Here is a 243,793-nt window from a genome sequence, read left to right as displayed (position 1 = left end):
GGTCTCACAAGAGGACAGAGGCAGTCAGTGCAGAATCTGGTCTTGGTCGGCCACTGTCCATGATATTTAATTGGCATGACAAGCTTCCCAAATACTGCCAAATATTGTGAGAGGAATTTTTCAGTTAATTTCAGAGGACAGCAGTCTCTTCAGATAAGGACAGAAGCAATTCCAGTTTTTATGTTGTTTCAAATGTACACAAACCCCAAAGTTTATAAAGTGTTACTGCAAAGTCCTTGAGGTTTACAGCATTAAGCTGCTAATCCACAGCATGAGACTTTTAAGCGTGCTTCAATGGTTTAATTATCTTCTATTTTAGTTTTGGATGGTTTGCTCCACAGTTCACAGTGAGCCCATCTCATTGCCATTGTTCATGTGAGAAACCCTTTGAAGCCAAGGGCGTTATCACGTGACTGAGCTCCTCAGGATCTGTGATGGACATAAACAGTGGAGCCTGTGCAGTCAGATAATGCAAAGGAGGAACTAAGTCTTCTGCTTGGGTCTGCTGGTTTCTTACTGATTATGTAAAAAAAGATACATGGGGGATCAGTGACGTACACATCCAGGAAGACTATTTTTGGGCACAAGTTCCCATATGTGGAGCATGTTTCCCTTTTAGAAGTAACAGCAAGATTGGCTTTGGGTGCAAGTGGCACATCTGGAGCCACAGGAAGAAGGGAGCTCCAGTGGTTTAGATGAGTCATTGCTCCCTCTTAATGGAAAACTATAAAATATCAAACTGCCAGCAAGTAAAAGATCTTTCAGGGGTTTAGTAGTTTTACAGGTCTTATAAAAATTACTGGAAAACCATAAAACTTTAATAGCTGAAAACTGAAAGGATTTCATGGGCTTAAACTTAGCCTGTTTGGATCACAGCATCACTATGCCTCTACAGCTGGGATATGGCACATCAGCTGCAGAAATTTCAGATACTGTTATTTAGCTTTTATTTTGCTTTTATTTAGCTGTGCCCCAATGAAAGCTTGTAGCTAGAGTTGCCCTTTGAACATAGTTTCATGAAAATATTTAGATCTCAGGATATAGCTGAGGTTCTTCCTTAGTGGTAGCTTGCCTGGTGATTTCTAAGTACTGTTGCCATAGACTGAACTTTGCAGCTGATGAAACCACCCAGGAATATTACAAGTCTAGATACAAATGTATATGTTTATTTACACTCTGTACTCAAGAGGTTTACCAGGCATAATTGCCAATCAGGAGTACAAATCTAAGTAAGAATTTATGTCATATATCCAGATTTGAAAAGGTATCATGGAAATTATGGACTAGAGTATGAGCAGAGACAACACCCATCATTAGGGGTTTACAGAATGGAGCAACTACTCTGCCTTCTGGTCTCAGATGCAGAGGCCATAATGATTTGCTCTATCCAGCAACTAGCAGCTGTAGCAGTTAGCAGAGCTCATTGCCCTGGTCCAGCAAAGAGTTAAATAATTCTTTTACTTCATTTACAGCCACTCTAGGATGATGACAATTAGACTGTTGTCGATGCAGATGTAGTCAAATGTAGTTGGGTCACCACCATTATGTTGGTAGTTGCAGACCCCTTTATCCTATAATTTGGATAGTGATTGGGAAACATGATGTCCAAATAAGGCACACGTGTGGAAGGTTTTCCTTAGAGCTAGTGAAACCCCAGCCAGGCAGATCCTGCTGCTTTTTGAGTCTTTTTTTACAGGTATAAATGCCCCAAAGGGGAAAAAATGAAAAACCCAAAAACCAAACCAAAACAAAACACCCCCCAAAACCCAAACAAACAACAAACAAACAAAAGCCCCCACACCCCCCCTCAAAACAAAAACAAAAACAAAAAAAACCAACCAAAAACCTCACAAAACCAACCACAACCATCAAACCCACCTCATGAAAATTAAGCATAGTTCAGTCTCGTGTGCCCAGCCAGAATACATGCCAAAGTGCTTCAGGCAGACAAACAGGCTTGCTGCTGAGATATGAAACTCCTCTGGAGTTACCTGGATAATTAGTAAAATAAACTACATGGAAAGTAAATCTGTACACGTGTGAGAAAAATGAGCAGCATCACAACTGATATCTTGTTCTCTGGCATGTTTTAGAAGATTGAAAGATTTCTGTTTTAAGTGGAGCATGACTACCCTGGGGCCTCTCCTAATTAGCCAGCTGCAAATGAAGTATAGCATAGCTCTCCCGCAGTGGATGCAGGGATTTATCCCTTGGCCAGATGTAGAGGTCACCCAAGCAGAGGCACACTTCACAGTGACATCAAGAGTCTTGGTTTGCCGTTCTCATTCTGGAAAGCAATCACACTGCAGAGACTAGAGGCAACTTATGCAAACGCAACGATGTTAACACAATTGGAGACTCTTATTGTGGCAGTGCCTTATTACTTGGCAATGAAGTGGCCCAGTTCCTGTTAGAAATACAGGACAATAATTAGAAATTTATTAGTGAGACAGAGTGACCCACAGCTATATTTTGTTGATGGAGGTTATAAAAGCATCTAATTTTGTCGTTTTCCTTCTGAAGTGCATGACGAAGTGGAAGGAACTTGGCTTAGTTATGCTAAAGCTCAAAAGTATTTCTGACTCAGTTTATAATGATTTTTTCCCAGGTTTTTAAAAAAAAAAAAACCACTTTTTTTTTCTAAGTTTGGAAATTTAATGCCTCATTTACCACGTTATGAGTAACAAGATGCACTTTCACATTTGTTCTGCAAACCCAAATGGCAGAGGGACTTTTTTTTGTGTCCAACAAAGGTCAAAACATCTCTATTAGTAATTAAGTCCCATCAACTGGCCAAAGAATTTATAACTCCTGTAATAAGCTTGTTGCTAGACTAGGTGGAAGCAATGGCCTAGGTGAGACAGCTCCTGTGTTATTTGTTGCACAATGACATAAAAAGCATACATTAATACTCATTTCTTGCTAATGCTTTCAGATTCATTATAAATGAGGAAAACAAAATTAGTGGGTTTGAGTTTATGGTGAATTTCCATTAGGGGATGTTGTTCTAGCTGCCCACACATCTAGATTTCTTAGGAATTAATGGGTTTAACCACAGTGTCATTGTTGTTTGTAGAAAATAATTGATCAAGCGGTATAAAAGGTTTTGTAAAAGCATTCAAAAAATGGGAAAATTCCCAGTTGCCTCCTCTTGCTTTCAGCACAATGATCTATAACTACTTCTGCTTGATCATAAATTGATGTGTAATTTTCAAAGATTATGATATAGGATATATTTATGGTTTCACAGTACCAGGAGTTACAGAAATAAGACTTTGGAAAGGAAAAACCTTTGTCAAAACACAGATCCTTATGTGCTGCATGCTGTGACAAAATATAGTTGTACTACAAGGAAGCAGTTACATGCCTTCTCAAACAGCATTGAGAATGAAAAGACAAATCAACTGCTTGTCCACATATCTGAATTATTTTGGTGTCATGCATTCATTTCTCAGAAGTACTTTATGTAGGATGGAGTATGGGTTACAAAGAAAGGAAAACATGGATTAAAAACGAAGGAAGGACAACTTTAACAGCAGAATTTGTTAACCCCATCAGAACAATACAGCCCTGGAAGAGACTTCAGGAGGCCACTTGCTGGTTGACAGATTCTCAAAATGTTTGTGTAACCCCTACTAAGACTCCTTCTATTACAGCAATGTCACACCATTCCCATGCCACTTAGTCCTTTAGTATCCTAATAATGTTTATTTCTTAATAGCTTACCTGAACATTGCTGCATTTTGAGGCCATTATTTCTTGCCCTAGCTTATTAGGTCATGGAAAAGAAACTATTTGTTTCAGATATGGATCTACAATCTATCAAAGGACTAATAGAGGCCTGCACTAGACACCTCTGCAAAGTCTGATAGGGTGTGAAGGCTGAGAAATGTCAGTTCCTGCAGTATTAAAAGATGCCCTGTGATAGTAACAGTTAGAGTTGGGCTGTATGCTAAGCATACAGGCAAAGTTATTTAAAAAGTACTTAAGGACAGACATGCATAATAACCAGTAGGAAGAACAGCATACAAACAGGGCAGGGACTGGTCAAATGTATGCAAAAAATAAAGGTGACTCAGTGTAGTTTGATTTAGTGTTGACAATATAAATCATCAGTATATTATAATGCTTTTAACTTTTTTGCAGAATGAATTAAATAACCTGAGCAATTACCCCAGTCTTGAGTAGTGTCTGAGTGAGTGATAGGTGATAGAGACAGACAAATAGCCAAAATTAATATGGTTTAATTTGTAATTGACTGTGGAAGGTGCTAAACTGAACAGAAACCCTTTGTCAATGGCAGCCAATGGGGAAGGATGTGCTGGTTTTAGTGTGGGGTACAGAGTTAATTTTTTTTCCCAGCAGCTGGTGTGGACTATGTTTTGAATTTGTGCTGCAAACAGTGTTTATAAAACAGAGATATTTTCATTACTGCTGAGCAGTGCCTATACAGCGTCAAGGTATTTTCTGCCTCTCACACCACTCCACCAGCAAGGGAGCTGAGCAAGCATAAGAAGTGGGAGGGGACACAACTGGGGCAGCGCATCCCAACTCACCCAAGGGACGTTCCATACCATGTGGTGGTGTGCTCAGCATATAGGGCTGGGTGAGGGAGAAGAAGGAAGGGAGGCGTATTCAGAATAATGGTGTTTGTTTTCCAAAGAATCATTACATGTGATGTAATTACATGTTCACCTGCTTTTCAGGCAGGTGAACACCTGCCTGACCATGGCAAGTGGTGAAGAAATTCCTTGTTTTGCTTTGCTTGTGTGTGCAGCTTTTGCTTTCACTATTAAACAGACTTTATCTGCTTTATTTATTTATTTATCTGTTTAATAAACATTAAAACCCATGAGTTTTCTCACTTCTACAGTTACTATTCTATTCCCCATTGCAGCCAGATGGGAGGGAGAGTGAGCTCGGGGCTGTGTGGTTGCTGTGTGGTGCTCAGTTGCTGGATAGGGTTAAACCATGGCAGAGGTTCTCCAACATTTGCCTTCCTGTTTAGAGAATATGAAGTATACATTCTGCAGACGCAGAGACTGAAAAGTCTTGCCTTATCTCACCTTGCCATTTCTTGTGAAGGCCTGTCTCTATGGATAGCATATATCCACACTGGAGGCAGACAGTGTGCACTCCTAACACTGAAAAAAAAAGCCTTGCCTCAGCTCACCCCATCTCACTAAGGCTTTTCTGTCTGTACAAGAATAATTACTGAGGGAGAGCTTTTACCTCACTTCACCTTGTGAGGCCTTTTCCCCTGTGCAGTACACATTACCTCTCTGAGTGTTCCAGGGTACATTTATACCTAAAATAGAATATATTATCTACACAGACAAAAATGTCTCAGGCAAAATAATGACAAGTGTATGCACTGTATATGTACATGTCTGTGCCCTGAGGCAGGGACATGGAGCAGCCTCACAGAATCGGATTGAAAGGGACCACAGTGGTTCATCTGGTGCAACCTCCCTGCTCAAGCAGGGTCATTCTAGTACACAGGGCACAGGATTGTGTCCAGATGGTTCTTGAGTATCTCCTGATAGTCAAGTGAGAGAGAACCCCACAACCTCTCTGAGCAATCTCTTCCGGTGCACGGCCACTGTAAAGTTCTTCCTCGTGTTCAGGTGGAACTTCCCATGCGTCAGTTTCTGCCTGTTGCCTTGTGTCCTGTTGTTTGGCACCACGGAGAAGAGCCCGGCTCCATCCTCTTGGCATCCCCACTTTAGGTATTAATACACTATATAAATATATAATTAGATACATATTGATGAAATCCCCTCTCAAATGCCTCTTCTCCAGGTTTAACAAGCCTAGGCATTCCCTCGGCCATTCCTAAGTGATGCTCCAGTCCCTCAATCACCTTTGTTGCCCTCCACTGCACCCACTCCAGGAGCTCCATGTCTCTCTCGTGCTGAGGAGCCCAGAACTGAACACTGCACTCCAGATGTGCCTCACTAAGGCCGAGGGGCAGGGTCACATCCCTGGAGCCTCTCCTCACCCTGCCCCGGCCTGCCCACACAGTCACAGGCGTAAGGCCGAACATAACACGCAGACTAAGCGGGCCGGGCGGTTTCCCCCCGCCACACTGGCCGCTCCTGCCGGGAGAGGTGAGGTGAAGCCCTCGCGGGACGCGACTCCCGGCCGCGCTGGGCGGCCCGTCCTCCCTGCCGGACCGGTCCCGCCCGCCGCGCTCCCCTTTCCCCTTTCCCCTTTCCCCTTTCCCCTTTCCCCTCCCGCGGCCGGGCCTGGCGGCGCCGGGCGGGGCGCGGCCTCACGGCGGAGCCGCCGCCGGGGGGCGCTGCAGGCGGCGGCGCTCGGGCCCTCCCGCGGCTCCCGGCCCTCGCTCGGCGCCCGGCTGCGGATCGCGGCGGCGGAGGACGAGCAGCGCAGGGAGAGCGGCGGCCCGGAGCGGGGCGCAGTGAAGAAGCGCCGCGAGGAGCCATGTCCGCGCCCGCCGGACTGCCGCCGCGGCCCGCCGCCGCCGCCGCGTTTTCAGCGGGCGGGCCCGGCGGCTCCCTGGAGGCCGCGGCCCCTGCGAGCGGCGCGCCGCGCTGCCAGAACGGTGAGGGGCCTGCGCGGGGCCCGGGCGGGCGGGGAAAGGCCGGCCGAGGGGTCCCCGGGACGAGCCGTGCCGCTCCCCCGGCGGGGGAGGCCCCTGTGGGTGCCGGGGGCTGCGCGCCCTTCCCTCTCCCGGGGGGCGGGAGCGGGCCCGGGGCGTCCGGCGGCGGAGCCCTTCGGCTGGAAGGCGCCGGAGCCGCTCCGGGAGGCCGCGGGCCCGCCCGGCTGCGTGCGGGAAGAACTTGAGAAGGCGCAGCCTCTCCCGCATGGCCAGAGGGGCGAGAGAGGGGGTGTCCGCGCCTTTCTCTCCTGGCGGATTTGGATCTGCCCGGCGTTGTGGCGCCTGTTTTGTGGCGTTTCAGGAAGGCTCTGGAGGCCGAGGCACCTCCAGGCCTTGACGCTGGCGGTCGTGCGTGAGAATGGGCAGAGAATCGCGTACTAGGGGCGAGAGTACTCACTTAGTAGCTGTGTATGAACTTAAAAGTAGTTGGGTGGTAGGCGTTCGTACAGCTGGATCTTGGGATTTGAGCTGAACAGGCAGCGTTGGACCAGTGAAATGTGGATACTGAAAAACAAAGGCAAGATAGTTTGAAGTCACAGAATGTTGACTCCCATTTCAGGTAAAGAGGTAGTGAGACTCACTGTAGTATGAATGAAAGTAATGAGTGTACACTTCCGCGTTTTTAAATTGGTGCGCTATAAAATCAGTTCTTTATTGACACACCGCATTAACTCTTCAAAGTCCCTAACAATCATCTCCTCCATGTAATGTTGGTTTAGTATGTAAATTTGGCCTCTTATTTGCAGAGTTCTAGCTGATACTGTTAGATCTTTTGTAGTCAGGCTATTTTCTGCACAGGTGTGTTTTCTGTGCAGGGTTGGGACCTACAGGTTTTTTTTTACTTGAGAATTGTGAATTTTTTTCGTGTCCAAGGGGTAGTTATGTGCTTAACACTTAAATGCCTATGAAGTAGGTGTTGAGGCAGTCACCGAAGAAAATGAAGGTAATTAAATGGTAGGTTTTAAGGAGATACTGATGCCTCAGTTGTGTCCAAACTAGTGTTGTGATGCTGAGGTTTGTAAAAATTGTTCAGGAAATGCGAATTTGCATGGCTTTTGGTCAAAAAACGTGCCATTACCAGGATACAGTAGATACATCTTGAATAACCTGGAAGGGTTTCACAGAAACCAGTTGAAACTGTCATCCTATCTTCTCTTTGTGTTCTTAGCCTAACAATTTTAAAGAGCCATTGTTGCTGATTGTTGTTCTACTTAATTAACTCCATGTTGCTGCTAATTTTAGTAAAGCAACTTATGTAAAACCAGGACATAGACCATTTATTTTCTGGAAAACGATCTTTTTTTTTTTAATTCTGAGAAATGTATGCACTGGTCAATAACAGTTTTAAATGTTTGTTGGATAACTTTGGTTTTTTGTGTTTCTTTAAATGTCTTTGATGACTTTAGTCAATAATCCTGAAGTTTTTTGTTTTGTGACACTTAGTAATAGCATTCCCAAATTTTTTGACTGGTCTATCTGTTGAGTGAGTACTAATCTCCTGAAGTTACGACACAGGATTTGAGGGTTTGGGGTTTTTTTTAGGAGATGAAGCAGAGGAGAATAGCAATAGAAAAAGACGAGTGGAAATTCCTGTACTATATAATAAATACTAAATTTCATAAAGAGGATTGTCACTGCTTTTGAAATTTAGTTCTATGTTATTGGAGTGGAGTTAAAATGCAAGATCCTGAAGTGAATTGAGCTGTTTCTGTATTTGCTGAAAGAAAACACTGGTGTATCCTTTCCTATAGAGTGTTCCTCTGTGTTTTAATTTGATAAAATGTGATTTTTTCAGGTAAAACTATGCAGTTGCTGCCATCCGATGAAAGAGAGTGCTTTTTGCAGAAAGCAAGCAGCCTGCTGTATGTATGATGGTATTAAAAAGGATGTTCAGGTTTGTTATTAGTGAGTTTTGCCTGCTTCAATGACCAAATCCATTTGAGATCCTTGGAGACTTTATTTTTTGTTAAAGTCAAGTGTGATTGTTCTGTTGAGTTTTTAAAAGTGATTTCTTGTGTGTATAGTATTATTTTCTTCCTTCTCTCTTACAAGTTTGGGAAGCTTTTTTGGTAGTCTCACAAATGGCCTTGTATCTAAGTGGAAAATGGCCTATTTCCTAATTTCAGCATAACAAAATGGTTCTTGTTAAGTCAGTACTGAGGGATGATGTATTCCTGCGGTAGTGATGGAGGACTTCAGTGCTAACTATTTAATGTATTAAAATGCAGCACTGAGAGGATAATTGTATTGAATTCCCATGGCTCTTTAGAAGAGTTTTGTCTGGTGCTGTCTACAGCTGGTTTGTAAGGCTGCCACTGGTATTTCTACTGGCATTTTGGAAGCAAAATTTTCATCATTACTATTTTCAGGAGATAAATGTCTGGCCTTGTTTTTCATCCCTCCACATACTTGGGATAGTTTTAGTCAATTTAACAAAGAGAACAGAGATGTAAAAGATGGGAACCTCTGACTATTCTCTCTGAACATTCTGAATTTTCTCTCTGAAAATGGGAAGCTACATTCACAGAGGAAGAGACACCAGTTCTGTGGCTGAGCTGTAGTGAGAGTACAGCACTGCCTTGATCTGCTGGTTTGTTTGCCAGCACTAAACAAGGGCCATTGCTGCCCCTGCCCATGAGGCAAAGGACTTGTGAAGAGCCTGTGGTAGTCTTCTCTGGGGGTGGGTAAAGGGATGTTAGAAGTTTCTGAAAGCTCACAGGTGGTTTTGGATAGGAAGGAAGTTTGTGGTGTAGCATACATGGACTCCAAGTAGGTAGGATAGGTGGCAGATGGCTGAATTATGCTGCTGAGGGAATGCATGGACATAAAAACCAAACATTAGCCAGCAAAACTTTACTAATTCACATAGTGGTTTAGCCATAGCGCTGCTGCTAGGTTTTTTGTGGGAGTTTGGAGTTCTTTGTGTGGTGGCTCCCCTCTCCCTTAAAAAGCATTTAAATTTTTGGGCTTCACCTGTTAATGCCTCTGGAATTCCACATTGTAACTTTATATAATCGTACACAATATATAATAAGTATTAATTTGTTTGTAGGAGAGGTTCGCTGCTTTTGTTACAGAGATGATGTTTTAGAGATACACTTGCTGTGTCCAGCTGAGGTTTTCAGCTCCTTTATGGATTTTTTTGAGATTTGTCAGGTGTTTTGGAAGGATGATACTACCTGAGACATCAGGACAGATTGTGCAACTGACCAGATTTTGAAATGACACTGAAGATGTGTTCTGATTTCCAGTGTTGAAAACTGTCGGGTTATTTAGTTACCATTAGTATTCAACTACTAATTGCAGTACAAAATTACTTTCTATCTACATTCTTTGTAATCAAATGGACAGAAAACTCACTTCAGATGATGAGAATAATTTTTAATCTATAATTGTAAAACTTGCTTTCAAAGGACCTGCAGCTTGAATCAATACAATTTTTCAAATGTTGTCTCAGCATGGTTTTGATGTATGTTTGTAGGTGTTTCTGCTTAAAAATGTGAATAAAAAGGACTCTGCATTCTGTCATGTAGAAACTGGTATCTTGTATTGGTAATTTAATCTGAATTTATAGTGTGTATTTTTAAACAAGAGCTAGATACTGGAAGACTTTGCATAGATGATTTGATATGCAACCTTTTATTTAAGAGTCAGGTGTTCCTAAACCAGTTTCTAAATTATATGTGCTCAGTTAGGTAAATCTGCATATATCACTAGTACAGATGCACAGGCTTTTCAAATATCCTTTCTTGCCACCTTAAAAGGCATAGCTGCTTAAAGCCATAAGCTTGACACATGTAAATTATTACTGTATTTTTGAGTTTGCTTTTTCAGACTTTAAAAAGCAGGTCAAATGTCTGGCAAAGTTCATGTAGCTGTTAATGGCTTGCTAACTCAAAATAATTTTCCTTTAAAGGAGAAAAAACTACGCAGCTCTATGAAGCAGCTTCCTTATTCAGGAAAAAGGTGAATCAGAAGCACAGTTTCATGCTCTCTTCAAAACTCAAGATAATTTTTAAGCTCTTTATGCTTTTCTCCCAAGTGTCTGTCTTTTGATCCAGCAGTCCAAGTTACTGTTTGGCATTTTTTAGCTCCTTTCTCTTCTGCTCAACTTCCTGTCAGTTATGAAAGGGCATTTTTAGTTTTACCAGAAAGCTAGTTGGGGCAATATGTTCCTTGCTTTTAGGGGTCTGTTAACAAATTTGTTATTAAAATTGCCTTGCAAGGTAATCATAGGACATCTAGAGGTTCCTCGGAGAACAGTGATTTTCAGAATTTCAAGACAAGAGAAGTAATGCTTAAGTTTTGCAATCATTGTGAATATAAGCAGGGGAATCAACTATTCATTATTACCTCAGCTGCCATTTAATTTGTGAGTGGGTCAGTGCTGTGTTTGTGGTTTTATTGACCAGAGGTTGGGAAATGACACGGTAGTCATTCTGTGTGATGTAAACAATAGGGTGTGGGAATTTTAAGAAAGCAAGTTATCCACACAAAAGCATCTGTGGTTCACTAAAAATAAAAACAGGGTTAAGGAGTAGGGCATGAGGAAGAACTTTGAGATTTCCCATTTAGCAGTTGGCTGAGAAAATCAGTTTGGACATAGATAACAGACATAGATGCTTGTCTCTAGTAGGCAAGCGCTTATTTGACCCTTGCTGGGTCAGTATGTAATTAACCTTTAATTGCAGTGATACCAGAGGTCAGTTTCTCTGATGCCAACATCTCTTCCACCTGATGTAAGTATCAGGTAGTAAATTAAAATGATGTGCCTTGTCAAAATACTCTGTAGTTTCATAAAAGCGTCCGTTTTTCCTGAAAGCATAATGCATAAGGACATAGAAGACTAATATAACTGTCCTGCAACTCTTTATCTTGGTCACTGTGTTGAAGACTTGTGAAGAAGAATACCTGTATTGTTATATATTGACCTACTGAGTTGACTTCAGGTTTTCAGTTTCCCTTTTCAGGCAATTTCTGTAAGGCAAACTCTTGTTTTCATACAGTTTACAAATACCAGTTTGGTGCTTATTGTTGCTCACTATTTTGTAAGTATTAACCTCCTATAAACTCTTAAATATATTCAAAATGCAAACAAGAGGCAAACAGTCTTGGCATGGAAACTTCTTTCAAGAATGGAAGCAATCAATTTTTCTGCTACTTCTTTGTGTGTTTGCAAATAAGTTCAAATAGTGTATTTGCATGTGTTATAATTGGTTTATTCTCTCTCTGCTGATGGGAATCAAACTCAAAAATAGTGACAGAAAGGAAGAAGGCAGCTGTTTGTTAGTTCAAGTGCAGAGTCCACTGGCATTACTAGCAGATGCCTCTTTAATACGTGTGGTGTTTTCTCTTCATTTCAGGTCCTATGCAGAGTCAGATGCAGTTCCCCTCTGGCTATGGCTCACATCTTCCAAACTACAGCGCGCCTTCAGGACACTATTCCCAAGTGCCCAATAAAGCTGCTGCTTCACATCTGGATAATCAGTACAGAGCCAGTTACTACCCTGGTTACTATTCAGCACCAGCACAAAATGTTACGACATCTGTGGATAGCAACATGTTGAATGCACAGGAATCACATCAGCTGTACAACAACACTCCTCCGCATTCAGGGGGCTCCAGTGACAGACCTGTCCAAGGAGCAGTATCGTCTGCATCCTACTTGCATGTGAGTGCTCAGCAGTCGTATTCAGCATTTGATAATCACTACAGCACTTCTGTCAGCTCTTCAGTTGCATCTCAGGGATTTCCCCTCAATTCTGGTCACTACGCCATGCCCGCGGTTTCTGGTGCCATGTATCCCAATGTTTCCTATCCTCCGGTGGCTGCTGGCAGTGTGTATGGGCAGACATTTACCTCTCAGAGTCTACCTGCTGTTGGACAGTTCAAAGAGACGAATGCGTTTTCTAGCCAGAGTACATCAGTACCTCATTCCCTGCAACAGCACCTTCCCGTGGGATATAATGCAACGTTAGCAACTGTTTCATCTGCTCAGTCTGTGCAAGACAACCTCAGCAGGAATCTCACCGGATCGGTTGCTAAAGTAAACAACCAAATAAATACAGGTATGGTGTTACTTGAAAAACAGTGAACTTCCAGATTTTTCTGGGAAACACAAGTAATCGTGTGTTCTTGTTGGCTTATTCTTGTTCACTGTGTGGAATTCTGTAATGTAATTTTGAGTTCTGTCACTCGTTCTTGTAGCTTTTCTAATCTGGTTACCACAGTCTTCACAATAGCAGCTATTTGTTCCTGTTGAGAGATGCAGAAAAGTACACTATTTAGGGGATGGTTTTCATTTATTTGTGTGGTTTTCATGTGAGTGGCCTCAGAAGGGAGCTTTTTCATGCAGTTCTTAAGGAATGTGCAGTTTCTGAAATATGTCTGTTATTCACAAAGATATTTTTTTCTTTTCTATCTAGAGAATTTTTCCAAGTCGTGGTTGTTGTTTCTTTAAATTTTGCTGTAGTGACACTGTAAGAGACTGAAATGTTAATGGTAATGACTCAAAACAATCAGCCATTTGTGGAGGCAGCAGGGTGCATTGCTGAGGCCAGGTTTGCACACTTTCCCGTGGAGTAGGAGGAGAACTCCTGGGGGTGTGGTGTGTGATGGGGAAACCTTCAATCCACACAAGATAGAGAGGGTGAACACCCACCACCTGAGTCTACAAGCTGGGTTTTGAACCAGGTAAGAAGCAGGCCCTGTGGAGGCAGGCTGTTGCTTTTTATTATGCCAGTTGTCCTTTCTCACACAAGTGTCACACTTAGAGGTCTGAGAGTGTTCATCCCTTCTGATGGGGCATAGCTGGCTCAAATGTGCTGACATGAGAGGCAGCTTTGTGCCTTAGAAGGGGCCAAAACCATCAGAAACCCCTGAAGTGCCCCTAGACTCAATTTCCAAAGGAGTGGGCATGATCCCCAGGGTTTTAAAAGACTGTGTAAAACTCCCCTGCCTGCATCCAAGGGGAAGTGCTTGGAGTACCCATGTACACCTGAACATGATTAACCCATTGAACTCTGTTGTGTGGGACTCCCACCACCAAGAGGACCAGAAGAAGAGGACTAACAGGACACTGTGTGGATGCCCAGGTGGTGATATCGGTTTATCCAACAGATAGAATTTGTACATACTGATTTTCCATGTTAAGTTTTGTCCTGTTTGGATGGTACGAGACACCTCGTGATAAGAGTCCATTGTCATCCCCGCGTGCTGTCCACGCCTGGTGTCGGCTGGCCTGTGGCTGCCCCACACCCAGGTATTCACTGAGACTTTATTTGTGCTGAGGTGATACAACTGCACCTGCTTTACTCACAGACACACACGCAGTCAGGGCCAGGGCCTGGGCTGTCTTCTCCTGCCTTGACTCGATGGTTTCTATGATACCATTTCCCCTGCGCTCGGCAGGGAAGGCTCACAAATACGGTGTCTGCCACAGTTGTGAGTTCCTGAATGTGTTTGTGATGATGTTGGTATTTCTTCACTTTCTCCACGGTGGCCTCTTCTAATGATGTATCAGTACACTTTTATCACATCCACCACGAATTCTTGCATTTCCTTCACAAAAATGAAGTCTGGTTTGTATACCTCATTGCTGTCATCTGTTATATGTGGTTCCTGAAATACTGTCCAATCTTGCTTTTTTGTTTCTTTTGATTACATTTCATATATGTAATTGTGCCTTTTATCTCTTGTATCCTGCACAATTGGGCAGTTCCCAATGATGTGGGAGCATGTTTCATTCTCAGCCTGGTAGTGCCTGCAGGATTTGAGGCATTTTTCTTGTCTACCCCTTGTCTGTTGATGGGTCTTAATCTGTCACTTGTCACTCCCTTTCTCTCCCCTCCCATCTCTTTTTATTTTATTCTCTGTCTCTATTTCACATTTACTGTTAAGATAAAATTCATACTATTGACTTTGGCATATGTCTTTTTTTTCATAATTCAGGCAGAGGCATCTCTGTAAGAATTGTAATAATCAGATCTTAATAAACACATGTCCATTTTCTCACAAAGTTCAGGAAAAAAGTAGAATCCTACATGGCCTTTGGGTCAGTTGGGGTTTTTTTAATTAATATTTTTGATAAGCATTTGAAAGAGTTAGGAACATAGGAAGTTGTAGCTGAATTTTGCAAGCAACAGCTTGATGGTTTTAGTAGGGATGTGGCTATGAAGTTGTGCAGGTGCCAGTTGAGGCCAAGTACACTCAGTCCTCATTAGTTCTTTCAGCTTCTGTTTCGTAGTACAGAAAACTGAGTACCAGTTCATGGGGTAACACTTAGAAGGAAGCATGGAAGAGATTGGAGATGGGAGAGTACCTTCACTATGAAATATCTTACTCTATAGAGGAGAGAGCAATAGTCTGTGCAGGAAGATTGTGATGTTTCTGAACTGGGAGTTTTCTGACTTCATGCAGTTTTGACTTGTAAGCAGTGCCAGACTACAGCTTGCTTTCTCTGCTCAAGACAGTTGTTACATAACTATAGGTTTCCTTTTTAATGCTAGATATTTCAGATTATGCTGTTTCAGGATCCTTGTAGCTGAGATTGTCTCGGACCAAGGACTTAAGAAAGAATATGGCTTTGGTAAAGCTTTTTGTGGGAAAAGCAGTTAAGCATAAACAAAGGTCATTCAATCCACAGTTTGAATTTAGTTTCAATATTGGTTCCCCCATGCCCCCCCCGCCCCCCCCGACTAGGATGTAGTGTCATCTTCACCTCAGTTATTACTACGTTTTAATATTAGTAGGTTTGAATTCTGCGCTGATGAGTGCTCTGTGTAATTTTCTCCACTATTTTTCAAACCATGAAACAAAACACCATTTAAAAAAGAAAAATAAGGAGCTCCTTGAAAAGCTCCTGAAGTTACAGGCATTTCATGGTTGTGCGTAAAATGGATTCTTTCAAGTGCTGGCCAAAAAAATTGACTCTGTTGAGTGCAGAATCTGCAGCTGGACTTGACAGAATGCAAGTGGCGTTCCAGAATAGCACAATATGCAGTAGGCATATGAAAACGACTTATTGTTTCTTCAAACTGTTGCTGTTTGATTTACAGAAGTTTTTCAATCCAGTTCTTGTGAATTCCATTTCCTGTAGAGGTGTCTTGAAATGATTTGTTCATAGCAATTTATTTTTGTAATGAGCAGCTGTTTTAAAGGTGTAACAGTGGAGCTGACCAGACAGTGAAGAGCAATATGAGCACTAGTTTTGTTTTTGAACCAACCAGTGCTGCTCTAAGGGGGAGATTGAGTTAGTATAAGGCCTCAAGAAAAAGTAGTAGTATTACACTTGAATTTCAAAGAACTAATGGTAGAATTGGCTGTGATAATGCTGTGTCATAGATACGCACTCACTCTGCAGTTATGAAGATAAACACTGATCCACTGTTTTTCTTGTTGGGTAATGCTGCAGTCAGTCCTTGGTTGGTTTGCTCTGGGCCTCAATAGTTAAACCACACGCAGGCTCTTTCTGGGCTTGTAAAGCTGCTGATGGAAGCATGTCCTCTGCTTCACTGCACAGTGCTCAGGTTTCTGGAAGTGAATTATCTGCAAAATACTTTTTTCTCTTTCCCTGAGTTCTGGTTCAACTTCACACAAATGATTCCGTATTTGCTAAATTACTAAGAAAAGCAGATAAACATAACAGCTGATAGCAAGGTTAAAGGAAGAGCTGGACAGTTTTATTATTAAACCGTGAACACTTTAAACCATTTTTGATGTATGGGGCTAAAGAAAGTCCTTCCAATGATATCTGATTTCTTCTAATCTAGAATTCATCATCTTCAGCTAAAATACATTAAAAATCCAATTGCTACAACACCTGGATAGTAAAATACTTGTATAAATAATTATAAATAAATGCATTATAATAAAATAGTGAAGTACTTATAGTAATTGTTTGATCCTGGCATAATTGGTTTGGAGATGCTGAAATGCTTTCTAAATTGTCAAATCTTACTGTTCTCAGATGGAGTCATTTTATGTATAGTATTCAATTTGTTTTCAGCCTTTAAGAAAAGGAGTTGGATTTTGAAAATTATTTCTCAGTTCTTGTACATCCTTGGAAAGTGTCTAAATACAGTACACAAGGAGCATAAGGAAATAATGAATGATCCTTGGAAGGAAACTTTCTGAATATTTCATCCTCCCTGCTTTCTTCAGGAAGAAGCAATGATGGGAAACAGTTGCCATCTGTTCTGTGCATAGTTTTTAGCTAAACTGCTTGAAAAAAAAAAGATTAACTGAAATTCATAAGTGTGCTTTCTATGACTGTGTAAAGAAACTTGGATACAGTATCCTCCTGTATGTCAGTGGGCCAGTAAGAGTTTGCTGTCATTCTCCTGTGTTTTAAAAGATGCCCTTACAGTCTTGGAAGTATAAATAAGCAAATCGCAGACAGACTGTCAAGATGCTACAGTTTTAATGTGTTTTTCCAAAGCAGTTTTGTACAGTCAGCACTGAAAGCTCTCTGTTATGAAAATTAAACCTCTATGTAAAAGAACTATGTGTTAATTAGAATCTGTGTGTTCAAACAGGACCTACCCAGGAAACTTAGGCTGGTGAGAGTTTTTCAGAAATTGTTTGACTTGAAGAATTGTTTTTTACTTGAATCAAAAGAGTTGTCACCACTGGACTTAAATTGCTTTCATTAAAAATTCCATTTTATGTGTAGCCTTGCAAAGCTTTCAACATGTTAAATTTACTAAAATCAAACCTCTGAACTTCTGTATGTTGTGTACTAAAGACATAGAACTGCAAGAAAGTATTTCCCTAAAACTTTAGCAGCCCCTTTATGAAATAACTGATGTATTTTCAGTGAGTTTGCTGAGATTTCACTTAAAGAAACTAAATCTACTCTAAGGGGATTTTTTTTTTTGCTAGTAGTTTACTGCTCTTGATGATAATAGCCAGTGAGAACAATTTTCTTTGCTTTAGGAAGTATAAATAAAGTAGAATATAAATATCCCTAATTCGAGATTTTTCTCCTTGGAGGTTTAAACTAGTTTAACCCTGCAAAATCACTCTTACATCTTTAAAATCTGTATTTCAGCAGAACAGTGTTGGTAATAGTCTGTCCAGGAGTATTATGCTATGTAAATGACATACTTTATATTATTTAGGCTTTTTGTCTTTCTAGGTCAGTAGCTTTCTTTAATGTTTTTCCAGTTTATTTCATCTGAAATCGGACCCCTCATTATTCTTGGTGCTTTTCAAGTTAGCATGGATGTCAGCCAGGATGCCTGAATTTTACTGGACTCCTCCATGAGGAGAGGGGGCTGGAGAATATCCTTCTGTGGGTACATGGCATGAGTTTCTTTGCATCCTGGTACGGACAGGCTGCTTGAGCTGGAGACACTCTAATTTCATTATCTCACGCACATACTTCCCCTTATGTCAGATCAGGATGTAAAGTCCTTGCTGCCCCAGTTCCATAGGAATGTAGGCTGTAATCCTGTAAGTCTGCTAATGTAGGTGTGCTTGAAAAATAGAGAAGGACTGCAGCCTGTACTAAAAGTCAGGGGCAAAGGATGCTGTTGGAAAACAAGCTGCAGGGAGGTGGTACCTCTCTGCTTAGAAATCATGTTTTGTTGGGGGCAAGGGGGTGTGTGGGGTTCTGAGGGCAGGAAATCAAGGTCACAGCTGAAGCAACTCAAGAAGGATGATTCTCCCATCTCTTCTGAAATTTTGAGGAGATGCTGTGATACTTTTTAACTATGACCTGTAGGACTCCAGTTAGAAATTAAATGACAACTTCGTGATCATGTGTTGGGAAAAATGAAGAATTACAATGCTAATTTGCCCAATTGTGCAGATTCTTCCTGTCACATGCCTTCTAGCTGTAGATCATTATGCTTGATAATTATTAATGCAAGAGGTGTTCACGGTTGAGAGACATGAATGGAAAACTTCAGTATACATTGAAGGTGAGGAGTTGAATGTCAAAACCAGAAAATACTGTGTCACTGAGAGAGAATAGAGTTTATATTTATCACAGCTTGAGAAACCTTGACTTCCCATGGCCTCAGCTTATGGGAATATTATTTGGCCTGATTGTGTTTGTCCTGCATAAGTTGATGGGAAGCTTGTGCTCTAAACTGGTGTCCAGACCAGCTTTGTCTTGAGCTACAATCAACAATCGTGAAATAATACTTACGTGACAGAATGCAGTCTTCCCATTGGCCAGAGGAAAAAAACCAGTGTAATATATAAAAATAGTGGAATTTCTCTCACCATTGACTGTTTCATGTGATGATAGTTACCAACGATGTGGTTTTAAATGTTTATTTTGTTCAAGTGTTTCCTTTGGTCTTGGTTGTTTACAGCATTTAAAACCTCTATGGAGTCACCAAATAAAGTTAAACATCTATTTTTGCAGGTTGGATTTTTGTACAAAGAAAAAAAAACATTTTATTTCTCAAAGTTTAGAAACATTTTTTAGAATGCATTAAAAGGATTCACGTAATTTTGAAGGTAATTGCATAACCTTTGCTTGAGCATAGATACTAGTACATGGCAGGAAGGCATTACATCTTCAGCTAAGCCAGGTGTAAATTGGTTTTGGCTTTGAGCAGGTGACACTGACATTACAGCATTTAACACTTTCTAGAGCAGTGCTTGATGCTGCCAGCATTGCTGTATTGACTTGGAATGTGGAAAATACCATCACCCTACAAACAACTCCCTGCTACAAAACCTGGATGAGCACGTGAATGTGGCAAAGAACTTCCTTTGTCATCTTGCAAATCTTGCGTGAGGAAGGTACTGTAATAAGAGCATTCCTGCTGACAGGTTCTGAAGCTCCTATGGGGAATCTGCAAGACAATGTGTAGAAGCAGAGGTTATAGCAAGTGCATTGCAGTAAAAAAACCATCATTTTGATTTTGGAAAGACTTGCGAAAAAGCTGTGTATATGCTCAACATCAGATTTTAAAATTGCAAAATATATCAAAGTTCCCTTGAGATAATAAAGATGTGTGCTGGTAATTTTGACTGTAAATAATAAAAACAGAAGGATCATTTTAAGCTGCCTCTTCTTCTTTACCCTCTCAAGGAAATCTCAACTTGCCCATGAAGTTCTTTGAGATTTCACCTCCATTATTCAAGTCAGAGACTGTATGAACAACACAGTTGTATGTGCAAGAAGATGCAAAGTTAATATTACCTCTGCATCCTCTAGCAAATTCTGTAACTTAAACAAGTATTCTAGAAATGGAAAATTCTGCTTGATTTCTGTGTTTGTTTACTGAGTACTTTTGCTAAAATTATTTACTTTCTCTTCTTCTTTTTAACAGCTTGGTCGGTCTGGGGTTTTTTAGAAAGAATTGTAATACAGATTTTCTCAATTTATAAGCAATGAGCAATCCTTAGTTGAGAGCTAACTTAATTGGGAGTTATGTTGTCCTTATCTGATATTTGACTATGTCAAATCTCTCAAAGCATTTATCTGACTTTTTTAAAAGTAGATTATATCTGCTATATATATTTAGATCTCTAAAACACGTCAGAAATTTTGTGGAATACTCAGGGTTGATTGAAACAGATTGTTTGAAATATGAGTGTCATAACTGAATATCCATATTGTAAAGTGCCAGCACTGCAAGGGAGGCATAATACTCATCTACTGCACAATGTTTCCTCCCGTGGGTGGAATGTTGAGGGGAGCTATTTCAGGTGGACTACAGTCCACTTACCTGGGAAGAGTAACTTGTAAAACCACAGCATTGTGGGAATGTATCAAAAGAAGCTTCAGCTTAGTCTTGCTCTTACTGCATCATGCTTTTCTTTTTTTTTTGCCATTGTCAGAGCAATTTGTTAATTATAATGGAGTTTTAGCACTATAGGTATTGAATTTTTTTAAGCAACCAATCTTTGAATAGATACATGTTTGAAGGCATCTCTCTTTGAAGTACTGTATTGTTTTTTGTAGTTACTGTGGAATCAAATGTGATCGCTTTTGTTGTGTAATTGTCTGTGCAAGTTCATACAAAGGGTTCCTGCTTTCTGCTGTTGTTTTCAGGTGGCATTGATTCTTCACAGCCCGTGCACTCTGTGAGCCAGAATGTTCCATTTACCAAGCCTGGAGTTGGAACATCTGCTTCCTCTGCTGTGATGTCATCAGTAAGGTCACCTGCTCCAAACCTGTCTTCAAAGCCACCATCTTCACCATCTGTTACACAGTCACCAGAGCTGGCCCTTCAGGAAGGTACTAAAAGGGAATGGGAAGTCACACTACCGACTTTTGTTCTATTCCACATACACACATGAATGCTGGAAGTTTTATTGCTGCTCTTCTGTGTTTGACTGGAGCACATCCCTGGCATCTCATCAGACTCCCTTAGTGGTGGTGTTTTATGTCACCTTGGTTGTTGCTTTTCTTTGTGCTTGTGTTTGGTTTCCTTTGTCCACGTGTTGCTTTTGGCTTGTTTGTCTTGTTGGCAGTCTTACATGTCTCTTCCTCAAAAAAACTTTCTTTTAGTTCCCTTGTTCTAAAAAGCTGCTCACTACTTTAATTTCTTAGATGAAGGTCTTAAAATTAGCTTGTAATTAATCTGTATTGAAAAATGAAGTGTAAACTAGAAATCTGCTAGTTTGTTTGTGGAAACTGAGTTTGAGGATTAAGTTCAGATGGGTAGAATTGTTTTCTTGCTGCCTAGCTGTAAGTCCCCATGGAAAGCTGCTGCAAGAATTCGTGTGGAAAAACAAGACTGTCTGTATAAGCTCCTTCCTGTTCTGATGTTGGCAGCATCTTGACAAAGAATCAATTGGCTCTTGAGCCTTTTTCAGTTAAACTTTACACTGATGTTTTAACTTCCTCTTGATTATTACATTTCTGTATCTAGTATTTCATATCTAATTGACTGCATGATTATTTTCTTTTGGCCCTATTTTGTCTTGTCAATTTCAGAATTTGAAATTCTTATGGATAAAGAACTCTGCTTGAGGGGTGGAAGTAGGCATTGATTTTGTCCAGAACAATGTGGTATCTCTAGTGTTCAAAATAATTTGCAGCCGCATGGTGTGTGATTGTGACAGCATTTTTTTTATTCTTAAATTACAGAATCCTCTGACCTAAATAACTGAATTACCCTTTTTCCTCCACTTCTTCGGTTTTCTGGTAGAATGCAGATTACAGGTTGTTTGTCAGTCATTTTTTTATATATTAGAAAAAAAGTTGCTCATTGCTATAAAGTCCCATATACAGTGTATCATTTTAAGGAAAATATATCAATTTTTCTGGCTCCTGCACAGCTTTATACTTGATTTTGGTGCTAGATAGACCAATAGATAGATAATCCAGTCCTATTGCAGGTGTGCTTGCTAGAAAAAAAAGTGTTGCTTCTTTTTTCAAAGTACTGCAAACCAAGTTTTTAATCAGAAAAAGGATTTTAGCTGTTTGACTGTGATTCACTTGATGTGCAATGTGTGTGTTCTGGAAGTGATTACTGTGCAATGTGTGAACAGTGGGTACAGCAGTTACAGATCAGTGCAGTGGCTGCTGAACTTCCTTCCCTACATTCAAATGCTTCCACTAAGTGAAGGTGAATGCAGTAAGTAGCTGAATGAGTTATTTGGAAAATAACATGTTGGCAGTATAAACATAAGTTTTCAGGAGTTTCTGTTGATCTAATTTTGTCTATTTACATGTCATCACACATAAGTTTCTGTGTTTAGATCATGGTTTTATGAGCATTGGAAGACTTCAAACTCTTTGTTAGTTTCGTTTGAGGAGTCTGAAATAAGTGATGTACTCTTGCTTTTTTTATCAATAGCTTTTTATCAAAAATTAAATGTGGTAATTATTTGTGGAAGTGAACATACTGAAAAACAGAACACATGTACTGAACGTTTGTCTGGCTTAGGATTCCAAGTATGTTTCTCCTACAGAGATCAGATAAACTTGATTTTTTTAAAATATTTTTCTAAATTATAGAATACCATTGTCTACATGAAAGCATCCTGAAAAACATTTGAATTAATTTTTAAAGAGGATTTAATTGTTTTAGGCACCTCTTGGGCTATTCTTATAAAAATTAAGAAATTCCAATTGTTTACTTGTATATCTTCTAACAGGACAAAACCCTTAATAATATATTGAAGCCTATTTAATCTAACAACTATTTGTACAAATTTAATGTGCACTTTATACTTGAAAGGCTTTTATGGTGTGAATGATTGAATTTAAAATACCTAAATAGTTGGTTTATTTTACAGGCAAATGTGTTGTTGTTCCAATTTATCTTCCGTGTCCTGCCACCTACATTTCTAGGTGTCTGTAAATTATAGTAGGACACAGCCTTAGAATGCTATTATTACATCATGAGTACACTGCTTGCTGGGTTTAGAAATTTCCAGTCCAAAACATTTGTGATGATTTAAATTATGTGGTTGAATTTTAGGCCAGATTTATGGAGTAGCCTGACTCAAAATAAATAATGATTTCAAAATCGGCTTTTGCAGTCTTAAAAGTGGGAGATTTTAACACTGTTATCAAATCTTTAAAAGATACTAAGCAGAACTGAGTTGTCACAACAGGAAACGAGATTAGGCACATGGTGGCACTTGGAAGTGCTGTCTGCAGCCACCCATTTCTGCCCTGAATTGCTTTCTCCCATGTGTTGCCCTACTATTGGCATTGCTGGGCAGTGTACTAGAATGGGAGACTTTCCCACCTGATAATGACTTCTTAAACTATGTTATTTTTTAGACAGATCTGTTCTCAGGTTTTTTTCTTTGGCTGGACAATTGTACTAGCACAGCACAGTCTTAAAGGCAGGAACCTGTAGTACTGTTGGCAATGAAAACAAATCTGTGCAAACTCGTAAGGCTGGTAAGAATCAAACCAGCCTGGTCTTCACAGCATTTGTAGTGACATAATTCATGATTCCTAAACTTCTGTGTTGCTAGCACATTGTTTTAATCTCTTTTCTTCCATATTTTTTCTGAACACCTGCATCCTTAATGCATGTGACCAGTAATGAGTGATCCAGTCCTTTTCTCTCATCTGCACATGCTTGGAATTTTTGCATTGGCATGTACTTTCCAGGTGGCCATCCTTCCTTTCTTCTTTTTATCCATGTACGTGATGTCTTTACACTCTCCCATCCGTTTTCACTTTGGTTCTTGCTGTTACAGTGCAGCCCTTCCTGTCATCCTGACTTTTTTCCCTTTTACTTGCATGTTAATTATTTTAAGATAGTTTTTTTTCTTTCTCTTTCACAATAATGCAGCTGTTCTGTTTTATTCCTCAGTAGTTCTCCCAGGCCTGAGAAAAGACATAGTCTGTTGGTCTGTTTGCTCTAGTCTGTTCTTGCACAATAATGATTTTCTTTTATTCTCCTTCCCAAGTGCATCCAGTAAATTTATAAAAGATGGGACTAGAGATTACTTCAATTAGCCCTGTGTTTTAGCAATGTGGAAAAACTGAAGCACAGAATCTACTTAGTGGCGCTTGGGATGATTTTTTCATTCATTGTTGTCACTACTTGAATTATGGAGGAATTTGATCGGAATTGTACGAGTATTAATGCACTAGATAAAGGAATATAATTGCCCATCTTTACTTGCAGCAGTCTCTATGAAAGTTCACCGTCTCAAGAATGTTGTTTTGCTTTGTTTTCTTTTTCCTTCCAGTATTTGAGTACATACTCTTCACCTTAATTCTGTTGAGGTTTTTAAAATGAAATTAAAGTGTTCCTCTTGGGTTCATTTGCTAACCCTTTTTGAAAAAGCCATGAAACTAACAGTATTTATAGACCATGTTTTAAATAAGATAAAAGTTGATATGGTTGATTTAAGTCACAGATGAGCATATTATTAGTTACCATGATGGTTTCAGATTATACGTAACATAATGCTTCCGTAACGCTTTATAGTATTAAAATAAAGAATGCTACTCCTTGGTGCCACAGTATTTCTGCAGAGGGAAGGAACTCCAAATTCCCAAATATTTGAAGAATTTTGAATACTTGCCATACCAATCCATTAGATTGATAAGAGAGAAGCAGTGATCACTTGCATTTATTTAGGATGTCACTGCCTGACTAAAAGCATATTTAAAACCGTTGCTAACCCTGCCTTTTCAGAAGAGAAATGTAAGATTTCTTGAAGATGCTGAAAATGCATTAAAAACAAGTAATGTAGGAAATTAACTATAAGCCATTGCTGCATGCTCTACTTTGTTTTGAAATGGTATGTTTGTGTTGCTTTTGTGTATTGCTCACTTAGGTTTAGAGTAAATACTGTAAAAGCAAACAAATAAAATCCTAAAAAAGCCCTAATAGGTTGTGCTGTGGAGGTGACAGCAGTAACAGTTGGTGCATTGTCACCAGATACTAGAAATGCATGGTATAATCACGTGCTTATGAGCCTGAATTTAGGCACTCATGTAAACATAACCCAAATTTTCATGATTACCCTGCTTTAATTTCACTGATTGTGTTATGCTCTCTGTATGTGTGTTTGTACTCTCACATGTGGCAACAGCAGTACATTTCATTCATTTCTGACAGAATTCCAAAATTAATTATTCATGTCTTAAAAGGGGCAGGTATGCCAAGCAAAAGTTAATACTACACATTTTCATAACATAATTTGAATCTAAGTGGAAATAACCCCTTTATTTCTGTGTATTAATTTATAAAGTACTCCACTGGACAAACTGGCATTAAAAAGATATGTAGGAAGTCTGTGTGTTTAATTTCGTGATACGCATGCACATACACACATATAAAATTATCTGCTAACTTCCGTGTGCTATGAATACTTTGCTGAACTAGCCCACTAAAAACTGCTTCTAGGGTAGTAGATTTAACTTGTTGCATGCTGGGATTTTCTCTGGAACAGCTGATTTCTCTCACTTTTAATGCAATGATTTGTGACTTTCGTTTCTCGTCTTTCCTGTCTGTCTGACTCTGATGTTTGTGCTTTCCACTTCACAGGCATGCAGTATGGTGGATATGTTAATAATCAAGCTAGCTCTGCACCAGCTCCCTTGTCATCAAGTTCAGATGATGAGGAAGAGGATGAGGAGGATGAGGAAGCAGGTTGGCTTTAGCTTTACACCAGTATCTTGTTCTCTTCCTATTCAAGGTTTTCTCCAGATTTCCATCCCCTGAAACTTTTTCTTCCTTTAAGACAAAGCATCATTCTGACTCTTCAGCTTGAAATTTCCTAGCTGTTACTAGTGTAGTAAACAAAAAGGACTTCAGTAGTGACCAACAAATAGGTCCTTTTTTTTGCCATGTTAATATCAGATGTTTTATGAATCTAACAAAGTAATACTCACAACTTGGAAGACTCCCATATTTTTAATATTTTGGTCTGCAGTGAGTTTTAACTGAAGATAACTAGCAGTACAACTTCGACTGATAATTGTTCAGGTTATGCAACCAGATGCCATTTGTATCATTACATTAAACCATGTTTACCGTGTTTTCTCATTTTATGCATAAGAAACTCATATAATTAAGGCAGTAAACATTGAGAGGTTGTAAGTATGCTTTTTAGGAGAACAAATTAATCTGTGCTGGTTTTTTTTCTTCTTCTAAAGGTGTATGTCTCAATGGTCAGGCACATAGGTTCAGTTTTTATCTGCTTGCTTAGTAGAAAACTTGAAAATTTGTTGATTTTTTTTTTAAAGAAGTGATTTGTCCTGATTGATCGAAGTATTATGTTCTTGGTTGCAAGGATTCTGCCTGTGTTTTGTCAGAATAACCTGCTTTTGTGAGTTTAATGTTTCTCACCAGTTTAGTTTCTTCAGTTTTGGTAACCTTTTCCTTTGGAACTTAAAGAAGTCTTTACTGGCTGCATGAGTGGTAACAGTATAAAAAGCTTTTTCAGGTAGACATCAGACTACTACCCTTGTTGATAGATGGAAGTAACAACACATACCTTGTACTGCTGGCTTTTAGTATTGATTGGGAATAGGAAACCATTGTAGCTTTTTCTTTAATTTCATAATTCGTGTTGTCAGAACAAAAAAACAGTGCCAGTTGTATTAAAATAATTAAACTATTACCTAGAATACTGTGAAAATAGTGTAGTGTACTGATAATAATTCTGTGAAGAATAGAACAAGCCAGTGTGGACATCCAGGTCATAATTAAGAACAATGTGTTGGATTTGCATACCAGGGTTTCTGTCCAGTGATGTTGATTGGGCTTTTTATCAATTGTAACCTCTTTCTCCTTACTTTGTTTCCTAAACAAAGGTACTCCCTACCATCATTCTCTCTCAAGTTCTGTGCTTCACTAAAACCTGTAGCCTCGGAGGTATCATTGCATTTAAATTCATCTTACGGAAAAGAATGAAAGGGCACCCGGGTTCAATACAGAGGCAGTCTGATTAATAAGCTGCATCCTGTGTAACGCTCTGTCACCAGGAGCTAATGCAAATCCTAAACAGATTTCGGTAGACAAATTTCTGCCTCAGACTGTCACAGTGGTTTTATGAAGAATGGGTGTTGGAAACCTGGTTGCTTCTCTTTGTGTAACTTCTCAGTTGTTCTGTTGACCTAACAAAGAATATTTTGACTTTTCTGTAGCAAGACTTAGCAAAGCTTTAAAAGCCCTAATCCTGGTCAGGGTAAAAAAAGTCATGAATCTTGTTTCCTTCAGCTTCTAGAATAGAAAATAAAATCTCGCAATTATGTTCTTTTGTAACCTCTAGGATTGAAAAAAAAAATTTACACTGAAAAATCTAAAAACCAAGATTGTATGAATGTCACAGAATTAAATTTTCCTTTAAATAGTATCTTATCATTAGTCTTAGGATTTGTTAAATAGCTTTTCTATTTGTTAGTTGAATGCTTTAAAGGCAAAATGCAGAAGAATTACCTATACTCTCGGGATGGTGCGGATGGTATTTCTGTGTCCCAAATGTCAGTGATGTTATGTTTTCATATGCGGGAGTCTCTTTACTTGGAAGTCTCAAATGTTCCACTATTGATGTTCTCCCTTGAAATACTTTCAGCTTTACAGTAGGATGTGTGGTCATGATTGGTCCTTTTAAGTAGGACAGTATCAGTGAATTTTTTCAGTGTTTTCTGCCACAAATATTATATATGCAGTTTTCATTTTTTTCTCAACTCTTAAACAGATACTTTGTTTGCTGTCGCACTTCATGGCTTGGTGTGTTCTAAAGAGAAGATACCTTTAATCTTCTTGGCCCTTCATTTTTTGGAAATAAATACGTGAAATCGCAGTGGAAGAAATGTTTTAAAATAATTCTTTGTTTGCCAGATGTTTTACAATAAGATATTCAAGATCTGTGCATAGGTTGAACTAAATTAAGCAATTGAGTTTCTTCAGTCCTAACAACTATGTATGTGCTCATTTTGCTCATTTATATCTGCATAGTTAATTTTAATACTTATTTTTACAGAGTTACTTTTTACTTATCTACTTCAGGCTGCACCAAGAGTAATTGAAGAGTAACTGAACTACCAATTGCAGTTCAGCCCTCTTGCCAATGATAATGGAAGATAGAATCTTTAGACTGAAAGGAAAGCTAGTGGTGAATTAGAATGGTACAGAAAGGAGGGAAGAATTAAATACTTGTCAGTTTGGCTTGAAGGTGGGATGGTGGATAACCACACTGAAGATGATGGCAATCTTCTGTTGTCTGCAGTTGTGAAGAAAGTCATGAATGGACTGTTTTTAAAATGTGCATGGCCTCAGTTGATATAGTTGAGAAAGAACTTTTGGTTTAATAGAAAAATATTTTTTATTTCAAGAAACAATGGTTTGGGGGTTTTTGTCTTTTTCCCATTGATCTCTCTTGCTGTTTGTTGAGCATGTGCTTGTTTGTTTTTAGTATCGTGCTGATTATACTTGCTCCCTCTCCTCTTTACAGTGGTAGTAGTTTTCAAGTCTTAGGGCTGAAGAGGTGTTCTTTTTTTTTTTTTTTTCCCCAGGATCTTTCTTGACAATTTCTTATCAAAGGTTTTAGAAAAAAAAAATCTCAGTCTCTTGTTTATCAAAAGCTTACTATTTCTGAAGTCCCTAAAGTTAAATTATTTTCCTCCCCCAGCACTTGATAGTTCCTCTACTACAAGCAGTGCCTCTCCTGTTCTGAACAATTATGATGCCTTGGAAGGAGGTGGCTATCCAGGTAATCAGTTTGTTTTGAATTGTTTATTTAGGTAATAAATTTATTTATTTATTAGGTACTTTAAATGTTTCTGGTGTTGCTTATTGTTAGTTAACAAGTAGATGAAATGCCTATGAAAAGCCTATGGAAGGAACAGGGGAAATCATCAGACGAAACATACATACCTTTTAAAATAATTTCTCACACTTTTAACAATGAAGTTTATATAACCATTTAATAAAACTTCCGGAATCATAAGTCATACTTTCCATTGTAGTATTGAGAGTACTGCTGAAAATAAGCTAAGTGTGAAAGCAGCATCTTTTTTCTAGATTATACTGTATGCCTGATTGTGTTGTTGATGTTAGGAGCTAATAATAGTTGCTGACACATCACAGAAGTTTTGGGAGACCAGCACTATCAGCTTGCAGAGATGCTTAGATCAGGTTATTTTCTTCTGTTTTTCTTCATTTAAAGAAAATTGCTGCTGTTTTGCTTACTTTTAGCTCTAAAAATACCAGGATTGTCAGGTTGGTTCTAAAGGAAACTACTGGCCAACTAGCTTGGTCTTGAAATCTGTACAGCTTGAAATCTGTACAGCTGCCATAGAGAGAGCAGGTGGAAAAGATGCTATTCAAAGTATTTTAGCCAGTATCTTAATAATTGGATTCATTTAGAGGGCCTACCTCTCCTGCCTTGTTTGCCTTGTTCTGGCCCCTTGGAGTGTCACAGTAGTTTCCCATAGTTTGATGTGTTCCTGATTGAAGTAAAATCTCTCTCAGTTAGAAAGCTGGTATTGTTATCCACATAGAGGCTAGCAGGACTACAAATTCTAACCTCTGGCCTGATAACTAACCATTTTGGTTCTGCTGAAGGCATATTCTAAAAATAACTTGTTCCTTTTTTTTTTTTAATAAGATAAACAGAGTCAATATTAGGTTTCTTAAATCTGTTGTGGCTTTTTATTGTTTTACTGGAGTTTTTTTCCCTCATGGAGTGTTCATGCCAAACATAGTTTCTTGGCAGTTGGTTTCTTAAGTGCTTTTTTCCTTTGCTTGCACTTTTCCCAGTTGACTTCACGAAGCTTAATTTCTTCTGAAACATAGCTCTCAATTGTAGACATTTCCAAAGAGTAGTCTTATCTCTTTACAGCTGTCGAGTTCACTGTGGAATTAGGTCTATGTCTTACTTTCAGTTTGACCTTTAAAAATAGCAGAGCTAAACTGTGCTGCAGGCATGTATAGGAGAAACTTTGCATCAGGTTGAAATTTCAAGAGACCATGCCTAGTTTTTCCTCGACCAATTATGAATACTGTCAAAACATGCCAATGGGACTATTCTCTAGCTCTAGGCATGGCTTTTCATGAAGTAATATCAGAATCACAGAATGATTCTAGACATATTATTACAGTTTTCAGAAGTGGTAGAGAGGAGACTAAGCATGAATAGTCTCATTTATGGTTTATATCAAATGTATATATTGGAATAAAATGTGGTTCTCTTTTTATTAAATTCAATTTTTTTTTCAAGTTGTCTCTTTTTGTAAAGTAAGATTTTACTTAAAGTTTGTAGTAACACAAGTCATCTTTCCATACACGCTTTGTCATTATTCTTGAAGTAATCTTCCTTTATAATTTCTTTTTTCAGTGCAGAAAAATAACTTGATTGATAATGAAAAAAAAAATCATAAATAGCAATGTTGTTTTGATGCATTTAAGAGTTTACATTTAAATTACAAAAGAAGTAATAAGTATATTCAATACCTGTGGCGTTTGTTTTGTCTTTCCAGAGACACGTTCTGTGACCAACAGCCCAGTTCCCTCTCCATCAGTCCTCCAAACATCAAAAGCTTCTAAGCCCTTTGGTTACGGATATCCAGCACTGCAGCCAGGCTACCAAAATGCAACACCACCTACTCCTGTGCAGCCCAGTAATCCGGGACACCATCCTAGTTTTCAGCACTATCCACAGGCTTGTATTTTTGATTTAAAAGTTACTTCATGAAGAAATTCTTGGAAAGCCCATTTCTGTGTGATATATTTCCCCTTTATTTTCATATTTCATATATTTATAATTTCTGAGACAGTAGATGTTAGGTATAATATTGATGTCGTAGGTCTGGTTGTAAACTTATTGGAAGGCTTTTGAATGAAAGTTTTAAGTGTGCCTCTATGTAGTTAGGCCTAGCAAGTTTGTTTTACCTGTTATTAGCAACCTCCACAGTGTTAAGGTTTGATGTTTGAAGGAGCTGAACTTTATTGATAGGAAACCATGAAGAAGCATAAGGAAGTACTTGATCAGCATGTATCAGAGTACTGCTACAGGCTGTGATCTCAAGGATTAAATAACCTTATGAGCAAGGCATGGCATAGGATCCAGATAAAAGAGCTCTGCAGAGCTTGTGCTCGCTGTGTGTAGTGGAGGAGGCTGCCTACATCTGCTCTGTTTTCCTCACAAAGATAGCTCCAAACACCCAAGAAATTGTGTACAATCACCTGATTCCTGTTGTACACGTGAATCCCCCAAGAACAATGACAGAAGAAGAGTCAGATACTGAGGCAAGACACAAATGCTGAAGAAGTGCAGGGAAATATGTGGAGGGGGATCTAGAAAAAACATCCTGATACACAAATCCTGCTCTCTGAAGTAGGGGCCAACTGGCAAAGATAGTGAAACTGCTGTGGTAGGTGATCAAAATTGCTTGCTTCATGTAACATCCAGTAAGGCTTTCACTGTCACAGGCATAATGTAAAATGTGACTTGGAAGAACTGTTTCATTTAATTTTATTTTTTTTAATTGAAACAGTTTGCTTCATCTTTACTATAATGTGAGATGAAGTTAGGCTCTTTTCAGGAGCACACAGTAAAAGAAGAGCAGTTTCTTCAAGTGAAGTCTGGTTGGACATATGAAGAGAAAATTCTTCAGGATGGGAATGGGAAAGTACTAGAACAGATGGTGCTGTGAAATTGTCAATCCTTGGATAATTTCAAAACTTAGCTGGATAAATCTATATGAGCAACCTGAACTAACTTTTAAGTTAGCCTTGCTTGAGCAAGGGGTTAGACTACCAGAACTCAAAGGTGCCTTCCAACCTGACCTTTTCTCCTCTTCTATGGTGTTTTGTTTTAATTTAAAATAAATATTTAAAGGTAGTGTCTGTAACTTGGAAGAGTTGATTGTAACAAAAGTTGAATTGCAGAAGAGAGCGGGAAAGAAATTGTGTCAGCCTTTTTAATAACTTGTTTTCTTATGCCTGGAGAGATTGAAGGATTATGTGTGACTTCAGTGTTGATTTGTGTACTGAATTAGAATTTTGTCCTATGATAGACATTTGGAAGGTGTGTCACCTTTGTTGTCGCATTTTTAAATTTCTACAGTACAGCACTCTTTGGTTTGTTTGGGTTTGTTACTAATTGCTGCTGTATCTTTTTTTTAGTATGTGTCTGGGAGGGAGGGCACTACAAGAAGATCGAAGGTTGTTATTTAAACATCATTGTGTGTTTACCTGTTTATCATGTGTTTTCCTTTTTCAGCAATATCCAGGTGTGAACCAGCTGTCCTCTTCCATAGGAGGATTAAGTCTACAGCATTCTCAGCAGCCAGAAAGCTTGAGACCAGTAAACCTTACACATGATAGAAATATTTTACCGGTGTCTTCAGTTCCAGCACCTGTGCCTAACTTGAATTCTGATCTTAGGAAATTAAACTGCAGTCCAGAGTAAGTTTACTGAGTCTGGGACAGTGTCTTGTATTTTTTAGTGGGCAATAATTATTTAAAATATCAAAAAGTGTCTAAACTTATTCCTAACTTTAAATCTTAATGATGAGCTCATAAAACTCCTTTTAACTGAAAATAAGTTTATCCTCTGAATCATTACACAAATATTGTGACTGTCCTGTCATCATAATACATTATATGCAGTGATTGTAGCTGGTTTCTTAGTATTTTACTAATTGTTCTATATCTTCACCTTGTTTTATCCATTTAAAAAAAAACCCCAGGTATTTTAATAAACACCTTAATGTTTATGTTTTGTAGAATATTTTGTAATATTGCATAGGATTTTTTCCACAAGAGTATTATGATTATGCCTGAATACACTTAACCATTTATAAGTATATTTTACCATGATAATTCTGCTATCACACACCCTTTTACCTCTAATAATATTAAGCAGTATTATCAACCATCCCAAGTCAGATGTAGCTAAGTACAATGGAGAGTGCTATTCCTCAAAGATTTTATTTGTAATTCCAAAATAAATATTCTTCATTGCCCCAAAGGGACTCAGCATCCTTATTGCTGTAGTGACAGTGTGTGATCCCACCAAAGAAGAGAAGTCAGAAGACTGAAGGCCTGGAAATCCTTCTTACATGTGGAACACTTTGGACAGTTATTACTTGTGCAGTGGGCCTTTTTAATGTCCCTTCAGGTTACACAAAACAAAAAGATTTTGACTCTCTCAGTATCTGGGATCTTTTTCTACTGTTTTCTTGCATAAATAGTACATTCTGAGAACTAGTTAAATGCTATATTGGTTCATTGGAAGAATCTTTATCATGAAATGAAAAATACATAGTTTTCATTGAATGTTGTATCTAAAGCAGTTCTGTCTCTTAATTGCAAGGTAGTTTTGGTATACTTGCATTGCTGAACTACTTAACTGTGGAGTAGGTTCTTTAAAATCAGGTGTTAACACAATGTTTTCAACATCTTTTAAAATTCCATTTTTAACATAGTGTTTCTATTTCCTTTGAGCTCGTTTCGATGTACATTGACAAATATTCCACAGACACAGGCTTTGTTAAACAAAGCTAAGCTTCCTTTGGGTTTGTTGCTGCATCCCTTCAGGGACCTAACGGTAAAGTACCTTACTTTTTTGTATGTGTGTTTGTTTTATATATGCATTTGCTCTATTTTCATTCAAACAACAAAATACAATGAACTCTAAGTCCTAAGTTTAACAGAAATATCAAAAAATTGTCTGTGACTTAGAGAGAAGGAGAGCAAAAAAGCCTTGAAATTGCTACTTAATTGAAACGCATAAAGGAGAAGCCCTTCAAGTTACTTTTTTGTTGTTGGAAATCTTTTCTTGCCTATGGTTCTCTGAAGAATTGCCAGTCTGTCATGTAGGACTCACAAGTGTCAGATACATCTTGTAAAGGTGTTTATGGAGCCCCCCTGCAGAGGTGCTCAGTTTCTATGTGCGACTGGCGTGATACTTGCTGTCAATAGAGCATAAACACAATATAAGATCAAAGCTATATTCATAATTGTTAAGTAACTCCTCTGAATCCGATTTATTAGCATTTATGTAAAAATGTGAATTACTGTCTAGTATAACTTCTTTTTATTAAACGTGTGTTCTTTGTGTAAGGTTTGCTGTCCATCATATTTCATATTTTCACTCAAAGTTGTCCTTTCATAATTCCTTTTGCTGTAGTAGCTGTAATTTAAAGTAACTTCATTGAAGATCTTACTACATCTTTGATTTTGAGATTATATTAAGACAATAATAAAATGGGTTTTTTTTGTTTGCAGGGGGAGATTGTTTTTAATAGACATCATAATTACGCTACGAAATTGAACTAAACAGCTAAAGGGGAAGATGATAGAAAATGTAGTCTCAGGAAGCTTTTTATGAACTGTACTGCACAGAGATGTTTTCCATAAAGTGTGTTATGTTCTTTTGTGACTGTTTTTCATTGTTTTCTTTTTAGCAATTACCAGTAATAACATCAAGCACAATAGTGAGATGCAGATCCTGCAGGACTTACATCAACCCTTTTGTTTCTTTCATTGATCAAAGGCGGTGGAAATGCAACCTGTGCTATAGAGTTAATGATGGTGAGTGACGGTAGCAGGACATGCTTGCATTTATAGAATCTCTTGCAAATATTTGCATCGTATCAGTCCATGGGATATTTTAGATTAAATCATAGACTAGAGTGACAATGTCCTAATGATCTAGAGATTTTGAAAAACATCTTACGTCAGATGTGTTGTGCTTTTTTTTTTTAAGCAAAATACTGTTTTGCAATCTTTAGGGAGAGGAAGAAAACGTATTCATAATATGCTGATCACTTGTCTAATGTAATCAGCTAATCCCACTGACTGCTGTTGCAATATGCAAATGGAAACATGATGACAGCTACAATCCAAACGAGAGGTTATGAGAAACAGTACAGATTGCTACTTGTCATGAAATGCTCTACTTGAATTGCTCTTTTATAGCTGGGGATCTGTTGTTTAAAATAAACCTTTCCAATTACTGAACCATTGATGCTAAAGATATGCTTGAGATATTTTAAATGTTCCTCTTATGTATCCTTAATGTGAATTTTTCACTGTTGCAATTATTGAAGTATGCCCACATTACTTTGCATTTAGTTGTAATAATGGTTTTTATTTTCTGACAAAAAAATATAATCTGTGTTTGGGGGGGATTTTTTTTATTAGTTCCTGAAGAATTTATGTATAATCCTCTGACACGGTCTTATGGAGAGCCTCACAAACGGCCAGAGGTGCAAAATTCTACAGTGGAATTCATTGCTTCTTCAGACTATATGGTAAAAAAATGTTTTCATAGTAACTTCTATAGCAATTGCATATTAATATAATAGTGCTTGAAATTAATGTTGCATATTGATCCAGTGGTGTGTATTAATTTTTCTGTGAAGCTCCTCTTAACACCAAAGAATAGTTAAATTCCTATTTTGAGTTTTGGCTGATGTAAACAGTCAGAAGCTTTTGAGTTAAAAGTAATTCAGTGTGTGTTGTCATCCAGTGTAGTTTAATGTGGCACAATCAGATTTGAATCTGATGCAATGTGATTTCTGCCTTTCTCCCTCATTTTGAGGAGGTTTTGAAACACTGGAAATAGAATAATGAGCAAATTAATTCAGCTTCAAATTTCTAGTTAGTAACTGTGAAGAAGTGGTTCTTTTTAGGAGTCAGCTTACAATTGCTGGGGTGGTGGTCTTGTCTGCCTGGGATAAGGCCTTGTTCATAATGACATTATTAGCAGCAGCAAAAATGAATGTTTCTCTTATCTTTGAATTGAAACATTGTGGCAGACATTTAACAGAGAATAAACAGAGCTTGTTACATAGCTGGAGAAAGGGTGTAGTTGTAGAAAGGCTGTTTCATGGATCACATTGTCCATGTGCTGAAAGAACAATGGCATTTAAAAGACGAAAGTCTGTGTCTTTAATCATGTTTGAATTGACTGTTGGAAGTACAAAATTTTATGTTTATTACAAATGACAGTTATTAACCACTGGGATGGTGGTTAAGTCTATCTGCATACTGCTTAGTAAATTACCTTTATTGCATAATGTATACCTTGCATTTTTCTAAGTATTCCCTGTTCCTACTTCCCTTTCTAATGACTAATCATTTTTAACATTTCTTTGAATATGATTTTTGAGTGGTTTTATTTTATTTTTTTTTACTTTGTAGCTTCGTCCTCCTCAGCCTGCGGTGTATTTATTTGTTTTAGATGTTTCTCATAATGCAGTGGAGGCTGGATATTTGACAATACTCTGCCAGTCATTGCTGGAAAACCTAGACAAGTAAGAGTATAAATAACCTTTTCAAATCAGCTAGCATGTTGTTCTGAAATAATTGTAACTGAAAAATTTGAAGGAAATTTCGAAGTGTCTAAACATTTTGTCCCTGAAGGGCAGACGTTCCATTGCCTGGAATTTCTTCCCTGCCTATGTATCTGTGTATCATTTAATTTCTTATGTGCAGGGAATATTTAGCTGTGGCTTCTAACGACATGATGATTATACAAAGATTTTTAAGTTACATTCTTCTCTCCTGCCAACACTGACAAAAATAGTAAATTACAGAGGTTGTATTATCTGGTTCTTGTGCTGAAAGATCTGAGGTGCTGCAAACTGGAACACTGTAAGCATGAGACTAAGACTGCCTGTCTGAATTGTGTTGTCAGTTTGGGTTTTTTTAGGTCACAGTTACCCTGTGCCAATTTCTGTGGTTTTATTTTTGCACTGGGACAGTATGTGTGGGATTGTTCCTGGTACATTTTGACTGAAAGTTAATGACCTTCACTGTTTTTGTGCCTTTTGACAACTAATCGTGTGGAGCCCTTTCCTTGAAAATTCCTTTCTACAAATTTTTCTTGGCAAACTTGGTTTTCTTGTGAAGAAGCCAACATATACATTAAAAAAAAATTTGCTTCCATTTTTTAGTTCTGTCTTTCTTTGTTCAGTTTTTTCACAGCTATTTTGTCAACAGAATCTCAGAAACGTGCTTAATTATTTTAGGAAAATTCATAAAATCCCATACAAAGTTCACAGGAAAATCAGTGCATCCACCTCATTTATATACCTAGATGGTAACAACAGTATTTGCCTCTATGGCTCTTGGTCACTGTTACGGTTTCCAGCACTTCATGATGTTTTTTTATATTTTACTTGAGGAATCCCATGTAGTGTTTAATTTTGTATTGTGCTATCCAGTGAAATATGGTCCACATGAGAAATAAATATATTGCATTGTAGAGACATTGGATTTTGGTTTAAAGCTGTAAGTACTCTTAACTACATTAGTAAATGGGGGTTCTGAATTAGAACAGAGCAGAGCGCAGTTTTCTGTTAAAGAACTGAGAAGGCTGCCTTCTTTCATGTGTCAGTGTAATGTTTAAATTAACTTAGTAACTTCTCTTGTGGAACAAAGTATCAATATATTAGTGAGTGCTTATTTGCAACACTTGGTCTTATAAACTGTATCATTGCCCCAGCTTTTCAGAAAATGTTGAGGAAATATTGACTGTATTCATGTTTCACATCTCCCTTCTTATGTTCTCCCTTCACTTCTTTGCACATGAACTGAGTTTCTGCTAACATCAGCAGGAGCCCTAAGTATCTATATGTATTGAGAGAGAGATTTAGGGCTTAATAGTTTATTTTTAATGCTTCAGGCTGCCTGGAGATTCAAGAACAAGAATAGGGTTCATAACGTTTGACAGCACTGTTCAGTTTTACAACTTGCAAGAAGGTTTATCACAGCCTCAGATGCTGATTGTCTCAGATATTGATGGTAAGTAAAATGAAAATGGAAGCTGAATTTTTGAGAACCTATTTTTTTTCTCAGAACAAAGGTTAGAATCTCTCAACTATTTAGTAATAGGTCAGTGTTATTGAATTGAGAATACTTTTTGTTTTTTGAAAAATAGTCTTGGACTAAATACAGAGTAGGTGATGTTTAAAGTGTGAAATTCAGTAGTTAATTTTGCTTTGAATTAGACAAGCTTTGTATAGACTGTATTACTGTCTCTAACACATGTATCTGCATATAATTTACTTACTTATCTGCAAGGAATATTTAGCTGTAACACACATATTAGAAAAGTAGACTCTTTCATGGTGTTTTTAGCAGTGGGCTAAAATGTAATGAAATGAAATGTTTTGTTCTATTTTAGTTTTATTTTCTCTTCAATAATTTTTGGCTTTTCCATACTCTCCACAGATATTTTCCTGCCTACACCAGATAGTTTACTTGTAAATCTCCATGAAAGCAAAGAGGTATGGTTGCTCAAAATGCATAATTAAATGTAAGGTGTTAAATATTCAAAACAGATAGTCCTGTTTAACTTTGAATTCAAACTTAATGATACATAGTTTCCATGCTAATTTTTCATTGTGGAAGTATTACATGTTATTTTGTTGGTACATCATAGCTTTTTAAATTGCAACTTTGTTTCCCTTAGTGTGTTAAAACTGAACTGAAATATTTGATACCCATTCTGCCACTTCAGTCATGTCAGTACAGCCTTTTAGAAACAGCAGAAAATCTCAAGCTTGCCGAATCTCATCAAACACCTTTCAATCTGTTCTGCAGCTGATAAAAGATCTATTGAATGCATTACCAAATATGTTCACCAATACAAGAGAAACACACAGTGCGTTGGGCCCTGCTCTTCAGGCTGCATTTAAACTGATGTCTCCAACGGGTGGTCGGATCTCTGTGTTTCAAACTCAGTTACCGTCTTTGGGAGCGGGGCTTTTGCATTCCAGAGAGGATCCCAATCAAAGGTCAAGCACAAAGGTAAAAAACTTTCCTTACTACTGATTTCAAAAGACTTAAGGACTGGCTATGTCTTTCTGATTTGCATAGTTCTGCAGATCAATTTCTTGGTCTTCATTTATAGCAGTGAACTAAATTTTAATTATGTCTATGTTTATGCATTTAAGAGCACTACTTTATACATGTTTGTGTAGTATTACTTGTTTTGAAGTGCATGAGCTGTCTTTGGCCTTTGGTCCATAATTCAGTTACTCAGATGCTAAATATGTCTTTTGTTCCACAAAGTCTAAAAAGGATGATTGTTGACATAACTCCTCCCTGTATGACTTACTTACTAAAGGTCGTCCAGCATCTTGGTCCAGCAACAGACTTTTACAAGAAGTTGGCACTGGACTGCTCCGGCCAGCAGACTGCTGTGGATTTATTTCTCTTAAGTTCACAATATTCTGATCTAGCTTCTCTTGGTAAGGAGTACCTGGTTCCCTCTTTCTGCACTGTTGTCTCTCTTCAGAAGAACACGTTACCTCAGGAATTCTTAAGTCATGTAAATATTTTAGCACTAATGTAATTGCAGCTCATGTTGCAAAGGAATTGACCTTGAAGTTGATGGAAGTAAAGCACAGAAGTATTACAGTGGTGATATTAGACAATTCATTCTCGGATTTCAAAGTTTTTAATGAGAAATATTCTCAAGAACGGGAAACAGAAACATGGCAAGGAATAAATGAAGTTTAATTATAGGGGTAGAACAGAGTTTTCATCTTTTGATAATTATCCAAGATTTGTCTCTGTACATACACTTAATTTTGCCTCTACACCATTAGATATTTCTGCAAGTACTTCAATCTTAGCTGCCAAATGTACGATGCTTATTGAGCTTGGTATATAATTAGGTCATTATGTGTTGAGGTCATTCATTTCTATCTTCACTGGCCTGGGTCTGGGACAGTTCTCATTGTCTTACTGATGTAGTGATATTGAAAAGATGAACATAGATGTGACTTGTGGAAGTCTGGACACAGTTTTTATGTCCTGATTTCATGTAACAGTTTTACTTCTTGACTGCATCTTTCCTTCCTTCACAGCTTGCATGTCCAAGTATTCTGCTGGATGCATCTATTACTATCCATCTTTCCATCGTAGCCATAATCCTGCTCAGGCTGAAAAGTTGCAAAAAGACCTGAAAAGATACCTTACAAGAAAGATTGGATTTGAAGCAGTTATGCGCATAAGATGTACAAAAGGTGATTCTTAAACACTGATACAAATTAAATGATTGGTGTAAATGTGTTAGCAATCATTTTGAATGTGCTTAGTCTTTAGCAACATTAAATTGAATGTTGCTCTTCTTTCTTTGAAAAGTAAAAAAGTAACCTTTATGTTAAGTTAGCTTTTAGTGTTTGATTTTTTGTTCTGTTTTTTAGTTGATGGTGCCTACACACTGTAAGTTGACTTGTGTATTGTAAGGGCATCATTCACTTTGGAGTGTTCAGAATGGACCATGAACTCTACAGGATCATGCTGAAATGTCATGTAATTGGTTCTACATAATAGAATTTTTACTGTTTCCTTCAGCCTTAGCTTGAGGGCTGAGGTTTTAATTATTGGTGAGAGTTTTCCATGCTGTTTTAACCTTACTCCTAATTACTTTATCTGCTTCTAGGTCTTTCAATACACACTTTCCATGGGAATTTTTTTGTACGATCTACTGATTTACTGTCCCTTGCCAATGTCAATCCTGATGCTGGATTTGCAGTACAAATGTCCATAGAGGAAAGTCTGACTGACACATCTTTGGTTTGTTTTCAAACAGCTCTTTTGTATACTTCCAGTAAAGGTAAATGAATTCAAATTAATTCATCAGCTTTTTGTTTCTTTTTATGATGTAATGTTTGTAAAGTTAGTTCTGTAGCCTTTTGTTGTGCTCTATACCCTAAAAGAATCTTGTCAGAGCTAGTAAGCTAGTAAGCCTACTTTGAAGTTAATCACATAATGGCATTCCTTATAAACACTGTTTTAATGTGAAAATTTTATCTGCATCTGACATAGTGCTGATTGAGCAAGACTCTTACTTAAAAGTCTGGCCATTGTTACAAGCAGTAACATGTTTGGCAGGCACTTTGTCCAAATACACAGAACTGTGATGGATTGAAACAAGCTGCAATTACTGCACTGGGTGAGCATAAAGAATAGCAGCTAATTTCTAATGGTAAAAGATGCCACAAAGTTTTGGGATGGATATCATTGTACTTCATTTATAGGATCAAAAACATATTGTGGGTCTTGCTAGTTTGTGTTACCAATTTGTGCTGCTTTGGAATATAATTTGAACAGGTTGAGACAGGAATGGGAGACAGTGTTGCAGCAATTTCTTGACTGGTATGTTTTCTAGAATGGGTGCATCTCAGATGGGAGGAGATGCTGTAGTGACTGAATTTGTTTACTTCCACGAGGAGAGAATGCATAGTGATTTCCACTAATTTCTCTTAGGTGAGCGTCGAATTCGAGTGCACACACTTTGCTTGCCTGTAGTGAGTTCCCTGTCTGATGTGTATGCAGGAGCAGATGTACAAGCAGTTGTGTGCCTCTTAGCAAACATGGGTGAGTACAGACCAGAAAGATGTACGTGGTTTTCGCATGTTCTTAATTTTGTCAGCCATTTCAATGAAGTAGTGAACATAGCCTAGATATTATTAAAAAAGGTTGGAGTGTGGCAAAATGAAGCCTGCGAGTGCAAAACATGACAAACCCAAATTTATAGTGAAACTGTGAACTGAAATACTCCTTGTTCTGAATACTTTGTTGACTTGAGTCTTTTAAAAGGAGCCTTCTTTGTTCTCTGGTGGTTAGTAAAGGACAAAGAACCATAACACACGTAGATCAAAACCCTCATTTTTGTATCATCATTATCACTGTTGTTTGCTCAAACTTCAGCATTCTAGGGTTACTTAAGAAACAGTGATTCAGTTTAGTGAGTTGCTGGAGATTAATAGGGAATTTCTGACAACAGTGTATCTGAGATACTGATTTTCTGTCCTGTTGTTGCAGGGTTAAGGATTTTTACTTACCCCTTAATTGTGGGTCTGAGTAGCTGTTTCATTGACTGATCTGTCCTTTTAAATGTTTGCTTTCTCTCTCTGCAGCATGTGCTATATTGTATACTAATATGAAATCAGGTAGAAGTAAATTGTAATTCTGTGTCTTTTGGGGTTGCAACTAGATGTTCTTTAAGGTCCCAAACCATTCTGTGATCTACTCTTAAATGCACATTCAGTCCAGCAGGTGGCTTCCTCCAACCAAAGGATTTGCAGCCCTTGCTCAGCAGAGAAAGATGAAGCTGCATTTACACTAATCACAATTATGCTACTGAAGTAAGGGAAGAAATTTCTTATGTGAGAGGAAAAAAAAGTCAAAATTACTTGCTCCAAATCTTATCTTGGAAGTTGGGCAACAGCATTTCAACAATAGCTAAGTTGTTTGTATAAGGTTTAAATTAATATTTAGACTTCACTATGTATATTGCTTTAAAAATTTATTTTAATTCTGCAAGAGTACAAGCCAGGGAGCCAAAATTAGCTACACTGTATTTTTAAGCATTGTAAAAGTGAGTTTCTGTGGATAGTCATCTAATTTACTCCTAAAAAAATGTAGGACCACAGATGTGATTTGGGGGATTTTTTTAGTCTTAAAACATAACCTGCAAGTGTAACTAAAATTTTCACAATTCAAATTCATTCAAGGGAATGAGTGAGGCCATGTCTAGTAACTTCTTCCCTGCTTCTTACCCCCCAGCTGTGGATCGCTCAGTTTCATCCAGCCTTGCAGATGCAAGAGATGCCTTAGTCAATGCTGTGGTGGACTCCTTGGCAGCATACATGTCAACTGCCTCAAATCTGCAGCAGTCCATGCTGATAGCACCAAATTCCCTCAAGCTCTTCCCACTCTATATTTTGGCTCTTCTCAAACAGGTATGTATGATCTAGTAGATGACTGTTTGATGTTTAGCTCATTGTTCCATTTGAGGAATTATTCAGTTCTATGTCAAGCAGTTCTCTAAAATTATGGAAATTGGATTACCGTTCTTGTGCTGACTGGACTTCTTTGTAGAAGATGACTATAGCTGCTTATTTTAAATTGTTAATGTCTGAACCATTTATTAGTTTACTTGATTTTGAATTTATGTTTTGTCTTATACTGCTTTACAATGAAAATAAATATATAATTTACAATTAACATTTCTCAGATTTTGGTAGCTCATTAGTGTAGCCCATAAAGGTTGTTTGAAATTACTTATTAGTATGTCTTAATTTTTATTTTGGGAAGGAAAAAACAAGTATTTTCCAATGCATATTTTTTTGTACTTTAAAGTTGGAAGAAGAAAAATGAGTTTCCGTGGAGATTTGGTGAAATTTGTTGTAGAAACTTGAGTGATATAGTTGATAGTTCACATAAAAGTAGTTGCTACTATTTTTTATTTTTTTTTTAATGATATCTTAGTTTGGATTACTGAACATCATACTTAAAAGGGAAAGCTTCCTGCAGGGATTTGTTATGAATAAATCTCAGTGCTTAAAGGTTTTTGTTTCTGACAGTTCTTGGTTCTGTTATAACAAATAAACCTTTATATAGTCTTGTAAGAGATTTAAGCATAATAATTTATTTTCTTTGGCTTAGTGATTACTTCAGTCTCTAATCTACTGATTACGATTTTTTGATACTTGCATAACAAATGCAGTTAATGGTGGGGAATAAGCAGACCGTTTATTATCAAGATTTGTGAAAAAGACAAAAGTGGCTGGGAAAAATTGTTTAGGTTTGGGTTATTAATAAAACCTGGGATATAGAGAAAACAAAATCAAAATGCTTGTGGCAGCCAAGAAGGAGTGATGTCCTTAGCTTTGTTGTAGAAGTGAATATGAACTTTGATTGTAGGAATGTTCTCCATTGAGCTAGAATATGATATTTACTTCACTGTGTTGCTTCTCGCAGCAATTGTGTACCAGTTGCTTCTACAGAAGTTCTGAAAAAGTCAGTAGGAGAGAGTTAAAAAATAAATTTTATCATATGAGAGTCTAGTTTCTCCTGTAAAACATGAAATATGTTTGTCTTCCAAAGCTTTTCTTTCACATTGAATTGTTACTACTGTAAATTCAGAGTCAGTCTTGTGCACATACATACCTTGCCTGAACTCTGCTTGTCTTGTATCTTTCTGTGATAGCTTGCATTGGTGAGTTTCACAGGCCAGTGTCACTTAGGAACAAAAATGAGAAATGCTGGCCCAGTTGCATACAAACTTTAGACAAAACTGACGGGGAAATTTATTCTCCTTCATCAGTAAGGAGGGACTGGATTGTGTTTTAAACATTTTGCTGAAGCTCTATGATTAAGATTCTACCAACAATATACATTTCTTTACAAAAGCTTTCCCATCTTTGCTTGACACTTTGAAAGGTCTGAAACTCTTTTATGTGACATAAAATACAGGATTTGTTTGAGTAGTAATATTCTCTTGCAGAAAGCCTTCAGAACAGGCACAAGTACACGCTTGGATGATCGTGTCTATGCAATGTGCCAGATGAAGAGCCAGCCTCTTGTTCATTTGATGAAGATGATACATCCCAACTTGTACAGAATAGACAAGTTGACTGATGAGGTAATGGATGAAGCCTGGTTATAGAATTTTCTAGTTTTAATGGGCCATTAAATTTGGTGTTGTGCTGCAGTAATTTTATGTTCCTATTGTAATACAAATGGAGCATTCCCCTAAGTTATAAAAAAATCCAAGAAAAACATTCTTTTCAAGTTTTGAGTTGCAAGTATGATAGTGTGGTATGCGCAGAACTGTGGTTTTACTTCATCTTGTTTCAATGACCACAGTACTTCCATAATTTTTTATTGAAAACAGCTTCAGTGTGTTTTTATTATTTAGAACTGTCTGTGGTAAATGGGTGTAGTAGATCTCATGGATGATTCAGGGGTTTATATACAGAAATCAGATACAGTTGCCCACAATAACAACCTTCCAATGGTCTCTCAGACTGAGGTGGATAAAACAGAATTGTACTTCTAGATGGTTGTGATCAGACTGAGAAAGTACAAACCCAGGTTTTATTATTTCATTTTCTGCAGATGTTGCCTAGGAAATGGATGCATTTTTTAATATTAAGAAGCAACATGGGATTTTATTTATGGTCAAAGTTAGTTATAATGGCAAAAATAAGAGGTTTTATAAGTAAGATTTTATGAGGATTTTTAGTCCCTGGTTTTGGAAAAGTGTATGTAGGAGTTTGTTTCTAAGTAATACAAAGATTATATGGTAAACTGAATAGTTTCTCTGGTAGTGGTATTATATTGTTCAGCACAATCTCTGAGCTATTTGTAGTTTTAAACTTTCTTCTAAGGCATTTCATAAACTCACATGGGTGAGTCTAAACTCTTGTATTTTCAGTGGAGTTACACTCTTTCTATACTCCACCCCTTCTGGCCTTGTGAAGTTCTTTTTGTGACTTAAATTGAAACGTTGTGTTGTTCAGTGTTCTTGTGCTGTGAAGAATCAGCAGTCTTTAGGAGATACAGTTTTATTAACAAAGGGTTTCAGATCACTTATTTTGAGCACAGTGATAGAAATATTTTACTTACTGAAATTAATTGAAAAACCAGATTTTAAATCATAACAGAATGCTAATCTGCCATTTAGTACTACTTCAGTTTAAAGTATCTGTGACAAAGGCTGCTCTTCAATGTCTTGTTTCTTTAAAAAATTCTGTGATATATTACAGAATTCCTTTTGAATGTTTTTACTGGCTTTCTTTTGTCTTAACACTTGATTCTTGAGCATATTGAGTAAAGCCTGGAACTTTCCCGAGTGGAATGGGTTTTCCTAACTAAGTCCCGAAAAGCTGCTGATCTATGGCATTATCATATGAAATTTTTTAATAATCTTTTACTACATGGGCATATGCTTAGTCAGTGGACTGTTTTTTCCCTATATTATTTGCAGAATTCTTCAGAGATTCTTGAGATATCTGGCCTGTTTTTGTATTGGAGGAGGAAGCAGCTTTAATCTGAAAATACTGGGTTGCATTCAGGGTTTTCTTTTTTTATTATTACTGTTTTTATTTGTTTTATTGTTAGGGAGGAAGGCAGGGTGTTTTTTAATAATGTTAGTGCAAACAGCCGGGATCTTTAATCAGATCAGTCTTAGGGCTCTGTGGACAAACCCAAGGATCACTTCAGGCAGGATATTAAATCAGGGGACTTCCTGTTAATTTAATGCAATGATATGCTGCACCCTTCCTTATAGGGAGTAGAATTTGATGAGTTTTCTGCTCTTGCAACATTTCTAGTGAAGTTGAATGCAATGGGAAAGAAAAAGAGGTTATTTGTAGAAAACTTAAATGTCAACTGTAGTAATTCTTTCGTAATTTTGTCATCTATAGCATCAAAAATGTTACACAAGCAGCTTAAATTAACTTTCATTTTAATGTTTTAAGTATTAAAGTAGCCTTTATAATAAGTAACATTCTAGAACTGTTTGAAATACATAATCATTTTAGGCTTAACATAGTATTTTGATATATGAGAATCCTTAGAATTTTACAAGAGATTAGCAGTATTTTTCCTGTTTTGTTTTACCTTTAATGGTAAAATGCTAGTGTTGTTGAGTATTGTGTTTTTGTTACAGAGTACAATACATGTAAATGACAGAGTTGTTCCTCAGCCACCCCTTCAGAAGCTATCTGCAGAGAAGTTGACAAGAGAAGGAGCTTTTCTTATGGATTGTGGTTCAGTAAGTTAAAATTTTACGCTTTTTTAAAAATTTCCTTAGGGGAAGAAAAAACCCAGAAAGCAGTGCCTGCTATGTTATTAAAACCAGTCAACTCTCAGCAGTAACACTGTTGTCAATCAGCATTCCAGGTTACCTGACAATAATGTGTGTTCCAGTGAAAAGCTTTCATATTTTGATCTGAGAACTCTGAGACTATAGAGGTTGATTTTTTCATGCAAGATTAGTCTAAGTATACCAAGAGTTCACATCAAGGTGTTTTTCATGGAATTAATGTATTTTTATTTTCCAGAATTTCCTTTAATGGCTATTAAATTGCATATACTAGAGGATTTAACAAATCACTTGATGCAGGTGCACTTGATCACTTGATTCTCAGTTATGCAGAAAAAGTGGGTTTATGATTTGTGACCTGTGTTAACATGAGTTGCAAGTGAGAGGGAATTGGAGAGTTGGAATTGGAACAAAATCTGTAGATAGAGTTTAAAGTATTTGCAGAAATTGCACTAAAACATGCTCAATTGGGTAAAGCATTATGCTACTCCAATGGTAGTCTACACGGTGCTTTTAACCTTGAATCACTTCAGGGCTGAGTGTGAACGTAAAACTAGTTTTTGTCTCCAGACCACTGAAATAATTACTACAATAAACTTTGATAATTGGTGCTTTACTACAGCTTGTTTAGACTGGGAAGCCAGTGTGCAGTAACTAAGAGTGGTTTGACTTCAAATAATTTGAGGGGTTTTGTTTAAGGAGGTAACATGGGAAGTAACTGCATTAACTGTTCCATTATAAATGTGTCCTGCAACCAACATACTGATTTTTTACACACTTACGAATGTAGACATGTATGTAGGAATTGAAATTGGAACACTCAAGTGATTCATTTGCATGGAAGTTACTATTCTGGTATTATCCTGTTGCATCAGCCACTTGCCTGTTTCTCTAAAATGTAGGAAGGGCGTTTTCTAAAACTGATTCTGACATCTTACAGATTTTTTACCTTTGGATTGGAAAAAACTGTGATAACAACTTCATAAAAGATGTCCTTGGATACCCAAACTATGCATCAGTGCCACAGAAAATGGTAGGCATTTTTATGAGCTGAACTGTATACTGCTTACACTTGGAATGTGCAGTTAATCTATTTATTTCTGCATTTTCAGTTTGTAATTATATAACTATGAGTTAGGTTGGGATTTTTTTCTATTTAGGTACCTTCTAACCTCTTGTCAGCTTCATATGAGCCAGATAGGAGTTGTCAGATGTTTTCAAGGAAAGACTGTAAACATGTAAATTTCATCATTCATGAATTGCCAAACAGTTGCTTTATAACATAACTGCTTTTATTATTTTAATGGAAGTAATTCTTGCATTCACAAGATTAGGAAGTAATTTCACAGGATGAATACAAAAACTATCAATTCAGATGTGTTAATGATTAAGATTAGAGGTACTTCTTTGATAACGTAGTTTTCAGAAGCCTTGTGTTCTCTGAACCTGGTCTAAGATACCAAATCTGTGGTATGACACAATAGGCCTGTAAGTAACAGGAAGAGTTAAGTTTTGCTCAGCTTCCAAGCCTTGACTCAATGTTAAAAAGAGAAACTTTTGGCTATTAGAACATCAGAGACCCTTGGGTGTGTGTTTTGGTGGAGGGGTTTTTATGTTACAACCTGTACCTATAGTCTGGTGTGTGAAACAGAACAGCAATTAAAGAGAAGTCTCCTCTTCAGTGAGTAGTGATTCCATAATACCAACAATTGGCAGGTAAGGATGGACCCTTTTAAGACACCCTAGAAAGTTCAGAATCAAATGGTTATGTCCAAATGGTATCAAAAAATGTTAGCATAGAAACACATAGGCAGATATTTTCTGCTTACAGTTGCATAGTATCAAGGAGGAAAGTAACAAGAGCAGGTTAAGGGTGGTAAGCTATAAGACTACTCTAAAACTGCTGCTTGTTCAGAGTTTTGTATTTTGCATGTATTAGTGTTTTAGAACTGTCCGCTATGACCAGGTGGTGGCATTAGTTAATAGAGTTTCCAGGAAGAACTTAGATAAAGGAAGAATGATAATTTTTTTTCTAATGGTTATATAGCATCTATTATAATGAAAATGAAACAAAAACTTACATAAAGTTATCTTTGCTTTTAAATTACGCCCTCATTCTACAAAGGTAGCAGTGGAACTGCTTCAACTGAAATAAATTCTTTTGTCATGTTAATTGTCCTAAAGTGTCATATTGGCTGAAGAGGTGATATATTTAGCTCAATGAATTGCTAAACTCTTTTTAAGTCTTATTTTTTCCGCTTATTCAGCTAACTAAATAGCCCAGTAGCATCTTTCCATTGATGTTTACATAAAACTCAGATTTTACTTCTTTTTTCTTCAGTGATGCAAAGTGCAACATGTAGAAACTTGATTGACAGAAGAAGATACAGGCAAGAAAACTGCAAAAACAGCATTTTTAAAATATGACCTTGCTGTCTTAAACCTTTTGCACTTAAAGCACAGTTTAAGTTAAAGATGTACTCCTTCCTAGATAGCAGTGCACCACAGAATATTATGAAGTATTGTCTTTAAGCTGAAGAAAAGCATCTGTGTATGTAAATCCATGGTTGGTAATTTCCTAACAGAATTTGGGGCTTGAGTTATGTCACGATTTTCAGGATCTGTTTTCTTAAAATAGTTTCAATAATAAAAGGTAATGGTTTCTTTCAATTATCTTCAACCAGACACAGCTTCCTGAGGTGGATGCGCCATCTTCAGAAAGGACACGATCTTTTATATCTTGGCTTAGAGATAGTAGACCTTTAAGTCCAGTTCTTCAAGTAATAAAGTAAGTATTTCTGTTACATACTGAGTTGTTACCATCAACTTGTATTTACAATTTCTAATTAAGACTGATGAAAAGTGAGTGTATCTGTCTTGGAAGAAACTGAATATCAGCACCTTCCCAGCTGATACAGTGCTGTTTATAAAACTGTCTAGTGACAAAGGTTATCTTCAAATCTAGTGCAAACTTGCTCATAGTTTTATTGGTAGGAATTCGTTGCATATTTTTATATTAGGAATATACTAAACCACAGTGCGTGTCCTTATGATCAGTGGTGTTAACCAGGCTAGTTTCTGGTATAGCTTTTATAATTTCATTGTATGTATATAAAAAAGATTCAAGTAAAGTTAGTAATCTGTAGATGGTTTAATAATTGTATGTATTTGTTGCTGAGATTTACAGGACAGCAGCTATTTATGACAGGTGAGCCAAGTTCTGAAGCCTTTTCAAGCTATGATTTGCTTAAGGAGGTTTAAATTCTATAAAATTATTATACTTGAGATTACATTTTACTTGTAGAGTACTTGTTTTACTGAGCTGGGTGGGAGATCACTTTTTAAGAGAGTATGATGACTTACTCAAAGAAGTTACGCTGAAATACAGGACTGAAGGTCTTGAGCTATTGGCATTGTGACTACTGCTTGAGTTGCAAGAATATGAGGGACCCTTTTAAGTAAGAGGGCTTTGCTGCATGCTGCACAACACTGAAACAGAGGGCTGTGTCCAGCAAATTTTTATGGAGGCAATAATTTTGGATACTAGGTCTTTGACATGTTTACCTTTTCTATTCTTTTGCCAAGTAAGAAAGTCTGGGTAGGGGATTGAGGTTGAGATTACATGTAAGCAGAGATGTAATTTTTGTGTTTTTCATTGCCAGAGTGTATTTGTTAGCTTCAAAAACAAAAGAATTTTTACATTTCCTTTTTTGTATTTCTCCAAGATATTTCAAGTGCTGTATTTCACCTGCTTTTCTACCATTTTATATACTTAAAAATATGCTGTTGTTTGATAGTTTATTGCAAACTTCAAGTTTTTTTTTTGACTTTGGATTATTTGCAATTGTAATATCTTTGGACTGAATTTATATTCCAAATGACACTAAGCAATTTATTAGAATTTATCCCTCTGTTTGAACTTGGCAGTGGATTTTTTTGCTCAAAGTTTGATTTTGCTCAATACCTTCCTTCTTCTTTCAGAGATGAGAACCCTGCCAAAACAGATTTTTTTCAGCATTTAATTGAGGATCGGACAGAAGCAGCTTTCTCGTATTATGAATTCCTACTTAATATTCAACAGCAGATTTGTAAGTGACCAAGGAATAGGTAGAGAAAAAGTCTGACTTCAGACAGAAGCATGGGCCAAGAGAAGCATATGGGAAGTTACAGAAGTGGATGCTTGTTCTTCACAATATACAGTGACCAGCACTGTTCTGGAAGCTTTACAGATAAAGGAGTATACATTTCCAAAAGAATCTTGCAGATTTCCTTCAGTCTAAAAGTGCTACGAGTGATGAAGCTGTTTCACTAGTAAACTTAAAAATTGGTTTGTACACGTTTCCAGTTGTGCAGCGGTATGGTGCTCTGTTTATTGCAAGCTGGTGAATTTATGTAGCTATGTGGGATGATATTTCTTAACAAAATGTACAATTAGGTAAAGCCTTTTTTCTTACATTTGTTATAGTAGCCCTTCCAGATCCAAATCCTTAACAGATGTCAAAGGGCATGTATGTCGGTTGTTTATATGAATTTCTTTTTAAAAGGAATGGTTCATATTTGCTAAAGACTTCAGCAAATTCCCTGTGAAAGTTGTAGAGTTTCAGTAAAGTAAATCAATTGTAGAAATAAAATATATAATGTACATAGGTATTGCATTTGTAAAGAAAATGTAAAAAATGTAACTAAAAAAAAGACCTAGCTCATTGTGCGGAATTGTTGAGTGCTTGATGATGATGAATTGTTTTGTCCCAGGCTAGATAATGAAGTTGACTATTAAAACGATAAAAAAGTGTCAATGTAGAAGGAATACAGCTGCTGCTTCTGTTAATTTTAGATGAATTTATTTATGATTGGCTTACTAATTAAAATATTTTGCTTTATTATGTGGTTTTATATTTATGGAACTACAATTATTTTCCACCTAAACTCTTATGAACTGAATATTGAAGAAAACATGTTTACCATCTCATTTCACAGGCCTGTGGAAGGGAGGAGAAAACACCACATAATCTGAAACGGATTTTGATACAGAGTTCCTAAATCCCTTCTTATGTATTATCCTAAAAAAGGCATATCTGTTAACCTTGTTTTGCATTTTGTAACTACTGTAGTCTTGGTCCAGGTTTCTGTAATTTGTGTTGTCTGCCATTTAGAGTAAGTGTGGGTAATCACTCACACTTGAAGATTTGAATTCTGCTGTGATCTAAAGAAAAACAAGAAGGGATGTAAAAATTTATTACATCAGTGAAAGTAAAGGCTTTAAAATTACAAAATTCAAAATGTAAGCACACTTGCATATTTCAGAAACGTTCTTACTAATGTTTTGGTAACTCAAGGGTTTGGGCTTTTTGATAGATGTATGGCAGATTTTTTTCAGTTTGGTTAAGTTGGGATGGTTTTCTTTGGCCTTTTTTCTTAGAGACACGTTAGAATTAATTCATAAAGCACAATCAATCATACTTAGTTTCCTGAACTTTGTTTATCTGTTTGGTTTAATGAAATGTGACTACAATGGAATAATTAGGTACAAAAAAGTAAATTATGATTAGTATGATTACATTTTAATTTAATGTAGCCTTGAAAATGCTAACATTGTATTTTAACTGCTATAGCCCCTGAATCAAATAGTCAAGGAGAAAATGTACTAGCTATGGTTTGCAAATGCTTTAAAAGCTGCAACAGTTAAATTGCTCAAGTAGTGTTACTCTGCATGTTAGCACAAACTCATTGTTTGGAGAAGATACCTTATATTTGTGTGTTGTCCTTAACTAAATGTGTTTAAGTTACCCAAAGAATTACATAAGAGAAACTTTCCATTTAGTAAATTAATTTATCATGTAATAAACATCTGAGGCAATGCTGAATGTTGTCCCGAAATCAGACCTTCAGGGTTTCAGTGCTTGTTTATAAAGTAAGGTGCACTGGGTGAAAGCTAAGTGCTGCTGAAGAGTGGGGTATCTTAAAAATTATTTGTATTTCCGAAGATGAGAAGACTATGTTAACATTTCAAATGCTCCATGAAGATGCTTCTGATTTGTGAATTTGGTATTGGTATATGGGAACACGTTATGCCGTGATTAATTGCGACATATTCTGTAAAATCATTTCTTAAAGCTTTATTCTTCTAGTATAGTTTTTGCATATAAAAATTATGAAAAGTACATCTTTAGAGCTATTTGTTCAGTAAAATTATTACACAGCACAGAGAATATAGTTATTTTTATTAATTATAAAGTGCATCTCCATTCTGATCTTTGGTTTAAATTTTCAAAAGACGGTCTCATGGAAATATCTTGAATTTTAACCATCTCAGGATTCAGTGTACTGATTTTAGTCTTTAGATCAATAGAGTATCTGTAGGCATGGCAAGTGTACCTCTCTGAGAAGGGCCTGGGGATCCTGGTGGAGAACAAACTGTCCTTGGGCCAGCAGTGTGCCTTTGTGGCCAAGAAGGCCATTGGCATCCCGGGGTGCATCAGGAAGAGCAGTGCCACAGGTTGAGGGAGGTGATCCTGTCCCTCTGCTCAGCCCTGGTGAGGCACATCTGGAGTTCTGTGTCCAGCTCTGGGCTCCTCAGCACAGGAGGGAGCTCCTGGAGTGGGTCCAGCAGAGATCACCAAGGCAATGAGGGGACTGGAGCATCTCTTATGAGGAAAGGCGGAGGGAGCTGGGTCTGTTCAGCCTCCAGAGGAGACAACACAGAGGGGGGTCTCAGTGTTTCTAAGGATCTGGAGGGGGGTGTCAAGGGGATTGAGCCAGGCTCTGCTCAGTGATGCCAAGCAATAGGACAGGAGGCAACGAGCAGAAACCAATGCACAGGAAGTTGCACCTGAACATGAGGAGGAACTTTTTTACTGTGCAAGTAACTGAGCACTGGAACAGATTGCCCAGAGAGGCTGTGGAGTCTCCTTAACTGGAGATCAAAAGCCATCTGGATGCAATCCTCTGCAATGTGCTTTGGGATGAGCCTCGTGTTATGACACCCCTGATGAGCGGGAGTGTCGGACCAGATAACCCCTGGTCCCTTCCAACTCCAAGCATTCTGTGATTCTGTGATCTAAAAAGACAGTTTCTCTTACAATGGCTTGGATCATGCTACTGTAGATTAAAGATTAATTCCACCAAGGGAAGTACTGTAAAGCTCAACAAGCTTGTTGCCTACTTAAGTAAGGTTTGAGAGAAGAGAGAAGCTGAACATACTTTCATATCTGCTTAAATAAAGTGCTGGTCTCTCCAAAGTAAGTAGCTCTCTAGCCGTTCCAGGGATTGAACTTTTCCATGTCTTCCACACTGCATAATATAAAACATGTCTGTTTCATTAGAAATTTAAGATTTCCCAGGGAAGATGTTTCCCAGCCCCAGCTAAGTAAGTCTTTGGGTGATCAGTTCAAATGTTCAGTATTTAAAATACAGTGGGGATCCCTTTCATATCTTTGTTCTACATGCAACATCTTGTACATCCTTTACCAAGGAAGTAGTATGGAAGTTCTTGTGGGAGAAATTAGAGCCTGTGAAGCTCTTACAATGATAGGACATGTGCTGCAGCTCCCTGTGAAGTGTTATTGAACTCAATTCTGTATTTTGTTCTCAAGCTTATTAGAAATAAACCTATTTATTAATCTTGGTGTAGGGCTTATCATGGCAGTGAGGGAAAGATGACTGAGGTAGGTAATTTTGTTTTGCCTTTGCCTGGGTTTTCTTGGTTTTCAGTCAGATACTGAAAAGATAGTTTAGTCGTGGCTGGTGTTTGTAGAAAGCCAAAGTCAGTTGTTAGTAATCCTGAGAGTCCAGAGCTCTTCAATAATTTTAAGTTTTTTCACACTAAGTAGATTGTAAGAATTTTATAATGAAATTTCAAGGTATGGGACACAAGTGGGTAAATGAAGAAGTAATTACAACCTCAGTCACTGACTTCTGCAGTTAAAAGTTGTGGACTGTATTTGTCTCTGCGGGCAGGATGTAACCCTGCAGAAATTCAGTAGCCAGTGCAGGGAGCAGGGAGGTCTGAGGCTTAGCTGGCAGTGAATTTATGCAATACTCCAAATATGTCTGTTACTATGTAAAAATTACCTAAATGCTACTTTATTTAAAAGCAATTTTTTATATTTTAATACATGTTAATTTTTATATGGTGTTTCCTGGTAGTTTATTCAGTTCTAAAAAAGGCTGTGAGGGGTTTACATACCCTGTTGCATCTCAGATCTTCATAAAGGAGGTAGATTAATTAGAATCAGAGATACTTCTGATTTTTAGCATACCAGGATCTTTGGTAGACTTGTGTTGGGAATTTTAAAGGAAATGGGCAAAGTGTAATGATTTATTGATGCAATTTCATTACCTCTCAGCCTCTAGAATTAAAAAAAAGCAACAAACATTTCTAGAGTCTTGCATGTCTTTACTTAAACTGATGTTACGTTATATTCAAATTCAGGAATCTGGAAAAGTGTGGTTACAACTTTTGCAAATAACTGGGATTGAAGTCTTTATTGAGAACATTTTCATCACAAGATACTGATAATTCCTGGCTATGGAAATATCTTGAGACACTCCACTTTTTGGAGTGTATCAAAAGAATTCTCACATGATTAGTGTCATGTAAAAGATTATTACAACAATAATGATAATTCAAATATCTATGTAATAGCTCTTTCTTCATTTTATGCTTCAATCCACTTGCAGAGCTTTTGATGTCTTTTCCTTTACAGTTTTGATAATTAGGAAAAAATAAATATTACACCATTTGTTCTTGCTTTTCCTTTGGCAGACCTTAGCAAAGGGAGCCGCCTAGTTCGGAGTACCAGTCATGCACAGAGCTTTAGTCCGTGCACACTTCTACAGGAGATAAATAAGGGAGGTGGCAGAACTGTCAGTATTTCACAACTTTTTTTTTTTTTAAGGAGAAAGGATTAAAATTTCATTTTCTTGCACCTGATTTCCTTTATGATTTTCTGGTTTATATTTACTTAAAGCTATGTTTGAGGCTTTTATTTGAATTTTTTCAGTTAAGAGAACCCTACCCTAGAGGCATCATCAAAAACAGATCTCCAATTACACCCTTAATCATGCTACCATTAAAAGAAAAGTGTCAATTTTCCAAAGGTCGAGAGTGTTGGAAGAAAGTACTTGTTTGTATAATACTTCTTTTATCAATGTGAGTGGAAAGTCTCCACTTGCAAGACACCGAGGCCTTCGAGAATCCTTAAGTGTTTATTGGCATAAGAATCCTCAAGTATCAGAAAGACTTGGTGATAATTAGCCATTTTGGTAATCTGCTAACCATAGGAAATGTTATTCTCATATTGTTTGGAAATATGTTTTTTAAATTAACAAATTATTTCATGTTAGATCATCATTTGGGTGGGGAAAGTAATATTTAGGAAAATACTTTATTCTGTTAATGATTTATGTAGATAAAATGCTTTCCAAAAGTTCTGCAGGCTTTAAGTCTCGGTTTCTATGGATACAAAATACTGCTAAACATTACCTGATGACCTAATGCTGAAGGGGAAAAAAAAGGAATAAAATATGTAACAGTCTTCTCTAGCTAAGGAATTCTTTCTGCTCTTCTTTTTGGCGGCAGAATATGATGCCTTCATTATCTGAAGTAGAGCCTAGGAGAGGCCAGAAATAAAATGGATTACTGGTATCTGTGCTGATGTCCTCATCCAATTTACTGAGCACCTGCAGAGCTTCTGAAAGATTGATGCTTTCCTATCCAGATGATCGTGTTTAGGCATTTCTTACAATCTGGCTGTGTTTCACAGTGCCTTGTATGTTCATTCAAAATAAAAAGCCATTTGAGTTTGCAAGTTTTCCCTTTCCCCTCACCCAAGCTATTACTTGGAATTACCAAAACCATGTACCAAAGTGTAATTTATTCATGGAGAGCAGCTATGAAATCTTTCAGCCTTCCAAATATGTTTTGAAACTTTTTTAATTCCTGGAAGAAGAGTGGAAGCTGCCTGTGCATCGCAGACTCTGGCATCTCCAGCAGGACGGCAGGATCGGTTCTGCAGGAGCAGCGCAGCCTGGGGAAAAGCACTGTCAGCTGCAGCTGGATCATCATGCAGCGCTGCCCATCCACCTGCTCCAGCATCCTGTCTCCTTTAAGAGCGACTGGTATCCGATGGTCGGGGTGAAACACGAGAAATCCCTCATGTGGAAATTGTCCTACCCTGAGATGCATCTCTACCTGACATATTTAGACATCTGCTGGATATGTAAAACCCTGTCAGCATTTTTGCTTATTGGAGTGACTGAGTATTGTTGACCTTAGACTGAGTAGTTTCTTCTAATGGATGGTTTTGCAATATAATTACCTGTGAAGAAAAGTATAATTTTTCCTTCTTTCTGAAAGATTCCAGATATTCTGTAGTTTCCTGAACTGGAGACAACAGGATTTGTTTCCTTTGGGAGTTACTGCCTGCTAACAGTGCAATGCTCTTCTACTGTTTCTTGGGATCACATTCATTTTAATAGATCACAGTGACCCTGAAATGCGAGTGAATGTCTACGTGCCATGAGGTCTAAGCTGCTGGAGGTTTCCATTTCGGAGCCCAGAAGATGAATACAAAGCAGGGTCTTATTTAATCCCCTTGAGCCATCAAGTGTACAGTTGTGGAGGATTTTCCATTACGGTGGCACTTTTAGCTCTACAACAGCTCATTTTCTAAGATCCTTTTCTCATCATCAGGGAAGGTGTTGTTTTGTGCAGCATTGCTTTGGAGGAATATCATCAAGGGTGGAGAAAGCAGAGGAATACAACGAAGCTTCCCGACATGTTTCTCTGGTGGGGTGCCGAGGGTCTGATGTGCTTCGGTAGTTTATTGAACATGAAAACCTGTGTTTGTGGGCATGGAGATGATACCCAACAAATGACTGAATAGGAAAATATTAAGCCTTGCTAATTGCTCTACTGCTGTAAACAAAACTCTCACGTAAACTAACAAGAGCGTCTTCCGTTGCTTTGCTGTTCATTTCTGTAGTACCCGAATGTGTTGATTTCACTGAAACCAGGAGCAGCGATAGTCCTATTCCTCAAAACAAGGGCAGTACTCAGCGACAGAGGAGCCAGGTGTTCTGGTAAGACAGGCATTAACGGCTATTTTAATACTTTTATACAGAAAACCTGTTTCAATTACAAGAAGAAGAACGACGCGGAGGAGGGGGGCCAGCACCTGTAACCAAAGAGCGCTGGGCTGGGCACGGCGGAGCGGCAGCAGCTCTCGGCCGGGGAGCGGCGCATCGCCGCCGCCGGGGACCGCCCGAGCCGCGGGACGGAGGGAGCGGCACAGCCCGGCCCGGCCCCTCCGGCGGCGGGCGGGAAGGAGCCGAGGGAAGGCGCACACAGCGCCGCGGCCGCCGGCGGAGCCACCCTGCCTGCGCCCAGAGCGCCCACGCCCAGCGCGGCAGCGGCGCCGCCCGAGGCTCGGAGCGCGGGGCCGGAGCCCGCCGCGGCAGGAGCAGGCGGAGGCGCTGGACATGCTGGCCGGGCTGGGGCGGGCGCTGCGCGGCGGCGGGCGGCAGCTCCCGGTGCTGCTGGGCAGGCGGGATGGCTGCCCGCCGCCCTCGGCGCCTCAGGTAAGACCGGGAGCGGGCGAGGATCCCCGCGGGACGGCGGCGGGAAGAGGGGAATTGCCCCTCACGGCTGTTGGCGCCTCGCCCGCCTCTGCCCCGGGGCGCGGGGGGACAGCCTGGGGCCAGTGTCACCCCGGCCGGGCTGGGCCCCGCAGGCTGCGGGCGGGGCGCGGTGACTCACGGGCGGCGGGAGCGGCAGCGCCCCGGGGGCTCTGCCCGGCCACTCACGGGCTCCCGGTAAACAGCCGGGAGTAAAACGCGAGTGCAAAAAAGTTTCACTCGCGGGCTGACCTGCTGCTGCTGCTGCCCTGTACGTGAAGTGCTAAAGTCCGCCTGCCTGTGAGCTTCCCCAGGCTTTCAGAAGTTCTAGAGATTCTGTGATTAGGAACAATAAAGGCAAACATAAACACACAATGAATTTAAAGATTTGCTGGCGCGTAGGACAGCGTGATATTAAGAGTCCTGAGCGACTCCTGATTGCTGGGAGAGGAGGCAGTTTAGTCCTTTTTTTAATGTTCTTAATAATAGAGATATGCGATGTGTATACTTGGAAATATTGCTGTGATGGAACACGACATAACTCTGTCCCTGGGTCCGGGCCCCTCCCATACAGCAAGGAAGTTGCTGGGCTGTGTGGTGACATCCCAGAAGGAAGTAAGTCCAGGGCGATCTGGCACTTGTTACTGAGCAGCTTCCACAACCCGTGTCTCAAATCCTGCGGCGGTAGGTGGAATTGGATTGTACGAAATGAACTTTCTACTTGTTCCCAATATTTTTTTTTCTCAAACTATTCAAAAAGCCTATTGCAAAATTCCATTGCAATCATTTGCCGTGCATCCCTTAATGCAAATAGCCCTTCTTTGCTTTCTGTGCCTGTGTATGAGGATGTCTAAGTAGGAAATTTAAGATAAATATTGACTTAGCCTCCTTAATCTTCTGAGGTTTTAGTGGGGCATGCTGAAAACGCACCTCGCTGAGAGGGTTTACACTGTCATTCAGCACACAGTGACACTACCTATTCAGTTTGCCACCTCTAACTTCTCCAGGGTACTGCTTTGCAGACAAGCTTCGTGCTTTTCTAAGGCTCTAAATCGAGACTGAAAGCTGATAAAGCTTTAAGAAGAGACACCAAAAATGAGAGAAGGAGGAGGTGGAGGAGGAAAAGCTCTTACTTTAGCAGCACTGTCATAATAAGAAAGAGCAAAAAAAATGATCGTGTCTGTTACTTCGTGGGATGGAACAACAGTCATGTGCGTTGGGAATTAAATTCTTGCACCAAATAGGTGAAGCTGAGAGATGTTGTAATGTTGAGGGAAAATTTAATTGGGAAAAGTGTTTAATACAAGATTTGGTTTATTTAAGTAGTGGAAATTTTTGGAATAAATTAATATACAATACTTTTTATGGTTTCTGCAGCTTGTTTCATGCTGTGTTTGGTGATGGGAATCAGTCTGCCCATGTGCCTTTTGAGGCCTTGACTGGAGTTTCCACTCATAAAGCTGGAGGTGGTACTTTAGTGGCCATCCAAGGCTGTAGGATGTGCACTTGGGCATCACATAATGTAAGTTACTCAGGTGTTGATGGGCACAGTGTGTATGTGTGCGGGTTTTTTGACTAATAAATACACAGCTGTGGGGATAAATGAGCCGTTATTGCTAATTTGCTTTAATTTTTGGGGGATGGATTACAGTAGGGATTGCTGTCCAAAAGAGCTGCATCCTTAATCATTAGCTTCTCAGCTCAAATTTTAAACTAGAACTACAGCTCTTCCTATAGCTGCCATTAGCTGCTTTGCCTTTCAGAGTGATGCTTGTACGAATTCTGCATTTTGTAAAATTGTGGGTTGGGTGGGTCTTTCTGTATTTAAAGTGTTTAGTTCTTAGAGTCTTTAGTTCTTTAGTTCTTAGTTCATGCCTGGCATGTCCTGGGATGGCTGCTTTGATAAGAATGTGTTAGAAGTCCAGACAGCAGGTTATGTGCAAAAGAGAAAAGGGCTTAGCAGCAGAAGCAGTTTTGCAAACTAATTGAAGTGTATTATATTGTATTCTTTGGACAGGCATTCTTATTACATATAATTTTGTTCCCCAAAGGCTGCAGTTCATTTTGCTGAAGTCTCAGATTTGTAATTCTGAAGTTATTTTGCATGTGGTAAAATCTAAATGTTGCCAGCTCTTTTGCTTCCTCTTGACTCATGTTTTAACTCTTGCAGCTCAGGCTGAAAGAAATGCCCTGCTTGCACTGCTCTCCATGATGAACATTTCCCCTCACCATATCTCAGTAGAGACAGCATTTGTTAATACAGAATCAAAGCTTTGAATTGCTGGAGGTTTGGGTTTTGTTTTTTTTTTAATTCGTAAACCTTCTAAGCCAAGAAACATTGAAGGGACTGGATTTTATTTTTTTTTTCAGATGATCCTAGTTAGTTTCTCTGTTGTGCTGAATCCTACTGGTCTAAAATTGTACTTCTTTTTACAGCCATTCATGTAAGTGAGATTTCTAGTTTAGTTTGTACTGTGGAGATCTCTACCAGAATGCCTACATCGCCGAGGATAGGTGGCAACCATGGAAAATTAAGAAGTCTGGGTTATGTGGTTTTTCTTAGCTTAAACCCAGGTTTCTTTGCAGTCACGCAGCCCTGTGTCTTGCTAAAACTGTTTCTATCCTGTGTGAAGGTGCTGGAATAGTGACAATATGACAAGCTCTGCAAAAGGCAGGGCTTGCTTTGAACATGTATTAGTGAGGGAAGTAAAATAGGAAAACTTGAATTGTTTTCAAAATGTAAGTTTATTTAGCATCATTAATTCGGAATGCATTCCATTTCTATGTGCAAAATTCTCTTAAAACTGTGCTTCTGGAATATATTGGCAAGGGGAAAGATCGTGTGTAAGCTGGCAAGAGCAAATTGCAAAGGCTTCTGTGAAAAACATTATGGATTTATTTTTTTCCTTGATTGGGATATTGCATATGCTTGTTGCTGAGGGGAATTTTCTTCCTAGCTGCAAACTGCAGCCAGTAGGAGAGTCATTGAGTTATCTGTGAAAAGCAGAGTAGTAAGGGTTTTATTTTGGGGCTTTTTTTTGGTCAGTTCCAAATGTCACCCATATCTGTCAAAAATATTTCTTTCAGTGCTTTTAGCTGATAAGTTTTTGACTACCCGGTTCCTCAGACTGGCTTGAAATTTTCTCCTGTCCTTCCTGTTAGTTTTTATAATAATTCTTACTCTCAAATTACCATAATTCTTCTTAGCATTACACCTATCCAGTTTGAGCTTCAGTTTTATACAGTCGTATAAGCAAGGATCTAAATGTGTCCTAATAGCCACAGGATAATTCCATGGAGATTTTTAATTTTGCCTCTCTTTTGCATATGATCTGCTGCTGGGACTTCTAAGATATTCTGACAGACAGCAACCCCAGAACATCCCAGGCAACTACAGAGAAGCAGATTATCATTGAGGGTTTTATGCAGCCAAATATTTCACATAAATATGGTTGAAGTCCCTGCTTTTTATTTCCAGCCCACTCAAGTCCTTTGGAAATTGATGTCTGATTGGAGCCAAGAACTGGGTGTAATTTATGGCCGCTGGGCGTGTTTTCCCTTGTCTTCCCTTCCCTTTGAAAGCTTTGCGCAACAGAAGTTAGCTCGTTGATCCAAATCTTCTTCTGTAAACAGAAACCTCCTGCTTATACTGTCATGTATCAATAAAAACCATACAAACTGCTGAACTGTTTGTTTGTGGAAGTACTGTTCACGCTTTCAAATACTGATTTCTAAATGCCTTAGAAAAAGCTATTTAGAAGATCTCTGGTGCTCCTGCTGCAAACATTTTTCCTGTCTTGGCAAGGTCATTTTTTTGACTTTGCCACTGTGTCAGTGCCAGAGTAACAGGGTGGCATTGGGCATGGCTGCTAGTCATTTGCTGTTGTCTCTTCTCATCTGGCAGCTGGGAGATGGCTCTGCTTTCCCTGATAAATACACTTTTGGGGAGAGATGTAATATACAGCGCAGTAATTAATCTCTCTTTGTACTTCTGCAGATACTCTGTTTTTCTGTGTCTTCTCTCTTCAGGACTGATGCTGTAGTAACTTAGTGGGCTGTAAGATAGTCTTGTATGTGCACACACAGTTTCCTGCAAGACACTCATTCCCTTAGAGGTTTGGGAAATTTTCTAATAACCAGTCTCACTCAGAGTTTGAAACTCACATCAACAGTGAGACTTCAAATTCGTGGTGTTGTTTTCCAGTGGGGCAATTGACAGAAAAGCAGATAATTGTGATGTGTAGATCAAATCAACTTTTGTTGCATGGTGTGTTGCTTTTTGCCTACTCTGAGTGACAGTAGATGTGTGTCTTTGGTGGTTGTGTCAATATGTTAATTGCTAAGGAAAGGAGATGAAAACCAGCTTCTGCAAGGCTGGAAAGAGTGTGGTCATTCTCTTCAGCATCACAAGCCAAAGGAAGTTGGAGCTTTTGTGTGCTAAGTCAAGGCTGTGTGGTACTGCAGGAAATGTAAAAAAAACTGAAATGCTGGTCTAACGTTATTGTCCATAGCAAAATCTGTGTAATTTTTAAACAGATTTCTTGAAGAGCTTTCTCAAATGTGATACAGGAGTAACAGACTATGCTTCCCAAAGTTTGGGAAGTACATTACTCTAAACATATTCCACAGGTTTATTGTAAAGGAAAATAAAAATTCATATAACTTCCTGTTCATAATGGCTTTTTTATATATATAATTTTGAACGGGGATAGAAACAGTCATAAGGTGATACCTGTATTGGGTGCTCCATGATTAATAAAGTAGATGACAGAAAATGATCCTGTGATTTCATTTGCAATGGATGCTGTGATTATACAAACAATGCTGTAAGTTTTTTGTTGCTCATGAGATGAAGCTGAGTCTGGCACTGTTCCTTTTAGCAGTCTTAGCAAGCGTGCTAAAAGACTTCACTCACAGCCTTTATACCTGCAAAAAAAAACCCCAAAACTAAACCTCTAGAGGATGTCTAAGAGAATTGCTTTGCAAGTGTCTTAAATGCTTAGAAGATTTACCAGAAATCACTGAAGTGCTGAGCACTTAAGGCTGTTGACAAACCTTATTTTAAGAATATGAGTCTCCTCTGATTTTTTTTTTCTTTTTACATTTTGATATTTGAAAGCTTATAGGGCAAAAAATGTAGACCTTATCCTAGAGTTTATAATATCTTAATTTCTGAAGGGATAGGAGAAGAGGGAAAGGGAAATGGAGATGTTTGTTTGTGTTTTGGTTTTTGAGTGTTTGGGTTTTTTTTAACTGAGGGTTTCCCCTCCTGAAGTCCTTCTTACACAGTGAGATTTCTGGCATCAGAGAGGACTCAAACAGCACACCTGTTCTCAACATCTAGTTAAATAGCAAAATTTTCATTTCCCCCTTCCCACTGAGGCAGAAGGATCTGAAGGAAAATGAACGGAGTAGCTGTGCTTGAGTTGGGCTTGCTTTCTTTAGGATCATCTTCACCCTGAAGATGTTCTAAGAAAACAGCATCAAAGGTGAGTTTCTCATGGGGTGGCTCATGGTGGGGAAGTTCTGATATTTTTAGGATATGAGAAGGCAATAAACCCTTTTGAGCCTAGGAGTGTTCCATGGTTACTTCTGTGTCTTTTTGTAATATGATATTTACTAAGTGTCTGTTAAGGGCATGTATCAGCAGCTCTTGCTCTGAGTTGGTTTCTTATCTCCTTTGCTCTTTTCCAGAAAGATGAAAGGGAGAGGTAGGTTCTGTGTCTTTCTGTCTCCTTTTCTGTCTTGCTGTCAAGATACTGAGTAATAACCTGGTCAATAAGGTTTACATAGGAAAGAGGTAGCTTTTTATAAGGTCACTTCTGCCATTCATATGACTACTCACTTGGTTGTTTCTGTATCCCAGAGGAGGTCTGAGGAGCCCATTAAAAAATTAAAGTTAACAGTTTGTTCTGTGAACTTGCATAGGGAGGCTGGGAGGAGGACAGTTTTCAGGCCTGCAAGTTACCTGTGACATTTTCCATTCTAAGCTCATGCATGAGTGCTGAGTCACTAGAAATACCTGCTGTCAGGGTGTTGGCAAAGCAGGGATCTATACTCTGAAGATCAGGTCCATTGCTAAGGAAATAAGTCCCTCATGTTAAAATGACTCTGTGGCAGAGCAGCTGAAGAAGAGAAGTTGAAATGGACATTGTTTGGCGTCCTGCCTACTAAGGATGATAGATTTTGTCCACGAACTAATTCTCCTTTGTTCAAGTGAGGCTGGGCGTAAGCAGGCAGCACTGTCAGCTGTCAGCAGTCAGGGCATGGATAAACAAAAGGCTTTGTGCTTGTGTGATGAGGACTGGCAAGCACAACCTCCCCTTAGTGATCAGGAAATACTCAGTACTCCTTCAAATCGAAATGGAAGGAAGATGTTTACCATATAAATGTGGCATTTATACCTTTAAAAAAGTTGAATTTATCATCACGAGCACAGACAGTGCACCTTCAAAGGGACAGAAAAACTGAGTACATTATACAGGTAAGATAAAATTTACTTTTTTCCTTCAGATTTTGAAGAACTTTGAAAACAGTTTCGAAGCAGTTGTTTTCACATTTACTATCTGGTTTACTTCAGTCCTCAAATTCCTGTCAGATGGAGAGAAATCAACTGTCTTCTTTTAAGAAATATTTTGTTTATCTGCAAAGTAGGCAGCAACTTCAGCTTCCCAGCATCTCCCCATTGTTACCTAAAACTGAAGTAAAGAGACCACAAATTGATTTAGAGATCACAAAAACGTTCTTAAATGTGTTGTATGTTTGCCAGAGTGGAGGAAAAATTACATTACTTTTCTTCCTGGCAAATCAAACTCCATATATCATGAGGATATCACTTTGGCTAGAGTGCTGTGGTGGGGAACAGATCACAGAATGTTAAAGCTTGGAAGGTACCACAGAGGGTCATCTGGTCCAGCCTCCTGGCACAAGAAGGGACATCCTTGAGCACGTGGCACAGAATTGCATCCAGATAGTTCTTGAATATCTCCAGTGAAGGAGACTCCACAGCTTCTCTGGGTAACCTATTGCAGTCTTCCACTCCAAAATGAGTGTTATTTGTGCAGTGTAGTCACTGGTTGTACTTGAAATGCTTATGCCATACTGTTCACAAAACAATATTCCCATGGGTTTGTTCGAGGTTTCTTTTTTCTGGGGCCTGGCCTGACCCTCTCTGCACCTTCTCATGCAAACTCTTCCTTATTTATACTCTGTACTTGCTGTTTGAACCAGTTCCTCTCTGCCTGTGACAGCACAGCTGCGAGCATTTTCCATTGTGCTATCTGTGGAAGGAAGTCTTTTGTAAAACACCTTGATGTGTTTGCTACAAATAGAAGCATAAAGGTGTCAGGCCCCTCAAACACAGCAGCATTTACACTTCTAAGGCCCTTTGTGGTTCCAGCTGCTCCTCAGCCAGCCCCTCTAGGCTGGATCCCTCAAGGGACAGATGGTCACAACAGGGTTCCTGTTCCAGGGGGCAAACCCAGCACAAGTGTGGGTTTGTAGGTGCCACCACTGTGAAGGCTGCTCTGTCAGGGATGGAGGGTGTAGCAGTGGGATAATCTCCAGGCTGAGCGAGCTAGAGCTTGGGAACTGAGGTGATGACTCATCTGGGAGTGGGGCGCAGGTTTTGGCTAGCCTGAGGTATGTGGTTTTTTCTGGTTAATTGCAGTAAAGATGGGCTGAACTGTCTGAAAGTGTTTTGAGAAGGTGGCAAACCCAGTGCATAACCCCAAAGTAGCTCAGCTTCATTTTCTACTGATACCATCTCTGCCCTTCCCTAGATAAGGAAATAAGCTTAAAGAACTATTTGCAATATAAAAATATAAGCCAAATAGAAGCTATATATCTGTAACAAGAGAAATGCTGTGTGAGAAATTAAAGTTAGTGGTCTTGCTGACCTGACTGCTGGACCCAAGGCTGGTGATGCTGAGTCAGCTAAATGTTGGAAGTCAAGGATCTTGATCAGTGGCTCAGGTAAATACTTGACACTTGTAACATAGATGAAACAGCTGGAACTTAAAGGCAGTTGCTTTTCACAGCTGTACTGTAAGAGCTGTGGATCTGATCTGCATAGCTGATGTGTTTTAGGTAGAGGGGATATTTATGAAATGGCAAGATGGAGAGTTTATCTTTGCTTTAAGTGGATAAATTCCCATTTACTGGCTCCTCTCCTCCCTCTCACTCCAGCTTTTCAGAATTTTAAAATTCCAGATAAAACTACCAGGAAGTTGCCAGTTCCTTAAAAGACAGGATCGGGTTTTAAAGTTTATGCTGAGAGCAGGACTTCCCCCAGCTCTGTAAATACTTTTCCAGAGCAATACACATGCTAGTGTTTTTAACTAAAGGCAGGAAGTCTATTAAATTTGGGAAGGGAGAGAATGCAGACACAGCAAATAGTGATCTTGAACGATCACTTTTATTCTGCAGCCAGAGGGTGAGTGTGTCTTTCCTGCCTTTTCATTTTCATTTTTCTGCTGGATAGCCACAGCTGTGTTGAAACAGGAAAACTGAATCAAGTCCTTGGAGCTCTTTTGTGAGGAGCTTTTGTGGTCAGTAACCAAATACAGTGTAGGGCTGAATCGTGGCACCTCTGTTTGATGGGACTTTGCTTTTAGTTTAGACATTCTGTTTTAATCTTACATGCTGCTTACAGTATCCTGGATTCCTGCTAGTGCTTTCCCAAAAGCAAAAACTGGTTTTTTTCTGCAAAAACTGCGTCCAAATGGGTCCTGAAATATTAAGGCATCAGGTTACGTGTGTTTCTGGCACACCTCTTGGCACTTTGCCTGTTGGTTTTGAAACAATTTTTAAAGCCATAATGTGTTTACTGTAATATTGCAGGCCCTATGCATTGCTAAGGGTGCCCCACAAAGAGGCAGTGAGGGTTGAAAATGGGGAGGTTCCTGGGGGTTTTGCCCTTGGTTGACTTGGTTGACCTGCTGAAGGATAAGTTGAAACTTACTTAAATGAAGAAAATTATAATAAAAACCTTGAGACAAAAACCTGCCAAAATGTGTTCCCAGGCATTGGTACCACAGCAGGATTTTTTGCAGTCAGTTTTGACTGGTACACTTTTTCAGGTAGCTGTAGAAGATTTCAGTCAAAAGGGGTTTTTTTTTGTGAGGCAAGTAACACTATTATTTTTTGCAGAGCTGGGGCTAGTCCAGATTTAATGTGCGGAGACTGAAATTTTCTGTACTGAATTGTCTGCTTTTTTTTTCCCATTTTAATCTGAGCGGGAAGTCATTCTTCATTATTCTTTATTATGGTGATTTTCAATAATATTATTTATCTGATGCCACAGAATCTGATAGGCTAAAGGATATGAAAATACAATTAATATTTACATCTCTGTGCTTCAACCAGAAGCCAAAGGTGTATGCTTAATGTTTGTAGCCTTTCCAGTAAAATAAAATCAGGCATACTTAGAAGATTGCAGTTTGAAGGCTGACATTTCAGGCTTGGTCTTGCAGTGCCTTGTGGCTTTAAGCATACTGGAAATATGACTGAGCTGGAGTAATTTTAAAGAGATGTCAAATAACCCAGGCTCTAAAACCAAGTTATACCCATTAAACCATGCATGCTCCTTGGAGTACTGACCCTAAGCTGTTCTTCATGGCAGTGGAAGTGTAAAGTGAATATATTTTGCTGTAGATCAGACACTGATACGACTTTAATCTGTGCAAACCCTCACAGTGGTGCCGTTCTTCAGCATTTCATAATGCTGCACAATCTGTAACTTGTTTTCTTGTGAGTTCCTGGTTACTTCTCCTTCTGGAATAGCCATGTTAACTTTTCTCATGAACAAGGATGCAACTATTTTTGGCGATTCCACTGAGGCAGCAGATGAAAACTGTGATCTCAGTGGCATTCTAACACAAATGCAGCTTCAGGTTGTTGGGAAGTAAGACCTTGTAACTGGGCACTCTACTGCTAACAATTACAGCTCATCTTGTTTCACATGGCATTAAGTATCAGTAGTTAATACTTTTCTTGACATATGAAAAAAGAGATTTTGTGGGACTTAAGAATGCTCATAACTAATAAAAGTAACTGCATAAAGGTACATAATAAGGTAGAAGCTATCAAAAGCTATCAACAGGTTTAAAAAAATGCCAATGTAGAGTAATCATATGCTGCTAAAACCTTTGAATGTCATATATAAATGTAACATTTAGAATTCAAACCCCTAGATACTGCTTTTGACCTTTGTGGTGCCTCTGATTCTAGATTTTGGGTGAGTAATTCCACAGCTCAAGGACTTGAACTCTAAGAAAATTACACAACACCTTGTGGCAGCAGTCAGACCAGCAAGACCCACTAGAAGGAATCAGGAGCCATGTGCTGGTTCATAGGTCAGTGCATGCTGCTGTGGCACAAGTTCATCTTATCTTCAGGTGTGCAAGAGAATAGTAATGTATTTCCATGGCACAGATTTGAAATAGTCCATATGCACAAGCAATGCAAAGTTCTGTGAGTGGCCATCATAAAAAACAGTCAGCCAGTAGCTATTCCTGCGCCTGGAGCCGACAGGGGATCCACCTTATCTGCTGCTTTTGTATTTTGTTTGCAGCCAGACTCAAAGCTGGGATGGCAGGTCACACATTCTATTAAGTGAGCTGGCTGCTGGTGTCATAGGGCATCCTTTGCTGCAGTAGAAGTTAGAGTGTGTGTCATTTAAAATTAAAAAAAAACAAAACCCTAAGCCAGTTTATCACACTCAGTGTTGCTGACCACAGAAAAAGCCCAGCCCAGTGCAGTTGGCCCTCAGTGTGCCTCCAGCGCCTGCTCCAGGTGCCTCACTGCTCTTTCATTCCAGAGCAGCTCAAAGCCTTGCTGCGGAGTGAGGGTCACACCCCTGCAGTGCTGCTTTCTCAGTCTGTGTTGGGGTCACAATGTGGTTTTTGGTGTTTTCAAGGCATCCACTTCAGGGGGAAGCTGCAGTTGGGGGAACTTTTCTTTTGTTCCCTGCTTTCATGCTCTCTCCCTGTCTGCCCTCGACTGATGGAAGCAGAAAAATCCAGTGTGTCTGACTCCAGGGAAAAATATTTGAAGCCCAACAGCACATATTCAGAGAGAAAGAAATGTCAAACAGCACTTATTCCAAGGCAGTGGTGAAAGCACAGAATTAATGGACTCTTTCTTGTGTTTAGCCCAGACTTGATATTTGCTGAGCAGTTCACCTACATTTTTGCTGGTTGGTTATAGCATTTTCTGTCTACTGTAACACGCACTCTGTTGTATTTATAACCCCCCATCAGTAACTATTCAGACTATCCCTTCTTGTTTAAGTTGTTTGATAGTGTTACTTATTACCTTGGTTTAAATTGCAGTAGTGTTTGTATGTTGCCTCAGAGCCTGCAGCTGCAACAGATAAATAGGGCAGCAGGATTTAAACTGTTTCACTCATTCAGAGGGTGAAAGAAAACAAACATTAGGGGGAAATAACCTACAGAGACTCATCAGTCTCAAGTGAGGAAAGAGGTTTTTTGTGATGTTTATTTTTCCATATCAAATCCTCACTCTTAGAACTGTGACACTGAGAAACCATATCCCAGTGAAATCCTGTGGCATTAAAGAGACTGTGACTGTATTTTACCTTGGACTGTCTTCCAGCATGACATGTTGCAAAGGTGGTTATGAGTCTCTATTCCTTACTCTTTGTTGATTAGGTTTTTTTTCTAATTTTGTAGACTTTCAATAAGCCTTCCAGACACTATTTTGTACTCTGGGAAAATGCTCATATTAAAAGGCCTTTAGGACTCAGTACGTTGCTGTAGCTTCTGCAGACTGCATTTTTCTCAAGAAACTTTATGTGAGAACAATTTACAAGATTCCTTTTACTGTGTGACTGTGGGGAACTCAGGTCAGCTCCCACCGTCTTTCTTTCTGACAACAAAGCAACAAGACAGTCTGAGAGCCTGGCTGATCCCATTTTTCCCATTTTGCTAAGAAGGAGGTGAGCTGGAATAGTCCCGGGTATCTGCTTTCATATTGCAGATGGTCTCGGAAATGCAGATTGGGCTCTGTGGGCATGATTATGCTTTTCACTGTGTCTTGTTCTGAGTGGGCTGCTATATCCACAAAAAGCTGTCCATATGGAGAGGCTAGCTGGGAACCTGGAAGCAGTGTACAGCCTCTCAGTGTGATGGTGCACCTGGACCAGAAACCTTTCTGTATTATGTGGGGGGCACGTAGTGTGCACTTTCTCACCAGCTGGGCAAGGGAGCAGTGGGCCAGAGCTTGCTCAAGGCTCTTGTCTCAGGATGCAGCTTTTTGTTCAAGTGTCAGATTTGCAAGGTAACAGAAACAAACAAACAAAAAAAAATCTGAACCAAAGCAGGTTATAGGGTACAGAAACCTTTTTCCTATTTGTATTTATACCAGTGAATGTTGTCTGTGTCTGCTTCAGTCACTTCATGGCAAGCAGCTCCCTGAATATTTTGTGTGTGTGTATTTTTCTTTAAGGTCGTAACTTCTCAGAAATATTAGGTACTTATCTGCTAAACAGAATACTGTAGTTCTTTGTACTTGGCTTCTGCTGAGATTTGAGCCCTTGAGATGGATTTGAGTAGTGGGATTTTTTTTCAAGCCTTTTCACAATCAAGAGGATAATACATTCTTTTATAAAAACTGAGGTTTTTGTCCTATAGACAAGCAATGACAGAAGGTATGACATAAATAGTAGAAGGATTGTGTATGTGTGTGTCAGTGAATTGCTGATGGATATATTTTACTCTCTGGGACTGTACTTTTTTAATTTGATTTTTTTTAACCTTGGTCAGCAGTAGTGATCTAAGTTATAGATTGGCTTGAATGAATGTGAATGGTGTTGTTTCAGAAAGGAATGGATTTCAGTGTTGAATAGATTTTAAAACAAAGGAAGTTTGATTGTTGCTTTGGTATTTTTTCAGGTATTTTCTGTCAAAGTATTTTTGGTCTCATTCAAAAACTAAAAATACTTTCAATTTTAGTGTTCAGCTTCTCCTACATAACAGAAGTCAATAAATTGTACTAGCAAGACTTAATATAAATAAAAGAATGTGAAACTTACACCTTTTGAAATGTGTAACTGTACTACTAATCGTTCTTGTGGCCACTTTGACAAGCAGGAGACATTCATTTCTTTACTTTTAAAGTTCTCAGTTTAAAACACTTAGAATAGCATATTAATCATCATAGAATTATAGAATGTTTTGGGTTGGAAGGGATCTCAAGGATCACCTAGCTCCAACCCCCCTGCCATGGGCAGGGACAGCTTCCAGTAGACCAGATTGCTCAGAGCCCCATCCAACCTGGCCTTCAACACCTCCAGGGATGGGGCATCCACAGCTTCTCTGGGAAACCTATTCCATGTCTACTCATTGCTCATTTTCTGTATTGCAGCTGATGACTTTAATTAATGAGGAAGAAAATTGAGTGGATTTTTTTTTTTAAATTACGTACTTCTGAGCCAGCAGTAATTGCTGAGGCACTCACGTAGAAATACACTGTTTGTCTTTGTAGAGTTGTTTCCTGATGATAACTATATCAGTAAGTGCTTTTTAATGCTTAGTACCTTAGCAGAGTGAATGTGAAAACATTTTAAAAGTATGTAACTGCATCTTTAGGTTCTTAATTACAGAGGCCAGAGCTAAATGTGGTGTTGAGCCAGCTGGACAGTAACCACATCAATTCAGCGGTGCTGTGAATCAAGGTGAGCAGCTTGTCAAGAACAGCACATCAGGTCCAATTTTGGCAAGTCAAACTGCCTTTTTCTTTTCCAAGGCAGAGGTTAAGAATTCTGATGGGCCCTTAGTGGAAGCCGGAGGAGCTGTCTCTCAAAGAAGAAAGATGCTCCCAGCCAGTTAATTGGCAGTATCTTGCCTCTGTGTGTGGCAGTGGCTCTCAGTTTGTGTTCAGTGCAGAGCTCCATGCGAGTCAGGAGCTGGGCGCTGATGAGGACTCTGGATGCACTGGGGTGCTGGCCGTGTGCCAGCCTGCCAGCATGGCCCTCAGCACTAACCATGGCATTTCTTTCTGCACCAGCACCATGGGATGCTGATTGTCTACTCTGTAGAAAGAACAGAGGTCAAACTGGAAGCTGTTTTTCCTTGCCCACTGCCACATACAGTGTAATCACCTGTTTTGTTGTTACTAATGCTAAAGCAAATAAATTTAACTCATTCTCATAAAATGCCTGCTGTGTGAGTCCCATATTTGTAGTGGAATACAGAAGTAAAACAGCTGGTGTAATAATGAGACCTGCTGCTTGCCATGGATCTGAAGGTACATTTGGGAGTGCAGTCCTGGCATTACTCTTATAATGGTGCTGGTGACAGTTGAGCTGGAATTACAGAAATAAATTATATTTGAAATCCTCATTAAAACAACTAAAACGATCAACTTTCCTTTGCTGAAAACAGTCTAACTAGAGGCTTTTTTTTTTTCCTTTTTTTTTTTCTGAAAATCAGAGCTATAAAAGAAAGCTGCTTTGTCCTATTTTGCAGTGGCACATAAAAAGTATAAAAAGAAATTGCAGTGTTGCTTAGACCCACAGATGTGTCCAGAAATGCACTTCATATTGGCCCTTTGGATCTGATGCCTTTGTAGCATTCTAATGTGGTTGAATGAATATAGTTGATTTTTGTAGAAAATAGGACCCTCTGACATATTAGGACCCTGTGACTACAGCTTTAAGGGTTTTTTAGTGCCTGTTCTTTTCTGCAAGCTGCTCCAGTGATCTCCTTTCAGTTTTGAATGCTGACCTGAGGATCAGAGCTTTAGAGGTTTCAGCTGACCCTTTTTCCTGAGGACATCTGGATATGCTGGATAAGTTAAGTGTAATTTTAACAGGCTGAAGAGACAAAAAAGAGGAAGAGGAGAGGGAGAAGTGATAGTTGGAATGACAGCCACTCTACCATTCAAACTCCTTAGGAAAGAAAAACTCTCCTTGTTCCTGTGGTTCTTGCTGTGTGGAGGAGCTGTGGGCACTAGAACAGGCAGCTGGAACAGAAAGTGGCCAGGGCTTGTCTTGCATCCTCAGAATGATGCAAAGGTTGGGGCTGCTCTGCACTTGATACTGGCCTTTCCTCTAGCTGCTGGGGCCTGGAATTGCCTGATGACTTTTTCCACATCTGCCCTTCCTCACCCTGGTCTATGCCCAGCTGGATAACACTTGATCCATAACTGTGAAATTCAACCCCTCTGTCTCCTTCAATCAATTTCAGAGTCTAAGCATTGTTCTCTCCCTCTGTTAATAGTTTGGAAAAGTTTTTCTAATCTGTGAAGGTGAAGCTCATAAAGCAACAAGTGTAAAGCAAACATTTAGATGATTCTTTATCTGAAGAGATAAGAGTGACTGAAGTTCATTTCCAAGTAAATGCTATAATTAGTAGGATCCATTCATATCTTAGAGGAGAAATGTTCTTATGTTGCTAAATACTATACACTTTCAGCTTCAGGCCATAAGAGATGAGGAAGGCATGATTCTGAAGCACAGTTAAGGAGAATCAAGCTGAGAAGTCTGTTGGCATAATTCTGGTATTTAAATATTTACCAGAAGCAGACAGCTCTTAGAGTCTCATTTTTTGTCAGCCATCAGTATAATGAGCTAATAAACCGTGCACAGATCATAGGTTTCCAGGGAAGTGGCTGCAAAGGGTCGTGCTACCAGAGCAAGGACAGTTAATATCCAGTTCCTTTAAGAAAGAAACTAAAATACATTGATTTTTTTTTATTGAGAGTCACCAGAAAACAAGTTTCTGCTTGAGCTGTAGAGTTGGTGGAGCACAGCTGGTTTCATGTGGGGTAATTTTCTTCACAGTGGCTGGTATAGGGCTAAAGTTTGGATTTGTGCTGATCACTCAAGGCCTCTGTCTGTATCATAGATGATATTTGCAGGTATGGTCATGAGTTTGCCAGCCTGATTTGATATTGTCCTCCTTCCCAGCCCCCCTTATGGTCACTCTGGCTTCTTCCTCAGGACTGCAATCCTTCATGTGCCTGCAGAAGTCCAGAATCAGTGTTACATGAAGGGGAAGAGCAGCAGCAGTAGAGCAACACCTGCTGTGTCTTAACACAGCTGCCAACATCACCCTGCAGCTGCTGCTGCTGAATAGAGACTGTGCTTATGTGTATCTTATGTTTTGCATAGGCAGAACACAAGATGAAATTCTGAAGTGGCTGATGGTTTGTTTGTTTTATCCCAGGCTGTGCTGCCTAACTGGTGCTGGAAACAGTACCATCTGATAAAAGAGATTATTAACTGTGAATCCTTTTGTGTCCCAGTGAAATCAAGTGACATAGATGTTGAGAGAGAACTGAAAGGCACCTAAAGAGAAATCTGAGAGGCTTTATTGAGATTAACATAGGGCTTATTTTGTGATTTTTGTTGTAATAAATTAAACTTGAAGTCTCTTGGTATTCCATTTCCACTTGGCACTGTCTCAGTGCTAGACAAAAGAATTGCTGGTCAAAAGAAAAAGAGGAATGTAATACCTTTGTCATGCTCTTCCCCATCTCCCTATGAGGAAACCCACTGAATTTTGGCACTCTTGGGTAAAGGTTTTAAATGAGGAATCTGTGTGAATATGCTAGGGTGGTAGGAAATGTCAGTGTAGTTGTGTTGCATGTGTAGGAGGAGTTGTTTCAGGGGACAAGAGAAGGAGAATGCTGGTACAACAGTGGTTGAAATACTATATTAGTGTTCTTGGTATAAAGACAGTGGTCAGAACTCTGAAGCAATAAATGGGTAGAAGCTGTACAGATTAATTTATGAGGAAAAATGTAAGAATTAAATATGTATAACTCGCCTAAGCAGTGACTGCTGGGGCTCATAAATCCAACAAGTGTGAGAGGTATAAGCGCACACACAAAAAATAGAACTCTGCATATAGCTGGGGCTATGTCTGAAATGGAAACTTCGGGTATCCTGTGCGTGACTTCCTGGATGGATATCTAGCAAATATGTAGCAACGAATATCTTGTCTTTTTAGGGTGGTTAGAGCTAGCTATTGAGCCTGGCTTCATCCCAGGGCATTAGTCATGTGAGCTGTCAGTGTTACTTGAATCTAGTGTTCATCTAGAGTTGACTGTGCCATCTTAGGTCCTACAGACCTAAGACACTAATATGTAAACCTGATAAACTCCTCACTCTCTTCTCATCTTTGAGCACCAGTCTGGGTGAAGGAGTGTCACAATCCCTTTCAATCTCTCTAAATTTACAGGACAATATACTCTATAGACTAAACTTTATTTAATGAGCTTATTGTGAATGAAGGCAAACAAGTATGTCAAATGAACTCAATCCCCTTTGTACAGGCTAGTCTAACATGATTTCACTAATTCATCACTTCATTCATGAGTGATTATCTTTTAAAGCCCTTCCAGTTAATTTGATTATAAGTCTCTTCCTCACAGTATAATTGAGCATCTCTGTCTGGGATCCTCAAACAACTGCTGCAGGCAGGGAGGAATAATTACTTCTTTATGTGTTTTGAAAAACCAACACAGTTTAAATAATCTAGGTTACTTAAAGGTAATACAGGTAACATTTCCAAGTTTCTTGTTTGTAACTTGTGCACCAGTGAGCAGAGCAGTGACCTCACTGATGGTGCTGATCCTTCCTTCTCCCACACAATGTGGGCATCCTGGTGTCTCACTGAGATGAACAAAAGCCTCAGCAGTCAGGCTGCTGCTGGATCTGCTTCAAAAGCTTTTTGGGTCAGCTGAGGAAGCTGGGTCTATAGCATTTCCCTAGGATTCTGAAAAAGACTGCCGGGCAATCATAATGCGAAGGTGGTGGCTGCAGGAGACAGCAAGCTGCAGATGAGAACAGCTTCTCCTCCTTTGCCAGAGACTTTCTTAGACTTTTGCTGCTCTTCCTTGGTGTTCTTCTTTGAGGATGTGCAGTTGCATTTTCTGCTGTTTATGGTCCCAGAAGCATGCAGGAATGACAGGAGTCTACCTGAAGCAGGTCAGAGTGTGGAGTAGAGCTGGCTGCAGTGTGTGCAGCCCCTCCGTGCTGCATTTGTTGTTTCTGTTTGTTGCAGCTGTTTTCTATGTTTGGCAGAATAGCTGAAGCCTATGAAATTAGATCTCAAGTTACTGAGTGTCTTTAATACATGTGATCTTTGGAGTGATAGTTGTGACACAAAGCAGAATCAGAGTGTGGAAGGGATGTCAAGCTGCTGCATTTTGTGAAAGACACTTTAAAGGTATTTGTATTTTGCTCTTGCAGAGTAGAAATCTGTAAAATGGATTGTGAAAGGGAGGGAAAACATTCTTTCCTTGTTCTCATTCCTCCTTGGGTGTCCCTAAGGGATTTTGGGAGGTTGTTGAGCTAGCTGGACTGTTGTTGGACCATTAGGGCCATTTGAAAGGTTTAAGAGCATTTCTTGGTTTTCATGGGATTCTTGTTCACAGCTGATCTGCTATACACTCAAAATACATATTTTGACAACACTCTAAAAAAACCCAAGGGCCCTTGATAAAAAATATTAAGTCAACAAAAGAAATAAATTTAGACATAAAAGATTTGAAATTTAAAGGTTGTGTGTGGATAGTTTAAAATCTAATGTTTATCTTGGTAAGGTTCTTTTTTTGCTGAGTCTTAGGACAAAGAAGCACACAGCACTCTTTCACATGTGATACAGAGATGTTACTCAGGCCAGGTTTGTTGTTTCCTTTACCAGAAGTTTTCTATGTTACCTTTAAGTAACTTCAATTATTTAAACTTTGTTGGCTTTTCAAAGTTGATAAAGAAGTTAATTATTCTTCTCTGCCTGCAGCAGTTGTCTGAGATTCAGAGACAATCAGTTGTACGGTGAAGAAGAGACTGTAATCAAATTAGCTGGAAGGGCTCTGAAAGATAAGAATGTATTTCCTGCCTTCAGCCTTTCCCTGTTCTGCAAAGCAACTTTTTCTGAAACATCTTTTGGCAGGCTCACTGCTCTGTTGTTGAGCTGCAGCTACTGGCAGCTGTTGTGTTCTGTGCAGAGGTGCTCTTTGCTGTCTGTGATTGAGCACCCAGCAGTTGCAAATAAAGCACTGAAGAGGACCAGGATGCCAGGTGCTTGTTCTGTCCCGTATTTCAGATGCCAGCGGTGATTACCACGTAGGGTCGGGCTGTTGAAGCAGAGGCATCTTTCAGAGAACATGGAGTGAGGAGCTGCAGAAGGTTGTCTTAGGGCACTCCTTGATCCTTCCTTGGCAGGTGTCAATGAGCTGTTGTCTGTCACAGGCTGAAGTGCAGGACCTACCAGAGCAGCTGTTCCTCAGACATCGGCTGTCCTGAGACAGGAGCGTGACTTCTTCCATGGCAGGAACTAAACAGAAACAGCAACATGAACTAAAGTTATTGATTTGGTGTGAAGAGACAGCACTCCATGGAAACAAGAAACCTGCAGCCCTGTAAGCATTTTTGCTCTTGTTCCAGTTTAACTCTCAGAAAGCTCTTCCTTCCTCTTTTCTACATTTGAGCTGTTTCCTTTTTGATTAAATGCAGCTCATGAAGTACATTGTTAATTTAGTCAGGTAGTTTACAGTTACTTGATAAAATCCAAGTGAATTGCACAGGGTAAAATAAATACAGGTTTTCAGCACTTTGACTCATGCAGGTTTGCAATTAGCTACTGAACCATGGCTAAATCTTCGTGCTCCAAGCTGATGGATATTGTTGATAGTTGTTCCAGTTCAATCATCCATGAAATATTCACAGATTTATAGTCAACATAGAAGTGAAACTGTCAAAACAACTTGCTTGATTATGACAAAGAAATAACTATCAGAGAAGTGGCAGGCAGCTTCTGGGCTGAAGTGTTTTACTTCAGATATTTCAGTACCATTTGCATTTTGTATCATTTCTGAGAAATGCATAATATGCAAAACACATTTGTCTTTTTTAAAGAATTTTAATATGTCCAAATTTCTCATCTGGCTATTGCTTTTCGTGGTATTTTTCTTTGGGGAAAAAAAAAAGGAAAAATTAAATAGATTAATTATTTACTACATGTATTATAAAAAAAAACATGATAATGAGTGAATTTCTTCAGCTTGACTGCATGACCCCGTGGTCTGGAAGCAAGTGGTTGAATCTCATTATTTAAAGGTCTCAAAAAGAGACTGTCATGTTAATAAAAAGATTGAGTAAGTACCAACACCTAGAAACTCAGTACTAGAGGTCAGCTGTTTCCTATCTGATTCTTAAACACAGGTCTACTTTTCAGATTAAGAAAGTGAAGGGAAATGGTGCTATTGAACTTACCTGCTTGGCTCCATGTGGAAGGTCTTCCTTTCATGATCCTGATAATAGGAACATGATGTGGAAATGGTCTCATCTGGGATAAATGTATTACGAGAAAGTGTGGAGACACGGAAATATGTTTGTGAGCACCACCAGGCAGGCTAGGAGAGCTGCAAGACTACTGAAGATTGACAGCAGTGCTCCCAACAGCTTCCTTGAAGCCTTTCTTTTCCATCTCTCAGGAGTCTGTCCTTCCTGCCCTGCAAAGCTCCAGCAGAAAGGTTGCTTACCTGTATTATGGAGGGTCTGCCCACCCTGGATTGCTCTAAAGAATCAAATGTTAAGTCTAAAAACAAAGAAACCAACCTCATAACTTGCAATTTATTTTTGTTGACATCCCAGGCACTGTTTGAGTAAATTCAGGCTGTACAAAATGCCTGTAAAATTTAGGTGAAAACAGCAAGATACAGGTGGGATCTCTGGGTTATTAAAATGGTAATTGAGAATGAGAGGGAGGTGTCACTACAGGAATGGTGGCAGTGGTGTGGAGGCAAGGCTAAGGTGCATAAGTGGCCGCAGAGAGAAAAGCAGCAAGTCTGTGGTGCAGTAGGTTGGTGTTGTGATGCTGAAGTATCACTTTGTTTTAGGCTGAATTGCTCTGGAACACCAGAAAATGTAAGCCTGGCCTTGTGGGAATTCTCTGTTCTGTATAAATTTAAGGTATGTGCAAAACTGATGCAGAGCTAAAAGATCCCTTATCAGCCTTTTTTAATGTTTCTGTTCAGATAGCCTGTACAACCTGCAGTGATGTGATTATAGGTAGCACAGGACAGTTAGATGGCTCACAGACCTAACAAGGCTGGTTTTATGGAGGTATGGAACAAATATTCCCCTAGTCATCCTTGCCCACAGCACATGCCATGTTGAGCTGAGAGTGGGAAGCATCAGTGGGTCCCCAGCTGGCACTACAAGGACTATCTGTGTGCCTGCATCTCTCAAGACTGAGTGGAAATTTGTTGGTAGGTTCAGGAGCATCAAGGGAATTCTTTGTTGAGATTCGTTTCTTCCTTTTGTCAGTTAAGTATTTTGATGACCTTGGTCACGTGGATTTGGGTGAGTGGTGGGATATGTGAGGAATCTCTCCCAAAATGCAGCTGTTCAGCACCCTGATAAGTGTGTAAAAGACATCCTTTAAAGAAAAAAAAGTAATCTTTAGGCTACTAAACCCCTTTAGGAGCTGCATGAATGTGGACCCAATGTCTGTGTTTATATTCCTGGTTGGTAAGAATAAATGTTGTGCTACTTTTGGAAAACTGGATGCCACATTTCCAGGAACTATAGATTCCAGATAGTGAGGATGCAATGCAAATGTTAAAGTTCTAGAAATAACAAGCGTGGTTTAGCAGCAAAACAGAAATGGATCAAATTGAATCAAGCCAAAATAATATTTTTGTTCCTTTCCAGAAGAGAATTCTGAAATGAACTGGGGAGTTCACTGACCAAAATCCACTTGGTTTTCAGGCTTTTCTAATTTAAAATGAGGACAGGAAGGCTATTTATTTATTTGATTTTTTATTTATTTATATAGAGATAGATATAGATGTCTATATATATATATAGGTATGAAATAGCTGTTGAAGTGCCTCTGATATCACTTTCCCATAGCTCAGGGTTTGGATTGGCTTATCATGGCTCTAGGCAGAACAGGAGTATGAGTCTCTGCAGTGTGGCCTGTCATTTACCTTTAACAGTTACCATGAAGCTCTGGATAGAAATTATAAAGAATAAGTATTATTTGATTTGTTGCTTTATTCTTCTAGAGGTAACACTGAACTTTAGACTTTGCCAGAGTTTTCTTGGAAAAGTAATTGAGTTGTTAAGTTCTCTGAAGAGAGTAAATGGTTTACTTCTGATTCTTTTCATGTACAGGTGACTGCACTGCTTTTACTTGTAGGACATTAATTATGAAACAAAAGTGCGATTTTTTTTTTTTTTTTTTTTAAATTATGGTGCTAGGTAGATTTTACAGATTAGCTTGGAAATTGCCTGTGGCTGGCAGCTTGGTATTTCAAAACAGAAAGAAATTCAGCTATGCACCATTTGACAAAAGCTGGGCTCTGACTGCTCTGCAATTTTGTAAAGAAATGGGTAATCACACATAATGTAACAGAGGTATGAGATGGCAGGTTAGCTTGACCATAAGAAAGACATGGTGTTTTTTTCTTTCTGATTGCAAGGGATTCTTGAAGCAGGCATAATGTTTGCATGATGTGAAACCTTTTCCTGTTGTGTTGTGTCTATAGCATTTCACCTTTAATTTATACTCTTGGCGCCAGTTGTCCTTGTAAAATTGACTTGGAAGCCGTCCTCCTCCTCTGGCACTGTGAAAGGTACAGTAATCCACTTCAAATTCTAAAGTTTGACAGCTGGAGGTGGGAACAAGTAAGATTTAACTGAGTGCCCAGCATACCAATTCCTAACACCTCCTAAAATGTACATCTTGAATCTGTAAACAGGATGGCACAAAATAAACTGTGAATGCGGTGATGCCACATGTTTGGTGTAAGAGCTCTTACCTGCTGATATTTATGGTTTAGCATCCTCAGTGTCTAGAGCAAAATACAGTTACTGGTAAGATATGCAGATTACCCAAACAATATGTTTTACCAGTTGCTTTGCTGATTGATGGGGAGGTCAGTGTTAGGAAACCCTGTGTCCTTGCTGGAATTGATTCCTTTGCATCCCTTATAATATGTAAAGGCATGCAGAAGTTACGTTAAGTGTCATTATTTCCACCTTAGGGGTGCAGTAACATGTCCAAGGTTTCCCAGTAAGCTACCAAACCCAGTAGTGTTGTTTAAATATAGTTTAAAAAAAGGAAAAGAAAGTTATAGGATGTAAAAATGAATTCCCCATCTGGAAGCAGAGAACATAAATGATAAGTGTGTCCTGTAAAGTGGCTGTTGTGACAGAGGCATGAGGATAGTGATGGCTGCATTTGAACCCCCGAATTTGGGGTAGTTGAGTATGGGGAGGGTTCTGAATGCTGCAAAACTGGAATATTTTGATTTTTCATTAAAGAGACTACAAAAATTGTTTCCTCACAAAAAAAGGCCACCAAAATTTACAAAACCCTGAAGATTTTCAATCTAAGTAGCTTCTTGTAGTCTACAGGTACCTACAATCAAGAGACATTTCTGAGGCTGTTCATCTAAGCAGGTTAAACTCTACAGATCAACTGGCTCAGCTCATTGAAGAAAAACACAGCATCTGGGCTTTTTTGATTATGCTAGTTTATTATCCTTGTCTCTGATTATGGAGTAACCACAACACCCCTCTATTAAAATCTTTTAAATCAAGGCAAAGATGCTTTCTGGGGAAAAAAAAAATGGAATTGCAGCTTGAGCTGAGCTTTGTGAAGAAATTGCCATGCTGTACATGCACATCAGATAGGATCAACTTCTCTGGTCCATTCTGGCCTTAATATCTTGGGGTGTGTTTGTTGATCTGTGCTGCTGTTTTGATGGCAGAGCTGTACTGAATAGCTGACCAGGATAGCAAAATGTCCCCAAACCAAACAATAAGGTTCTCCTTTTTAGGCTAGTATGGTTTTGTGGAAATAAGTGTACCTGCCTTTCCATGCTTGCTTTGGTTACTTGTGAGAACCCTTAAGTAGTGTAAATGCAGTTTAAATAAGGTTTTGTCCTAAGTAGTCTTGGCTACAGTTGTGTACTGGAAATATAGAAATGATATTAATGTATTGTGACACTTCTTGGGTTGTAGGTGATGAATGTTGTGCAAATTCCTGTCAGGGTCCATATGGAAATCTCTAGTTCTGTTTGCTGCAACCTGCTCTGTGCTAAGCCAAAACCCATGAGACAGACCTTGTTGAATCTCATCCTCGCAGAGCCGCAGAATCATTCAGGTTGGAAAAGACTTCCTAAGATCATCATGTCCAACCATTCAGTGATGTGTGTTACAGATTATTGCAAGTTATGGCTGGCTACATGGTCTGCTGAAGGTCTTACAGCTGTATTTCAGTGTGAAGCTGAAGTTTAGAAACTTTATTGATGTGCACACAGATTTGGGGAGCTCAGTTGGAAGGCATGTGAGAACTGAGGCTGAAGTGTGTGGTAATTTTAGGGTGCTTGATGCCAGGCTTAAATACCTCAGGTGTGAAACACTTTGAGCGTACTGCTCTACCTTAAAACTTGGATGTGAATGCCTTTTCCAAGTCTAGAGAGTGAGACAAAACCTGAACGACAACTTGGTCTGACTTCCAGCTCACCTTTTTGCATTACCAGCTGGAGGGAAACTGCTGCACTGTAAAATGGCAGAGAATACGTCAGCATGATTCTTTCACTTTTATGGATGTTAAAATCAGTACCTTTGCTGAAATATGAAAGGTATACTCCTATAATAGATTCCTGGAACAGTCTGTGCTGTCTGTGTCCAAGGGCAGATTAGACTGGGAAGAGCTTCCAAAAGGACTCTGGGAAAAAAAGCCTGAAAAGTGCAGCAGAGATGAAAAATGTATTTTTAAGTTTATTATGCCATTTTCCTAGAGAAGAGTGGTTTCTCAGTGTAGTTTGCACATCTTTTCCATGCTTCTGACAACACCTTTGTTATAACTTGATTTATTAACTTGATTTATTGTAACTTGTTATAACTCTGTTATAACAGTCTTTCCTCATTGATAGGGATATCTATGTGTTTTCTTGTTTGCTTGGGGGTACTTTTGTTCACATGCACAGAGAAACGTGTTAAAACTATTTTACATACAAATTAATTGTTGTTAGAAGGTACTGGGTAAACACACCATGATGGAACTACTCAGCCTTGCTCCTGAAGAGCATTGCTCCTTCCTCTTGTTGTGGTGCTGCGGGGTGGCAAGTGTGCTGTCAGGAGTGAACAGATATTAAATGTCAGTTTTGAGTAGCCTCTGTAATCATATTTAATTTAAAATTAACATCCCTAATGTGCTAAAGTATTGTGTGTCCCAGTAGAGGCAATGCAGGCTGTTGGATCTTTGAGCACTTGTTAACTGTTAGTGACTGAGTGGCTGGTGGACTGCATAATTAATGGTCTTAAATCTTACTGGAAACTGACTTTGGTAGACAGACATGTGGTGTGATTTCCTCTAGGAAACCTCACTACCAAACAAATCCCCCCAAAACAAACCAGGTAATTTATAACTCTGCATAATAGTTCTACCTTCAGGTGGGATATCAATTATAGGGGGTTTTCCCTCTTCTTCTGTTGGCAGAGTTGGTAAGGTTTTGAGTTGCCCCTGATGAACTGAGAAACTTCACCTGGACAATACTAGGTCACCTGGAAATTCAGAAGTGCCAGTTAATGAGATACATAGCACAGACCTCCCTTGCTAATGGGTTTAAAAAGCCATTAGTGCTGTGAAGACACCATAGATTTCTTCAGAACAAGGAGTTCTTGCAGCTGCATACAAACCTGTGCTCTACATCTTCCTTCAGATCTAAATTGATACAAGGGAGAAACAGGATCCATAATTTTTAAGGACGAAGTATAATCTTGAATTCTATTTTATAAACTTTATTGCAATTTACAGTTAATTGCTTTCCAGTAAATGATTTGGTTGATGTATCAAAAATAGAGGTTATCCCTCTATGTTAGTGTTTTAGGGATGAATTTCTCTGCTGTTTCAAGAGAAATTTGATGCAACATGTTAGAACATCTGTTGGCATACCCCAACCATTTTTTTTCCTTTCATAAACTGGATATATATATAATGCTTTACAAAATAAGACAAACTTGATACTTTTTGATACTTAATGTCAAAATATAGTGGCAGAATATTTTCCTGGTAGAAAATCTCTTTGCATATACACATTTCTGTAACAGAGGGAAGGAGTAACTTTAATTTTCCAATGATCCCATGTTAAATTCCAAGATTAAGAACTAAACAGTTTTCAGGTCCTTGGAATGCAAGTATGTAGTGCTGCTTGCTCTGAATAGTAAAGCATTAATGATGCATATGTCAAACCCCACAGTTCTAAGTTCCTTGAAATTGGACTTTACATGGAATTCCTGTGTGAGTTTGGGTACATTTTGGGAGTGAGGTGAAGATAAACTGAGTGACCGCAGACCATTCATTTTCTAAGACACTGCTGTGGATTTTTCTGGAGTACAGGCTATAAACATTTGAACCTATGTAGAGTATTCTGTGGGATTTGTTATCTTATATTAGAGTTTTCCTCTAGTAGTACTTTCCCTGAATAAGCTGCTTCCATTCAATTAGGAGCAAGTCTAGGGACAAAACTGGGCTTTAACTTTATTAACTAACAACCTGAGAGGATTTATTGGGGGTAGCTTAGAGGAAATTTGCCACCATGACTTCTATCAGTGCTGCAGACTAGAGATTCTGCTCCCTTCAGGATTCATAGATGGCACCTGCATTTAAATGTGTCCCAAAGGTGGAGCTGGGTAAGAGGTTCTGCCTTACAATCACTGTTGCAGCAATCTGCTTGTGTTGGAAGACAAGATAACTACATCCAATATTGGTGTTACTATAGGCTTGAGGAGAAAAAGTGCAACAGCTTTGGGCTACTGCCCGCTTGCTCTGTGTGGCATTGAATTCTTGTTTGCTGTAGCAATAAAATCCTAAAAGCACATGGCAAACGTTGCATTCAGGAGGTCCAGATTCTTGCCCTGTCTAGTGCATCAGTCTTTCAAATACATGTCCTGAATGAATTAATAGAGGAAGAGGAAATAGAACAGCTCTTAATTGGCTGAAGTTCAAAGGCTCTGGGGTGAAAAGCAGGCAGCTAACATGCAGTTTTGCTCACTTCCCCCCTGGGAGGCACAGCAGGCACATCAGATCACAGGTTCTGGTCCATCCGGGGCACACAGAGCCTTTCATCTACTTGTACTGGTTGTGATTGTTTTTGTCGTGATAATAAGCTTTAGAAAAAAACCACTAAAAACCTCTACAGGAAAACTTCATTTTTGTTTGCTTTGCCTGCTCTGTAGGAAAGGATAAATGTGCAAGCATGGTGTGCAGAGTAAAACTGAAGATCAGAACAATAGCTCAGTTATATTGTGTATCATAACCACTATTGGTTGCTGATTTCAAAATTTCATTGCTATGTGTATGCTTTGTGCTTTTACTCCTGCAGGAAGAAGGTAAAAATCTGTCTGTGATGGATTTGGTGTTGCAAATCAGTTCAGTCAGTCACTGGTTCAGCTAAATTATGTTTTTAAAGCATCAATGCCAACAGCTGAGACACGGAAGTGGATAGCTTCACCAAAGCCACAGCCATTTCACGGCTTTAGATTAAAGTAGCTTCTTGAATAGCAGTGGGAGAACGCAGATTTCCAAAAGGAAATTAAAATATAAAGCAAAAATGTTTCCCTTTTGTCATCTGACATAATTTTGCTGTGTCTCTTTGGGAATGGCAGTGTTGAGACCTCTGTCCACAAGTATTTGGGAGTGATGGGTACTTAGACACAAGTCATGAAGTGCCAGGAGCATGTATGCTCATTGGGACCTCTGCTGAACTATTGGGCTAGAGAGGCCTCTGTGCTCTAGGCAGCAAATTTGTGTTTCATGCCAGAGTGGCTGGATTTTCTAGGTACCTCTGCTGTGGCTATTCTTCTGTCAGGAATGCTCTTGAAGCTACCTCTCCCAGCAGGGCTCTCTTTCAAGAAAACAAGTAGAAGGTTTTAAGCTTGCCTGCTAGATGAGTTTTGTATTTTTAAAATTATTAAAGTAGATCTTTGATAAGGACTTTAAATGAAGTTGTCTTCTGTAAAGTGTTGATCTTGCTAAACCTAGTTTGTTGTAACTGCTCTGCAAAGTGTGCATGAAGGCTAGAAGCTCTTGAAACTAGTGTTTGTAGTTGCCCCTTTGATCTTTTCCTTAGAAGTGTTTACTTCCTTTGGTTTTGTCTGATTTTTTAATTGGTTATGTTTCTGCTGTCAGCCTCTATGAAATGGCAGCTCTGGGGTTTCTGACACCACCTGTTGAAGTTTCTATGAAGTTGTGATTTTAAGTTTGCAGTGGGTTGCTCACTGTGGATGTTCTCATAGTGTTTGCCCTAGACATGCTTAAAAAATATCATTCATCAGAAACTATCAAAAGGGAAAGTATTAGGATTCTCTGTTTATCTCAGTTTTTTCGCCTTTTTTTCTCTTGGGTTACTTTCTAACAAGAATGAAAAGTGCTGTGTACTCCCTGCAGGTAACTTGAGCATCCACAGGAGTGTAGCAGCATACAAAGCTGCTAAGTTCCAGTTTGGAACTGCTTTATAACTATCTGTTATAAATCTGTTTAGAAATCTGTTATCTGATCTGTTATATCATTATAGCTACATTCTAACATTGTAATGCCAGCTGCTAATAGAGAAAGGCATTTGATTGAATCTAGTCTGTCAGTTATTTTGTTGTTCTGCTCCTACTTTTTTTTCCTTTTTTTTTCCTTTTGTATATATATAAGCAATCTGAGCAATCAAAAGAAACATGATTTGGCACCTGAAACCAAAATTTTGATTGCTTGGGCTCTTGTATTGGGTTTTAACAGTGCTGCAAGGCAAGTGAGTTTTGAGGAAAAGCCATATGAGTCCTGTATTGCTCTTGCTTCTTCAAGATCACTGGAACATATATACTTGTGTTGAAACTACTGCTTTGCTGGAAGAGACCTGCTGGTGATTTCTTTTAAAGTTGATTTGTACTGAGGAAGGGGTTAAAAATATTGCAGATTTCAAATTAGCTGCATTGAAAGGATTGAAATATAAATGGATTGAAAAATAAATGTTGTAGTGTAGTTCCTATAGTGCCTTATGGAACACCTGGGAGAAGGTATTCACTGCATGGCCCCTTTGAGACAGGAAAGCTGTCTCTCAGCAAACTAAAAAATAAATCTGTTCTCTTTCTGGTTTTTTGTCCTAGGAAAGAGAAATGTGTCTTGAATACTCCCAGGTGTGAGAAGTATCTTCCCTGGCTGAAGCTGGTGTATTGCTGTAGGGGTGTTATGACAGAATGAGTGATGTTTCTGTTGCAGGGATTTTGTTTGTTTAGTTTAAGTTGAGGTTCCAGAAATCTGAGCAATGGCTAAATCTGAGTGATGTGCTCTGAAGCTGCTGTTTGCATTGAGGCTGTTGTTGCATGATGATCAAAATCAGTTCTAGAACCAGTGAAGAAACAGGGACAATTCTTTAAGTTAAGAAAAGACAAATGAAAAGTTAAAAAGAGAGAAATCATCTGTATCTCAAATGGGCACTTGTAAAATGATTGTAGGCGGTTGTTAGGGCTCCATATGTCTTATTTTCCTGATCATGTAGGATTACTTACAAAATCAGCACAGAAATTTAACAGCAGATCTCTCCAAAATGGCCTTAGTGACTCATTTTAAAAAGAGAAATACCTTATGTGTACTTCTTGTAAACTTGGTCAGAACAATGATTCATTTTTGGTTAGCTTGGTTGTGCATCATCTGCAAACTTAGCCTGTGGCATCAATTGCTTTCTATCCTCCTGTACCTTGGTTTTAAACCATTCTGAAATGTCTGTAGATTATTCTGAAACTGCAGATTATTGGTCTGTAATTAATTAATCTCAGTTGGTTTCCCTGGGAGAATCAGACAGGAGCCATCGTCATTTATCTGCAGAGAATTCTAGGTGTGTTTATCAGAAACACAGGTGAGTCAGTATGGAACATATACACAGCTATTTATGGCACAGGCCCTCACTGAGCAGTGACACATACCTGCCCTCATTTTCCTCCTGCCCTTTAAGGAGGCTGCATCCAGGGAGGTGGCTTGTCCTGCACTCTGCCTCTCAAACTGGGTGATCAGGATGTGAGGAGAACAATGGATAGTGGGGATATTGACTTGTCTGGTGACACTTGGGAAAAGAAGGCCCCAAAATTCATTCCTAGGCATTGCAACTCTAAGTTTCCCCCATGAATTGTCTCCTCCTGCTCCTTTCCCACAGTCCTGTTCAGTAGCTGTGTGGGGGCAGCTGTACCAGGTGTTGGACAAGGATTCCAGGACATAACTGAGCTCTCCTCTTCTGCCTGTGACACGACATTACTGTGGAATAGCACACTGCAAGATATGCCTTAATTAGAATGTGTTTTGCTGCAGTGTAATTGAGGGTAAAATGCTTGTGCTTTGTGGAGTAGGGCATTTTATTATTGTGCTTTTCCATATCAGATTCTTATCATTGCCTCAGAGAGAAGGAAATGAGAATGTAGGAGACCATTTATATAACAGTCTGCATTATTTTTTGTGATGACTACTCATGAATTTAACTTGGGGCAGTCTCTAAAGGATCTCACACTGAAGGAATAGAGTATTGCACTTTGTAGTATTGCATGTCCCTTCAGGAAGAGGGCAAACAGAGTTGACCTGTCTCTGTTTTTGGTTGCTTTCTCTGATAAATGCAAATTATTGGGAACTGGAATGTTGAAGGAGCATTGCAGTATTTTTGCTGTTGAAATAATAAACAAAAACTATCATATTTTCCAAGTGCATGTGGGCAAAGACAAAAATTTCCAAAGTATGATTGCTGGCTAGCTGCGTTTTTATTCAGATTTGTTACAATATTTTGGTGTGGTGAGTCAATATTAAATAAACAATAAATCATAGTGTTCTCAGAAAGTATCCTTATAACATCTTTTTGTAGAATTCTGTTTTCAAGATAACTTTTTAATGTTATCTTGTGATGTGATAAATATTTTTGTTTCTATGCTCTCTCTTCCCACTCCCAATACAATTTTCCAAAGAAGTTACAGTTCCTGATGAGGTTACTCTTTGCATATGCATTGTTGAGGAATCAGAGGAAGATCAGAGGCTTTAATGTCACCTCATACACTGGTAATGATACCAACTTCATAGATGTAACTGGTCACAAAGTGAATTTGAGCTTATGTTTGTGGGAACAGTCACTCAGCATCATGAGAGGTGACTGATTATTTGGAACAGCTAGCTCCAGAACCTGCAGTGTAGGTAGGTTCAGTCATTTGCCACTCTCAAAAGTGAAAAATGCAGTATTTCTATTCCAGTCACTCCCACTCGTCATGTCTGCCTGCCTGGTTTTCCAGCTCAGTTATGCTGCTGCATTAGTCCATGAAGCTTTGCTGTAAGCCACCAGATTGTTGAAATTTCCACTTTTGACTTTAACAGTGGCAACTTCTCTGCTGTTAGGGACTGTAGGTACCCTTAGCAGAGGAGGTACTTCTTTAAACTATGTATATATTTTCTGTTTTATGCCAACTGGTATTTTTTACTGAATATGTTGGATTATTTTTATCACGATTTAAACTCTGTGCCTTAAATTCTCATGAGAATTTACTCCCAGGAGAGCCTTGAACTGAGTCAGGAGATGTGGCCAACTGCTGCTGCTAGGTATTTTGCACTAGGAAGCAGGTATAGCCAAGGGACAAAGTGTGTTTGACAGCTAAATGCTACTCACAAGCCTTTGACTCCTGAACATGATTGTGGTTGTGTTAGAGATGTTTTAGCCAGGTGTCCTGCCACACGTATGTTCAAATTACAGAAAGATGTAGAATAGCCTGCTTAGCCTTTGTATGATTAGAGGAATTAGCCAGGACGTTCATGTACTGGCATATCAAAGAGTTATTAGCAGTGTGCTGTGCTCCTTAGAGTATCTCAAAGGTTGTGATGCAGCTAATTCAGGGTATCCATTCCTGTTTCAGCTCTCACTGATGTTGTTGTGAGGGCAGTCTCTTTGCTTTGGTCTGGTAGTTCAAGTCATCCTTGTAGCTGCAATGCTTGCTGACTTAACATTTCTTTTCCAGGGGTAGGATAGGGGGTATCCCAAGCATCTCAAAATTACAGCACAATGAGTAGCTGTAGGGCACAAGCTAATGGTTTAATAACTTCACTGAAAGTGGAGATTGAAATCTGGAAACAGAGGGAGAAAGTAACCCAGCCTTTCATACTTCTCAATTCATCAACCTAAAGCAATTATGGAAAGTTAATTATTTAGATATTAGTTCAATTCCATGGCTCTGTGGCTTTTGCTTTTCTATTCTTTGCAGGTGATTTTAATGGGTAGTCTGCATTTAGAGACAATCTGAAAAAGAAAGCTCCAGTATATAGAGATTTGTTCAGTGAATCATGAAAGATAATGTCAAAATCTAAAGAATAGTAGAATGAACTGCTGTAAAGATCTTACTTCAATAAATGTGATTTAATTTAATAAGTATTTTAAATGAATAGGTTAAATAGATCTAAATATTTTAATTTATATTATTGTTGAATGCACTGCTTCTTCTATAAGTAAATAGTAGATAGTTCATTTCTTTTGTTGGGAATCTGGGTAACCTTCAAATACAGGCAGGGTGCAGTTCATTGCCTGGGGTGTGTTGGATGATCAGTATCTAGATACTGATTGCAAAGTTACACATTAAGTGTCTGTAATAAAATTAGTTCCTTATTATCCCTTGTATATCCCCCCGAAGAAACACGAGTTGCTGTTGTGTTCAAAGCTATTGAGTTTTCCTGTGCGCTGTTCCAGACCAGATCCTGTGTTGAAGGCTGTCTCCTGCTCCAGGCTGTGTGTTCCTAAATGCTTTGTGGGTGCAGCTGCCTCCTGTAAATGGAGTGAGAACTGATGAGCTGGGCTGTGTCCTGTCCTGCTCCAGTGAAAATCTCTTGCTCTGCTCAAGAAACAGACAAGTTACTGGATGCATCCTAGCTCTGGGTGGCTGTCAGCATTCCTGCACTCCTGCTGTCTACCTTTTCTTGAGCAATACTTTCATGTTGAAGATATTCTGCTGTTTCATCTGGGTTTCTGACTGTCTTTGGTACCTCAAGATTACAAAACACAAATTTCTTAGCATTGAAAATTCCCAGAATTACTTTCTTTAAATCCTGAAAAGTGCTTGTTCCAGGTAAAAAGTTAGGGGAGCATCAACTTCTTTGACACACATGGATTCATTTATAGATGATCTTTTTATTTAACCTAATAGAATATGCCTATCCAGACAGCCAAGGTTGTATTTCTTTAAAAACAAATCATGAGAGTGTGGTGAGCAGTGTTTGGCATATTGAATAGCCAGGGCCTTATGTACTTACAGTTTTGTTTTCCTGCTTTGTCAAAGAATATTATCTTGCAGACTCTGAAATGTTTTTGCCTTCGTAAAGATGAGCTATAAAGCTCACTGGGGGAAAATCGATCCTTATCATCTCTCTTCACATTGTTTTCCACCTTCCCCAGCTGTCATATTTCAAATCCCAGGCCTTGGTCCAAGACATGCACAGTTTTTTTTAACTGGCTTAGTCAGGGATGTGATTTCCCTCCTTTTACCTGCTGCACTTAGTTTATAGCAATAACTACAAACTGCTGTGTGAAACCACTGCAATGAAATTGTTCCTCTCCTTGTGCTGGGGGATTAGTTGTAGAAGCAAAGGACATTGCACCTTCCACCGGCTTTAGGTAATGGATCTAATCAGGGCAGTTTGTCTCCTGTGTTTTGATATGCCTGTGTTGAAGTGTAGTGATGGTTCTCCCCAGTGGCTCTGGAAGGGGGAGGCTTTGGTGTGTAACCCTGCAGGTTCAAAAACCCTCCATCATCCCTGTCCCAGGGCAGAGAGGACACTCACTGCATCTGTGCCTCCTTCAGTCTGGTACCAGAGCACAGTGGTGCTGGTACTTGCAGCAGCATCTCTCAGCATGCAATCGAAACAGCCATTCAAATTATAAACATAAAAGGTCTTTAAGCTGTATTGTTGTTCTTGTCCTTAGCAGCACAAATCTCAACAGACAGCTTTTGGTATACACTATGGAATTATGAAACAACAGCTAGTGACCTCAGTCCCTCATTATTTTATTTGTGACTGTTGTTCACAATTCAGCAGTGAGTCTTCACTGAAGCCATGCCCTCTGTTGGGAGTTACACTGTGGAATTCTTCCTTTAGGTGCCAAAAGAGGTAGAGGTTTTTCAAGTGGCTGTTCTGTGGGGAGAGGAGAGGTTTTATTGCAAGAGTTGCATGAAGTACTTCAGAAACACTGCACATTTTTTCCTTGCTTTCCTTCCCTTTACCTTTTTTCCTTAAGTTAATTAAACCACAACAGAGAAAATGTTTTTCTGTGGGCAATACTATAATACCTTTAGCAAAAATCGTCCTTTCTCTAAAGATGGTTTCACCTTTTACATAGAATTGCCAAGGAAGGGCTTTTCTTCAGGCAGACACCCCTGATGTCAGATCACACAGGAGCAGATCACCGTGACAGGCTGGGTGCTGCCTTTAACCAGGTACACCTTGCATCCTGACTATTCTAAGGCCAAGTTCCCTTGTGTCCCTGCTGCAGGTGGGACTCTGGAGGCACACCGGAGCTTGGAGGGGCCGGGAAGGAGCACCTTACAGCACGCTGGTGCCATCTGATGGTAAGCTTTCACAGCAACTTTTCCCCCCTTCCGAGAGTGTCAACAAGCTTTTTATTTATTTTATGAGAGTCTGTGAGATAACATTAGTTGTGTGGGTTTATATATATCTTTCAGAAATAGAAGTGCTGTATAAATTTTTAAAAATTTACTTTTTTTGTGTGTGTAATTTTCCTTATTTATCCTGTGCTTTAAAAACAGCGTTGCATTAAACTACAACCTACAATGCATCTTTTTCACTCACCTTTCTCTTTTTACCCTCCAGAAGTAACTATTAATTACAGACATGGTCTTCCTGTGATAACTCTTACGCTGCCCACAAGAGGTGAACGTTGTCAGTTCACTGTCAAGCCAGTAGTGACCACTGTAGGAGCATTCCTGCAGGATGTGCAAAGAGAAGATAAAGGGATTGAGAGAGCTGAAGTCTTTGCAACAGGTATCTCGTTTTTCTGTTATTTCCTGAAATAAATAGATTCCTCTTCCAATGGACTGTACTTCTCTTCTGGAGCAGAAGTTCAGTCCTCCATCAGGTTTAGCACTGTTGCTGTTGGAGTAGCTCTTGAATGCTTCTGGGGTTTATTGTTGTTTCAGAGTTAATAACCAAGTCCTCTTGAAAAGGCTGATGAAAAATGCAGAAATGGCTCTATTACTGTCCCTCTCCTTTTATCCCAGTAGTGTCCTCTGCTGTCTTTTTCAAATAGTTTCTCTTTGTAACACTGTCTTTAAATAACTCTCTCCTGATTCCCTTGATATCTCTTTCTTTCCTTGTCCTCCATGATCATTCTTCAAAGACAACCTGTTGAGCTGTTGGGTGTGATGCCTGCCAGTTTTTCAGTGTTATCAAGAGCTAAAAGAATCCATTTGCCTTCCTACAAACTTGTGCATGGAAAACTCAAGAGCTAAGCAACCAGATAATGTGTGCAATAGTAAACGACAGTTTTTTAAGACATTGAGGAGATTTCATTTATCAGCTGGAGTACAATATTTCAGGGCCCTTGGGTTGAAAGTAAACTGTTTGCTAGGGTCAAAGGGTAACTGGTATTTTAGCATTGGTGTTGACTTTCCTCCTTGTAATATTCTGTTTATCAAACTGTCCCAAGTGATAATTTTCTCAAGCTTTGCCAGTGTTCTCTTCTATTTTGTCTCCTTTGTTTGCCTGTTGATAAAAACTAACATTGAGTTAACCTTATTCTCCACTTTATTTCCAAGAAAACTTGCTCTGTATTTTGGCAGTGTTCTTGCAACCCCTGCCCTGGTACTAGAGAAGGATTCAATCTTAAAATTAGAATTGGGACATATGGGTTTTTTTGTCTGATTTTTAGTGAGGTGAGGCAGAAGTTGTGCTGGCAGCAGTTAACCTTTGGGTACTGCTCTTGTGCAGAACATCCAGGACAGGAGTGTTTGGGATTCACTGCCAAGCTGTTTTCCTCTCTTCTATGTCAGCAAAAGCTAACTATTCCTGCTTCAGTACAAATGTAGGTTACTTGTGAAGCATGAGATGATTCCTGTAAGAAATCTACAAATCTGGCATTTTTGGCATGGACAGGCAGCAGACTCCAAAGTAGAGAGAAATTTGCGTTGTTTTCACCTCATCTGATATGTTTAAACACACTCCCATCCCCTCTGATTTGGGAATACTTAGATTAAAACAGTGACTCACAATAGTTTTCTGCTCTGTATTTGTTAGGTGCTGGGCAATTGTAATGTTATAGAACAGCTGAGATGTTTAATTTATTAGGAAACTGATACATTAAAGAGAAACTAGTGGTCAAGTACTGAGAGTTGAACTTCAACATAAATCATTAAAGAAAAGTTATGTAGCCAATATGAAGTGTAGGCAAACTTCTGTGTCATTTAACAATTAAATGAAACCTAACCTTAACTGAAGTTATCAGTGCTGTGTATGATGACTCATTTTCATTACCTGTGGATTTGATTTTCATCCTGCAAACCTTTTGTAGACAAAAAATGACTCCTTGTCCACACTGGAACACTTGTGTTTAGGTACAGGATTGAAAGTAGCATTTACTTAAAGCCTGTGGGGAATTTTCTAAAATAAAATACCTCCATTTCCTCAAAACTTTTCTTATTTTCAGTTAATAAAAGGTTGCACATGTTTATAAATCAGTGGTGTATTCAGAACATCCAGAACTAAGAGACTGTGTGGCACTTCTTTTCAAAAGCATTTTTCCCTTCAGTGTTATAGAAAGAGGTATAAATGTCACCTTAGTAATGTACATGCAAATGAGCCTTGATGTTTTATTACACTGGAAAAGAAAAAAGAAATGAGTGGATGGGCGCATTAAAATTTTGGACTGAATGTGATTGACTTCTGGGTTTGCATTGGTACCCACACAGAGTGGACAGGCAAGCCAGCTGGGGTATTTGCTTGCAGAGTTCAGTAGTCTAAACCTCATCATATGGAGCCTGAAGACAGGGATCTGGTGAACAAATAATTGCAGATGTGGGGTTGTTTGTGGAGCCTTTCTGTAGTGGATGTGAGAGGATAGGTGGGGAGCTGGGACAGTAGCACTGTGACAAATATCAGCATACAAAAATCTTGGTATTTTGTAGCCTGTTTGGTTATTCATCTTGGGAGTAAAGCCGCCTAGTCCTTGGCAAGGGCAGGGAAAACTTCCCCTTTCGTGTATAGAAAGTGAGAATCATTTTGAACAGCTGCTGTGGGGCAGCTGCTCCATGGCTTTTCAAACCCTCCTGCCACAGTGATGCATCCAGCAGCAGTGGTGTGTGGCTCTGGGGGCTCTTGGGCCATCTGAACCCCAGTGTGCTCCTGGCAGCCACTGTTACATGTTCCTGCTAATGAATCCAGAGCTCCTTCCAGATAGGAGCTGTAAAATTGTATGTAAAATTCGTGGGGCACCATTCATATAAATTTCTGCATTTAAAAAAAGAAAATGAGGAAAGGGTTCCAGAGCATCAAAGTTCAACTCCATTCCCTGCACAGGACAACCCCAAGAATCACACCATGTGTTCCTTTTCACTGTTTAGTATTAGCTACCAGTTCTAAAAGTAGAGTTGCTTCCAGACATTATTACTGAAGAACCCCAACACTTCTCTACAGGGTTATTTGCAAATGTTTAAAACTCCTCATGATAAGTGATCTAGAACTGAAGTCTTTCTTTTGCAGATGGTACCAAGGTCTCTGATGGAACCTTGATGGAGATCTTATTGATGAATGACTTCAAGCTTGTTATCAACAACACAGCATACAGTGTGTCACCTCCTGTAACAGGTAAGAGCAATCCTTAATAACGGATCATCTCACTTCATTCAGTGAAAGACATGGGAATTTTCTGAAAACTGGGACCTGGGAGAAAGGTGTTTCTCTTTGGTTTTGTCTTTTTACCATTGGATAAAACTGCTTTTGGGGTTGGAGGTGGGGAGAGAATGAAGAAGGGTATGTTCTTGAAATGGTTTATATGGCAAATATTTTCTTTTCAGATAAGCTGAGTAGTGAGCATGCGACTGAAGTGGAAGATATCAAATCCTTGGTTCACAGACTGTTTGTGGCTCTGCATTTAGAAGATCACCAGATCAGGAAAGAGAGGGAATTGCTACAGAAAGTGGACCATCTGAAAGGCGAGCTGCTGCCTCTTGAACAGGTTGGAAAGTGGGGGTGCTCTTTTTTGAACTCAGAAGCATTTCCTTTCCTCAGAAGTAAGTCCTGTGACAGAAGAAAATCGGTATGAATGGGTAGGCTGTGTCTGTTCTGTTTGTTCTGTAAACAAGGTCAACTCAAGTAGAATACAAATTATTTTCAATTCAGTTCTTTTTCTTCCTTTTGTGGACATTAATGGGGTAGAAGCCACAACACCTGGAGAACGCTGTCACCAACATGGCTAGTGTTGAAACTGAAAGGCCAATTGTTGAAATGTCATTGAAAGTCACCTGTTGCTTTATGAGTTCTGAATACCCATGACAGCAAAAACCCACAGTAGTGGAGTTGACATCAGCTGTGGCTTAGGATAATGGACAACAGGACTCCTGCTTTATGAGGGCCAGCCTCAGCGTTACCCAGAAGTGCCTTGAATGGTAAATGGAAATCCAACGGACATAGATCCCTCGTAGTGAGAAGGGGAGATTAAGAGCAGGAATTCTTGGTGTGCAGTGGTAAGAAGATCTGGTTGCCCTTGGTCTTCAGTGCTTGTATTTTCTCAGCAAGTAAGTCAGTTAGAGTTGATGGTAAGAGATGCTGAGAAAGGATCTAGCCAGGGGGAGAAAATGTGGTGGAAGAACCATTCATTGGAGGAGCACTCATGTTCAGCTAAACAGGTTTCTGCATTTCTTTTCTTTAGATGAAGGCCAGAATCATGGACAGTGCAGATGCAAAAACCTCCAGGCTTTTATGGGTTGGCCTAGCTCTGATGTCAACTCAGGGGGGAGCGCTGGCGTGGCTGACGTGGTGGGTGTACTCATGGGACATCATGGAGCCAGTCACGTACTTCATCACCTACGGGAGTGCCATGGCCTTCTACGCCTACTTCGTTCTCACCAAGCAGGTGAGTCCTTGTCTTCTGAATGCCTGGAATATTGAAAAGGAGGAAAACTCAGTCTGTGAGTCACAATGTTTGAGCTCTGATGGAAACAGAATTTCTTGAGTGGCCTTGCCATCAGACAGGGACTTTGATCCCTAATGTGGCTAGATACAAAAGTTACATTATGCAGAATGAGGCAGGTACTGCTGCACATGAACAAACTAATGAGCATGCTACTGTTTGTAAGATTTCATCAGCTAAGGAATGAAAAGTGAGGAAAGAAGTCTCTCCCTTAAAATGTTTGCAGATCACTTTGCATAGTAAATGGCACCATGCTTACTGCAGTAATGAGAGAGCAATTGTTAGTGCTATGGTAGTTTGTGAATGCTGCTTTACAGCAGCAAATCACCCAACAGTAGTTTTTATCTGCTGGAGTTTATGTATATACAGTGCAAGGTACCAAACTGTTTGTAACGCTGGCAGTTAAATCACTGATATATATTTAGTGCCTGAAAAAGTGTCATTACCCCGCTTTTCATAATCTGACTGCTTTTCCATGACTTAGAATGAATGGAGGTAAATCTAGGACAGCTGAAATGGAACAGGAAGCAGGCATTGTGTAGAAGCAAAAGGTTTGCTCAGATCTTAATCTAGCTTCATGATAGAGACTTGTTCTGACATCCTGGTTTAAGATCTTAAGAAATGTTTTTTCCTGTTTAGCTCTGTACTTTACTCTCAAAGTGGACATCCTGATGTTGAAACTCTTTGTTGTGGAAGTATGTGGAAGAGTAACCAGCACTTTCTTCCATTATACCAAGGGATCTATAGACCTTGTGAGACATTAGGTTCCTTCAGGGAAATGGGGAGATGTGTCTGTTTTTATGAACAGCTGGCTCAGAATGTGAGTTTTACCCCTTCTGACTGGTTTTTAAGAAGGGCTAAGCCATTAGTACTTTTGTGAGTAGATAAAGAGATTACTACTTGGCTTTTTTTAACAGCTGCTTGTGCTATTGCTTAAGACTTCCAAATAAGTCCTCAAGAAGTAGTTCTTGAACTTTCTCTGACTCCTTGGAAGTAAACTCCATTGACTGAGGAAGTCATTGGAATCATCTTCATCCACCCATGAAGATCATGCTATGTCCTTATTGTAACTGAAAATTCCTTCAGACATGATGAAAATGGCTCCTACTATGTGTTTAAAAAGCCCTTTTGGCCCATGAGGGCATAACTTCATATGTAGCCTCCTTACAAAACATACATAGGTGCTGGACAAGGTAAGCCTTCCTGAAACAGACTGAGTTTCTAATGTTCTGACCTCTCCTCAGTTTCCTTGCTAACCACAAATCCATGTCTTCTTTCCTTCCCCAGGACTACATTTATCCTCAAGCCAAGGACAGGCAGTTCCTCCACTACTTCCACCGCAAATCCAAAAAGCAGCGTTTTAATGTGGAACGATACAACAAGCTCAAAGACGACCTAGCAGAGGTATTTAAGTACAGTCCTTCCTTTTTCAGGAAACTCTCAGCTAACAGAAAATTGGCCTCAAGGCTTGCTATCGAAACACTGTTGCTTATCAGACGGTTTCAGCTGTTCAGATAATCATACAATGTTTGCCTTTGATGTATAAACTACTTCTGTAGGTCGTCAGAAAGGGAGACCTTCATGATTTAATTTAAAACAAATAAGTCAGTTAATCATCATAACATCTGTTTTTTGCATACACTAATGAATGTTGCATTTTTGGCCATTTAATACAATAGCTGCATTTGTTTGGGGCACAGTATATTTCCTGCACTGCTGTGGTAAACCAGTTTCCTCCCTTCCTTGGAAGGAGATTGCCTTGCAGAATTCAGCATTTGACATCATAACCTTATTCCTTAAGGAAAATACTTAGATTTACAGTATATGGGTGACTGGATGGAAAAGGTGGTATGTACACCTAGGAGAAATTTGGTGGCCTTCATGAAACAGTTGTAGCAGGTCTCCTACTCCTCAGTTATTACTCCTCCATCCCATCTTGACAGCCCTGTATTCAATATCTCATAAAAGAAAATGGAAAATACCTCTAATTTTGGCTCAAATTTGCCCTATAGTTCAGGGTCTAATTTCATCTGCCATAATTGACATGATGTTAGAGTTTGATCCTTTTTCAGTGGCCTGGGGGAGTGAATTTTTAATTGTCATTTCAGGAAGATAATACTTTGGGGTGTGGGTGAGTGGGGCAGGATTCATGCTTCTCTCTGGAGACTGCATGACTTAAGCAGGTCTGTCAGTGTTCAGCATCCTCCTTTTAATTAGTTTGGTTCCTTCCCTAAGACCAGCAACTTTTCAGAAAAGAAGGACAGTTCATGTGTGAAAGAGGACAAAACCAGAGGCTGCAGAAGGATGAACTCTCCCTCTCTCTTCCATTGGCAGGCAGAAGAATCCCTGAGGCGTCTGCGCCAACCTCTGCACCTGAGGCTTCCCATCCAGGAAATCAATGACAAGGACTGACTTTGGTTTTGTGCATATTGGAGATGCCCTTTCAAAGCTGAGACGAACATTTAGTTACTCCATAGCACCTGGGTATTTTTGACCACTCAACTTTTAAAAGTTCCAATAAATAGCTTTAAAACTGATTTGATCACTTGATGGTTTGGGTTTGTTTTGCTTGGTTTTTGGTTTTGAAGAAACTATGAAGAAACTGCTGAAGCAATGTTCTTCAAAATATTTGTCAAATCTCATTAGTACAGTGGAGGCATTCTTACTGCTGGTAAAATGACAGAAGAGACAAGGATAGCCTTTATAGTACCATTTACTATAACACAACAGTAGCTTATAGGATAATTAACTTCTGCAGGGAGTAGTAAGGATTCTTTTCCCATAATTACCATTTAATTTGCCCTAGTCTGTGCATTGACTGTACCACCACAGGTGAAGTTTAGATTAGCATGACAACTAAGCTTTCTTTAGAAAAAAGTGCTGGGAAAGTAAGGCATCTCAAACTTGTTATGTTTCACTTGCACTTTATTGAAAGAATTTATCAAAACATCCAAACATGCATGATTGTTTAAAAGTACGTGTAGTAAGATACAAAGTTTATGACTCAGAACATAGTATATGGAAAGACTTAACTAAAGCAGAGCCAGTAAACTGATTATTTTTCCCCCAGGAAAGTGGATTAAGACACTTTGCTCAGTTTGAGTTCTCTGTTTGTCTCTCAGAGGAACAATTAATAATGTAAAAACAAACCCCCAAAACAAAGAAAAGAAATACTTGCTTCACGTCAGCACCACTAACAAGCCTGTGGTGACCATGCACCATCCATTTATGTAGACAATGACAGAGGTATGGCTGATCTTCTCCAGGACCAAGAGGAGGCCTGATCCAACTCAAAGCCCTGAAGTATGAAGGTTTGCATATGTTGTATTTTGTAGAGCTGCCTAGAGCTGTCCAGCAACTTAAGCTTTAGAGATACAGACAAGGCAAGCTCATCCTGAGCAAGGTACACGTAGTCTCGTCTCACTACTGTTTTTCTCCTGAGGATGCATAGCACCAGCAAGTTGTAATTGTGCTCCAAGCACAAATTATATTCCAGCAAAAGGAAACCCTTTATTAGTCAACCCTATTTGATTAATCCTATATTAATGCTACAATTGTATTCAAGGAATTAAGTTCCTTTTTAGTGTTGCAAGAAAGTAAATGTCTAAAAAGCTCACTAACACTACAAAAGTGGTGGATTCTGCTGTCCAATATAAAAAAATGACCTACAAACATATTCACTGTAAACTGTGCTCTTGAAGCAAGACAAGTTAATCTAACGGAACATTAGAAATGTTTTGGAAATAGTAATATGTGCCATAGTTAGATAGCAATAAAGCAAGAAGTTTTTAAGAAAAAACTAGTCTGAACCATCAATTTCAATAAAATCTGAGCACCTTCTAATCATTTGGTACCAGTCAATTTTTCCCAAATTCCCTGAGATGAATTCCCTGGTGTAATTTAAAACTACTTTAAGATTTTAAAAACTATTAGGTATACAAACGGTAATGTTTGATCCCAGTGATTTTGCAGACAATCTTGTTGAATATTAAGTCTCCTCAACTAAGACGGTGTTCTTTACTTCTGCAGCAAGTAATAGTAATGATCATCACTGCTAAATAATCTACTTAGATTTTGGATGAAAATACAATTTTTTAGTTAACATTGAGGCAAAACAAGGAATCTGTTTTTTCCCTATAGCATTAATGATTTTGCTTGCACCCACTGTGCGATACGATACTTTCCTATTAACAACAGTAAGAAGTTCTGTGAACTCCAAGGAAGATCCGTGCTTCCTAAGGGTTTCACACAAATCTTGGATGTACCAGGAGCCATTGAAAATGTCACGATGAGAAAAGTAGCCTAGAGTAGAAAATAAAATTATTAGCGTATTAGAGTAGAATATAAAATTATATCCAAATGTAAGCAGTGATACCTCTTGGAAAAGTATTTATGGAAGTCACTGTTTGCTAGCTACCATCTATAAGGAATTACTAATGGTTGTAAATTTTACTTGGCCAATTTTGTAATTTCACTGCAAATTGTAGATGGGAAATGGCTTTGATAGCACTTGTAGTGCTCAGCTAAGAGGAACATGATTCAGGGATTGGCAGCTTACAGGACTGCATCTCCATAAGAGAGCAGACGGGACTGAGGACAACAGACATGGGGAGACTGGAAAGAACAGCCATATAGTGCAGGGAAGTTTATAAGCCACCAGAATCCTGGAAAAGAGATGGATGTTTGCTGTCAGGAGGCAACTCAGCCACGAGACTGATGACAATGCTCTTGTTTGGCAAATTTCATGCACCTTGATAATTTACTTCCAGTTTTTCTTTAGCGCATAACATTCTTTCCCAGACAAGTAGCTGCTTGTCAGGCATGTAGATCAGATTACCTGGAACTGTTCTCATTTTTTAGACTGCAAGACGTGTTCAGGGTTGTTACAGTATCAAACACTCGATGTAAAATATTAGAACTTACCATATGCCACAGAATAGCACATGATAAAGTCTGCACCAGCAGGCAGACTATAGACACAAGCTGCATCCACTTCAGTCTTATTGACATGGGATTCACTGCTGCTGTCTGTTGAATCATGAGCAATGACTGCATCGTCATGTTTATCACCTCGGCAGGCCTGTTGGTGAGAAGAGTTGTCATGCCTGCACCCCTGCCAAGCTCACTGTCATGATAATTCTGACACTAACCAGAGGCACTTCTGTTCAGCTAGGTGTGCCAGGTTACCATGACTCTACCTTCAGAAAGACTCATTTACTTCTCTATCACTTAAAATGTTGGTGAAAGCTCACTGAAAGCTCAAAGATGATCTCAGAATCACTAATTCTGATAGGGATCTCTTGAGATCATCTAGTCCATTGCCCTGACTGAAGCAGGGTTAGCTACAGCATGGTGGCCAGGACTATGTCCTGTCAGCTTTTGAGAATCTTCATAGGTGGAGACTCCACAATCTGTACGGGTGACCTCTTCCAGTGTTTGACCAACCTCACAGTAAAAAAAGTTGTTTTCTTGTGTTGAGATTAAATTTTGTGTGTTTTCATTTGTTCCAGTTGCCTCTAAACCTGTTGCTTGGGTCACTTGGGCACAACTGTAAAGAGCCTGTGTCCCTCTTATTCCCTCCCACCAGGTGTTTAGAACATTGGTAAGATTCCCCTGAGCCATCTCCTCCAAGCTGAAGAGTCCAGCTCTCTCAGCCTCTCCTCATATCAAACATGCTCCAGAGTCCCTTAATTGTCTGTGTGGCCTTTGCAGGACTCATTCCAGTAAGTCTGTATTTTTCTCTGACTGGGGAACTCAGGACTGGACACAATACTTCAGATGCAGCCTCAGCAGTGCTGAGTAGAGAGGAAGAGCTGCCTCCCTTGCTGGCAAGGCTGGGTTGGATGACTGCTCTGAAGCATAGCCATCATTACATGCTTTTACATTTCTGCTCTTAGTGCAGTCTCAAGTGTGTGTGTTGAGGGAAGGTTTTTTTGACCCCACTATTGTCAATGATGCAGAAAGGCAAGACTTGGAGGAGAACAAGGTGAGAACACACTCCAAAGATACAAAGGAGCATTACTTCACAACTGCCACTAAAAAAACTCAAAATGCCACAAAAATCTTCTTTACAGTCATAATGTTTCTTCTTGATGTTACTTCTGATTTCCAGAGGTATGTGCTATGCCAGTGATGCTGGAAAAGAACTCAGCTGATCAACTAAGTCAATCAGCTTTTTGATGAGTTTCCAAGTATTACTTAGAACTTAAAATTGAAATATGAAAGTATTTTTTCCATCTTTGGCACCAGGTTAAAAAAAAAAAAAAAGAAAAGGAAATCTGAATGAGTCCTTATAAAAGGTGAATTAACAATATGCTGCTTCTTGCAGCAACCCTGTGCCATAATGAGGCTTTCATTTGGGAAAAAAAGAAAAAAAAAGTAATACTGAGAATTACTCTGTAAACTACTACAATTACAATCTGCTGAAGGCCAGAGTTTGCTAATTGTAATCTGGATAAAGATGGGATAAAGCCCTGCCATGACCTGGTTTGACCCCATGACTCTGCTTCGAACAGGAGGCTGGACCAGAGACCTCCTGAGGTACCTCCCAACTTTCATTCTGTTGTCAACCAAGAAAGGAAACAGGAAGTTACATATGGTCTTTATCTGACCACTTAGCACAAACAATATTCCTGACCCTTAATTTGATTCTTTAGATTCTACAGAGATGCCAAGTATAGGCCATAGATGAAAAAAAAATCCGACCAAGAACAACAAATGAAAATCACTACCACCACAAAACCCAACCAACCAACCAGGAAGTCCCACATTAAAAAAGAAACAGACAAAGAGCCCAACACAAAACCCAACTTCACTGAGGAACAAGTAAAGGGACTTGCCTGGAAGGAAGCAATGAAGATACAAAGGTTGGACAGCTTATCAGCTTAGTCTCGAGCTGTGACCAATAGGAACTTCTCAAAAACCCCTGGTATTGTCTTCACTGCTATTAAATACACACTGACAGTTGATCTGACATGGGCTTAATTTATGTTTCTTTTTGTAAAATTATTTATTAAATACAGCTGTAATAATAATATCAACAGTAGTATACATTAGGGTTTCTAATAAAAAGAGAAGAATCCTTGTCTTAAATGCCTTGTGGAAAGACTGTATCAGGAAAACTGACATCAGTATTGCAGGAAGACACAAGTCAGTGTTAACTGCACTGAATTCAGAAACAGACACCTTACCTGAATGATAAATATCTTTGGTTTTCCTACCAAACTTGGGCACTTGTCTCCTCTGAACAGGTCTGTGATTTCCTGAATTTCAATTTTACCATTGTATGCATATATGTGATCATCCTCACCATGACTCAGGAACACACACACAAAGCAGTCAGCATCACTGTGGTCATCCATGGAGGCTGAAATAGTCAAGTGGTCTTTAAATGACAAAACAGTCATATTCAAGTCTAAAAAACACTGTACATTTGTATCATATCATTTGATCCCCAATCAGTCCTTTTTCAAGTGGATGCTATTTTCATGTAGAGCCATACTATAGGGATTTCAAGGTGCATTGATTCAACCTGGCTGAAGGGCCACTAACCATAAAAAGAAGAATGCAGTTATTTTCTCCCAGCTGTATGTACCACCTTTCAGCTTTTAGTGACCTAATTAATTCTCTCCACAGAAGCTTCACTTACACTGCCATAAAATAGTCTTCAGTCTAACCTTGAAGTCCTTCTAATGTTAAATTCCTTGTGCACAAAAATTTATTTTAAGTTAGATGAATGGAGAGATTGAAAGAAAAGGTATCTGGGAATTCTGGTGCGGTAATTTAGACATAACCAATACGTAGTCTCTCACCTTCTTTAATTTTCTGTTTCACATCTTCTACCTCCAGATCATCAAAAAGTCTGACTTCAAACCCAAGGTCCGTCAAACTATTGTTAGAACAGATCAGTGTTAGTAAAAATCTTGCTCAAATTATACATCAATTGCTACCAACTCAGTTTCTTTCCCTGTGGGAGAATTGTTTATGAACAAAACTACTAAAGTTGATTTTGAATTCAAACTGCTGTCAAGTACAGCCTAACACCTAAAGTTACTTCAAAGAGCTTGTCCAAAGAAAGCTCTGGACTCCCTGAACTCATAGGACTTGTGCCAGCAGTTTCTGTGACCTAAAAAAAATTAAAATAAAAAATGTGCCTTGAAGCTTTTTAATTACAGCTTTCTTCACCCAAGTTGCATAGGTGCTGTCTCTGCAAAATCTACCAGCCTCTACTTAAACACAGGATTTAGGTAACCCCTTAATTTGACCATGATTTCTAAAGTTTATATTTTTTTAAGGTTTAGTAGTGCAACCAAGTTTCTTACCTGAGTTTCAGATTGTCTCTGTCTTTCATAGTCCCACGTCTGTCTGACAGCATTAAACGCCAATTAAAGTGCTCATGATTGAAAATTAATGCAACTCCTCTTCTTTTATGGTTCATTTTGTATTCCACTGCAGGATCAAGTGATTGTCTGCTGCCACAGATGGAAAACATTCTTGGTAAATGAGGCTGTTTTTATTAGTTAAAGGCACATAATGGTGCATTTCAGACATGGCTCCAATTCTCCGTGTTATGTGTTTAGCTAAATATTAACATAATTGAATAGTACACATGTACTTATTTGGAATTGTAGCAGCTTGTGATTTGCTTCTTCTAAGTAAATCAAGTGCTGTGTTGTAATCAACAGATTATAAATTGGGGATGAGGTGCTAAGTGTAGTGTATCTTGCAAAAGGAGAACAGATGTTTATTATTTAGCCTAATGAAATGAAAGCCATGACACAACAATGGTTCATCTAAGATTTAGCAACCAACCCACAAAATCCTAAAGTTGAAGACAGAGCTGTTCTTAAGGGCAGAATAAATTACCTACCCGGCCTCTAATTAGAGGACTTCTGCATGGCAGAGAACAAAAATACCTGTGTGTTTGGGAGTAGATTCTACAATTTTACTGGTTTATAAGGAAAACAGCACACTCTGGACTTGCCTGTGGACCCACAGTCATGCCAGCACTTGGACCCAAAAGATCCTAAGTGTTGATTGACATGGCTGTAATTAGAAAGACAAAGCAGACAATCTTTCTGCTTTTGTAGTTACCGGCGCAGAAAACAGAAACTGAAACACTTTTGGTAAGAACGTTGGCAATAAACAGGTCCAGAGTTCGAGGTACATGGAATGAGAGTCCAGGTCATGCTGCCCCAGGACTGGCTCTGGTCAGAGCAGTCATTTTTTGCCATATTAAACTTTCTTTCATGCTATGGAATATTCAGGTTTGGTGCAATTGCAGGAGAAAGTTACTTACAATATTTGCCTGCAGATGTTCATAATCAGAGCATAGTTGGCAAATGCTTTTGTTTCACAACAAAATTACCATCATTGCCTGTAGACTATCTCTGCTTCTCCACTTTGTTATGAGAATCCCTTTAATGAAACATTTTTTGTAATGTCTACATAAGAATTCAGACCGAGAACAGGAATTTAGGATGACTGTTCTAAGTCAGGGAGCTTCTACAATGTTCTACAATGTTGGCTGGATAACCAATAAGAGAAGTTGGGTGCTTTATCACATTCTTCCCATTCTGAATACCAAACATGATAAATGCAAAAATTATAAATTTTAGTCTCGTAATTAGATTATAAATGTTACAAATTTTAGCCTTGAACGATTTCACCTGTACCAGTACCAGAACTTTCTCAGATTTTGGCAATTTCTCTTCCTTAGGATTTGGCTAGGTGCATGGCTAATAGGGATTTTGGACAGTTTGGTCACTGGATCTTGTGAATGACCATTGAAGGATGATTCCCTAAATAGTTCTTTCTCTACTCAGCTGTATGGATGAGGCAAAGTTATCAGGCAGGTAGTTTACTGTTTTCAGGGCTTTAATGGAATCACTGTTCCATGGTCCATTTCCTCTCCTTCCAGAGGAATACATTCCTGTGCTACAATCTACCACTTAGTCTGTCCAGTGGCTCCTTAGATTGTGATGGGCTGTGCACATTGCCTAAAATAAAAAGAGAACACTCCTCATAGTCCCTTCCACATGCCTTCACAATAAGGGTGCTTCTGCATCTGGTGGAGATAAAACTAGAAACATGCTTTGTAAGTGGGTGGAGTTGAATCAAGTAATTCTGTTGAATTCTTAACAAAAATCAGAAAACCCTGCACCGACCTAAGTCCCTTGGGACATCTCTGTCACTGTCACCAGAACTTTACCTTACATTGAGTGCATCTACTTCTGTGATGTTCTCATTTCCATCTGTTAGAGAAATCAAAAAGTTGGTTTTTGAAAAATCATTCACTAAAAACAAACAATACTGATTTGAACTTATGCATCCAGCCTTAAAATTTAGCTGTTAATGTGAACCAAAAGCTCTTTCACACATCAGGTAAGTAGGCATGCAGGTAAACAGCCTCATTAGTGTTTGTCTGCACCCATGGCTTTTGGAGGCTGATTGGGAAGTTCTGACTCCATCAGTCTGAATTTCAGGTGGTCAAGACATGCATATTTTCTATCTGTCTGTGTATCTCTACCTCCATAAACATATTCAGGAATTATGGTTTTACTAACTTACTAACTTAGTAAGTTACTTTCATTATTAACTAGCTCGGTGTATTTTTTAAAAGAGACTCTAACTCAATAGTTACAATTTTACATAACTTGAAAATACACTGGTGTTTCTTTTCTTTCAGTAATGCTGCTAATACAAAGCTTTATAAATACAAATTCTCTCTTTGGGGCTGCATGCAGCACATGAGTCACAACAGACAGCGTAACAGCTATTGACAACTGAGAAGATACAAGATTTAAACCTTTTCTTCTGCTGAACTATACAGACTTTAAGTACCTCCAGTACAGAATGGACATAAAAGTAACCATGTGGGCATAAGTATCCATGCAAGGAACATGCACATCTTGGGACTGTGCAGAACTGCAGACTTGCAGATGGTTAGGCTAAAAAATACTTGTTCCTCTCACTTAAGCATCTCAGTGGGCTATTGAATCACTGTTACTACTGGTAGAGACTCACTACCACATTATGAGAGCTGTATACAAGACCATACCTGTGGTGGGTAATATAGGTCTGCTATCCAGCTGAACATGGCCTGCAATTATAAGAAGAGTCACATATACATGTATTTTACAAACTACTTTGCACATACGATACTAGCTTTTCATGTCTATTTTTCAAATGTTATTAATGCCTTTTGCAAAATGAACATAGCTATGTATCGATAGAGGACAAAAGTTCTTGTGATCCACTCCCCCCCCAACCATCATAAAATTTTATACTCATCAAACTTTAAGACAGAAAATGTAGACACAGGACGAATAGAATTCCTGAGCTACAGGGAACAATGAAAAGATGGTTTTCCGGTTAATTTCATCCTGTTCAGTAGCTTCCTAGTCTTTGGCTTTTCATTGTCACTCTCATATGGCAGCTTCATCCAGGTAAGCACTATTTGAATTACCATGACTTATGAAAAGTTTTCTGTTCATCTTACATAGGAACAAGCTTGTTCTACAATTTCATTGAGACCAACAGGACGACTACTAGTCTTTAATTTCGTGAAGATGGATTGCTTCAAAGGAACCAAAAATCGGGTGAGCACAAGGTTACACTGGAATTTCACAGCATCTTTCCCTGGATGCGTTTCTGTCTCAACAGGTCTACCCACCATCGAGACCAAAGGGCAAAGCACTTAGAAATAGCCGAAAGGCACAGAAAAGAAGTTTCTTTGAGCCTAGCTGTATCTCCGCGAACCCAGGTTTTGCTGCCCTGACTTCCGTCGTCTCCTGTTACACACAAACCCGCTTCCCTGTCCGGCGGCCGCGCCGGGGAGCGGCAGGGATCTTCCCCCGGGCGGGGTGCGGGGCATTAACGTGCAAACCCATTTCCTCGTTGGCCCCCGCCGTTCTTCTCCTGGCACCTTCCTCGTCCCCTTCCTCCTCTGCTGGAAGGAAGGAGGGACAGAAGCAGAGGTCCGGTTCCCCATGAGCGCCGGCAGCGCCCTCCGGGCAGCGCTCGCACTCGGGGGGAAGCCCGGGCGCTGCCCCCGGCCCCTGGCAGGCATTCCGCACCCCGCTCCTGCTCCGCGCTGCCTCCGGCAGGATCGCAACAAGCGGCGTGTCCCGGCCCTTCCCCGCCGCGTCCCGGCCCTTCTCCTGCTCACACGCACCCGCCGGCGGCCGCTCCGAGCCCGACATCGCCGTGGAACAAGGCACCGGCTGCACACCCACAGAAACGCCGCCGAGCCGAGCCGAGCCTTCCCCGCTCTTTCTTTCCCGTGCCTTCCGGGGAGGCGGGCGCTTCTCGCCCTTTGCTCCCGTGCGGGCCGCCTCCGCCAGGATGGATCGGGGAAAGCGCAAGGATGAGGTGTTAAAGTGTGTGACGTGTGCGCCTGGGGTGCTGCTGCAGCGGAAACTCGGGCTTGTTCAAAACCATCGTCCTGAAGTGCGGTGAGAGCCTCCCGTGCTCACTAGGTTTACATTTTTCAAAACTGCGCTCAAATTACCATTTCGGGCGCAGTGTTCTCTTTCCTGTAAGGCTCCTGTTCCTCAAAGGGCGTTTTCATTCGGGCGCCCGCACACAACCCTTGTTTGAGGTTTGGATGTGTGGATCATTCTGCAGCTTTGCTCTGTTCTCGCTTCAGTTCTCTCGGATGATTTCGGAACTGTGAGGCGAGTGACAAGGTATTGACGAGGGTGCCCAGATAGCTTCAGGAGTATTCTCCAACCGGGAATCATGCGGCACTTCCCGGTCATTGATCAGCTGCATAACAAACAAGTTTCTAAACCAAAGCCAATGACAAATCCCCGTTCTTCTGTATCAGAGCTTTACAGATTGTACCCTAGAGAGATGTGAATTTTCTCTCCAGCCTACTTTTAAGGAGATAACCTCAGATACAGATATGAATGTGCACCTAAGAGGGTACTGCTACAGGCACAAAAAGAAACAGATTTAGAGCGCAATTACAGGCAGTTTTACCCAGTCGAGTTTTACCCAGGCTTCTTCCATGGGTAAAGATTTTAGACAAGATGTCTCCCTTTGATTAGAGGAGACATGGGTGTTTTTAATTACTTTTGCTTGTTTTTCTCGTGTTCGGACTTGTTACTCTCAGGCTGCCAGTAGGCAGCTGGATCAAGATAGAACTTTGTTTCAATTGTCATTGTGCGTACTTCAGTTAGAGCATGACACTATCACAAGGTCTGCGTCTTATACAGGGTAACATTTTGACTCCTTCCAAACAGATTCATTTTTGGCAACTGCACATCCCAGCTCTCACAGCTCGCACCAGAGCTGCCCCTGGACGCACTGGCAGCGAGAGTCCCGTATGAAGTAGCAGCTGCAGAACCAAAATCTAGAACTCTGCAGCAGCCCTTTCAACTCGTATCAGCCCGTTCCTCAGCCCAACAGTTTCGCTTAGAGCCTTGTAAGACAGATGTTTTTTTTTCTGCTTTGTTTTGCTGGAGGCTAAGAGCAGCCTCAGCCGCTGTGCTCAGAAGAGTCACCGGTTACTCGACTGCAGTGTGTGCAGCCCGAGGCAGCGCTGGGCTGGTGTGTCTTTCCTGCTCATTGTAACTAATACATGAAAGTTTTATTGTCAGTCATTACTATTTAATAAGAAACACTTTCAGATTGTTGCAGTGGCTCCCCAGTAGGTGGATACTTCTTGGAAAAAGCACTATGGACGGATCAGAACTGCAGTCTGAAGAAGGAAGTTTGATTGTGGACACACTGCTCTACAGTATTACTATTACAGTGTTACTACACAAAAACATGCGTTATTGAATTAAATGAGCCGCTATCTATAGTATTGTTATGCTTTAATCCAGCATGAAGCTAAACACCACGGAGCTGTGGTGTTTAGCTTCATGTTTCACTCCCCCCAGGGGGATGAGGGAGAAAATCAGAAAAAAGATAAAGACAGTTTAAGAGGAGAAGAGGGGAAAATAGTAATAGAAGGATAAACAAGACGAGTGACACACAGTACAGTTGCTCACCACTCGGTGATCGCTGCCCAGCCAGTCCCCAAGGAGTGATCAGTGCCCTTCCCTGACTACCCCCCGCCCCCAGTTTTATTGTTCAGCATGATTCCACGGGGTGTGGGATATTGGGTCAGCTGGGGCCTGCTGACCTGGCTGTGTCTGCTCCCAAATCCTTGTGCACATCAGCCTCCTCCCTGCCAAGGCAGCAGGAGCCGCTGTTTTATCAACATTATTCTCATCCTCAAATCAAAACACATCATTGTATCAGCTGTTAAGAAAAATATTAACTATAACTGCAACAACCAGGACAAGCATTACATTTTTGCATATATATATGTGTATATATATATATATAGATATGTGATTTCTTAAATTACATGATTAATCCTGGGTTCCTGGGTGTGATAGCTAGCCTTCATCTTAGGGCTATGGTCTACAAAATGCATTTTGTATAACTTGCAGGTAGATCTAATCAAGGATTTCTGCTACAGGAAAAGCTTGTGCAAAGTAAAGAGTACCAGGAAGAAGTGAAATTCCTCCTGTGGTTTACAAGCAGAACTATCCAAGTGCAATCCAGCAGTATTAAAGCTCTTTTTAGCATTTTTCATGGTTTGAAAGAAACTCTGGGAGGCTTTCATGGTATAATTATAGGTCAGTACTGGAGGAGGGAATAAAACCCAGCTCTTTCCAACAGTGAATATTTCCTGTGCTGTCGTGGTTTAACCCCAGCCAGTGACTAAGTATATATGTATACACACACAAAGACACACACACACACACGGGATGGGGAGGAGGAGAATCAGAAAAAGTAAAACTCATGGGTTTAGGTAAGAACACTTTAGTAAACAAAAATAGTAATAAAAATCAAAAGGGTAAAGAGAGAGAGATAAATAAACCCCAAGACAGACAAGTGACACACAATACAGCTGCTCACCACCCCCTGTCGAGTCCCCAAGCAGTGGTTGGTGCCTACCAGCTGATCAGGATGTAAATGCCCCATTCCCCACTGGGCATGATGCTGTGTGGTGTGAAATATTCCTTTGGTCAGCTTGGGTCAGCTGTCCTGGCCATGCTTCCTTACAGCTTCTCATGCATCTCCTCACTGGCAGAGTATGTTAAACTGAGAAGGCCCGGATTTAATGTAAGCACTGCTCAGCAGCAACTGAATCATCACTGTGTTACCACTATTATTCTCATACTACATCCAAAACACACCACTGCATCAGCTACTAGGAAGAAAATTAACTCTATCCCATCCAAATCCAGGATATGCATTCATTTAAGCACCTAGTTTAAGCCTATTTGTACAGAACTCAACAAGCCATCTAGTGCAATTATAGTGGTTTGGAATTATTGCGGTACTTTTGTCATTTTAAACAAACAATGCCATTACCATTCCCTGCTTTCATGTTAAAAAGATTTACCACGATTCATGGATTTCCATGGATTTGGAGTTCCATGGAATTCCAGGGTAATTAAGAATTGTTTCAATTCAATGGTAGAAAATAAATGTCACAAAAGCAAGGGGAACTACAAGTTTATCTAGGAAAGTTTTGTAAAACTCTACAGTAATACTTCTCTTTTAGTGCTGCTTCATATCCACAAATAAGAAACCTTGAGGTACAACTGAAGAACTTTAGCAGAAACTTTGTCTTTATGAGGCCCTTACATTCACTGTCATGTACAATTAGCTCTAATGACAAACAAACCAAAAACACAACTGCTAAAGAAGAAAAACACACAAAATTGTATCACATTACAGTCCATGAGTCCACTGAATTTTATGCATTTAGTTTCTATTACCTGTTCACAGATGCAATATTTCAATTTTCATTGCTATCCTGTGAGTATCTAAAGCAGAACTGCTTTTCAACAAAAGCAAATCATTATCTTTCTAACAGAGGACCTGATGCAGGAGTAGATAATAAGCAGATAAGACACCTGTAGATAAACAAGCAGAGAGTACAGAAAGCAAACCCCAAGTAATTCAGACATCAGGTGATTTTAGCTAGAGAAGTCAGAGAGGGAACAGGTGACAGAAATACAGGCTCATATATCCATCAGCCTCACAGAGGGCAACTTAAATAAGATTTTGGGCACACTGATCTTAACTAGGGAACTTGGGTTTAGCTTTCAGCAGAACAGACTAAATGAAAGAAAGATGAATATAGTAGCCAAGTGGTGCCACAACAGAAATATAAATCAATGTATTTGTACATATATCCTTTCCATACATACAACACACAACACAAAATATTTTATTCAAAAACAGACATTCAGTGATTTTTTTTAAAAAATAACACAGAAACTACATTTCACCATTCTGTCAAATCAAAAGTATATCCTTAGGCTGCAAACTGTTCATTTTACTGGACAGCCCTTCAAAGGATCAACGTATTTGATCTGAAAAGTGATGCAGAAGTTAAGGCACTGATATAGAATCAGGTAGAAATATGAAGTGCATGTACATTAGCTTGGGACATTTTCCTTGTTTTTTTACAGCCTGCAGGACCACATACATGAGAGAGAACTGAAGGCAACTGCAGCAGAAACATGCAAGTACAGGCTATGTACAATGTCTTCTATTGGTACACATAATACACTCTTTCCTGTTAAACCCATCAACTTCAACTGCTAGTAAACCTAAAATCAGACCTATATTAAAAATCACCTGAGAATTCAATATAACTCTTTGCTGCCTCTGCTGTCCCCACTATAGAGTTTTCTTGGGAACATTAAAATGACACCAGGGTTTTACAACAGCATGCCCTAGGTGGACATACAGCAAAGGAAAACCATTTCAGTTCCCAAGCTTCTGTCATAAAATGGAGAGAAGGATGACTTGCTTCTTTTTTACATGAAAAAGAATATTGTAGTGATCTTCAAATCAGTAAATTCATGTCAGTGTTTAATGTATCACTGTCTGAAAAGCATAAAGGTTTGTAACGAAGGCCTTGCTTCATTTTGGCTGAATCATTGGCTTTATTCTACACCATGAGATGTCAGTGTCCTCTTTCAGAGATCTGTCTTGCCCTCGTAATGACACATGCAAGCAGCCCTCTGACTGTCCAGGTATGGCTTGCATCCCAAATGTATCACTGCATCAAACAGGAGCTGAACAGTTGATTCACAAGCTGCAAGCAAAGAAGAGTTCAGTTAAAAGTACTCTTTGAGTGGAATATGAAACTAACACGAGAAAACTCTGGCAAACTGAGAACAACTCTAAGAAAGAAGCAATCTTCTCTGGACACAGCAAATAGATTGTCAAATGAAAGACCAAACCAACACAGAGTCATTTAAGTTTTGAGTAAAAAATTATTATATGCCAAAAACACAAAACAAAAATTCATTTCATATGGAATGTTATCTGTGTTGGAAACATACTGAGTCTTGGAAGGTGAAAGAGCTGGTTTACCTCCTCACTCTTTGCATCCCAGTTTATGCAGAGGTTGCCATCTTTAACATCAGCTCAACAGAACTGAACAAGTATTCACCAGTTCTGACACTAAAGACTAACAAGAGGATTTATTTGCAGTTAAATAAATTTGAGAAGTTCAAACACAAGGCTGTTCTAAACACTTACAGATGCAGGCCAACAGCCACAAGGAATATCCTATGGCCTGTTACTAAGAAACCTAAGATTTATTCACTAGGGAACAGCATTAACTACTTCCACTTCGGCAGTAGATTACTTTAATACTGTGTTTCATAACAGGGAAAGATTCTGTATTTTCCTACAGTTTACCAGCAATCACACATAGAAATTTAGAAATCACCCAGCAGAACAGTCATGTTACAGACATGTTGCAGTAAATGCAAGAATTATACATGCATTTTGATCAGGTTGTATTCACATATTCATACTCCCAAATGGGCAGCATCATTTTTTCCCCTAAAGTTAAAACTAACCTGAACTCAAAGTTAGTTCTAACCCTAATCATTTTCTTCTGCTGTGTCACTGCTCTGCTGTACAAGCACCTGAACCTGCACAGCAGAGGGAAAGAACAAAGCATCTTTCATCAGCTTATGGAATGTGGCCTTGCTGCACTGCACAAAGATTCTTTGCCAAGTTAAGCTCGGATTAAACTTGACAAAAAAATAAAGGCTTTTTCACACTTACCCTGGACACTCTCTGAGATTCCAAGCGTTTTCTGCACATCTCTGCAAATTTTTGAGAGGCAGGTCTGAAACTGCTCATCACAATCATTTTTTTTATTGCCACAAGTATCATAGCATCTGTCGTGGTGATTGCAGCACCTTGTCATTGAAGGGATACCGATGTCAAACTGTGAATAAAACACACACACCTGCATTGGTATTCCAGTATAAGAAAAATACAGCCCGTGGGCAGACTGTAACAGAAACTAAAAACTAATGTGATGGGTTGAGATAGAGACAGTTTAATAGATGAATAAAAGAAGATAAAAATGTCCCCAAATAAGCAGTGCAAAAAGCACTCACCACATTTCAAAGCAGAGGGGATGCCAAGCTGGCCTGTGAGCCACAGCCACCTGGAAGTCACACACAGCCCCACCACCACCCCTTCTCCCACTGCTCCGGTTTTTACAGCTGAGCACCACTACGCAGTGTGGAATGTCCCTCTGTTCAGTGTGGGTCTGCTGCCTCAGCTGTGTCCATCCACAGCTTGCCCAGCCCCAGCCTACACTCTGGGGAGGTGGATGGGCAAAGTGGGGGGAAAAAAAGAGAAAGTCCCAAAGCCAGAGAACAACAAGCCAACTCCTATTTTTTTTCTAGCATTAAGGAAAAAGGGTTAGTGTTAGTACTGACAGCAAGAGTCATAGTCAAACCCTCCACTCTTGCACGGCTACAGCTGCAGTTATTCAGTGCTTTCAAGACTGTGCAAACAAAACACTAAAAATACTAAACCAAACACTCAAAACCCAAGAAATTTATTACATTTTGTGCTTGTAATCTTTGAAAATGTTTATGCTGTGTTCGTTTATAATACTAACACTTCCCATATGTTGTTACCAGAGCATGTGTTAGGAGCTGATAAGAACAGGGACCCTGTATATGGATGATGTCTCAGAAGGAGGGGGTGGAAAAAATCATCTACATTGAGGGAAGCTGATGTATGAAATACACCCAAAGAAGTCCCAAAATGGAAATACTTACCTGAACTCCAAATAGAGGGGATCCACAGCCATTTGGTGGTGATGGTTTATATCCAGAGCGAGGAATGGGCCTTGATCCTGAAAAAGGTAATTTGTCATGTCTTAAATAGATTCTTTGCACAGGATTTTAGTAGTTTTAAACCTCCCCACAGACATTTGTTTGGCTCAAGACAATATCAGTTGTTTTTTTATCTTAAACAAACATTCAGGCACCTGCATATCAACGATTTTTTCCAAATTTTTGAAAATTGGGGTACTAAGCAATTTTTTTAAGAAATGGGGACAAGGCACATAAGCAAGTCTCAGTGTTTGCTTCCTAAGTTAAAAAAACCCCAAAACTAAAATTGATGTGTTGGTTAAGTATGCAATATACAGGAGTATATTAACAGAGTACTTTAGTGTCCGTTCATTAATACCTCTATGTTTTATATGCAATCAACAGTAGTTCTCTGATTTTTTTTATCTAAACTGGGATGAAACATCATTTTTGTTTGTACAGCTGTAACATTAATAGAATTTGAATTAGTAGAGACTGCTAGACTCACATCTCCCTGAACACTCACTAGTGCAGCAAACCAAGGAATTCTGCATCCCAAGTTAAGAAAGACTGTGCAGTTAATTTGAAAAAAAATCACCCTCCAGTTCATTTCAGTGTTGGAAACAATCCGAGGCCACAATTAAAATTAATGGAAAGGAAAAAAACCCCCACGTTTGAAAGATGCATATTTTAGTACAGGGTGTAAATGTCACATTTTTTTGTGGAGGCAGCCAGGGTGTCACCACCAGACTAATTTCCTGACTTAACTAATAATCTGACACAGTAAACTGAAGTGATGCGATTCCACCATGACAGGCTATCTCAGCCTCCCATTTTGGGGTGCTCTTGAAGCACCAGTCAAAAGCCTGGAAAGAAATCCCATTTCTGGAGCATTGCCTGCCTGGCACCCGGGATGGGCACACCTGGGATGGGCAGGGCACGGGAGGGATCACAGAATGGGTCAGCCTGGAAGGCACCACAGTGAGTCATCTGGTCCAAACGCCCTGCTCAAGCAGGATAATCCTAATGATAATAGTCTAATATTATAATGATGATGATGATGATGATAATAATCATCATCTACCAGGTCATGCCAACTTGAGTTGCCTCAACTACTGTTCAGCTAAACCAGGCAGCTGAAAAGCAGTAAAGGAAGCAGCACAGATGTCCTCTGCTGGTAGCAGCACGATTTACAGACAGCAGGATGCATTCCTTCCACTGGCAAACGCGGCTGCCATTAAACCCTGTTATTCAAGCGTGACTTCGAAACAAGATACTCCTTAGCTCAGATTTAAGCTTTTCTGTCCCGAACAGAAATGCTAAGGGATGCTCCTAAATACCCAGCCGGGAAGGAGCAATTCTTCCCACTCCGGGGTTTTTCCCCGTACACATCAGCTACATATTTGATAGTAACAGGCCTTTATCCAAGGCAAACGTCTTGGAGACGTTTAAAAGGAGCTATTTAAAAGTCGCGTTAAGAGAACCGCTTACGTGTATACATGCTCCGTACGCGTTATACACGTATTTAAACAGACATACACGTGCAGTGGTTTGCTTGCCGAGGTGCACACACACATTTATAGGTGAGTACGCCAGCCACTCGTCAGCGAGCTCTGCCCCGGGAGCGGCGCTGGGCCGCGGCGGGAGCGCAGCCCCGGCCCTGCCCGGGACAAGGGTCGCGCCGCCAGCCCCGCTCACCATCGCTGCACTTGTACTGGCAGAGCCCGTCCTCGCCGCCCAGCAGGTCCAGGGCCGCGTTCAGGTACATGTCGATCTTGTGCACGCCATTGCGGATCGTCTTCAGCGTCATCCGCCAGTCCGGGGTCTGCGGCGCCTCCTGGCCCCAGGCGCAGGCCGCGACCCCCAGCAGCAGCATCGGGGGCAGCAGCGACAGCCGGGCCGGGGCCATGCCGAGCCCGCTAAGCCGCTGCCCTGTCCTCTGCCGCCCTCCCGGCCCGGCCCGCTGCCACCACCGCCGCCGCCGCCACCGCCACCATGGTCCCCGCGGCCCCGCCCGTGCGCCCGCCCGCGGGGAGGAGCGGCCCCGCCAGCCCGCCCATGGCAGCGCCGCGGGGCCGTGTCCGCTGTGCCTGTCCCCTCTGCCCTGTCCCCTCTGCCGTGTCCCCTCTGCCTGTCCCCTGTGCCCTGTCCGCTCTGCCTGTCCGCTCTGCCTGTCCCCTCTGCCTGTCCCCTGTGCCCTGTCCGCTCTGCCTGTCCGCTCTGCCTGTCCCCTCTGCCGTGTCCCCTCTGCCCTGTCCGCTCTGCCTGTTCCCTCTGCCGTGTCCGCTGTGCCCTGTCCCCTCTGCCTGTCCCCTGTGCCCTCTGCCTTCCGAACCTGGGCAGCGACCAGCGGGTACCTGCCCTGGTACCTCGGCGCTGGCCGAGCAGAGCCCCCGGAGGTGCCGAATTTTGTGGTGATGTTGGGTGGGAAGGAAACTGACCCGGTCACGTTTGCACATGGGGATGGTTCCCATGACATCGTCGGAAGTGCAAGGCGAGGTTGTAAAGCGGAGCAAAACTAAAGTTTATCTGTTACGAGGTAAAAGCCCGGTCTTGATTTGTTCGAAAGAAAAAAAGCAGACCAAAATGAACTTGTTAATAAGCACGGTGTTTGGTTTCAGATTTTTTTTAAAAAATTATGTCCAAATGCTAGGTGCCTCACAGATTAACTGAATTGAAACCACGTGAAAATAGTTTTAATTTTTGTAATGAAAACTCTGATTGATGTTGTGTGGAATCACTCAGAAAATAGTAATATTTGGCTTCAGGGCAAAAGTTAAATGTAAAGAAGAACAAGAAATCGAAAGAGAACCAAGAGACTTTCAGAACAGACAGGGCATAAAGACACATATTCTACTGGGTTTTTTTTTGGTTGGTTGTTTTTTTTTTTTTTTTTTTTTTTTTTTTTTTTTTTTTTTTTAATTTCCAGCCTCAGCATTTAGTATTATGTGCAATTAACTAGCAAAATTGGTGGGAAAAGTTCTTCACGGAAAAATTAAGTCAAACAGAAGAGGGAGCTCTTTGTACACCTGTCCAGCTTTTTTCTATTTCTTTAACAAGACCTTGATTCAGCAAAATAATTTCTGTGTAGGAATATACTTAAATGCTTTCCTAAACAGCAAACGTTGTTGAGAGTGGAGATGTGTGCGTGTTTGTCAGGGGAAGGAATTCATACTCTTACTTTAATTATTTTAGAGGTTGATGGTGTCTTTACATGAGAAAGTCATGCTGATGTGGGGTTTTTACATCTGGAAGAGGAAAAAAAAAAGTCAGTGAAAATGTAAAAATTGTTGTTGTCTGGCTGTGATGAATTATGGAAGAAATAGCACCACAACAACTGTGTTGTGTGAACATATGCCATTTATTCAGCAGGATAAATAATTTAGAGAAATAAAGTAAAACAGGCATTAAAAGTATTTGTCATTAGAATACAGTGAAAAATGTTCTAAAGTTATTGATCATTTTCATACAGCTGGCTGGAGCTACATGAGTTTTGTGTTGAGGGTCCACAAATCAAATTCTACTGCTTCAAAAAAAATTTGTGCTCACTTTTTGTGACCAGCTCTTGTGGAATGTGAAGGTATTATGTACAGACTGATGTTTTCTTTATGACAGCAAGAAGTTTGACTTTGTATCTGCTACTTGGTTTTGTAGAATTAAATCTATGTGTACAAGGTATTGTCTTTTTATATATGTATGTTGCTATATAAAATGTGTGTGTATAAGAATATGTAGGCACATACCGTGTGTGGTAGTGTGTAGAGTAAAACCCTACTTGGTGCTGAGAGTTTGTTGGATACCTGAAGTACATATACATACACAGAGATCTTAAGATTTAAAGATGCTTTTGATTTAAGTTGAAGATTTAAGTTTTAAAATTCCTTGTTTGTGACCAGCTGCTGTTGAATTATTAGAACTTAAGAGCTACAAAAATTGCCCCAGGCCAGATTATCAGATGATGTATATTAACTAGTGTGAATTGTCTGAGTTTGTAACTGCAAAAACTACCAAGCAAATTTATTATTTGAGTAATTGTTGCATTACAACAAATCTCATGGTGATAACCAATCTGTTGATTAATAGGTGGTCTGAAGTCTATTTCTGCAGTAAGCCTAAGGAATCAAGTGCCAAGCCAGGGCTTCTGGTGACTTAGACCTTGAGATGATGTAAGTTCTTTAAAGCAGCGTGGCTGCTCTCCTTTCTATGAAGTTCACATATTGCCAGTGCAGTCATTTTCCAACCACTCTTTCCAGTATCATTATCCCTTTTAGCCAAACAAACAACGGCAACTGAAATGCAATGTGAAAAGTGGAAAAAAACCAAGACTACAAGAAGAAAATATTTTAATATCTGCTTTTATTAGAGACCTTTGCAGTGGACTTGCGCCTTTAACATTCTCTTTGCACAAGCTCTGCAAAAATGAGGTATTCATAGAGTGTTAAGAATTTTCAAAATAATTCCTTGAAGATTTGTACTGATTGTTGCTAACATGACAGCTGATTGTGAAAAAGGACTATTTTTGCATAGGTGATATGAAGGAAGCATTTAATTTTCCGAGCTTCAGATATTGTACCGTGAAATGAGACCCCTTGTCACATGGTGGCTAATCCAGTCATAATAGCTGGCAACTTGTGTGTACACGCCAGGGTGACCAGCCTCCCCACAGTTCTCACCCCAGCTCACAATGCCCCAGACATAGGCCACGTTTTCTTCACCAAAGCAGACCAGGGGGCCGCCTGAATCCCCTTTACAACTGTCTGTGGAGCCATCATAGGTACCTGAGGAGGAAATAAAGGCAAAAGTAAGTAGAAGTACAAGCTGGCACACGAGGCAGAGCTCAAGAGATTTTTCAGGTCTGTGTTACTTCCTGACAGGTGTTTGCCTAATGGTTGCCAGTAAAGGAGATTCCGAATCTCTTCTAGTCTGTTACTTCTCAGTTCAATGCAGGGTCTCTCTTTATACTTGTGGCTGGCCTAAATTCTCATTTGCTTTTTCATCAGTCTTGCTTTACATAGTGCAAAAAAGAATTCAGCCTCATTCTCCAGTATAAAAAGTAGCCCATAAAAATGGAACAAGGTATAAAGATTTATAGAGCGATTCCTTTGGAAGTGAAGATACCATAATATGTGTATGCTTTTGTGTCTACCTTTGGTGTCCTCTCTACCCAGTAATCCACTGTCCATTCATCTGTACAATTATTTTCTTTACAAGCTTTATGAAAACAGGTGGGCCGGTTCAAGAACAGGAGCACATGAATCCTGGGATGGGAGGGAGAACAATTGTCTCTAAGTGCCCTCACTGCATGGTCAGTCTCAGTGAGGATCTTTAGCAACACCAGAGAGCAGCCCTGAGGCACAAGTGTGCAGGATCCAATGCCCTTTATGCTTCAGTGTTCACAAACCTACTCATTTGCAGGTCAGCAAGCACAGTGTTTGTGGAAAAAAAGAAATCAAGATGGATGTGATAGAAATAGAAATGCTGCTACAGAAATAGAATATGATTTATGTTTTTTCCCTATATATTCAGTAAAAGTTTATTAATTTCTAACACCCTTACTATGCTTTTCTGCTTGGCTGACTGTCCTAATATGGAGTCCATACAAAGCACGACTCCCCAAGCTTTTAAAACGTAACCTCTTTCTTGAATCTGTGCATTACTGAGAGAGTTATGTGAACTTTTCAGAGTTAGGATTACTAATCATATGAAACAAGATTTTATTGCCTTTAATCAGTTTAATTAATACTTGCTTGTATTACTAACTCCTGTGAATACCAGCCCATAATTTTAAAGGTTATATTTGAATCAGGGAGGGGATGTTAACCCCAGATATCCCATTTCTGAGTATGTCTCGTGGTACTGTCATTGTCCCTTCGTGGTAAATTATGATCACTTGAAATATATTGAAGAAAAGGGAGATAAATTACAGAACTGGTGCACTAAATAAACCTAGTATCTTACAGATGACCTCTTGAATTTATCACAAATGATTTCGCTTTTATATCTGGTTTTAATTTTCTTGTTGAGTAGTTTGTTTAAAGATTGCCTTTACTTTTGGATTTAACAAACAGTTGAAACCATCTGACCTGTGAGTTGAATACTCACTGCTCTTTTAGTCATGTATTTGGCAACACTTTTTGTCACTTCAGAAGCAAAAATGTGCATTCAAAATCCTCAAAACTAGAAATGACAACCAGTTTCCTGGACAGACTAATCTAAGTTTGAAAAGTTAACTGTATTTTCCTGGCATGCAGTGTAGTAGAGGCAAATGTCTAAGCAAATGAATAGTTATATTCTCGTCAACAGGGCTGCGTGTTCTAGGACAGGCATTTGCTTAAATATGTTGCTGAATCAGAATCAAATACAGTAAAGATAGGAGGTTCAATAGGGGCTTGTGTATTTAGAAAACATAACTCAAAATTACATGCAAAAATTTGCCCAAATAATTGTGGAAACTCGTCATGCTGTCTCTGAACTGTTTACAAATAGGTATATAATGGTGGATGCCACAGGCTCCTGTGGTTTGCATTTAGCCAACAGTGATATTGTGGTAGTTCATTTATTGTCTTTCTTAAGTCTAGAAGGTTCCCAGCCAGTATGTCTGGCCTAAACTGAGAGCATGATGGTAGAGAAAGTATAGTAAGAAAATTGATGCTTACCTGCACATGCCATTTTTTTAAAAAATCGTCCTGGATACAATTCAGAACAATTGTGAAATAAATTAACATTTCCCCACTTGAGGATAAATTGTTTTGTGTAACCTAGAAAAAAAATCCAAAGTTAAAATGGCAAGTACACATTAGACACGTTTAATATAATAATTTGAAAGTTAGTTAGTTAGTTAGTTAGTTACAGAATATTATCTTCAGTATTATAAACCAGAAACCTTAAACTGCCACTAATATTTACCCCATTTGAATTATGGTGCATTGCCCATATATTTCAAAATAAAAGCAGAGTGGTTCAATTGCACTGTATACTACAGTACTTTCATTTTGTGGTATTTTCACCCTTTCTATTTCCTTGTATTCCTCAGTTTTGTTTTTTTTTTAATTTGTTTGTTTGTTGTTTTTTTCCCCTGTGTTTTCCATATCAAGGTTTCAGGCATTTGGAAATGGGTACATTGTTTTTTGTGAACTGGAGATGTGGCTGTGATTCATCCTTATTACTCTCCTTCCAACTCTGCTCTATCTTTATGGAGCAGTTGCTGAAGATACGGATGAGCTATGCATTTCACAAGTCTAAAGAGATGCTCTGTTTTGTCTGTTTGCTAGCATTTCCCAACTTTGCATTTGCCGAGTGGATGCTATTAAATATGGAGAGGAGAAACCACACAACCAGTATGTGGTAGCTCCAACGTCAGGCTCTAACACTGTGATACAAAACAAATACTTCCCAAGTCTTGGAAAGCATGATTATATTTGGCTTATCTGTCTCTGTGCAAGCTTCTCTGAGCTGACCCCAAACATGGCAGTGACAGGATGTGCTGAGTTTCATGACTGCTGGCTGCAGCTCAGATCCTATTGAGAAAGGGGACAGAGGGCAGGCTGTGACTGTGGACCCCTGTGAGCTACCAAACAACATCTGTTATATGTTGTCACCAGGTCTCCAGAGCTGACAGAATTATTGGATGGACAAAAGGAAAATTTCTTACTTTCAGGATAGTTTTCATCCAGGTGTGTCCTCCAATACCAATCTACAAAGAGGCTGAAACAGCAGAGGAAGCAGTACAGAAAAGAACCCAACAATGATACTTGAGTGCCAAACCACAGCCTACATTTTCTGTACTCTGCCTCTTCTGAGTGCTTTGTGCACAACTGTTTTTCAGCCTTTTCAAAATGAAAGCTCACCACAATTAGAAAATGAGTTATACAAATAATACATTCCTGAAGCAAACACTAAAGCAAATACCTTTCTCTAGTCCCCATCCAGAAACCTTGCATCTGTCACCAGTCTTAAACATATATTCTGACCAGGGGACACAGGCAGGTATGCTGGTGTCTTCCAAGGAGCATTCTCCATGCCCAAAACCTTTCAGCTCCAGCAGAGCAATGTCATTTTCATAGGTTGATGCATTGTAGTTTTCATGAATTATCACTTGGTTTACTTTGAAAGTATTTGTCTCTTTGTCGTATGTTATTGTGTTCAACATTCCAACCCAGACACGGTAGAGATGAACTCGATTTGCCCTGGAAAAAACCAGCAAATTAAACACAAGCCTTACATTTCAACTGGTTTAAAACTGTAAACGATTGCATTTTATCAAAGTTTCTGTAGAATAAAAATCCCCATTAGATACATATATTTTCTTTCTGGATTAAATGCCCAGGTTTTTCTGAAGTATAGCAGATTCAAGGCAGATGACACATACTGAGTACTGCAACTAATACAGAAAACGATGTTAAAGCCAAAGAGAAAACAAGTGTTTATGCTGCTCTGATAAAAGAGTGACCAGATGTGGATGGGACTGGCAAATCTTACATGTCTGCTCTTGGCTTGTTATGGGGCATATATGACCCCAGGGACATTCTTTGGGAACAGATCCTCGACTTCCACAAGGAGAAGAGAAGAGAAGAGAAGAGAAGAGAAGAGAAGAGAAGAGAAGAGAAGAGAAGAGAAGAGAAGAGAAGAGAAGAGAAGAGAAGAGAAGAGAAGAGAAGAGAAGAGAAGAGAAGAGAAGGGAAGGGAAGGGAAGGAAGGGAAGGGAAGGGAAGGGAAGGGAAGGGAAGGGAAGGGAAGGGAAGGGAAGGGAAGGGAAGGGAAGGGAAGGGAAGGGAAGGGAAGGGAAGGGAAGGGAAGGGAAGGGAAGGGAAGGGAAGGGAAGGGAAGGGAAGGGAAGGGAAGGGAAGGGAAGGGAAGGGAAGGGAAGGGAAGGGAAGGGAAGGGAAGGGAAGGGAAGGGAAGGGAAGGGAAGGGAAGGGAAGGGAAGGGAAGGGAAGGGAAGGGAAGGGAAGGGAAGGGAAGGGAAGGGAAGGGAAGGGAAGGGAAGGGAAGGGAAGGGAAGGGGAAGGGAAGGGAGGGGAGGGGAGGGGAGGGGAGGGGATGGGAGGAGAGGAGAGGAGAGGAGAGGAGAGGAGAGGAGAGGAGAGGAGAGGAGAGGAGAGGAGAGGAGAGGAGATGAGAGGAGAGGAGAAGAGAAGAGAAGAGAAGAGAAGAGAAGAGAAGAGAAGAGACGAGTATAGAAGAGAAGAGAAGAGAAGAGAAGAGAAGAGAAGAGAAGAGAAGAGAAGAGAAGAGAAGAGAAGAGAAGAGAAGAGAAGAGAAGAGAAGAGAAGAGGTCTTTTGTATTTAACTTCAAGCAGAGTTGTTACAATGAACCACTCCTGCCTGCTGCTATCTGACTTAAGTATGCCATGTCTCTTCAAATTCATCATTACTTTTCTTTCTATTCACTGCCAAACCCCTCTATTTTCTCTGAATCTTCCTCATTGTTAATGTGGGCAAGTCAGTGTTTTAAACTGTTCTATTTAACAGACAAATAGAAATTAACAAACAGGTAGCTGAGAAGGGCAGTAATATCCAAATCAATCTCTCTGCCTTGCAGAAAGAAAATAATTTCAGAATTATTTGGTTTTACCTGACACAGTGAGCAGCAGTCAGAACCCAACAGCCACCAATATAAACCCCTCCACACTGTACTGCTGAACTTTCACTGCTGGTGTCTGTAATTGCCACTTGCCAAGGAAATTCGCCCTATTCAATCAACAAACACAAATAATGAGACATCATTACAATTGTATGACTTTTAGTGCATAAGGGGAAAACCACCTCTTGGTATCACCTAATATCCTTGCCTATGTCTGATTTTAATAAAAGATCTATTATCCAGAAGTTGTAAATTTGGTTCCATCAGATATAAAGGATATATATGAAAATTCAGTCATCTTATACAATCTTCTGACTGTGCAATGTGTCCTTCCCTTCAGGTTTCAGTCATGGAACCCCTTGTAGTCAGAAAAACAGATGGAGGAGCTGACCTGGTTTCAATACATTTTTGCTGTATTCTGTTTCAAAGATGCAAATTTAAATTCCATTTTGCCAGATTTGTTATTTTTCACTGTAGTATTAGTTGTTTTTCTGAGTAACTTTTAGTGTCTGCTTGTACTTCAATGCTTAATTTTGTAACTCTATATTTTATTTTATAAATTGTGCTTCTCTTTGCTTTCATTCAGTGCAATGCCACTACTGCTGCAAAACATGACATAAGCATTGTATCTGATTTTGGTATTTCCATAACTTTAACAGAAGGCCTGTTTAAATCAATGCTGAATGAACTCATATCTGGTAAGGTTACTTTTTTACCTTTCCTGCAATCTCTCCACCTATGATTCTTTTCCGCCGAGTTAGTGTGTGATTCCTAACACCGCAGTGCACTTTGGGAAGAAGTGTCTTTATCATTTTTCTTTCTTTAACAAAAAGGAAAAACGTATTTCAGAATTCAGGTACACATTCTCGCTAAAATTTGAGTGCTGTGAATACACCAGTAGCTGAAATAGCAGGAAAACAAAGACCAAAAATTTTGGCATCTGTTTTTGCTTTGGAAAATGCTTGAGTCTTAGCATCACATTACTTCTCTCCATTTTCCAATGCTGCTTGCATTCAGGCAAATAATTTCAAGGATGTTCCCCTAGATTTGCAGTGAGTTTACCTCAGCTGAGAGCTTTCCAGTTGCCAAAACATGCAGATGTAGGTCTTCAGGTAGATGAATTATTATGGCATTCTCAAAATCAGTGAAAAGTGAGACAAACAGTAAGTCACAGAGTGTGTATTAGTAAATCACAAGTCAGGATATCAGTGTTCTAGATCTAAGCAGCTGGCTGGTAGCTAGAAAGTCACTAATAAGAGGGTATGCTGTTGATTTTGGAGGGCTAATTACACTTACCTTCATTCATACTGTCCTTTTCAGCACCTTCATTTTTGCCTGTAGTAGAATAACAAAATATTAAAATTATTAGCAAATATTTACTTGAATACGTTTGTGTGTGAAGATCATGGAACATCTTTTAAATGCCTAAGGGCATACTGTTCACATGGAGAGCAACACTCTCCAGCCTGGTGCCTGCACTTTCCTTTCCTGATAGGCACAGTTTGGCTGCCTCAGCCTACAAATGACCAACAGTCAGCAGATAATTGTTCATAGCTACACAACATCTACTTGCTCTCCAAGCCTAGGAAGCCCTTCTGCCAGGAAACCTTGAGAAATTGCCCTTTTTTTTGTTTGTGATCCCTGGGGAGATGACCCATTTTCCTCCACCAGAAACAACCAAAATTTCTCCTCCTGCCCCATCCACCTTTAGAAACCTTCAAAAGCTGAAAGCAGCATTAAGTAACAGGTTTTTATCTGATTTTTTTTCCCTCAATTTAGATTATGCTGTTGCATACTGTGTGCCTTCTTTAACAGGGTAAGGGAGAATATTCGACACGAGAGGTAAATTAAATCCTTGCTGAATGTCGTTTGTCAGCCTTTACTCAAAGTGCCCATTGAATTCAGTCCCTAAATGCGGGCTAAGCATTGTGTCTGTTCTCGTGTCACTGACAGCAATGTTTACATTTAGAGCTCAGTTTACCTGTACTAATTACTATTTACCAATAGTTTTTACTTTTTTGGCCTTAGACTTTATCTATTTTGAGAGCAATGAAAACATTCCAATTTTCTAACAAAACATAATCTTTTCAGCAGAGAGGGGAACAGCACAGAAGAATTGTTATATTGACAAACTAGTTGAATTCCCTCATTTGTGAGGCTAGTATTCCTGCTCGCCTTCTCTCCACTTTCTTAGGCGATACCAGTTTGATAGCTGGCCACATAAACAAAAGACATAATCTGCCTTAAGCTTCCCAAAACAACATCTGTTCCTTCCTTCCATTAGTTGTCTTGTCATGCCTTTCCAGGAAGAAAGGAAAGAAAATTCTATGACCTTTCTACCAAGTGTAACTAAACATTGGGAAGACTGATTCTTGCATAATACATAAAATACTAATATGCATTGTGTAGCCTCTAGTTAAAACTGAGCTGAATGAAGGAAACAAAAACATCTTTCAGAAGAAAACCTGCACAGACAACTTCAGCTTCATCCTCTCCTGTGAGGCAGTCAATTTCTTTGTTGCAGACATTCTTTTTTGGAATACAGATATTTGACCGGCAGTGGTAACTGTTGTTTCTGCACCCTGTAACACAGGAGAATTACAAATGTAAATCACAGGATCATTTGATTCAGCAACCCCACACTGTCAGAGAGCTTTTTAAAATGCATATCCACATTACAGGAGACCTGGCTGTTCATAAAGAAATTACAAAAGCAGGGTCTGTGCATGTAAACAAAATGAACTTGGCTTCCCTCACTTTAAAATCTTGAAGTTATTAGACTTGAAAAATGTGGACTTCTGTTACCACTGCAGTGCTGTACTGCTAATGCCTGCTTTTTTGCACTTGCCTATGTGTAAATTATGATCTGATTTGTTTAATGTAGTGACTTGATGGAAAAGAGAATTTAGCTGTTACATCACTGTAAAAATTCTTTGTGGGTGGATTTCTGCTGAAATTCTTTTGAAACACCTGACAAAAAGAAATTGTTACCTCTACAGCACAGTTCATCACTCAGGTCTCCACAGTCATTGATGCCATCACAGGTTTTATTCAGAGAAATGCACTTCTTGTTGACACAGGGAAACTCCCCATCTGAACAAACTGTGCAGCAAGATGAAAATTAAGTTAGTGTGGAACTGACTGTAGGTTCATCATTGCCCAGGGAGATACTCTGCTTGTGTATTTGATTCTGTCAGCAGTTTGGCCTACCAGCAGTAGGTATGCTGGGGCCCAGTCAGGTAAATAGGAATCTTTTTTTTTTATTGTTTTGGTTGCCTTTTCTTTAGGGTTTCAGCATGACCACTCATTTTTTTCCTCCAAATTCCAGTAGCCTAGAAAAAGGGAATTTAATTTCTTCTAATGAAAGGACTGGTGAGGACTAAACCAGAAATGATCAGTTCAAACCCACTACAAATGATTCAAGGGATTAGGATGATGGAGGTTCCCCCTCTATAAAGAACTCATCAAGAGTCTTTGAATAACTACTTTTGTAAGAAAAAACTGAGATGGTTCATTGCACTTCTAGTCAGCGGCATCTCAGGCTGATGCTCACCAGCGCCAAAGAAAGCTCCCTACAGAGAATGAAAAGCTGTCAGAATGCTAAACAAGGAATTTTTACTGTGAGAAACTGAGGAGTCCTGAAACCCCGAAGCAGACACCAGCAGTTTCACATCATAGTCATGCTTGTCTGGCTATGGTGCTAATGGTGTGCTAATTGATGTCCCTCAAACAGCAGCAACACAAGTCACCTGTTTCCTCACCAGTTAACCCAGAAGAGGTAAGATTTGTGAGATACAATACACCTTGGTACTCTTGGAAGGCATGGTGGAACAAACCCAACCACGGGTGAAGTAAGTTTCCTTTGAGGAAATAGCTGTAAAAATACTTCAGGAGCAACAGTGACTTTTCAAACTTGAACACTCAAGACTATCTTGATTTCAAATTGCCTCAACTGTCTTAAAGTATGCAAAATGTTGATTTAAAACAATCAAAATGTTTCAGATTTTCTGTGGCTGAGAGTTCAGCAAACTGAGTCCTCATTATTTAAAATTAACTTAAAATGTAAAAACAGCAAATAGATATTAAACTAAAAAGAACTACTAACCTCTGGTATTTTCATGGCACTGCAGGCTAATCAGTCCCTCATTACTATCTCTTGATTTCATCTCTATGTGACATTCAGCAAGACTTGTCTCTAGGCCCCTGCAACTTATCTGCAGACAGTTTAATGAATTTAAGGCAGATGCTGTGATGTTGGAAGTGGCTTGGTAATATTCAGCACCTCTGTGAAGATAATAACAACAACAAATTATATAATTTCACAATGGACTGTCCACTGCTTTTATTGTTTAGAATTTATATGATTTTCCTCAGTGTCAAAGGATTTTGGTCATGGCTAAGAAAAAGAGCAGACTTCCCGTGGAGTTGCCTAGGGGTAAACAGGAGATGTTTATTTTGAAAGAAAAAGTAAAGTGCTAATTTTTGGAGGCTGTCCACAGAACTGTCCCCAAATCCATTTGTAGGTCTGTGAAAGTCACTGTGTATCATGATGGATAGAAGAGTCTCCTTATGTAGCAAAACTTGTAAGCCCCAGACCTCTACCTCTGTGTGGACATGGGTGACTCATCACTTGGGAACCAACCTGAATGCAGTCAGCTGTCCTTGGTGCCATCAAAACACCAAGGTGAATATTGAGGAAGATCAGGCCACTGCAAGGCTGGGATTGATAAATTTTATCTTTCTTGGTTTTACCTGAGCACTACTGTCCTAACGGTGTATGTATCCTCTACCTTAAAGAAATATGGGTTGAGTAAATAAGTAACTAGAGAGGCTTTCAATGAGACTCCAGGGCTGAATGCTCTGTCTCTGGGCAAACCCTTCTCTGCTCTCTGAAGATACATTGATCAGGACTAGGAAACACTTGCTTCTCACCTAGACAGGCACTGCAATAGCAGATTTAGTTTTTTGTAGACTTTTTCAGGTGTGGTGGTTTGGTTTTTTTTTTTTTTTTTTTTTTTTTTTTTTTTTGTAAGGTTGGGGAGGCAATGCTGCCTAAGTTAAATTAGTTGTACAGGTGTAAAATTATTATGTACAGGATACAGAGGTAACTTTATGAGGAGCTGAATAAGCAACTCAGGTCATCAATGTGGTGACAGGAAAAAGAACAAGCTCTGTGTGGCTTCAGCCATCCCTGGGGCCAGAGCAAGCAGTGGCATCAGGGGCAAGGGGTGAAGGAAAAAACCCCATACTCTGCTCCCTGTTAGTCTGGCTAATGCAAGTAGCAAACAGAGCTGTACCCCATTGTCAGCTGTCCTGAGAAACCTTTAAAATTAACTTAAAATGTAAAAACACCAAATAGATATTAAACTGAAAAGAAACCTTTCTCTGCACACAGATCATTGCTCAGAGTTACTTGGGGATGGTCCATCCATGTACTTTCCCTAACACAGGCCTGGGAGAGCACCTACACACTGGTCTTCATCTTTATTTTAAAGTAAAACAGTTATGGTTTGTATGGTTGTAGCCTGTAACAGAAGACAGAAATTTTGTTTTGGCTTTCACTCTCAGATGTGAGTTTAAGAATACCGTAGCAAATACATTGCTCATGATTTTTTTATCTGTCTTTACTGTTGGCTGTGACTGACACTTCTGTAAGCATCACTACTTTTTCAGATCTCCTGCAGTTATCCAGACATAAATTCCCCAAACTTACAATTCAAAGCCAAGGTGCCTGCAAGCCACGTTTGCTTCATCCATAGTCCATTCACTAGCACATACAAAACTGTCATCCTTATGATTCACAAGTTTTACTCGAAGCAAACTTGAATTTCCATGACCCAGAGAGACTGAAAATGTTTCTTAAAGAAAAAAAAAAAAAAAAAAAAAAAAAGAGAGAAGTTAAAAAAATCCCCAACAAAAGCATATTATATAGATGTATCTAGTGGAAAGACAGCACAAAACCAAACCAGGACAAATTCTGTATTTACAGCTAAAGTTCATATGGAAAGAACAGTAGATTGAGAATCAGAAGCTTCAGATATTAGTCCTGAACTTTCTGAGGACTGACTTTGTGTCTTTGAATTTACTAATTTCCCAGAATATGCCAGTTTAAGGACAAATGAGGGTAATGTGTCCATAAGGGTACTTGAAGATCTACCAAGAGCAGGTTGCATTTTAGTATGATGACCTTCTTTAGGGGGTTTTTGATAACCAAACAATACTACTTGAAGTGAGAGGGCCAGATCCTACTTCTACTACCTGTGTCGCAGAATGCCTGCAACACTCTGTGTAGCAAAACCAGCGGCAGGGTGACCTGGGCCTGTCAATCACTTTATTTTTTATGAAAAAGAACAGATACTTCAAATTTTCTGTGACTTTTCATTTTCTGTTTCATGTTGTTACTAGTGCAAGAAAATGTACAGACTTTCCAAGCTGTACAGAGTGTAAGCATCTCCTCAGCCAGCCCTGATGGATAAATGTCAGGAAAGGAGGTGTTAATACCTTCAGGCATGCACCTTCCCTTGTGCAGAAACTTTGCTTTGGGTTGCTGGCACTCATAGCTCTTTAGCTGACAGTAAGTACGGAAGGTCTTTCCACTGGTGGAACAAACTGCAGAGCCATTCTTTGGGCACTGGTAGGGAAGCTTGCAAAGGCATTTTCCCCCCACACATCGCTCCCATGGGTGACAAAACACTTTTTTACAGGACTTGTGGGTGTATTGGTTGCCTAAGCATTCTTCTATGAGGTAGTTGTCTTGTTTAGCTGGCCAGGCAAGCTTAACCTGTTGACTGTGGTTTTCTTCAGCTCTAGATGTTGCATTCTGCAAGGCACACAAAAAATAATTAAAATAAAAGCAAGATTGGGGACTGCACCAAGAGTTTTGCAGATCCCTTCACTGACCTCAGCAAAGTGTCCCTTTATAAGCCTTTTCCTATCTAATCAAAAATTCCTAAATACATTTATAGTGTTTATCCCCTTGTCTTCGGCCACCTCATCTTTCTCAGTTTTTCTGAACTCTTTTTTTCCTTTTTGCATCATTTACCTGATGGGATCTTCACTCTTATTGATCTGATCTGATCGCTCTTACTGATCTGATCACCCACAAACTTTATACTGTTTACATTTTAAAAATCAACTAAAGTGCACAGCAGATTGAAGTCATATTTTTAAAGTCATTGGTTTATAATACATCCCAGCAATGGGGCTATTAACAGTCAGATTAAAACATAAAGGAATTTAAGAACCAGAAAAAAACAGCAATTTGGGTTTTTTTCCCTAAGATTTGTTAAAACAAATTATTTGCCTGGTTGACTTTGGATTTAAATACCATCTGTAAACATTTATGAACTGCTTACTAGCAAATGAATCTATAATTAATGATTGTTTTGCAGAGTCCATGTGACTGCTCAAGTAACCTCAAATATCTTAACAAGTATCTGAAAACAATTTGAAAATTAAATGCTCATCCTTATCAGCTTTTTTCCTGCCTCTTGCATAGCAGTGGGTTTGCAGTGTGGTTGATTGCTGGCTGTCACTGGACTGCAGATACAGATTCTGACCCTCCCTCTGATGGCCTCTAGGTGAGTGGCTCTGCTCCTGTGTTTGTACAGCTCTCTGGTGACTTCAGTGCTGGCTCAGTGCTTTTGCTTACTAAGATCTGTGGGTAGGATGACTCTTGGAACATGAGAAAACATATATGGATGGACTCTGTAAAAATGGGAGAAAAACATTAGTCCACAAATGCGATTTATCAGCTTTGACTGCGTCAATTGGATCAATAGAGCTGGAGATTAAAGTTCCCATGAAGAAATCCTGCCCACAGGAAAGTCAGTGAGGATGCATTTGGGGCAGAATTTAATCCAATACCTCTCCTTTTCACAGTTGTATAATCTTATAAAATTCTTCTTGCTGTTCTCGGGTCAGTAGAATCCAAACTGTGAGCCAGATCCGGCTTGGCACAACTCCCATAGGTGCTAGGTGCTCCTCCTCAAGGGGAACAACTGATTCTTATCTCAGACTTTCTCTGAAAGACCTGGATTGTGCTGAGTGCCCAGCCCAGACTGGCTTTCCTGGACATATCTCCCTGCAGACAATCCTCAGGAAATCTTCTGGCAGTAGGATAATCCCATGCTGCCGTATCACAAGACTGCAATCCAATTTCTCAAAAAAAGGGAGGTGAGGGAAAATTGCAGCAACTTTCTGTGGTCAGCCATGCTTGCAAATTTGGTTTAGGATAGGATCATGATTAAAATCTTTTCCAGAAACCTGTTAGCATAAGCTCCAGATAGAATGAAAACATGAAAGAGAAACAGCAAACTTCAAACCTTCACGCTGGGCTAAAACAAATGTATGAAACACAAATACTATGAAAGGAAACCCTTTTTTTAAAAAAATCAATTCCCTCTGCTTTTATAACAATAAACTGCTTTTAAAACATTTTAAAAAATACTGCTAACACAATAAAACATGTCTTACCTCTGATCCACAAAGACAAAAGAGACACAAGAAAACCAAGCAAATTGGGAGCATTCGCATGATGAAATTTTATCTCCCTTCCTAGACAAGTTCCTTTGGCTGGGATTCTTTTGACTGTAAACTCTTAGATTTGTGTTTAATTTTTAACCATTAGAATAATATTTGGAAGTATGTTTAGAAATAAAGTACAGGAGCCTCAACTATTAACTGATAAATTTGGTCTCTTCAAAAGATCCTGCCTTAACTGGTTTTATCGTAAGTGTATGACGAGATAACAAAAGTCAAGCCCTTGAAGTAAATGATTAAAAGGAAGCGCTTGTTGAGGTTACACTTTTCTTCGCGCAGAGGAGACCGATCGATGCATCCCACCGGCTCTCCTGATTGCAGCGCTCACATCTGCCAGGCTATTGTGAAAGTCGTGGTGTACATGCGTGAGAGCCCCCCTGTCATTGTCACGCCCACCCCACAGGAGTGCGGGAATTATTGGGATTTTAAAGCTGTTTGCGACAGTGTCGGCCGTCAGGTGCCCTTTCATTTACGGCAGGCAGTCCCGTTTGCGGCAGCGCGGGTATTTCCGGGCACGCACGTGCAGGTACGTCCCGCGCGGGAGGGGACAGAGCCCGTGCCGTGGCCGTCCGTCTGTCCATCTGTCTGTCCGTCACCCCGCAGGGATGCCGGGGTCCCCCCGCCCTGCTTGCAGGCCGCGTTCCGCGGGCCCTGAGAGGCGCTGCGGGAGCGCCCAGTGCGGGCGAGCCCGAGCAGTGCGGCCTCCTGAGGGAACCTGCTGAGGTTTAACGGGGCCGCGCGGAAGGGTCGGGGCGACTCCCGGTACCGACACAGGCTGGGGAGTGGACAGAGGGGGAGCAGCCCTTGAGTGCTGAGAAGAACATAGGGGTGCTGGTGGGTGACAGGATAGACATAACTCAGCCATGGGCACCCCCAGCCCAGAGAGCCAAACCTGTCCTGGGCTGCATCCAGAGCACTGTGGGCAGCAGGGCCAGGGAGGGGATTCTGCCCCTCTGCTCTGCTCTCGTGAGAGCCCACCTACAGTGCTGCATCAGCTGTCGGGTTCCCAGCACAGAGAAGACGTGGCGTTTTTGTAGCAAATCCAGAGGAAGCCACGAAGGTGATCACAGGGCAGGAGCACCTCTCCTCTGCAGTTAGGCTGAGAGTTCGGCCTGAAGAAGAGAAGGCTCTGGGAAGATTTTATAGCAGCCTCCCAGTGCCTGAACGAGGCTACAGCAGAACTCGGGAGAGCTCATAGGAATAGAAAAAGAGAAGACAGTTTTAAACTGAAAGAGGGTAGGTTGAGATAGGATATTAGGAAAAAGTTCATTACTGTGAGAGTGATGAGGCACTAGAACAGGTTGCCCAGAGAAGCTGTGGATGTCCCATCCCAGGGACCAAGTTGGATGGGGCCCTGAGCAACCTGTGGAAGGTGTCCCTGCACATAGCAGGGGGGTCAGAAGTAGGTGACCTTTAGGATCCCTTGCAAGTCAAACCATTCTATGATGTTCTCACTTTGTGCTACTTGTGGGGCAAGGGACTGTCATCAGCCTTTATACAGATGAGTGAAAAAAGTGTTGGTCTCTGCTAGTCACTTTTTGCGGTTGGATGTTGCAGTGGATGACATCTTAGGTGTAAACTTGATTTTTCATAGGCCAATATGCTTCAGTGGGGATTGAAAAGGATGAGCCATGAAATTAACAAACCAGGCTGACAGCAGACTGTACAGCAAATCAAACGTGATGTCTTTTATATCTTAAACAATTGATTTTTTTTTTTTTTGTTCACAATGAAGGAAAGAGTTGAGAATGTCTTTTCGAGGAAGAGGAGGTGGAGGAGGCAGAGGAGGTGGCTTTAACCGGGGAGGAGGTGGCGGTGACAGAGGTGGCTTCAACCGTGGAGGACGAGGTGGCTTTGGACGGGGAGGTGGAAGAGGAGGCTTCAACAGAGGAGGATATGACCAGGGCCCTCCAGAAAGGGTAGTTTGTAAGTTATACGCAGAAACTTGGTTTATTTAATTTAGATTGTCTGCTCCAGCTCTTCAGTTTGTTTGTTCTTTATCTTAGTGTTGGGAGAGTTCATGCATCCCTGTGAAGATGACCTAGTTTGTAAATGTAAAACAGAAGAGAACAAGGTGCCCTATTTCAATGCCCCAGTGTACCTGGATAATAAGGAGCAGATTGGAAAAGTGGATGAAATATTTGGACAGCTGAGAGACTTTGTATCCTTTAAAAAAATGTGTGACTTATAATATTTGTTTTTTTTAAAAAAATTGGTTGGATATTAAATGGGTTTTTTCTTAGCATTTTAAAATAGTTCAGGGTTTGGCTACCAGTTATTTATGAATCTTGCTGCAACTGTTGGTGTCAGTAGGTGCTAGATTCACATTAAGTGCCTGTCTTAGAGCTTTTTGGATATGACAGAGTGTGCTTGAGGTCAGTCAGAGATTTGCACTCTGTACTGATGATGTCTTTTGGATCCATGGTGGTTCAAGTTGTTACTTTTTCTGGCTAACTGACCAAATTTTCTGCTGTAGGTTACTAAGCCATAACTAAGTTGGATCAAGGGCCTTGGAGTTTTTTTGTGCGTTAGGGGACCTTGGTCATGCTCGAGCTCATTCTTTAATTATAAAGTGAGTTTATACTAAGCTATCCTGTTGCTTATTGTCCAGTTTATTTATTTAAACAGCCCATAAAAGTGCGATGTGCCAGGACATCTCTAGCAAAGCCAGCTTGACACAGACACTGGGTACATTCTGTTGTCACTGTCAGATGGACAGAATCCATGACAAAAGCAGGATAGCTGGGGGAATAACCCTGTAACATGTCGGTTACAGACTCAGCCTTTGTTGGTTTGTTGAGCACCAGTCACTAGCTCTATGCATTTTCCTCTTCCACATTAAATGTGAAGTAAAATGTGCAGGTTTAAATCACTTTTAATTGCAATTGTGATGAAATTTAGTTGAATTTATAAAATACTAACTTAAAAAATGTCTAAATGTTCCTTCTGTATACTGATCAAGATCAGTTTTTAATGTTTTATTACTGCAATTCTCCTTAAAGAAACCAACAGTACTTTTCAGTGAAACTGTCTGAGAACATGAAAGCCTCTTCATTTAAAAAAATGCAAAAGGTAAGTCAGTCTCAGTAACAGAATTTTATTGAATGTCATCAGTTAGCTAAATCTAATTTTTCAGCAGATAATAAAAGCTTTATTAAGTGTTTAATAACTTTAAAAGCTGAATGTCCTTTGTAAATGTAGGAATTAAGTTCTTCATCCTTTTAAGTTTTGTGTTTGCCACATTATTCCTTCTCCCTGCCCCACAAGAAAAGATGTAACAAAATCACACAAATATCACCTATATTTTAGCAGCTTTTTAATTCTGTGATTTACTTGTGTCCTTTCTCTATTTGGCTTTTTGCAGAGGACAGTTTGACATAGTGGGATAAGTCCAAACTATGGATATTCATAAAGGGAGATATTAATGTGCTTTTTAGTCTTGGTATTTTGAAGGCCTAATGGAAATCTCTTCCTGCAGTTTTACATTGATCCAGCAAAGCTGCTGCCTCTTCAGAGATTTTTGCCAAGGCCCCCTGGAGAAAAAGGTGCTCCCAGAGGAGGCGGTAGAGGAGGACGTGGTGGTGGACGTGGGGGAGGAAGAGGCGGTGGTAGAGGTAAGATCGCAAGAATGAAAGCTGCAGAGTGTTGAGTTATTTGAGGTGCCATGGATTGCTTTGGTCATTTGTTCTGTGGAATATTTGTGTTTTGTTTTCTAAAGTTGCTGGTGAGTACTGGAATATCAACAGCTGTATTGCAAATAAAAGTGTTTCCATTTGACTTCATAGAAAAGGCAGTGATACCTTTAAAGTGGTGAGACTGTCTAAATAACAGCTCCAGAGCACAGGGAGGAGAGAATGCTGTTTTATAACAAAGACAGAAAGCTTTTTGAACATCACCTGTGATGTACTCTTCAATTAAAGCTGAAGTTCATTTTTTCTTACATCACAATTTCTGGCCTCTTTTCCATACTCTGCCCCTTTGCAGCAAGGCATGAGTATTTCAAAGTGGTTTGGTTTGTTTGTTTTTATGTTCTGTTGAGTTGTTATTAATAGATAATAATTACTAATAGTTGTAATGAATTACTGGTTAATATATGTGATTCATTTTTTGCTCTTGTGAAAGAGGTCAATAGTTAAGTGTCTTTAATATTTTGGATGTGGTATATCAGATATAGATTAGCAATTCCTAAAATGCTGCAGATGTCCCTAGAAGAAGCAAGGTACTAGTAATTGACCTGGTAACTGTCCAGCAATTGACAGTTTCTGTTTTTTTGTTGTTGTTCTTTTCATTTCAGAAGCTGTCAATGAAATAAATTGTTGTGCATAACCAAGAATTTATATCCTCTTTAAAGGGTAATTTCTTTCTTTTGTTCAGGAGGATTTGGAGGAGGCAGAGGTGGAGGAAGAGGAGGAGGATTCAGAGGAGGTCGAGGTGGAGGAGGAGGAGGATTCAGAGGAGGAAGAGGTGGTGGAGGAGGCTTCCGGGGTGAGTGTGTGGGTTTTACGTTTCAGTAATAAGAATAGCCACTGATTTCTAACGCTTGTTAAACGGAATGTTGTGATTTTTAATGTCTTGTAGATGTTTATAGTTCTATGCAAGAGATTTCTGTGCATCCTGGTAGTTTAAACTGAAGCACAGTTTAAATTAAGTACTCTGCATTTGTCGATGCATGTTGTAAAACCATGTTAGTTTTTCTCATTCTGTCAACTCTTCCAATATTACATATGGAATTTGCTTTAAACACAACTAAGATAAGAATTGTTGGATGTATTGTTTTTTCTCTTAGGAGGAAGAGGACATTAAAAATGGAGCCATGAGTATCTCCTCATTGTCTTATCATGTCATCTGCAGAAGTGAAGAACCATGGAAAATTTTTATAAGGGACCCTGAAAATCTATTTATAAAGAACTTGAAGCTGCAAAGGACAATTATTTTTACATTTAATGACTGTTGATGGGTGCATGAGGAGAGTGTGGCTGCAGGTGAAGAGATGAAGACGGCGCAGAAGATGTGTAAACTTTTCTAACTAAGCCACAATATGATGTTGTTCTTAAACTGTTTGTTTCTGACAAGCAGTGCAGTCAATGCTTAACTCCGTGTTGGAGTTTGGAGTAAGCAATCAGTTGAAATGGGTTTTCAGAAGACCCTACAGGTTCACTGTGTGCGCATACTTCAGTGTGAACCTGTACATGACTGATTCCTGGTTCTCTTCCTCCTTTTGTACCGAATCTTCCGGGTTGCTCTGAAATGGACATGCCATTTAAACAACCTTTGTAAACCGTTTTTTATAAATTAAATTTCAAACTTTTGTGTTGGTAGTTTTTTAAATGCATAATAATTTATAAGAGAGAAGACAGCAAAGTATATTTTGTATATTTTTCTGTATAAATATTAGTGAAAGCCAAAGGCATTAAGACGTAGTCTTCTTAGAAGCTACTGTCTCATGAACAAGACAAGGTTAGTACTATACTTCAGTCATCTAACGGTATCTAATTACACTGATATTAAAATGCTAAAGGTTTTTAATTGGCCCTGCATCCCCCCTTAGACTGTTTCTCTTGAGGTTTTGTTGTCCTGGTGCTGCACCTCTGTCGTGCTCTGGGTTTGTGTGGAGCTGAGATTAAGTAATCCATCATAGGGCTCCTCTGCACACAATGCTTTCAGTTATGTATTGCCTAGAAAGGCATGACAAAGTCTGAACGAGTCTTTGGTCTCTTTAAATGGAAGCATAATGAGCATTGTTGGAAAAATAGTGACTCTGTCTTCCTAAGGATGGAGGAGACCAGGGTGCCTCTCTGCTCTGGAACTTTGGAAATAAAATAGGTGAAAATAGGACTTCTCTGGATTTCTTTCATTTGGAGCCAGGAGTCTAATCACAGACTTTCCTACTAAGCACTTTTGAAAAGGGGTCTGTAGAATACTGTATGTGCAAGTATTTTGAACATGTTGAAAATGTGTGTGAAAAAAGTTCCTTTCAGGATTGATTGCACTGTTAGGTTTTTTAATTAATGAATGCAGTAACAGGCAGTTTAATTATGTTAGCCTTCTGCTTAACAAAGGCAACAAGTAATTTTTCACTACCAGGATTGTGTAGTTACTGCATGTTTTAACAAACGTGACCATTACTTTTACTAATGTTGACCAAAACTTAAAGGAGTGTAAAAAACAAACGGTAAAGAATTCATTTAAATGTAAATAGATGCTGCAGAGGATAATAGATAAAAATGTTCTTCAGCTTAAGAAAACAAAACACAGCATTGAATTTCTGCTAGGTCTGCTTTTGTGAGAAGAAGCTGAGTCTACTCTTAAACCCAGGAAACGAGGGATTCCATTTTTTTGTCCCTGGTATTGCTACAAGCCTAGCTTTAGCCAGGTCAGTTAAATCCAGAACTGTGAGAATGATTAGGTTTTTGTTACTACGCATTGCTAGGTCTGAGTGCCTCAGGGCTTTGACTTGTGGCTTTGTAAAATTGCCTTTTATCTAAATTCTTTGCAAGTGTTTGCCTTTTGGGCATTCCGCATTGCAGCTGAGCAGCACAAACCAAGTGCACCTGCAATGTCAGTACTTCAGTAATGTTTGCAGCTGGATCCTCTGCTGTGCTGGGTTTCTTCACTGGTGCTTCAAGAGTGGGCACCTGGCTCAGATCTTCTTTCCTTACTGACTTTGGAAGACTAACATAACACAGTCCTCACTCTGCCACCCAAATTCATGCTGCTCTTTAGGGACCTGCTTTCTGCTAGGGTGTCGGAAGGCTCCTGCCATGACCTGTGCAGTGCACGCTGTGACAGGCAGCATTTGGCTGCAGGCAGTGTTGCCTGGCAGCGCAGGAGTAGACAGTGCTGTCTCTCAGCAGGTGGAGCAGTGAGTCAGCCTAAGGCACTGCCTGGGCAAAGCAAAGGCTTTGACCTCTGTGTGCAGAGGGGCTAAACAGCAATATTAATTGCAGCTCTGGAGGAAAGATTGGCCTCTTGGTCATAGGGAAGGGATTGCAGTCCCAATGGAGAAATGCATGAGGATCATTATGGCATGGCCTACGCATACAAACAATGCTGGATGGATTTTATGCAAATATCCAGAGAAAACTTACAATCTTAGATCACCACAGAGGTGTAGAGTGTTCTCAGGATGGAAGAGCATATGAGGAAACTGGATGTGCTTACCATATGATGGTGCCCTTTTTTCCTTCTCCATTCTGAGGAAGGGAGTATTTGCAAGGCACAGTCAGTCCCTGTTCTACATTGTCTTCTCTGTGTCGTGGTGTGACCCTGCTCTTCTAATATAAATAAGGTGCTGACAGTAATAGATGAAAAATCAGTCTCAAAAAATTAAGATGTCTTGTCTGCAGTGTAATGCTGTAATGAACTAAGACAGGTTCTCTAATTTTATATGACACCTTTCTCTCAGTTGTGAGCTTCTAATTCAAATTCTAGCTGGGTCCGTCACAGTGCTCCTGATCCTAGTTAGTGAAATGTTCTGGTTTTATTTATGTGCGTTATTACAGATACTCTGTGTTGCTGCTGCAGAGAATAGGAGAGGGGCTCATGGGTGCTGTGACAGAAATAGGTATGTTGGCAGAAATGGCAAATTTCAAGTAGTTGTAGTGGCTGGGGAAGAAAAGTCACAGTGCAGTCTGAAGTGAGGGGAGTGAGGGTAAGGTGTTAGTGTAGGCTCTGGATGATAGTTTGGTGTCCCCTTGTATTCATTCCTCTTTCTTGTAGTCTTTGGGGCACATATCTGGACCATCTAAATAGATGCCTGCCACCTGCTCCAGCAGCACAAGGAGGGTTGCTGCCCTGGAAATTCCTTTGACGCTCAGGTGGGTTTCAGAGCAGCTCAGTACACAGCAGTAGTGGTGTCACCTACCTGTGTCCTCCTCCACTGCCATGGCCGTGTTTGAGCCAGGTGTAGGGTCTGACTTTCAGCTGATTTTGTAACTGACACCTGGTGCATCGCCAGGATCAGATTGCTTACAAGTTTGCTTCTAAATGAAGACCTGGAGCATTTTGTCTATGCCAAGCAAAATTTTGGGGTTAATTTTTTTCTATTTGGGATCTAAATCCTCCTTAAACAGAGGATAATACATGGAGGTGTATTGTAAAGCTTAGATTGTTACCTATTGAGAATGGCTTTAGTGCCCCTGCATTCATTTCAGAGTTGCTAATTTTCCATGTGTTTTCTGTAGATGCTGGAATAGAATGGCTCGATATAGTTCATAGATTTGCTGTGTTGCTTCATCAGAGAAATTTAATGAAGTGCAGAAAATAATTGGGAACTTTTCATGTAAGTCTGCGACAGTGGCAGTTGTAGAACAGGAAAGATGTTTTCTGGCACTGACTTGTAATGTGGATGTTTGCCTGAAGAAACGCTGGACTGTCACACATATACTGCAAAGTAATTTTCAGCTGTGTAAAGCATTGTCTTGGCAAGAAACAGTATTGTTTATTAAAAAAACCCATAGTGGCTTCGTGATGTGTGGCAAGTAAAAATCGTAGTGGAGTCATGTATTTTTCAGGGCTGTCAGCTGAAAAAGCAAAGCTTTTCCAATCAACAGTTAAAGTTGGCTAAAGACAGTTAAGTCTAGTAAAAGTCTCTGGGAACGAGGAGAAAGAGGCAAGTTATTAGTTTGTTTGCCTTGGGGTTTGAACCATTTGCGTCCGTTTGGGAAAAGATTAAGAGGACGTTTGCCTTAGAGAGCCCTCCAGCGGTGGAGGGCGTAGTAAACGTGGGAGGGGTTGGATTCGGGATGGGTTTTTGGCTGGGTTACTGATGGAAATAGGAAGAGGTTTGGAGTGGCTTTTGCTTTCCAGTTCATTTATTTTTAATGCAAATTTCTCTACTCGCATCATTCATGCATTGATATGTATTTTACACATAACTGAAAGCAGCTTGCTAAACCTCGCATTGCCCCACATATATAGACGCATGCAAATTGAAGAATGCATTTAAATAGAAGTTACATTTTCCTACTGGTCTGGAACAAGTGGGAAGGAAAAGTGTCACCTGACTTGATAAAGTGCCCCTCTGACCCCTGTAATGCTATATTACTGAAGGATAAATACAGCCTGAAGTTTTGGATTTTATATTCTTATACCAGTATAAATAAGCAATGTGGTAAGACATAGTTTATCTGGCTTAAAAGCTGTGGATTATTTTTATACTTCAATATTTAATTTATTGTTTTATCTTTTTGGCTTTATTTTATAAACTACAGTGTTGCAGAAAAAATACTTGCGATGATGTCTGCCTTCAGTTTTGACTTTTCTCTGTCAATTCTAGTTGCAGTAAAATTAGTCAAATTTGAGAAGAGACAGAAACAATTGGTACATAGGAGGGACTGCATGTATTAGAAAGTTTTAGTTGAATCAACAAGTATGAAACTTCTTTTGTTAATTGCTACTGTATATCTGGAATCCTAACGGAGTAAAAATAGTAATGGTTTGCTTTTCTGAGACATTCAGCATTGCAAGCTCTGGCTTCTGTGGAAGCTGCAAGATTCTGAGGTGCTTTTGAAAATCTTGCCAAAGTGTCAGAGGAGGAAAGCAAAGATATCAAATTATACCATGCTTTTATCTTACAGGGCAGGACAGTGTTGCATGAGGAAAGTGGCTTTATTGCCAAACAGATCGTCTTTCCTCTTACAACACTCCTACACTGTTCCTGCCTAATCCTCTTCTGACAGGAAAAATACTGTAATAATACAAATACCCTGAAAGCTGTGAGTGTAGATGTGGGTCATTAAAGAAAGTGTTTGCTTGTGGGACTGTGATGCGAGATTGTGTGTAGCAGCGATGACTAAACACTGTGACTGCACAAGTTTATATATAAATTTTCATACCTTTTTATTCAAAAGATACGTGCAAGATGTTTGTTTTGGAGAACTGAGGACTGGGAGGGAATGCTTTATGAGTATTTCACAGGTTAGAGGAAAGAGAAGTCTTCAGGTGTACTTTCTATGAGATGACTGTATTCCTGTGTCACTGCACCCTTATTGCTGCTCAGAAGGCACAGCCCTAGCCCCACAGCCTGGGACTTGCTTGACCTACCTGTGAACCACATACAACTGAAGAACCACTGGTGCTCATCTTTGTCACTTTTACACCCAGTATGAATACTGACTGAAGGCAAAAACTGTATGAAGCAGGACTGAGGGGGAGCAGCTGCTTTCTGCAGCAAGGACTTACTGCAGTTATTATTTTTGCAAGGTTTTTTTAAAAAATCTTTGCTTTGGTGTGCTGGTACTTCATCACCAAAGGGAAGAAAACATGAACTCTTGCTGCTCAGATCTTTGAAAACTGCTCAGTAAGATGCTTTGGGAAATTTGCCCAAAGTAAGCTTACATATGTTGTGTTTAGGGGAAGGAGGCATGTTCAATAACCATTTTCTATAGACGGGGCTATTTTAGAAATGTAGCAGCTGAGTTTTCTGAAAGTCATTCTTCGCTTAGGAAAATACTGGAATGTGTTTTCCTTGTGTCTTTGTCAGAGAGTTTAAATCAAAGAACCTTGAAGAAGTCCTTAAAGATTTGAAGGGATGGGCTTTAGAGTAAATGTATCCTGTCTTTAAGGAAACTGACATTTGTCTCTTCATGTTGTACCGCAGGTTTTTGTGCTATGCATGATGATGGGAATTAGTTCCAAGCCAGGCTGATGATTGATTGAACTGAGTCAACTTTAGTTGAGGTTTCCAAAGCATTGCACAAGAGGTTTGAGGGGAAAAAGTTTGGGGGCATGTGACAGTTAATCTCATTAGCAGTAAGAATGAAGTTTAAGCATACTGTTCAAAATTTACTCAGTTCTGTGCAGCTCTTTGTTTTAATTAACAATCTCCTGCATAGATTGGGAGCGTAAACTTCTTTCCACTTTAGTCCAATTAAATCATGCTTGGAAGCTGTCAATGGTGGGGGAACTCCTCCCTACTCTCCTACTTTTAATTGTTCAGTGAGTCTGTTGAATAATGAAAGAATTTGCCTGACAGGATTTTGTCGTGTTTCCTCTTCTTGATGAATTATTGCAGAGGATAGACGACAGTCTTTTGTCGAAAATGCATTGGAATGACTCATCCAATTCCTCAGAAAGTGACAATGAAGCTCATTCAGCCTTCACACAGACTGAGCACAACATAGTTGCAGCTTACTTAATAACAGCAGGTATGGGTATTGGCAAATTGTTGCGTAACTTTTTAAAATAGAACTTGTAGATCTGAATCATTTTGTACAGTAACAGTGATGGTATTTTATTTTGTCTTAGACAGCTGTCTGATGGCTTTTCTCCATGCTTACTGACAAGTTAACAATCATCTGCCTGGCTGAAATATGCAGAAACGTCTGAAGTGTGCAGAATCTAAGTTTTCTGCTCTATATTTGAAGACAGCATTGTGTCTCAAAAATACATTTTGTTGATATGTAATTATAGAAGAGAGTGAGAATTAGTTTCTGCCAGCTTGCAAAAGAGATAAAAATAGGGCATAGCTGTCACATCTTGCATTTTTCTGTGATGTGCTTGAAGCTATCTTGAGATTTCTCCTGGGCCACATGTTTGTAGTAATATATGTGTAGTCTGAGCATGTGAGCGGGTGTCTGCTAGGGGGATGTAAGGGGAAGGGTTGGAATGTGACTTAGAGGGAGGGAGCTGGTCATTAATCAGAGAAGAGCAAATTCCAGTTGCAGCTGTATTTTTCACCAATGACACGTGTTAGAAAAGCACGCTGTGAGGCTTCACATCATGTTTGTTCCCTGTGACTGCAGTGGTCTTTGGCTAAACTTGAATGATTATGGAATTATTTTTATTTGCCCCTTAAAAACTTGCTCATTGTATAACCGCAACTTCTTCGGTAGTGCTTTTCTGAAGCATTGAGTGGCAGTGTAATGAAAAATCCACCTAACCAAAACTGAAACCTACTGTATTTAAAAACAGGCCTTCTATACATTTATTATGGAAAATCAAATCAGTTTAGTCTTTATTCATTGGCTGTACCAAATTTTTTCCCATGTTGTAGTTAGATATTAAAATATGAATGTATTTCACATTTACATGAAATAGTATTGCTGATGGCTGCAGTTTATTTAGCATATATGTCTGAAGTGGTATCAAAATGCTGTTCTGGAAAAATGGGTATTTTTGGATGCAAAGACAATAATTTTTTTAAAGGTGTTTGGAGAACTTAATAGAACAGCTACACAGAGCAGTAGGCTTCTTAAGAAGCTGTAGAGATAAGTATTGGAAGCCTAGATATACCTCTTATATTTTTATTAAAAGTGATTACGTAGTATGTAACAAGGTGAATATTTTCAGATAGTTATGGTCAGCTGGTAATTGGGATCAAAGCTATCGTTGGTGATCATAGGGTATCAATGGAATTACTCAGAGTCAACCCATCTCTTCTTTTTTAGTCATGCATGGAAATGAAATGTCTTGAGGGAAAAAAAGTTGGATTACTTTGTGGTTTTAGGTTTTTTCCATATTTTATTTCTAATTATAGTTGGAAGAGTCTAATAAATCTTTACTTTCTTAATGAAAAATGTTTTTGACAATGAAGTCCATAAAATATTTGCAAGTATGATTGATTGCTTTGCAAAAGCCTTATCACAACAAGTTTCACATCTAGAAGATTTAAGCCTTGTTAATAAGCAGATGTGTAAGAATAAAAATGAAGCCTGGGTACAGCCTGGGTTTGTTGTTATGTCACTCTCTAAAAGATTTAAGTGTTTCTCTCTTGTTTTCTGAGAAGAAAATAATTCTTAAGCATTACACTGGTCATTGTATTAATTTTTGTAATGACAACAGGGATACTGAGGCTGCAGCAAGCTATGCTGCCTCATGGATGTCTTTCTGCTTATAGTGGTGAAATGCTCCAGTGTCACTTTAAAATGCTAGCTGGAAAGGTAAATTCCATGTTACACATGTACCTGATTTTTTACTTTGATGCTACTACCCAGCATTGCCAGGCCCCACCCTGAACTATGTCCGTAAGCACCATACCTACACATTCCAAACGATGGCAACTCAACCTCTCTCTTGGGCAGCCTTTTCCAGTGCTTGATAATCTTTCCAGTGAAGAAATTTTTCCTAATATCCAAAAATACTCTTCCCTGGTGCAACTTGAGGCCATTTCCTCTCACCCTATTGCTTGTTCCTTCTGCCCCCCACCTGGCTTCACCCTCCTTTCAGGTGGTTGTAGAGAACGATAAGGTCACCTTGACTCTCTTCTCCAGGCTGAACAGCCCCAGCTCCCTCAGCTGCTCCTCATAAGATTTGTGCTCTAGCATTTGGACCAGCTTCAATGCTCTTCTTATGGGCACTTCTTAACTGCTGTCTGGAGAAACTTCGTTCATCTGCTTGACCTGTTGCTCAGAAACAGAGAAGAGATAATTTCTTCTATCTACATGGTTTTTTCTAACTTCGTTCAAGATAGAATCCATCTTCCATCTTATGCTTTGTTCATCAAAACATATTTGTTTTGCTTTATTATTTGTTTATTTTAGTGATACTCACATTTTTAATGAGTATAGGTTCCACTTTTTCTTCCCTGTTTTTTGTTGCCTTCCCTCTCCCTGCCTCACCTTTAAGTCTGGACTCCGAATTATTAAGTATGTCTAGATGGATCTTTTCTTCACTCTGACGATATGAGCTTACAGTCCTGTTCTAGGTCTGATTTCATTACTGGTAGCTGTAATATCTGTTAAAACATGCCTCATAAGAAGCTTGTATTATTGAACTTGTCTCTTTTGCTCCCTCTCTCCCAAGAGATGGCATGCTATCTGTCAGCAAGGAGAGCAGACAGAACTGGCACTGCAAGTGGTTTTTTTCTTACTATTATGTTGATTTCAGATCAGATCCTCAGCTCCTTGTTTATTTAAATTTTAGGAGCACATAGGATCAGTGTAATTCCTGAAATGTGTGAATATACGAAGCTGATAGATGATGGCATCTGTGTGGACAAAAGATGTTGGACCTTCAACACGAGACCTGCACCTGAGAACAGGCATCCTTGGTGATGTTAAAATAGAGATAGCTGAGGGTTAATTATGATTTTGCCTCATTTGATTTTAAAATTACTGAATCTCAGGGATTAGCTGGGGCCTTCTGCTTGATCAGGTGCATAGGGTGTTTTTTCCAACACTTCTTTTTTCCTAGTCACCAGCCTGCATTTTTCTTTACCATGGAGGTCAGCACTGTACTTGGTGACCAGAGTGTTTGAAGTGTAATCCTAGATGCATTTGAATTTCTGCTATGCTTCTTGTCATGACATCAGAAGTCTTAGGTTTGGCAAACACTCCAGTGTTGGTGCTTACTGAATCCATGTGAAGGTTACCTGATTGGAAAAGCTCTTTTTCTCTTTTTCAGGTGTCTACACTCTTTGCAAAATTGCACTTGACTGAAAAGAAGTCTTTTTTGGGACTTACATATTACAATAGGCTGCATTTTCTTCTGCATGTGTATTACTGACTGGTTAGTACCTTTTGCAAAGCTTCCCTCTTTCTGTTTTTACAGGAGTGATAAGCATTTTCAGTAACATCGTTGTGTTAGGCATCTTTGTTAAGTACAAAGAGCTTCGGACAGCAACCAATGCAATTATTATCAACTTGGCTTTTACTGATATTGGTGTTAGTGGCATTGGTTACCCCATGTCTGCTGCCTCAGACCTGCATGGAAGCTGGAAATTTGGATACACCGGATGCCAGGTATTGCAATTCAGTTAGAGAGAAAGTTTTCAGCACTTAAAAGCAAACTGAGAAATAAGTAATGGCTCCACCTTGTGTTATTCTAAGAGAGAAGGCAGAGATGCAGAATCTGACTCTGGACCTGAAGCTGATGTTCTGTGATGTCAGCAATTTCTGGAGACAGTATTTTGTGTGAATTTCACTTTAAGCTTATATTGACAATCTTATATCTATCAACCAGGCATTTAAAAATGTCTTTAAGAAGGCTTACAAAATCAAATCCTGAAATGGAGATGATTATAGTAGTACAGGCACATTTGATGATTTTACTGATAGCTAGAAAACTTTGATTGTGGCTACTGTTTTGATGGTAAGCTTGACAGATCTTGGTGAGTTCTGCTTGGCAAATGCGTGCCCTTTTTTGGATGGAACTAATAGGATATCCAAAGTGAAGGCCTCTAAGGCTTTTGGTTTCCATTAAAGATTTAGCCTACTTTTAAAAGCTGTCTATTTTTAAGAATAGACTGACTGAAAAACATATAGTCCCACAGCAGAGAGATGGCGGCCTTTGCTCACTGTGTATTGTGATTTTAATTTACATTATTGATAGACTGTTGGGCTCAAGTGCCCAGGAATATGAGTAGTAATGTGATGGCATATACTGAAAATGTGTCATAAGGCAAACATTTTGGACATTTACATAATGGATGTTTATCACAATCTAACATCACTTGCCTCAGTAGACAGTACCTTCAAGCTCAAAATTAATTATTTGGCAGGAAGCCTCACTTCTAACATCTTTGGATCTGGATTGACTTGCAGTGTGTTCGGGTTGATGAGAGACCTCACTGATTTGAGAGTTAGACTACTTGAAACACAACTCATGTCAACCTAAACCAAATGAATCCTGTGATCTGAGATGGCAGGATGCCATGTGGTTCTGTTATAACTGCTGGTGCCATGTGCTCTGGCTCAGGGCTCTGTATTACTGGGGTGCCAGCGGTAACACAGCCCTCCCAGTCATCATTCCTGGTCAGGTTTCCCAAGGGATAACAGGGCTGATGCATTTGGGGCATGTTGGGATTGCAGCATGTATCGCTCTGTGCAAAAGATCTGACACACAGAAAAAGGGAGTCTGAGGGGGGAAATCAGTGGGCCACATCCGTGAAATCATCGCAACAGATGAAAGAGTGATATTTCAGATCCTCACATTTGCTAAAGCTGTAACTCTTTCTGATGGACCAAATGCTCCTCAGGTTTCCTTGACATGTATTGAAAACATGAAATAACCCCCTCCAAATGCTCAAAATTTGCTGATTGAAGGACAGTGTTTCTTTGATTTTGAGACTGCTGTCTTTAGGATTTCTAATGTGCACGCAAGCAAGTGCTTTTGAAATGTTTGCTTTTTAATGAGCCACCTTCAAACTGCCTGCATTGAATCAAGACCTTAAAGACCTTGCTTATGGAAGAGAACTCTGGCTGAATTGTGCTGTTTCAGTACAGAGATTTGTGTTTGTGTGTTTAAAAGATCTCTCAGAATCTTTGAGATTTTCTTGCTTGTTTGTCTTAATTTCAGATCTATGCTGCCTTAAATATCTTTTTCGGGATGGCGAGTATTGGTTTGCTGACTGTTGTTGCTGTTGATCGTTACCTGACCATCTGCAGGCCTGATATAGGTACCGACTTAGGGTCAAAACTCAGTCACTGCTGGGAGGAGTAAAATTCTGGTTTGATTGTATTGTTTTCTTATGAATGACTCCATAGTTACAGTGCTGGGCAGAACTTGAACCTACAGTACCTGGTTAAATAAGTTACCTAGCTGGCATACTGTTCATTAAAGTGAAAATTTAAATCATTAGGGTGTTACTCTGTTTATAAGTCGTGTTTTCAGTCTTTTGAGGACCACATCCATATAAAGAAGCACACAAAAAGCCTCTGGCTGTGTGAGGTTTTGACCTCTGTCACGCAGGTGTGTGCAGCTATTGTTGTTAACAGCACCCTGGGTGTTTTTCTCTACTCTGTTACAGCTGTGTTGTAACAGTTAATTCCTCCCCTGCAATATTCCAGGGATGTATGTGAACACAGTGTTGCATAATAAGCTTTTGGCGAGGGATTGGGATCAGGTATAGCCTGTATGCTGAGCTGGAATGGGTGATGGTGTTGAAGTGGCTTTAAAGGCTGCAAGGACTGAGATGTCAGTCAGCAGAATGAAACCGGTATTCTACAGTGTGTGGGACTGCGAGCCTTAGAAAGGGTCTTTATTAACTCATTATGTGCTTGCCACATGTGCTTGGAAGCCACTTGTCAAGCAGCAGATGAGAAGGGTTTGTGACTGTCTGTGCTTGGCTGCAGGAAGAAGAATGACCGCCCGGAGCTATGCCGCTCTCATCCTCGCTGCCTGGATAAATGCAGTCTTCTGGTCCTCCATGCCTACTGCAGGCTGGGCCAGCTATGCTCCGGACCCCACTGGAGCAACGTGCACAGTAAATTGGAGGAAAAATGATGCGTAAGATTCTCCCTCACACTTTTATTTTTGGTGGCTCACTGAAGTCTAAGGTTGTTTAATTCACCTCTGTAGGAGTGTAACCTCTTTCTGAAGTATGAAGCAAAATTTTTAACAATAGAAAATAACGTAGAGCAAGTCTAGGAAAAAAACCCCCGTAGGAGTTGAAAACTTCAATACTTGTAGTTTCTTATTAAAATACTTGTAGGACTTATTAAAAAAAATAGCTAAAGAAAATTTTCCGTATTATTTTAGAGCTTGTTACAAAACATCGTAATCAAATCAAAATACCAAATTCTTTGGTAACTTTTCCTGGATGGCTATTTGTAAGTTACTCTCTTTTGTTTTTCTGTCTTATCAGGTCCTTTATTTCCTACACAATGAGTGTAATTGCTGTTAATTTTGTTGTGCCCTTAACAGTCATGTTTTACTGTTATTACAATGTTTCCCGGACAATGAAACAATATGCCAGCAGTAACTGCCTGGAGAGCATTAACATAGATTGGTCTGACCAAGTAGATGTGACAAAGGTAAATGAGTCTATTTTTTGTTTTAAGCATGTTCTTTGTATTAAAGTCCTATTGGCAAAGGAATGGCACAGCCTTTTGGTTCCCTGTGTTTATTTTTTTCTTTTATACTAAATGTTAGCTGCGTCTGAGCCTTGGTAAAAACTCTTAGCTTGACTTACCACACTAGATTCTTTACTTTTGGTCTAATACCCTTTCCAGATGAATGGCTGCTTTGAAGGCTGGGAACATTGTGAATTTTTCTTGCCTCTCTCCTCTGTCATTACCTAGAAATGCACCTCTAAGGTGCCCTAGGAGAACTTTTGCTCTGTGTCTGCAAAGTCCTTAGGCTTCCTGCTTGGTTCACAGATGTGTCTGGTCTGAGATGAATTGGTCAACTCTCATTTGAACTCATGGCCTAGGAATGAGAGTCCATTTCCAGCTCTCAAACTGTAATTCCAATCCCTTGTTCTTTTCATTCTGTTGGGCTTATCTCTTATGTAAGCAGTAGCAAATGTGAGTTATGCATGAAATGATATATCCTGACTGGAAGGTTGACATTCCTTTAATGTATAAAAGTCCTTGAGAAATCTTGAAGTTCACCAGCTCCTTTGATTTTTTGTTAAGATGTGATTTATGGTTGGGCGTGATGAAAAAGTGAGAGAGGACTGGACAGAAGAGTATGTACCTATGTTTTTGAGTTACTTATCGGTGCAAACAGCATTCCTTGGAAAACTTTCTCATTGCTAAATTGTGAAGAACAGTATTTTTACCTAAGAAGAGTAATTTGAGTGTTTTACTTTTGTGAAGAACTTTCAGAATACTTGAAATTGAAGACTCAGTTAAAAACTTGGACTTGTGTTTGTGAAGAAAATGCATTTTTCCTATTTTGCAGTTGAAGACACAAAAAGAGGAAAAAAATTAATGCTTTGGAGTTAAGCAATATCCTTCTTTAGAACTAGATTACTATCTGGTTTTTGCAAATTAGCATCCTCTAAGCTTTCTATGCACCAAACTTCTAAATGTAAGGGTTCATTCTTACATTTTGGTATTGTGTTTGGTGTTGTGCTTCCATTTAAATAGGGATCTTCTGTGCGAGTCACTGTGTATTGATTGTGCTCAAGAGCAACTCATACAAAGTAGCTGTTTACTTCATGTTTCTCATTTTGTTCCTTTCTGAAAGACTTACTCGGAGCATAGGTGAGCAGCACTAGGGAATCTTAGTACTGTGTGTACACAGTGTTCACACAGCCCTGCAATTTTGGTTTGCTTTCTAGTGGCTTGTTTTGTCCTCTTGATTCATTTGAGATTTCCATTCCAGTTTCCACCACTAATTCATGTCCCTGACAAAAGCCAGAGAAGTTCTGTCTCAGTTGATAATCTCTCCTACCTTCTACTACCCCCAGTTTATCACTGTCCAGATCTTGCTGTGGCATGACATGTCCTGGGGTGTGAGCCCCAACCCGCTTAGGTTGTTTTCTCTGCAGGCAGGCAGAGAAGACATGACTGCTCAGATACCTTCTCTGTATTATACTTGAACCTGTCTGTAATGCGTCATTCAACCAAGCAGACACTTCTGGGTTCCTTAACTACATGTCCTAGAACATTTGCTTTCTTTTATTTAATGATACCATAATTAAGCCTTATGAAACTTTTTTAACAGCCTTATTAAATATTTGGCTTAAATTTTTGTCTTTGTTCATATTTATTGCTTGTAATAGCATGCCAGAGTGGCTTGTTATGGGTGTCATAATTCATGTGTGAAGTCCTCTCTGGTAATTGAAACTCCTGATGGGCAGATTTAAGTAGATTTAAGTAAGATTGAGTAGTGCTGATTTTGAAGGAATATTATATGTAATGAAATTACACCATGCCAAACACATGGCAGTGAGGTGTGCTATTAAATCCCCCAAGTGAGATTTCAGTGTAAACTGTCAGAATGTGTCAGGTGTGCTTATTTATATATTATTTCATTCAGGATAGCTCTGTTTTCACTAAGGTGCACGTGCTTTTGTTACAAGGTTTTGTTGTGAGGTCTTCAACTTGAGGTAATACTGGTTATGTATCTGTTCTTTTCATTTTACAGATGTCTGTTGTAATGATTATAATGTTCTTGGTGGCATGGTCTCCATATTCTATTGTGTGTTTGTGGTCTTCCTTTGGAGACCCAAAGAAAATTTCTCCTGCAATGGCCATCATAGCTCCTCTCTTCGCAAAATCTTCCACATTCTATAACCCCTGCATTTATGTCATTGCAAACAAAAAGTAAGTGTTCTAAAATTAGTACCAGTCTATTTCATCATTTTTGCATACCATATCTGAGTATATAGAAGGATCACCTCGAAAATATGGCAAGTGAAGAGCAAGGGGTATGCCACTGTTAATTTACTGAAGATGACCTTTTGGACAGGAAAGCCTAAAAAAAATTGTTGTGGTGATCATCAGAAGATCCTGAATTGATACATAGTTTTGGGAACATATTGACATAGCTTTTGAAAGTTCCATTTGTGTTTTCTCAAGGAGATTCAGTATGGAATTTGGGTAGTATCAGTAGTAGACTGGTTTTAATGACTGTGGCCAAAGTGTGTGCGTCTTAGTGACGTGTAACTTGTGTAGATTTTCATGTTTGATTTGGGGTGTATCATATTCTGACGGATTAGCATGGATTGACCCTTTTCATTAAAGTAAATAGGTTAAGCCTATTCTGATTTGAGCAAGTATAACAAATGCTCTAATCAAGCCAGTGCCTCTGACTGAGGACTGTGTTTTGCAAAGAGGTATTTTTCCTGTCTCTGCTACCAACCCTCAAGCAGAGCCTGTGATCTCTGCCTAGATGAACACACCTGATCCTGCTGGAATCAATAGAAAAACATCTGGGTTTTTCCCATTCTATAAGTTAATCTTTGTTGAGTGCTCTCCTGAGATAAACAAAAAGCTGCTGTGATCTGTATTTAAGAAATTAAATTAGCTTTACACTCTTGTACCTGGAAGTGAAAAAGACCTAGTTCCTTTTGAATTCCAAATACATGTTTTTTATTAAGAACATTCTACTTAAATTGAAAACTATTGCCATGGGTAAGACCACCTTACAGAATTTTTCCCTTTTGTTTGGTTCTCCAGCTAATGATCTTTCTGTGTTCCCTTTCTTGCCCTTTGCAGGTTTCGGAGGGCAATCCTGGCAATGGTGCGGTGTCAGACGAGACAGGAGATAACCATAAACAATGCCTTGCCCATGAGTGTATCTCAAAGTGCACTGACATCCCAGAACTCCAGTCGTTTGCCTGCATAAGTTATGTGGAAAGGAGTGAAATCTGGGTTCAAGTTAATTCATCTTTTGGACAATTTCTTCTTGAATAATAAGCTTTCCCAGCTAGCTGTTTTGCCTTAGTCACAGTAATCTTTTTAGAGAAGTTAAGGAGACAAAACCTGCCAAGGCTTTAGTTTTTGAGAGTGAGGTTTATGGGTCCAGTATGTCTGTCCCAAACAAAAAGGGGTAGCAAAGTGACCACTGTGACTCTTACAGAGTTAGACAAGGTGACAGAGGGGCCGGCAAAGACAGAAGTGCAGAGTTCTTAGGTTCAGTAACCCCAAGTTTTCCCTATGTATTAATTCCTTTCATGAAGTACTTTCCACCAGCTTCCCTTGAAAGTTTTCCAGACTTCAAATATTCTGGATACTCCCTACAACTGAATATTTTCATACCAAATGTCCATGTTGATATGCTTTGCAAAGTTCTGTTTCTGTGAATATGTTAGGGTATCAAAATATCTACACTGACTTCATAGAATCTTTTTATTAGGTTTTAGGATTTTGAAGGAATTTCAGCATATTTAAAGTATTTTTAAAAATATGATTGGCAGAACCAAATTAAATTGTAGTAAAACAGCTCTTGTTTTGTAAGTAGCATGTTTCTAGTGCTGTGACTGCACATCAAATCCTGAAAATGTGACAAATTGTACCCTAAAGCTTCCCACTTGGGAGGCACATAAAACTGAGTAAATATTTATGGTAATTTCTCATCAATTCTAAGTCAATCTTATGTTTATATAGATCTGATGTTTAATTTTCAAGGAATACCTTTATCAGTATAAGCAATGGATTTATTCAGGGTGAAAAAGATGACTGTATAGATTTAGCTTTAACTATTATGTGTGTGCACATATGCTGTTTGGCTTTGCAGTGTTAAACTTATTTAAAGTATATGTGTGGTTTTGGCAAAATCCTGTTTTTACGGGTTTTTTTAAAAGCTCTGGAATTTAGGCTTCCTATTAATTTGCTATTTTCAGTATTAAAGAAAATGCCATGCACTATCCTCATGGTGTACTAGACTTCCTTCAGGAACTTTGGAACACTTCTTAGATAGTATAATATATGCACTGCCTCTTAGGAGAAGAAAAGAGATATTTTATTACACACTAACTTTACAATCTACATATTAAAACAACCTTGGAACATAGTTGGATGTGATTTGAAGCAGAGTGTGTTCTGACAGAGTAAAGAACCAGCTGGTTCAACTGATGCCGTTCAGGATACATTTGAAGGTTAAGCAACCGCAGATCTCGGCTAATCTGTTGTAATCTGCTGTTACTAAATGGATGGCTACATTCACATTTGTAGCACACGGCACATGAGTGCCTGGGAATAAAGCTTTCACATTTCTTCATGTCAGTACTTCTGGGAGGAAGCCATGTATCTGTTTATTTACTTCTACGTCCTAGTGAGTTTTTTTGAAGAAGTTCATGGCTTTTGTCCTTCACAATGCACTTGTGTTTACCATGGCAGAAGTGATGGCACTGGAACAAGGTATATATTTTATTATTTGTTATATAGGGCAATTTGTATTTCATACTTTATGGGGAAAAGGGTTGAAGAAATTTGAGATAACATTTTCAGACATTGTTGTTATTTCTAGTATAGTTGCAGTGAAGGCATATTTTACATTAGCCTTCTATGGACAGCAGCATTCCTGAACAGGAGCAGATGGTGATTATGGCTTTGTACTTAGCAAATAGCTACTCTAAATCCTCATTTTTTGCAGGAGGCTATTTCTTTCTGCTTCATGACATTCAATTCCATGGCTATTGCAAGGTCTTTTCTCTCTCTACAAACTAATTGACTAGTGTAAGGTGATTCTGGTTTAAATAAATACAGTAGGTTCTTATTTTTTTTAATCTGCAGTAAATCATGTAATTTTTGATAGTAAGGAGGTTAATTTGAAATGTGGTGACCTGGTGTTGTTGTGTCAATTTTAGGAGATACTCTTTGTCACTGCTATTTTTTGTCACAGCCTATCTGGTATAGAAATGCACAAGCAAAAAGCAAAATAGAGGAATAATCTAGAGAAAAGGGGGAGAAAATTAAGGATAGACTTATTAAAGACAGGGGAATCTTCAAGCTAGTATGTGCAAACAATATACCCCAAAGAAATTGTTTCCTGAAATAAAATAACTGAAAATGCTGAGAAATCCCATTTAACTGAAATCCTTGTGGCCAGAAAGTTCTTTTCATCTCTATGAAGCAAAAATTTGTACATAGACATCAAAAAGAGGGCTAGAAAGCTCTTCTTTACTGATTTTTCTTTGCTATATTTTCAATTTTCAGTCTATTCCGAAAGGTAAGTATAGAAAATACTTTGAATCTTCATCATACAGAAAAAAAATAGAGATTAGTAATATTAATTTTGAGTTTTAATAAGGGGACATGCAGTTCCCATTTGAGATACAGGCATGTATTACTCCTTGTACAATGGCTTCTGTCTTTCAGTTATCAGTAGAGTGAGGGGTGGATAGAGGGTGGTGCTTACATATTTTAGAATAAAGCAAATCTACGTTTTATGTGGAAGAATCAGTTCTGGTTTGTATTCTTTTAGTCTTTAGAGACTCCATGTTTGTGGAATTTGTTCAAATTTTAAGTGCAGAGGACTGTTCTTGATTTCCATGTTCTTTGTTCTGGTGGTAGTGTTGCAGAAACTTACAGCGTTTGCATTGAAATCTGAAATTCAAATTTCTGATAAATATATGAAAATATGTCTCCCTCTTTTTTTTTTTTTTTTTTTTTTTTTTTTCTTTTTCTTTTTTTCTTTTTTTTTTTTCTTTTTTTTTTTTCCCTCCTTGTTGCTAGGTCAGTACTCTGTAATGACCCTGACATGTATGAGATCCCTGTGAATGTTCCTGTGGATACTGTAAAGCTTCGTATAGAGAAAACTGTCATACGGAGGATTCCAACTGAAGCCTTTTACTACCTGGTAGATCTCAAATACCTGTGGGTCACTTACAACTGTATAGCCAACATTGACATCAGCAGCTTCTATAACTTGAAACAACTGCATGAGCTGAGGCTGGATGGTAATCTGCTTTCAACTTTCCCTTGGGAATCCCTGGCAGAGATGCCCAACTTACGGACTCTTGATCTTCACAACAACAAGATGACCAGCATTCCTGCTGATGCTGGCCGCTACCTGAGAAACCTCACCTACCTGGACCTATCCAGCAACAAGCTGACCACCTTGCCATCAGACCTCATGGACATCTGGCCCCCCTTCTCAGGAGCTATCGTGTCCAAGAACACAGACATCCTGGTCACACAGAGAGTAATCCTGGGTATGTTGGACAGCCTGTCTCATTCCTTACTAAAATATACCTGAATATTAAATTGCAAGTGAGAGCAGTTAGGGGACCAGCCTAGGATTCAGGAGAGGGGGTATTACCCAGGTCACTCTTGTGTTTCCCTCTGTGGTCATTTATTTATTTTCTACTGGTAACAGAAAACCATAAAATGAAGATAGTGACCTCCATGTGTGCTGTTACCTCAAAGCTATAAAACTGAAGTAAAAGCTATGAGAATCCAGCTTGCAGGAATGCAGGCTATTCAGTAGCTGTGTAAATACAGGACTTATATTGTGTTTCTGGTGACATTTCCCTCATCTTTGTATGTGTTTGCAACTGTAAGCATGTCCATTTGCAACTGCTTTTTTCCAGAGGCTCCCAAGCCAAGCAAGCAGCTAGAGCTGATGCTCGTATAAAGCCTGTCCTGTGACACCATGCTGCAGATAGTGTTGGTGACTCAAAACAGGGCAACTCTGGTCTTCTGGGACATCTGCTGACCTTGCATTACTCTAAAGCTGACTGATTATCCTGAAGTTTTTCTCAATTTACATATTGAATATGAGAGAATAGGAGTCTGATCCCTACATATTCATGATACTTTTTATAGTGTTTAAGGTAAGTATTTAAGAATAATTTGGTCAGACTCTGATTTTTTCATAATTTGATCCTCCTCTCTAGCATGCAAATTGCACCAGTTCTCTTTGTGGAGTTGTGCTTTATCTGACACTTCTATCTCCACATCCTAGTCTTGCCAGAGTAACCCGTTTCTCTTCTTTAGTCTCAGGCTTGAACAGTTCTATCAATACTGTTCTTTTCTGTCACTGTTTACATATAAGTGTGTATTTTGATGCACTTGTAGTGCAGCAGGTGGAAGGGAGGAAAACCAGCTGGCTGTCTCTACTGCAGTAATTCTATAAGCCCTGGGAAAGATCTGTCCCGCATTGTACTGCCCAATATTTCCAATTTCTTGATCTAACCCCTCCAACATTCGGTCTCCATTTGTTCAGCTGCTTTGTTTCACAGCAGAAGCTGCAGCTTGAAGCTCTCATTCAGATCATATTTTATATAAGTAACTTAATAGATGCAAGTAGGCTGCATGACTTCATAAGCTTGATACCTGTAGGCTTGCATCATTGAAGGATTATCATTTATTCAGGCTTAAAAAAAGAAAAGAAGAGTAACAGCTGTAAAAGTAAGTCCATCTTAGTACTCCTTTCCCTGTCCACTGAAGACTACAGGAGGCTGTAAAGCACTGGATCTAATCTTCATGATCTCCTGTGGGAGTCCCAGAGGCTAATTGGTTTCCTTGTCATATAGCCCTTACCAATTCATACAAAACAAAAGGAACTAAGAAAAAAAGTAACCCCCAACACAAAAAGCACCAAAAAAATCTTCACTCACACACCCTTCTCTCCCCTTAGCTCTGGGAATTATCTCCAGGCTTCCTTGGTGCGGGCATTTTTCCAGGCTCCTGTAGTCCTGGAAAATCCTCTGGTGCCAGCATTGAGTTCTTTAAAGGCTTGGGATGTGATCTTTGGACCATTTTCTGTTGTGAACTGCAACTGGGTTTTAACACAGGTCTCCAGAAAGGAACACACACTGGCTTTAAACAGAACCTTGCTTCTCTTTTTCTTTTTGCTGTTACGTGCTAAGGCAGGCTTTGTGCGGCCTCATAGATTTGCAACTGAGAATACAAAATGCCAGATAGTACTTTTCTTGTGTTATACTGAGTAAATTTACCTTGGGTAAGCTATGAATGAATTAGCTGAATTTTTTTTTTCATTGACATCATAGTTTTCTGATGAGTATATCCCAATGCAGAGAGACAGTGCTTGCTACACAAGAAACTCCATAGTGAACAAGAAAACATCCCCTTTTCTGGAGATGACAAAGTGCAATGCTCTTTATGTCATGGGTTATTTTGTCAAGTTTTTTTAGACTCCACTGAGTATTAGTTCTTCCTTTCTGATGGCCCTCCTTTCTCTACTGGGCTTGCTGGAGCCTGAGAAAGAAGTGCATCCCACAGATATTCTCCTCCTCCTCTGAGCTACAGATAGGGATCACAGAGATACGTGGTCAGGAAGGACCCAGCCTACTGGGATACAGATCCAGAGGAGGTGAGCCATTCTGGCAAAGTCAGTGCTGTTCTTAAAGCCTGTGGCCAGACCGCCTCAGAACCTTCCATGATAACCTTCTCCTGTGCTTATCTATCAGGGTAGTGAGAAAGTTTCTTCTAATATCTAACCTCAATCTCCCTTACTGCAAACTAAGCTGATTACCTCTTGTCCTGCAGGGCATGGGCATACAGAAAAACTAATCACCCTCTCTTATAGTAATCTTTCATTGGTTTTCCTTTCCTGTTTGCCATCCTAACTAACCACACCATTTCTTTCACCAGCTTATAGTATAATGTGAAGGGGTTTTGGGATTTTTTTGCTTTTCTGGTTGGTTTTTGCTTTAGTGGTTTTTTTTTTTTTTTAATTTTAATTTGGTTATGCTAGTTTTTTTCATTTGTTTTGGTTTTGGTTTGCGGTGTGTGGTATTTTTATTTTTTAAAATTTTCTACCACAGTTACTGCTTCGCTTTGGACACCTTTAGGTTTAAAAAAATGTTTCTCTTAAAACGTGATGCCCATGAATGCATGCTTTGATGCTCAAGAGTGTCCTATGTGCTCCAGCCCCTCTCTGTGGGGGCATTCACCCTGCCCTGTTACCTACATGGAACCATCACTGCAGCCAGAACTCTGCTGGAAGCTGGAACCCAGAGTAAATAAATGCTGGTTTTGTCTAGTCAGGAAAACAGCAGTCAGGTTCTAATTAGTGTAATCGACTGTGGCTTGAGCTCTCTTCTCTCCTGGTTCTGGCAAACCAAGATTGTCATGTGTATGTAATTAGCAAGAGCAAAACCAGCAAGGCCCTAAACTCATATGTTTGTACAAATGTATTTTTTAACACCAGGAGGCACTTTATTTTTGGTGTCTTGACTGAGCATCAAGATGGTTGCTTATAGGAGAAAGTTCAGGTTCCCCATGTTTACTTCAAGGACTCTTGGAGGAGCCAAAGACTACTTTTGCCAGAGGACTGGCGTGTTAACATCTCCTTTTTCCAGTTCATCATCTCTGTACTAAGAGGTCTGGGTTTTTTAACTACTTCCCACTGTATGATGTTCCTCTGTGTGTGCACTATGCTAAATGAAGGAGGGTTAGGAAATGATTCCTGCCCTTTGACAAAGTGGCTCACTGGCTCTCATCCACACAGTTTAGGGCCAGCTCTCTTTAAAGCTGACTGTCTGGTCCACACTTTGTACGATTTAGCCCTTGGTTCTCTGTGGGCTCTACAGGATGCTGTAGTGACTCTCAAATATAATTCTGGGAATGGAGGTGCTTTTTCTTCAGTCTAACCTGTCTGAAATTACATGAGAATTGCATTGGAGATAATTCCTATGTGCTTTTGGAATATGAAATAGCAGGGGTATGTCATATGCCTGAAGGCCTGACAGATATGCAGAATAGTTTGGAGGTACAAAACCTGCTGCACTTGCTTCGGAGGAGACAACAGGATAGAGAGCCATCCTTGGTGTGGTCTTATCCATAAGCCTTTCAGGGAGCAACCCCTGGAGTGCCAGCTGTCCTGGACCCATGTCTGGCTTTGTCTTGGAAAGTCCCCTTTGGAGCTGCTCAAAACAAAGCTGTGGAGTTAGCTGAAAATTAAACAGTGCAAATGACTGGGGAAACTAGCGTGGCCCTCTTGGTTATCTCTGGGCTTCTTGGTTATCTCTGGAGCCACAGCCTGATACTTTGATCCAAGTCACAACTAAATTTTAGCACTGGTTGCTGTACAGAGATTTACATTTCTGGCAGGATGATGGCTGTAGCATTTTCCATTTGGTGTACTCTAGTGAGTCACTGAGAGGGACAGATGAGTCCAGTATTTGACAGAGCGGCAGTTATTTGAGATCTTGCCTCTGTTGCATGCAGAGGTGCCAGAAATCTGGAATACTGCAGGTCAATGAGGCTCCCACCTGTTATGCTGAGTCACGGGGTAGATATTGCTTTTCCTGAAACTACTCTCCTAGAAATTGCCATGTGGTGAAAATGCTGTGACACAGCACTGAATAGGGAATTTACTGTTTAGAACCATGGATCAAAATGTGGAGGTTCAGCTGGAAAGAGCCTGGACTAGGCTGGCCCAAGCTCTGGTGAATATTTCTATCAGCTCAAAACCTGAATGTTTTTATCCTGATATTTTGCAGCAACTGAAAATCAGTGTGTTACACAAGTTATGGTCTGAGTCTGGTTACTGATTTACAGAGGAAATTTTGCTCATAGGTAAAGTCCATATTGACACAGCCCAGGGAAACCCTGCTTACTGAGAAGACTACAAAAATGTGCATGCACAGACACACATAAGTTTGCCATTGCATATGCAAGCATACATATAAATGTATGAAAGTAAATATAAAATATGCTAAATCTAGAATAAAGGGGTTTAGAGCTATTTATAACTAACAAATTTATAATTAATATTAAAATAAGAGTGCACTGGTATATCACAGTACATAAATATTTATCAATGTTTGTTTTGCCTTGGCTTGTATTTCTTTCTCAGATCAACAAGCTGCCTTGATATTTCTACTAAAGGATCCAGGGTTTCTAAAGACATTCTCTTTCCTCAGATACATGTACCATCAGAGATTTATCATTATTTTCATTTTTTCCTCTTAAGAAATGATTTCTTTTAATAATGCTCTCTAATATTTTCCATTTTCTTATTTCCCCCCCCTTTTAACCTTTTCTTTATTCTCTCACATGTTTGTTCTCACTTCTAACATATTGTCAGCACAAGCTGTTCAAGTTCAAAATGCCTCTTGTAGTTTGGAAACTAGGTTTACGTTCACATTTCTGTTCTCTTCAACACTAACTGAAGTATAATGGAATTCAGTGTTTTATCTTGCTTCCAAGTCAATTGTGCTTTCATCTTTTCATTATGGGGATTTACACAACTTGGTGATTTACAATGGATAGAAATAATGTGAGTACTGTCAGATATTGGCAAGACACAGATAAACTGAGGGGCTGTGCTGTGGGGGCAATGAAGGAATTCATGTAGCTGTATCTATTATATATATTTGAATAAGTCCTGCTTCTTTAGGCAATTTCATTGGGAAGCATGATGGATGAGGTAGCTCAGTGACAGAACTCTTTCCTACACTCAGGTGGTCAAACCTGTGTTCCAGACTGGACTAAACAATCATCCAACCTAAGGATGGCTCATTGTTGCTTCATCATTCCTTTTATTTTGTCAAATTCTGAGACCTATTAAAATGACTTTAGCATTTTTTCAGGACACTGGGAGAATATGAAAGCTGTGTAGGTGTATATATATATTAGGGAAAGGTTCCTTTGCTGAAGGGGGGCTCTGGGAAGTGGTGGAGTCAACATTTCTGGAGGTATTTAAAAGACATGTAAATGTGACACTCAGGGCCATGGTTTAGTGCTGAACTTGGCAGTGCTGGCTTAGCAGTTGGACTTGATGGTCTTAAAGATCTTTTCTAATGTAACCATTCTTTGGTTCTATTTCAAAGGCTTTTGAGTGCTTCAAGCAGGTAAAAAAAATTAATAAACCTCTTCCTTTCCTGCAGTAAATTTCTTAGCATAGTGAGGAAAACTGCAAGAAAGTGAGAAGAAAAAGAAAATTCCAGGATTATTGTCTCTGACTACAGAGCCTCCCTAACTGAAAAGATGAGAACAAATAGTTACATACATGTGCTTGATTGAGCAGATTTTTTATAAGCACAAGTTGTGCCTAGATAGAGAAGATAGTTGATAGTATCTTTTCTCCTTATGAATATATGTGTGAAGTTCACAGGTGAAATTTTTATGTTTTGGAGATTTTTTTGAGGAAAAGCAGTTGCTGTTCACTTTCCTTTGATTTCTTCTTCTCTGGTCCCACAAACAATAAGTAGTGAATAGATGTAAAATCTCTTCTGTCTGGAAGGAGTGAAATTGGATTGTGATGTCAAAGTCACAGAATCTCTTCAGGTCAAGTCTTGTTTTAAAGAGCAGGGATTAATTGAGGTTTACTGCAGTTTTAACCAATCGCTACCATTGCTCTTAAAATAACCTAATCTTAGTCTGGTGATAAAAGGAAGAAGTAGTTAATTATTCATGTATTCTTTCATCTGCAGGTTTTTTCCCAAAACAACCCATTATTTTTCTGATAACTGTTTTGATAATTCTTACAATACACTCTGAAAAATATTTGCAGGTTTAGAGCTCTTTTTTTTCTTTTAATACAGGTTTGACTTATATGATTTTTTGTTGTACTGATCAGTAAATTCAGTAGCAAGGGGTCCTTGCATACCATCCCTTATTTCAGACCATAAGTTTTGTTTGTTAATAGTACTTGGAGAAGATGAGAAAGACATATTTAAAAGTATAAGTCCAATAAGAAAATAGTGGAACTCCTGAGTGATATACTATGTTCTATTTTACCTGGTGAAGCCACTGTTGCTCTATGAAAGTCAACATAGTGGAGTAATCAATACTAGCTGAGGATTTAGACTGATATTCCTCAGAAATGACTATTCTCTTCCAACATTGTAAGTTCACAAAGAGGGAAAAACTTCTAATTCATAGACTGGAACCAAGAAGCAAATGTTGTCTCTGACAGAAGGCAGATAGGGTTCTCGTGTGCCATCATAAAAATAATGTAGTCATTATGGTGTTTTGTGGTCCTTCGTAGTTTCTAGTCTTCCGCCATTCTTCTTGAATATATTTCAGAGGCTGTAGTGAAGCCAGCTTCTAAAAATATTGGTGTCGTTCAGAGCCAGATAAAAATTTTGTTGGCCTAAAGCTTTTTCTCTTTAGTCTTTTTCCCTTTTTCTCAAGTGGCAAAGATGATGGTGTAAGCTCTAAACCCTTAAATCATCATGTTCTCCTCAAGCATGGAATAAAAGGTCAGGGAAGGTCAAGCTGTAAGAGTCCAAAGAAGGACTAAGCAGAGGAGAGTGATGTGAAGCAATAGCCCTGAGAAACTGCCTTTACAGGAGGCACAGGCAGGTGAAAATCAGTCTTGAGACGTCTTTTCAAAGTGTTTTTAAACGTGGTAGATAAATAGCAATGTTAAGCATAGGTAATGTCAGCACATCACTGTACTCCTGTAAACATCTGTGAAGAAGAGATTTAGCTTAATAAACATTCATACTGTTCTTCCTAACCTCTGAAAACATTACCCCACCAATCAGCTGAATAAAAAACACAAGTTGAAAGAGTAAAGATTAACTCAGAATAGGTCCAGGGTTATCCTTGATTGTATTTAGTGGTAGTCATGTGTCATACTGTAATCACAGTGTCCATATATTGACTGACAACATTTTTTTTTTCTTTCCCTGCTTCCCTCCTTGCCTCAGGTTTTCAGGACAACCCATGGTTTTGTGACTGTCGCATTTCAAAGCTAATTGAATTTTCCAAAATTGTGGACACCTCCGTTGTACTTCTTGATCCATTGATTTCATGTAGTGGACCTGAGAGCCTGGCAGGAATCTTGTTCCAGAAAGCTGAGTTAGAGCAGTGTCTTAAACCATCTGTGATGACCTCAGCAACAAAAATCACCTCTCCTCTGGGGAGCAATGTCCTGCTACGCTGTGACGCCACTGGGTACCCAACACCACAGCTCACTTGGAATAGGTCAGACAATAATCCAGTGAACTATACAGGTATAACTGCTCTTCTGTAGCAAATGGGGGAACCAAAAATTATTGGGTTGCTTGTGCTTTGAGATCATTGTAATGAGTAACAATGGACCACGTATTGTGTCAAACTGGCAATTGTATCTGTGCAACAGCTGTTATGAAATTCTCTGTCTAGTTCTCGGTCGGAACAGGTCTAGCAGGCTGTTTTCATTCTGGATATGGTCTGGTACAAAAACAATGTGTATAGAAGGGGGAGATGGATGAAGAGGGACAAGGATAAAGGAAAATGGAGATTGGGTTACTTGGACCCTAACTCAGAAGCTAGAAAGTAGAAAGGAGAATTTTTTTGCTGCAACCTCTGTTCGAAAATGTTCATGTTAAAAAAACCAGTGAAGCCATAACTGAACTACTTAAAACTCAGCATTGTAAGCACAGAATTTTCCAAATTCATGTTTTCTGTGTGCAAATGATGCGAGGCTATAATTATCTAGCTGCTATGTAATTCTAGCTGCTATGACAGATACTTATGTAGTAACCTAAATGTAAAAAATGCTACTTGCTAATGCCAAGCAGTTAGCAGTTACCATACATCTGATGAAGGTAAGAGAATTGAAATATGTTGGGACAAAGGTAATTTCCAATAGTGTTTTAAATGGGTAGCATGGTAAGTGTCACGGGAAGTATTTAAGAGTCAATAGCAGATTTAAGACATTTGGTTTCACTTTTTGTGGTTTTATTTATCTTAGTGAAGCTGCAAACTGTATTCTAATTACTCCAGGCATTTATTTCCATTTTGACCCACGCTGAGCACTTTTATTTAGTAATAGATTATGGCTGAGAATTCCATAGTTTGTTTTGGAAATTTGGTTTGGTTTTGGTTTTCTTGTTGTTGTGGTGGTGGTTTTTTGACTGCTTGTGTTTAATTTTTAAAATTGTCATATATGTGATTCCTTCTGGCAGAAAGGGAAGGAGTTTAATAATATTTACTTCCTCTTTGCTTCCCATTCATAATGTTTTACTCTTTGCATTTCTGCACAGTAATTCAAGAAACTCCTGGAGAGGGTGTCAGATGGTCCATAATGAGCTTGACAGGAATTTCATACAAGGACGCAGGAGAATACAGATGTAAAGCCAAGAACTTGGCAGGAATGTCTGAAGCTGCTGTGACTGTCACAGTGGTTGGTGTAGTTACTACAACTGTGTCACCACAGAAATATGGGAGGAAGCCAGAGGCTGAGAGGCAGAATACAACTCAGGAGGAATCCAGGCAGGAACCTGAGAGGACAACCACACCTCTTCCCACCACACCCACCACCACAGCTCTGGTTAACACTGAAAGATCCACCAGCATGACATTTACTGACAAAAAGCAGCCCAGACTGATGTTAGATGGAAAGAAAGTTTCAAAGGCAGTGACAAATGGAAACAAAAAGCAGATTGGAGATCTAAGCAAGAAAGGTGAGAACACTTCACTGAATACAGCAGGCATGGCTGAACAAAATGTTACTGTGAAGAACCTGAGAGTTATCAGTGAAACTGATGAAAGAGTGACCTTAACTTGGAAAACTGTCAATGCCACGGGCAATTCTGCTGTCACTGTGTTATACTCCAAGTATGGTGAGAAAGATATGTTGCCTCTCAGCACTGATTCTAACAAAAACAAAGTCACAATCGATGGTTTGCAACCTAGTACTCAATATATGGCATGTGTGTCACCCAAAGGTGTGCCACCTACAAAAGAGCAGTGTGTTGTTTTCTCCACTGATGGGTTAAATGATGAAAGCAGCTCTGAGTTTTCTGTTCTGATAGTGGCCAGCAGTGCAGCATGCGTGGTTGTTTTGCCTTTGATATTTTTCTTACTCTACAAAGTTTTAAAACTTCATTTGAAACCAAAATCTGCAAAGGAAGCTGAACTTGCAAAAGAGACTTATGTGCAGTTTGAAACACTGTCACTGAAGCCTCGACCACTGAGTGCAGGAGATCAGCTCTGGGCACGAAGGTACACAGATGAGTCAGAAAGACTTCTTCTTTGCTCTAGGTCAAGCATGGACTCTCAAATGACCTTCAAAAGTGAGGGCTCCAGGTCTGAATACCTGTGCTGAGCATGGGTGAGGGTAGAGATGAAGTAAATAATAGGAAAATTAATACAGAATGGTGATGCTGCATCTGTAAGCAGGATGATGCTAGATGGTGGTCAGAATACGTTACCTGGTGTAATAGAGTCTTACTGGATGGTGGTGGGTAGGAGGGAGAATAAAAGAAAAATGTTACCTGTTTATTTTCTTTTTTTAAAATGTTTCTGATTTTGGATGTGAAGGAATGATGCCCTTCTGAAGAAAAAAACATCATGAAATGGTTCCAAGGTTAAAGATATTTTATGGTTTTATTAAAACATTCTGTTTTCTCTCATTTTACCACATGATCTTCTAGTGACATGAATCAAACATGAATCACAATCTTCTTGAGCGCAATGTACTTCAACATAATAGAAAAACAGTTTAAACTACTTCTGTTGTGATCAAAACTTTATATAAATATACATGTTTTCTGACATCAGCTTGTGCTTTGAGGTGTCATACAGCTGTTTGTACAGTACCTTGGGCTGAAGTATTCTTAGGCCAATCAAGACAGAAGTCACAGTTTCTGGACTCTTGAGAGGTACAATACACATTGTATTGTAATTTTGCAGGTGTTGTTGCAAAGGGCAAAGAAGCTTCTTTGGTGTCCTGAAGCTCAGGTAAGATGATTAACTCTGAGAGACACTAGATAATTATGTTGACATACATCAGATGATTTCATTGCAAAATCTCAGCCTTAGAATTTACTTGGATGTGTCTGTCTATATACCTCAGTTTCAGAAATCTTTGTACAGAAAATTCTTCGATAATGTGTAATACAACACACACTCTTATATGTCAATGTATTACACAGTATTGCATAATATGTACTACACTGCAGTAATACAGCACCTTTTGTTATACAGTAAGAGGAGTTTTTGTCCTCAAGGCATGTTGGATGTGAAGTTTAATGAGTATAGTGGAAGTTAATTGTGAGTGTGTTTCCCAACGTTTAAAAAGCAGAAATTAATAGTAACGATGACTTCAGAATTGCCTGTTAATGATAATAATGAATAGACTATTCAGAGGATGCTTTTTTAATGCCTGAAGTAAATAAGAGAACTTTTGTTGTTCTAGGTTCAGATATTATGTTTAGAAGTACGTATGAACTGTGAGCCACAGTTTTTCCTGAAAATTACAGCTGTGTTGTTTTCTTGGACCTTTTTATGCCTAGAGGAGGTGTTCATTTTGCTAGGAAACTGGGAATTGACATTTTCGAGAGGGAGAAATATAACTCACAGCTACAAACCAAAGCTTAGTTTGTCAGCTACCAAACAGTAGGATTTCTCATTGTCAGTAATGTAGGATGAAATTTTGCCTGCTGGAATTCTGACAAGCTTGTCCTGTAAGGCACAGCTTTAGAGGTGTTGAAAACCATCTGTTACAAAAGCACAGCAGGAAATGAACACACCGAAAAATCTCTGTAGCACCTACACCGTGGTGTCCAGTGACCAGGATTAGTAGAACGAGCATTTGAGACTATGGGAGCTGTAATAAAGAAGCAGGTGAGACATTCAAAAGTGCAAAATTAGCTTGCCTACTTAGAATTAACCTTGATGTTACTTTCTGTTTTCCAAGTATGTATGGTTAAAAATCAGTCTTTCTTCTTTTTCCATGAAGAATTTTGATTGCAATGAAAATGGTTTATCTTTCTAAGCTGTTTTACTTTGGCAGGTTTTTTTTTTTGGTTTTTTTTTTTTAATTTGGGGTTTTTTTAAGGGAAAAGAGAATCTCTGTGTGTCAGTCCCAAGGTTTGTCTTATTGACGTTAATGACAAAACAAGTTTGAAAAGGACTTGAAGTGTTACAATATTTGCCTTCTATTTTCCTGATAGAAAGTATAGTCAGTAGTTGTTGAAGGTGTCTCTAATTAAAACACCATGTTTTTCATTAATGAGAACAATGGTTTTAACTTCCTTTTTTTTCCTGAAGAGTATTTGATTTCATGTTTCAAAGCTCTTAATCTAGTTCTGGAATTCAAAAGTGATATCACCTGACTTGTAGGTGATATATCAGTATATTGAACTGAGGTGGTGCACAGTGCATTGGAGAGGGCTCACTTGTGAATGTTAAACCTTTTGTTTTGACTAATCCTTGTGGAATTAGCATGTCCTAAAGTTAGAAATTAATCTCTGGCCACATGGGCTATCAGTATATCAAAGATGAAATTTACTATCAAGAGCATGTTCTTTCAAGAAAACACGTACATTATTTTTTCCCTGGTTCCTGAGACAAAAGAGTTACATGATCTGGACATGCTTCTGTAACTCGTGTCAAAACACCAAATGTGCTGGGGAATTTCAGCAGGAATTTGACACAAAGGGCAAGTCACACAATAAAGATGTTTGTACTGTATCACCCAGGATTGGTGTAATAAAGAGTTGAAGAAATACTTTGTTAACAGATGTAATTTTTTATACTGTAAATTGTTAACGACGGAATCATTGTGAGATAGATTTTGTCACCCATAATTTTTTGTATAAGGTCCTCTGAAACGCAGTACTGGATCAAGAATCAGTAAGAACAGTGATGACTATAACCTGTGTAAGAGAATTTGGAGAGAATTTAACCTGTGTTTATGTATCGCCTTTCATATATTTTACACTTTGTTTTCTGAATTCATCCTGCTTTTCACCAAAAAGGTTAGACCTCTTCTTATGTATTACCTACAATGGCTGAGTAAAAACTGGATGACTAATGAAATAACTGAGTGATGTGAGGTGAATTCTAAGTAAACTTCATTTTTACTTAGGGTTTTAGTGGTCATTAGTACTTACCATATTAAACCATAATCTTGGCTTCAATGTGCACTTACTAAGATGAACTTAAGGCAATTGTGCATCTATTTTAGTCCTTGCCATTGCTCACAGTGGTCTTTATATTCCTTGCACCATCATAAGATTCTCATACTTTTCTCGGGGAGGGAATTAAGAGAGAAAACCCTTTCATGTGTAACATGAAAATGTCTGTATAGCAAAACCATTCACACTTGGACTATGTCTAGGAGGCTAAACAAAGGACATTTCAAACTCAATACCTTTTCAAAGAAGTAAGTAAAAATAGACTTTGTTTTCATGTGAAAATAAAAAAATTGTTTTTATACAAGATGGTGTGTTTGCCTGACCGTTTTGTCTTTGTTTAAAGCTCTAGACAATATGTACTGAGTGCAGCTGTGGAGACAAAAGGAAGTCTGAAAAGAAATGAAAGAAAATACAGAAAGAAGGCTGAGGAACAACAGAAGGGTGATATCTTAGAGAAATCTGTGACTGTGTGGCACAATGTCTTTTGCTTGCAATTCTGCCATGTAAGAATGTTGGCAGATGCCCCAGGGGTGCTGGGCCATCTGCAGACATGTAGCTGTAAAATGATTGATGAAATTGCAATGATTATTGCAATGATTGGAGCTCTAGATTATTGCAATGATTGGAGCTCTACACGTGGCCAGTTTTGACAAGGTGGGGGTAGCTATGAAGCTGGAGTGTGGAACAATGGCACTGGGGGAATTTGAAGAATGCACTTGAAGCTGGTCTTGAAGCCTGCCTGTGCCCCAGTGAAAGTTGTGAGAGGTTTTTGGAGGCCACTGCCTTTAAACTGAAAAGGGATGAGCAAGTAGCTTATGAGTTTGTTGCAAGAAAGTGAGGCATGCATCAGCCTCTACTATTCTGTAGAGGCTCTGAACCCAAGATCTATTACAATCATCCATCTTGATCTATGATTTTCTTCTAAAAACAACCAGTTTGTTAAGTTTGTGGCTGGGAGGTAAACAAAAACTTGGATCTTCTTCATGACTACAGATGAAATTTCAAAATGAACTTTTTTTAAATTACCTAACTGTGCATAGATTGGAAACCAGCTGACCTGGATGCCTTCTCTCTCTCACAGAATTCAATGCATTTTTCTAGGTGTTATTGAAGCTCCAGGTGAGCATTGTCATGTTCCTTTGCTGAAAATGAGAAGTTCTCTATAGAAGAGATGCTTTCTTTTTTAATTACAAATCACTGATTTTTTTATTCTGAATTTCAAGAGATCAGAATTTCCTTCAGGATGGAGGCAGAAATATTGTGTTATTTTGATTTATCTGAAAGACTGCCTTGCTAAACAGGGGGAAATCAAGCTGAAATACTGGTCTGAAACAGTCTGTATAAAGGAGATTTTTTTTTTATAAAGCTGCATTATTCATAAGAGTTCAAGATTGGAATAATTTCAATCAAAAAGGCAGAAAGCAGCTATGAACAAAAGCATATTGTATTTCCCAATATAGAAGTAACAGCACTTTTCTCAATTTTCTATTTTTTACAAAATAACATCCTAACCTAGTGTTTAAAAAAGGATGTGGAATTGCTGCAGCGAGATCAATAGCACCTGTCAGGTATATATTTTAAGTACTTTTGTTCTAACTTCAGGTCTGGTATTTCTGAAACACCCTTGATTGACTTAAGAGTGTTACAAAAGGAGCTGACTGCAAACAACTACAACTAATCTCTCATTATAATGGAATACCAGTTTACTGACAGTGTATGAATATCTACATTTTGCAGAAGAGACTCTGACAAGAAGATACTTTATTCTAAAATATTATGAGCTATCAAATATTTGACCGAGATATCCTCTTTTTTTAAGGAGAAGTCAAAGGAATTTGGTAGTGATGTGGTTTCTTGATTTTGGGGTTTGGTGGTTTTTTTGTTATGATCTTTTATGGAACTAAGGTGACTGCGAGGGGGCTTGGTGAAATTCTTACACCCAGAGAAGCTAAAATGGAATGTGTTTTCTTACTCACTTTTTTAGTGCAGGAGAAAGGAGCTTTGTATATGTGTGTGTATATTGAGGGCAGGAATAGAGTATTCCAAGTTTGTTGCCTCAGACAAAGTTCAAGCAGTTTCTTCTAAGGCCTCTGGTATGGGCTGCTGGCACTTGAGAATGCTTCTGAACTAAATGAAAAGTAAGAACAATCAAAAAAGACAATTACTAATAGATTTGGTGCAACTCTAGTTTAAATTGATTGCTTGTTTGGTCAAGTAAATGAGTACTTAGTTAATTTTATTTCTTTATTTATTTATTATTTTTTTTTTTAGTATTTTCATTTCTTTAGACACAAAATTGAAGGAAACCATAGCATCCTCAAACAAATTTCTCTAATACTTCAAAAAGTAAACTAATGAACAAATTTATTCTTTCTAGTTTAGTATTGTTTTGAAAAAGAAGATCAAAACAATATGTATAGTCTACTTTTTAATTATTTCCCAGTCTCTAAAACAGTCACACCTTTGTTGAAGAAAAAGGAAATTAAATCTGAAACTCATAAGTACTGTTTTTTGTAAGAACCTGATTTAATCAATGATGATGAAATCTAATGCTATGGACTGATTGGATGGGCTACTGAGTCATGTGTCTTGAATTTTTTTCCTGCTAATATTTGGTCAAATGTTTGAGACTCCAAAATAACTTGTACCAATTATATTTTTTGTTTTATAGACCAGTCTCTTGTATTTAAGATCTCATGAAAGTTAAATCACTTCAAGAGAGAAAGAAGGCAATATAAGCATAGAGTAAACAGGAAGCTACATAGCATGGCAAACTAAATTCAGAATAACATTACTCTCTTTTAATGTTATTTTTCTCTTTGCATAGAGCCTTCTTCAATGTTAAACTAGTCCTGCAGTGTATTGCTTGCTTCAGATTGCACATGGACGACATTAGCTGTGGGTATTTTTCCAGAGAATGCTCTCAGGTGTTGAGCAACCTGTTCTGGTTTCTCACTGATTCTCCAAAAAAAGAATACTTGATGTTTCTTCTTTGCTGGCACAGAAGTGACATGGTAGAGTGATTTCCTCCCTGCTGAAGTACGGATGTGAAAACAGGAATCCTAACACTCTGACCATCAGAGTGTTCTGAGCACCATGTTTCATAGCTGAGGATCAGAGAAAGTAATATTATTCTGAATTTAATTTTCCATTCTCTATAGCTGGCTGTTTACTGTACTCTTATGTGTGATTTAACTTCCATATGAACTTAGGCACAGCACCTTGCAATTTTACTGTTTGCTGTTGTGTCTGGATCAACATCTCTGAAGCACTCAGTTCCTGCAGTTCTGTGTCAATCATTCTGGGTTCAGCCTAAAATCTGAGCATAGCATTTTTTGGTAGAAGACTGTGCTAAATTACTTCTCAACATTAGGAAAGGAGCTCTCTAGAATGGCAGAGGCATATTTTCATACACAAAAGTGCTGTTCATTTGTTCCTTGCCTGAGCATTTTTTACTCTTTGACAGAGGAGCAGACATTCTCTTTGGATAGAGTAATCAGCAGCAAAACCAAGGAAAGAAACATTTTTTCACAAGCTAGAAAAATAATGGTCTTTGTTCTGCTCAGGCAAAATGATTGAATAGACATTATATCCAGTAGCTATATGAACTATTTCTTTCAAAATGTAACAAGAATTCATGAGGAGAGGTAAGTAAAAAGTCCCTTGTTTATTGATAGAAAAGTGACGTTTTCTTGTGCCTTTGATAATGACTTAACACTAGAGAATGCCTGAATGTGGACTGGCAGGGACAAGAGTTTGACTGGTCACAAGGTGATTAAGTTTTTGGTTTCTCACTACTGAAGATTCAGAGATTTAGAAATGAAATCTGAATCCAACAACATGAGAGAAAAAAAGGGTGATTCTTAAAGCTCATTGACCGTGATAAAGAAATTAGAAAAAATGATCATGAAAATTCTTATAAGGGGTGATCAGCCAGAAGCTGGGCCAAAAAAAGGAATAATGTTAAGCAATTACTCTTTTTAAAATAAAAGACTGGAAAAGCCCAGAATCGGTGGATGGACATTTAGAAAGGTGCTCAGTATAAGCAGAACATATAAATGATAGTTTTATGCCTGGAACAGAAAACATGAATTTTTATTGTAGCTATCTATTTGTAAGTCTGCCTTGAAGTTGTACTAAATTGACACCTGATCAAACATAGATTCTAAACTCACACAAAGGCTATGGTGGAGGGGTATGTATGAGAAACAAGGGAGATTCCTACAGAAAACACACAAGTAAGATTAAGTGAAGAATAAAACCCACTCCGCTGAACAATATGCAGTTCTGTGAGTGGAGGGACCTCATCCTCTGATAGTTTGGCCTATAAAGTCATGAGCAAGAACTGAGAGGAGAAAGAATAGTAAAATTCACCAATTCCAATAATGGATCCAGGAAAAATCTTCAGTAGAGTTTAGAGAAATCTGACCTGAGGGATAAAAGACTCTATCATTGTACATGATTTTTTCACTATATTTGATATCAATTCAGGAGCTGACGTAACTGCTTTGCAACAAGACTTGTGGATGGGGAAAACCTAGGCTGAAGGACAGAAAAAGAGTCTGCACAGGAAAGGAGCTGCAAGCTTGACACCTTTGTCATCAGTGGAATCTAACTGAACCGTAAAAATTAGATGGGCCACGTGTTAAGTGGGAAAAGCTAGACCAGTATTTGATAGCAACTGGCAGCTACAAAGATAGTTGAAGTGAACTTGGACAGTGCTGCCTGAATTATTTTCAGTCTTGAGTAGAATACTGAAACTGAAGAGAAAAATAAGCTATGTAGGTGTTGTACTTTTATTGGATCTGTAACACTCAAAGCATACCTTGCATATCTTTCTGATCCTTCCCAGTTATGGTTCTGGGCAAAATGAATGGAGAAAACTTTAACTATAGGAAGCCCATTACACTACAAATAACTTGTGATTCATCAAAAGGGCAGGGGGACAGGCCTGGAGGAAGTTGAAATCAAATGTCACCACCTAAAAATATAGCTGAAATGATGAGATTTCTTCCTCTGATGAATGTTTGGAGTAAATTCCACAAAAGGCCATGTTCTTTGTGAACTGTATGATGCCAGCCTTGTGTGGGCTGGGGAGAAAACATAAGAATAGGTTCTGAAAAGATGTTCTAAATGATTTATTGACAACATCCTGGGAACTGACATTTGACAATGTTTCTGAGCCCACAGCCATTTCAGCAAATGCCAGTAGTGCAGGATTTAGGGGGCAGTGCTCCAGTTACAGTGAGATGAATACTGCCACACGTTGTTTCAGGCACTGTTCAGACACCAAGAATAAGTGGGCATAAATAGCAGTAGTGCCTGATGAGAGCCTGGGACATGTGAGGGGTTCAGAATATGCTTCTGCATCTTGATAACTTCAGAAATGTGTCAGGTAGAAGGAAAGACTCTTGCAGTATTGATAAAAAAGTAATAGATAAAATGTCCCTTATTCAAGTATTTTGTACCTGTCCCCAAAAAGGTTATATCAAAAAGTGTTTGAGGCTGACTTATTTATTGAGGAGACCATAGATGACTGAGATTTTGAGCAGGATAAAGGAGCCCCTGCAGCTGGATGGTCTCCCTTTGTCACTGTACAAACCTGGCCTGGATACATAATCACTGATGACTGCAGACAAACGAAAATTCTCCATGATTTTTTGAATTTGCTTTACTATCCATCAGCAACCTCTGTTCTGCCCAGCAAATTTATGCAAGAGGGCTTTTTTTTCTTTATGTGCAGGTGTTCCATAGCAGTTCCACCATCCCCAAAGTTCAGGAGTTTATGAGAAACAGTGCTTCCAGCTCCTGTTAAGTTTCCACTCACAGAATTTAACACATCCACTGTGTCAGTTAGGATGCTGCAGAAAGGAAAAGTGACTGCCTTTTACAATATAGCTCAAGTCCTTTAGTGTAAGTTGAATTCTCTTTCCAGTTGTGGAAATGCTGCTTCTCAGTAGTTCTGCAATCTAGCTGGTCACAGAAAACTGCTTTGAGTTCAGCACTCCGATCTCCAGAGTACCATTTCAAGCCCTAACATTGCCTTGAGCACTGATTGCCAAGAGCTTTGCTGCATCAAAAATCTCCTCCCCCCTAAACTAATGAATAGGTACTATGTTACTTCTATGAAAAACAGTTGGTTAGTGATGAGAAATCCTGGCAATTTTGGAGGTAAGTTTTCATGGTTAATCTGTTTATATTAAACACATGAAGCTAATATACGGCAGTATTTTCCTGCCTGAACATTAGTCTGCACAACCTGTTTGATCTGATGAGTCCTGGTCAAACCAGAGTGATGTGAAAGATAAATGTTGTCATTTATTCATTTTGGGTGCAGCAGTAGCAAAAGCTCTTAATAGCCAACTATCAGTACAGGCAAACTACTGAGCATTAAATGCTTATAACAGTTTCCTCTCTTGAAGGGTTCTGCACTTAAAAGATTGTTCTTCGTTATCTTATTACAAAAGCATTAGTAGTAGCTGCATACTTGATCCACAGAACACTGCGCCTTGAATTATCTTTAATAACAAGATCATTTTTGAAGGTATTATTTCTTTATTGATATAAGTGATGTCTGGTTTTGACAGTTAAGGAAAAGGAACATTGATGCCAATTGCTAGCTACTGTTTGCTGTTGGAACCTCCTGTAGACTTTGGATCAGGAAAAGAAATGTCCATGTCTTATTCTCACGCAGTTGCAACTTGTTGTTTGAGACAGGCGTAGAAGGGCATGACATGAAAGCTGTATCCTGAGGCCTTAATCAGATTGTCCTCTTTTTGCTGTTATGCTTGCTAGTATTTTCTAAAATATTTTCCAATTTTTCTCTTGTTTCTCAGTGTCAAGCCTAAGTTAAATTATACATGTTAAAAAAAAATACTTAAGTAGGCCTTGGAGGGCATATAATAGTGATATTATCTTATACCAAAGGACCTAATCACTTTTGATTTCTAGGGGATAAAATAGAAGTGTATTTCTTTAAGGTGTGTTAATGGTTAACACAAGAACCTGTGTTAGGTTTCCATAAGGTAGGCCTGGTCCGATGTTTTTTCTGTAATCAACGGGAATTTCATATCAGTGGGCTCAGGATCAGTTTCTCCTTCATGTCTGAAAGCAAAAAGCTGTCACTCTGAGTATTTCATCCTGGAATGTAAAGGTAAGCCTGTCATCCAGCAACGTTTGAGGAGAGTCCCTGCCCTTAGCCCATACGTTTTGCAGCTGTGAGTGGCCGTGCACATTGGGAATGTAAGCAGGAATGAGTGTCTTGGATTTCTGTGCCAACACACATAGGGTAGGCCCTTCTGTAAGTCTCTCTCGATATATAGATTTCAATAGGGTTTGAGTATTTGCCCCAGATATTTTAGGTGGTTGGGTTTCTTCTGACACGTCCTGCCTTGCCTGCCAGCCCAGCTCTAAATAAGGCAGCCAAACGCAAACATGCACATGGAGAAGTCTCTTCACCACTGGGAACGCAGACTCCTGGAATAGATTTCCTGTGCCCCTCTCTGCTTACTGGAGTCTTATTTCATTTTGGAAAACTGGGCACCTATGGCTAATTTCCAAAGCACTGCCCAAGAGATACACCAAACCTTTTCCATGCACATTGCTGAGGAGGATTTGAGTGGGGGCTCCTTTTTAGAATTTTATCCTAATGGCCACTTGTAATGTTTTACAGAATGGCCCTGAAATACTCTATTTTTTAATAAAGATGCTGTAATAGATTGGATTGCATCTTATAGATGATTTTGGGTTGGAGACTGTGTTCATTGTTATAGCAATTTTAGTTTTGTGAAGTGACTTAAGAGTGTGGAGCATTTTTTTTATACAGTGTATGCGGCAGTGGCCCTGAAAAATGCTCTCACATTTATGATAATGAACTTAGCTTGCACTTTGAAAAATATAACTTTATACAATACAGTGCAATGATTTTTGCAACAAAAGCACTACAAACAGTAGCATATGTCCTTTGAAGGAATGTATTTTTACTGTGCTTTTCCATATAGAAATAAACATATATTGGATTCTAAGAGTAAAAAGTGGTATTTAAAAGTTTTCAGTGCTTTGCAACATCACTGTATTTCTGATACAACTCATGTACATATCCAAATTAATTTTCTCTTTTACCTTTTACTTTAGGGCCTAATTTGTTCTCTCTGTGTGATTTTAGCAGGAATAAATTAACAGCTACTTTGAAATTTTGAGTACAACCTTACATGCAAGAGCCTCAGTATACTTTATAACAGCTATGAAAATAAATAACCTTTATTTATGTAACAGGAAGTATTGGGCCATTTGCACAATATGCCAGCATCACTCAGGAAGCCTGTGGGAGGGGTGTAGGCAGAATGAAGGACCCTTTTAATGCACTATGCATATGGTTATTGCATCCACATCTCCGTGCATCCACAGAGGTTTTATTTTGCAAAGCCTAACTGTGACAGATTGCACTGTTGCTTTTCCTAGGCTGGTGGAAGGTAAAGGCTATGCCAGCCAATACATGCTGCCAGTTCTAAAGGAGGTAGCTGTAGCTTCCAGGAATCTGTTCATTCACCCTTCAGCTAGACAGACACTGCTTGTTGAGTGCAGCCAAGGAGACATGCTGTGAGAATGTGTGAATGTTACTGACCACTTTCTCGCTGTTGGCTTGTTGCTTACACAATCATTTTATGCTGCTCTATTGCAAAGTGATTTCCCCCTGTCCTTAATGCTTAACACAGCTCTTAGTACTTGCCTGATCAGTCCCTGAGACCAAACCTTTGTTAGGTCATTTCAATTTCTTCAAAACTACAGTAGAAATAATACAATTTCTGAATTTTGCAGGCAATTTTAGGGTATTCATGTAGTGCAGTAGTGTTTTACAGGGCTCCAGAGAGAAAATGACTACTGCAAGGAGTGGTTTCTCCCTTTTCTGAAATCATCACTGTCAATTGAGTCTGGCCTGGAGCTTCCATGTTCACACTGCAACCAGCAATATGGAATCTGTTCAAAGCTTTGAAGTACAGAACCATTATCTAGAAGCTAAAAATAATGTGAGTTATTGCTTGTGCTTAATGCCTCAGCCTTTTCCCCCTTTGCTCTTCTCTACTTGTCCCTGTTTAGATGGAGAATTGGCAGCTGTGGCCTCAAGCAGGGTGTGTTTGGTAGCTGCAGGATTTGGATGCCAAGTGCTGGGATATCGCACTCACAGAGGCATTTGGGTCTGTGATAGGCTCTGGCACTGCACTGCCTGCAGCTGTGAGGCTCCCTGAGGTGGTGTCAGGTCAAGCTGCTCCTGCACGGCAGAGCCCTTGCTGATCACTCTGTGCCAACTGCTTCCCAACTTGGTCTAAGAAATCCTCTCTGGCTGCTGTGGGTAGGGTCTGACCCCATGTATTATTTTGCTTTTGTTCTATATTGCACCTGTAAAATTGTCTCACACAAGAAATGACATTACATCAAAAACTTGTACTTCCAAGTGCAAGTTTACTTTCAGAAGGCTCTGAGCAAGAGATGCTTCAGTGCTTGAATATCTACTAATCAGGAAGGAGTTGCTTCTGGAGATCTCTTGAATCTATTCTATGAATTGTAGGAAAATTGAACATTCACAGGAGCTAGAAGTGTTTTTTACTATGCCTGTTCTTGTTTGCCCACCAATTCACTGGCGAATCCCTCTGACACCTGCTGCAGGGACAGTTACAGGAAAATAACAAACTTCCACAGAGAGGATGTGGCTTGCAACATACTCAGGATGTCATTGCCTCCTTCAGAATGTTTGAGTACTGCAGCAACTAGGGGCATCCTGCAGCCTACTTGCAGGAGCTCAGTACTGGGCACTGGCAAGGTCTCTGGTAATTCCAGTCTTGGATTCACCTCAAGTGCTTTTGCTGTGCAAAGGTGACTATAACAATGCCTGTTTCTACTTCTGTTTATTGTCCATCTTGTTTGATCCTGTCTTTGAGACAGATGCAGGTTTGTGTAGATCTACCAAACTGGTGTTATAGATGCACCAGGTGAAATGGAGCTAATTGAGCAAAGTGAACTGGATAGGTAAGTGCTGTGATTCTGTTCCACATAGCCGGCAGAGCAAGCATGAAACAGAACTATAAAATGTTCCCTGCTGTTTATTCTCTATGGTCATAAGAAGATTAAGCCATCTGAAAAGGTCTGTGATGGGGTAGAAAAAATCGACTAAAAAGTAAATTTAATTGTTCACCTCTCCAGGCCAGAACTTATGGGATAAGAAAAAAGTAAAAGAAATATCTCTGATAGATGGACTTCAAATAAGAACCTGTGGGCTGACAGATAAATTCCTAATCTCTGACTGATATCAGTGTAAATGGTGAGTGCTCAGGAACTCTAAAAATTAGTCAAACTGGATTTCAGCCAATGCCTTTGTTCTGAGAGATCTGTTAGAACAGCTGTTCTAGTATGTGTACTAGAAATCATTTTTGCTGTGAGGGAAACAGAGTTATCCATGGGATGGAAACAGCAAAACACACAGAGAGGATACACTTTTTTACTGTGATAGTGAATTACTGCCATACCTGTTACTAAGATACTTTCTTAAGTGTTCTCACATAGCAAGCTGCACAGATCTTAGTCATGGTAGAAAATGATTTACTTTATCCTCTGTTTTATTTCCACCTTAGGGAGCCAACTGACTGTTTCAACATGCTATTTTAGCTGCTCCTTCATATCTGTTAACACAGAGGCCCAAAGTAGTCATCTAACATTGATAAATGTCATAACTCAGTAATGTGCTATGTGGCTTCCCCAGAATGTTTCACTCTTGTTCTGGCTGTTTGGATAGGAGAGAGAGCATATTTAACTTTCTGGATCCTTCTGAGGATTCCAGTGTGGTCTAGCTGATGAAATAAGTATTTACTGTATAGCAGCTGGTGAAAGGTGCCTGTTAAAATGTTAAATGTAAAACTGCTTTTAAAAAGATAATATTGGCTATAATTAGGAGTATGTTTTTAACACAGATTATTTAGACCTTTTTTTTTTTTTTTTTGCTTAAGATCAGTTTGTAGTAGGAAAAAAAATGCAACCATAGCAGAAAAATTACAGTACTCAAACTTACAAAAAGATCCAGTGGATGTTTGTCATAACTGCTGCTGTGCAACGGGCAACTGGAAAAGATTACTTACAGTAACATTTGGTTTTCAAAAAGCTTTCATGATTTAAAACGCCACTTTTAAATTAATTTAGTAATTAAATTAAAATATCCTGCCAGCCAAATATAATCTCCAAACTGTTGAAGTGATGAGTGACATGCTTGAGGACAAAGCCAGAACGGCCATCATACCTCAGGAGGAGATTTCAGACATTCCTGCTTTTAGAGATGACTAGAATATGCCAGTCTCTCATGCTGTGCCTCTCTCTGGTCTGACAGTCAATTCAGTATTGCATAATGTCCCTTTTGTCAGAATTACAGATGATGCAGGCTGAACCTGCTGAAATGACATTAAAAGTACTGAATCAAGCACTGTCATGTCAGGGAAAATACAGTGATCAGTCAGCCCCACACTGACCCTGAGATCAGGCCTCAGCAAGTAGGTGTAAGGAAGGCTTAGGTAATTGTTGGGTGATTTTTTCTGAAGACTACGAGAAATCCCCAGTATCATCACAGAAGTTGCTTGTGTCAGTCAGCTGCTTCTCTGGTGGCAATACCTTTTCTGGCAGAATGACACATACATGGGTGTCTTGTCCCAGGGGCTGGCAGATTTTCTGGGACCTTTGGAGAGGTTCTGGCATCTGTTTTGTGGAACCTGAATATTCCTCACTGCTCTGTGCTATTTGTACTAGAGATAGCTGCTACACGTTTCCTGTGCTATGTCAGTGAATTCACGTTTAATAATTAACCTGTGTTAGTGGAAATTTGGATTATGCTGACTATAGAATATAACTTTAACCACATCAGAATATGCTTAAGGCCAGAATTAGCATTTCAGAGGCTGGCAGAAAAAGAAGTCCAACTGCTGACGAGCTAGTGTAATGTGTAGTGAGCAAGAATAAAAGCCAATCTATGATTTAAACAATGTGATTATAATACAATGTAGATAACGAAAGCACTGGGAAGCTGAGCAAAGACTGGTTCTTCCACAGTTTAGAAACAGTCAGAATATACTGTTCTTCAACTAGACCAGCTGTTTGCTAGCTGATCTTTCCCAGCTTTAGCAAAAAACCCTTCCAAAGCCAACCAAGATAGTGAGAACTCCGAGTGAAAGGGATAAAATGTTTATTTGTTGTTGGTTCAAAAGTGTCTTGAATCAGCAGGTCAAATTCAACTACGTTCTTCACATTTGATGAACTGGCATGATTTTAAGATCATTTGGACTGATTCTGCAGTGAGCCCTACAAATTAGACTGTTGAGCTGTTTTGGTCTAATTTATCATGTGAGTGACAGACTAATGTAGATGACTGCACTTGATACCTGCAGGTGAGCACAGTAGTTTTCTTTTTAGAAACTCATTTCAGTAACTTCTGAAATGCTGAATGATTTCAGGTGTAAAGGAATTATTATGAGCTATATGCTGAACCATTTGGTGAAAAATAATATGCTTTGAAAGTGTAGTTCTGGCACAGCCTGATGCATATAATACTTTATTGAGCACTTTATGGGTTGTTATAGGGGGTGATTGGTTCTATCTAGTTTCAAATGGGTAGTTACTTTCTTTGGCCTAGATCATATCATATCATGATATCATATCATATCATATCATATCATATCATATCATATCATCATACTGTGGGTTTGGTAGCTAGTTCTGGTCCAAGTTAAATTTGGGGTTTAAGGGTAGAAAAAATTAATCCCACTATGAAAATGTTTTTCTTCTTGTTTTTAAGCCTTTCCTACACTTCTAGGATGGTAAAATTCACAGCTGGTCTCTACCTGGCTAAAGTGAAGGATTCTCTTCTTTCAGAAAAGGTTGTTGTGGTATTGGCATATCAGACAGTTCTGTATTTATATTTAATTTAGAGGAAAAGAAAAAGAAATTCTGGGATGTGTCTTTGGCTGTGTTTTGTGTAAAGGCAAATGTGGAAATGGAGCAGTGGGGGAAGATCGAGGATGATGTTTGGAAAAGACAGCGTGTGTAAACGAGAGACAAAAAGAATGTGAGACAGAAATTATTTCTGGGTTTTAAAAGGAAAGGTAAACTTATTAGCTTTGTCTCCTTCAGTGAGTTCGTCTGAGTCTGCTCTGGAAGAGGTCAGAGATGTGCTGGGATGGCCACCCTCACAGTCTGGCAAACACTGCTGGTGGCTGCTCACAAAGGAGTGACACATTCCTTTTAAACTGTTAGGATTGCTTGCTCCTAGCTTGAACAGTGAAGAAAATTGTGTGAAGAGGAACTGATGACTGCAGAATCAGTAAAAGAGATTCTTATGGAACATACCACAGTTCCTGAGCAGGATCCTGTAATCCTAGATGGGATGGCATTATACTGTGCTTTCACATTGTTTGCCCCTTTTGTATTCCCAGGGACTATTTGGAGAAGCAAATGCTCTTTGGCATGAGTCTGGCCCTGCATAATTTACATTACTGTTATTGTATTTTATAGCATAGCATGTGGGGTAAAGACTCGGTTCTGAACAGAGTATATGGAAATGTGGCTGCCATTTGTCAGTCTGGATTTAATTAGTTGCAGTGGATGCAGCAGTGAAGATTGAGAGACCAGAATGTGCCTGCACACAGACAGAAACATCAAGAAACAGTTACTTTTAATGGAGAGTGGCCCAATTTATAATCAGGTTATAATCCTATTTTCTGACAGCATAAGTCTGGACTCTTATTAATTCAGACAAATATGCGGAGGGGAGAGGAGAGGGAGAATTCTGAGAGACAGAACTCATACAGGTGTAGGTACCTTCTGATGGTGCTGCTGTATCCAGCTGCTATGTTAGTATTCATTCCAGTACAACACTCCAGAAATAAAATTTTTAAAAAATCAATGGAAATAAAGAAGTGACAGAACCAGGTTATCTCACAGTAGTTTGCTCAACAAAGCCTGGCACAGTCTACCATTTAAACTCATGCTTAAAACTCAGCACATTCAAAATTCAGTAAATCTTAGAAGCATCAACTTATGTTTGTGCTCTAGAGCTTTGCTGGCCTAGGCTGATGGACTGGGAAAAAGGAGATTTTTTGAGTACTGAAGGACTACGTGCACTTAGAATTTATCTAGTTTTTTATACCTCAGTGGAACAGGTGTAAAAGAGCATTGCATCCTGACAGCAGCCTTGTGCAGCACCAGTATACATATAAATGGCTGCAGCATCTGTGAGCGATGCAGGCTCAGAACACATTATCCCAGTCTCTGACATCAGGTATTCTTCCGGAAATGCATAAGGGCCAAATTGTTGCATAACGCCAAACCTGAGAGAGAAAGTTTCAGTTCAAGATTACAAACACATACCCTGGATCTGAATTTGACCTTAAACTGACTTGGATTTCCAGTAAAAATATATCAGAGAAACCAGAGAGATATTTCCCTTGCTTTTTGCATGAAATATTTTGATGGCAAAATTTGTTTCTGGTGATAAAACAGATGATGATATTAAGAGGAATGCAGCTAATTATGATTGAACAGGAATTGAATACATTTGCCTACAATCTCTGTGGAGAAAAACTTAGCTGGCAAGCTGCAGGTACTTCTCAAGCAGGAGGCGTTGCTTTTCTAAAGAGTCTGTATTTATTATGGGTGGCTGGATATCTGCATGCTGGCTCAGTTCCCTGTAGTAAGGAACTGACCACATTACTATTTGCAAACACAGGGTTCACTCAAGTGGTACTAAAAAGAGAAGAGGTGGGGCAAGCAGAGCTTTAAAAAGAAAAGAGGAGTCCATCCAAGCCTGAATGTAAAAAACAACCGCGTTTCGGAGAAGGACAGTACCTGGGGATTTTGCTCCCTGCACTCCACTGAGAGCTGTGCTGAAGAGTTTTCTGAATTCTCTGCTTTTAAGGTTTAAACAGCGGCTTTGTTGTGAGGAAATTTGAAGTGATCTTTGTGAGCATAGCTTTTAAGCTGTGTTAAATTTGTGGCAAGAGTGTCAGGCATTTCATACTTGGCTTCCAAAAGAGGAAAAAAAAAAAAAAGAGACGCAAGAGAGAGAGAAAAAAAGGCCTGATGTGTGTGGGGAAGAAATCTCCCAGGAATTTCTTCAAGGTTGTAGTCAGACACAGTAAAGTCTAAAGTGACAAGAAAAGCAAGGCAAAGATAAAACTTGAAATTTTGATAAGATGCCTGAGTCTAAAGTGGCAGATTGCAGAAACCTTTTGGGATTACACATGCTCATCTTGTCCTGGATATGAATGAATACAAGCTAGTTTTTCTCTAGTGACAGCTCAAAAATACCCTCAAGATTATGTTTCTCTTCCTTGTTGCTTTTTTGCCTGTAGTTTTTAAAATTGGTTTTGTCAGCCTCTCAGCTCTGCAGCACTGGAACTGTCCTAATGGATACAGACTAAAGCCTGAAAACTCTGCTTGTATAGGTAAGTTGCTGAACATTCCCAGATTAACAAAACTGCATTTGTATTACCTTAATTTAGCTTTATCATTTTCAAAGAGATTTTTTGCAGATTGCTTGTGTGTTTATCAGTTTTGCAGAAATGATACATCAGCTTCTCAATATCTGTTGCATTTCAGAATGAGCAGAACTCCTTTTTTGTTTTTTCTTTCAGAAATCAGCACGTCTGTTGGTTTAACTATCAGAAAGCAGAATAAGTTTTCATACTACCATTAAGACATGTGAACTGTTCTCCAGTTACCCAAACTTCTTGCCATAGCTTTAGTATCTCTATAGTTTCAGTACATGAGCATGCGTGCATTCATGCTTCAATATATGTAAGGTTTGAGTAAAGGTGTATTTTTTTATTTCTGTATAAATATGTAGTGTTATAATGATTATGTATTATTATACATTTAGATGTGGGCTAGATAACTTTAAAAGCTATTTTTAATATGCTTATTATTGCACGTAGATGTGTGTACTTATACTAATAATGCATCTCATATAATACATGAATAGCAGGTGTGCTTAATACTGTGATAATGAGACCTGGGAGAAATGCACAACACTAACATTACTGTAATCATCTCCAGTGATTTGGAGCATGTAAAAAGCAGGTTCCAATTCTTTACAAAGTGTAAGACAAAAGATGACAGAACTCTTCTCCCTCCCTGCTAGCACAAGGTCCAATTTTTTTCGAGAAATCCAGAGCCAATGAAGTTGTGAGCTGTGCTGTTAGGAGATGAGGACATGCTCTGAAAGTATTCAAGCAACTCCTCATACTTAGAGTTAATGCTTTTGCCTTAGATTCCTTGGGCTTCAGAGGCTCTGACTCAGTTCTTGTCATGAATCTAGTAATGTAATAACAGGTGCTTCCTCTGTGCTTTCTGCCAAGAAATACCATCTCGTAAGCAGAAAATTGAACCCTGCATGTTAAATGCTGTCATATTGAGGGGGGAAGAGATGGGCATTTTTTGTGTACAAATTGTAGACCTGACTGAGGTTTGTCTGAGAGCCAAACACACCTTGAGTGCTCATACCCTCATGCTTCAATTCAAATGATGAGCACACTTCTGAAATTGATCTCCATATTACCACCTCTCACTATGTTTGCTTCACGTTGAAAAGCACTCTCAAAGTGCACAGACTGGACTGCCTTTATGCAAACTTAAACCAGAGGGTGTTCCTGTAGGGATCATCTTCCCTCTCTGCTGTTGGTGGCCATTTGGCCCATGGGATCAGCCTAGACCTGGTTCTCTGTAAGTTCGTGCTGAAATACATGCAATGTGTATGCCATATCCTTAACAACTGTTGCTCTTTACACAGCCTTTCCAATAGATCCATTCCATTTGCTAGCATGTATTTAACTTCCACGAGCTGATTAGGGTGTTCATTAGTTATGGTTTCTGCATTACTGGGTTACCCATTTAAGAACTCATATGTAATGGGAGAAACCTGAGATGAAGTGATTTGTTTGGCTATTGTTTAATGAGTCAAACCCCACTCTAAATATTAAAATGCAAAAGGCTGCAAAGGCTCTTTTTTCCCCCCAGTGGATATATTTTGCATATTGATGCATGTTGCTCTTTCATTAATGAAGACATAACCTGCCCTGCATTAAGTCTTTTCTGTTGAAAATTAGCTGCTGTGTGAATGGAGGACTTCAGATAAAACACTGAAACAGATTGGCCAATAGCTCAGCAAACTCTCCAAGAAATAGCAGCAGCGGAAATCTGCATAAGGGCTGGCATTACTGTGACATACTCTGAGCAATTCCATATGACATAGAATAAGTGAAAAATGAGATTCATTAAGGCAATTTTCCAGTTACAGACCACTGGATTACAGGGGATTAAGCAAAGGTGAAATTCTGACATGAAATGTAAGACTGAAGGATGCTTTGGTGTAAGGGATTTCCTTTCCTCTTCCCTCCGTGTACTGGATACACAACTGGTGTTCCAAGCAGAAGTGATATTCTAGTTCAGTAATTATGTGAGACAGAGGCTGCAGTGGAAGCAAGTGGCAGGAAGCTGGAGGCAGGCTTTGAAGGTAATACTGGAGATAAAAGTGGTGAGTGGGAGACATGATTCATTCCACTGAACTGTGAACAATGACAGCAAGCTGAATCGTGGCTTGGTGACTGTTCTTGGCGAGCTGTAATAAATACACCAATTGCAAAATGTTCTTCATCATCGGAGGCTGTGGTGGCAACCTGCCAGCCATAAGGACTCCCCTGAATTGAGAAGGTGTCTGCTCTTTGTTAGTGAACTGTTACAAGTGATACTTGCCAGAATGTGTGTAGGCTTCTCCAGATCTGTTTTCCACACTGCGGCTTCAGACAAAGGTCTAGGTCATCTTCTTACATTGCTAAATAGCTCACTCCTTAATTAGTTCCGTTTAGTTCTATGGATATTCAAAGATCAAAGGCCTCCTCATCCTGTGGAAGTATAATGAAATCTAACTCTAAATGTCTCACATAATTTTATACAGTTATTTTAAGAGCAATTTTTTGAATCCTGACTTGGTATGACAAGAGAGAAGGGGCCTTTCTGAGGGGCTGTTTGTCCCAAAACAGCAAGGCTTATAGGAAAGAAAGTATGGGAGAAGAGATCACAAGGTCTGAGCAAAACTAGTCTGATGCATGAATGCATCAATATATTGACAAGTTATGGTAGAATTGGAAGCACTTGTGTGATTTTTGACATGCCGCCTTGAATTAATAGCTTATTTTAAGATGCTATGAGGACTGTGGATCAGTCACCTTTAATAACTCATCTCTTGTAGACTGCAGTGGAAACAAAGAACCTTCTACCTCTGAAGAAAAATAGTCTAGCCTACAAAGGAGCTGTTATTCCTTCCTTGGGTTTACCCAGAAAATATATTATCTTCTGGATACTGCAAGACTGGAGGTGTACTTTGGTTTCAGGGCTGACTTTATATACTGTGTAAGTTTGAAAAATGAAAAAAAGATAGTAATTTTGAAGATAAAGATACCCAACCATATGGGGAAAAACTCTTGGAAGAAGGCAAAACAAAACCCGTATTTATTGAAGTTTTGCCTAATCATGGGTTCTTAAACTCAGCACATCTCTACCAAATTCTGACATTAACAGCTCAGACCCTGTCAATTCTACAGGGCTAACGTGCTGCACATTCCTACAGAGCTACAGCCTGCAACTGAAGGTGACAACTGCAGCTATCTAGGTCAGCTCTTTTGGCCTGATGCTTCCTTCTGTGTGTCAAGCTTTACTCTTTTCTTTCTTCCTGTTCACCTCTCCCTTACCACGGAGATTAGGACTATTACTTTATTACACTTTGTTTTACATCTTTAAATTTTCCTTATTATATAAATCTTGTCTTCACTTCATTCCATACAGCCTTCTGAAGACATGCTTCTAAAACTACTTGTCTGTATTCTGAGAAAAATCAAATGCCATAACCTTTTTAATTCTCCTTTCTTTCCTTGCAAGCATCTCATAAGGAGCAGTAAGAGCCAATGAAATGGGCAACTGTTCTCTACCCCTGTTGTGACAGGGATAAACCTGATAAGATGCCTCTGCTTCCCTCTGTATTTCAGAAGAGTTACAGTTGAGGTGTGTTTTTCTTTGTTTTCAGTAGTTGTTTTCCAGCTAGTTCACTTTGTATACTGGCTGGGGGTAAGGAGTTTGTAAAGAGTTTTACCAAATAGTCAGGAATTCTTGAACAGGGGTCTGAACCACCGACCAATTCATGAGAAGATTCACAATCAGCTGGATCCAGCTGCATGTGAGCTGTAAAAACTTGGACCAAAATATGAAGGAGGAAAATATGTTACAAGAAAAGACAGAAATGGCATCACCCATCACATGATGCTTAATATTAAAGAAGGCTAAGGGGCAGACTCCCAAGCCAGTGACTAATATTGAAAAACCTCATTGTTTTGCCCAGTGTAAAACAGCAGTTTAATGAATTTTGTATTATTTTTTAAAAACCTGACTACTTTTTAGTATCTAATTTGAAATCTGATTTTAAAGGGAGCTGGATGAGAGTACTTGATGATATTTCATGGCCTCCATCATTGAAAGGCAAGCCAGTAACAATACATCTGAAGTTGCATGATCCAGGAAGCAGAGGTTTATTTTGTAGCTACTAATTTACACGTAGACTGTATTTCACATAGAATTTATTTCAAAGGTAGATTTTTTTTTTCTATTCTAGTTACCAAACACTTGAGATCAGAGTCCAGAAAGGAAAAAAGAAGATCCTGGGAATCTTTGGGGATCTTTTCTGCCCTTTCTCTATAAGATGTCTACAACTGTTTTCTAAATTGCATTTCAATTCTGAATTTGATTCTATTTTGTACTTGATAAATCATATGTTCTCACTTGCTGCCATATCTGTGATGTGGTCATCTCTGGGTTGGGAGACACCAGGAGCTGTAACCCCTCATTGTATTCATAATGTATTTCTTACCATCTTACAAGAGCATTTCACCTCTGCCCTCTCAAAAATTGTAAATTATCAGGTTGTATTTTAAACCTCATTTAAAAACTGGAGATAAAAGATACTGAACTGTGCATCATCTATTTCATTGTGACCTGCTGGTAGCTGGAGGGTCTTTCTCTATTTTTAGTTAATTTCTGTTCTTTGAGGTGGATGCTTTAAACAAAAAAGCAGTGGGCTGCTTTCCTTGTCAACCAGATGACCTTTCACGTTCAGCCTTGTTGAAAAGATTATGGTGGTGGTTGGATACAGCGGAATGAATTAATCACGAGTCCAACTCAACAGGAACCAGATTTGCATGAGGTTATTTGAGTGTATGTATCTGCACGTATACTTTATGTATATAATGTATGTATTTGGGGCCATAATGAAATTCAAGTTCTGGCTCACTGTGGTTTCTCTGTGTCCCTGCCAGGCATACTAATGCTTCAACCTTCTGCAACCAGAGCCTTTCTCAGGACTCTCAATAAAGTAGTATATTTGTATGCAAAGTCTTTGAGAGCTGCCAACATCGTGATGACATGATTCATCGTTTTTGCTGATTCTCAAGGCATTTTTTGCATAAAGAAGCCTTTGAGAACTAAGCAGAACCTCATTCTTCCTTTCAGGACTGGCTGTCAGGGCACTGCAGACAGCTTTTGTGTTCACTAAGCCGATTTCTTTCACAGGGTAAAGTTCCCACTGGGGGATGTGGTTGCCAGGACACGTAAAACAGCTTCAACAGGATGCAACTCCATGCTTTCATTTGGCACTAAAAGTGCAGATGAAGGCACTGCTAGTTACACCTGATGGATGATTTTGTGATTGGGTTCTCCTAAACCTTAAAAACCAGACTTTTTTGTTTGTTTTTGCTTTGGGGTTGGTGGTTTGATTCATTTTTTGGTTGGATTTTTTTATTTTTCTGCTTTTAAAAAAGAAGAGAGGGTGTTGAGCATAGGATCCTCTTCCATCATTAAAGCCATAAAAGCCAAACATTCACAGTGCTGTAGCATGTTTCACAGTAGCCCTGTGTGTGTCTTGGTTCTTCCTGCTTACCACTGGAGGGGCACTGTCCTGTGGCTGAGTGCCTGTGGCCACTGTGTCCCTGCACTTTTACTGGGCAGTTCTTCCATGAGAGCCATTCTTCAGCTGGAGAAGAATGGCTTTTCACTACCTGTGAGATTTGCTTTACTATGTGAATGTTGGTGGTGATGAAAATGGACAGGTTGATAACTCTGAAATCTTCTCTCCTGTAGCCTGATCAATCAGTATTCTTGTTCTTGGAGAGTCAATTTTGTACACTCATATAAAGCTGGAAAAGTCCCCCTGGAAATAAAGGGTCATTCTCCTTTTACCCTGGTCTGTTGCTCAGTAACCTGTGTTTGGTAAAGCATGTCTTCCCAGTCTGACCTTGACTTTAGAATATTCACTGCCTTCAGGGTTTCCCCTGGTAGCTAGTTCCCTTAGCATGATTCACCCTTCATGTTAAAATGTGAATTTTAAGTCTGAATTTGAATTCCCTGGCTTTAGTTCTCAGCTATCAGTGCTTGTTAAATTGTTCCTGAAAAAGATTATAGTGTCTTTTGGAAAATCTGCTACTTTTTCTTTGTGAAGGTATTAATTTGTGGTGCTTAATCCTTCTTCCAAGCTTCTTTCTGATAATCTAAGCATTCTGAGCTCTTGAATTTCCTTGCAGAAAGGAACTTTTTATTACCTTCAAATCAAGCTTTCTATCCTTGTTTTATACACTTTCTAATTTTTCATGATCCTTTAGCAACCTTTATCTGAGAAATACAAACAGCATGCAAATATAGTCTGACCACTGCCTTATACAGAAGCAATTTTTTTACTCACAGTCATTAATTTCTGCTATGTTCATTTGTGTCATGATTTGAATTTTTTTGCCCAGTAATGTGCTAAGCAGTCAGCTTTCTGTCCAGTGTGAAACAAATCCTTTTCAGAGAAAGCAGTCTTTCAGATCCAATCTATAGACCAGGCCTATTTTTTTAATTCTTATTTAATGTGCTCTTTATTGTGATTGAGTAATAGCTCATCAGTGGTTCACATTGCCTAATCAAACAACCTCTCTCTTTAGCAATCCTATATCTGCACAGTTACCTTTTTCACCCATACCTGTGATTTCCACAGAAAAATAACTTCAAGTTCATTTAGCAAGCAAGATACTACCGTGATAAAATTATATTGGCACACATAAACTACATTATCAACACATTCTCACACCTGCTGTGGTGCTGATGGCTGGATCAGGTCAAGGGTCCAGCTTAGTCAGTCAGTTACTTGATTTAAAAACCGGTGGGTGAGGGGCGTAGTGGCAAACAGTGTTCATGTGTAACGCTGACAGCAGATGGACAAGGAGCTGGGGTCATCAAAGCTCCCCTTTTTGGCTGTCAAAGAGCCCTTTAGCGTCACTGATATCCAGGCAGTGTTTGCCAGGAGTATCTAGTTTTGGTGGTGACCTGAAGCTCATGGTGTCTGTAGCTCATTAACATACTTCTAAGCCCATCAAACCTTCCTAGAGGGGATTTGGAAGCGTTTCTCTTTTAATGCCGTGGAGAATGGAATGTACAATCCTAGTACATTTGGGAAAATATGCTCTTGAAAGCTGATTGTTTGAAGAAAATTGTGGGTTAGAATTAGAGTCCTTCATGGAATTATGCTGCTGAAAATGCTTCTCCTTTACCTTCATAATCTGTTAAACAGAAATCAGTTGCATGTGCTCTGATTACATTTCATATGTTGTCAAATTAGTTCATCTGCTATTTGGAGCATGAACTTGTGGGAAAAACTCTGTAAACAATATGGAAGCTTTCCCCAGTTAGTGCAGACATATTAGACAGCTGAAAAGCACTGACATACTTTTTGAACACCTTTGATACTTGGGCAGAAACCCTTCTTGCTACATGCAGTTTCTTAAAGCAGTTAAGGAGACTGGTTTGCAGAACCATGGGATATCAAAGATCTGGTTAGGTTTCCCTAAGTTACTGAGAAAGTTTCTTTCCAAATCTTTTGTGAGTTGGTTAAATTGCTGTTCATTGTAGTCAAGGTGCCCTTCTTTAAACTAAGGGAATTCTCACGTAACACACACAGACCTAGTTTGGGGTGTTAATCCACTCCCTTTAGTGACTTATTCAAACGTATCTCCTTAAAACAAAATGCGTTGATTCCTTTATTCCTGCATGTGGCAAATCACATGATAAAATACAGAACAAAAGCTACTGACATCAACTAGAACTTGGAAGAAAAAAGCTGTTCCCTAGAGCAACCATCACACAGTAGGTGAAGAAGGAAAGTATACAAGAAATATACCACCATATGGTGCTATCAGCTGTCAAGTACCTTGGGAAGTTACTATCAGATATGTTTGTTTTCAGCAGGAACTAAAATTTATCTCAATTTTGTGGGATGATTATCCATGGCACTGTGAATTTCTTTTCCCCTTAGCATAAGCTATACTCCTCAGTGGTAATCTCTTTTTAAAAAATAGATTCCTTTCTTTAGGATTTAATTAATTGCCACTTCCTCAAGCCCTGATAAAGCAGTATAAATACATCCAATATCTTTCAATTCCTAAGGGTTCCAGCCCAACCTACCCGTTAAAAGCCTAGTTTCTAATTAATTTGTTCAGTGCCTTGGTTTGGGCTTGTTTCTGTTAGAGTACAGAGGGAATTTTTGTGTTTTGTAAATCTGTTTGAGATTTGACTCAAACAAAAGTGAGCTCAATGTTGAACTCAGTGCTGTGACAGTCTGTTTTTTGCTTTGCTGTTTTGAAAAATCTGTTAATTTGTTGGCAAAGTTATTACTGTTGAAAAGGGGATAAAGATAGAAGGAAGCAGCTGCAACCAGCATTTGCATAGCAAATAATAACACAAATCAAGACAAGTCTGTTCCTTGTGTTTGAGCAATTAGAGACCAGTGCCCAGACACTAGGCAGAAGGGTAATTTCCCTTGACAGTAAAAAAACCCACCCAAATAAAACCCGAACACCCTCCAAAATCACTGTGACTGTGACAATGATAAATTAACAACTCTCCCAGTAATAATTCTGAAACCAACACATGAAGGAATACAGCCATCCTCATTTCATTTTTTTGATGATGGGAATTTTGTGACAATTTATTATTAGATAAGTTTGTGAAAGGTATTCTTTCTTCTTGTTCTTTCCTAATTTTGCTAGCTGAATTTTCCTGATCTTTTTCAAATATCTATTTCAGATATTGATGAGTGCCTTGAAGGTGATTTGGGAACCTGTGGCCAAACCTGTATCAATATTCCAGGGTCGTACATCTGCTCCTGTTTGCCTGGCTACTCCTTGGGTATGGACAAGTGGTCTTGCTACGTGAATGGTAAAGACATTTTCATTTTTGGTAACTGGAAAAGGGCTTTAGAGATTCAGTTAGCATTCCTTTTCGAAGTTAACCATGCCTGCTGGTCCCTAATGGCCAGGGACGGGGGTTCTCTGGTTTGCTGACAAAAAACCTGCCTCTGCTACTGTGTGGGTAAGTGGTAAGGCCAAAAGTGGATGCCACAGAAAAATGATGGTGAAAAATATAAACTATGGTGGTGGAAAGATGAATGATCATATGAAAACAAACAACTAAACTAAACAATTACTTCCTGTTTGCCTTCTCTACCAGTTTAAAACTGTAAACTCTCTTATCCCATTCTTACTTCCAAGAGGACATGGCAGAACACAAGATTCTGCTACCTTGACTGCTTTCAGTCTGTTGGCCCTGGTGTCTTTTTAGCATGTTTAGGTTCTATGGACAGTGCTGGAAAAGTAGAAGCAGAAAGTCCTTATTTTTGGTTTCATCCATTGGCAGTTAACACACATGAGTGCTACTCATGAGTGCTACTCACATGAATGAGTTATTTCTCTCCCTTCCTCTGTCCTGAGTGTATAAATTGATTTTTAAATATGGGAGATGCATTTAAAAGTTTTTACATCTTCTAGGAGGAAAATATTTGCAGTTACAGTCTTTGATTAACCCTCATTTTGTCCTCAACTGATGTACTCAGGGGAAAAAAAAATAGTTGGGTTCTATTGATTGGCTCAACTCTATATTGCATCTAGACTATGAGGTGGGAGTGCTCTGAAGTTCATCTCTTACCTCTCCACTTTGGCTTCCTGAATGCCTGGCTTTGGTACCTGTCTGAGATACACCATAGCTCCCTTCTGACCCAGGACCTCAAGTTTTCTATTTTCTGACTAGTATTTACCTGGGACTATCTTGCTAATGCAGAGATGGGATGTGACAAGGCACGTTTCTTACCCGAGAAATGGGAGCTGTATTTGAGTCCCTATGTGTGTAGATTTTGGAACCATAAACGTAGCCAAAAGTATTCTGTAGAGCTCCCAAACTGTCACCAACACAATTATTTTAGTCCAGGCCCTAGAATCATCATAATTATCAGCAACATGTAACTCACAAAGACTCAAACTGGATTTTTTGTGGTCCTGCCTAAACATCCCTAGTTTGTTTGCAAGCTCTCCAGTTCTGAACTGAAGTGAAAACAAACGTGTTTCTTCTCAGTGATATTTGTGCACAGCTATCTTTCAAAGAACAATCTTCCTTTCATATTGGAGTACTTCAACTTTTTAACATGTTATTACTAACATTTATAGTAACAGCAGAAAGTGGCAGATAGAGCTACTGTGATTGGTAAGGGACCATTAAGTCAGGTTTAAACGCTTCTGCAGGGGATACACCAGGTGAAATACCCTCATGTTTTAAAGACAAGAAAATCTTTGGGGCAGATATGGTTTACCTGGTAATTAAACTCCTGATAAAAATTGAGTCCTAAATCTGACTGGTGCCTCTGCAGTTAAAGTAAGGTTTGTTCAGTTCTTATTCCATTTAGAGCCCTCATTCACAGTTAGGGAATTCAGAGAGTGGAAAGGACAAAAGGGCAAAACCGAAGTGTATAAACATTCTTGGTTAACTAATTGGCAAAAATACAGGCAGTAGCTGTCAAATCCCTTAGATAAATCTGCCTGGCTACTCTTCAGTAGGTGTTCATTTACTGTTACTTCAGTGTTAATTTACCATTTACATGAAGCAAGTATTCATTGTTCAAATATGAGGTTGCTCAGTTCAAGTAGAAGCAGAAAAAGGGAGTAATTAAAATCCTGTAAGCAGCTGCTGTAATTAGGTGATAGCCTTAAAATTTGAGATACAAAATGTTCTGCTAATAGAGAAACAGTGTGCCGACCATCTTCCCTGTGAACAACACAAAATTACATCTTGGGTGCCCATCAGAACTTTCTTCACAGGGAGAAATCAAAATTTGTCTCATTCCTCTGCTTTTAAAGGAGAAGTAAACAACCTTGCAACTATGAAGGAGAAGCATCTATCTAAATGTTGTAAAAGTGGTTTTTGTTGAGTTTAAAGTCTTGGTGTCATGCTAATTGTAAAGACATTTAGTTAAAAAAAGATGTGAGCCTTGTCAATAAGCAGTTTAATTTTCAAAAGTATATGTGTAAGAAACTGGTGGTAGTGCATCTTTGATGGCATCCATTCCTGATAAATGGTGAGTTGCTTCTTCATTCTGGAATAATTCAGCAATGGATTACGCAGGCTTGAAAGCTGTCATTCTGTTGGGTCTATATCCATAATTGCACTTCAAAGTCAATTGGTTTGAGGACTACTTGTATGCCAGGATCTGTTGTTTCAGGCAACCATGCTATAAAATTCCAATGTTACTAGGACAATGGGATTTATGTTTTGTGTGGTTTTTTAGTAATAAATTAAAGAATAGACTCGATATCCACAAATATGTGTATATATATATATATATACAAACCTAAAAGAAAACAACAAACTCATGTTTATTTTCAAAATGAAAGTTAAAATGTGTTCATTAGATAAGAACTGCATTCCTATATGCACTTGACAGACAGCCTAAATGAAAACCCTTGTGGTTTGGAAATGTAGTTCAAGTTCCTTGAGCAATCTTAATTGTAGTTAAGGTTCCTTGTGCAATCTTAACTGTGCTCTACAGTGATACCCTAAAAAAAATGAAGATGATTTGATAAAACTGAATCAGCCCCAATTATTATGCCATACTAATTGTACTTCCATACTTATCACCTTGTTTTAAGGTTGCATCAAGGCTATTGGGACCATCCTAGCTGCTCATCATTTTCAGCCTCACTTGGTTTTCTGGAGTATGGGGCATAATTGGAACACCCTTTATTTTGACATATTTTATGTTAAGTCACTGTTATACTCTCACCCTTTGCTCATTACAAATAGAGGTTTTGTCTGGAAGAAGTTGTTGCTTTTGAGCTGTCAGAGTTTTAAGTACAGGTCTTTTGTTTTCCTTCAGCTTTTGCAGTGCAAGAAACCTCCCCAGTGTCAAATTTCTTCCTTTGCCCTATCATGGGATCTTAAATTTCCCTTTTTGGATAGTTAAAGGGAGACTCCAGGCTACCTATCTGTGATAAATTCTTGCTATAGCACAATAGTTTGAAGTGATCTTCAACTTGGGGGCACATGCATGGCAAACTTCTTTCAACCTCATTTGGCAAGCATGCAGCAGTTGTTCTGATCTCTGTCTGGGCTGTAGGATTTGGGATAAGTTATTACAACCACTGTAGTTTCAGTTTTCTAACTCAGATTTTTGCCATAATTTTCGGCATTAAATGTGAAAGACCATTACATTTGTACATTACTGGTTCTCTGTGATACACCTAGAAAGTTGATATTAAGAAATGAGACAGCTAAACCTTGAACTTTCTCTTTGACTGGTGTGCTACTAATGAGAATTTAATGTAGCAAAAATACAATGATTATAATTTAATTGGTCTCACTTCATTTTGTCTACACCAGATCCAGCACCATTCCTGCTTTTTAGCCATGGAAGTGCCATCTTTAGAATTGACACTGAAGGGACAAATCATGAAAGACTGGTTGCTGATAGTGGTCCATCAACACTTATGGATTTTCATTATATAGAAGAGAAAGTGTATTGGGTAGATTCTGAAAGGCGACTGCTTCAAAGAATTCACCTAAATGGCACAAAACAAGAGGTAAAGTAATCAGTTCTTTGGAATTCTTCCAGTTGATGTAAACCCTCTATGGAAACCATCTACTATTTGGGTACAGTTCTGCCTTTACTGTTCATTGATTAGCACTTTTGCTATCCTGAATCCAGGCTGTTTTACTGGCATTCACATTCAGTACATACAGTATTTTCTGTGGATCAGGTGAAGGCGAGTTAAAAATGGAGATGAAATTCAGACAAACTAAGGCTTTGTAGATGTTAATTAATGTTTCTATCAGTTATAGATTATTCTCTGGCATTACACCTTTGTCTTCAAGATTATTGTAACACCAGCTGACACAAATGCTATGAGAAAAATGTGCTTGAATTCCTACTCATTTTTTCTCAAAATTTTTATTGGTTTCTATGGTTGCATAAATGCTTTTAGCACTTTATTCCTTGTTCAGAAAAAACTGTACAGTTCATTGCATCTGGCTGATTAAGAAGGGCAGACAGGCTGTTGTTGCTGAACTTTATCACTGTGAGAATGTTCTTTTGTTGGAGAGATTGCCAGAATCATTTACCTATGTGGCGTTTTCACTCATGCATCTTCACTGATTTTAAAGGATCAGTGTCCAGCAGCAGTATGTTAGGAGACTTCCATCTGTAACAGGCTTGGGTGCTTCATAGTGTGCCAAATGTGAAAAGTTGTAGCTAAATATTAATCCAGTGTACTTCTTGGGCAGAACAGTTTTTCCTTTTGCAGGGCGTCACCTGTTCAGAACAGGTATGTGTGAGTGCAAAGACCAAATGAAAGTGATGAAAGAAAGAGAAATATCTACAGGTCTGAAAAAAAGATGAAGCAGGCAAAGGAATGAACTGGAAGGTTTCAGCTGGGCATTCTATTTCCTGTAACAAAAGCCAGTTTTAGAGTAGTAATTAGGAATCCTCATGTCAACTCTTTTTTTTCTCTTATTTACAGAGACTATGTTACATAGACAAAGGCATTTCAGGATTTGCTATTGATTGGATAAACCAAGACATTCTTTGGGCCAACAGACAGAAAGGAACCATAGAAGCAACAGACATGAATGGGAAGAAACGCCGAGTTCTTCAAAGAGCTGTTGGTCGTCCCACAAGGATTACTATTGACGCTGAACAAAGGTAATCTTATAGGAGTTTGTAATTTCATTGACATAGATTCCAAACATATAAAGTACTATGATTGTGGTTTCATGGAATCACAGAAATGGGTTAGAAGATACCATAAAGGTCATCTAGTTCCAACCCACTCACCATGGGCAGGGACACCTTCCACTAGACCAGGTTGCACAGAGTCCCATCTGACCTGCATTGAGCGATTCCAGGGGTGGGGCATCTACAACTTCTTTGGGCAACCTATTCCAGTGCCTCACCACCCTCACAGTAAAGAATTTCTTTCTAATATCCAATCTCAATCTACCCTCTTTCAGCAAAGTTTCTGGGTAGGAAAGCAGTATTGGAGAAGCAAAGGGAATGATGCCTGCAAATGCTGGGAGTCACTTGTGCTCCAGACCCAGCAAACTTAAAACAAAAATTGGTATGTTTTCCAAAAAACAAGTCTAAACTGAGAGTTTGCTGCTGTTTCCCTTGTTTCTTTATCAGTCTCTCTGAATATTGCTTCTGGATCCACTGTTGCTGCTTAGCATCACTAGTAGTTTGGCCTTCATAGAGATGCTCCTTTCAGCTTCAAGCAATTTACATTGGGAACAAGAGAGGAGCAAGAGCATGTCTTTGTTGCCACTTTTGATTTGCATTAAAGCTTCTCAGTGGTGTGTGCAACTATTTCAACATTAAGGCTCATGTGTCCTTTCCTAACACATTTGTACATAAACCCATCTTCTGATGATAGCAGCATTGCTAATATTCTTTGGAATCTTGCCATTTCAGCTGGACTTAGGGCCCGGACATCAGACTTGCCTTTCCTCAAATTTGCAGGAGGTCCCCATAGATTTGAGAAGTTATTCCAGTTTCCTTACTGACTGGACAGCTGAACAAAGCAGAGAGACAGACAATAGTCCTTTGTGATTCAGCTGGACTGATTCCTGCTTCACCTACTTGAGGAAAATTGCTACTACCTCTAGCAATACTAGTTTCTAATATCTCCAGCAGTACTAGTAGTTCTAGTACCATACTGAGAAATTTTGAGTACAGGAGCAACTAAATAACAAAATAAAGAGTGTGTAGTTGTGATGTGATTTTGAAAATGTAGAGTTGGTTTGTTATGGGGTTTTTTGTTTTGTTTTGTTTTGAAAACATGCCTGTCTTGCCTGCAGGCTGTTATTTTTGTCTTCAGATGGTACAGTTTCCAGCATACACCGAGTGTCTCTCAGTGGAAATGACATGATAAATATTTTAAAAACCACAGAAAAAATAAAAGCCATCTCACTAGATTTGATTGACACAAGGCTCTACTGGATCCAACACGACCTTGGAAAAGAGATTTCCCATATTAGATCATGTGACTATGATGGTGGAGCTGTTCGTTTCCTCAGAAATTCTGTCCGGTGAGTTTTCCTCAGCTTGTCAGAAATGAAACATTCATTTCAGAGATGCAGTTAAGCTCTCTTCCTCGTTCTCCCTTTTATTGGATTGGTTCACAACATGAGGAATATAAAGTGTAGGCGAATGGCCTATAACTGTAAATATAACATTTAAGATAGGAAAATGGAAAAATGTCGCTGTTATAAGGATAATACTGCCACTTAGCACTCTCCATCTTCCAAGCTTTTAGCAAATGATAACTAATTGATCCTTAGAAATCCTCTCCGAGTGTTTATTAGTGCCCCTTTTTCTGCAGATAGAGGAGCCGAAAGGAAAGATTAAATGATTTATCCAAGGTCACAGTGGGTGAGCTCAGGTGTCTGAGCTGTGCTCGGGAGACAGAACTCCATCCTCATCTAAGCCTGTTGTCCTCCTTAGCTGCTGGCTGGGCAGGCTTGGCCTTGTGCTCAGGCTCTCCAAGGAGCATCAGCACAGCATCAACCTGGTGAAGACTGTGCTGTGCAAGAGAATTGTCCCAGCCCAGTGCCAGTGCTGAGCACAGCTGAGGGAGCTCTTTGGCCCATGTGCTTTTGGTCTTCATGCTTGCAGGGGTACAGGTGCCCAGTGGTGGTCATGGGGTCAGTGAGGAGATCAGGAAAAGGTTGTCACTGAAGTGTCTTTCAGTATGGTTGGGTTGCCATGTGTGGAAAGGAGATTTCCAACAGCAAACTGAGGAAAAGATACAGTTTTGTTGGCCAGCTGATTTAAATATAAGGTCTACCATTTGCATATGATGAACACAAAGTTGCTTCTCCCTACATTGTCAGCAGTCAGTTTGGATTTTTCCTTACTTTTTTCCCTTTCTCTCTTGAGTTTGTTGTTGCTCACTGGAGCATTAATCCTTTAGCCTGGATGATCTGGATTCTCAGTCTTCCACCTGGATTATGTCTTCCTGGAAAGTGGAATACAAAAATACCTCTTTCAGTATTTTTTCTGCTTTCTCTCTTCTTTAATACTTGGCCTTTTTGTGATTGATGCTAGCTTCTATAACTGACCAGTGAATGGAAACTACATTCCTGAGAGGGGAGAAGCAGCAGAAGATGGATGTTAGGAGTGCCCTACTCCTACCACTCTATCTCCACCCTGATTTCCTCAGAGAGTCAGAATTGTCAGAGCAGGCACTGGATATTGGGAAACAGTGGAATTTACCTGACCTACATCCTTCAGCAAACCAAGTTTCCATTTTGCCTGCTGGGTTCACCAGAAGCAAGGTCCCGCCTAAACATTATCTCCCAATTAAGCCAGTCCTGACCAATAGATCATTAAACCTGTCAGAAATGCAGGTTATCAATTTTGTGTTAATTTCTTGCAAATTCACAGGATTATGAGCGCTGAATTTTTTGGGAAATGTCTCTGCACCTGTTCTGATTCTCATATATAGAAGATACTATAGTGTGTGTGTGTGTATATATATATATATATATATGTATAAAATGTATATACACACAAAGAATACACACACACACCCACACACCACACACATATATATACAATGCAAAGAAAGGTACTTTTCAGTGAACCTGACTGAACTAGGCACTCAGAAAATGTTTGAGTGAGTAAATATATATAGGAGTCAGGTAATGTGCCACTTTGTTCTCTTCTGTTGTAGACATCAGTTGCTTGGTATGTCACTCTTTGCTGAGCACCTGTACTACTCAGACTTGAAGTCTGGCATGATATGGAGAGCCAACAAATACACTGGAAACGTTGTAGTCACAATTAGCTTGAAGCCATCATTTTTCCCACCAGTGGAGTTAAAAATAGTACATCCATTTAAGCAGCCAGGTGCAAGGATTGATTCTCAGGATTTGGGTAAGTAAATGTAATGCTGCTATGTGTGAGAATAATAATGTCATACACTCTGATTCTCCGCAGTGAGAATTTTCTTTGGCAAAATTCCAGGTTTCAGTGAAATAAAGGAAAATGTTTTTTCCACTTCAGTGTTCCACAATTCCACTTGGTGTGTGCAGCTCCAGCTGAGTGTCAGGATAGAAGCATGATAAGCATGAACTGCTTGTTTCATTTATCTATATATACATGCAGATAAATGTGACTTTCTCACTCTCTTGCCTTTCTTGACGCAGAGATATTTTAATATCTTAGATATTTGCATCTAAGCAACTCTGATTATTATAGCAGTGAAGGATTTTAAGCGCACAGTATGTTCTACAAGTGGATGTCTCAGCTTTGCTGTGAAATGATTCAATTCAAAGTCATCAGGTCTTAGACAGTCTTGAAGCTGCTGTAATAACTATAGGATAAGAGACATCGTCTCTTTAATTGTTGCCAGTTGCAGCCCACAGTGTGAGTTGGTTATTTCGCTGCCTTTTCACTGTGGATCCAAAAATGAAGGCAATTTGCTATCAATAGTTCATCTTCCTTGGGGATTCCTGCTAAGGCAGTAAAAAGTGGGGGACATCTAGGGATGTTTTTTCCTCTAGTCTCTGGGGAGCAGGGCGTTCTTGCTTTGATAGAATAGCTTTTGTCACCAGTTTTGCTTGGATAAAAACAATGGAGCAAAGAGTGTGGAGGCATTTGTGTGTCGGGCACTGGTTGCACAACTCCCAAAGGAAGATGGCCATGGATTCCCAGAGCTGTAGAGACATGGGGAGAATGCAGTGTTTGTTTTAGTCCATATGAGCAAAAATGGAACTGCAAATATATCTTTGAACCATTTCTAAATAGCTACTATAAAATAGGCTTTTGTTTTTTCTTCATGCCAACCAACAGCTTTATGCAGTACCATATAGTCTGTGTCCTTTGAGGACTGGTCTGAGTGGGAAAATCAAAACCTTCAAAGGAACTTTCCACTTCAAATGCTTTGTTTGCAGTACCAAAACATGTTGAGGTGCAGAAGATAAAATGTACCTGGAAATCAATCTTAGCCTTGTGAGCACAGGGAGTCTCTATTCAGAGACCATACTTGATCTGTCCTTACTTTGGGGAAAATGGCTGTCCTGGCTAATTGAAGCACACTTTTTTCTACTCACACATTTGGTGCTTTCACATAGAGGAACTAGGGCAAGAATGTGCAGCCTAATTTCAGTGACTGTCGGCTCTTAGCCATTACTCTCCTCTCAGAACACTTCACTTCTTCCACCAGAGCATTCTGCTTTCTGGCATTTCTCTTTCCATGGAAAAGGGCTTTCCCTGCCTTTATTAATATATAACCTACCAATGTTTTCAAATCTATGTATATTTCCAACATGTTTAGTTAATTTTTGTACAATAGTGAGGTTTGTCAGTAGTAGGCTTTTTAAAAAAAATTCCGAATAACTTCTTGTAAAAATGTCTGGGAAGTGATGGAGTAGAAAGAAGCTTAACAGGCTGAATCCAGATGAACCTTTTAGACTTTGTATGTGCATTGCTTGGCTTATCCAGTGCAAGAATGGGGATGAAAGGAGGACTAATGAGCCTGGAGTTCAAATGAGATTTATAGCTGATCTTACAACAGAGAAACCTGGAGATAAAAGCATACCTAGACTAATTGGATGCTCTGTACAAGCTAAGAAAATGTACATTGCAACGTGGTGTCAGCTGTGAATTATCATGCAGATAACTAGTGAGTTCCTTCAGAGGAAAAGGGAACTTAGGAGAAATGTGCAACTCATATGATTTGATTTTTTAACTGGAATTTGAATTATTCACTTTGTTTCTTAAATTCCTCACCTCCCCTCTTCCCTTTCTCTTTCGAATGACTTCCTTGCATTGGTCAGGGCCAATAAGTAGAGAGAAGAGCATTAATTCGTTTAGGGGTTTGTTGTAACCCCACAGAACAACTTTGGTGTGGCACTTGTAATTATGGCTCATAAAATATCTGAAATACCTTAAAATCTCAAATACTGACTCTGGAATTTTTGAATCTCTCCTAACAGATTAATGATATTCAGTACACTTGGATATTTTATTTTTTTTTTAAATTTTTTTGTTTGTTTGTTTGTTTGTTTTAATGATGTGGTGTTTCTTTTCAGTGTAAGATACTTGTGTCAGGCTAATATCTGAATATATGTATTTCCATGTAAGACAGGTGATGGGAGGGGAAAAATCCCCACAAAACACAAGTGAGTTAGTAAGTGTGGTTTGTAATGGGGTTCTTCAAGAAAATATTACATTATAAACCTTATGATTCATAATTTAATCACCATTCTCTTTAAGCTTTGAAATGTGATTAGGTTTTTATGTATTGATATGGTGACATAGAGTTCTAATACTTAGTCAGTTAAAAATTACTATCTTCTTGAGATTGTCCAGATAGGAGAACTATAGCTTCTGTCATTTATTCTGTAACTCCCAGGTGTGCTAGGTCATTTTAAACCACTTAGATCAATAATGGTGCAAACCATGGGGAGAAAAATCAGAAAAGATAAGCATATGATGCAGCCTTGAATGTGGTCTTGTTTGTGGATTCTGTTTTGTGGTTGCATGCATTTGCCCTTCATCATTCTAATGAGTTCTTTATTTGAAGATTAGACTCTCCACTACTGTGTGGATTCCTGATTCATTTGCAGTAGAAGAATGTTCTGTGTCCAACACAAAATTAATTCTACAAAATGAAAGGCTCACTTAAAATCACACAAAATTCAAGTCTCTTAAAAGATAACGTCCTAAATAACATAGATGATATCTACCTAGTCATGCATTCATAATTTTGCATGTAATGATATGACCTTTGCTAGAGAAGACTTAACCAGTTAACCAGTTAATATGTGCAAGTTGTCTGTGCCTGTGGCCAAGCTGCAGTGTCTGTCTGGGAAATCATATATTATTACTTTTATATATGTGATCTCTCATTCCATCAAGGGGCCAACATTTTCTCTGTTGCGGCTAGCAGAATAATAAACTTGAAGCTTAAATATTATCTAAATTCCATCTCTTGGAATTTAGATTGTGAATTGGAGACAGGCCAAGATAATTGGTCACATGAGCATTTCTTTGCCTGTGTGAGCCCATGATGTCTTACACACACAGCCCAGGGCAAAGTCAGCATTTTGTGTGGCTGCACATCCGCATTTAGTAGCATTGGTTCAAACAAAAAGAATCGTTTTGGAGACAAAAATAAAATCATGATTGCTGCATCTCTGTGAAAGCAGCAGCCCTGAAAGATAGTGGAACGTGAGGTTCTGCACATCCTTCCCATGAGAAAGGATACAGAGTAGCTTTTCCTGTGAAGTAGGAGAAATAGGTAGGCTCCTGGGGACCTGTTGGGCGCATTTTTTCTTCTTTCTTTGGAGAAGGGTTCTGAGTTTGAAATTTGACCCCAACATTTAGAATGCTTGTATTTCTCATAGATCCACACCAATACTAAGATTCTCTAAAATGCACTTATACCTTTTGTCCAAATGAAACACACAATCATTATAATCTCTCCAGTTATCATTTTTGTTAAATTATGTGAGTAATAATACTCCAATTTAATTGCCGATAAAAATAATAATAACAACAACAGTCTTTGTATACTATATCTTAAAAATCTCTCTTCTCTCACTTTTTTGCATGTTGCTCCCTCTCTGTTCTTATTTCTGAGTGTTATACAAAGTAATATAAAATACTGTGCAGGACTGGGTGCGTACGAAACTTGAATTATCCCTTTCATGGTCACCTTAGATATGGACCCAAACCATCCCCTAGTTCAGACTCTGTCTAGATCTGCTTGTGCTGATGTAGAGTTCAAAATGATCGTTTGCACACACCTACTCCTAGTATTCCAAGTACTTTTATTTTACAGTGATTTGGGTTGGTTTTTTTTTTTTTTTGCCTGATTTTAACAATGGAAAAAAAAAAAGAAGTTATTTTGTATTAATAAGAAATTCCTCAGCTTGGTTTAGCAAGCAGATACTGAGACGAAAAGACAACTCTTATAATCTTTCTACTGGAAGGTTAATATGATAAAAACTCCATTCTACTTACGCTGTAATTGTTGTTTCAGAAAAAGGAATCTGTGATTTGAGCAGAGAAAAGTGCAGAAGAAGAACCTGCAGGCCAGACTCACGGACTCATCGGTGTAAATGTTCTAGTGGCTTTATTTTAGGTCGAAATAAACAGTTTTGTGAAGGTAACATGTTAATTTCTAATCAGCTTTATTCCATCACAGGAAAAAAAAATCCTTCTTTTTTTTATTTATTATCTTGATTTGAAAAATTACTGTAAGCTTTTAAAAATTTCAGTGTGCCCTTTCAGTTTTGTGTCCTTCCAAGTTCTGAAATAGTTTAAAAAGAGACCTATGAAAGTGTCATAAGTGCTATTCTTGTAAGAAACTTTGGTCTTAGTCTGAGTAGGTAAAGGAGCTTCACAAAAGTAGAAATGCTTATGTGTGCTAATTTTATTTTTAAATAAGGATGAAGCTGGATGTATCATTAAAGGTGAAACATTGAATAATCCAGCAGCAAGACATCTGTCTGAACTATAGTTTCAAAAAAGACAGAAATTCTTAACATGCATCCAAATACTTTAATCTGAATTGTTTTATTAAAAATCTAAAATTGTTATTGATAATAGAAAACATAATACTTTTTAAAGCATTTCCTTCACTACATGACAAGATTTCATAAGACATAATGGCATCATAATTCCTAGCTCACAGGATTTACAAACTTGCCCGAACATCAGTGTTCAAATTCTCAGGAAATTCTCAGGTTTGAATTCTGAATTTCAACTTTTAATACACTTGTGTTTTGAGGCTTTTACTTAAGTCATGTTGAACCCAAATTTTTAAAAAGAATTTTTGCCTTAAGAAGGTGTCTAATGCATTTTTTGGATGTGCACAAGATTTAAATGGCACTGGAATCTATATGGAAAGGCATCTTTTTGAAAGTCATCTATGGCACCTATGCTTGACATGAGCATGAGTATGTTTTGCTAGAAGGTTTTTAACACTGATTTGAATGAGGTCTGCAAACTGGTTTTCTTATAGTTCATCAGGAAACCCACATTTTTGTGAAATGAATGCAAAAAAAGGATGCACCTTTTTCAGATTGTTACTTTGTTTCATTAATTTATTCCCTAACATTTTCTGATGACATTATTCTGATACAACAAATTCTTTGTTTTTACAGACATTAATGAATGTGGCTTCTGGAACCACGGCTGCACTTTAGGCTGTGTGAACATCCCTGGTTCCTATTACTGCACCTGCCCGAGAGGCTTTGTTCTGCTGCCTGACAGGAAAACGTGTCATGGTAAGGAGCTGTAATAGACCAACACTTGGAGTATCCTGTTGGAGAGAGTCCTCGTTTAACACTGGAACTGCTGAAATACACTGAATACACTGATTGTGTATTGGGCTGCTTGCTTCCAATCCTGTATTATGTAAGCAGGATTGGCTTAAACTGAGTGATCTGATTTCAGGTGTCGTGTTTAAGGAAGCATAAGTTACACGTGAGAAATTGTATATGCTTCTTTAGAGGACAAAACCCAAGTCATGTCTCCAGAGAGACCTCTTCTCAGATTAGGCCCAGTGACACATTCCAGCTGGATAAGCAGCTATGTATTTTTAAATGTGGTCTCTGAATTTGGCTCACTCTGTAAGGATTTGCCCAGTCTCTGAAAGAGCAGCTCATAGCATCCTGTATTTTCTTTTCAGAGTAGGGCTGACAGCATTGCTAATACGTATGACATTAGTGGAATTAAATGCATATGTTCACTCTACAAATTAATTAAACCTTTCTGAAGTAAGTCTAGAACATAAAATGTGAAAACTTCCAAGTTGTGAGGTCTTGGGATATTGTCAGTCACTTTTGAAGTGAAACTTATGTGTAGGCAAAGGTCCTTCTACTTTTTTTTCCATGGAAATAAAACATTGGAATAAGGCCCAAGAAAGAATGCCAGTGCACACCAATGAGTTCAGTGTGGATCATGGCAGGATAAGGATCTGGGATATATTAAATATCACTGTTGGAGAGTAAATATAGCCATAGAATCTAACAGACTCTAGCAGTCAGTCTATTTTAGACTCCAGGAGCCCTGGGCAGGGCCAGGAGTTGGACTTGATGATCTTTGTGGGTCCCTTCCAACTCAGGATATTCCACTTCTTCCTCTTTATGAAGAGGGAGGCAGGAGCAGGGTTCAGTGACACAAACATGGGGGTCCAGGATGTGTGTGACAGCTGCAGAAGACAGCTAACTGCAGCAGAACAATGGAAGGGCTGCAGCCAGAGGTTATTGGGAGGTGGGACATCATTTTGCTTCCAAAAATCATTTAGACACTGTGCAACTCAGTCCTACTTTGGATGACCAGCTTGAACTCTATGCCTGCATTTTGGGTGGCTCAAACTAGATAGAAAATGATGTTTTTCTAGCACACGCTAGGGATACAAAATGGACAGTGTGACTGCTTTACTATTGCAGCACAAGGCAGATGTTCATCAGCTATGTGACTTGAGAGTGAGACACACACAAGATGAGAAGTCCAAATGCTGTCCAGAGGTTTTGATGCTTTCTCCTCCAAGTCCTTTATGAAGCTCCTCATCTAAAGCCACGAGCTCTGGTCAGAAAGAAACTTGAATTTTCTGGACCCTATTCTCTGTGTTTAGCTAGTTAGCACAGTCCAGTCCAGTATGCAGTTGCTCTGGAGAAGCAATATTTGCAAGAGCCATGCACCATTTAAGCCAACATGTGCTGCTGATTCATAGAAGAAGGTGTGGAAATGTTGCATTAGTTCCAGTCATATGGCACTAGAATTGGGACAAAGAGACGGAGCACTGCAATGCAGGAGGTGGAAGGAGTACATCTTGTGAAATTGCATTAGAGAAATGCTAAAAAAGGCTAAAAAAACCCCTTTGGCACTGCAATATTTCTAATAGAAAGTAAAGGAAAGTTTTTGCTAAGTCCTCACATGATTTTTCCTTTATAACTTCTAAAACTGATGCTAAGGAACATAGTTTTGTTTCTGGACAGTTCATTTCCTTTTTTGATTTTACTTAGCTCTTTTACACTTGGAGTAGTAGGAAAGTAATTCTTCCTCATTCTCTTTGTCTTTTATATTTATTCTTTCAGTATAGATTCCTTGTAGTTTTTAAAACCTAATCTATTTTTGATGAAATGTAAAAAAAGAAAGTTTTCAAAATTACTTTTATTTTGATAACAAATCTTCATAGAATTCTGGAAAATTTAAGGTTGATAAGTATAATGGCTTCAGGACTCAGCAATTTTGGCTTTCTCCTGGGCTGTAATTAGGAGAAAGTGTGGAAAAAAATTTGGAAAAGAAAAACAGAAATACAGCATAACAAACCACAGAAAGACTACAGAAGTGTTGTACTCTCAACATCACACTTTTATTTATTTATATATTTATTTTCCTTGCTTTTTTCTTCTTCTTCTTCTTCTTCTTCTTTTTGCTGTTTAAGAAGGTGTTAACATCTCTTACTGGGGGCTTAGTAAAACTATTTATCATAATTTAGGATTTTTTTTTCTCCCCAAATTACTGTAGAGCTAATTACCTGTACAAGTAATGACACGGGATGTAGTCATGGCTGCCTTCAGACATCTAAAGGCCCTGTCTGCTTCTGTCCAGAAGGATCTGTACTCAAAGTGGATGGCAAAACATGCACAGGTAAGTAGCATTTTTTATAGCTGAAGTGACTGCCAGGCTCTATTTATTTTTGGCACCAAGAACCAGAAGTGAATGAAGGCATTTTACACTTATTTTGAACAGCTGTAAATGATTGTATCAGATTGTATCAGATTGTAAGATAATAGAATGTAAGGTGCTATGAGTGCTGATGTGGACAGTATTGATCTTCATTTTTTAGTAGTAGCAACATCCAATACTTGCTGGCCAAGCTCTTTTGTTGTCAGCACAGATCAAGGCATGTCAGAGATTTTTGTTGTGGGAGGTATCTAACATTTATATTTGAGAGGTTATATAGGAACCAAATTAAGGCTTGGGTGAAACCTGGAGATAATTTTGTTGACTTCATGCCGCCCTGGTTCAGAATCACTCTAACTTCCCAACAAATGGAATTTTTTGCAGTCAGAATACTTGAAGCTGCTACACTCAATCTGTCATTCCTCATTTCAGCAATTTTCCAAATTCAAGGAAGTGTACCTTCTCAACTTCATCTTTCCAGTCTAAAGGGTCAAGATAGCTCTATTACTGAGAGCCTTCTGCTGTGAAAATCTTCTTTCCCTTTTAATCCCTTTCATATTGTTGACTGTACTTTATATATAGATTAAAGTCAATATTTCTGTTTTGCTAGCTCATGTTGGTATTGAGACCATAACAGAAAAAAATAACAAAAGAATGGTTTGTTTTTATATGAAATCTTGGTTTGTTTTATTAGAAAGTATTGATCTGTCATTGCAGCCTAATTAACTTCTGGGGAGACAATTGCATTAATTTACTGCTTCTTTGCATGGAGTGCAAATTCTGATAAAATTTATTACTCTGTTGTAGATGGGATGAGATTTGCATGTGAGAAGGGCTCTGTTAAACACATAAAAGACCCACTCTCTTTATGTATCCCACCCTCCCACCTTGTCTTACAACACAACATCTTGTGTTACAAGTTTTCAGGAAAACTCTGGAACAAGTTACTACTAAGTTATTTTCACCTCACTAGGCTTCTGCTTTCAGCAGAAGACCTTTTGGTAAATCTACCAATCACTGAGATAATTTGCACTTTAGAAATCCTGAGCAGAGTGACACGTTCTCTTATACCTCTGATTTTGTTGTATTTTATTTTTTTTTAGAACGGCACAGTAAAATTTTACAAATGCTCTGTTTAAGGTTGTACATCTCCAGATAATGGTGGCTGCAGTCAGATATGCTCTTCTTTAAGCCCATTCTCCTGGGAGTGTGATTGTTTTCCTGGATATAAGCTTCAGCGAGACAGAAAGCACTGCACTGCTATAGGTTCGTGTCTTGGTATGCCTGTATATTTCTGCCAATAAAAGCAAAACCTTTTTTGAGTTCTTTAAGGCGGATGACACAACTGGGATCCATTTTTGCACTGATTTTAGTTTACTCTGTGAAACTTGGGAAATATTGGTTGTTAGGAAAGACAACATATTTTGGAAATAAACCAGAGCAAGCACCAGTACATGGTTCTGTATCCTTCACAGAAAGTTCAGTCCGTGATCCATCTTCAGCATTTCACTCCAGGCTCCCATACTGTGGAGGTCTGTCCTGCAGTACAGGGTTTTGTGCCTTCACATAAATATGGGCATAGTTCCTGCCCAGTGTTCCAGAACTGGGGCTGAAATCTCTGTATTTGGAGAACAGGGTAGAGAATAGTCTGTTAGAGGACTTTCCATTTAAGGATATTTCGCCCCCACTGGCCCCAGGAAGCTGAGATGTTTGATGTGCACTTTTGGATTCTAGACCCTTCTGTTCCTTCTGAGAAAAGGGCAGACTCCAGTCATCAGCAAGATATAAACAACTGCCAGAAAGAAAGGAAGAAAAAGAAGTTTTGATTTGTGCCTGAAATAAAGGGAAAGCTATATTTATTTTGGTTTTTATAAGACAGTATCTTTCTTGCTTTTGCTACATACAGACTTGTCTGTATGCAAAATTTAAGTTGTTCTGGCATTTATGGTAATGTTATGAAATAGAGAGATGATTGCCTCAAGGCTAAGGAACACAGTGTGAAATGCAGCAGGACTAGTGACTCCTTTTGTCAGAAATGTTGGGGCTGATGCTGTAAATTTATACACACATTTATCTTTAATTCCTTAGGCAAGTGAAGTGTAGGAAAATTGCCATAATTTCTTCTGTTCCTCATTTTGTTTTTTACTGTTGCTTATTTACAATACTACTTAGGTAGTAATGCAAGTTAGAGATCACTTTGAACTTAGTGCAATTAACGTACTGGCAAATTTTAATTGACAGGTCCTAAGCCATTTTTGTTATTTGCAAATGGCCAAGATATCCGCCAGATCAGTTTTGATGGAACAGATTATACAAGTTTACTTGACTGGCAGATGGGAGTAGTCTTAGCACTGGATTCTGACCCGGTGGAAAATAAGGTAAGGCATTAAAAATGAGAGGATTCTGGAGTGTTGCAAGGACAAAAGGATTGAGCTTTCATGTGCCTTAACCTTTCCTCTGTCAGTGATCTGGATTAGGTATTATGCTGCTCGTTGTTCTGTTGCCTGTCTAGGAGCACAACTGGTACAGGCTGCTAAACATTAGTTGAAAAGTTTCATCCTTGAATTACTTAATTTTTGTACATTGAAATCAATAATTCACAGAGAATTTGGATTTCTAAATTCACTTCAGGTATGATTTCAATTTTAAAGAATTTTTTGTATGATTGACAAGTTTTCTCCATTAAGACTGCAGTGTTGTTTTCTGGAAATATATTGTGGGGATTTTTCGCTGTGTAATGGTACAAGCAAAGATATCCTTTATTCTACACAGCTAAATCTGTATGATCCCCACTAAATGTAGGAGTAATCTTGGCAAGAATTGTTTCCCATGTCCTGACCAAACTGAGCGAAACTGTTGAATGCTCACAGTCTATTGCTCTCCCAAAATGTGTTCCTCACATACCAGATAGTGCTATTGGAAAGAGGAGTCCTTTCTGTGTAAAGAATTGCTTTTCTGTGTGGCCACATCCTAATGACCTACTCCTTGCCTGCAGAGCTGGGAAGAATAAGAGTTCAGGTCTGCTTTGCTAAACCTTCTGTGGCAGGTTGTATTTTCCCATGGAGAGACCTATTTACACTGTGAAAGTCTTCCAAAGGAATACTGGATGGTACAGTGAAAGCTGATGAGGAGCTCAGTTAAATTGTTGGAAGCATCTCAAGGCCCAGATGGACACAGCAAAGCAAATATGGATGTTACCAGATCCACATTTACAGGAGGAGCACTTCAGGCGCTTCTGGAACATCGCCACTTGCTCCTGAAATAGGGCCCTGCTGGAGAGGCAGCAGCTGCCCTGTGCTGTGCCAAGCATGGGTCCGCTGTGCCAGCAGCTCTGGTGTACCCCCGGGATCCCCTCCTGTGCTGTTGGTGGGCAGTGCAGAGGTGAGGGGACATGCAGGGCCAGCCAGGCTCCTGGTTGTGTCAGCACAGGGCTGAGTGGCAAGGCAGCACCCCTTTGTGCTCCCAGGGTATTGAATTAGCTGATCTAAGGTTAGAGGCTCCCTTTGCCCTTTGTTTGACCTCATGGTTAGCATCAAAACAAAGTTATTAGTTTCACTGTTACCAAAGAAAGCCTCAGCACTGCTTTCCATACGGTTGTGCCATATAGTGTTTGCTTCTCTCTGGTATTGGGATACAAGAAAAAATTTACACATCTTTGGAAAATGCAAACCTAGCAAGGAGTTTTTCTTTTGACTCCAAACTAAGGAATGTCTTCTGGAAATGTTGCCGCCTTACAGAATAGACACCTAGTAAAAATCAAGATAGCTGCAGGATGAAAGAATGGAAAAAAATAGAAGTAAATTTTGTAACTCTTTTTCCCCTTCCCAGCTCCTTGATATACATAGAGTGCTACTATCTTCTCCACATTTCTCCCTTTTCTACATGAGCAGCCAGTGAAATGACGAAGTGCTTCTTTCTGCCTGTTCCCACTTTTGCTTTCTCAGCTGTGCTTCATGTGAAGTAGCTGCTGGCTGAAACAAAAGCACAGGGTATTCAGAGGGCTGTATATAGGGCAGCCAGGATTTACAGCTAAGCACAAGCTGCCTGAAGAAGTCATCCTGGTTGAAGGATAAGTACCTTTTTATTTGATCAGGGATCACGGGTTACCTGTGCAGCCTTTCGTGAATGAGCAGTTTAGGGAATTTTCCAGATGAAAAAGGTATTTTAGAAATGGAGATACTAGACAGGGGAGGTAGAGTAGAGAGATGAGAACTAATGGCACCTTGTGTATTATTTATTCACAGATCTACTTTGCCCACACCGCCCTGAAATGGATAGAACGAGCTAATCTGGATGGCTCAGATCGTGAAAAGGTTATTCATGGAGCCATGGATACACCCGAAGGCCTTGCTGTGGACTGGATTAACCGTAAATTGTACTGGACAGACAGAGGGTACATGCTCCACAGTGCATTTATGTTGAAGCATGCCATAAAATGTTTGGAATAAATGACTGGTGATACAGAAATAGCTGGGATATTGCTCTAATTCAGTAGTGCTTCACATTCTGATTGGGTAGTTTTAGTCTCAAGTATATACAGTTGGAAGGTTCTTTAAAATTAAAATGCTAGAAGTTCACTTGCAGTCTGTCACTGTATTTTTATCTTTGGCTTTCCAAGGAGCAAGGGTTTGGACTCAGCTACAAGGAATCTAAAGCATGTACTGCATATATACATATATGTATGTGCACATGCGCATGTGAATATATTTCCTTACACTCCTCTTTATATACATATGCTGCATGTGTGTGTGTGTGTGTGTGTGTGTGTATAGGTATATCTTTGTATATACATATATATATTTAAAAGAATATTACTGTACTGAGTATATCTTGGCCAGAAGTCAGTGTTGCTGGCAGCTAGAATCATGTTACTAGAGAGCCTTTGTCGATTATCTCTGATAAAAGAGGAATGACTGCTGCCACACAACGTGACCACCTTTCAGCTGACACCTAACCTTACATGCAGGGAAACAAAACTGACCTTTGGTGAAAAGTCAGTTTCAGATCACAACAGCTAATGAATACTTCTTGAAGAGTGGTCATGAGCTTTCAATATGATCCATAATTCATTAGTCAACAAAAACTAATTTTGAGTGTTTGGATCGCCTTCCTTCTCCATTTTAAATATTCTGCTAGTCCACTTCCTTGCTTTTAGGTACAATATTGCCACATGATTGAGCTGCTGCAGAAATATGCCAGTGTTTCTTGTGAAAAGGGAGATTATAGTGCTTCTCTCCATGAGTTCAGGGAGAATATGAGAAATTGAACCTGAAACTTCCTTCTCACCCACTGCATTTACCTGTTTGTATGTCACATTTGCAAGAATATATTTCTCCTTCCATCTCTGTGGGGCCTTTCTTTGAAGGTTCGAAGAGGCATGGAAGGCTGTAGGCTTGCTTGCAGGTAAAGGCTGATATTTATTTGGCAAGGTGAATATTGCAGCAATAAAGTCAGTTTTTTTGGAAAAAGGTGAATTGAAAGAATAGCTTTGTAGATTCTATACTTGACCTGCCACAGATTTTATGAGTAATCTTAAGAACCTCAGCCTCATTCTTTCCTGCAGAAATAGATGTAATATGTAAAATGCAGATTTTTGCATAGATATATAGAGATGTAAAATGACCACCAATTTCTGGATGAAAAGTGCTGTGTAAAAGTACTATTTTAAAAAAATTCTTTATACATTTGGTAATGGTATTCATTTAGGAGCTTGTTTTCCTTCTGACTCCTTTTAAAGCTAACATTTAGCTATTAGTGATCATACTGGCAATTCATTATTTACGCAAAGCAGGAAAACTTCATGCCTTCTGCAGAGCAGCAGGTATTTTATCATCATGCCCTGAAGTAGATAATGAAGCTGTAACATGAACTACTTGTTGATAAAACAACTAGACATCCCACATCAGCAGGATTACTTCCTGTCACTGTGAAATGATTTATTACAGCTCAACTAAAGCAATGCAAAATCTTAGTACATTCAGCCCAAGAAGGTAATTAAAAAGATAGCAGGGAGGACCTAACAGTGCTCTGTGTTGCAGGAAGGTGTGCATTGAAAGGAGCAATCTGAATGGAATGCAAAGAAAAATGATCATCTGGGAGGATCTCTCGCAGCCCCGAGGGATTGCCATTCACCCATTTGCTAAGTAAGGAGTGATAAACACAGTAAAACATGTAATTCTTGTGGATGATTTTTAAAAATGAGCTTGCAAGCCTTGCCCTTTTGGCAGTCAAAATATGCATTAGTCTCACACTTGTTAGTCATTGCCTTGCAGAGCTGTGTGAACTGCTATGTTTTATTGCAGGGTTTCTTTCATGGGTTGGGACATGTTCATTTCTCATACAGATTTTAGAAGAAAGTAATTGGAGCATTAATAATACTGTATGCAGTTTAAACTAAAGAAAAGCATGAGAACTGAGGTCACTTGCAGCTGTAGGTGCCACACTACAAACTTTGACGATTCCATATCTAATAGTCTGAAGAAGGTAATCACTTTTGACCAGTAGTGCTTACTAAACTGCCCCTTGTTTAGTCCATTTTTAGGTTTCAGGAGAAACTAAACCTAATTTGCCATTCTGGAGATTTGTTGTTTTAAATGGATCTTGTATCTTCTTAACTAGTGTTGAAATGATCCCAGGTGTTTAAACTCTTGATCAAATTCTTGCTATTTCAATCAATGGCAGAGTCCAATGGATTTTAGTCAATATGACTGTAGTAGGAGCATTTTAAATCTTGTCCTTTAAAATTTGTTTTGATGCTCATATCCTGCTATAACTAAGTACTGATAATAAGTACTAAGTACTTATAACTATATTATATATTATTATAGTTATAACTACTTAGTACTTATATATAGTTATATATATATAGTTTTATATATATATAATACATATAACTATATAACTATATATATATATATATATATATAACTATATATAAGTACTAAGTACTTATAACTAAGTACTGAAAGAGGCAGGTTTGTGGAGGGTGTTTTGCTAGCTTGCCTCTACCTATAAAATACCTGAAAGAATCTTTCAGTAGAGGTTGAACGCTATAGAGACATTTTACAAGAAAACTTTGAGGAAAGGTTCTGCCAGATTGCTTATAAGAATTATTGGTAGAGGCAAAGTATGCAAGGAGAAAGGGAGGAACGTCATCAAAACCTTTATTTTTAGAAAGTTAATGGTGAAAGGATGAACAGACATTACGGCAATGTCCATGCTTGTAAATATTAAAGAGAAATTTTCAGGAGCTCTATTTGTGAAATACAATTAGTGCTCTTGAACATACTGATCCCTGCATTAGTTAGAGCAAAACTGCTTGTGTAACTAAAGCTAAGGGAATCCCTGGGTTACTTCAGTACACCTGACAGAGGCAACAGATACCTGGGGAGATGAGCCCAACCTTCAGACTTGCAAACATTATTTGCAAATGTAGTGATCCCCATTTTGAGTTGCCTTCTAGCACTGTCTGTTCATTGAAAACTGCTAAAGACTCAGTGAGAAATACACGAGATTCTAGAGGGAGACCCTGAGAATCATGATTTTATTAAAGGAAGAAAGATTCTGGACCTGCTATTGATGCATTTTTTTAAAACAACCTGCCTACTCTTGCTTTTTTTCCATGGGTAATGGGCAATTTTGGTTTAATTTATTTATTGTTGTACCCCTGTTTAGACAAGGGGCCGGGCTAATGCACTGTTTTCTGTCATCTGGGTTTGCTAAACTACCGTTAGCTGTCACATGGAAAATCAAAAAGCAGATATGAAGAACTGTGGCAGTTAACATAGTCAGGAGTTATTTTCCAAAGGTTTTGTGCCAGTGAACAGAGTGAGGATTCTACATAAATCCTAGTGCAGTCACCTGGAGTCTTGTGGCAAATGTGAAAAGATCAGCAGCCAATATGTTTGCTTGAAGCGTGCACTTTTTCTCCTGTGAGTCAGGGCTGTATTGCTCTGATCTGACCTTTCTGCTTTTAAAGAGCTCCATGGAGAGGAGGACAAACATTTACTTACTGACTTCCCGTATTCATTTTGTTTTCTGAAGGAGATTATTCTGGACTGACATGGGGGCCAGCCCGCGGATTGACAGCTCCTCATTAGAAGGCTTTGACCGCCGGGTCGTGGCCAGCACTGGCCTGGTGTGGCCCAGTGGAATAGCTCTCGACTACTTGGCTGACAAGCTGTACTGGTGTGACGCCAAACAGGCCCTGGTTGAGAGTGCAAACCTGGATGGTTCTGGTCGTCGAATTCTTGCACAGAATGATGTAGGTGAGGCTTTGCGGTTGATAATTACCTACTGCTGCTTGTCCTGCTTTTATTAATGAGTCACTTTGCATTGCACAGAGAACTTCTCTGCCTTAATGGAGAAACAGAAAGAATCAAAAAATTAAAAATGTGATTTACTTTTCCCATGCACAGCTTCTAAGTTTAATTCAAGTTTTGCTGTGTTTATTGCATCAGTGAGTTATATTGACTTAAGAAGAAAGGGAATTAATCTGGGTTGTTAAGGTCCTTGAGCTGCAAACCTGTTTCTGCAATGTTGAACACTGGAAGGATTCTAAACACACAAGAGACACCAAATGAAAAATGATTTTACAATATTCTGGTAGTCTTTATGCCTAAGATTTGTACAGCTTTACACAAAACTGTGTTGTTCTGGGGCAAGAGAACAGAGGTACTAGCAACAAGGAACTGATGTCGTACCACGTCTAATGTAAACTATGTGTTTAAGAATCTTGTACATGGCAAATTAGTTTCTGGAGAGGACAATTCCTTTTGATCATGGGATCTCTCTGGGGACCATTTTGTACATGTGCATGCAAAACACGGGCAGTGAGGACTCATAGCCCAATACCATGACTGCCATGGCTAACTTTATGGTTACTCTGTCAAGCAGCCTCTGTTCTAGTCTGTGCTCTGGGAAAGCTTGTGTCATCACCTAAGCCAGATACCCTTCCAGTCCTTTGGAGGTGAGTGGGGTGAGTTCCTGGAGGAATCAGTGTTCTCCAGTTTATAAGACATCAAAAGGTCCAAGAAGAGAGACTTTCCAGTCTTCTTCTCTCTTCCCTTACTGTACGTATTCTGCTGTATGCTCCACCTTGCAGCAGATCTGCAAAGAAGGACCTTGAAGTCTGATCAAAGTTTAATTTTGTTTCTCCACAAGGAGTAAGACAGTGTCTTACAGGAGAAAACAGAGAAAGAGAGCTAGGAGCACTATAGAAACACGGACTATGAGAAAGAAGCTGTGTGGAGGTGAGAGAAAAGGACATCAACATCTGTATGCAAGGAAGTGAAAGAGATGAAGACCTGTAGGGGTGTGAATTTAGAGAAGCATGTCCTGATCATTTGCTGATGTTGTTAGCGAAGACTGGAATTCAGTTTTTGTTCTTGAACAGGTGTACACTGGAGGACGGGAAGGTGGCACCTCTCATAGGTGTTCTGCTGTAACATGAATTTCTATTACAGCAGCTCCCTCTAGTGCCCCTGTACTGAGAGCTCATTCAGCAGAGCTGTGTGCAAAATAGGTAAATTATTTTTGCTCTTCCACCTAACCCCGTTTTCAGCTGTAAGTATAACAGCTGAGATAATAAGTAGTAACCTGCCCGAGGCAACGAAGAACAAAACCATCTCTTTTGTTTATGCAGTGGGTCACATTTGCTTTGTTCCTGCTATCTCCATTGACTGACACTATGCTTCTGATTTTAATCCTTAATGTATTCCCAAAATAAGAGGTAATAAACTGCTGGTCAAAACGGGGTGCTGTTTGTGAATAGTGCAAACTACAGATCCTAAAACTGGATCTGTATTGGGATCTTTGAGTGAGGACTGTATCTAGGTCTTTGTCTTGTTGTTCAAATTTAATGGGAAGAAAAGATAAGAACCAAGATCAGTAATTTAGCATGGGTCAGTGGAGATAGTGAGATGCCAACAATACACTCTTCAACATAAAAAAAAAAAACCAAAAAAACAAAAAAAAAACCAAAAAAACCCCAAACAAACACTTAAACAGTGCCTTAGAAATTTTTTTGTAAAGGATTGTTTTTTCAGTTAATTTGTAAGCTGAATTTAAGATATGCCAACTCATACTCCTTCCCCAAGATTCTAATTGTTATCTGTATTGGTTATCTGTTATTTTGTTTTCTTGTTTGCTTGCCTTTGGTTTTTTTTTTTTTTGTTTTTTTAAGCTAATACTTGTTGGGATCCCAATTTCATTACTGAAATTTGACATCACCTAGTTGAGGTCTACATCTAGAAGCAAAAGCACAGACCATAAAAATTAAGTGTTTAAAAAACATACTTTTCAGAGGTACCCAGACTGCAGTGGTAGACTGCAGTCCACTGAAGCTCTAAGGGTCACAATAAAGCAAACCTGCTTCAGACAGGAAGTATCCACTCTGAAGCCAGGTGTACATCCATGAAAGAGCAGCATGTGTTCTTACCTTCCATCACAAAAAAGCTTGCCCAAATTCTGCCTTGAAGGGAGGAGATTTCTGAGTGTATAGAGAAAAATGCATAGTCCCATATGGAATAATGACAGTTTTCAATCATGAGAGATTAGAAAGAGTCAGAATCATTTTGGAAAGATCCTTATGTCAGCCTTTATTTATATGAAATTGTCCTTTGGATTCTGGATTGCTGACTGTCTCTGGAAGTCGAACTACAGATTTGAGTTTTCCTAGTGCAGATAATGTTGTACTACCAAGGAAAGTTTCTGTGCTCTGAACTTGGGGTGGAAGTTCTTGTAGCTACTGTTAGTCCTGTAATTGTTAGGTGCCTGCTTGAGGCTGATGTCTAGAATCCTGTTGTCATCAGAGAAAAGAGAGGAATTTACCAGGATGACTTATTGCCTCCTGTGGTTTATGTTAGCTGGCTATATGCCCCTCTGCATTGCACTTGTGTGCATTTTGGCCCTTGCAGAGACTACACAGTGGCTTTGGGGCCCTACCAGGAGTCAGTGGCTGCAGTGTCTGTAGCTCCCAGGCTGCCCCGTGCCAGGATGCTTATGCAGGATGACACATGCCATGAGCTCCTTTCCTCCCTGTTATGTGAAGAATGCAAAAGTGGCTGTGTACCTCAGCAGCTCTGTGCCAGGCCACTTAGTGCCAGAGGAGGGAGGTACTCTGGTTCTGAAAGGCTGGTCCCAATGCTGCCTCGAGAAATGATGATGTAGAAGCACTTTGTGAACTAGATCTGGTTGGAAGTCACCAGACTAGTCACCAGTGTAGAGTGTGCTGAGGCAGGCAAATGTCACAGCCTCCTTTGCTAAGAGCACAGGTAACACGTCCCCATGGTCCATTGTTCACGGGCACTTACCCCTCTCCATGGGAAATCAAAGTGGAGCACTGGCTATGGCTAGGCCCCTGTGTTCCAAGTTATCTATATGTAGGTAATGCTTTCCTTTACAGGGCTTCCCGTGTGTGTTCTACAGGTGTGGAAATGATAAACCTAATGTCGTTGTAGGCCACCCTTTTGCCATAGCGGTGTTTGAGGACCACCTGTGGTTTTCTGACTGGGCTAGGCCTTCCCTAGTGAGGGTGGACAAGAAGACCGGCCAAAACAGGGTACGTCTTCGAGGCAGCATGCTGAGACCCTCATCAGTGGTTGTAGTTCATCCTTTGGCGAAACCAGGTACACTGCAAAAATTAAGCAGTCATTCCCTTCCAGCCTCCTCTTGTTCACTGATATCAGTAGAGCAGATGTCCTCGGGTCAAGGATTATCTTCTCAGAAACAGGCTCTTTAAAAAGCCTTGCTTAGTCAGACTGGCATTTATTGAAAGCATCATCTGGGCATGTGTCCCAGGAATGCTGACAGGTTTATGTTCATGCCCAAGAATAGATGCTGACCAATTGCCATGAGGCTACCACTGTCTTCTAATTCCTATTTATCCTAGTCTATTAGCAACCCCACACACTAGTAATAACAAATGACACGGGGAAAGATTTTGTGAGATTTATTAGTTTTTGATCAAATAATTTGATTTTCTGTTGGGAACAATCTGCCTGTAAGCAGGAAGAGTAATTTGATAGATCAAGATTGAGTGAAGGTAATAACAGGTTCCTTTTCTCCTTGAAATATTAGGACTCTAAATATTAAAGGAGAAACAATAAAGGAAATAAAATTTAAAAAGTGTGGAACATGAATTAGATACAGAGTACATGAATCTCTTTTCCTGACGGGGCCTGGGTGATAATATCTTTGCTTTACTATATGCGTTTGTTGTTAGATAAAAAACAAAATAAAATAAAATCCTAGTTTTTTCCCAGTCCTTAATCTTTTTCTAACTGCTTCAACTCTGCACGCCTAAACAGAAATGTTGACTGAAGAAGCAGCTTGTTAATTTTCCTGTTTTTCTTCATCAGGAGCAAATCCTTGCCTTTATGAGAATGGAGGCTGTGATCAGATCTGTGAAAACAGTTTTGGAATTGTCCACTGCAAGTGCCATCCAGGATTTGGGAAAACTCGAGATGGAAAATCCTGTTATGCTCTGGATTATTCCAACTCAACAGCAGGTACAATCCTCCAGTTCCTGAAAAGATCCCCCCTCAAACCCTTGAGGATTCTGACAGGTAGCACTGGAAAAATTCACCTAACTCTAACATAAGGAATGATGGTTTCTCTGAGGAATGAAAATGCTGGAATGTTGTCCTTGGGACAACAAGACAACAGACATGTTGTCTGACCACTGCAATTTTCCCCTGGGCATTTTAGTGGTGAAAAATGTGTGTGCAATGCTGACAAGTATTGTGAGCAACGAGTCACATTTCTTCTCTTTTTTATTTGAGAAAACTCACCACTGAGTACTTTTAGGAATAATTTGATGTCAGAAACAGGTTAGTCTGGGAGGATATTGATGTTTACCTTAAAAGGAAACCACCATGTTTATTGAAAAGTAGACAAGTATTTGAAAATAGTTGAAAATATCTATTTCAGTAGACTTAAATACTCCATGCCACTTTTTTCTTGTCTTTTTCAGGAAGTGTCTCTGTGCACAAGGAGGTAATGCCAGTACCACCACCAGAGACTCTGCTCCAGAGCACACGAAACACTGGGATTTTTAAGGATGCAGACAATAGGGAAAGGCAGAAAATAAATTTTTTTATGGCTGAAATCATGGTATCAGGTAGAGTTGAATGGTTATCTTCCTTATGCTTACTCTGAGGCTCTGAACAGGTTTATAGAGCAGAAAGAAGTCATAGACCTTAAAGAAAAGAAAGTTGATTGTTGGGACTGGTGGCATTCATGCTCTCAACCTTTTAACAAGAATTTAGGTCTTTGCAATTATTCCAGGTAGGACTCCTCTTTTGTCTGTGTCTATATTGCTTGGCTATATCAACAAAAATTGGTAATATTATCCTGGGAGAACAAACATTTCTTATTTGGAACACTTGAGAAAGTCTCTCCCTTAGGTTTTTAAGAATATTGCGTTCCTCTAAAAAATGTTAAAATAAACCCATTGAATTCTACATATCTTTGATGACACTAGATCATGAAATTTTGCAATAGGTTTTGAATGAAATATTCAGAAATCTTGATACTAAATGACATGTCAGCTCCATCTAGACAAAGAAAACAGCTGCAGTGATTTTACTGGCTTGTCAGTATTAATCCTGGTGAGCTAAGTTTCAAACTTTGACTGTAGGTTTTGGTTTTCTTAGGATGTTTTTTTTTTTTTTTTTTTTTTTTTAATAATGTAGATATACACTACCTTCTTTGATATTTCCAACTACATCTAGTGGGTTTTTTGTTTGTTTGTTTTGCTTATGCTATAGATGAAGATGACTGCACTGCACTAGAATGTTATGTCAATGAAGAGTGTGTTTTGCTGGAAGATGGTGCTATGTGCCAGTGTTTGAAAGGATTTACCAGGAAGGGGAAATCATGCTATGGTAATAAAAACATTATTATAACTTTTGAAAAATTGTGGATTGGGGGGCAAGAAGAAAATCTATCTCCTTTCACACTGGCAGATCTGCTGTGCAAGGAATCAGAGAAAGGTCAATAGTATGAAAGGGATAATGAACAGAGAGCATGTGAGATGAAATGGCTAATTATCACATGCTTTTCTTCCCCCTAGAGCTATGAGTGTTAATATTAATCCTATTAATATTAACCAGCAATAGCAGGGATAATAGAAGTATAATGTATTTATTTGTAAAAATTGACTAATTATAAAAATTCAGTCCATAGACATGGTAGCTAATGTATAATTTAGACATAAGGAATCTCTTCAAAATTAGTATTCCTGATGTAATGTTTGTATAAAAGTGCTGCTCTAGTTTATTTCTAGCACTAGAAAAAGACTTTAACAGCCATGCAAAACATGGTTCAGGGTGGTCTCTAAGTTTTTGGGCTTGTTTGCAACATAAATGGCAGAACTGTTTTGCTCTCACAAAGGTAAAGAGAGAAAGGTGTTAGAAACAGAAAGAAAATAACATTTGGTAGCTAAGCATGAAGACTTAGAAGAATCTCTGTTACTATGGAAAGGGAAAATAATTGTAAGCTGAAACGGGCTTATGTTTTTCACTGTAGTACTTTTTCTTTTTTTTAAGCCTATGTGTTCTTTCATAAAACAAAGTTTCTAAATGCCCTCAGAGGTCTTTTCCATGTTAATAAATGCTATGATTCTATAACATAAAGCCATTTTTGAATCAGATAACTTCCTCTTTTTATTAAGCAAATGGTATTTGTGATCTCCAAGTTGATAGTATTTTGTTGACTCTCCTGGATTTTAGAACACGCCCATTAAATTTCATACCAAGAAAGACTGCAAAGTCCTTCTCTTCCCATTTGCCTCCTATGCACAAATGCCAGGTGACAGCACAGTGTGAGGGAGCTCCACGGTGTGGATGTTTCAGTTTATTGATTGAGGTGATGGTTTCCTGACGCCGGTGTCCCCTGTCCTGCCCCACAGACGTTGACGAGTGCGCTGCGCACACGGACCGCTGCAACCGGAGCGTGTCAGGCTGCATCAACACGGAAGGGGGATATGTCTGTAAATGCCTCGAGGGCTACACTGGAGATGGAGTCCATTGCTACGGTATGGGCATGTGAGGGCTCTGCTCTCTCTGGAAGGCTGCGGCATTTCTGCCTTTGTGATTCCTTCCTCCCTGTTTGAAGTGTGGTAACCTCAGCAACTGATCAATATGCAAAGCCTGTAGTTGTCAGTGAATATCTTCTCTCAGTGTTTGCACTCTTTTTAGTGGCTATAGAAGGAGAGAGAGGAAGAGTGAAGGGGAGGAGGGAAGTGGAGGTGAAGCAGTAGAGCTTTATTGGAAATCGTTGCCATGAATATAAACGAAAGCAGGTATTGAGTGTGTCATAATACTCATCAAATAATTCCAGGTCTGTTTAATAGGCATGAGGTTCAAGGTGTGACACTGACAACTTGAGTACATTTAGTGTCTTGTTAATAATCAGACCCACTGATTTTCCCATCCAGCTCTAATGCCAGGTCTTTAGTTCATTCCCTACGTCTCTTAAATTCTTAATCCATTTTAGTGGTAAATATGAACAGGAAGGTTTTTCCCTCCAGTATTTGACTAGCACACAGTTTGTTCAGATCTTTATGAGAGTCTTGCCTTCTCTTTTGTCCTTTTCTTTCTCTTTTTTTCCTTTATAGCCTAATTCAAAGCCCATTAAATTTGAACCAATTCTTACATAATCTTTACTGGACTCAGTTCTTCAACACTAATTAGGATGACTGAAAAATTAAGAACAATATCATTTTTATGGCTAGAGTGTGGAAAACATCAGAGGCAGAAGAATCGAGAAAGCCTTTTGCCTGCAGGGGTCAGAGACAGAGCTGATGTCTTTGAGGGTGTTTGGAAGTGCAGATGGAAGTGCACACAGAAGTGACAAGGTCCTCTTGCTGACCCAGCATAACCTAGAAGGCAAGTCCTCAAGTGGCCCTGGGTTCTTACAGTCTTTCATACCACTACACTGTGGTATAGTTGCTCAGGATGCAATACCTCCCACTGTTATGGAAAAACAGTCTATTATGTTCCTGATGTCTTTAAGTCCAGAAAATAGATTCTCAGCATTTTGCAAAAGATGCAGTATTACTAAGATATAAACATAACTAGAACTAATTTTGTGTTTGATGACTTGAAACGTACTATGAAAACCAGAAACTGATAAGTGAGTTCGTGCTCCAGTTTTAAGTGCCTGCATGCATACACAGCATCTGGGAATATGATGGTATGTCCAGTGATAACACATGATGAGTTTATGTTGTGTTGGTGAAATGACATTTGTAGAAAATTGCTGAAGCAGTTGTGTTCTCCCTCCACTTTTTCTTTTTTTTCCTTTTTAAAGTGCTCTGAATTTTCTGTACTGTTTTGAGCCAGATCCTGTTAATTTTACTGTAGAAAAATTCCCAGCAGTTAAAGCAATCATTTCACAAAATTGTGGTAGCAAGTCTCTGATTCCCTGTAGCAGATCTGGCACATGTATTCTTCTGAGAGTTCATAAAATGAATCAGAGGCTCCCAAAAACTCTGCTGTGTGAACCAAAGGTTTCATCTTTGGGGGGAGTGCTTCGGCCCTTAGCAACGTGCAGGTGGCCAGCCTGGCAGGAGCTGCTGCCGTGGGTTTTGCAGAGAAGACGTGAAGGCAGGAGGAGGGTGTGCAGCAGATTAGGGGTGAGAGATGTATATGAACTTAACATGGGCTCTGAGCCTGGAAACTCTTGTAGTCAGGGAGTCTCTCCACAGTCATTCAAAGCCTCACTCATTGAAGTGTTTACACAAACTGGATAAACCTGTAGGTTTCTAGACGCTTTTATTCTGCCTAAACTCTTTGTTAGGCTTAACTAGGTGAGTGGTACAGGGGTATGCAGCTCCCCACTCCCAAACCCTTTTGCTGTGTTACTGCAAGAATGCCAACATATGGATCCAGGCTGCAAGCTATGACTAGCAATGCCAGGAGAATACATCAGGTACAAGTAAATCTCCTCTTCAACTCTGCTGTACTTATTACATTTCATGGGGAAGCCTTTCCATCCTTCTCACTGTGGAGAGTTTCTGCAGCAGCACAGCATGCTCTTCTATAGAAAGTATGTTGGTTGCTTTTCCATTAGGCTTTCCATGATGGCATATTTGCAGAGGGAGAGGTCTTTGGTGTTTTTCCCCACTGCCTGGGGAGCTCAGTGCTGCAACTGCTGCCCTTTTAGCCGATGCTCTGAGGTGTTTCATTCTTCTAACTGCAGACTATTTGGGTGACAGATATTGATGAGTGCAAGACGGGGTCCCACACCTGTGGAGAGAACATGACCTGCATAAATACAGAAGGAAACTTCACTTGCTCATGTGCTGATCCTGTTTCTGGAACTGGCGATGGTTGCAGTGAGTAAACGGAGTGAGCAAATAAAATGAAATGGCCCTACATTAAGAGCTGTGTCCTTGGATAAATTGGTACACCTGGAAATTAAAGGATCCCTGTATAGTAATATCATGACCAGCTTGTGGATCCATTTAGCATTTCCTTTAGGATGCTGTTTTGTGGTGGACTAAGGAGAGCAGAGCCAAGTTTAGTTAGGAAATACCTACATTAAGGTACAGTGTGAATTTTTACCATCTAAATGTAACAACCAATCTATCAAATGTCATTTACAATCAACAGCAGAAGTAAATGCTATTTGGAAGTAAATTGTTTTGAGGATAATTTCAGTCTGTGCCATTTTTCAAACTCCCTGTGCCTTCTGTTACTCTGCAGAAGGCTAGCACAGGAAATGCACATAATTTAAGTGCCATTTGATTCCTCAGCATAAGCTTGTCTTTCAGTTCCAGTCACTAATTGTTCAAAAGGGGTCTGAAACTTCTTAGAAAATCTGATTACCAATTTACTGAAGGGAAGTGCTAAAGGTTCAGCACTAGTGACTATTTGACCCTCATTTTAGTGGCTCAATGTGGTAGCAGCATTCTCTGAAAATGAGAGTGACTCATTCTTTTATTCTGTGTCAACCCTCTTGGTCAAGGTGAATTTTACTCCAGATTGGGTGACTTTCTGGCGATGGGAGGACATTGTGTGATTGGTTTCAGAAACAGCAGAGCTGTTTCTTCAGAAAAATAAGGAAATTATGGCTTTCTTAAATAGAACACCTATCAAGATTCCCACTCCCATTTCAGTCACTTAATCTTTCAGTAGTTTCAGGTGTCACTCAGGAAATGATGATTTTAAATGATGCATGACTTGGAAGTAATGTTTCCTTGGTCCCTCATGTGTCAGTCTGATCCCATGTCTTTATAGATGTTAACACACTCTTTTAGTTCTTTGCCTAATAAGATCTTTTAGAAAGATGAAATTTTCTTTGCTGAATACATGCACACCTGGGGTTCACTATAATCACTCATCTCTTTCCATTCAGGCTCTTTACCATGGCAGTGCTCCTGCAAATGAAATTTTAAAACCCAAATGTCATTGAAGGTCATGTTGCAATAAAGCTGGTGTGAATTATAGAACTGACCCCATAATTGTATGAGAATGATTAGGTGTGTCTCTGCTAGTCCACGCTGCCTGAAATTCTTTGCCATATAGCTGTTTTGTTCTCACCTATAGATTTGTTGTAGCATCAAAGTAACCATGAAAACACTCCTTTTTTGTAAGGGCATGTCTGCACTGTGGTCATGCTGTGCAGAGGTATTAGTGCTACCTTTAAAACTAGCTAGTTTGGATGGCTGTGTAGGTGGCAGTGTGTGTGATTCAGAGCAGGCTGCAGAACCCTTTGGCAGAACCATAGGGTTCCCTGCTCCCCCAGTGATGCTGTTATCTGTACCTGAGCTAGCCTGAAACAGTAAAAAATCTGATCTGCCCTCACACACAGATACAATTAACTGGATGGCAGCAGAGTAGGAACAATCTGCATAGGTTGCTTGCGAAAGATTCTGAGTCTGAGATCCAAGTGCATGAAATACAGTCACCCTTCACCTCTACCTCTCACTCCAGTGATTTGTGCATGATAGAGATTTACTGTATGCCAAAGCTGTGTAAATTGCAAAAATCATTTCAGAGTAAGCACCTAGACAGTTGGTGCAGTTTTTCTTCAGAGCTGGGCTCACACATCTAAACACACAGAACTCAGTCAATCACTGTAAGTCTTTCACTGTAAGTCTAAAATCAAGCATAGCATATTTAGTAACTTGATCTAAATTTATGCTTGCATGAACTTGAGAACAACATAAGAAAATAGGAAAAATGCAAGTAATTAAAAGAAATTGGATATTTTTACCTAGTTTAGTACCTTGAAGTTCTGGAACTCTTTCACAAGAGTTGTGAGGTCAAAAGTTTGAGATGTCCTTGTGAAACCCTCTGTTTCAGAATCTACTGTTCCTCCAGCTTCTGTCAGCAATGAATACACTACAAACTCTGTGCAAGGTGATATTGTAGGATGTCCTCCTTCCTACGAGTCATACTGCCTCCATGGTGGAGTATGCAATTATGTTTCTGATCTACAAGACTATGCCTGCAAGTAAGTACAAAAATTTGTATTTTCTCTGCTGAAGAATGGCACCATTGGAATGCTACCCTCAGTTAACTGCAGGCGGTGGAGAGTTTGTCCATGAATGATCTGTTCATCACTCATGTTACTCATTAACATTCGAATCTCTTCTTTCCTATAAGTGATCAGTGTAATTTTCTGTGCATGGCCACTCCATTCACTCCCATTGCAGTTAATAGTAGGATTGGATTTGTTTCCTAAGCACTTGATTCTTTACTTTGGAAATGGGAGGTAAGTTGTTAAATGACTTGAAAGGGGTGCTTTCTCTCTGTCCTCTACATATCACGTTCACCTTGTTGTCCATGTGTAGCATTCACTGGGATAGAAGAGGGCACCTCTGTCTTGTCTTCTCTGACTGGGCCATGGAGCAATCTTCTGGTGTGAGCATCTTCCATTATAGAAAGGCAGAAAAGGGTAGGATATAACTGCCCTCCTAAAAACAGGGAGAGTTGCAATGAGGCCTCAAAATTGAGACCTACTTCCCCTGTCAATATTTTTAATCCTGTCAATACTTTTGTGAAGCCCAATTCTGGGTTCCCCAAATGCAGGTACTGATAAAAGCAAGGAGAATCTCACCTCTCCAGAAGTTAGCTTTGGCTTGGTCACTGTGACCACCTAATCCCATGGAATAATCATTCCTTCAAAACATTTAGTGCTGGCATTTAAGTGTGTAACCTGATTATATTTGAAGATGTACTCAGAATCTTTCTTCAAAATCCAGCATAAAATCTTTACAGTGGGACAAATCCAATGCCTGCCTCCTCCCCCCGGGTCCCAGGTGGTAAGTGAGGACCTGTACAGGGGGTGGATGCTGTTCCAGGGTAGGCAAATCTCTCTCTGTGTCTCAGGCTTTCCTATTTCGAAATATGAGTGGTTTCCCCTGCCTACAGACCACTGGACCTGTAAGAATATGAAAGGAATGTGTCTCATGTACATATGTGGGAACAAAGTTGATTCTTTGTGTTGTAAATTTCTTGAGCTCAGCAAAGCCCGTGAGCAAAGACATTGCAGGAGACAGACTCATAGTCATCTTTGGTACTTATTTTGAATTTTTATGTAGCTTTTAGAGGCGGAGTAAGCGATCTATTTTCACCTCAGAAGTTTCTCCTCTTGAAATTGAAGAGTCTGAACCTGCAGAACTTTCAAATTGGATAATTAAAATTTTTTTTTTATTTGTTAAATGTAAGTGCATAGCGAGAATTCAAACGTTCATATTTTCCAGTTTTGGAAGTGGAAGAAATTAACAAATTTAAGAGCAGCCATGCTTAGCCATGCCTGCTGCTGGGGTTTGTGCGTGGGCATTGCTGGATTCTGTCCCCTCTGGATCCTCACTAGATGGCAGCATTCATTCATGTAGGCTCAAATGTATGCGCTACCAAAGAGAGGGAATGGAATAATGTTTTCCGGCAAAAATCACATACCAAATGCGATTTGTATTTTAATTAATAAAAGATCTTACAATAGAAAGTACATCTGCCAGCATGTTTGAAATTCATTGTAATTTAGCATTAACAAATTAGCATTTTTCTGCCTTCCAGCACACATGCATTCTAAATTGTAACAGAATGAGAATGCTTGTGCCTGACTTAATAATGGATGCTGATATAAGGTTTTCATGACATTAGGTAAAAGCTGCTTCAGGTCAAATCCTGCTTCTTTTTTTCTCATTTGACTAGCTCTTGGACTTGAGTAAAATTAGACCAATTAGAATTGTGGTGAGTTGAGCCTACATTGCTGAGGGATTGTTATGAACTGACTAGATGTTTCATTTTTTACATTTATTATTTATGTGTCTTGCTCTGCATAGTAAAACCAGGCTGGGGTTATTTTTGATGTATTTCTCACTTTCTAGTAATTTTGATTTGAGGGTTTCATGCATCAATATTTCTGTGCTGGGTTTTACAATGGTAAAACCAAACAAATAAACAATAACTGCCTACAGAAGGTGCTTATATTAAAAATAAGTTTTGAAGATATTTCTAAGCATTATGGATGGGATTTTAAAAACACTTTTATTAATTTCTAATTTTAAAGTAAAGATTCAGATTAAAATTTGATTCTCTTATTCAAGTCACTCCGAAAATACAAGTCAGTCCTGTACTGCCTCTTTTAAAGAAAGGGGAGCTTGCTGCTAGAAGAAGTTAAATGGAAAATCCTACGGGAGCACCAATCACACAGCAGGATTCACAGAAATTTTTTTCTTCTGCTCTTTACCTGTAGGAATCTGGTAATGACAACCTACCTGTATAATTCTATAGCAGTAAAGAAATAACAGTAACAAAAAACCAAACCAAACCAAACCAAAAAAAACAAACAAAAACCCCACCTAAACAAAAACAAACAAACAAGACTTTTAATACTGGATTCTACAGGTTCTGACAGCATTCCTTTGCAATAACTTTGTCATCCCCACTGCTAAACCCAACCAGCGGCGCTCTGCGGCGAATGAATGTGCAAGGTGGATGGAGTGGTGCTCTGTGGCCGTGCCCTGCCGCCCACTGCAGTGTGTGCTGTGTTTCCTTGGCAGCTGTGTGACGGGCTACGTGGGGGAGCGCTGCCAGTTCAGCGACCTGGAGTGGTGGGAGCAGCAGCGCGCCGGGCGTGCCAAGGTGCGGAACATGGCCATCACCGCGTGCGCCGCCGCGCTGGCCCTGCTGCTGCTGCTGGGCCTCCTGGCTGCCTACTGCCACAGGTACTGCTGCCAAACATCAGCTGCTCCTCAGCTGATGGGAATTCCTGGTTTTCTGCTTTTCAGTAACTGGGTGTGTGGATAATATGGAAAGTTCTGGCATGTCCCTTGTCCGCAGAACTTGTGTCGGTGTTAGTGAGCGAACACACGTGGAGGGAAGAGTAGACATTATCAGAGTCCAGGAACATGCCATTTGCTTCTTTCTGGGTTTCCCTTCACAGCTCTAGATGCCTGAAACTGTCATGGTAGGGGTTGGCTCTTCTCTGCCAGCTTTTCAATGCGTTGGCCTTTGTTTCACATTCAGCGTAGAATTCTACCTGAAAATTTCTTAGCCATTGAGAAAAGCAACCTACTAACATTCCCAAGGCAAACTTACAGTGATGCCTCCAGCAGTGAACATGGAAACAGTTTTCCTGGCAGCAGAGAGAGTAAAATCAGGGAAGTGAGTCTAAGCACATCTGTTGTAAAAGTACTCCCTGGCATTTTCCATGGCTGTAATGAATTGTGCAGATTTGGGATTCTTCTTGTGGCAATGGTCACTATTTAAGAACTCAGTCTGATGTGAAATTAAATGTCATCGGTGTCCCTTAGACTGGAAAGTATTAAGCATTTAAGCTAGAGTCTTTTGGCCATGACCTTGGCAGACAGCTGTTCTCAGCAGCTGATTTAAATGCAGGATTTTTGTTTATAGTTTAGGTCAATTTTAAAATTAGACTCTCCTAGACATAAAAAGTCAATCTACAAAAGAATTTAACTATGTAAGGTAATATTTTTCATTCTTGTTTAATCATTCTTGGCATATTTAGTCCATAAAAGTAGGGAAGCTGCAACATTTCTTATTTTCTATTACTTAATGATAGGGGTCCAGAATTAATGCTAAGAGCAGCCTGGTTTTTTCTCATAACCTGAGGTTCAGATTTTGTTCAATGGATATATAAAGAACAGAAAAAATGTGAGATTCTTATATTTCTCATATTTTTCATATGTTCTCTCAGGAAAAATAGACAGAATATGATTTGTTTAAAGGATTGAAGATATTAAATTTCTTCCCTTCATCTCTCTTTTGTATTTTCTCCCAGATTTATGTTTCTTTCTTGCCAAATGCTTTTGATCAATATAACTATTTACCACAACAACAGGTTTTCAATTACACACTTGACTGAATCTGAGCTGCAGCAATTACTAGCATAACTAGATCAAAATTAAACCACTGATCTAAAATCCCTATTTAACTGGAGTCTAGGAACCAGTATTTGGGTTGAAATTGCTATACCACTTTTTCAGATAGTCTACTGTATTTCGAAATGTACCGATTAAGTCTCTAATAGTCCTGTTCCTTCCCCTACACAACGGATATGTCTATCTTCTTTTAATTGAAGGAAATGAAGCTGGAGGTCTACACCTGCCAGTTTGAAAATGTGGGAACTGAAAGCCAAGTGTGCTGGAGTGCTTTTGTTGGTTTGTTCAATGACTGTTGTCTGCTGAAGAGCACTGTGTTGTTCTTAATGTTAGGTTTATGCAGTCTGAATGTATAGTATGCGCAGTTTCTTATCTGCCTTGGGAAACAAGGAAACAACTCTTTTCCACCAAAAAAACCTCCAAACCTTAATCATAGATTCAACACCAACAATTTCTCTACCTCAACTGGCCAAGGCCATGAAATGCAAAATTTCTTTATGTTGTATTTTCATTAAGGGAGCAACGTATAATAATTATGCTGTGTGATCTTTCCCAGTTAGTATATAAAAGCTATGCAGAAAAAAAGTAAAGTACCTAAATAAAAGAAAAATTCCTATTTTTTTGGTAAATATCTACAAAATTTTATTTAAAATAGATTCAACAAAAATGTTATAACCTCAGACTTCCATAATTTGAAGGCTATAACATTAATTTTGTTAGCTGATGCTTAGAAAGGAAAAAAAAAAGGTATGTAAAGTGAATAAAGATGTACTGATTGGGATTTCAAGAGAAGTAAAATGAAATATTTTGTTTAGGCCTATATGGGCTTTTAATACTGCCTTATAAGTTATTGGTGTTTAACTGAAAAAATAACAGTCCTTGAATTTATGGAACTAGCCTCTTAGAGCTGTTTATTCATACCTTTCCAGCTCCAGATTTTACTCTTAGCCTTTTCCTCTAAAGCCAGTTCTGTGGGCCATGAATTTTTCCTGGAAGATCCTATTTCCAAACTTTTTGTGACTTTCAGTTTGTTTGCTTCATAGCAACTTCTGAAACTGTTGTTTTGCATAAATGATGCAGATGAATACAAAAGTGACTTTCATAATTGTAGCTACCAAGAGTGTACAAAAATACAGTCAGATTTTTATTTCTGAGCTTCACCCACAAACACTTTGCATTGCATTGGCTGAAACAAATCTTTGTAAGAGAAATGTATTATAAATAGAACAATGTAAGAAAATGGAAGGGTCTAGTTAAAATTATGAGGCCTATTGTTCATTCTAATGAATGACCTTTTACAGATGGCACATTTGAACAAGCATTGGTACACTTCTTACTGACTTCTTTTTCTGAGAAGCTGTTTGTTTTAACCACTGTGTGGAAGTGGAGAGCAAGACAGTGAGAGAAAGCAAAATATATGTCATTCTGTGAATACTGATAGAATAAGGTGTGAGAAAAGCAGCATCTGTTCCTCTCAAAGCAAAACAATTTGCTTCAGCTTTTGTTCTGTTGCAGAAGTCAGAATTTGTATGAGAAGAATCTCTGTGCAGGAGCGATGGGAGCTGCCGGCAGCCGCGCTGACAACGAGAGCGTAACACCTACTGGCAACAAGCCTCTGGTAACTGTTAATGTGGAGTGGAGAGGGAATCAGGAAGGATCAAAGAGTGTTAGGGATCCACTTGAGATTATCCATCAAATAATTCACATCTTAAATACATTAAATAACTGCTAGAGTCATCAAGTGCTTTGCTGTGAACCCTAGTTCATCTTACCTCATTGTTATCCCTCAAAGTTCACAGCTGCCTGGATGTATTGCAACCATTAGCCAGTGTTATTGTTAGCTTTGAACACAACAGTTGGGGAACTGTGTTCTAAATTGAGGAAATGGCAATGTGATGACATGGCATATCACACAGCTATTTTCACAGGAAAGTATGCCCTCTGTAAAAAAGCCTTCTTGGAAGCCAAGTATTGTGTGTGCTACATGAGATGTTGAACTCTATTTTGAGGCTTGATGAAATTAAACGTCTTGTATTAAAAGCTGCTGCCTTGTAAAGAAAAACAACCAGGATTTTATCAGGCAGCTTGGTAGGATATATAAAGTTCCAATTTTACACTGGTGTAGGTAAGAATGTCGACATGATCTGGCTGTACAAGTCTGTGGCTGTTGTCATTTTTGAAGCTGCATTTAGCCCTATAAAATCTGGTTTAAGGACCTGATTCTGACTGACATTAGAATAAAATTACACTCTTGGGTGATTCCAGTTGGAACTTCAAGTGGTCTAATGACAAAATTTGCATCTGTGGGTGGTTCTGTGCTCAGTTTGAGACTCTTAGAACGGCCTCGCGGATGATTTAGTGAGAGTGTCTGGCAGGATTTGTGAGTGAGTAGCCACTAAAGCACACTGTCAAACATATGTTGGTACTACTGAATTGACTTGACCCTGGTTATGGCATATTGTTCCTTAGCTGCTCATCTGCATACTCTTATGTACATTTTATTATCAGCAATTTTTCTTCAGATATTGGACAGCAAATGAACTGAATCATGGCAATGCCATAAGTTGTTCACAATAGAAGTGAAATCCATGGTTTGTAAGATACCTGAGGCTGAGAAAAGCAGAAACATTTGCTGGGACTGAGAACAGTTCACTGCCTGGGAGTGGTGCTGTAGGAGGCCTGCAGCCCATCAGCTCTGTACCCACCTCCTGCTGGCTGACCCTGCAGTTAATGCTGGTCACCAGTGATATTTTTGCTGAATATAAGGTAATTAAACAGCTAAGCAATGGACTGAATCAACAACAACAAAAACCTCAAACCAAAGCAACAAACAACAACAACAACAACAAAAATCAAGCTTTTACATCTATTATACATTTGTGTTGCATTTCACTATGCACCAGGAGACATTGAATACATTAATAAAGTAATTTATTGCAATGGCTTGGAAGAGGAAATCAGTGACCCATTGCTAATTACTGGTGCTTACTCAGTAATGGATTGCTGTGGTTTCATGCATGTGATTTTCTCTGTGCTGATGTAGCCATTGATCTTTAAGTTCACCAGGGCTTCATGCATGCATGCACTCAGGTTAGAACATCTAGAGTTGCCAAAAAGCTCTGGGAAGTTGTCCATTTGTACTATTCACTTCAAGTAGGTTACTGAAGAGCTTTATGTAAAAAAAAAAAAGGTTATACTACATCAGGGACAGAAAACTATAGCTGCAACTTTTAAGGTTTTTGGGTACTATTTAACTATACAACATTAATGATCTGAACAAAGGACTGTATCTTGTGTATGCTGTAACTGTAAGGAGCCCATGAATTTCACTCATTTGGTAGTCCTCACTGCCACTGCTCATTTGTAAGGCTGATGAGAAAGAGTACAAACCCTTGCTTGTTCTTGCTTGTCTAGGCTGATGTAGAGGATAACAAGATTTTGTGCTATCACACACATCCAAAGTTAGGTATCAAGATACTGAAACTATACCTACGAATTGTCCAAGCATAATTCACTTTTCCCTTTACTTCTTTTCTGCCAGGCAAGGGTGCAGTTACCTGAGGGTACATTTAGCTGAGGGTATGCCTGCATATTTTTTGACATTCCTATTAGAATTACACAAGAACTCTTATAGAGTTCCAGGTTAGTCCTGCCGATATGTAAGCCTTGGTAAATTTCTGTATGTGCCTGGATTTTGATGCTATTCTGAGATTCCTCATCCACCAAGTGTTTTGCTTTGCACAGTCAAATATATTTTGCAAAACTGTGTGTAGCTGAATCTCTGCTGGGGGTCGGTCTGGTGGGTTAGGAGCTGTAAGAGCACAGATTTTACACAGTTTCCTGCTGTCTAGGTTCCTGCAGATATCTTTAATACTTTAAAAATGGTCGTCAGTACTACGGAGGGAGTTGATTTTCATGAACTTTTGTCCTTGCCGTTAGAAATGTTGATTTGCAAGGCAAGAGAGCTGGTAGCTCTTAGCTAGACTGAGACTGTGCGCTTTCCAAAGAAAGACTGGTGTTGTCATCAACTCAAATGTTTAATTACCTGCAGGGGAAGGGTCACCCCAGAAGCCAGAATGACCTTTTTCCCTGTTCTGTGGTTGGTGTGTGTGGCCCTTTTAGTTTGCCTCTTGGGTTTCAGAAAACCAATTCACTTTTTATTAATTTGGGCTCTACATATTTTGTGCATATTGTATATATTTGCAGTTTGCGGTTTTTAAGGAGGGTAACAGTTCTCTGGAGACTAAAGCAGTTGATCTAATTGAGTGTGAGACAGCAGATCCTCATCCTGCCTGTCCTTCAGAATCTGGTGAGTAGGATGTCCTTCCTTATTAGATCTCTCCTCACCTTGTACCAGCAGGAGCAGTGACTGCTAGAGGAGACAGAGAAATCCAGATTTTAGTTCTGGCAGAACCCACGTTTGTATTGCTGTGAAGAGGTCATTCAGTCCTTCATTTTGCAGATTAGTCATGAGAAACTACACTACAACAGTGCTTTCACACAGAACAAGCCAGAGGCTTCTCGTGATAGAATAGTATCAGATGTTTTCATTAATATAGACCTTCAGAGCTTTGCAAGTGAAGTTATGCCCATCATACTGTTGGGGAATGGATATGCATGGAACAGTACGCTTTGGCAGTCCTTATTTATTCAGGCAAGATAACTAGAGAGGTGTGGGGAGTCCAGGTTTCATCCAATGGCAGCAACTGCAGTTCTGCTTTTTGTTAAACAAGGTGTTTGACTGCTTGGGAAGTGTTGGGTGCTTAAAGAAAGATGAGATGAATGGAGGAGATTCACCTCTCATCACTGGTCCAAAGGCAGCAGGAGGCACAGAAGCCCAGAATGGGGTTCCAGGGCCCTCAAATTACCAGCTGAACCACTCAGAATTTTTGGAAATTCTGCCTTCTAGGTGGATCTCTTAATTGCTCAGATGGTGAGAACTGATGGAGAAAGGCTAATACCATTGGACATTTGGGTTTTTTACCATGTATACTTCCTAATTGAAAAAGTTACTAGAGAAGCCACTTTGCCTCAGACACTTAGAAATATGCAAATGCAAATGTTTGAGGATACAAGCATCCAGGCATCTCGCAAGATTTTCAAAACTGCCAGTTCTGTCCTTAGACATACATTGAGCAGACACTTTATTCATCAGTAGAAAATGTGCCTCACATTTACTTAGACACACTAATATTGGGAACACGTGTAGAAGCTTGCGGTCCAGCAAAGGAAGACTGATGTTTCCCATTAGGAGACTCTGTTTTCATTTACAGCTTTATCGGATGCAGGTATTGGAGCAGAAATTTCCCATGACAGGTGTCTGATTTTTTCCTGAAAATTTTAGCAGAAGTCATTCCACCCTCTTAGACAATGAGATCAGTAAATAATATGGTATTTTTTTAACATGTTAAAGAAAGTTCTTATGCCATGCCAGTGAATAATTCTAAGATCTTTTGACTTTGAAGCAGAGATTTTGCCAGGCAGGTAGTCTTGGCATGCCTTTCTCCATTATGTATTGAAAGAGAAAACCATGAATTTAGCCTAGGAGAAGTAATTTCTTAAAATCTGAAGGAAATTCTTGACTTTGCCAATTTTTTTGTTCTTTTGTCATGCATTGGTATTGAACCTGATTCTGTGTATTCTTTCATAGCTTTCTTCTCTCAAAGCTGCCACTACATTTCTTTTAGCTTAGCTCTTGTGAGTCTTTTCACATGGCTTTCAGTAACACATATCCATTTTCTCCAGAGGAAGAACAACCTGTAACATATGACAAGGCAGCAAAGACTTTGGCAGAAGAGGAGAAGGAACAAGGCCACCGAATAGAGGATCCTGTTGGTGAGAAATCGCATCAGTCCAGAGGAGCAGAGAAGGGCCTTCCCCAGGCTCCCTGGAGCATCCCCCCCAATCTCCTGCCAGAAAAGGAGCCTTGCAGCCTTGCCCCAGCCAGCTTGCTGATGCAGCCAGACTAGAAGCAGTCTGTGTTTGAATGGGAAAAGGAGGAAGTCAACAAAGGATGGAACTCAAAAGCACTGAAGCAACACTCTTTTTTTTTTTTTTTTTTTTTTTTTTTTTTTAATTAAAATCTGCTTTAGAAAAAAACCCACCATTATTCAGGACAAAACAACGAAGTCCTTGCCACTCCTTCCCTGTCATCTCTGCTTAGAAGAATTGCTGTGAGCAACATTTGGCAATGAGTACTCTATAAGTATCACTGCTGCTAACTTCATTAACTGCCTGCTAAAAGGTCACTGAGAGGAAGACAGTCAAGTGCTTGATTTATCAGTGATAAGTATTTTCTAAGGGAGCTTGTTGCAAGTAGTGATCTTTACACACAGAAAGTCTAGAAACTGGAACACAAGGACAGCTGCAGAGAAACAGGAATGGAGGATAATGCAGAAAAATTATTTCAAAACGGATCTTACTATTAAAATATTTTTATGGGCACTATATGCCTCTCCCCAGTGCTGTTGACAGACCAGTGTAATTTCTTGGATTTCACCTGGGATATTCTTGTGTCTAGCAAGCACCAAATAGGATCTTGCATTTCTCAAGTTTTGCGTACTGGAGGGTGGTTTGCAGGCACATGTTACTAATGATGGGCAGCATTTGAAGGGAAGGTGATTCCTCCATTTTTCCCCAGTCTACGCTGGTCCTTCAGAGCATAACAGGATTATTTCTGGGCTGAGGAAGTGGGTTTGTGTCTGTTTTCAGCCCTGAGGAGATGCATGTATCCTTGTCTTACGGAGTTGTGCCTGGCACCAAAACCTGGTCCATTATGTAGGACTCAGTGTGAGGAAGGAAGTCCAGCCAATTGCTGATCAAAAAGAACAGGAGGAGTGGGACAAAAACACGAAAAACCCACCTCAGTTTGGACTGGCTTCCACTCAACTGATTTGGGCTGCCTGTTAAATCTGAGGGAACAACTGGAAAACTGAACCCATTTTTCTTGTAACTGGATTCCGAACACGTGTCAGGTTATTTGCTCACATACATACTCTGTTGTATGCAGAGATGAGGTCAGTTGTTTATTGTAAGATTATCTCAATCGGTAAGAGCATGGTGCTGATAACACCAAGATGGGTTCCCCCCCTGTATGGGCCTTTCACTTAAGAGTTGAACTTGATGTTGCCTGTGGGTTCCTTCCATCTCGGAACATTCTGTGATTCTGTGACATGAAGTGATTTCCACCAACTTGTCTTGACTTCCTAAGGCCGTTTTCAGAATGTTTTGGAAGATACCTGGACATCAGCTAAACTACTAATAATGATTTTATTATTTGTAGAGGATATCTCAGTCCTCTGTTTGAAGCCTGCTGTTGTAACCTTTAAACTCTGCTACAGTGCTCACCACTAATGTTCCTTGTAATTCATAAGATGGATAATAGTGGCAAATGTTACTAATTTGTGTGTTTACTATTCTGATTTTCTGGGTTCTTTTGAATCCTGCCAGAAAGGTATGGAATGTTGTAAATTTTTTTAATACCAGCTCTGTAGGCCAATATAGGGAAGAGTATTGCAAGGCTCCTACCTCTTATCCAAAATAGTTCCACATTGGAATAACTTTGTGAAGTCAGTTTTGTTTTATGTTGGTGAAACTGTAAGAACACTATGTCTAAGTTGTCAGAGTTACAAAAATTATAATGCTGGTTTTGTGGAGGGTTGTCACTTATTTGACTTCTAAAGTGATTTTTGCTGGTGGTTTTGAATTGCTGTTTTCTAATCACATCAATTCTGGATTCAGAAAAAAATTGTAAAATATGCATTTCCAGAGCTTAGTTGGAACTACTATCAGTGAAGACTTATTCTCTTGTGTGAATGGTAACAAGGGTACTTCCACAGAAAGGAAAAAGGTTGAGAGGTGTTGGCATACTAAACTGTGCTCAGGAGCAGGCAACAACTGTGTTGACTCATTAGGATTTGGTAGATTTGATTTTTAAGTGTTTAATTTCACTAACATTTTTCAATGCATCTAGTTTGGATTCCCTGGTCTTTCAGTTGCTGATCTTCTGTATTTTTATGTGACAAGAGTCCACATCTAAAGGTCCCAGTTCAAAAAAGCATTTTGTTCCCATAAAAGCTACCCAGTAAAAAGACTTTGATCCCTGCACTTCAAGTTTCTCTAGTGAAGTATGTTTGTGTGCTTAAAATGCAAGTGTTGTGTCAAATAAAAGTCAACATTTCATTGGAAGTTTCCCCAATCAAAAGAAATAAAAATTTGTAACTTTGAATCTTGACTGAATAAAGATGTCTCAGACTCCTTAAAAAAAAGTTTGCTATTCTATCTCGAGGTTTTTTTGTTTATTTTGCTTTCCTTCCAAGGATTTAATTTTAAATTTAATAGTATTCTTTGCAGAATAAGATAGGGAAACCAAGCTGATATGTTTTTGTAATTAGAGTGTTTGGAGTTTTAAATGTTTCCTAAACTCAGCTCTGAACTCAAAATAATCTTCAGTGTAAAAACTGGAAATGATATTTCAAATACAAATATAATATATTTGGTTTATTTGTATGTTTATAAAGATACCGATTTATAAAATAAAAATTAAAAAAAAAAAAAACAAACCCAGACAAAAATCCCTGGTGTCCCTCTTGTTTTAAGAGAAGAGAGTGCACAATTCTGGTTTCAGTTGACCCATGTCAGGTAAGTTGAAAACTTCACTGGTTTCATACAGCCACAGTCTCTAATGTGTTGGTGCAGCATGTGCAGGTATCATGGATTTCTCATTCTCTGCCCAGAGAA

General features: G+C 39.3%; 9 protein-coding genes across 15 annotated transcripts; 6 read left to right on the top strand and 3 right to left on the bottom strand.

The window, feature by feature from the left end:
* The first annotated feature begins 6,291 nt into the window (after nt 1–6,291).
* On the top strand, nt 6,292–52,470 carry SEC24B (SEC24 homolog B, COPII coat complex component). 4 transcript variants are annotated; one of them, XM_066317811.1, is made up of 25 exons: nt 6,460–6,565; nt 8,418–8,484; nt 11,986–12,690; nt 20,640–20,825; nt 25,561–25,665; nt 28,652–28,732; nt 30,501–30,682; nt 32,246–32,430; nt 33,472–33,574; nt 34,434–34,560; nt 35,173–35,282; nt 36,175–36,287; nt 37,661–37,779; nt 38,209–38,264; nt 38,581–38,787; nt 39,107–39,230; nt 39,852–40,010; nt 40,430–40,603; nt 41,257–41,367; nt 42,559–42,734; nt 44,282–44,419; nt 46,451–46,555; nt 47,547–47,639; nt 49,291–49,394; nt 50,588–52,470. In XM_066317811.1, exons 2-25 carry the CDS (start codon nt 8,445–8,447, stop codon nt 50,700–50,702), a joined length of 3,618 nt encoding a protein of 1,205 aa, XP_066173908.1. In that variant the 5' UTR covers nt 6,460–6,565; nt 8,418–8,444; the 3' UTR covers nt 50,703–52,470. The 4 variants fall into 4 exon arrangements, with proteins under 4 accessions (XP_066173913.1, XP_066173909.1, XP_066173908.1 ...); XM_066317813.1 differs by having other exon boundaries at nt 6,514–6,565; nt 8,418–8,516; XM_066317816.1 differs by lacking the exon at nt 8,418–8,484 and having other exon boundaries at nt 6,292–6,565.
* Nucleotides 52,471–58,048: 5,578 nt separating this feature from the next.
* Nucleotides 58,049–99,941, top strand: MCUB (mitochondrial calcium uniporter dominant negative subunit beta). Its single transcript, XM_066317818.1, has 8 exons — nt 58,049–58,186; nt 92,759–92,834; nt 93,097–93,267; nt 95,980–96,084; nt 96,294–96,454; nt 97,148–97,351; nt 98,696–98,812; nt 99,743–99,941. The coding sequence occupies exons 1-8, from the start codon at nt 58,088–58,090 to the stop codon at nt 99,818–99,820; spliced, it is 1,011 nt and encodes a 336-aa protein (XP_066173915.1). The 5' UTR covers nt 58,049–58,087; the 3' UTR covers nt 99,821–99,941.
* A 374-nt stretch (nt 99,942–100,315) lies between these two features.
* On the bottom strand, nt 100,316–109,696 carry CASP6 (caspase 6). Of its 2 annotated transcripts, none has more exons than XM_066317809.1 (8): nt 109,584–109,696; nt 108,468–108,509; nt 107,619–107,661; nt 105,730–105,879; nt 105,220–105,296; nt 104,599–104,774; nt 102,332–102,488; nt 100,316–101,710 (listed from the first exon to the last, which is right to left on the bottom strand). In XM_066317809.1, the coding sequence occupies exons 1-8, from the start codon at nt 109,609–109,611 to the stop codon at nt 101,472–101,474; spliced, it is 912 nt and encodes a 303-aa protein (XP_066173906.1). In that variant the 5' UTR covers nt 109,612–109,696; the 3' UTR covers nt 100,316–101,471. The 2 variants fall into 2 exon arrangements, with proteins under 2 accessions (XP_066173906.1, XP_066173907.1); XM_066317810.1 differs by having other exon boundaries at nt 105,730–105,876.
* Nucleotides 109,697–113,028: 3,332 nt separating this feature from the next.
* Nucleotides 113,029–118,577, bottom strand: PLA2G12A (phospholipase A2 group XIIA). Of its 2 annotated transcripts, none has more exons than XM_066317807.1 (4): nt 118,264–118,577; nt 116,530–116,606; nt 115,514–115,679; nt 113,029–114,527 (listed from the first exon to the last, which is right to left on the bottom strand). In XM_066317807.1, the coding sequence occupies exons 1-4, from the start codon at nt 118,472–118,474 to the stop codon at nt 114,409–114,411; spliced, it is 573 nt and encodes a 190-aa protein (XP_066173904.1). In that variant the 5' UTR covers nt 118,475–118,577; the 3' UTR covers nt 113,029–114,408. The 2 variants fall into 2 exon arrangements, with proteins under 2 accessions (XP_066173904.1, XP_066173905.1); XM_066317808.1 differs by lacking the exon at nt 113,029–114,527 and adding an exon at nt 114,689–115,377.
* Nucleotides 118,578–120,904: 2,327 nt separating this feature from the next.
* CFI (complement factor I) lies at nt 120,905–134,849 on the bottom strand. The gene is made up of 12 exons (XM_066317817.1): nt 134,624–134,849; nt 132,650–132,968; nt 131,862–132,006; nt 130,254–130,432; nt 129,140–129,250; nt 128,614–128,730; nt 127,445–127,483; nt 126,865–126,968; nt 126,140–126,255; nt 124,474–124,751; nt 123,222–123,323; nt 120,905–121,343 (listed from the first exon to the last, which is right to left on the bottom strand). Exons 1-12 carry the CDS (start codon nt 134,681–134,683, stop codon nt 121,126–121,128), a joined length of 1,788 nt encoding a protein of 595 aa, XP_066173914.1. The 5' UTR covers nt 134,684–134,849; the 3' UTR covers nt 120,905–121,125.
* A 302-nt stretch (nt 134,850–135,151) lies between these two features.
* GAR1 (GAR1 ribonucleoprotein) lies at nt 135,152–139,997 on the top strand. 2 transcript variants are annotated; one of them, XM_066317825.1, is made up of 7 exons: nt 135,152–135,215; nt 136,425–136,615; nt 136,696–136,850; nt 137,702–137,761; nt 138,168–138,303; nt 139,064–139,174; nt 139,479–139,997. In XM_066317825.1, exons 2-7 carry the CDS (start codon nt 136,438–136,440, stop codon nt 139,490–139,492), a joined length of 654 nt encoding a protein of 217 aa, XP_066173922.1. In that variant the 5' UTR covers nt 135,152–135,215; nt 136,425–136,437; the 3' UTR covers nt 139,493–139,997. The 2 variants fall into 2 exon arrangements, with proteins under 2 accessions (XP_066173922.1, XP_066173921.1); XM_066317824.1 differs by having other exon boundaries at nt 139,476–139,997.
* A 5,733-nt stretch (nt 139,998–145,730) lies between these two features.
* RRH (retinal pigment epithelium-derived rhodopsin homolog) lies at nt 145,731–155,667 on the top strand. The gene is made up of 7 exons (XM_066316845.1): nt 145,731–145,836; nt 149,180–149,370; nt 150,926–151,025; nt 151,702–151,855; nt 152,214–152,382; nt 154,445–154,623; nt 155,518–155,667. Exons 1-7 carry the CDS (start codon nt 145,731–145,733, stop codon nt 155,645–155,647), a joined length of 1,029 nt encoding a protein of 342 aa, XP_066172942.1. The 3' UTR covers nt 155,648–155,667.
* Nucleotides 155,668–157,030: 1,363 nt separating this feature from the next.
* Nucleotides 157,031–168,757, top strand: LRIT3 (leucine rich repeat, Ig-like and transmembrane domains 3). Its single transcript, XM_066316844.1, has 4 exons — nt 157,031–157,161; nt 158,479–158,957; nt 166,374–166,679; nt 167,694–168,757. The coding sequence occupies exons 1-4, from the start codon at nt 157,046–157,048 to the stop codon at nt 168,755–168,757; spliced, it is 1,965 nt and encodes a 654-aa protein (XP_066172941.1). The 5' UTR covers nt 157,031–157,045.
* A 17,537-nt stretch (nt 168,758–186,294) lies between these two features.
* Nucleotides 186,295–241,065, top strand: EGF (epidermal growth factor). Its single transcript, XM_066317806.1, has 25 exons — nt 186,295–187,045; nt 195,756–195,887; nt 199,374–199,573; nt 200,510–200,691; nt 201,843–202,073; nt 203,720–203,922; nt 208,037–208,162; nt 209,163–209,285; nt 211,534–211,656; nt 212,833–212,958; nt 213,934–214,070; nt 215,937–216,085; nt 217,731–217,835; nt 219,736–219,959; nt 223,152–223,319; nt 224,052–224,201; nt 224,666–224,812; nt 225,462–225,578; nt 226,604–226,729; nt 228,914–229,033; nt 231,006–231,156; nt 233,714–233,878; nt 236,570–236,672; nt 239,261–239,363; nt 240,800–241,065. Exons 1-25 carry the CDS (start codon nt 186,919–186,921, stop codon nt 241,021–241,023), a joined length of 3,762 nt encoding a protein of 1,253 aa, XP_066173903.1. The 5' UTR covers nt 186,295–186,918; the 3' UTR covers nt 241,024–241,065.
* The last annotated feature ends 2,728 nt before the right edge of the window (nt 241,066–243,793 follow it).

This window comes from Sylvia atricapilla, chromosome 4 (genome assembly GCF_009819655.1).
Source record: "Sylvia atricapilla isolate bSylAtr1 chromosome 4, bSylAtr1.pri, whole genome shotgun sequence".
Taxonomy (NCBI): domain Eukaryota; kingdom Metazoa; phylum Chordata; class Aves; order Passeriformes; family Sylviidae; genus Sylvia; species Sylvia atricapilla.
The sequence above is the reverse complement of the archived record's forward strand: the minus strand, read 5'-3'. Positions and strand labels throughout refer to the sequence as shown.

Coding starts and splice junctions, on each gene's coding strand:
- SEC24B (XM_066317816.1), top strand. CDS start 6,445: ATGTCCGCGCCCGCCGGACTGCCGCCGCGGCCCGCCGCCGCCGCCGCG. Junction 25,666..28,651: donor TGAGGAGGATGAGGAAGCAG/GTTGGCTTTAGC, acceptor TTCCTCCCCCAG/CACTTGATAGTTCCTCTACT. Junction 39,231..39,851: donor TTCTGATCTAGCTTCTCTTG/GTAAGGAGTACC, acceptor CTTCCTTCACAG/CTTGCATGTCCAAGTATTCT.
- MCUB (XM_066317818.1), top strand. CDS start 58,088: ATGCTGGCCGGGCTGGGGCGGGCGCTGCGCGGCGGCGGGCGGCAGCTC. Junction 92,835..93,096: donor CACGCTGGTGCCATCTGATG/GTAAGCTTTCAC, acceptor TTTACCCTCCAG/AAGTAACTATTAATTACAGA. Junction 97,352..98,695: donor ACTTCGTTCTCACCAAGCAG/GTGAGTCCTTGT, acceptor TTCCTTCCCCAG/GACTACATTTATCCTCAAGC.
- CASP6 (XM_066317809.1), bottom strand. CDS start 109,611: ATGTCGGGCTCGGAGCGGCCGCCGGCGG. Junction 104,775..105,219: donor GAAACAGAAAATTAAAGAAG/GTGAGAGACTAC, acceptor TGACTATTTCAG/CCTCCATGGATGACCACAGT. Junction 101,711..102,331: donor GTGCTATTCTGTGGCATATG/GTAAGTTCTAAT, acceptor TTTCTACTCTAG/GCTACTTTTCTCATCGTGAC.
- PLA2G12A (XM_066317807.1), bottom strand. CDS start 118,474: ATGGCCCCGGCCCGGCTGTCGCTGCTGCCCCCGATGCTGCTGCTGGGG. Junction 116,607..118,263: donor CCAGTACAAGTGCAGCGATG/GTGAGCGGGGCT, acceptor TACCTTTTTCAG/GATCAAGGCCCATTCCTCGC. Junction 114,528..115,513: donor AATCTCAGAGAGTGTCCAGG/GTAAGTGTGAAA, acceptor CTTTGCTTGCAG/CTTGTGAATCAACTGTTCAG.
- CFI (XM_066317817.1), bottom strand. CDS start 134,683: ATGCGAATGCTCCCAATTTGCTTGGTTTTCTTGTGTCTCTTTTGTCTT. Junction 132,007..132,649: donor GGGAAGGTGCATGCCTGAAG/GTATTAACACCT, acceptor TTTTTCTTTAAG/AAACATTTTCAGTCTCTCTG. Junction 124,752..126,139: donor ACTGCTGCTCACTGTGTCAG/GTAAAACCAAAT, acceptor GGTTTTTTCCAG/GGCAAATCGAGTTCATCTCT.
- GAR1 (XM_066317824.1), top strand. CDS start 136,438: ATGTCTTTTCGAGGAAGAGGAGGTGGAGGAGGCAGAGGAGGTGGCTTT. Junction 136,851..137,701: donor TTGGACAGCTGAGAGACTTT/GTATCCTTTAAA, acceptor AGAAACCAACAG/TACTTTTCAGTGAAACTGTC. Junction 137,762..138,167: donor CATTTAAAAAAATGCAAAAG/GTAAGTCAGTCT, acceptor CTCTTCCTGCAG/TTTTACATTGATCCAGCAAA.
- RRH (XM_066316845.1), top strand. CDS start 145,731: ATGCATTGGAATGACTCATCCAATTCCTCAGAAAGTGACAATGAAGCT. Junction 151,026..151,701: donor CATCTGCAGGCCTGATATAG/GTACCGACTTAG, acceptor GCTTGGCTGCAG/GAAGAAGAATGACCGCCCGG. Junction 152,383..154,444: donor ACCAAGTAGATGTGACAAAG/GTAAATGAGTCT, acceptor TTCATTTTACAG/ATGTCTGTTGTAATGATTAT.
- LRIT3 (XM_066316844.1), top strand. CDS start 157,046: ATGTATCTGTTTATTTACTTCTACGTCCTAGTGAGTTTTTTTGAAGAA. Junction 158,958..166,373: donor CACACAGAGAGTAATCCTGG/GTATGTTGGACA, acceptor TCCTTGCCTCAG/GTTTTCAGGACAACCCATGG. Junction 166,680..167,693: donor TAATCCAGTGAACTATACAG/GTATAACTGCTC, acceptor ATTTCTGCACAG/TAATTCAAGAAACTCCTGGA.
- EGF (XM_066317806.1), top strand. CDS start 186,919: ATGTTTCTCTTCCTTGTTGCTTTTTTGCCTGTAGTTTTTAAAATTGGT. Junction 212,959..213,933: donor AAAGCACTGCACTGCTATAG/GTTCGTGTCTTG, acceptor TTTAATTGACAG/GTCCTAAGCCATTTTTGTTA. Junction 216,086..217,730: donor TTGTACTGGACAGACAGAGG/GTACATGCTCCA, acceptor TCTGTGTTGCAG/GAAGGTGTGCATTGAAAGGA.